At 40.7% G+C, this 231,410-nt stretch overlaps 7 protein-coding genes across 8 annotated transcripts in view; 4 read left to right on the forward strand and 3 right to left on the reverse strand.

Moving 5' to 3' along the window:
• Window positions 1–12,303: 12,303 nt before the first annotated feature.
• bbs4 (Bardet-Biedl syndrome 4) lies at window positions 12,304–26,283 on the reverse strand (the record flags this gene model as incomplete). Its single annotated transcript, XM_083900838.1, has 16 exons — window positions 26,232–26,283; window positions 24,526–24,568; window positions 22,145–22,224; window positions 21,885–21,948; window positions 21,553–21,664; window positions 21,294–21,366; window positions 20,901–20,954; window positions 20,681–20,808; window positions 18,144–18,198; window positions 17,974–18,042; window positions 17,615–17,767; window positions 16,454–16,625; window positions 16,067–16,136; window positions 15,830–15,974; window positions 15,540–15,744; window positions 12,304–12,449 (listed from the first exon to the last, which is right to left on the reverse strand). The coding sequence occupies exons 1-16, from the start codon at window positions 26,256–26,258 to the stop codon at window positions 12,304–12,306; spliced, it is 1,596 nt and encodes a 531-aa protein (XP_083756964.1). The 5' UTR covers window positions 26,259–26,283.
• Window positions 26,284–26,799: 516 nt separating this feature from the next.
• scamp2l (secretory carrier membrane protein 2, like) lies at window positions 26,800–35,841 on the reverse strand. Its single transcript, XM_083900486.1, has 9 exons — window positions 35,723–35,841; window positions 34,030–34,110; window positions 33,628–33,714; window positions 32,546–32,672; window positions 32,323–32,451; window positions 31,530–31,689; window positions 30,767–30,868; window positions 30,113–30,230; window positions 26,800–29,332 (listed from the first exon to the last, which is right to left on the reverse strand). The coding sequence occupies exons 1-9, from the start codon at window positions 35,777–35,779 to the stop codon at window positions 29,186–29,188; spliced, it is 1,008 nt and encodes a 335-aa protein (XP_083756612.1). The 5' UTR covers window positions 35,780–35,841; the 3' UTR covers window positions 26,800–29,185.
• A 1,419-nt stretch (window positions 35,842–37,260) lies between these two features.
• Window positions 37,261–156,877, reverse strand: myo9aa (myosin IXAa). Its single transcript, XM_083900809.1, has 44 exons — window positions 156,617–156,877; window positions 129,367–130,328; window positions 92,474–92,568; window positions 92,312–92,374; window positions 90,668–90,767; window positions 88,954–89,007; window positions 85,966–86,063; window positions 84,551–84,677; window positions 83,563–83,652; window positions 78,378–78,494; window positions 76,796–76,930; window positions 73,186–73,307; window positions 70,663–70,804; window positions 69,198–69,393; window positions 67,241–67,360; window positions 64,519–64,594; window positions 61,035–61,175; window positions 60,729–60,768; window positions 60,519–60,641; window positions 58,932–59,012; window positions 58,679–58,789; window positions 55,203–55,325; window positions 54,097–54,246; window positions 52,609–52,943; window positions 50,496–52,223; window positions 49,539–49,641; window positions 49,094–49,312; window positions 47,899–47,993; window positions 47,327–47,445; window positions 46,943–47,154; window positions 46,738–46,854; window positions 46,377–46,565; window positions 46,239–46,289; window positions 45,977–46,088; window positions 44,346–44,407; window positions 43,961–44,153; window positions 42,147–42,275; window positions 41,924–42,029; window positions 41,703–41,834; window positions 40,276–40,399; window positions 39,497–39,514; window positions 39,133–39,341; window positions 38,900–39,042; window positions 37,261–38,807 (listed from the first exon to the last, which is right to left on the reverse strand). Exons 2-44 carry the CDS (start codon window positions 130,240–130,242, stop codon window positions 38,296–38,298), a joined length of 8,088 nt encoding a protein of 2,695 aa, XP_083756935.1. The 5' UTR covers window positions 130,243–130,328; window positions 156,617–156,877; the 3' UTR covers window positions 37,261–38,295.
• Window positions 156,878–158,374: 1,497 nt separating this feature from the next.
• On the forward strand, window positions 158,375–161,479 carry senp8 (SUMO peptidase family member, NEDD8 specific). Its single transcript, XM_083900403.1, has 2 exons — window positions 158,375–158,431; window positions 159,780–161,479. The coding sequence occupies exon 2, from the start codon at window positions 159,791–159,793 to the stop codon at window positions 160,454–160,456; it is 666 nt and encodes a 221-aa protein (XP_083756529.1). The 5' UTR covers window positions 158,375–158,431; window positions 159,780–159,790; the 3' UTR covers window positions 160,457–161,479.
• Window positions 161,480–182,818: 21,339 nt separating this feature from the next.
• On the forward strand, window positions 182,819–191,199 carry LOC310936891 (membrane progestin receptor gamma-B-like; the record flags this gene model as incomplete). Its single annotated transcript, XM_083901050.1, has 8 exons — window positions 182,819–182,872; window positions 183,220–183,347; window positions 186,472–186,677; window positions 187,762–187,888; window positions 188,465–188,509; window positions 190,015–190,111; window positions 190,284–190,428; window positions 190,955–191,199. The coding sequence occupies 8 exons, from the start codon at window positions 182,819–182,821 to the stop codon at window positions 191,197–191,199; spliced, it is 1,047 nt and encodes a 348-aa protein (XP_083757176.1).
• An 8,287-nt stretch (window positions 191,200–199,486) lies between these two features.
• Window positions 199,487–209,415, forward strand: ero1a (endoplasmic reticulum oxidoreductase 1 alpha). The gene is made up of 15 exons (XM_083900443.1): window positions 199,487–199,658; window positions 200,669–200,788; window positions 201,642–201,725; window positions 201,882–201,923; window positions 202,054–202,130; window positions 202,267–202,340; window positions 204,479–204,599; window positions 204,792–204,853; window positions 204,945–204,971; window positions 205,073–205,165; window positions 205,831–206,074; window positions 206,271–206,340; window positions 206,729–206,815; window positions 207,569–207,705; window positions 208,348–209,415. The coding sequence occupies exons 1-15, from the start codon at window positions 199,560–199,562 to the stop codon at window positions 208,406–208,408; spliced, it is 1,398 nt and encodes a 465-aa protein (XP_083756569.1). The 5' UTR covers window positions 199,487–199,559; the 3' UTR covers window positions 208,409–209,415.
• Window positions 209,416–210,274: 859 nt separating this feature from the next.
• Window positions 210,275–231,410, forward strand: part of pacsin3 (protein kinase C and casein kinase substrate in neurons 3) — a 28,571-nt gene continuing 7,435 nt past the window's right edge. For both annotated transcript variants that reach the window (XM_083901186.1, XM_083901187.1), the window contains exons 1-7: window positions 210,275–210,416; window positions 223,533–223,633; window positions 224,391–224,547; window positions 225,103–225,338; window positions 225,569–225,724; window positions 226,154–226,329; window positions 229,534–229,654. In XM_083901186.1, coding sequence (XP_083757312.1) covers window positions 223,580–223,633; window positions 224,391–224,547; window positions 225,103–225,338; window positions 225,569–225,724; window positions 226,154–226,329; window positions 229,534–229,654 — 900 coding nt within the window. In that variant the 5' untranslated portion in view covers window positions 210,275–210,416; window positions 223,533–223,579. The remainder of the gene's footprint in view (window positions 210,417–223,532; window positions 223,634–224,390; window positions 224,548–225,102; window positions 225,339–225,568; window positions 225,725–226,153; window positions 226,330–229,533; window positions 229,655–231,410) is intronic.

Here is a 231,410-nt window from a genome sequence, read left to right on the forward strand (position 1 = left end):
GGATGATTAGATTAGAAAGAATATGAACTGTTACAATTAAACAAAAGATAACAGCTGGCACTGTTTTATAATCCTGAACTAATCCTAGATTAAAATGTGTTTCCTGTTGTCTTTTCTTAAAGGTCCAGTACGCAACATTTAGGAGACTTTATCATACTCATAACTCATATGTTTGTATTTATATGTTTAATTACATTAACCCTTAGTGGTCATGCGGCACGGAACCTTGCCACAGGCGCACCCTTAAATTGCCATGAGAATAATACACAACTCCTTATATGGACATCCTGTGTGTGTTTATAGGTCATATCTTCAGACTTTACAGAGTTTTTTCTTATGTGTTGTTGAGTCAAATTTAAAAAACAAATAAAAGGAGTAGCAATGACTGTGCAGAAGTCACACAATAGATGCATATACATACATATTATAGGATTTAATCTTTATTCAAGTCAAGCAAACTTTGAACTGTGACGTATTTTCTAATTTCACAAATTCAATCAGATTGTAACCATTTTGAGTACTTCTTTGCTCAGGTGTGTATATATAGATGGTGATAATGAAAAAAATATATATATAATTTCATCAGAGTGCCTCTCTAGGTTGTGCTGAAAAAAAGGATAGAAGACGCTCTATTATCACACATAATATATTCTTTTAGCCTCTGTATATACAGAGTTTTAACATCGTAATGGAAAAAAAACTGCCCAAATTCTCTGTGTTTTCAGGGTTAAAAAAACCCAATACACTGTTGTCATGTTTCTACAGCACCTGTGTGTTCCAACCTGCAAGAACATGTCTTTTTTTAACTATGGAAACGAAGAAGAACATCCAGAGGTGTAAATTAACAAAAACGAGTGTGTGAGAGTGCAAGACTGGAGAGTTGTAAAATAATTGTTGTATCTTTAATAGAATGCAAAGGCCACTTTAGTTCTTGTTACAACCCCAGGGTCGTGGCTGCTTCTTCCTTGTGTGTACGTACATATGAACCAGCAGACATTTTGTGCTTGTTATTAACCCTTTGAACACAGAGCATTTCAGATTGGCAATCGCCAACTAAATAAACACAAAAAAAAGTACTCAAAATGTTTAAAATCTGATTGAATTTGTAAAGTTTGGAAACACGTCAGTCTAATTTTGCGTCTTCTGCTCAATTATTACTACTTTATATCACTACTAAAATGCAGTGTATACAATTAATCACAACTTTGACTCAAGAACACATAACAAGATGGAAAAAAAACACACACCCCCAGGATGTCCATATAAGGAGTTTTAAGGAAAATTACCAAGGGTGCACAGATCTGTGCCACGTGGACACTAAGGGTTAATAAAACCTTTAAAAAGGATTGTTTAGTGTGTTGCTGTTGGTTTCTTGAGTCTTCACACTCGCGTTGCGATCAGGTTTCCCACGAGGCATGATCGTAGTAGTTCCCCTGACACCACCTGCAGCCTCAGCGTTAGACGTTACTAATTCTTACACACTGGACCTTTAATTAGGGCAAGAGCACAAACGTGTGAGGAACCTATTGTTCCTGTTTTTCTCCGACATTACGCTCATTTTTTGAGGAGGCTAACGTGCATGAAAACTCTTGAAATTTGGTGCGGAGGTCATGTTGGTGAAAAAAGTGACAGTGGCATAGGGCACGAAACCCGTTCGTAGCCCCAGGGCTCTATAGCGCCCCCAGAAGTTGGGTCAGGGTCAGACAGAAGTCGCCGGATCGGGACGAAATTTGGTAAATGTATTGGGCTTACTCCAAAGTTTCTTGAAGAAATTTTGGGAATTTTTGACACGAGAGAAAGTGGTCAAAATTGCGTTAAATGCAAAATGTTTGATTTTTTTCTATCATGTCTAAATCGCACATAGTTGTTCCGATTTTAACCAATCTTGTTGTACTTGTTGCTCTCATGATTCCAAACAAATTTATGTATCGTACTTCCATTAGCTCTGCCCACGCAGAAGTCGGCCAGGAAAACTACTTTAAAATTCCACTTTTTGAAAGCTTTAACATAAACAGAACAACATGAAATATCTCACAGTCTCATCAGATATGACAAGTTGCGTGGGGCGAGGGCCCTATCATGACTGTGAGTCCTACGAGCGGGCATTGTTGTTGTTTCTATATTGCAAATGGAGCTGATGTGTCATGCAGTATTATCAATGATTGATCAGTCAATCATACTTTGATACTGTCCACTGTGAGCATCAGATTTCATTCATTCACTTATTAAGAAACGCTTTGACATTTCAGAGAATCCTAATTTTCTTGTCAGGAGCTGGATGAAACAGTTGATACCACAGTCACATGCATGTTTCTGTATGTTACATGTGATAAGAACGTCCACGTGCAGAGCTCCAGTGAGGATTCTCATGCAGCACAGGCTGAAGACACCTACACTGACTCTGTCTTTGTGATGAACCTGACTCCCTCACTGACAGACGTGTATGTGGGCTCCAGTCTCAACAAAAGACAACCTGTGAAAATGTTTTTGACAAATGAGATTCAACATGTTAATTAGTCAGCTTCAGAGATGATGACAGGTTGATTTATGTCACTGCTGAACAGCAGAGTTGTTTCTGTGCTAAAGTAAGATAATGAGCCACACTGATGTGAGCGTGGCGTCAGTCATCACAGAAGACTTTCACCAAGAAAGTGAGTTACGTTTCTCCCAAAAATGCCAAGCTGTAACATAAACTGAAAGTTAAAATAGAACAGAGTGAATGTTTACACAGAGTTCCTACACATTTTCCATTTCAAACTTCCATACTTTTACAGACTCAAATTTCCAGACTTCTCTGAGGATTTTTCAGTCAATATTAAAGCTCTGAATACTTATTATGTAAATAAATGGTTTTAAAATCCTTCACTCATTAATCATGAAGCCAGCCTTCAGAAAACTTGCATCGACCCCTGACACTGTCGCTGCAGACAATAGGAGGCTGGCTCGACGACACGTATGGAAAATAATAAATAAATGAGAATCGCAGTTGCACAGCGAACAGTAACAATGGTAACAACACCATTCTACAGCCAGCTTGATTAGTTTCATATCATCTAAAAGGTATTTAATTTTAGACAGTGAAATTATAGTCTGGAAACAACACGCACATATTTCCATACTTTTTTCCCATTTTCCATACTTATCCAGACCTGGAAACTACTCAAATTAAATTCCATACTTTTCCATGCTGCGTAGGAACCCTGCTTATATCACTAACAAAAATTACGCATACAGTTAAAGCTGCAGTGTGTAACATGTTATAATCTTATTATTGTGCCTGTGTAAATATTAGGGATGGGAATCAGTATCGGTCCAATACTGGTCAAAATCACCAAAATCAGCAAATCCATTATAGCATATATATGTGTAAATATATATATAAATATATATGTGTGTGTGTATATATATGTGTATATATATGTGTATATATATATATATATATATAAATATACATGTGTGTGTGTATATATATGTGTATATGTATATGTATATGTATATGTATACATATACATATACATATACATATACATATACATATACATATACATATACATATATAATTGACATTTTTGGGCTGTTTATTTCTTCTTTTTGGGGAGAACAATATTTGTTACACAGTTGGAGAACGATGTCTTTGAAATGACTCGGCACAAATGATGTGTTGTTGACAGCGTCAAAGTTCATAAATGGTCATCATTGACTGTATCGGAATAATATCGGTATCGGTATCAGACACAAAAAAAGTGGAATCAGGACACCCTCAGTATAACAGCAGCACAGGATCAGGTGCGGACAAGGAATCTATGGTGTCAAACTACTGCACGAGCAGGTTTTTGAGCAGTAGAATTAATATCGGTCTATGTTTTCAGTCACACTGCATTCTGTTTGCAGCCGCCTCATGTTACCCACACAATGTTGCTTTTGCCTCCGTCTGTCCTGACATAAAAAACCCTTCTCCTCAGAAACCAGTTGTTAGAAGTGTTTATACTGTCAAACTTCCATTTCTTGGAATTTTCCAGTTGGTTTTTCTGCAGAAGATCTTCACATTTTGAGCTATACGTCAACCTGCTGCTGTTGTGTTTCCTACTTGTCTTTGTCAGTGTTGACGTAAAATGACTCACTTCCTGTGCTCCGTGAGGGAAGTGTCACTGGGAAACACTTGGTTCTAAACGGAGGAGCTCAGAGACTCATGAGGAGTTAATAGGCCTTTTTTTGTGTGATCTTATTTGACAGCGATATGAATACGACATTTGTTTATGCATAAATGTTACTACACTGCAGTTTTAAGTGTTGTTTACATGCAGGCTTTGCGCTGCTTTTATCAGACCTATTTACAGTTTGGGTTGACGTTAGCCTTTGAAGTTGTTATAAAAGAAAAAGAAAAAAAGAGGTCAGACCTCCAAGCTGTGCTTACACAAATTAAAGTACAACACAGTATTTTTCACTGAGATAGAAATATTCTGCCACATCTGCTCCATGGCATGACTGTAAACAATATCATGGTTATAATGTCTAAAGCACTGAGGTCTTATTTCGCTTTTTTGGCACAGAATCATCCTGATGCTTTACAGCCACTGGCACCACTGAGAGGAGACGCAGAAAGGGGGGAAGAAGAAGCACTCCTTTGGGAAATTCTTCAGCTTGTGGCATTTGTTTTCCCTGATCATAGACGTGGCAGATACATACAGGCAGATGAAACAAAGCAATCAAGCCTGCACCGTAAACATGTCCTCTCTGAAGGAATAACAGCCATTTAAATGTGAAAACCAGTGAGAAAAGGCTCGAACAGAAAAGAAAATTGGGTCTTCAGTCCAAACATGTGCAATACAGTGAGTGGGTATAATCAGTATTGGATTTTCACATCTCAGAAAACCTCAATAGCCCTGCTCTGTTGTTGTTTTCTTAAGGTATTGATTATTATGACTTGTAAATTGGCTAAATGAAGCATGTGACTGTTGTCCCCTGCTGTTTGGAGTCGACATCCAGTCAGGCACTCACTCTGTGAGTGAAACAGCACTGGTTACAATAAGGACGTATTGTGTTAATAAAAAATTTAAAAATTTAAAAAAGTAAAGCCTCAAAGACACTGAAAAGTTTGGTTTCCAGACCTTGACATGGTCAGCACACAGGCAGGAAAGTTAAAGTAGAGAAAACTGGTGAAAGCTCTCCTCAGTCAATATTAATGCAGGTATAGAAGGAATCTGAAATCATTTATTTCAACTTTAGGAAACAGAACTCCACAACAAGCTGAGAATTTAGACAATGGACCCATTGAGGGTTTGGAGCACAAGGGGCCTCTTGGGCGAAAATAAGTTTTATACATAATTTTAAAGGTCTTAATGAGCTCTATCAAATGGTAAAAATCTGGTCCCTTTAATAGTTGCACTGAGTTTGGTGCACAAAAGGCTTAAGACAAGTGCATTTACGCCTTTAGTGCACTAAACAATTCAATACAAGAACTGCACTCACACCCTTTAATGCAGAAAAATGGCGCAGCAGAGGCATAGACCTGTGTTTTTTAACCTTTTTTGAGCCAAGGTAAATTTTTTTCATTGAAAAAATCACGAGGCACACCACTAAACAAAAATATTTAAAAAATGATACTCCTGTAGCCTAAATTAACAATTGAGTCATTCTTATCAGAGTGTCTTGAATATTTATATCCATATTATTTGCAGATAATTAATTATTTGTTTTCAAAAAATGTTTTTAGACCAATTAGGTGAAATTGGATGATTTCCCACGGCACACCTGACGATCTCTCACGGCATACTAGTGTGCCACTGCACACTGGTTGAAAAACACTGGCATAGACAAATGCTACAAACAAGTGCTATTAAGTATAAAATTGGAGAATTTCATAAACCGAAAAAGGGAAGAGGAGGAACTACATTATTCTGAATGTCATTATTGTAAATACAATAAAATATTAAAAAATGCAAATAAATATTTTTTCCTTTGCTTTTTTCTTGGTGCGTACCTTAAAGGGTTAATCAAGTAATTACAATCAATAAAAAGACTGTTTTAGAGCTCCTGTAATATTCTGCAAATGTCACTAACGCCCCTTGTTCTCTAAACCCTCGACATTCTGGTCTAGATTTAAATGTCCAGAATATAAGAATTAAAGACGTCTCATGACAAGACGTCTCCTCCGCTCAGACCTGTCTTTACCAAGCATGACAGGAAACTGCGAACTGCGTTTGCAGACCAGAAAATATTAAACACAACTATACCTCCACCTTTCCACTCACCCACTCTTTCTGCCATTCTCCCGCTTTATATTTGTTGATTTATGCATTTGGTTTAATTCGGTTGAGCTGTTCTTCATTTACGTGGTCAGCCTCCGCTTCAAAATGTGAACTGTCTATTAGGGGCTGTCATAAAAACCTGGCGGAGCAAGATAGTGGCCTCCCTTGCCTAAAGTACAAATAAAAAGCTTATTCAAAGGCTGTGAAAATGAATCTGCTGAATGCTGCGTGTGTGTTCGCTGGCTGCATAGTCACTCAGATTGCACGTTTGAAAATTAAAATAGCTGCCTGCTGTGGCTGCAACAAGACAAAAGAGAAGCAGGTGTTGGACACAGTCCACTGACACAACAAGCTCAATGTTTGCTAAATGTAGATGTAAAGGTGAAAAAGTTAATACGATATATTATTTGGAAAGGATCTTTGCCCTCGGAAATTGTGAGGTCAGATCAAGGTCACAGGGACTGGGGAATCAAACCCAGCACCTTCTTGTTGTGAGGTAACAGTGCTTACCAAGACAACACTGTACCGCATCCGTGATTTCAGATTTAATTTGAATTATTGATATGAAAATGTGGTAACACTTTAGATCAGGGAACACATATTCACCATTAACTAGGTGCAAACACTCTTAGAAATAAAAGTGCTAAGTCGAACCATATAAGGTTCCTGAAAAAAGGGTTTTTCAGAAGCAAATGTTTCCAGGTAGAACCTCAGCCCTCGTAGAAGGACGCTTTTGGAACCCTTATTTCTAAGAGCGTACTAACATGCATATAAGTAGCATACTGGCCATTTATTAGTAAATATAAAGCACATATTAACACATTATGTAGGAAAAATCTGAATTCATGTCGTAACATAAGGTTATGTAGAATAAGGTGTTAAGATGTGCTTAATGATTACTAATAAAGAGCTACTAGTATGATATGCTATTAAGCACCTAGTTAATGGTGAATATGTGCTCCATAATCTAAAGTGTTACCGAAAAGGTCAGTGCAGCTTTTAAGGTATTAATTGTTTGTTTTTTTATTGAACAACTAGACATATTTATTTGTTGGGTTGTGTAATCATATAAATATTGTTTTAAACGCATTTCACACAAAGAAATCAGCTATTTTAAGCGTGTGTTCTACAAGAAGTCCTTTTTGTGTATATTTAAAGGTGCCATATGTAAGAATGTGGACAAAATGGCAGCAGGTGGCGCCACATGCCAAAACATGATTTTAAAACATAAACATGATTTGCAGTCTGCAAAATATTTTTTTTAATGCAAATATTTTGCCTGTACTGTTGTTGTTGGTGAGTCCAGTTTGTTAAATGAACATTATTCCTGAGTCTCTGTGACATTTTAGGAGGATTTTATGGCCAGTTGATTTAGATTTATTACATAATGCACCTTTAATGATGTTGATTTTGTAGCCGATGAAATGTGGTCTGTTTACTGCTGCAACATAAAATTATGAGCGATGCTTGCTCGTCTAATATTGTCAGAAACTGCTGTGACGCCTTTGTGACATTGGTTGGTTTGGTAGATGTAAAAACCTCTGCAACTTTATGAAAAAGGACAAAAGAAAAGATATGACTGTGGCATGACTGTGAGGCTGAGTGAGACTCTGAAACAAAAAAAACATTTAAATATGTGATGTGGTCACAAATGTCACATGAACTGGACCAAATGCACTTTTTAAATACATAATTCCTCCATGAGAGTTTGTTTTCTTTCATCAGAATGATGTTAAATCTCACCATGAGTGCAGGAAATGAAGTCAGAGTCATTCTGTTAAAACATTCAACTTGACGTGCATCACTTCTAAACCAGGTTTATATCTGACAGAGCACATTAGTCGCCCACTGTGCTGAGGTTTCTCCAGGCTTTGGAACCACATTTCACGCCCCATGCTGAGCTGCATACAGGCTTGCATAAATATTTTGACACAAACTGGTCTAAAATGTTAATGTTAATGGTATTACTTTCCAAAACACGCTGCATCTCTAAAGAAAATTGATGGCACCATGAATAGAGCCTCGCTTTTTCGACAACACAAGCGGTGCTGCATAGAAATTTGTCAATTGATCTGCAGAGAATGAAAGATTTATTATTTCCCAAGGTGATGTGTATTAGACAAATGCAAAACAAGCTTTGTAAATTGGCAGATTTAGGTAGCCACATCTCATAAATCAAACGCAGGCAGAAACGTGAAAAATGATATCAAGATACCATTAAATATTCATTACCTCTTATAAATGAGGAGCTAAATAATTTCTACTCATCATACCAGACATGAGAAAAATGACTTCAGTGTGTGAAGGTGAAGGCAGAGAGGGCTCTCACATCCAGGATGAACAGGTGAAGAGAACCTCTTCAGGGCGATGTTACAAATATCAGAAAAATGCTTACTTTGTTGAAGTAAGAAGAGTGACCTCGTCCTGTTATTCCTCTCAAAACTCTGCAGGCTGTTGGCTCATCAGCTGACTATGATCTGTGGATGGTCATTCAATTCACTTTTATCTGTATAGCGCCAAATCACAACATACATCATCTCAAGTCACTGTACATATAGACAACATCATGGAGAGCTGAGAAACCCAACAATTCACACAATAAGCAAACACTAGGCATCAGTGGAGAGGAACATTTTTTTAAAACCTTTTAACAGAAGAAGAAGAAATCTCTGACTGAACCAGACTCAAAGATGTGCAGCCATCTGCCTCGACCGGTTGCGGTGAAAGGAAAAATGGGGGACAGAGGAGAGGAGGGGGACAGGAAGGACAAGAGTGAGATGAGAAGAAAGAGTCTAGGAGCAGATATACAACTGTGTAAAAGTTATAAATGTATACAGGACAGTTAGAGTCTGTGATGCCATGTTTATAGAACTACAGTCATTCATATACACTGAGATATATAGAGGAAAGGAAGGAAAGACACAAACTAGAGGGATAAAGAAAACAAGGTTAATGACATATAATGAAGTCATATTCATTACAGATTTATGCCACAAACCATTTCTACGCAGATATGTAGCATTTACAGTTAAAACAGTAATATACATGAACTAAAAAGGCCAGTATTTTGGAGGGTACCACCAAGAACCCTTTATTCAGGAAAGGGGTTTTAAGGGGTTCTCTTTTGGAACCCTTATTTCTAAGAGTGTGGACAGTGTTCTGCCACACGGCATTGCACAAAGGAGAATAAGTGATGTCTGGAAAATATTAAAACTAATTCTGTGACGACGGAGCTCCAGGAGAACATCAGGAAACAAAAAGGCACCACACTCTGTGCTGGTGTACACTTTAAAAATAAGGGTTCCAAAAGGGTCCTTCTACAAGGGCTGAGGTTCTACCTGGAACCATTTGCTTCTGAAAAACCCTTTCCTGAAGAAAGGGTTTTTCAAGGGTTCTTGGTAACACTAATGGTTCCAGTAAGAACCATTTAGATCCAGGGAACGCTTTAAAACCCCTTTCCTGAATAAAGGGTTTGAAAAGGGTTCTTGGTGGAACCCTCCAAAAGGGTTCTCCTATGAGGACAAGCCGAAGAACCATATATGGTTCTACTTAGCACTCATTGTATTTAAATGATGCAAGCAGTAAAATATGATCTGATGATTATTAAAGAATAGTATATAAGCAATATACAGTCAGTCAACATAGGCAGCAGTAGGTTCAGGAGGGGAATGGAAACACAAATGATGTTTGACTGCAGTATCTGAGGGGAAAAAGAGAAGGAGGGAGGATTTCTCTCAGCAAAGTGGTCACCGCTGATCTTGATATTAGAGAAGTCGTCATCATCTGAGAAACTATTTTTAAAAAAGTCAGATGAGGGTTAGAGGCAGCGTGGAGAGCTGAGCACAGATTCACAAGAGTTTCATTTGAAAAGCTAACGTTACACATGTGACAGTGAAAGCGAGAAAAATGGGTCAAGGTTAACAGCAAAAACCCATCAGAAAATCCAGACACCATTCTCAAATGTCAGTGAGCTTCATATGAGAAAAACTGGATGGAAAAGGGAAAGTAAGCTTTAGATTAGGGAACACATATTCAACATTAACTAGGTGCTTACTAACATATATAAGTAGCATACTAGCCCTTTATTATTATCCTACATAACCTTATTCTACCTCTATCACGACATGAATTAAGATTTTTCCTACATAAGGTGTTAAGACGTGTAATATTTACTAATAAAGGGCTAGTATGCAACTTATATGCATGTTAGTCAGCACCTAGTTAATGGTGAATATGTGTTCCCTAATCTAGAGTCTTCTATGGTAAATGGTCTGTATTTATATAGTGCTTTTCTAGTCTTGATAATATTATAATTATAAAGAAAAAATACAAAATCACAAAAAAATATCAGCTTGCTTGGTAAACAAGTCAGTCCCTAATTAGTGCAACGGCAGCTGAGAGAAACAATAACAATGAGGCAGAACATCATAAAAGCTATAAATAGAACCTCTACATAAGAATTCAACAGATAATAAAGTTAATTTAACCCTTTTTTTTAAAAGATAAAACTTGCCATTACGATTAGATTACTGTATATATAAATATAAATATACACTGCATCATCCACAGGTACGAAAATGGAATTGTAATCTGTAAAAAAAAAAAGAAAAAAAAAAGAGGGCACAACTTACTCTTCCCCGCACTCTTCCACAAGCAATTTGAATTGTAGAAAGATGAGAAATGGAAAAGCAATCTTCCACAGCTGCACTGAAAAAAGAACTGCAGCAGGAGCAGTAACTTACAGGCCACCATCAGCTGGCTTTTAAAGTTACGACCACGGGCGATTCAGGCATGCACACTTAAACAAGGAGCTCATGAACAAAAAGTGCAGCCTCGCAGACCACGATAAACGGCAGCACATGTACACGCCAGTCTGGATCAGACAGGCATAAAAACTGCAAAGATTTGGGGTTAAATGACGGTCCAGGTAAGTTCAGTCTGCAGTGATGTAACAGTGACACGAGAGGGTTCTTTTCAGCAAGATCAGAAGTATTTTATCACGAGAAGAGATGACATAACATTTACTTTGAGCATACTTAAAGGTGCCATATGTAAGAATGTGGCCAAAAACGGTTACTACATTCAAATTCAAAATACCGAGGCCTTTAGGTTTCGTATTCTGATGTAACTGGCAATGGTAAAAAAATACTGCATCTGTTGATCTCTTTTATTGGACCAAGATTGTAATAACACTATGGTGCCTCTGAACCTCACATCTATAATTACACTTAATTATCTTTACTGAAAGATTTCTACACTTCAGATATTCTATTTTAACGCTTTATCCGACAATCTTTCAGTGTGATTCGATTGTGTGCTAGATTTTGAACAATATTCTTAACAATAAAGGATTTTGTTGGTCGCACTCGCTCAATGACCTTAACACTGTACAGTATTTACCCCCTAAAAGAGAAAGGAAACCCAGAAAGGATTTTTGTTTTTAAGGAAGCAACAACAAATACTTCATTTAAACTCTTATCTTTAATAATAAATACATTACTCTTTGAACATTACATGTATCTACATATAAAAGCATGTATAACATTTACACTGAACTCTAAAAATAACCCCATCGTACAAACGAGCAGCATCCTGTAACATGTAACCTGTAAACATCCCTCTGTCGTCAGACTTTGGTTGTGATTGTCGCAAAAATGTTCTTTTGTTTTTCAGCAGCAGGGACACGTGGCAACTGAAGCAAAGGGAACTCTACATTTAACCTCGTTTCTAAGCTCATTCTTGTATTAACACTATTTGTGATCTGGTACATACATACATCTATAAGCTTGGTCAGATGTTTGGTTTAAAAAGTAAGCAGTAACACCAACATTAAATGTTCCTTTAAATAAATGTTGTGATGGACGTGTGCCGTGAGTGACCTTACCTTTTCCAGTTTAAATTACTGAAAAACTTGGAATGTCCAACTAAAACAGAAGCCGATAAATAAAGGAAGGCTTCATGAGCTGGAAAACCACAAGCGGCTCGGCAAACCTTTGCTCCATAATGTGATATTAATCACAAAGATAGCAAATACGATCGAAGCCACTGAGCCAATTCATTCCTCCACCTTGGTTTTCGTCTTGGAGCTTCTGGGTTTGTCATACTCCGCAGGCTGTGGGGAGCCTGGAGGATCGCTGGGCGGGCTGGGGGCTTTCTCCGCATCAGGTTCTGGTTCAAGGAGCGAGGTATCTTTTGAAACTCCTGAAAATAATGAAACAAATTCAAGAAATGCAGTTTCAATGCGATCGCAGGACCTCTACAGCTTGGTTCAGCTTTAAACATGCAGACATGCACCAGTACACTCTGAGAAAAAAGGGTTCCAAAAGCGTCCTTCTACAACGAAGAAAGGGGTTTTCAAGGGTTCTTGGTAACACCAATGGATCCAGAGAACCCTTTAAAACCCCTTTCCTGGATAAAGGGTTTTAAAAGGGTTCTTGGTGGAACCCTCCAAAAGGTTTCCAGGTAAAAAGGTTCTAAAGCCAAAGAACCTTATAGGGTTTAACTTAGCACTTTTATTTCTAAGAGTGTAGAGATGAATGATGCACGACACCACATATGAGGCAGTGACATTTTGTTGCTGTGACTGTACGGCACATTTAAAAAAAAATCCTCCACATGAGTGCTGCAGAGTAACCCCAACTGACATAGGGCGAAAGGTGGGCTACACCCTGGACAGGGCGCCAGTCCATCACAGGGTACAGAACCATGTAATTTAAATGTAAAAAAAAAAAAATAATAATAATTTAAAGTTCCAGAGTGTAAGAATTAAAGGAATACTTCACCAATTTGCATTTAGCTTTAGAATAAGTTAAGTGTTTTTGAAAAAGTGTGCTTTCCATCCTTAGTTTCCCCTGAGTGGAGAAATCTTCATTCTTTTTTCTTTGGCCACCAGTGACACTTGGTCCGAGCCTTGAAACTGCAACGCTAATTTCGCACATCTTAGACCCACCCGTAGGGGGACGGGACCTCATTCCCAGAATGTAAACGGTGTCCGCCATCTTTGCTAACAGTTATGCTAACAGGACCAAGCGGACGTTCCAACTACCAACCGGCTTTATTTTATTGACCTCCTCCCTGCGCTTTTCTAGTTATCATTACAGCATACTTCTTCTTTCGCATGTTTTATTGTCTTTCTAATCTGCGTTCGAAAACACGTCATGAATGGAAAACGTTAAATCTTCTTCTGACACAGATTACAAGTGAGTATCAGTTCAGTACTTGAATTACTGATAATTAACATTATTAGCATTACGGCAGTTTGTGGGCGCAGGATCAAATCCACCAGGCCCCGGGTGATTACATTGTTTACAGTATTATTATTGTATAACGCATTACGAGTATTAAGCATTGATCTGCATTATTAATGTTTTGTATTATATTGTATTAAGCATTAATTAGTGCTTACAACTTATTATAGTGTTATAAGTAGATTACAATGCATTATAAGCTTGGGATACATAAAAATATTCATAAATATATCCAAAATATAAATATATTGGGTGTGTGATGATATATTGATTGATTTGCTCTGCACACCCCCAAGTCTCACTCCAAGGTTTTCTAACAAGTTGGCAAAAAAAATTATTTTAGAGCAAAGATACGTATGGGAAATATAGCCAATATCAGATAGATTAGTAATTTCATTAGACATTTAACATTTACATATTGACTAAACATCTAGTTGTTATTCCATTCCATCCATCTCCAACACACGAGGCTGAGACGTAGAGATCTGCTGAATGCCAATACAAACTGAACTTACCGTCCGATTTACTTTGTTTTCATTTGTACACATAACTCTCCTAATAGCACAAAGATTTGGCAAGTGGTTTTAAATCCACTTCACACTCAGAGACACTTTGTGGGATTTATATACAAACAGCAGCCAAGTTTCAGAGTTGAGTTGTTTTCCACACACAGAGTCTGAATCATCAGAACGACTAAGAATCACTGTTCCCTGCACCGAACAGGTGAACCCTGACCTCCGCTAAAGTTTATTTACAGCACAGCAGTAATATTACTGACACACACACACACATACACCCTCCACTCTAAATAGTCACGTTAGCATTAGCTTGATCTGGCACGAGTTGTAAACTACGCATGGGAAGTTCTGCGGTTATTTGTTACAAGCTAAACAAAAGTGGTGGAAAACACGGCCCACAGGCTCTCGAGAAGAAAAGCATTGCTGTCCATTTCCCTCTGAGAGCTGTAAGCTGCTATAATTATTTCAGAGTAGCCTTAAATTTATTATCTCACCTGTGGGTCTTTTTTTTTTTTTTGGTCCACAGTGCCACATTTCCTTTTTTTGTGCCAAGAATATATATTAGCCAGAGGTTAGCTTCTTTTTTTCCCCACATATTCCATTTTACCGTAGCCTATAAATCCAATTCGGGAACACTAGTGCAGGCAAGACACTGTGAGTAGACAGGCAAAAGATATTTTAAGTTCTCATTTTAATGAAAAATTGGACTTTGAGTTAATGGAGAGAGGTGAAGGCAGTGAAATTTGTCATTATCTGCACGGCCCGTGGAATTACTGGAAGTCTTCACAGGGACTTTTAGCCTAACCTGGAACTGTCCAGTTTTACACACAGAGACACTGGTTTGCATGACTTCAGAGGACATTGCATCGACTTACATTCATTTCCAGGAAACGTACACTTAACTTAACCATAGTTACTAATTGCCTAATCCTGACCCTAAGCTTAACCTAACTTTAAAACTTCACCTTAAATTGTAGTGATTTATGCTATGGGGACGTGATTTTTGTCCCCATAAGGACGACAAGTTCCCATAGTGTAACTGTGTAAACAAATTTCGGTCTCCACAACAGAAGGAATACCACAGCCACAATTCAAATCTTGGCCTTAAACTTAACCACAGTAACACTTTATAATAACCACACACTATTAGCATTAGTTAAGCATTAATAAATATTGAATTCATCATTTATAACACGTGAATACTCATTAGTATGTAGTTTATGAACACAGTTATAAATATTTTACTCATGTGCTGAAGTGTTAGCATGTACTGAGCGACTCAAAGAGCTTGTTTGTTGGAGGTGGATGCCGATTGGCTGCTTGAGTACAGTAGCTATTTGGACATTTGAGTAAAACATTTATAATGTGTTTATAACTAGATACTATTGAGTATAATAAACAATAAAGTGTTAGCCTTAACAAACTGCTGAGAAATAAAATTCTGGCTCATTTTTTAGGCTCCATGAGCACTACTGGCCCTGACAAGGTCAGTGTTTGTGCCAGAAAACCAAAGTGAAGGTTTGTACCTGTTGGTAGCTGGATGTTCTTGTTGTAGCTCGCAGCAGAAGACATGGCCTGACCTAAGGCTTGGTTGGTACCGAGGGGCGCGCCCGGTGTTTTGGTGGCTGCTGCTGAGTTTGGTTTAGATTTGGAGTCCTTGCCCGGTTTGGTCCACACCAGACTCTCAGACACATGCAGGGCAGCTCCCATCTTCTGAGCCATGTCAATCAGCTGTTAGTGACAAAACAGCGATGTTTTACAACAAGTGATGCATTTTTAAAAATTTAAAAAATGACACCAACAGGAGTCACAGTACCTCTGCATCAAACTCAAAGTTACTACTACTGTCTCGAAGCAAATTGACTTTGCTTTCCATCTCCTGATACTGATTCAGAGCTGCTTTCTTGTCACCGTGGTTATAAAGAAATATTGCAAAGTTCAGGTTAACCAGAGGGTTGGATCTGTAAGAAAATCATTGGGGGGGAGGGTGGGGGGTGTCAATAATTTGATACAATTTTCAGTCGAAATTTGTATAATGATAAGATGGACTCACTGATCCAGAGTCACTGCTTGTTCATATGATCTGGTGGCATTCTCGACATCCTCCAAGTTAGTCAGAGCAACTGTTAACAATAAATATGAGACAGGTGTAAACGCTGTTATTGTGAAAATCCAAAAACAAATTTCATTTTGCACCCAAAGCCTTCAGGGTCAAATACACATCAAATACAACACAGCTACCACTGTTTTCAGACTTTAGATTTGTCTCATTTAATTGCTGACTCTGATCCTTTGCTGCAAGATAATTTTCCCTGTGTGGGATCAATAAAGTCTAATCTAATGTAATGTAATTTTAGATTGCCATTGCCACTGGAGGTTTTACTTTTTATTTTAAAGAGGTAAATGATTGAATACATTCTTTTCTTCTCTGATTCACTACCTGCCAGCAGCATGAAGAGTTCCCCCATTCGTGGGTTCAGGTTGATGGCTGCGCTGAGGAAGTGGAACGCTGAGGCGTACTGCTGCATGGTCAGGTGCACCAGTCCCAGGTTGTACAACACTTTCCAGTCAAAAGGAGACAAGTAGTGGGCACGTTTCAGGCAGCTGATGGCCTGCATGCAAAATGAAGATGGAGAGAGAAGTAAAAAGTATCTTAATACCATCTACTCCATGGAGCAAATAAAGTCAAAATATGTACTCTATGTATATTAAAACTAGAGCAGTGCCCGTGCAAAAATTGGTGCGGATGATTATCCTCTCAGTTAGCCCACAGTGCTGTGTGAGTGAGAGGGGGCGTGGCTACAGTAGAGCAGCGAATGTGATGTGTGCTTCTACTTTCTTTTACCAATATATTTAACGATATCTTTTGCATTACTTATCCAAACAACGTCAAACTTAGCACTGCACTTACTCGTGCCTGTAGCAAGACACCTGTCAAGTTTGAAATCAATCGGACCATCAGTCCAGACAGACGTTCCTGGAATTTATAGATAGATGTTCTGGTGTTTCTCCAGTTGATCAGCCTAATCTGGATGTAGTGGATGTAGTCACTTGGGATTATCTCATCAGCTAATTGATGATGATAAACAGAAGCTTCTACCATATTAGTGCAGTGCAAGTATACATGTTTCTCATGGCATTGGAGTACACTCTTAGAAATAAGGGTTCCAAAAGTGCTCTTCTACAAGGGCTGAGGTTCTACCTGGAACCATTTGTTCCAGGTTTCCAGAAGAAAGGGTTTTTCAAGGGTTCTTGGTAACACTAATGGTTCCAGTGAGAACCATTTTGATCCAGAGAACCCTTTAAAACCCATTTCCTGAATAAAGGATTTTTAAAGGGTTCTTGGTAACACTAAGGGTTCCAGAAAATGATCTCCTATGAGGACAAGACGAAGAACCTTATATGGTTCTACTTTGCACTTTTATTTCTTAGAGTGTATGATCTGTGTGTGCTATAACGACTGTTGTATTAAAGGCCCAGTCTGTAATTGGTGGAAAATTCTTCTGAACAGCCAGTGCCGGTTGTTTATTTCCAAATAATGTCATGAATGATAATGTTTTCTATTTTTTGCACCACCACCAAATCATTAAACATTACTCACAGCAACATATTTCTTTTTCCCAAAGAAGCACATGCCAATGTTGTTCCACAGAGGGGGGCTCTCGGGCACTACACAAGCCGCCACTCGGTACTTGTTCATGGCCACATCAAAGTCGCCGTGGGTCTGCATCATGCTGCCTGCAGCCAGGATGGCCTGGAAATGAAAACAGTGATTAAAGCGATTAGCAGAAGATGTAATCTGTGCACGAGGGTATGATGAAAGACAAACTGCACCTCCTACAATGAATGACCTTATGTTTTGACTGAGCTGCTCTTTAAAGTGTTCTGTGCACTGTGCTCGGGTCGCTTAATAAGAAACTAGGTTTCATACCAAAGCATTATGTTTGTGTGAGTGCTTACCTTATAATTGTTGGGGTCAAAAGTGAGGGCATTTCCAAGGTGCTCAAAAGCTTTCTGATATTTCCCAAGCTAACAAGAGATTTAACACAAAAATAATGCACTTGTTTAGTTTCTGAAATCCAGATGTCAATCTTATGATGAAGTGTTCACGAACAAAAAAATCCACCTACCTGTAAAAAAAGCAGACCAAGAGTAGTGAGGAGTTCAGTGTTCTCTGGGAAGTATCTGAAGTGAAAATGACAAAAGTCATAGGCCGCCATTAGATTAGTTGTACAAGCAAACACTTTACACTTTATATTAGGGAACACATATTCACCATTAACTAGGTGCTTACTAACATATATACGTAGCATACTAGCCCTTTATTAGTCACCATTAAGCATGTTTTCACACCTTATTCTACATAACCTTCCTCTACCTCTATTACGACATGAATTAAGATTCTAAAACTAAAGATCTAAACTGTTACCTGCAATTCTATGATGACCATCCAGCATAATTATCTCTCAATCACTTTTTGGAACACATGTATGCAGCTTAAAATGACTGAAAAATATTTCAGGTGTGTACACTTGAATATATCATGACCTCTTAAACCTGGAGCAGAAACCTGCTCCATGTTAAAACCTGTAAAACCTGTGTTTGACTATTTCATGTAGACAAATGTGAATAATTGTACGAGAGCTGAAACAATTAATTGATTATTGATTGATTACTAAATTAATCGTCAACTATTTTGACAATCGATAAATTAATTTGAACTTTAAGTCACATCATTCTAATCCAAATGCCAAAGATCGCAGCATTTGACAGAAATAAAACGGTACTGTAATTACATTTAATTCGTACACTTATTCTTGAGCAAACACAGTTGATATTCAGGGAATCTGAAGATTATTTAATCACTATTAATTATAACCTGTGGGGTATAGTATGATTTAAGAAAAAGTGGTAGAGAAGAGGTATGTCGGCATCAAAATAAGACTCACAGGGGTGCATCTCATTAAAGACATTGCCAGTATTTGGCACTTGATTAATTCATTTATCCCCCAACAGCATGTAGACATAATGAGCTCTATTACAGACATGGATGTCGTTTCCTTATTTATGTCATGGCTCAATGTTTAAATATTCAACATGTTAATAGAAGTGGAAACGAAGGCAATTTATGCTGAACTGAAAAAGGAGCCCAAGTTACAATGCGGCAAACTTGGAGCTTTGTGTGACACTGAAGGAGGACGGGCCACTTATACTCAAAATAATATAAATATTCATATCACTCATAAAAGAACTCATCTGAAAAAAACAACATGTTTTTTTTGCTGTAGTGCATCTCGACAGAGCATCATTGTGACGAAAACATTCATGATGAGAGTGAAAAACTGTGTCATAACCATTATAAATGAAATATTCTATTATTTGGATTATATTTTAATATAATATATATCTTATAATATGTCTATTATAAGTAGACATATTATACCGTATTTCTCCAAGTGAACCTAGTTCCCTGGTGTACTAATAAACATGTCTGTGACATGCTTTGGTCAAAACACCTTAAGGATGAAGCACCACAGCAGTTCAATCACTCTGCCAAAACAGACCTGTTCAGAACGCTCCGTTTTGAGTGTCTGTCTCTTTAAATGCAAATGAGACACAGGAAACTACGTCAGCGTCACTGAGGCTCCGGCAGCTAACAGTAGTTAGCATTTGGAAAAGCTGCCACTCTACCCGGCACATTGCAGTCATATATAAAACTAGTGCAGTGCCAGTAGGAAGTATGTATTCCTATAGTGGGAGCTAAAGAAGATTTTTCAGTAACGTAAAGGCTAACATAAAACACTCACTGTGCAACCTCATAAGGCACATTTGCGTTGTGCCTTATGATTTTTTGAAGAAAGTCAGCTCACTGTCAAAGTGCATCAAAAATTCATTAAAATTATTCCTTAAGAAGTTTGCTAATATTTTCAACGGATCCTTGTTATGGGCGATGCCGACTATTATGATGGTAAATTTCAAGTCACTCAATCAAATAATTTTTTTACATTTAAATTCCTCCAAAATATTTGGCCAGGCCATGCTCAACCCATATCCAAAGTAAGCGAGATATGCCTGTCACAGACAGACACACAGACGCAACTTGCTTTATAGATAGATGTATCCACTGGACACGTAAATCCTCTGAGGCTGGAAGTTTGTGTAGAACTCTGTGCTGCACTGTGGAGCCAAGAATAGAACACTTCGCAGACTTCCGCTCTTCCGGATACTATAGCCCTCGCCTGCACTCTCACGTTTTTTAGGGACAAAGACAAATTCCAGGAATGTCTCATTGTGACGTCAGTGCGGAAGTCAACATTGCATGTTTTATCTCCTGTACTTAGACTGAGGAGGACCACAAAAACATAAGTGAGTCATCTTTTTTCACACTTTGCCTACTCACAGGGCCTCCAGAGTCCCAAATATAAGTTTTTAAATGATTAAAAAGTTGATTTTGCATAACATGTATCCTCTGAAAAATTTGCAGAACTTTTGTGAACAGGAAACCTAACATTTATGATGAAAACATATATATATTTAAGGAGAATCATTAAAATACATACAGCAGAAATCCAATGCAGTATCCACACTAATTGGTTACTGACTCAAGAAGTATTTCATATTTTGCTCACTCAGATTTACAAGGTTTGTATCATCAAACTTTACTTACTCCACTGCTCTCTTATACACCTCTATGGCTTTGTCAGTTTCTCCAGCCAGCATATGGACTTTCCCAAGCACCATGAACGTCTTCTCGTGTTTATTTATCTGGAGAGCTATACCGAGATGCTCCTCCGCCTGACACAAACAGAAGATCAAAAAAACGATCAAACCACAGAGGAAGGAATACATTTTGTACTGTACCGGGTTGGTAAGATCCACGCACTCACTTTTTTGAAGTCTTTGATGAAGAAACAGCACACGCCCAGATTATGACTGATCTCCTGGGGTGAGAGAAAATGCCAAATTTTACACGGGATGGTTAATTGAACTAGATGGACTAAATTTCATTTCCAGCTCTGTCGAATACAAATTATTTAGCATTACTGACAGCAGTATTAAAAGAGACTGGCTAAATTTCCTCAAAATACTCTGTCAGTGATTAATGGTCCAGTTCAACACTGGTTTACATATTACTGGATCAGTATGGAAAAGCAACCATAGTTTCTTTTCTTTTTTTTCTGCTGCATAAACGAGGGAAAAGGGGTTAAGTTTTTTCTTGTTAAATATTGGGAAGGTTTTGGAGAGAAACAACAACAAAGGAAGTGTGTCTTTTCTTTTACCCAGTCTGTTTCATTGAGTCTTGCAGCTTCATGATAGAATTCAATGGCTGCTTTGTGCTTTCCCAGGAGAAATCTACGGATAGAACAAACAAGAAAAAAAGAAAAATCGATTTGCTAAATAGCCATTGTTTAAATTGTAAAGCAGTTGGGTCTCATGAATTTTTCCTAATAGAGAAAAAAAATGCATAAATCTGTCCTGTTATGACGCTAATGGAGAAGGGTTGATGCTCTCCAGCACAGACGGTAGTAATGGACTCACAAGGATCGAGCCACTTGCTTGAGATTGTCAGCACTGCTGGGGTTAAGGATGGCGCAGCTCTGGAACAGCTCCAGGGACTGTTGGATCTTGCCCTCGAGACGCAATATTAGTGCTGCAGGTAGAAATAGAAACACAAAAGAAAGAATCACCGACACAAGGAAGTAAATGACACAAAACCAAAGGATTAGTATGAGATTTTGCAGGAATTAAATAACTTTATGGAAGGGATTATACTACCACATGAGCTTCATAGCACTTGATGCAGCTGTTAATTAGCATCACATGTGTTAAATGTGCGTGGGAGAAGGGTTGACGTGAAAATGATGACTCACCTTGAACATATATGGCATATTCGCACATCCCATTAGTCTCCTGGAGCTGTTCTTTGACGATCGCCTATAATATGGACACAGATCAGCGAGCAATTTCTTTAATAAGGTAAAGACATATGCGTGAAGAATATTGCATAACTCATCATCATGTTCCAGAAATGAGAACTTCTAACACAAAGTGATATCTAACAGGTAAAGGTGTTAATGTGGAGCTGTGCACATTAGTGTAGAACATTGGGTCAAATTGGGCTTTTTTTTACCTTACAGGTGTCGTAGTCTTTGCGTATGTAGTGCTGGTGAATGAGCCAGTTTCTCCTCTCCACAATTGGAAGCTCTGGAGCTGAGTAAAAGAAACATTATGGGATGCACATGTGAGCAAAAAATGTCACTTTTACTGCTTCGATTATTTCTTATTTTGGTGATAACAGAATTATTCATCCTCAAGTGCCCTCCTTCTTCTTCGTAAAAGTATCTGATTTGATAAGTTACCACTGAAACCTAATTAAATTTAAGCCAATTCAATGGACACGGTGTAAATCTTAGCTTGCGAGCACGTTTTGGCATTGAAGCAGACAGCTTGGATTATTAACTATTTTTTAGTATAATTTAATATCTTCTTTTTTTTTGCCAATTAAACAGCTGAATAAATAATCTTGAAAGATTCCTCCCGAGCAAGTATTTGATCTGACAGTTAACATAGATGTTAACACTTCAACCAAAAGCCCAGGCTTAACTATAATTAATTCACCAGCCTCACTGTAAATGTCACCTTGCGAGCAAGTTTTTCATGACAGACACTGCTTCCCCCCCCCCGTTTCTCTTTTAATGTCTCGGCAGGTTGAGATATTTTTCCCGTTGCCAGGGAAACAATGTCTCCCGTAAGCCAGGTAGGTGCTAGTGACAGAACAAAAAGTGAAAAAGGGGATTCTGCAAGAATGGGAAGCACAATGCAAAGCCAGCTTCAGAAAGGGATATGTGTAACCTAAAGAACCAAAGCAAAAAGCTCTTTTTCCCAGTGGAGTACGACATTTCATTTCATTTCATTTCACAAGGAAGGAAGCAAACATAATTACAATTCAAGTGAGTTTGATTCTGGCAATCCTGTTATCCTGCAACGACTACACTCACTCCAACTCTAAAAATAGGAATCAGTGCAAGGTAAAGTGGAGTACGAGGCTTTGAGTCTGCCACTGACACAGGGGGATATCATTAATGAACTGCCTGTGTAAGAAAATACAGAGTGAATTACACTAAAGCTTTGCCCCGTTTTCATCCGTCAGCGATTCGAGCAGCGCTCTGTTGATCCGCTGCACAAAAAAAGTGGATCCTCTTCCAACTACTTCACAGAAACCCTCTCCATCGCCGAGTGCGAGATTGCATGGCCTTCACATGTTTGCCTCGTCAAGATTCGGTGCGACCCTATTTCAAGCGACCTAATCCTCTTTCTCCCTGCTGAGAAAGCAATAATATTCTTGTCTCCGGGTTTCAGCTGTGGCCCCGTGGTGCTCCAGTGTCCACATACACAAAGCAGGGCATACAGTATTTGGAGATACATGCGAGACGTGTATTTATGCGACTACTGTACGAGAGAGGAGTAGAAGAAGAGCAAGGAAGAAGGGCACAGCGTGAGGTCCCCCCCCAAATATAGTCCTTTTAAAAACTTCATCCCAAACATGGAGGAATTTTCTCATTGTTATACTCGATCTGGCAAATGCTAAGACAGATTTGCCTTCCATGTGCTTCAACCATCTGCTAAAAGGGGATAAGAGCAACGAAGAGACGTGCTGAGATCAAAAGACACATGGAGAGAATGTAATGAAAAATGCGGTGAAAAATAATTTTGGAAATTTACCACTAAGAAACTTCAAACACCATTGGGGTTGTCAAGTTTCCTACTCAAATTTCCCATTCAGGCAGCGATTCCACTAAAACACAGTGTTCTAGAAAAAAGGTGAAATTATGTTTTAATTGATTTTAGGACTTACTTGAAAGAGAGAATGATCAGATTTGCTGCACACTCTAGTCGTTAACCGCCGAGAATGTAATAAGGGCATTGTACAAGGCAAAACTAAATATGCTGTGTAAAACCTAATTCATTTTGTGTACGCATTTCACAACAGCAATTTGATTTCATGGCGGTAATAACAATAAACGAATGAATGTATGTGAATTAAGTGGCTTATGAAGGCAATCAAAAAGGCTTTATGGTCTTTTATCTGATTATTATATTTCACTTATTGCTAATATTATATCATTTTGTGGACCAAAAGGTTTTCTTTCTTCTGATTTTAAGTTCATATCATTGCATATTTCAACACACACACTATTATCTATAGTGTCTACTTGATTGCTCCTATATAACTTGAAGTATTAGCAGTGATTACAAAACACTATAAAAACCATAATGAGCCACAGCATAATCCAGCTAATGGGACATTTTCCACACAGAGAAATATCTAGTGGTTCAGTTAATTCATTTCAAGGACATTCGAGAGAAGGGTGAGGGTGACCTCTGCAGGACAATTAGTTTCAAACTACCTTTGATGATATGCTTTAGCAGCAAACTTGCAAGACATTCATGTAAATAACATGTAATTGTGATGCTTGAAAATATTTTGAGGATGATTTTTTACTACTGTACCTTTAGGTGCTCGTCGTTTCTTGGCTTCGGTAGAAAGAGGGAGCTGAAATATATCACAACACACCACAAACAAATAAATAAAGTAAGCAACAGCATACACGATGCACAAACCATGCCTTGCAGAGCAAGTTACACAGTGTACAATACATCTATCACTGTTTCCCACAACGACGACGACGACGACGAGTACCAAAAGCGCAACCCAACAAACTACATCAGCTCTACTCGTAAAAAAGTTTGTTTCTATTTGATGAGAGAATGTGTAGGTTTTATAGGTTCTCCTGTGAGTCTGTGAGGGTTTAAAGCTTAAGGAAAGAAATGCATCACTGACTTGAGGTCAGAGGTTATCTGTCTATATGATAACAAGATCATTTCCCCACTGTGGGATTAATATGGTTAATCTAATATTAAATAAAAGCTTACTTATGAGTTTGTGTTGCAAGTATTTTTGCAGTAGATTTTTTTTTATATATATATATATGTACATATATACATACATATATATACGTATATATTAGAGGTGGGGGGGAATCGATTCACATAGGAATCACGATTCTAATAATCCACGATTCTGAATCCATTCATAAACTTCAACTTTTTTTAAAAAAAAGTTTCTATTATGAAAAACCACACAAAACACTGTTTGTGTTATTTGCGTACAGTTTATTTTTGCAACTTCTGGTAGAAAATGTCAGCTAGCCTAAGCTTTTATTTATGCAAGTTGTTTTTTGTACAGTAAGTTTTTAATTGTTTTGAATGAATAAATGTTAACTTTTGTCTTAAGTTTGCCTTTGTGTGATCACATTATCTTATACAAACTGTATTGTTTTGATGACATAATTTGCCTTAACACACTATGCATTGTATGTATATATATATATACATATATGTATATATGTATATATATAAAGTTACAAGGTGGCCTTTGCTCATGTGTATTTTTGCTGTATGTTGTGAGAAGACAGGATTAAATCAGGTTCCCAGTCTAAGTGTCTCGAATTAGATGAAATATAGTTCAGTAAGACCCCAGTGCAAATCATCTTGGAAGGGATTCAACTCTATGATTAATCTGATCACCTCTATTTACAAAATTGAAGAAATCAATGGAAATTTGTAATATGGCCAGGACACATTAGATAGTATATTCTAATAATACAATATAGCATTGTGAGCCCGGGAAAATCTGATTACAGCAAAAGAACATCATGCATTTACTAGTTTACATTATAAATGCAGGCATGTACAATATCTCAGTAGTTAAATTCCAACAATGTCATTCTTAACTCACCTATGCATTGACTCAATATAGTGTTTAAATACCTTCTATATTTCAACACATCCTAAACGGTATAAACGGTGTTAAAGCCATAACAGGGTTGTTTACTGTTATCAACTACACCATAAAGTGTAACAGGCTAACACTGTCACTCCACTTTACTGTAAATATATCTGTTACAGCTCAAGTTGTGTTCGCACTGAGTTAGCAGCAGCAGCAGCAGCAGCTTAATTAACTTAGCTGGCTTTAAGTGCGTTAGCCAGGCAGCTAGCTAAACCTTAGATAACAGCCGCCGTAAAACGGCTCTACTTAAACCTCAGCAACACACGTTTAATCAGTTAAATGACAAACTACCACTTTTCTAAACGTCACGTTTAACTGTGTGTTCACTCATGGAGTGAAGGAAAACCAGCTTTGGCTTCGCACTCACCGCCGTGGATGTGTCCTGGTCCGCCATCTTGGGGATGATCAACACTAGAAGCTGTTGCTATGGATACATCTGTGGAACGCGGAAGTCGAGCTTCGCTAGGTAGAGATGTCTTTATTATGTTTATCGACAAATGTTTGTGACTATATAACGTCAACATTAACCGTCTTTGTCCAGCCCACATCATCACCTAAGTTAAACTTAATCCTCAAAAACCCTCTTTGAGGCTAAGAAGTCTTAACATGTCTGACAACGGTTGGTTTTGAACCATAACTTCTCACTTAACGTCCTCACAATCTATTTAAGATGTGTACACACATTGTAATTTAAAACACATTATCTCACCTTCACATTTTCATTACAAGAAACATATTTCTTTGTAATAAAATTGGGAATGTCCCTGTAAATTTCAAGTCACAGAATCATTTTAAGTATATTCAACTATGTATAATCATAATCCTACTTCTATTTATTGTTTTTAATTAAGACAATATATGCATTTGCTTCATAAGTACGAAAACATCTTTACATACTGTAGCATTCACATGCTAAACATGAACCAAACAAAAGAGAGAGGGAAAAAAACATTTTATTTAAGATGACTGAGGCGCCATTTTTACCAAATACCACTCTTGAAAATAAGTTTTAAATAAGACACCAATATGTACAACACCTTATTACACAATATAACCATAAGGAAAACATTACAATAAAACAAAAAGATAAAAACACAAATAACCAACAGCCTTGTGTTCACATACCCACACAAAAATTGGTGGATTACATTAGTGTCAAGACCCTGAGGTTAAAGCTAAACTAAGTGATTCGCTGTAAGAATAACAAACACAGCCCATTTATGACCTTTGAGATAGCAGTCAAGTCAAGATAATCATTTTTGTATTCTTTTAGCTCGTTTATGCATTTTAGGGAAATAATCCTACGTTAAAAATCTGTTAGTAACTTCGCATAAATAAACCTGTAACATGCCTTTCAATGAAACTGCAGCAAAACTCCACACCTTCAAAAAGGCAAAGTTGTTTCTACCATCAAGTCAAATGTAACAAACCAGTTAAACTACTTCATCATGTATGCTCAGAAGAGCACTTTGTCAAACTTCATTAAGTTGCTCAAAAGAGTAGAAAAAAAGCCTTCATCCCGTCACCTTCATTATTAATCATAAGCTTATCAACTTTATACACATGGAAATATAAAAATCTGTGAGAAAGTTGTGTGATCAGTAACGTAAAAGCATCCTGTAAAGAGTAAGGACAAAGTTATTGGTTTAATTCCGTAGAATACAGTGTTAACAACATGGCTACCCTTTAAGTACCTACATGCTGTTGTGCTGCCAATACGTACACATATATTATGAGGAACCATCACTCAATGATGGGAAAACATTCTCATGTCTAATACACTTTTTAAACTATCAAAATCCTGTATTTGGTGTTCAAGTTTGAAGGGTTTTATTTAGGGCGCTTTCACACCTATAGCTCGATTGCTTTGGTCTGCACCAGTCAGAAAAATGTTACAATGCGGCAAACAGACTTGGGTACGGTTTGCTTTCACATATGTATAGTTCTAAACGAACCAAAATAGACTGCAAAGACGATCGGCACCGGAACCAGACTAACCCCGATTTCCACCGCCACGTTAAGTAAGCGACATGGTCACCGGAGCTGATCGCTGCCACTCTAATAATGTGAGCATTTCCACCCGGGCACGACGCGGCTTCTTGTGTGAATACGACCTGCTCGCAAGGGTTAGCGCCGTAACGTGCCTGGTGGGGATTGCAGCTGGCAGAGAATGGCGCACTGGGGTTCCGAGGCACGTGGAAATCCGAGGGTTATCCCGTATCTCATACACATAATGCATTAAACTAGACCGTTTCGTCCCATTTGGTCTGGTGTCTTTCACACCAGTGGAACCGTACCAAAATAGGGCGATTAAAGCCTGGTTTACCGGTTGATTTGGTGCACACCAAAGGACCGAGATTACATTCACACCTACACAAACGAACCGAACCAGGTGTGAAAGCACCCTTATTTCACCTGGGGAAAGTAAGAGAACAAATCCCCAGTACCTTCAAAAATGACAGGATTTTAATAATTGTACTCTAAACTCTCACTTAAAACTCCAGCCTTGTTCTACGCTGCAAAACAAATACTCTTATTTATACATAATTAGTCCACCATGTTAAATAGATTATGTAGTGATGAGGTGCTGACAAATAAATGATATCGCATTCACTATGCCTCCTCTTCACCGTCTTCATTTTCATTTCACCTTCACTTTGAAGTTTTTAGACGGCATCGACGCACAACATGCCGTCCAAAACGTAGGGTAGTTGAGATTTAAGTAACATTACACGAGACTTTAATCTTCTCCGTCTCTAAAATGGTAGTGCATAACTTTTAAATATAAATGAATGTCGGTTACAGTCAAGCCAATGAGTTCATGCTGATAGTCTTGTTTCTCAGTTCAGCAGTGATCAGAATCACACAGCGACATTTCCTTACTGTGCACAGTAAGGGATATATTTTACTTCAAGACTGGCAAAGGCAGGGAGGAAATACAGCAGCAGGTCGATGTATGGCTGAAAATATGAAAAAGTGCCCACAAAAAAAGGTCAGAAGTGTATCTAGTGCTAAAAAGATAAACAATTAAAAAAACCTGGGCAGCAGAAGGGAGCGGACTGGTGCGTGATCACCTATGTCATGTAAAGGCAGCAGCAGTATTTTGTAATTATTTAGAAATCTTCAGGAGGGGGCAACAGAAATGATGCACTGGAGGTTTCTAACTAGAAAAAGGGGGAGACCCTTATTAGTATTTTCATCAAATTATCATAGCCTAAGCTAAAACTCCCCAGCAGATGTTGGGTCATGGCTTGTTTGATACATTCTTTTAGTGACATACAGAAAGATGAGACTCTCCTGAGGAAAACCAGTCCAGTTTTCCTAGCTCCTGCCAAAGGCTCCCTGTGCAGCAGAGGAGGCAGCACCGGCTGCAGCAGACTGGAAGGATCGGTTGGTCAGGACTTCCTGGGAGAACTCCTGCTGGGCCTTGCTAAAGCTGGCACCTGTCCTTCTGTACTTAGAGTGGACCTGGGGAAATGGCGAAAAGGGGACAGAGATTAGGGCAGTGACAGGTTTTTGAATCTCTTGTATATGTTCAGTGAAGGATTGGTACGCCTCACAAACAACAAGAGCATGTGATAGGTATTGATTCAATCATTTTTTCCCCCAAGGATTTGAGAAAACACTGCAAGACAGGCTATTTACTGAAGTTTTCAAAGTACTTAATACAGATTAAATACAGGTTTGTGATTGCTTCTTAGGCAGAGTCAGTGTTTGCATGGCAAGAGCATACAAACAAGAATGAAGGACAAGGTCATGGCTGACATGGTTATCGTTAAGACGAAAAGAAGTCTTAATAAATAAAGTGCTACTATCATTAACAACAGGATACAAGTTTCCCTATTTCATTTGCCCTTCGTCTGCATTTCCTGTATTGTGCCGGGGTTTGGCTGATTCTTTCCAAATGAATCATTTGAATGTAAGCTCAGCGTCTTGACCTGCTTTGAGTATTTCTGAACCTTCAGATCCATTCAGCAAATTCTAAGTCTTTGTATTCCCTTTGATGCCCTTCCATCATAGCTGCTGTTAAGGGCTTTTGTTATCACCATTTTCACTTCCTCTCTTTGATCTGGGAGCAGCCTCACTAAACTGGAGTGGGAATTAACAATATGAAGCAGTCATACGGTACATTGAGATTATAATTTACTTTCACATATTAAAATTAAGAATTTGAAACCTCCTTACTGACACAAGATTATTCAAATCACATTATCTGCGAACTAAAATCGGCACTTCATATTAGCATACCATTTTCAGTAGGATGATAGCCAAGACGGCGTTTACGGTGAAAAAACCAGCGACCACCATCATAACCACAGCCACGGCCAAATTTGTGCCGATCATGCTGATTGCTGAGATCCATCCACTGCAAATGACAGAGAAAGACAGAACAAATTCTGTACAGTGAGCATGTACAGCACTGTATGCAACACATACGTTTTGTCTGGAAAAGAAATGTAATTAAAAGTATCCAACTAAAAGGAAATTACATCAACATCCTGCCTTTCACCAATGACCAATGGAAAAGAATGAAGTTTGAAAAAGTGACTGACGTAAAGGAAGCCCGATATATGTATTCTCTAATCTGAAAGGAAACCCAGAGAGAAAAGTTCCACACACTTACAAAGCAGCAACCCAAGATAAGTTAGGGCAGCAGGAATCTGTCAAAGAGATGCAAGAGAGGAGATGCAGAGCGAGAATACACAAACAAACAAACACAGTAAGTGAGAATGAAGATGAACTGCTGACCCATGCATACCCACATGTACAGCGTAAACACCTCAAAGCAATGTGTAGAGACTCCTTCTTACTAATGGCAGAAATCTGTTATCAATAAGCAGCTAAATCATGCACTAACACCACCCTACTGATACTTAAAGTAAAAAAAATGTTCTCACTCACCTGTTTCCCCACCTGGGGATCCCCACGGTTTGGATAATGTACACTGCCGTTTGGAAAAAGAAGACAAAGAAGAAGAAAAAGAAGCTAAAGGAGCTGTCAGACCTGGGGAGCAAAAATAGAGAGACACACCACGTTATTATTGATTTGGTTTTGGAGTCATATGACTCAACATTACTCTAAATTGAACAGACACATTAGCATTTAGAAATTAAATGCAAGTCTGTAGAAACCGAGATGTTATTTTGCAGATTGCTCTTTTAAACTTGCTCTGTGCCTTGTCCATGTGCATAGTAGATATTTTCTTTCCATATAACCTACTAATAGCGCTCTCGCCTTTGTAGCAAGAAGACCCAGGTACGATCTCCGGTTGGAGCAAGGACCTTTCTGCATGGAGTTTGCATGTTCTCCCCGTGTGTGTGTGTGGAGGTTTTCACCAGGTTCTCCGGCTTCCTCCCACAGTCCAAAAACATGCAATATGGGGTTTGTCCAGGGTGTACCCCGCCTATCGCCCTATGTCAGCTGAGATAGCCTAACCTACTAATATTTACTCTTATGCCGGTATCAGACTACAGTTTCTTTGATCCCAACATATGTGGTCAGTGAACTGAAGAAATTGAATTGCCCTTCAGGGATTAATAACATTTTCTGTATCTGTAAAACAACTGAATCAAGCAAATTAACCATTTTACTGCTGCTACAATATAATGTCCCGTCAGTACTGTAAATCAAAGCATTTAATTAAGAGGCTGCTTAAACAGCGTACCTGAAGGCTTTGTAGACTGGCCTGTACCAGCAGACAAAAGACACAGGAGTGAAGAGGATGAACCAGACAATGGACAGACCAAAGTCCACACCATTTTGATTGTTCACAGTGAAGTAAGCCAGACAGGCCAGCACGTTGAGGAAGAGAGTGGCACTGTGGACTGTGGAGACACACAGGAAACCAAAGTGTGACTGTAACCTTTAACCTCATAGTTCAACCCAGTGAATCAACAGAGTTTTTTTCAATCCATCAACTTCAGTGTAGTGTTATAGGCATTTAAGGTTGTGAGTTATGCTTTCATTAAATGTTCAACCAATAATGTGTGACAGAAATTAATGACACGATAGGGTTCTGCACTGGCAGTCGTTAACTGGACTATTGGATTTTAAAAGAATTACAACCAAACTGAAAAGATCCAGCATATATAACGAGATACTCAATCATCAAATTTAAAACGTGTCATCATAAATAATAAATATATATATATAGAGAGAGAGAGAAAAGACAAAGATAAAAAGGAACAAAGGTCATGATTCAGGAAATAGTGATATTAAATACTGTACACATACAGATAAAAGGGAACATTATGCTGTGAATTCAAGATGTATAGCTGCTGATTTCTAACTCAAACACATTCACAAAGAAGTGTTGCTACATGTATGTGAAGATACCTCACTTAAACTTATTAAAAAAGTACTTTTTATCATGCACGCTGGTGACTATCATATTAAAAAACAATCCAACTTGTTATCTGAGTCAGTGTTGGGGAAAAGCTGCATATTGGGGTACGTACACATCCAGAGGTAGTACATTCTCTTGCAGATCCTGCGGTAATCCTCCGGGATTTCCTCTTCAAAGTCCTGGTAGAAGCAGGGCTTCAGAGGGGAGAATCTGGGTAGAGGCGGCCAGTTGTTCTCTTTTGCTGAAAGACATTTCACAGTGTCATTATTTTTGAGTAATGATTTAGTTCTTCTAGTTCATGCATGTCACAACTTCAAACAACTGCAGTCACTTACTTCCAGTGTTTCCTCTGCTTGTCGTCCTGTTCTGTAGCTCCTGCTCTTTACGGTCCAGCTCTGCTGCTTTGCGCTCCAGCTCCTCCTGCTGTTTGATGAGGTCAGCTTGGGCAGCAGTTGCAGTTGCCTGGTGGGTGATTGGAGAGACGCACTCTAAACACTCTTAATACTGTCACTTTTACCCCTAGTAGAACTAATGATAATCCTGGTTTTTGAATCGTGAAACTACTACTGACTCTCCACTCTAATGCCAAGGTCAGAGCACACATTAGGCGATCACAGAGCCATAGATTGGAGCTTCGAGATAAAACAGTCATATGCAACCTTTCCAATTGTTGCAAAATGACATGATAGGGGCTGGACCATGCGGCAAGGCTAGATGACACCCAGAAAGATGAAAAACATGGCTTCCAAAGCGGTGTACAGTATATGATACTTTCTGTGTTGGGCTATGAGAAGAGAACAGGCTGGACCCAAAAGAGAACTTCAAGGTAACTTCATCACCCCTCTTTCGCTTCACCATTTTGTATGTTTATACTCATTACTTGTACCCTGTGCTCTCATTATTCACTGATGTGACAGAACACATCATATATGGCAGACACACTAAAATCGAACATGCCAGACTTTCTGCTTGGAGCTTGTGAGTTATCCCAGATCTAGCCGACAGGTCACGACACCCTACATCTGTAGGTAATGCTTAAAAAGCATAGAATGACCTAAGCAACAACTGTGAAAGTAAACATTTGAACTGATTGCAGTGCAGATACTTTTTTCAACGTGTGGAAATAATGTACAGATGTAAACCTGTTAATATACAGCATTTGTTCAGCAGGTGATACAGTTTAAGAAATGAACTCATCAAAATAGTATCTGTGAAAACTGTATGTTGGCCAATTTGAGACTAAGGCCTTGTACTAATAAACATTGACTAGGTAAAGCTTTATATATATTTTTTGGGCAGAATTTCTAGGTTACAATACTCCTTGGAAAAAAATCCAACTCACAACCTGGCCTTAGTCTTATCCATTTTATTTCTATTCTTAAATGTTCAAAAACTGAATTTGTAAAATGTGTATCACCTTTGCACTGTGCTCCACAGAGGTCTGTAGTATCGCTGGTTGAGAAGAGACTGCAGAGATAGGGATAGTTGTGCCAGAGTGGTGTCCCTGCAAAAACAATTAAAGCAGTAATTTTTTTTTTTAAATCAAAACTAGGACAAATGAGGGTGACTGTTATAATTATTTGTTCAAAACATCCACACAGAAAGGAAAAAAAGACCCACAACGTGACCTAAAACCACAATGAAAGGACAAAGATGGACCACCAATCACAGAGTGACACAAAATTACTGCACATGCATTATTTGTAATCACAGAATATTGCTCTGAGCTTTAGCAGTCCCTCTCCTGTGCAGGAGTGGTTGTGTTTCATAATCTGTCCACGATCATATCATTGGTTAGATTAAAAGCAGAGGATCTCACCAAGTCAGGGGCAGAGAAGGGGTTGAACTCTCCCACACTTTCATTGGCTCCACCACTGGTGGCTTGTGTGACTGAGGCATCCTGGAAAATAAAGGTAAAGATGAGATATGTTATGTTACACCAAAGTTATTTTTCCGCCTAAAATCAAGGCCGTGTGTAAAGAGGAATGTCCGCGAGTGTTCCACCCAGTCCAGGAAGAGCACCTGAACACACACGTCACTCTCCACATTAACTATTTACAGACTCTAGGTTCTTGTTTCAGTCGAAACTGTCTTCACTTTTGAGGGAGCAAACTTGTGTTTTCGTTTATTACGTGAACGTGTCACAGTGACGCATGTGACACCATTAACATACCACCTTGAGCTATTTTGACATTAAAACACGAGATGAGGACAAAGAACCCGTGAGTTTACAAAGACGGTCATTAAATCTCTGATCGGCCGTGAAAGATTTGATATGAAGTGAAGCATTTGATATCTCATGTTGTAGTACTTCAGCCCAGTCTTGTGATTGGATGGAAAAAAGTCTACCTTCAAATACAAACAAATTGGTGTAAGACATTACTATTAATGCAAGTCCAAAAACACATCAAATCCATGCTATAGATTTAAAATAACGAATGAACCTTTAATGTTGTATAAATGTTTTTAAAATGCAACCACCTACAGTCACAGATAATGCACATCAGTTCACTCTGTTGTCTTATGTCAGCCAATGTGCTTTTGAATTTCAGTGCATTGGTATTATTGATAAACTTTCATGTTAACTGTTGATCTGCAAGATAGAGCCCGACCAGTATTAAATAAGGGCTGAGACAATTGTATCACTGTTGTGTATTTCAAGTATTATAATTCGATACTATTGATAATTGTGATTTTATTCCTTAAAGTTGAGACAATAAGTCACAAGTCATGTTTTCCAAAATCAATGCACACATCTAAGTCAGTCAGACATGTAAATGACAGGGACAGTGTTACACAACTGGTACAACAGTATGTTGTTTTTTTAGTTAGTTTCTGCACCTGCTAATAATGATATAAATACAAACAGGCCAAGCGGAAAACTGTGTTTTAAAAACAAGAAATACAAAATACTTGGTGTTCACTGTTCTAGTGTTGAAAACAACATAAATGGAGCGTCACAAAACAGACGTTTTAATGTTTGAGGTTAACTAGCAACTGCTAAATTTTAGCTGTAAGCTAACAAAAATATGGAGACGATAGCTTTAAAAATCGTCCAAAAACAAAACACCCCAGTACATATCGATTTCTATTCCACCCACACTATTATACACCGTATATAGTGTGAACTGGGTCTTGATTACAACATGATATTAATCAATGTCGTTCTGAGGAGGAGTCACAGTCCGTGTGTACTGGAGCAGCTGACACCTGTTCGTGGGTATGTCGCTGCTTCACCTGAGCGAGAGACTCCACCGCACACGTACAGCGACAAATCCACTCAGACAGGTTTTTTCTTTCTACATATGGCTAAAATTGGACGTCAACGTGTCATTTATTCTTTAACAGATACGGTTCTTAAGTCAGGAAATACCGGGGCCGGACCAAACCCAGCAACCGACCAAACAGGTTTTGGTCGCAGCATATTTCAGTGTTCACTTGACTCGAAGGAACAAAACCTTCTCTTCTCTAAAACTCGGGCTCGTAGCGGATACAACACACAACCGTCTTACCTGGAAGGGGTTCACGTCCACCGGGTCCGCGAAGGGGTTACTGTCATATGCCGACATAGTGGTGAAAAGTTGCTACCAAGCGGACAAAAACAACGACAGCTCCCGTCTCCGTGGTGGCGGCTCCTGGCTGCTGCTGCTCCACCTCAGCTCAGTCAGTGCCGGCGGTGGTGCTGCTGCGACACTCAGCCTCTGCGCATGCGCCGCTCGATCGGACGGTGGCCCGCGTGATCAATGGCCGCCTTGAGTCATTTCTTCTTCTCACTTCTCCTACCTGACGTCTTTCTTTTGTTAGAACTTGTGTCAAATAGTCTCCGATGTACAATTCGTGTGATTGCCTGCATTCACTACACTGTAGCAAACGTAGAGAATGAGCTCCTTCTCACTCTTTGTGTCCTAAAACACTGTAATAAGTCAAAATGAACCACACTAAAACATACAATACCCATAATGCATCACCCAGTGTGTACGGTGGCAGAAATGTAATTTATATGGAAGATAATTCGGGTCAAATTTGAGGAAGAAAAGTCAGAATACTTACTTTAATCTTGGAATTCAAACTGTAAGAATTCTGAGATTAAAAAGTCAAAATTCTTAAAAGAAAGTCAGATTTCTGCCTCTTTAAAAAAAACCAAAAAACTTGTATTGAAGTAAAATACAACCACACTAAAACATAGATGTGTAACATTGTGTATTTAGTACATATACATCATGTGTGGGTATATGTATATTTTAGATTTATTTCTATCTTATTTGCTTCTATGTGCAGTTTTTAATAATATTTTGTAATTTTCTCTGTATATTGAGATATTGGAACCCCGTACTGTCGCCACTGTGGGATAATAAGCTATTTTATCTTATCTTATGGCAGAATAGGAATTCATACGGAGGAGGATTAGGGCTACAGATTAATGATGTAATAATAAGAGAAAAGCTGTAACCTGTAAACCTAAATAAATACAATTATTTAAAGAAAAAGTATTTTTCTTGCACAATGATGGCATGTAGATGTCTTAATGCTGCCTAAGTTTGATTGTGTTTTTCCTTATTGGCCAAACAGTCCTGTTAGTAGATATTATCATTGTGAATTTTAATTAATGTGAATTTTATGCAATCGCAAGTGAAAAACGTCTGCTGACTAAAAGGCCTATTTAAGTATGTTATGTTATTGGTCTTCCCCGGAGTTGTGTAACATTTCAACGCAGGTTTAGAAAATAAAGAAAAACTAGAAAAGCACTCGGAGAGTGCAGACCTCCACCAAGGCAGCTCAGTGCCTACAAAATACACCCTGCCGGCCCGCCTGGATCAGACAGCAAGTGTTGTAACCAGTGATGGCATCTACGGATCACGCCCAAAATTTAATCACTTGTTACTGGCACCATTGCGGACATTTCCTGAAAATTTCATCCAAAACCGTTTATGATTTTTGGAGTTACAGGTAACAAACATGCTCATGAATAACGACACTGGAGACACTGTGACTTAATGCTCTTGCTTGGTTGCTATTGAGCAAACATTTCAGACAGGAGGAGGGTAAGGGTTCAGAAGCAGAAGGTAAATAATAGGTTTTAAAGAAAAGAACAATATTTGTCCACTATACTGTACATATGAACTGTACTGTACATAACAAGTGTTGTATGGCTGTGAAGCAGTAAATGCATGGATTTGAATACACATCCAACATTCTGGGATCCCCTCAGCTGGAATAACACCAGCGGACTTGGTCCCTTTCATGGCAGTATTTCCCTTGTGAGGGGGGGGGGGGGTAATAAGCAGCACAAACTAAAAAACACATGAAGTGGTTTTATCAGCACATACAGTCACCCATAAGAGCCCGCCACGAACACACACACACACACACACACACACACTCACATGGAAACCATCCACTGTCCACATCCATACATTATCTGCCCAAGGTAGTCAAAAGAAAGAGATAAATATTTCAAAAAACCCAGCATAGGCTGGTGTTTTGGCTTTGTACAGTATTTATACCTGTATATTATATGAATTTCTGCGTCATTAAAAATTATAAATAAGGGGAAAAATAAATTTGTCATGACAGAAAAACCACTGCTTTAACTCATTGTTGTAAACTGTAAACTCATTAAGCAGCTAACATTGGAGACCTATAATATCACTGGAGCATCCGTGACGCCTGATTTTCTTCTTCTTTAGTACACTGCTTCAGCTTTCCAGCTACGTTAACATTCCCTGATGCCGAGTGGTCTCTTCTGCATTGTCCGACGTTCCCTTTTCTCTGTCCTCCTGTTCACTGTGTCTCCTCTTGGCGCTGAGTAAAGATCTGCCAAGGCACTTTTGAGAGTATGGGTGACAGCATAGGCTACAGAAGGGGGAGCTGCTCGACGGACTCCGGTCCCTCTGCCAACGGTCTCCCTGGGTGGAAGCACTTAAGACAGCACTTGAGAACACTTCTTTGCAGACTTCAACAAAGAAAGGCCAAGCAAAAGCGCTTTGAGAAGTGATTGGTTGCTTCTACGTCACCTCCCATTGAGAACATATATATATGCTTGCCAGAGAGTTGGATAGGGATTCCTCTGGTGTCCCAGAGTCCTTCATACCATGAATTCATTATTGCCGTACAAGACCACCTGCTGTGGTAGGTCTGGCGGGTCCCTGCTATGGCCGCCGCTGTCTCTCGAGTGCCTTTTTGTTGAATGTTTGGCCCCCTTCACTTTTTGTTTGCTCTTCTCTGGATTGAAGGTGCCTCGACTGGTAAACTGGGGCCTATTGTCATACATGCCTTCAAGATCCCCCGTAGGGCTCATGTCTATGCTATCAGAAGAGGCTTGAGACGTGTTCAGAGCCGGGGACTGGGACTGGGACTGGGACTGGGCTGGACCTGAGCCTTGAGGTGGAGACTTGGAGTGGAAACGAAAGCGCCGCGTGGCAGCAGAGGAAGAGGAGGAGGACGGGTGGAAGTGTGATGAGGACGAAAAGGAAGAAACACTAGAGTAACTAGAGTCAACAGAGTCCAGAGAGTCAGGCTGCCGGTGGAGAATACGGCGTCTGGGGCTCCTTCCATCAGACCTTCGAGGCCATGGAGATGTCAACACTGGACCTCTTTCTGCAGTAAAAAACAATCACAAATCAAGTTGTTTTTTTAAAAATCTCCTCTTTCAAATCACACTTGCAAACTGAAAGTTGTGATTCTCATACCAGAGAAGTCAGAAATGGTTTCCTCAGAGTCAGCGTTGAGGTTTTCAGAGCTATCAGCTGTACCAATGGAGGCCTCCGACTCCAGGGTCTCATCATCTGACGCTCGCGGCTCCAGACTCAGCATCTCAAAAGTCAACTCCTCTCTGCAGAGGAAAACATTCTCCACGTTAAAACGAGCACAGCCAACACTAGTAATATATGCAGCCGAATATTGACACAAAGACAGATTTTACTTTTCTTTTTGCAGGCTCTCAATTTGCTCTGTTAGCACTCTCTCTTCCTGCTGCATGGATGCCTGCTGATACTCTGAGATTTCAACCGAAGAGTCTGCTCCCTCTTCACCACCGCTTTCCTCGAGCACAGTGTTGGCCAAAGGCGGCAGGCGGGGACTGAGCGGAGGTGAAGGTGTGCTGTAGCTTAGTCTCTGTAAGTGGCCTTTTCCCTAAAAAAAACCAAAAAGACAATTCAGATATTTTATCTTCTCACATTTGTTGTCGTCTGCTCACACAAATGCAGGGACGGAAGCATATGAAACAATACGGCCGTCCTTATTAAGCGTGAACAAACTAAAACGTCACACTCTCACACAATGTTTACCTTTTTAGCTGCATTTGGCTGCTTAAGAGGAAAAGTGACAAACAAATAAACCCAAGATCAGTGACTGCAGATTCAAACCAATCAGTTCAAGCAACTTATTTACAATCTCATTTCAGCCTCTTATTGTTGACAGTTCTCAGCTAAGGGCTAACAATTCTGTAAACCAGGTCTCAAACTCGTGGTCCAGGGGCCACATGTGACCCCAAATCCCACCACTTATTATCAAGCTATAATTAATTATTTATGTATGTTTTTGTTTTATTAATGGATTCATATTGCATCATAAATACCTTCATATTGTGAACTATTTATCGTTTCGTATCAAAGAAACACTTTTCTTGTAATATCTATGTAATATCACCCTAAATAGTTTCATTTTGATGTCTTTTTCTCAAAAAGTTGGACATTTTTTCACTTTCATGGCCCCGTACTGATCAAACTACTCAGTGGCCCCCAGGTCAATTGAATTTGAGACCCCTGCTAAACATGTCCAATTCCTGCTCTAGATTTCTTTTGTGAGTGAGGCTAATGGTGGATGGACACAAACCATAGGGCGTACTATTGATTTAAAAACTTCCCCGTTTTGGGATCAATAAAGTACACCCATCCATCCATTGATTTATCTATACACAAAAGTGATTTGCACAGGTCTAAAAAGAGACATCATAGATGGTACAGAACTGAAGGCTCAGTCAGGTGGACTTATCAACAGGACACAAACTCCTGTATTAACTGATAACAGTGGGATTTCTCATACAAGTCGTATTATTTTCTCTTACCATTGACCGTCGAATGAGAGTCAACCTGCACTTGGCCTTGTTTTCAGCAAACTCCAGGGTGTTGATGTCCTTCAGCCGTAATCTGTACTTACTCATCTGCTCGCAGATGATATGTTCTACACATCTGTGGAACAACAAGACAAAAGTCAGTGCTGTTCTTACAACCTGGTTCACACTGGATGTGTAGCATGTCCCCACACCAATGTGTTTAGTTTCTGTTTCAACTCTGACAGAAAACTTGTGTCCGGTGTGAACCAGGCCTTATACAATTTAAAGGAGTCATATTATACCCTATTTCTCCAAGTGAACCTAGTTCCCTCGTGTCCTAATGAACATGTCTGTGACATGCTTTGGTCAAAATACCTTAAGGATGAAGCACCACAGCAGTTCAATCACTCTGCCAAAACAGCCCTGTTCAGAACGCTTGCTTTTGAGTGCCTGTCTCTTTAAATGCAAATGAGACACAGGAAACTACATCAGCGTCACTGAGGCTCCGGCAGCTAACAGCAGTTGGCATTTGGAAAAACCATCATTTGCCAACTCTAGCCATCACATATAAATGTATCCACTAGACATGTAAATCCTCTGAGGCTGGACGTTTGTGCAGAACTCTGTGCTGCACTGTGGAGCCAAGGATAGAACACTTTGCGGACTTGCACTCTTCCAGATACTATTGCCCTCGTCTGCACTCTCGTGTTTTTTTAGGGACAAAGCAGAGCTCCGTGAGACAACAATTCCAGAAATGTCTCATTGTGACGTTGCAATAAGTGCAAAAGTCAACATCGCATGTTTTATCTCCTCCTGAGGAGGACCACAAAAACAAGAGTGAGTCATCTCTTTTCACACTTTGACTACTCATAGGGCCTCCAGAGTCCCAAATATAAGTATTAAAATGATTAAAAAGTTGATTTAGCCTAATATGTCCCCTACTCAGGGACCAGTGGATACCTAAAAGCTCACCTGGCACAGCTCGTGCACCATGGACTGAAGCTAAAACTCTCTGCAGCAGCTGGAAAAGTTCCCATGTTCCCAAATTTCACCACGCTGACCTTTGCTACACGTTTCCCCCTAATCGCTCCCTCTTAGTACAATCCGTCTTATCTAACTACAAAATGACCAGTGGCTCAGTTATTTCTTTAAAACAAAACAAAACAACTTCAGCATCAACCGTCATTTTCTACACCAGACATATTTTTTTTAGTTAGCTTTAGCTCCGTTGTAAAAATTCCTGCTGAATTGGACATTGATGACCTTAAAGAAGCTGATGTTTATCGGTCCCACATGGAACACATTAGTTTAATTTTAGTTCCACTTCCACTGTTTTTATTCTGGTCATGTGTCCTGCTGTGAGGGGGGGGGGCGTCAACCCCCAGCAATGTCTGAGGTAATTTTTTAGATTTCTGATAAGACACTGAATGTATGCTTACGCAGTCGTCTTGCTGATGTCTTGAACACTCTGCAGTGGATCGATGGTATCAGGACAACGGAGGATGCACGGAGCAAAAACTATGGCCAAGGCATTAGCAGACATACGGTTGGTCTCTTCTTCCAAGGCCACCCTGAAACTCACAAACTCAACATTAGATTCGACCATCAGGCAGGAAATCATATTCTGTTTATTCATTTATTATAAGATGAATTTTGTTACCTGACGAGATGAAATATGAGGCGTTCCAGAGTGCATATGTGAGTTCTGTTTAGCTGATCGATCACTGAATACACTCCTCGAATCATTTCCTTTTTATCCTGCAAACCTGAGGGAGACATTCAGACAAGATGAATCGACATTTGTGGATAGAATTTCCCGGAATAAACTGAAACTTCGGACAGAAGTACATAACAGCATTGTACGCCTGATGATGACGACTCACCCATGGCACGTATAAACTCCTCGTACAGCTCAAAGGTCAAGAGAGGATTGGGCAGGTCTCTCAGCCACTGTTTGAAAACACTGGCAATGACGTGGATGTTGTAATCGTCCAGATTCATGCTTTCCACGTCTGTTTGGGGAAAACAGGCAAAACAGATCACATTTAGTTCGACGCCATAAACAGTTCTTAGTATTAAAAGGTCCAGTATGTAAATCTACAAATGGAGAAGTCCTCTAATCACGCATACCTATTCCAAACTACAGTGGCCTTTGTATAGTCATTTCAAAGACATTATACTCCACCTGTATAACAAATACTGTTCTCCACATAAGAAAAAATAAATGGCCCAAACATGACTCAGCTAAAATGCTTTTGCTGGTTTTTAATTTACATTTTTACACTCTGCGCATACTGAAATATGCAATATAAAGGATTTTTGTATTGTATCGGATTTAAAAAATTTTATCGGCCCGATATCCGTTGCAGTGATTTTGACCAGTATTTAACCATTACTGATACTGATTCTCATCCCTCTTCAGACTGATATGCTTGATAAAGCGAGACCCTTCCCTGAAGCACATACAAAAGGCTAATTCTAAGGCTGTGAAAACAAGCTTTCAAGTCTTATTTTAAACAGAGTATATGCAATAATCCGGAAGTTAATTCCAATACCTTTTTAAGACTTTTTCCAAGACCATCTCAAAATATTTTAAGACCTTATTGCTACTTCAAGCTGTAATCAGCAACACGTATTGAACTTACAAAACAGTTTTAGTTTGCAATTCAATTTATCGAGCACAACCATACAAAGGAACTCATAAGCTGGAAAGAATAAATTAAACCAAAGGAAAAGTTTATCTATCTATAAAGCAAGTTGTGTCAGTGTGTCTGTCTGTGTGTCTGTGACAGGCATATCTCGCTGACCATAAGTCAGATCGCCCTAAGACTTTGGATATGGGTTAAGCATGGCCCAATGGTGTGTATCCTTGATTTTCATGTATTTTGGAGGAATTTTAATTTTCACTGATTTATCACGCTACACCAGGCAGGCAGCGGCTCATTAGCAGCAGCTGCGCTGTCTTGAGCGGGGAGGTGGGAGTGAAGAGGCTGTCCTCACTGTGGGTGAGACATTTTCACATGGTTCAACGCAGAACACGGTGTTATACTGAAACGACGAAGTCGGTGTCCATTCACCAATAGGCAAGCACATATTTATTTAGCATTAGCATGCTACTATTTTGCAGCTAACTTGGCAATCCTGTTTTCAGATGTAAGCTAGCGAGGTTTGGATTAGCATTAGTGTAGGGCGACCACAATACAAACACTGTGCAACCTCATTAGGCACAACACAAATTTGTTAATTGTTCGATTAGCATTAAAATAAACAACAAGTAACACTTTGACCCAAGTATTCACAACTTTGGAGTTTATTTTGTGCGATTTCGGATAATATTTCACACCAGGAGGAGCACTTTCGCTGTCCCAAGATGCGTAACGTCACATGTACGCGTGGGCCTGAGCCGATCTTGCATGGCGAGCATGCCTGAGCATCGTTGTTTTTAACAAACGCGGAGAGGAAAATAAATACACTCATGCATACTTTTTGCATTCAAACTCTATGGACAAAATTTAATACCTCATGAAATCGTGATTAAGACTTTTTTTTTAATAAAAAGGGCCTTAATTTTCCCAAAATTGATCAAATTATGGGAAGTATATTCCATTTCTGTCAATACGCTCACCTAAATGTTACACAGTGGACCTTTAAAGGCTAACCATTCATCTGTTTGCTGTAGTTTATAGAAAAAAGTTACCTGTGTCAAGTCCCTGTTTGAGTTCCTTAATTTTATTGGTGGAGCCAGATTTCCGGTATATTCCTTCAGTGTAGAGGCCGTGCATCTCAATGTAGTTGATGAGCTTCTCCACCACCAGGGGCACCGTTTTGTCATCGTTAGTCAGACGAGAAACCTCTACTCCAAACTGTCTAGAGGAGAGCTCTGGGTCAAACTGACACAAGACACAAACATGGCGCCCATCAATTTAAAATTTGGTAAAGAAAACAAAACGTCTCAGTATGTATGTGTGGTCTTATCACCATCACATGTCAGTAAATGTACTGGCATTTTGAATCCACAGCTACACAATTCATGTGATGCAACATAATTAATAAGGGGATAGACAATAACATGGCTAACTCACCTTCTTACTGCATTTGGTGGTCGTCCTCTGGCAGCACTTTCTATGGCAGGCGAACCGGCACACTGGATTAACACAGACAGAGAAATCAAACGGGTCATTTCCATGATCGACAGAAAGACAGTGTCTCCTCATTATTCAGCAAAGGTCGAGCTAAAAGACAAAAATGTTAAAACAAGCAGCATGGGCTGGAATTAAGAAAACATCCCGTGAATAAAGGAGAAATCTCCGCAGACACTGAGCTGCAGACCCCATGAGTCCAGTTGAAAACAATCTGATTAGGTCGGAAGTAGAGAGGGGGTGGGGCCACACTGCGTGTGTGTGTTTGTGTGCACAAGTTCAAGTAAAAAAGATTTCTGAGAGACAGTCACACAGCCAACATTTTACTGTTCCAAATAAATATTAGATTTTAAAATGTGTGCCGTCAACTGTGTTTTTTCTGTGTATCATGGTGATTTCTGGTCTGTGCAGATAATAAACACGTATTGAAGCATCACATCTATTGTAAGGCTACTTGTAACAATTCCACCAAAAAGGTTGTCATTTTGACCACATTTGTGACTGTTTGTGAAACGTTAACTCAAAAATAAAGGACACATTTGAATTCATCTCTTGTGAAAGTTAGGGTTAAGATACATGTTCTGTATCTTCTGTATTCCTCAGAACTGTCCCAGAAGCACAGCCCAGACATCACCATGATACACAGAACTCAGATTCTGAGGAAACACAAGTGGTTTTTCTGTGTATTATGGTTTTCCTTTACCTTGTTAACCAGTGTTGGTGTGAATCTTCCTCAGAGTTCTGAGGAAGGCGGAAGATACGCGTCTTAAAACAGAAACAACTGCAGAATGCCCATAAAAAAGTACAATGACAAACAAAGATACACACCGAAACTGGTTAACATGGTAAAGGAAAACTTACTATTGTCAACTTTGGTTGAATTAATCTCTCTGGGGTTGTTTTGGGTTATGTCCCAAGGAAGATTTTTAAATCACTTAAAAGTGGTGATATGAAACGGCATTCCGAGTCATTTTAATTAAATTTTTTAACCCTCCCAGATAGGAAAGCGCAGTGACACTGTGGAAAAGGTTGTACTCTCTAAGTCAGGGGTGTCTGCACAATTTGATCTCAAAGGGGCCGGACCAGAAAGATAACCACATAATAACCTATAAACAACAAGTTTTTCCAAATTTTTCCTAATATTATACTATAAAGTTTACCATTTACCACACTGCATTACAACTTACACATCACAATGGATCTACAAAGGCACAAACATTTAGTCACAGGTAACTGGAACTGAAAAATATGGAATTGCACAGTATGATAAGATTCTAACCAGACCATGAAATTTTAACAAATTCATTCTGCGGGCCAAAGTGGATCCTCTGGAGGGCCTGTTCTGGCCCACGGACCATATGTTTGACACCCCTGCACTAAGTGCTTACGATAGTTTTTATATAATTGGGTGTATTTTGAGTTCTCAGAGCCAAAATGAGACACTGTCAGATATCTTTACAGTAACAGCAGCAAATCTTCAAACGGAGAAGCTGGAATTATCAAATGTAGTGTGTTTTGTCACAATAATTGACTAATACTACAATAATTTGATTATAAATGGAGCTTTTCCTCACATTTGCACACACAGGCCCGGTCCATCATCCAGATGAGCGATGAGCAGTATTCACAGTATGTGGGGATGCTGTACTGCGTGGACTTAAAGATGTGGCCATTGTGCTCTTCCACCTGCAGGGGGCAGCAGAGCACAGGTTAATTCAGAGTTGATGTACACATTTTATATTTATATATTGTTCCAAAAAAGCAAATGGAAGTGTAGAGAACTGGAAGTGTCTTCTTTATTTTGTAATGATGACAATGAACTCAGAATTAACTCACAATGTCAGCGTCCTTTTTCCTCCGTTTTTTACGTTCTGGTTTGACGACCTGCTGCAGGAGAACAAAAGAAAAAATCTGAGATATTACAACTTCAACGATAACTTTATACAACTGCATATATGTGTTTACCGTAATTACCTTGCTGGGTGTACTGTCCAGAGGTTTGTACTCGGTCATGAACTCATCCAGGAAAACCTTAAAGGTGTTGACCCACACTTTGACAGGAGACTCGCTCCAGACCCTCTGCTCCTGTCGCATGGTCTTCTCCAAGATGTGCTCAAACAGAGCGTACAGGTCCTTGTAGCGGATACTCTTCCCGTCATCCATCTAGAAATCATCCAATCGAGAGAGAGAGAGACAATATGATGAGTCACAGGGAGGGCAAAGTATTTACAGTATTTGTATTTACAGTACTTTGGAAATATTGTTTCAGGACAATAAATCAAACACTGACAGTAAATTCAAATTCATCATGCAAAAAGGTGTTGACCACACTTACAGCGAGTGCAGTGGAATACGAGTTGAAGATGTTGAGACGGAATTCTTTCAAAGCCTTCTTAAAGACCACGTCCACCATGGTGTCCTTCTTACTGTCCTCAGTGTCCAAGTCGTTGATCTAAAATGTGACACCACCACAGTCGCGTTAAGTGAGAACATGGACCGTAAGGTGTGTCGGGGTGAGTGCATGTCGGGTCATACTGTACCTTCTTCATCAGGAAGTCATTCATGGTCCTGTAGTCATTGGTGCAGGTGAGGATCTGCAGCGCGTCGCTCTGCCACTGAGTCGGCTCCAGAGCCACGCTGCTGATCTTCACGCTGCGCCGTCGCTTCACTTTGGGAGACGGTTCCTTGTTCTCCTTCAAGTCTCGATCCAGCATCATATCAGGACTGCAGGGCGGCGACGTGTTATCCTGACCTGCTGGAGAGGAGGAAACCGCTATTAGTGACAGATCTAAAAGGAAGTTAAGTGAATGAACATGAATGGCGTTCAAGTACATTCAAAGATTTAAAATGCACTGGTTAATTGTCTGGTGTCTCTCAATATGTAATAATCAGTGACATAAAAGTGACTTGATTAAATGAAGCACCTTCTCCCAGCAGTGGACCAGTCTCCCCATAGTCTCCATCCAGGGAATCATTCCCACTAACCAGCTTTTCTCTGGACGTCTTCTTGGTCTTACCCCAGAAACGCATCTTACCACGAACCCTGTTTAAAAAATCAAAACAAAATTCATCAACATTAACCCATTACTGATGAAAACTGGTTTAAAAAAAAAAAAAAAAAAACACCTTTCAATGCACACAGCCTTTGACAGTTTGAAGCTTTTTACATGATTAAAACAAGATTTCGGATTGTTTCAGCTTCTTATATATGAATATTTTCCTAGTTTCTTTGCTCCATATAACAAAGAAATCATTAAAACTGAATCTTTTTGGTTTGTGGACAAAACAAGACATTCGAGAACATCGTCATTTCTAGGTTTGACAAACACTGATCCACATTTTCTTAACATTTTATGGACCAAACGATTAATCTGGAAAATAATCAACAGATTAGTCCATTCTGAAAATAATCGTTAGTTGCAGCTCCAGTTATAAGTGTCCTTGATTACATGCATTAAGGCATTAAAACAAGGCAAAACGACAATGCTAAGCTAACCTTCCATCTTGTGAGTTCTTCATGGAGTCCACTTTGACCAAATCTCCCGACGACATGGCTTTGTGCACCTTCTTCTGTTCCTGAGAGCTCACGGGCTGAAACAAATGAGCATGAATGGAGTGTATTATGATCCAAATTCAGGCCAGTAGATGGCAGCATCACATCACAGCCAATGTATTTACAGTTACAATGTACTAATACAGTGCTTCTGAAATTCTTTAAACTAGTCTTAAGTGACTAAAGGTTGACAAAATACTGTGGAAATTATTTTCTCATGAAAAAATACAATAAAAAGGCACAAGTTAGAAAATCAAGTGGAAAGTCAAGGAGGATTAGAAAAAAATTTTTTTCAACGATTCTCCAGGTTTACTGAAATAAGAGATGAGAAAAGAACCCAGTGTCGTGCAAATACTGTTATTTAACTAGACAGGGGGGGAAAAGGGGGAGAAAAGTAATGGTTAGAGCTGTCAGAGAAAGAGAAGCCAATGTTAGAGAAGCAACTACGTCACATTTAAAGGTGCCATATGTAAGAATTTGGCCAAAAACAGTTACTATACTCAAATTCAAAATACAGAGGTCTTTTAGGTTTCGTTTTTCTCCGCCATTGTAGCTCAGACGCAACTGGCAACCCATGGTTGCTCGGCAGCTGAGACTCTACTGACTGCAATGATTGGTAGACGGAAAATATTTTTTTTAATGCGAATATTTTGTCTGTACTGTTGTTGTTGGTGAGTTCAGTTTGTTATATGAACATTTTTCCTGAGTCTCTGTGACATATTAGGAGGGTTTTATGGCCAGTTGCTTTAGATTTATTACATAATGCACCTTTAAAGGCATAACACATTTCAAAATTCATCTGCATCCGACACCTATTTCTAAAAGTAGTCAAGCAAAATGGATTAACAGCTGTGTTATTCATCATTGTCTCAGGTAATATTCTGTTTTAGCAAGTGTTCCAATGTCTTTAAAATACCAGATTTAAAATATGTGAAATAAAACATAAAAAATATGGAGTAAAATGTGAACGTGTTCAAAATATCATTGTAAGAAAACAGCTCTGTTGAAGCTGCTTTTGAAGCAGAATCTCTACGTGCTCTCCGCTGAAAGGGGGGTTAGAAAAGTGGAGAAGAAGAAGAAGAAGAAACGTTTTAAGAAAGCAGAGAGGGCCACTGTAGGCGAGGATGGTGCCCGTTACCATGTCTGAGTCACTGAAACAGGACTCTCGTAAGCCTGCCTCCGCCGAGCTCTGTTTGGAGAGGGGCAGAGTGTAATGACGGGGGCTGTGGGAGCTGTCACCATCATCATAGTCATCCTCATCTGAATCGCCCCCAAGTGAAAGGATAGGGGCGCGGGTGAGGAAGTCGGAGCGGGTCCGTGCCATTCTGGCTTTCTTTTTTTGGCCTGCTCTGCCAACCTGGAGTTTAGCAGAGGTGATAGCATCGTGTTTAAAAAATTTACTTTGTGAATGTCTACTGTGTAAGAGAGTGTGTGTGTGTGTGGGGGGGGGGGCTTTCCTGCTGAAATTCACTCATACATTTCATGGTAAAAAAAAATAATAAAAAAAATCACTCCTGCACATTTGCAAACACGTGTTGTAGCCGTATTTTCTGAAAAGTAAATAAACAGAAGAGATGACTTACATCCCGCACTTTTGTTCCTTTAGAGGGTTTGGACGCTGGTGTGGGTCCTTCTCTGGGAAACGAGGAGTGTTTTTCTTCAGTGACAGCATCGCTGTTAAACCTGCTGGATAAACAAAAGAAAAATATGAGTTAAACAAAAAAAAAGAACCATTGTTACTTACCCTACCGTTGAAAAGTCACTTAGAAATGTCCTTATTTTTGAAGGAAAAGCACTTTTTTTCAATGAATATAACATTAAAAGAATCAGAAATACACTCCATACATTTTTAATGCAGTAAACAACTATTCTAGCTGCAAACATCTGGTTTTTAATGGAATAGGTGTATAGAGGCCCATTTCCAGTGTTCTAATGGTACATTGTGTTTGCAAATGGCATTAGAAGGCTATTGGATGATTAGAAAACCCTTGTGCAATGATGTTAGCACAGCTGAAAACTTATTATTTTGAGTTAAAAATCCTTATTTCTAATATTGTCAATGTTTTGTCTATATTTTCTATTCATTTTGCAACTCTTTTGATGTATAAAAGTGTGACTTTTAATGGAAAACACACAAAAAAATGCATAGGTGACCCCAAACTTTTGAACGGTAGTGTATCCAAATCCAATTGTAGAATCCATGAAGTGGCAACCAAGACCAATGTCAGTAAAATTAGACTAAAGCCATTATTTAAAGAATATTTATGTATTTATCTTCCAGATTCTTCTAATAGTAATAGTAATAGTACTGTATTGTCATTATACAGTACAGGTACCATGCAGCGACGAGAGAGAGCTCCGGGCCGCTGATGTACCTTCATGATTATACCACTAGGGTGCGCCAAATTCAGAAAACATAGAAAATATCCATTAATCTCTATTTTTAATGAGACTATTTTAACTATTAGTGCCAGGATTTTTCCAACAGATACACACATCACACTCGCAGAACATCAGAAATGTACTCGTTCATTACTCACTTATTAAATGTCACTTTGTCCTTTGGAGAAAAGAAGATGTTTCCCGATTTGTCCGTCATGTTCACCTTGGTGCCCTGATGACTCGGTGGTTTGCTGTTCGCTGTTCTCACTCTGGTTCCTCCTCCATCTCTGGACTCCAGTGTGAGCTTGGGTGCCCAGCCCTCAGCAGCAGCAGCAGCAGGCCTGCTCTCCGTTTGTTTTTTCCTGGGAGCAGAAGCTGGCGGAGGAGGCAGCAGCTGGGGGTATTGCATTTCAACAGCAGGGGGAGAGTGCAGTGACGGAGCGGCGGCGGATTCCGACTGTGTCCTGGGATGAGGCGGGAGCGCTCTGGTCCTCTCGGTTAGCACTGAACTGGGCCGCGGGGGTTTGCCAGAGGCTTCAGTTGCACCAACATCTTCCCCGCCTCGTCGACTCTGCTGTATCCGGTGCAGAGCTTCACCTCTTTGTTTCTCGAACATGTCTCTCTCGTACTGAGCGAAGACGAGGCGCTGCTGCTCGAGCACTTCCTTCTGTTGCCTGATTTGCTCCATCATCTCCCGTTCGTTCTGCTGCCGCTGACTGCGCTGCCTCTCCTCTTTCTCCTCGTTCAGCCGCACTAGTTTCTCGATGACCGTCTGGTCAGAGGCCGGGGCGGGACTTTGAGGTGCAGCAGTCACTGGGCCTGGTTTCTGTGGCGATGATGTGGTCAAGTCGCCAGTTTGGGCTGAGGAATCTCGAACCTCGACAGGGGGACGGACAATATCGCTCAGCTCTTCACTTAATGGCGTTTCTTTCTGCATACTGATGACCACAACCACCGGTCGACGCAATGACTCGGAGCGCTCTCTCAGAGGCTTTGTAACAGTGGAGTCGGTCGCAGCGACAGCTATTTCTGTGTTTTGTTGAGGCTTTTCAGCAGTGTGAGGGAAGACGGGTGCGCTGCCGTCACGAGCAGGGACATAAAAGGTCGGGAGGTAGTTTTCAATTTTGGGTGGCTGAATTGTGTTCTGGTCCTGGCAGCCTGGTAGAGACACAACATCAGCAAACTCCGCTCTATACGATTCATCTGGCTCTGGGCTTATTAACGCAACCTCGACATAAGGCTCTGAATCTATGGTAGGCAGAGGGGAGCACGAGTCCTCGCTGTCCATCACCTCTTCTGTCGCCTTGGGCGGCTCCTCGTCCATGCTGAGAAGCTCAAAGCTGCCTTTGGAGCTCTGGCTGTCAGGTGTGCCCTGGGGTGAACGCAGGGGCGGGGTCGCGGGGGGCACCAACTCCACAGACCAGCGCTGTTCCTCAGAGGGCGACGAAGCTCCACCGCTGGTCGCTCGGACCTTGAGGAGCTCCAGGCTGAACTTCGCCTGCTCCAATTCTCTCATCCGTCGGCTCTCTCTCTTGGACCGAGTGGTTTTCTGACTGGGCTCGTCGACAGCTCTGGCTCTTTCTCGCACCACCACAGCGGACGTCGAGATGGAGGCTGGCGCTTCAGGTTGTGCTGTAGAGGTTTGCTCTTTCGTTGTGCCGTGTTCTCGTCCATCTCCTTCCTCCCTGACGGCTGCCTCGTGGCTGCTGATGCTTTTCAGGTTCCTTTCTCGTTGTTCGTAGGAGCGATCCTCCCAAGTGCTGAGGTCCAAGCCCATTATTCTCTCAGATGGCCCCTCCTCTTCCTCTGGTGAAAGACTCACCTGACCATTCTGGAGCTGAAGCAGCTTCTCCTGCTGCTCCTTCTTCTCTCTCAGTTTTTTGAAGCTGTGAATTAAAAAAAACAAACAAAACAAAAAACCTCAGCTGATGTCAAACTGCCGAGGCACAGTTAGAGTGTGATAAAAACTATTGTTCCCAGCAGGTCAGCTGATTATAGAGCTGCTTTATGTCGGACTGCTTGCGTAATGTCACACTCTTACCAAGCCTGGTCTGTTACAACATTGAACAATGACTGAATACGTCACAGAGGCTGTGTGCAAAGATTTAACCTCTTCAGCAGCTTGACAAAATCATGTAGTCACAAACATACAAAGTTATTTTCAAAAAAATAAACCTTAACAAAAACACTATGGAGGTTTGCATTTGGTCATTTAAAGAACTACAGTTACAGCTCAGGATAAAACGGGCAGTGTTCTACACCATGGCTTACCTCTGCCTGTCAAGGAAGCCTCTGCTCACTGCCTGTAGTCGTACCACAGCATCATACACGCGCAAGTAGTCTTCTCTGGCTCGATGACAGCGCCAGGCCGTCTGAATAACCAGAGCCGCTGTGCAGCGCCGATGGAGCCATAATCTCCACGCCCTCTGTAGGACCAGAGCAGCGTCCCTCCATAGCCTGAACCTCTGGCGCTCTCTGAAACCTCTCCAGTGGGTCTGCAAACACAACACTGCCCCCCCTTGGACATTAGGGTCATAATCATCCTCGTCTTCTTCCTCCTCCTCCACCTCTTCCTCCTCAAGGGATCGGTAAAAACGCCACCATTTCTGTGAGGAGATGCAGAGAAGATGTTTTATTTTCATGATACTTTTTCATGCATTATTTTTTTTATTTATTATTTCAGGACAATGCCAATGCACATTAATGAACATATACAAAAGTACATGTAAATGTGCCAGATTATAGCCCAGGGGCTAATTTCCCTCTGTAGTCCATATTAGGCAGGTTGATTTTGGAATAAAAAGAACAAAATATATACATAATAAAACTAGCTATACAAAACAGCAAGAAACAGAAAAAACAAAAAAACAGGACAATTCATTAGTATGTTAAGCATACATACAGTAATACATTATTCATACTTTTAACCTCACTTTTATTATTGGAGTGACATATAAATGAATTCATAGCTTGACTTGTAATGTCTACGAGTGACAATTTGAACGGAACTGTCATACAGACGTCAAATCGTAAAATTAGTATTTGAATAACTAATTATAATTTTTTTGGTTTGTTTTTTTTACTTTACATTACAGTGCAGTTACAACATGGTAATAGCACACAGTTATATTGTCATTACGGAGTGATTACTTGGATATTACTTTGGAAAGAACATGGTATAACTGTGTTATCACAGAGCTGGAAATGTAATTAAATATTAAACATTATTCACCTAATGGGTAACACTTTAGATTAGGGAACACATATTCACCATTAAATAGGTGCTTACTAACATGCATATAAGTAGCATACTAGCCCTTTATTAGTAAATATTAAGCACATATTAACGCCTTATGTAGGAAAAATCTTAATTCATGTTGTAATAGAGGTAGAATAAGGTTATGTAGAATAAGGTGTTAATACATGCTTAATATTTACTAATAAAGGGCTAGTATGCAACTTATACAGGTTAGTAAGCACCTAGTTAATGGTGAATATGTGTTCCCTAATCTAAAGTGTAAACCCATAATATTACTATTTTTTTGCGGTTAACAGAATATTTATTTTATTTAGGTTACATTAATGTGTTAAATTATAATAATGATCATGTAGTTGCCATACAATGCAGAAGAAAGCTGACAATATTATTCATTTAGCACTCAGTCATCAAAGTCTTTCTCAGGAGCATAATATTTTAAATCAAAAATTTTAAAGATGAAATTACAAAAAGCATCAAAGATAAAAAGCACTACACGATACCTGGATGCAGATCGCTGCTTCCCTCATCCTCACAAACTGCCTCCTCTCCAGCCGGGCTCTGAATCGCTGCTGCAGCATGACGATGAGTCTGAGAACTTCCTTGTGGAGTAAGGCCTGCAGCCTCTGACGCTCAGCCTCCCTCAGGAACACCTGGGGAGGGACCATGATGGAGTTAATGAAGACCCAAGCCTGCCCGGCTGCTTACAGAGGGGCTTAGGCATGCGTACTTTCCATAAAGAATAAAAACATCCTGCTCACAGTTACTCACAAGCACACACACAAACCACAAAAATCCCTGACTGGATACGTGGTCACAAGAATGTCAGGTATGATCCTCTAATTATATAGACAGCAAGTCAAATACATGGAGCCCTCCATCATGGGGGACCGTCATTATTACATCCTTTTGTTGAGAGGATGCTTTCAGGTAATATGAGGTTATCTACAACACTATCCTATCCTCGCTCTATTTATAGTCCGTGCAATTTACCAGTTTAATAAACCAACCAATTAAATCCCCCACATTATTTACAGTCTCAGACCTGAAATGGTTATTTCCAGACTTTTAAAAGCATGAACATGCAACACACAGCGTAGTATAAAACACATCATTAGATATATACAGTATACGTATAATAAGCCAAAACATTCTCTTTCCCCAGTGTCAACAAACAATGACATCACTAAACTTTTTCATTTTACTCCCGCATCATGAATGATGACTTTCCTTTACTTATTGGACCCTGATGTTCATCTCAACTTCCCACTGAATTCTAACAACTGTAAAAATAAGTCATATCACGTGTCTTATATTTTCAGCTTGTTAAAAAAAACATATCATACGCACATTAAACTCAGATACTCCGTATAGACGTTTGGTGTTATTGAGGAAATCTTTGGGATGAATTAAAACCAAGTGAGAGTGGAACAAAGCTCTCAAGTTGTGCAATATAAATTTACAATGACTAGCTAATTATTGACATTTTTATACAGAAGAGACCAGTTGCAGACATGGATATGTTAAAAGCAGATGTTACGCCATATGTTTTTGCTGCAACTATTTATCATTATGACATGGAAAGAGGAAAGAAGTGAACGGTGAATACCATCGTCTTTCCCACTTGGTACCCATCTGGCTTTAGGTGTAGCTGGTCCAGAGACTGCTGGATTCCCTCTCTGGTGGCACTGGTGCCTTCTGGCAGCAGCACACAGAAGTGATGAACAAAATCCTACAAGGAGAGAACAAGGAAAACTCTTATTAAAGGAGTCATATTATACCCTATTTCTCCAAGTGAACCTAGTCCCCTGGTGTCCTAATGAACATGCCTGTGACATGCTTTGGTCAAAATACCTTAAGGATGAAGCACCACAGCCCTGTTCAGAACGCTCTGTTTTGAGTGTCTGTCTCTTTAAATGCAAATGAGACACAGGAAACTCCGTCAGCGTCACTGAGGCTCCTGCAGCTGTATGCTAACAGCAGTTAGCAATTGGAAAAGCCATCATTCGCCGACTTTAGCCGACACATTGCCGTCATATATAAAATGTATCCACTGGACATGTGAATCCTCTGAGGCTGGAAGTTTGTGTAGAACTCTGTGCTGCACTGTGCATTATCTCCTGTACTTAGACTGAGGAGGACCACATAAACATGAGTGAGTCATATTTTTTCACACTTTGCCTTCTCATAGGGCCTCCAGAGTCCCAAATATAAGTATTAAAATTACATATGTCTCCTTTGAGAAATATGTTCATTATCCAGCAGTATCTGCTCTGCATTTTGCGTTTTCTCATGTGCATGAGATTTAATGAAATATGCATCTACAATGGTTTTACATCAATGGATATATCACTTGTTTTTCCAAAAAACTGATTCAAGTTCCTCGACAGTTGTAACTCTGGCCTTGAATCTGAGATCTAACCCTTGACCAGTGACTTCAGCAGTCTACTGTATCATCTCTTCCGCAGAAACAAGTCGAGGACAAAAAAATAATAAGTTGTCAAGCACATGTGGTTTCAGGTAAAAAAAAAAAAATCCATGCTGTCCATATTTTGAGGGGTTCAAACATCATGGCATAAATATGCTGAACTCCCACTCTTTCAAACTGAGGCCCATTGTCTGAATCCAATACACTCTGCACCCTGGGCTGTAGGGGGTGGATAGGGAAACAGATGCTGTGTTTATACAATTACAAGCATGGGGAGTGTTTGAGAAAGAGAGTGAAGGACAAAGATGAGGCTCTGTTCTGAAGATCTGGGAAATTGCGCAGTCCTCCAGAGTGATACTGTGACTGAAATATTTCTCATTAGTGCTGACTGTAGCACTAAATGTCTGTCGGAATTTGTGGTCGGTGACGATGCCTGATGATAAAATGATTTGAGTGAGCTCATCGACCGTTTATGAACTGAGGCAATTTAATGCTTTTACCGGTGTTTGTTGTTTGATAGTTTACTTTTTTAAATGTTGGTGTGGGTGCAGATTACAGGACACATTTTCTTCTCATAAATTAAGCTATAAATCAAACCAGTTTCTTTTTTCTTTAAAGCTCACATAGTGGTCCTATCGCACATATATGTGAGTTATGGAACTTATTTTTATGGTCAAAAACCTCCGAGTTGCTGTAAATGAGCCGATAGAAATCTCTCCTCACTGAAGCTCTCGTCAGTCGCGCTGTTTCAGACTGAAATCTCACACCCAGAAGACAGACTGTGTTGTGATTGGCCAGCCAGCGTAGAGCCTTCCCAACTGTCTTGTGATTGGCCAATACCTGGAAGTGACTTAATTAGCACACCAGCTCTCAGAAGAGCAGCTCCCCCCTCTGGAACAATGGATGCACTGCTACTCATCATCATAACATTGTTTTAACAATGTTTAAAAATAGCTTTGTCACGACTCCCCGCCGCAGTCTCTTTTACGACTTTGACCCAGAGTCAGAAGACACTGTCGCTCGTGAAACACCTCCAAAACGGACATTATTCTTCTCCTGCGGTTCAATGTACGCAAGCGGATGTGCCCGGACTAGTGCCCGAAACAAGATTTGCACAAATGAACACGTGGAGAGACCACAAAGTGAACTAAATGGAGTCTGTGTTCTCTGTCCAAAGACTTCCCTTCCAATCAGCAATAAACACAATCTGATTTATTAGTCACACAACATTTATCACAGGGTTGACATCATTCTTATACGAGTGCCAGTGTGTGGTTACAATGGCTCCTCAACACCACGCCATAATTCCCTCCTGACACAACAGATGATTCATGCCAGGTCGAACACCATTAGGCACGTGTATTCCTCCACATTAGAGTCCTTAACTGGTATCTAACCACATGGGAATCTGAGTGTTGTTCAGGTTTTGGGGATCAGTGCATTACTGAGGGAACTGGGAAATATCATACCTGACAGAAACAGTGAATGAAGTGTGTCTGTAATAACTTAGAGGAAAGAAATAAAGTTAGTTTATTCAGCCATTAACCCTAACCTTTTTCTATGACTTTTGTCATGTTCATTATAATAAAAATAATTCTCAAGCTGGGCTAGGAGAAAAGTTGAGTTATTGGAGTCTAAAATGAGGGAGGGTCTAATAGAAATATGATTTGTTTGAAAATAAAAGATGAATTAAATGTAAGATCTATAGAGTCTAGTATTTTTAGAGCTATGACCCGATTGAAACCAAGAAATATCCATACATCTTCTCTTCGATGCTTTCTCTGAAAATGAATATAGTAGAATAAAGATTAACAAGGGTAACTGGGGTAACACTACAATGCATCTAGACCTAGTCTGGTCAAGAGGATGAGATGTTCAGTAGCGGGTGAGCAATATGAGCTTAAAAATTATAACACAGTTGTCCATCATGACATCATAATAAAGATATTCATGATGATAGCTGACATTATTTTTAAACATAAAGTGTTTGTTTTGATAAGGAACAATGTTTACGACATAATAATAACAACATATTTATGATGCGAAATAAATCCAAAACCACAACTTTAAGTAAAAAAAAAAAAACATGTTTAATGATTTACTTATAACATGATATTAAGTGGTGGGCCGCATGGAATCACAAGGGTGCCAGATGTGGTCCATGGGCCACCAGTTTGACACCTCTGCTCTAGACTGTGTTTAATACATGATTTATCTTTTAGGCACTTTTTAACACTTGTTCCAGTTGTTCCAGTATTAGTTGCATCAGATTTGTACCTCAAGATGTCAAGATTTCTTTTAAATGTATCAGGGCTGCTACAACATTTTCATTCCCATTACAGCAAACGCTGCATTTGTTTATTTTTAATCAAATGTTGGTCTGATTCAAATCCCGGCTTGAGCCTGGGTTCTTTCTGTGAGGACTTTACATGCTCTCCCTGTGCCTGTGTGGCTTTTCTCTGCTACCCCAGCTTCCTCCCACTGTACAAAGGACCAGACTAATGAATGTTGGCCCATTGACCGGTTCAGCAGGGAGTTTCCTGCCTCTCAACCAATATCAATTGGGATTTGCGTCAGCGCCCAGTGAAAGTTTGGTTTCTCCTTTTATTTAACATAATGACTGTTTTAAGTACGGCGTATAAATGTGTGATTGTTACCTTGAAGCCATACGTGATGTTGTAGCCCGACTGCCGAATGCGAACAGTCTCCAGCATGCCTGTGTAACGCAGCTGCCTGAGCACCAGGTTATCGTTAAACCGTAAGGGCAGCTGAGGATGACCAAGAAAGAGAGAGAGAGCAAACAGGCAGAGAGAAGAGGGGGGAAATTACAGAGAGGAAAACGTTCAAACTTGAAAGGAAATGAAAAATGCTTGAAAACCAGTGAAAGTGACTGAAGTCTGCACACTGTACCTTCTCAGCATTGGAGCGGATGCACTTGACAAAATAAGGCTGAGACTGACCCAGAGTCTCCATGAGCTTATTGAGAGAGGCCTGCAGAGTGAGACGCACGAAAAAAAAACAAGCTGTCACATTTGACACACAAAGTCTGAGAATAACAAGTGAAAACACACTGATTTTGTTGCTGCACAGTTGTTTGACAGATGCGTCGGTCAGGTCTGTGATCACAAATACCAACACCATCTCTGTGTAAATATGCAGTCATTGTGTGTGTGTGTGTGTGTAAACAGCCGCACATGTGTGTCAGTATGTGTGTGTGATAATTCAGCGGTGGGAGGAATTCAGTCTCCTCCCCCGTCCACGGGAGATTAAAGAAATCAGCGCAGCACAGGATGTGGGAAGTGAAGTCATCCACACACTGGGGCCAAGGCCGCCTGCCAGAGGGGCCTCAGCACTCATCTGTGCGCCTCCAACAGCCAGAGCACACACACTTCACTCACTTCACTTTCAAAGATATCGGCAAGAAAAAAGCCGCTTCTTTTAAAATCGTTGGCAGTTGTTCTGAGTTGATGTCTGTGAGCTTTGATATACATCGATAACAATCTCTTCACTTTGCCTGGTCATGCATAGCTTTGTATATTCGATGAGAAAATGGGGCTTGTCAATAACTGGGAAACTTCCAGTTACTAGCCATTTCAAAGAAAAGAGTCATTTACTTTTTATTATTATTATTTTTCTCCCTTGAATTCTCAGACATAATGTCATCAGTTTTAGATTTTCGCGTGGGTGTGTGAACGACACAACGCAAGTAGTGGCCAAATATATGGATCAGACAGTGTGGACGGTAGAGTTGATTGGCAAAGCAGAGAAATAGAGGGATGTTTCCACCACAGCCAGCTGTAAAGGACACACCTTGTTTTTAATCGTATTCACAGCTGGATATAGGAACACAAGGTCAGGATTATCCTGTTATTTCTATGTGTGTGTGTGTGTGTTTTTGCATTTGCTACCTCTTTATGACCTTTAAACTTGTCAGGACCAGTAGTCATCATGGAAACCAAAACCTGGTTCTAATTAGACAAAACCTATTTTCTGAGGAACTGGTTAAGGGCTAAGATTTAAATTGTGGCCAGGTAAGGTGACAGTTAAGGTTAGCTATACATTTCTGTTTCGCCTGCTGAAATGAAATGCAATGTCCTACAATAAATCTGTATGTGTGTGTGTAGTTGTGAACCAGTAGTGGACTTCGGTGTTGTCACACACCCACAAAGAGGGGACTCCATGTTGAACAGGGGACATTTTTAAGTCCCCTCTTTGTCATGCTTCTTTTTTTTTTTTTTTTTTTTAAATCAAGTCTAAAATCATGTCTAAGATGCTCTGGTGATTATTATTATTTTTTTTAATATTGCAAGTGTGTGAGTGTTAAAGCCCATACTAAAGTGCCCCTGCTGGCTGGAGCAGGGATTATAATCATTCAAACTCCTCCATAGTCTGAATGGCTTGCAGCCCCACACAGTGTTTCAGATAGTAGTAGGGCTTATGGTCAAAGTGTGTGTATGTGTGCGTGTGCGTGTGCGTGTGTGTGTGTGTGTGTGAGACCTGAAACTGAGCACTGATGCTCGGTGGTTTCTTCTTCTTGTGCAGGTGAAGCAGTGACTTGGTGATGCGGTCGTGCAGCGTCAGGTTGCTGAGGTGCTTCAGGGACTTGACATTGAGTAAATGCTACAGACACAGTCATTCGATAATTTTATATAATGTAACATTACTTGAGAAAATCTTCCTTTGAATAGTACAAAAACAGGGAAGTACCTTCGGGAGAACTGGCTTTGATTTGTAGTTTTTGTTCCTCCTGTTGGTAAAGAAAAACAAAAAAAACCTCTTTAAATCAAGAGAAGCCATATTTCTGTCGATAATCCCTGTGGACAAATCCTAACCGTTCTCAGAGAGCAGAGTCACCTTTTGGAGCAGGCAGGTTACAACAGGATAAAATCACACTAAAGTGTTTTTTCCATCTTTCAGTTCAAGAGACGGCATCAAAACACACATCTACGAATCATTAAATCAGTTTTCAAAGACTTGTTGACGCATTATGTCGCCTGTGTCTTGTTTACTTACATGATGATGTCGTGCGCTCTCTCCAGGAGTTTGCTGCTGGCTGAGTTGACAAAGATGCCGTCTTCATCTGCAGCAAAGTTACTGGGCGACAAGCGGCTGTGACGGCCCAAACGTCCGTTCGAGCCGACGCCAAGAGAGCTCCTTAAAGACAAACACGACATCTCAGGCTTATATTGGGGGCAGTTTACGGATCGTGTCATATGACTACAACATTTTAATAAAGAAAAACAAAAAGTCAACAGCAAATTAAAAGTCTAATCTACCGTTGGCCCAGAGCAATCAACAACATATGCTTATTCTTGGGTCAGTATCATGAGCAGTTGCATTGCATTTGAGTAAAATAATAAAAGTTTAAGACATCGGTGTCCTACATCTAGGGCTGCAGCTAACAATTGTTTTCATGATTCTTGATTGTTTGGTCTGTAAAATGTGAGAAAAGGTTGATTGGTGTTTACCAAACTTGGAAATGATGATGTTCACAAATGTCTTCTATTGCCCACAAACCAAAATGATTGAGTTTTACTGATTTCTTTTGCTATATGGAGCAAATAAACCAGAACATATTCACATTTAAGAAGCTGAAAAATCTGAAAGCTTGTTCGCTTAATTCCCTTTCGGTCATTTGTATGAATTTAAATGATGATGTGTGCAGATGTTGATTTAACTGTCATGTCCGAAATAAACAAATCATTCATTCATTCATTCATTCATAATAGTCAACGATGAATTTAGTAATAAATGAATAATCGATTAATAGCATAATCAATAATAACAGTCTTTTAGGTTTTACCATTGTGAGTCTGTTTCAGACATGATATCATATATTTTATAGCACCGGCTAGATCTGATGTACGTCAAAGAAAAGCCTCCGTTTCTGCGTTTGTGTAGAGGTTATTTTTTCCACTACCACTAGGAGCAGTAGTCTCTCCATGTTTTTCCCCACAGAAGTTGTATGGAGTTCATTACAGACCACATTAAGTACAGTTCACTGAATCCGCAAAGGTTTTAAACCTCAGGCTTCAAGGTGAAACTCAACCAACCTGCCCAGAATTATATATAAAAGAAAACATGAGTGGTCAGGTCACGGCTAAAACCATTAACCAGTCTGAACCATTTCAGCCCAGAGGAGATGACAAGAAAGAAAAAAAAAGGAGAAGCCAAGTACAAACTAAGACATGAAAGACTTTTCAGACTCTGGTCTCGGACTCGGTCTGTTATTGATTCAGCTCTTACCTATGATAACTTAAAAGCCCCACATACAACAAAAGCTTGGTATCTGAATCATTCATAGAGGAAACAAGATGACACGACATGAAAATGAAAGTTAATACAGTTGAGGCCACCGTTGAGAATCAGCAGCATTTTGTGCTGAAAGTGATATTCCACTGCTTTTGTACATCACTTGTTATAGCTTGATACATAAACAAATGAGTGATACAATAAAAATAATATATAGCAGGTATATGTGGACTTATTGTTCTCAGTTTCAATACATTGAGTCATTTAGCATTTAACCCGGTCTATGTCTGCTTTGTTAACTTTTAACATCAGCCTTTTTTGTACTTTGTATTTGTGCTAATCATCACATGTAAGCAGGCTAAACCAAGACTGTTGAAATGTTGTCAGTTTCATTTAAATACAGCCTCACTGAGATAAAGCTGAATTACTTTATACAAACGATACAGAAGACATTTAAATGTGGCTTAGTTTTCTTTTTCAGTCAAATCTAAAACAAGAATAAGACTCTGAGACTTGTAAATCAGTGTGAATTCAAGTGGTCTGATACTACTTCTCTATGTCCTAACATCTACAGTATGTCCACAAATGTAGGTCATTGCAGAATAACCACGTACAGTGGCTCTTCCTCCTCTCTGATCTTTGGATTTATATATATTTCTGGACTGAAGTATTTACGATTCTGGAGTTTATTCTGTGTGATTTCGGATATTTTGTCAATCCCAAAATGTATATATAAACTTTTAATTCAGCATATAATTCCCTGAAGCATATAGCGTATGGATCCTACGTTAGCATTTGAGGTTCTCACAAGTTGATCATTGATCTCGATGATCAGAGATTGTACAATCAGCTTTTTGTCATGCACGTGTTTTCTCCCATAAAGCACTGCACTGTCCGCCTGTGTGACCAGCTGACACGCACCCTGCAGGGACAGAATATATATCGCTCCCTGGGTGCTCCTCTCAAATGCATAGCTCTGCCTTTACATCACGGAGGAAGCAGCTGCTCAGGCTTTAGTGCGCTCATAGTATGTGGAGGATGCGTGCATGAGTGTCCATGTGTGTGTGTGTGTGTGTGTGATTAAGAGAAAGAGAGGGCAGAGGTTGCAAATCACATTAGAAAGGGATTTTAACAGACTCTGGTCTTGTGTGTGCAGTCGTGGTCGTAGGCTGCTAATCTCATGGTCTGCAGCTAATTAGAGGAGGTGGTGAACCAGGGGCTCAGTGGGGTGGTATGGGAGCAATGTTTGGGGTCAGAGAGTAGTCATCATTCGTTTTTTTTTTGTTTTTTTTAAGTAGTGGCATGTCTGTTTCAATGCCCTGAGGTCAGTGTTAACACATCAACGAATGACAGCATATATTTAAGAAAGGATTGAAGGGGGGTTTGTTAAGGATGAATAAGTCCAAATTGAATAATGTCCAAACAACATTTATAGTACACTATATGGGCCTCAGGGTGAAGACAACATCCCTGGTTAGACTCTGTCTGCAGACCTTTGTTGCAGGTCGTTCCACATCTGCCCCCCCTTTCATTTCCTCTCTTGACTCACTAATGAAAGCACAAAAACGGCCTGCTATTAAACTGGACGTTCAGCAGTTCTAAGGGATAAACGCTTCTCGTGACTGGGCAGTGGAAGGTTAAGAGTGGAGCGAGGCATTGTGGAACCAGCTCAGAGTTCAACAGTCTCAGACCCGATGTCATTTTGTTCAAATGATTTATTTATCATTGTTAACCCACACTGCAAGTTTTCCTGTCGTGTGTCAGTGTTGTGTTAGACTGCATTACATTATCAGGTGTGCCAACACATTCATCATCATGTGATGCATACACAGGAGCTCATGCACATCCAGCCTCTGCACATCTGTGGTATTTTATGAATGCAAGCGTTGGGGTGAACTGGCTTTGAACTGTGTGTGTGTGTGTGTGAGTGTGTGCACATTTAAAAGAACCAGGGTGTAACAAGTTTGAATTAATGTATACTTGTTTTAAAGCGAAAGTCATTTGCGAAATATGACTTTGGAGTCCAAGCTTACTCTGCAAAACAAATTAGAATGCTTCCACCTACATAAACATGATGCATACACCGACACAGGAGGAGGAGAGAGTGTCCTCGGGGAAAGGGTGTGGTAAACAGAGGAGTCCTCAGTTTGTCTCACCAGTAGATGTCACTAATTCTCACACACTGGACCTTTAAAGGTCCCATATTATGCAAAATCAACTTATAATCTCTTAGTTAAACTCTTACCGTGGAGATTTCTCATTGGCGGCGTTGCTTCCCTGAAGGTCTGACAGTGGTGAACGTGGACTCTTCCTGGTCACACCTGGTTGTGAAAAGACGGGTTGGCATCATGTGACAACACACGCACACAGACACACACACACACCAAACCGACAGACAAAAACAATAAAATCCCTCAATCCCTTGTCAAGCAGAAAAAAGAAACACCTCTGACACTACATGTTATTGCAGTGGGTGTTATGTGCCTTTTTATTGGAACCATAATCTACTGCAGATGAATTAATACTGAAAAAAGATAACAGTGAAATGATCTTGTTCGTATAGAATTATGGGCGATGATAATTCAGTTTTTTTGTTTAACTTGTACTGTAGGCTTTCTTAAAACCTCAAATTAAAAATATTAAGGATAATTTTTTTCCTATAAACGACAATTTGCTTGTGATATAGGTCAGATTAAAGCAGAATTACTTAAATGTATTAATACAATGCAATGCTGGCCAATAGTGTTGTACACCAGCATGCTCTCTACCGGCAATAAGTGGAATCTACAGATCATTAGTACTTTTTAATCGAGTGAAAATATATCTTTACCAATTACCCGCAGCTGTAAGATGGCACACAACAAAAAGACACAAACACGTTTAAATGTGTGGTGAAAATGTTTGCATACACTCTTAGAAATAAAAGTGCTAAGTAGAACGATATAAGGTTCTTCGGCTTGTCCTCATAGGAGAACCCTTTTCGGCTCCAGGTAGAACCCTTTTGGAGGGTTCCACCAAGAACCCTTTTAAAACCCTTTATTCAGGAAAGGGGTTTTAAAGGGTTCTCTGGATCAAAATTAGTGTTACCAAGAACCCTTGAAAAACTCTTTCTTCGAAAGAAAGGGTTTTTTCAGAGGCAAATGGTTCCAGGTAGAACCTCAGCCCTTGTAAAAGGACCCTTTTGGAACCCTTATTTCTAAGAGTGTAGGAAAAGTGTGTGAGGCTGAATGTATGTCCACTGCACCACCACACGTAAAAGCTGCCTGTGAGCGAGTTAGTGATGATCATTTACAGGTCTGTGCACATCCACCCTCAGTCTTTTGTACACCATCACTCGCCTGTGTGGTGTTAGTGACAGGAGAGAGGGTGATAAGTGTGGTGTTGTGGTGGACCAGCAAATAAACCCATTCCCCAAAAGAGAGGACCATAGCCATGTTCTATAACTGATGAAAAAAAGAAAGTGGTCTAAAAGTGTGCTCGTTTTCCCCCCCAGACCAAATTTAGCTGATGAAGCGATGCAACCATGCATTTCTCTGCTTACTAGCATAGCGCTGCGTTAATGACAGAACGGCTGATGCAAGTGAACGACGTGCAAGACAAAGACAAAGACCAAATGCATACAGGTGCACAGGGGACGGGGTGACAGGAAGCAAGAGGGAGGTGGAGACCAACAAGCATCTAGTCTAATGAAATAAAGTCAGAGTTGGAAAACGAATAACAAAGCAGAAAATTATGGAAGCCCGTTTCCGCCACTTCAGGGAAAAAAATAGACAGATAGCAAGTCAAAATTGTGAGACAGAAAGTCGTAATTATGAGATAATAAGTCATAATTATGAGATAATTGTTATTCTTTTTATCTCATAATTTTGACATTTTATCTCATAATTTCGACTTTTTATCTCATAATTTCGACTTTTTATCTCACAATTTTGACTTTTTATCTCATAATTATGACTTTATATCTTATAAGTATGAGATAGTATCTCATAATTTCGACTTTTTATCTCATAATTTCGACTTTTTATCTCATAATTTCAACTTTTTATCTCACAATTTCGACTTTTTTTCTCATAATTATGACTTTCCATCTCATAAATACTAGATAGTATCTAAAAGTTTCGACTTTTTATCTCAAAATTTCGACTTTTTATCTCATAATTTCGACTTTTTTTCTCATAATCATGACTTTTTATCTCATAATTTACGACTTCCTATCTCATAATTATGACTTTCTATCTCATAAATATGAGATAGTTTCTCATAGTTTCGACTTTTTATCTCAAAATTTCGACTTTTTATCTCAAAATTTCGACTTTTTATCTCAAAATTTCGACTTTTTATCTCATAATCATGACTTTTTATCTCATAATTTTCGACTTCCTATCTCATAATTATGACTTTCCATCTCATAAATACTAGATAGTATCTCATTGTTTCAACTTTTTATCTCATAATTTCGACTTCCTATCTCATAATTATGACTTTCTATCTCATAAATATGAGATAGTATCCCATAGTTTCGACTTTTTATCTCAAAATTTCGACTTTTTATCTCATAATTTCGACTTTTTATCTCATAATCATGACTTTTTATCTCATAATTTTCGACCTCCTATCTCATAATTATGACTTCCTATCTCATAAATATGAGATAGTATCTCATAGTTTCGACTTTTTATCTCATAATTTAAACTTTTTATCTCATAACTATGACTTTCTGTCTCATAATTTTCACTTGGTATATGGCTATTTTTTCCCCCCAAGTGGCAGAAACGCTTCCAAAGAAAATAAATGCTTTGTTGGAGAAAAAAAAAAAAATGCTACAATGTTATCATGATTTTTGGCTTCAGTAGAGTTGATGATGTTGGTCAGCCTTGTCCCTACAGTTTTCCCAAGTCATGGTGCAACAGGAAAAATAGGAGGAGCAGTTTTATTTGATTTCTTATTTTTTGCAGTGGCAGCCTTACTGTACTTCTCCTCTTTGCATCTCTGCAGGATCTCTAAGCTTCTCTGATGCACAGGGTGCTGCAGAAAGCTAAAACTATCCACACTTTTCAAAACTGCACAGGGAGCAGCGTCATCATGCCCTTGGAGAAGCAAAAAACAAAAGAAAACCAGAGAAGAGAGAAACAAATACACAAGGACAGAGGGAGAGAGAGAGAAAAAATGACAGATTAGACAGTGAAGAAGAGATGCATTCGTCTACTGGAGAAATACCTTCTGGAGAGAAAATGATTGACATTCAAAACTGCAGTTGGAGCGAGCGGAAAGATGTTTGTCATTGTACTTCTGTGTGTCAATGCATGCTAAAATGTTGCTGAAGACACTGACAGCTTCAGTTTTCTAAAAGCTTATGTACATGATACAAGATTTCTCATGAATAAATAAATAAATAAATACATCTATTTTTACGAAACAAAACCGACATGTGAAAATAAATGTGCAGAAAAGATGAAGAGGATGCAGCGCGCAAGTGTGACTCATACAACAGCAGAGCCCAAAGAACATCTGATGGTGAAATGATCTGTAAGGACAGCAGGGATCAAAATCTAAGGGAAAAGAAGGCATTTATAAATAAAGCTGAGAGAGAGAAAATCAGCAACAGCTAAATACAGTAAATACAGAAAAAACTAGCTCTACACACACATACACGACAACAGAGATGGAGATATAACTGTATGGCATGTGAGCATGTTGAAATTATATACGAGTATATTGTGTGTGATTATACTTTTATCTATTTACATTGACCGGTTACACTTTATAATAAGTACACACTATTAGCATTAGTAACGCATTAATAAATATTTAATTCCTCTTTTTCAAAGGGCTCCTTTGTTGGAGGTGGATGCCGATTGGCTGCTCGAGTACAGCAGCTATTTGGACATTTGAGTAAAACATTTATAATTGTGTGTTTATAAACTACATACTAATGAGTATTCATGCGTTATAAATGATGAATTCAAAATATATTAATGCTTAACTAATGCTAATAGTCTGGACTTATTATAAAGTGTTACCCTTTCAGGTAGTGATTTTACCTGTAAAGCACTTTGTGCTGAAGCTTGAAAATAAAGCTGCATACAGAAAAATAAAGGAAAACCTCATGGTCATGGTTTATTTTTCCTGTATCAGCTGCTTCAAAGGTGGCAGCCACGTGTTGGCTAACACTGGTCAACACCAAATTAATTGTTTATTTTAGCTGATTTAGGATCATTTTGATGTGCTGAATCCAAAAATCACATTGGTTTCGCTCAATCATGTCAACTTTCCGAACAAAGCTACATATTTTGTAACGTTTTTGTTTACATGTACGCGTATTTTCACGTCATATGATGCAAAATTTCTTGCAATAAACAAATTCTGAAGATTTTGCATGTGTCAACTTATGACTAATATGTTTTTTTTATATATATATTACAAGTGAATTCCATGGCTTCGATTAGAAGATCTTGCAAAAATAAGCCTGACGTATTCTGCTACATCAGCGGTGAATACAACTAAAACCTTTTTTGGATGAGAAATATTAGCGAAAATCATCTGATAATGTCACAAAAATGTAATCAATTTAGTCAGAAGATCGGATTTTTCTAAATCAAATTAGCACAAAAACCTGACCTGATTGAGAAAAATGGATTCAGCGGTGCAAAATGGTCCTAATTCAGTTGGAAAGACAAAGACAACAAAAGCATAGAAAGGGGAGATTAATAATACAGTTCTTGCTGTATTGAAAAGTAACTGTAATGCTCACACACCATTCAGTTGATTCTTTGGTGCTGTTTTTAATTCACTACCAACCACAAACATTTTTTATTGTTATGAATAATGTAAGCACACTTTAACTCTTTTAACGATGTCCCTCTGTATCCACTCTATCTGCCTCCCTACTCTAAAGTGCATGCCTGCTGTATCGTGAGAACTCACCGGTCTTCTTCTGCGTGTGTCTCTTCCCAGCGTCTCGGAAAGCGACCACAGCTCTGAAGTAAGATCGCAGTATGGCCCAGCGGAAAGTGGCCGCGGGCTCGATGCCGATCAGACTGCAGATGAAGGCGTTCTTGCTGCTCTTGAGCAAAGCGACGATGTCCGGCCTCATGTGGTCCGTGTTCTTCTCCCTGAAATCCTGTGTGAGATGTGCAGTTGTATTACAGGGGATTCTTTCTCATTTTGTCTTACTTCAAATCACAAAAGCAAACTAAAAACACCAAAACAGGGTATCTGCAGGTTTCAGCAAGTCAAATTTAAGATTTTCTAAGACATGTTTTGAATGATATTTAAGACCGAAAACACTATAAGTATGGGCAATAGCTAAGGGATCCCGCTCTACACTCTTAGAAATAAGGGTTCCAAAAGGGTCTACAAGGGCTGAGGTTCTACCTGGAACCATTTGCTTCTGAAAAACCCTTTCCCAAAGAAAGGGTTTTTGGTAACACTAATGGTTCCACATTTTGATCCCTTTAAAACCCCTTTCCTGAATAAAGGGTTTTAAAGGGGTTCTTGGTAACACTAAAGGTTCTACCTGGAACAAAAAGGGTTCATTTTTTGGACAAGCCAAATAACCTTATATGGTTCTACTTAGCACTTTTATTTCTAAGAGTGTATTACTACGCAAGCATAGCATGTTTCTGACCAAATATAGAAAAAAGATGTACAAAAATACAAAATATACAAAAAATACAGTACATTTAGTCTCAACATCTCCTTCTCGAAGTCCCATGAGAAAAATAAAACAAATATAACATTAAATAGTCCTGCACACTCTTAGAAATAAAAGTGCTAAGTCGAACCATATAAGGTTCTTCGGCTTGTCCTTCCACCAAGAACCCTTTTAAAACCCTTTATTCAGGAAAGGGGTTTTAAAGGGTTCTCTGGAACAAAAATGGTTCGTACTGGAACCATTAGTGTTACCAAGAACCCTTGAAAAACCCTTTCTTCAGGAAAGGGTTTTTCAGAAGCAAATGGTTCCAGGTAGAACCTCAGTCCTTGTAGAAGGACCTTTTTGGAACACTTATTTCTAAGAGTGCACCGAACAATTTAAGATCTTTGAGTAATGCATTTAAGAGCAGCATATAACATTTTGGTAACACTTTAGATTAGGGAACACTATTCACCATTAACTAGGTGCTCACTAACATACATAAGTAGCATACTAGCCCTTCATTAGTAATCATTAAGCATGTATTAACACCTCATTCTACATAACCTTATTCTACCTCTACTACGACATGAATTAAGATTTTTCCTACATAAAGGTGTTAATGCATGCTGGTTGGAAAAGCGAAGTGAAGAACAGCTTTTCATGTGTGAACTTAGTGTAAAAGAGGCACAAGTTCAATGAGAAACCACAGTTGATAAATCAGTGACGAGGCACAGCGGTGAAGTCCACACTGACCTTGACGCCGTACTTGACCTTTCCAGCATAATGTCGGATGATGAAGGCGGGCTCCATGACGGCGGGAAACTCGATGTAGCTGTTCCCTTCGTGCTGCCGCTTGAACTTGTCCAACAGAGTCTGGTTTGTGGCTTGAGGGAAACTGAAATGAAAGTAAAATTTCAATTTGGAGAACAAAGGGATTTTTACATCTGTTTTTTTTTGTTTTGTTTTGTTTTTAAATAAAAACACATTTAGTGAGACACTCTATGGAGGATAAATCACACTGGAAACAATCAACAGACGCAGCGGGAGTAGTTCATCCAAACAGAACATAATGAGTTAAAGACATGACTTTATATATTTGTCTCTGATTTAAAAACAACCGTCACTACAACCATGGGACCATGGGAAACGGTAATAGTTTTATTGTATGTATATTTTCTACAGTATTTTATTTTATGTTTTATTGTTTGTTCTTAGGTTTATTAGGTCACACGTCTGTATGTTTTCTTTGTTTTGTTTATTTATCTCTGATGTACAGCACTTTGTTTCAGCTGTTGTTGTTATAAATAAAGTTGGATTGGATTGGAAATGCAGCAAACTAACATTATCTGATCTATAAACTAACTGGACATTTTCTCCATGGGTTGAAACCGGTCTTTCCGACACTGATCTCGGCTCAAATTTCCCCCTCTGTCCTTCAAAAGTAATTCTGTGGAAAAATCAAGAGCTTACAGGAAGAGCAGAATGGGACACCAGAGGTTTTGGAACAGGGTGAAATCAGAGCTATGAAAACAACACAGCGAGAGATTCAGGGCTTTCCAACTTTTCCAAGTGGGAGGACTTTGATTCAGAGTCCAAATGGAGACGAGGGGAAATTAAGACGGAAACATGTTGGGTTAAATAGGCACAGCACTATCCTGAAGGGGTTTACATTTCAGACCACTCGGAGTAAATGAACACATTTACATGACATGTGACACAAATTTAATGTATTTAACTGTTTGAAATGTGACATTGAGTTCACAGCGAGTGTGTGAAAGCAAAGGCCATAAAAGAGGAGTACTTGTCGGGTGTCAGCTGAGATTTGTGACCATTTACAGCACAGGGTAAGCAGTGCAGATAAAGTTAGAACACATGATGATGATGATGGTGTAAAGTAAGACTCCATTCATCCTTTTTAAACTGAAATCTCTGTCAGTGATTGTTTACAGCAAGGACTTTTATTTTCCATCTACAGTATTATGCATTCATTGGTGATAGGGTAGGGATAGACTGTCATTCATCATCTAATGCTTTATCTTCCATATGAGGGGCTGCTGGTGCCAATCCCAGCTGACATAAGGACAAAAGGCAGGTAACACCCTGGACAGGTCGCCAGTCCATTGCAGAGCCAACATCTCTCTATAAAGGATGTTGCGTCTGTCTGTGACGGACATATCTCGCTGACCTTTAGTCAGATCACCCTAAGACTTTGGATATGGGTTAGGCATGGCCCGATAGTGTGCATCCTTAATTTTCACATTTTTTGGAGAAATTGTAATTTTCGCGGATTTATCACGCATCACTTCCGCTGATTTATCACGCTACACCAGGCAGGCAGCGGCTCATCAGTAGCAGCTGCGCTGTCTGGAGCGGGGAGGTGGGAGTGAAGAGGCTGTCCTCACGGTGGGTGAGACATTTTCACACAGTTCACGGCAGAACATGGTGTTATACTGAAACGACGAAGTCGGTGTCCATTCACTAATACAGTACGTGAGCACATCTTTATTCATCTTTATTTAGCATTAGCATGCTACGATTTTGCGGCTAATTTGGCGAACTTGTTTCCAAAGGTAAGCTGGCGAGGCTACGATTAGCATTAGTGTAGGGCTAACACAATACAAACACTGTGCAATGTCATTAGGCACAACGTAATTTTTTTAAATTTTCGATCAGCATTAGCGTAGCTAGCTGCTGTGACTGTCAGCCACATCAGTTAGCCTTTACGTTCCTTCTCATGCATTATCATAACTGAAAAATCTTCTTCAGCTCCCACTATAGGAATACATACTTCCTACGGGCACTGCACTAGTTTATTTATAGAGATGAACAATCACTCTGAATGTGAAGGCAGTGCAAGTGCATGAATGTCTCACAGGATTTGAAGCATGGACTCGGTCCTTCCTTTCCTAAGCAGCGCAGCTAGAGCACAAGACTTTGTGACAGTTTGGTCAGGAATCATATATAATCCTCACATTTACTGTTCAGGTTAAGGTCTAAATAAACACAAAGCTGCTAGGTGTTGGCGGGTGCCAGTACGCCGCCATTTCATCTTAATATGATTTTGTTTTTAAATCTTGTGGATGCCAGCAGTGAATATGAAGACAGACCGTGTTCTTTAAGAGTGAGAGCGAAAGTAAGAAGGAAAGAAACAAACATAGGTAACTTTGCAATTACAACAGTCGCCTTTGCTTTGATCTGCTAGACCAACTTAAGGGATATCCCTGCAGGAAAACAACATGAAGAACAAGAAGGAGCCACTCGGGCTGAAACACTCACTTGCACTCTTCATCCAGTAGGTGGAACAGTGCAGTGGGCTTCTTGCTGATCAGGTTGATGCAGCCTGTGTTGTCAATATAGTCGATGTTTCGCCAGCTGATGCCCTCTGCTCGGTATTCCTCCTGCAAGGCAAGGACGTGGAAACAGAGAGATGAGTGTAAATGCTCCGTACAGCAACATATCCTAAAGAACAGAGTTTTAAAGTTTATTATAAATGAAATAACACTGTTTTAGGGAGCATTCTGGGCTGTTACTTACTTGTTACATACTACTTACATACTTGTTCTTCCCCATTTATATAATTTTGCTGTGTTCCAAGGAAATTAATTTAGTCAATAATGACCTTAATCCAGGGATGGATTCATACAATTCATTCACAGGAAGGAATGAATATTTTCAAAAGGGGAGATTACCTCTTTAGTGGTCAAATTAAACTGAATAACAGAGAAAGTATTCTCAACGTTTATGTTTTTGTGTAAAAATGTCACTATAATTACAACAGTGGGAGAACATTTTTCATTCTCCTGAAAGTTAAATGGAAACAAGTCACACTATAAACTGTATAATTACCACTTCAGTTATTATTCTATGCAAATGACAATACAATCGAGTTTTTTTAAGATATTTGTCAACCTCAGCTCCTATTTCCAGACTTAAAAAACTCAGCTGACTCAACACTTATTCTATATAATATATGTACATATATACCTATAAATATACATATATATGTATACACATATACATATATATGTACATATATACATACACATATATATGTACATATATACATACACATATATATGTACATATATACATACACATATATATGTACATATATACATACACATACACACATATATATGTACATATATACATATACATATACATATACATATATATATATACACACATATATATGTACACATATACATATACACATATACATATATAAATATAAATATAAATATAAATATAATAACGCGTATCCTCATCTATACATTCAGGGCAGTAAAATGAGGGGCTCAGGAATTTCAATTACGCACAGAAATATCATAAGGTCAAATATTTAGGTATTCAGGGCATATATTCTGAGCAAAAACATGTACTAATTAAAACCAGAGCTTTATTCTTTCATTCTTACTGGACTGGAAAAATATCTTGACCAACAGTGTTGCAAAGAGGACACTGACATAAATCCGATAGAAATCCCACACATTGCTCGATGTCCTGCTGTCTTGGTTAAACTAGTTTTTGTTTTTGGGTAATTTAACGTATAGTAGTATGGTGTAATATGATATTAAAGGGAAATGTGCTTCTTGTCATGCTTTCAACATCAAAATGTCCTTTTTTAAGATTGTTTTTCACTCGAGTCTTTTAACAAAATGTGAGACAAACTCAATATGAATACTATAAACAGAACACCTGTGCAGTAATAATTCCAGAGTATTTGACTTGTGTGTCAGTTGCGTGCTGACTTAACTCACCGAGCTCTGGTTTTTGGTTTGTACGGGTGTTACATTACATTACATTATCAACCCCCTGCTTCTAAATCATCTTACTTTGACTCAAACATGTCTCTAAACTGTGAATCATCAGCTTCTTTGTTGAAGTTCTGTGTATCATTAAAGCAAAGTGTCTCACTGGACGACTGAACAGATTCATGGAAACGCACTGTGCATTATGTAACTGTAGACCAGGGCGTGAAGCTGAATATGAAGAGCGTCAGCTCTCTGTCAGAGGCTTTCAGAACATCTAAATGCTGAAAATTCGATTTTTCCACACACAACTAACACTATCCTGTCAAACCACGATGAATCAAAGGCTTATGTGCAGGTTGATTAAAATATAAAATGGAAATAAGCGTTTTCTGTAGCATAAAAACTGCTGCTTTTTTCTTAAGCAAAAAAGGCATTTAATTCAGTGGATGACAAAAAATAAAAAAAATGCACTGAAAAAAAAGCATAGTGGCAGTTTGAACCATGTTAGAAATCAATAGGAAAGTGCATTTAAGTGCATAGAGTAAGTGGCTTTTGGAAAGATCAATGTATTGTACACCAGTGTGTGTGTATGTGGCTGCATCTCTGCTCGTGTAAAAGTATAAAACGTCATGCATCTGACACTAAAACATCAGACACTACTTTTAAAGTTAGTTTCCTTAAAAAATTTTTTTGAAATGTGTGAGGTTGACAACAAAGACAAAACCTGTCGTATGCAGCGTCCTCATACAAAAAAACATTATGCAACAAAAAAAGAGACGACGCAACAAAGAGGCTTCAATTCATGCAAGCACCTTGCCAAGCATTTTGTTAAGAGGCTGGATCTAATATGACCTGGGTTAGAGCAACAGCCAGAAGCACAGGAAGTGCTGTGGTATTCTAATAAGCATCAACAAATACTGGAAGTCTAAGAAGTTTGTGGGAAACAAGAAAAGTAGGATATTCCATGATTGTGATCGTAAAACCTTCAAATCAGCCACGCACTACATAGAGAAAACTAAAGATTATAGCGGTGAAACCGGCTCTCGAATTATTTATATTATTGACCTCCGCCAGACCAGATTTTGTTTGTTTGCCTGTCTTTTAGCAACATAAACTCAAAAAGACGGATTTGGATGAAATTTTCAGGAACTGTCCGCAATGGTACCAGGAACAAGTGATTACATTTTGATCTGTAGACGCTTTCACTATTTTTATCGCTATTTTGTGGGGGGATGAGCTGCCTTGGCGGAGGTCTGCACTCTCCGAGTGCTTTTCTAGTTAAAATATGTTATGTTTCATGGTAAGAGGGGAATATAAGAAAGAGTATAAACAAATCAGTGAAAGAGTTGGCGGTAAGAGATGCACGGACTGACTGACTGCTGTAAAAACAAAGAAAAAGTTACCATGTTCACATTTATTCCTTGCAGAGGTTCTATGCAAGTTTGATTATTTGTGTGTTATTGTTCGACCACTGCTTGAATGAATCATCGCATCATTTGAAGAACAAACATCCATCAAGATGGCAACTCCTGAATCCACAACACATTGATTCAGAATTGACTACAAGACCAAGAAGAAGCCTTTGGAGCCTCTTTTTCGGTCTAAGTTTTGAGATATTTATGACATGGAAGAGAGACAGAGTTTGCTGAACGACTGAGCGACACAGGTTGAGCGTAATTCACGAAGAGCGTGGAAGCTTTCAAACGAGCTTGAGCCCTTACAACATGTCAGGGCACGCCAACCGAACACGATGTTTAACTTACAGGCAAAACTTACACGCCGAGACTTTAAATAGGCCTTTGAAGTTAATCAGCTCACTTTAGAGAACATACATCCACAGTCAGGGTGGTCACACTCTGAGTCATACGGATGTCAGCTTCTCTGCAAACCCTCTTACATAACGTGGTGAAAAAAAAATGTCTGAATTGTTTCTGTGGCAATGTAATGTGGGGTGCTCTGTGTGCTGTGATAAGGTTGAGGGATTTCCTTGTAAATGGCCGCAGCCTGAGAATGTAAGCAGGGTGGATCTACGACATTTTAAAACAACAGATGCAGCGATTCGGTAGCTCAGATGTTCAGCTGCCGGTCAAAGCCTAAAACGGAGCAGCGACGAAACTCGTGAAGCTTCTTACTTGTTCGATCTTGAAGGTGTGCTGATTGAAGTAGTGCTGGAGACGCTCGTTGGCAAAGTTGATGCAGAACTGTTCAAAGCTGTTGTTCTCATAGTCTTCGAAACCAAAGATGTCCAACACTCCAATGGACAAGACCTGAGGAAGACAACAAACTCAAGACTTTAAAAAAACTCTATCATCACATGCAAGAGGTGTTACGTTTTTTACTATGTATGACTGATGTTTTATATTCTATACTGTATGTGTTGAACATTATTTTAACTAAACTCAAGGGACTTTCTCATTAAATAAAGGTTAATATTAAAGGTCCCATATTAGACCCCATTTCTCCAAGTGAACCTAGTTCCCTGGTGTCCTAATGAACATGTCTGTGACAAATACCTGTCAAAATACCTTAAGGATGAAGCACCACAACAGTTCAATCACCCTGCCAAAACAGCCCTGTTCAGAACGCTCGGTTTATTAGTATCTCTATAAAAGGGATCATTTGCAGGCTCTAGCAGGCACATTGCCATATAACGTGTATCCACTGGACTGATAAATCCTCTGAGGCTGGAAGTTTGTGTAGGACTCTGTGCTGCACTGTGCAACCAAGAATAGAACTTCCGGTTGTCTAACGATTGCAGACTTACGGTTTTCGGATGCCGTTGCCCTCGCTAGCACTCTCACAAGACAACAATTCGAGGAATTTTGCGCGATGTTGCGTTTAAGTCGCGTGTTTTTATCTCCTGTACTTAGACAGGAGGAGGAGGACCACAAAAACATGAGTGAGTCATCTTTTTCCACACTTTGGCGACTGATCCAGAGTCCCAAATATAAGGATTAAAATGATTAAAAAGTTGATTTTGCATAATATGGGACCTTTACAATAATAATACATGATAATCATGTCATATAATAAGTGTTATTTCCCACTTAAATGACCCTAAAAACACCAAAGCTTTAGTATTATTTTGAAAGTGTCCATTGTAGAAATACTAGTCAGACTAAGGCAACAGTTCAATTCAGATTACTAGAACTGATTCATATCTGATTTTCTTCCATTGCTGTGACTGAGATTGTTTCAGGGCTGTGTTGGCACAGAAATCCAATCACATTATTCTGTCACTTCAGTATGTGGTATCAACATCTTATCGTACTGTAGCTCCTGCTTCAATACAGAGTAAAACATAAAAAATATGGTGTTTCTGTTGTTGATGAGGTATGCAAAAATGTGTTTGTGAGCGTGCATGCAGTAACATTAAGATAGAAGATGTTTCGGGTCGCAATGTAATTTGTCCTATCTGATCTGTAGTGAAGCACAATCTGAATGTCCCCGAACTAGAAAGCACAAACCTCGACCAAGGACACTGAGTTTCCCACAGTGTCATTACATTCCAATGGTGATATGTTCCCGTGTCACCACTTAAATCTAATCATTTCTTTCTTGGGCCATTATCCACATACCCAGACAATCAAAAACAATTTTTTTTACTAATTGTGCTGCTAACAGAAAGAAAAAAAAAAACAGATAGGAGTTAATATTATTACTCATATACAGGACCTGTTGATGTCATGTGTGACTCATTCAGTGTCATCCTACCTGGGTGGTGTCCTCCAGGTCTTTGAGGTTGAGCAGAGCGTGGTTGATCCGAAAGACGATCCAGTCAAAGAGAGCACTGTACAGGGACTTGGCCATGGAGTCTCTCACTGTTCCAGCCTGTAGCGCAGACATACACTTTCTATTTAGTGATAAATTACATTTGCAACATTGCAGTTAACAACATACAATAGATAGAGAGCGTGTAAAGTTGTAAAAGAAGCATTGCCCAGCAGCCGGATGAGGTTTTAATCCATTCATTACATGTGTTTTTTATTTGGAACTTTATCTCTCGTCAACATTATAAATGAGTTTTTCCCCCGAAGCACACGATAGAATAGTAATTCATTACTTTGGACTCCCAGAATACATTTCTCTTCCCCTTGAGTTCAGTGTCATCCCACATATCTGTATTTTACATTAAAGTTTGGCCTTGAATGACTCGAGTTGTAACAGTGCACTTTTGTACAGATGCAGAAAAAAAGTGAATGGAGGCACTAAAATAGAGAGAAATAGATTTCTATAAAGAACTCTCTGGCTCAGTTTGAAAAACATTATCCAGGCAGCTGTATTTTTAGTTTACAACCGACCATTTATAGTCGGGGAACAAGTTTAAATCACATGCTCACTGTCCTGTCAAAAGCCACTGTGCTCACAATTTAGAAAATAGTACATTGTACAAATGTAAAAAAGGACAAAAACACATCTGTGGTAATGGCGCTCTACACAAGGAGCGACATTACAGACACGCTGCAGGACTGCACAGTGTCGGGCTCTGACTGGAGAGGCCGCAGAAATCTGGCATTTCAGTCACAGCCTCGTGGAAATGATAACTTTAAAGGAACCTTTTGCAGAGCAACAACACCCCCCCCATTACAGCTGCACGAGGTATGTTAAATCTGTTCAAGCTGCAGTTAAATATAAACAAATATCAGTTACATTCTGTCTATTTCATGAGGTCACACAGTGTCGACTAATGGCCCTTTTCCACTATGGTCCCGGCTCGCCTCGCCTCGGCACGGCACAGCTGCGGTTACTTCCTTTTACACGTGACTAGTGACTTGTAAAGCAGTAATTATATTATATTATTATATTTGTTCAGTACTTCATGACTGGAGCACAGACTCTGACACAGTCACTGGACTGAAATACAGCAGCAGGGTTGATGAGATTTTAGTAGTGCTGTCAAACGCTTACGGCGTCAACGTTAACGCACGACGCGTTTCCATGAAGACTGACTGGAAAAAGTCACAAGTGGCATCATGTTTACGTCATTCCGGATTGTTAAAATGAGTCTCTAAAGTAACGCTAAACTTTAAATACAGAGGCACACATACGCAGTACACAGGTACGCTGGTTAATTGTAGCGCTGCTCTTTTCGTTTAATAAACAGACTGCTCCAGTTCCACTGTTGACGCTAACGGCGCTAAAATGAGCTAACGGAGCTAACTGGTAAACGGTGCCTGGACTGGCTTTTTCCGGTCAGTCGTCATGGAAACGTGTCATGCGTTAACGCACGTTAACTTATTGCACAGCACTAGATTTTAGACATTTCTCTGGTAGTTGTTGGAGATCAACCAATTTTTTTCCAAGTCTTTTTAACTGATCTACAGTTCAGCTTGATTCTTGATTCTAGTACCTGATACCAGGTACTATGCTAGCACCTAGTGCTAGTAGAAACACAAATTCACGCTATAATGACTCCACATGACTCTATGTGTATCTCAATAAAGAAGTGTTTAGTTTTCATGTCTGTGGTGACACAGAGTGACGCGTTTTTACCTGACAAATAACTTGACCGGCTACGCTAGCACAGCGAGACAACAGTGAACTGCAGTTGAATGAATTATGCTGTGTTCCAGAGCCCATCCAAACCAGTTGGACGTGGGACTTATCCCATCTCCAACTAGAAAAAGTGCACTGGAATACCTGTCGAAGTGGGACCTCCTACTCGCGAAGTCGGGGCTGATCGACCTACCCCGACTTCACCAAAATGACGTCGGAGAATAATGGCGGCGCCCATGGAGTCACACGAATACGCTATAAACTTTACTTTTTGCGTGTAGAGTTGTTTTAAACACAGCAATTTTATCACAACTTGTTTTCCATGTTATAGCGTGAAAATATGTCGTTGCTGTTATCTGTTAGCATGAAGATATGTAGGGCTACGTTAAAAGTATACTCATGACGTAATATATATCGCTTTTACATAAACGGCTCGCTTGTGTATGTAAGTAGACTGATTTGCTGACAGTCAAATGCCTCTTCAAACATAAATCTAAAGCGCCGCGATCGTCCATGTTTTTCGAACATTCGACTTCAATTGCTGGAACGCTTTGAAGTAGGAGCTAGTACAATTCAGGTAGGGTAAGTCCCACATCCCATTTGTTTGGATGGGCTCTGGAACGCACCATTATCCCCTGTTGTCTGAAACATGAGAGAGGTGAAATTAATGTTGAACGAGAGCTTTAGGTTAAGGAATTAACACTGGTTCTCTGCAACGCAACTGCAGTAATGCGATGCTGAAACAAAGGTTGAAAGAGAACAGATGGGAAATAGACCTAAAGTCATCCTTTCAGAAAGATCTTAATCGTGGGGAAAATCTGTAGGGTAGCAGGAGTACGTTTTTGGTGTCAGAATTTACAAACTGGAGAGCTCAGTCCCACTCACTGAACACAAAAACACACAAAAACTGTGTACTGTATGTTCCTAGTGACCCCAACCCTGGGCCTCCCAAACTGCTACTGCTGTGGAACAAACACACAAAACTAAAACTATGCTCAGAATTCTTGATATTTAGAGGTTTTCTTGATGAATGCCAAATTCATTGGAGAGGCTAAATGGGTTGCGTAAACTTGTCATTCACAAAACTCTTACTGAATGTTGCTGAGGTTAAACATATTATATATAACAAAATTCAAATGGAAAGCAACCATAACACGAGTTAACTGTTTTTAAAAATCTGGGCGAGACAGAGGAAAAATCTGCTATTAAGATTATTTGCCGAAAACCTTCCTTTGTTAGAAACGTTTTAATTCCTGTTTCCGCTGGAAAGAGTTGACCTCGCTGTAGCACACTTGAGGTTTGGTCTTTATTAACAAAACAAACCACAGTGAACGGAGTCAAAATTCCTTCTTCATTTTTTTCTCCCTCTCTCTAAATAATTAACAAAGGATATTTTAAGACAGTGCAGACAAATATGTCTAATATGCTGAACTCCATACATGCCGCAGTCTAATGACTCGTAAGCTTTTCATTATTTCGAGGAAGCTGGACTGAAACACTGAGAGACCAAACAGCCTCATAACTCTGAGCGAACGGAGAGTGAACAGACAATGACAGTTGTGACTGTGACAGAGCAGATATTTATACAGAGACCACCCTCTATGTGACCAAAGCTGTCACCGTTTGTTCATAAAAAATGGCACCAAAATATCTAAAAGGCCATTATGGGGTTTTGACTGGAACACGCATCATCTAACCCTAACCCGTGGAAAGAGTTTGTGGCGAAACTCGGCTGAGGCAATTTGTGAGAATGTTTTCGGTCACATTTTAGAATGGAAACAAGAACAGACATCACAACAAGCTTTTAAGGTCCCATATTATACGCTATTTCTACAAGATAACTTAGTTCCCTGGTGTCCTAATTTGGTCAAGGATGAAGCACCACAGCAGTTCAACCACCCTGCTAAAACAGCCCTGTTTTGGCAGCACAGAACACTCGGTTTAGTAGTATCTCTTTTTTTTTAAAAAGACAAAAAAAAGAAAAATAAAACTTAAGGGACAGAGGCTACTGGGAGCTAACAGCAGTTAGCATTTGGAAAAGTGTTCATTTGCAGGCTCTATCCTCTGAGGCTGGAAGTTTGTGTAGAACTCTGTGCTGCACTGTGAAAAGAACTTTCCGCGGACTTCCGGTTTTCAAACACTGTTACCTTCGCCTGCACTCTCGCGTTTTTTACGGACAAAGCGGAGCTCCGCGAGACAACGATTCCAGGAATTTAGCGCATTGTGACGTCCCAGGGAGCACGGAACTCAATATCGCATGTTTTATCTCCTGTACTTAGACTGAGGAGGACCACAAATACATGAGTGGGTCATCTTTTTTCACACTTTGGTGACATGTCGGGCCTCCAGAGTCCCAAATATAAGGATTAAAATGATTAAAAAGTTGATTTTGCATAATATGGGACCTAAGCTGCTCCCTCTTCTCATTTAGATGGCTCTCACCCACAGACCATGATGAGTGTTTGTTTTCAGAGCAAGGGTTTCAATAAAAACTGAAGAGGGGCTTGAAATGTGCTAGTGTGCACACTGTCCTTTAAACACGACCTGGTCAGACTGAAGAGGCTCGACTACAGCGCAGTTATTGAGTTGGCAAAGTGCCTTTAGCTGCACTAGATTCTATTTTACCAAGAGAAAACAAGATAATTCTTTAGTAGTCCCACTACAGTGGTGTCACAACAAGTATGCTACATCAATGTGAGGAAATAAATGTTAAATAGCAGCATGCATACACATGGATTTGCTGACAAATCAGTATAGCACAGTTTAAGTAAAATTACACTTGAGTGAGTTTGTGCTGCAGTCGCAGAGTCGACAGGCAGCACAGCTGTAAACGTCTAACTGCAGCAGGAAGAAACAATCTGCTTTCTTTCTCCTGCAGGCACTGAGGCAGTGAATCAAATGCTCAAAACTCCATGACCACTGATTTGTACCGGTGTGTTTCTTTCAGTCGGGCTTCACTGCTGTGTCCCAATTTCATATTACATAAATGTTCAAGTAGATTTATCTTTAATGCACTCTGATATTGCAACTTGGAAGAGAACATTTGATATCGGCACAGATGTTTGAACGGCACCTGATGCCAAACTACAAACAAAAGACACACCAATGGCATTGGGCCACAGTGTTAGACGCAGGTTTGAGCTTCAGGATGAATTTACTTGAGGACTCTTAAAGATAATGTGGAACAAGCAACCTTGTGATAAGGTAGACCCCAACATGTATTGTGGGATAAAGGTGAAGAACAATCAATGAATCAGGTGTTTTTAAGTCTATAGTGACTGAATTGCAGCGTGGAAGATGTGGAATATTCATCTCCACAGGTTTATTTGTTTTGTGATAAGAGTCCTGGAAGTTAATGGTTTTAAATTGAGCAGTAAACATCTGTCGTAAGCAGCAGTCTCACCTCAGAAAGTCTGTAAGGAACGATCAGCTTCTCTCCCACAGTCACCGTCTTCCGTGTTGTCAGAGCTTCAAACAGCATCTCTTCTTTGACCTGGAGATGAGTGACAGGAAATGAGTGCAGAGTCAGGACTTGTTCAAAAGACACCTGACATTTTATTTTTTAAACACTATCGTCACCTATGATACCGCCGTCATCATAAAAGCATTGTACATTGTAATAAAGAAGGATGATGTGTTAGGAGTTGACTCCGATTTATCCACTGTCTTTTTGGTGGAAACCTGTGCAGTATGTGATGTAAACACTGGGGCACTCACTAATTACACTAATAACACAGTAACTAACACAAAAGTTTAGATTTTGCCTTTATAATACCACATTAAAAAACAACAACAACACAACATTGCCTTGATGACAAGGCAATTCGTTTTGCACTTTGACTAATTATATCAACAAAACACAGAAACACACAATTGTGATCTGGAGTGGTTCACGTTGGACTGAAAACATACGTCTTTACAGGACAGTATTAAAAAAAGAAACACATTCTGTTGCCACGTGTGTCCTTTTTTTCTACCGTCTAACTGGCTTCAGGGTCAAACTTATTATTTGGCAGTTATGCTTCATGGCTCTCACTGAGCCATGACTCGCTCAATCATTGTTTCAACCTACAGAACAAAATAATTGACACTTCAATCCATTCTATGACTCTTCAGTTCAGACTTTAAGCATAACTGCTTCGAGTGTGGCCCAAACATTTGATTTTTCTTTTTCTTGAAGCCATTTTCATGCAGGAACTCCAGGTTATGTCTGGAGATTTGGTTTCGGACTTTCACCTGAGCTCCCCAATCCCCCAGAGGAAAGTCGTGCAATCTCCTGACAAATCTGTGGCGTTCAGTGCATGTCTGAACGCAGCTTTGGAGAATGTGCAGCAATAAATTTAAAAAAAAAAACATCTTTGTAGTTTTTGCGTTGTGTTGCGTTGCAGTACCTCCAGCAGCTCTGAGACGACTGGCAGCACTTCAGGGTTACAGATGTCAATGGAGTCGTCCCTGTAGGTTTTCCTCTTGTAGCAGATGTTGCCCAGGTGAAGGATGGCCGACAGCAGGGAGAAGATTCTACGAGGCGGGCAGGGTAAAGATTATGAAACAAACATGGAAAATAACTGAGAGCCATCTGTGAATAAAGTTACTCTTAAAGGGGACATATTATACCCTATTTTTCCAAGTTAACCTAGTTCCCTGTGACATGCTTTGCTTAAAATACTGTTCAGAACACTCGATTTAGTAGTATCTTTTTAGGTTCACCCTAAAAAAAAGTAAAACGAAACTTGAGGGACAGGAAATGACATCAGCCACAGAGGCTACTGAGAGCTAACAGCAGTTAGCATTTGGAAAAGTGATCATTTGCAGGCTCTTGCAGGCACATTGCCATCATATATAACATGTATCCACTGGACAGATAAATCCTCTGAGGCTGGAAGTTTGTGTAGAACTCTGTGCTGCACTGTGGAGCCAAGAATAGAACTTTTCGTGGACTTCCGGTTTTCGGATACTGTTGCCCTCGCCAGCACTCTCGCATGTTTTACGGACAAAGCGGAGCTCCGCTAGACAACAATTCCAGGAATTTTTAACACATTGTGACGTAGCAATGAGCACGGAAGTCAACATCGTGTGTTTTATCTCCTGAACTTAGACTGAGGAGGACCACAAAAACATGAGTGAGTCATCTTTTTCACACTTTGCCTACTGATAGGGCCTCCAGAGTCCCAGATATAAGGATTTAAATGATTAACCCTGTAAAGCCCAAACCATTAAATAGTTGACAGAAAATTCAAATTCCTTGAAACTGGAGCCTCTATTGGTCCTTCTGAACAAACAATTTTTTATTTATTTTTTCAAATATCAATTTACATACAGGAGTTTTAATTTGTATCATATTTTATACATATTTTTTTCTTGAACAAAAAATACACAAACAAATCCAACTATTCCAACAAAAACAATGCAGCAATGGAACTGGCAGGGTGGAAGTCTGGACGACATAACATTTAATTTATTTTTACTCATTTTGTGGTTCACAACCTTTTTATTTTGAGTGATGGTAGGCTTGAAAACAGTTGTTCAGACAAAGATGCACTCTGCATTTCTCAGTACACATGAGCAAAGTGAGCTATGCAGTGATTGCATCTCTGTCAGGTTTCCCATAATTTTATACATCTGGTTTTTCAGGGAAAAAATTGTCACACTGCTCATGTGGAGGGCTCAAAAACTCATGTATAACATATGATAGGTTTGGCTTTATAGGGTTAAAAAGTTGATTTTGCATAATACAGATTTGGTACTTGGTACACTCTCACTGGGGCTGCCTCATCACAAACACAATGCAGCTGTATGTGTCACTCACTGTTTGCGTGTGGTGGGAAGAAAGCCCACCATCTCCATGGCCAACTGAAGCCTCTCAAAGTCATGCTTCAGGTCTTCTCCTTCAACAGTGAAGCAGTCCTGTTATAAAGAAAGCAGGAAGCAGGTGATGTCAGTCTCACAGACGCTGCCGTTACAACACAGCGACCTTAAAGCCAACAGAGCTAAGTGATGTTTAGACGGACTTAGTGAAGACGTACACAATGTCCGAGCAAAGTGTCGAGCAAAGATACTTAAAAAGAAAACTTCTACAGTTGAAACAAAAACTGGATGACTCACGATGTAACAGAGAGGCAAAACAACAGCACTCTAACCTCTAGTGAACAACAGCGTGAGCTCATAGAGCGGAAAACCGAGCCGAGTTTTCCCCTTTAAACCAATTCCCTCGCATTAAGCAAGCAAGGGGGGAAAAAAGAGCTGAGACAAGCATCAAAGCAGAGGGAAGGGTTTGTCTGGGTTTAGAAAATGGATGGAAATTCGAACAAACAGAGAGGAAACAGTTTGTTCATAATAAACAGAGACAGTGATGTGAGCAGAAATGTGCCAAAACAGGAGATGTACATCACAAACCCAAAAGGTGTGTTTGGTAAAGCCATAAGAAAGAAGTCCCCTGAAGCCTTATTATGACTTGGAACACGAAACATCAAGACATCAAGAGTTATCCCGAGGCAAAAACCTGATGTTGGACACATGAAACCCACGTTTCAAAAAGCCACACATCACACGACTCCACCAAGGAGGCATTTGTTTGTTTGTTTGTTAGATCGTTTTCGTTCGTTAGAATGTTCTTCTGTCTGTTTTAACTTTGGGAAATCATAATCAGGTCCTCGGTAGATGTGTGCTCTCTCTACATCACAACAGAACAAAACTGAATAATAAAAAGAAACAAGAACATAATAAACATGAGAATGTTTCGAAAAGGAAAATGATGGTTGCAGCTGGGTGACATGGATCTCATTTTGTAGTCTAACGCCACAATTTATCCAGTTAACAATAATAACTGCAATAACAACAATAATAACAAGCGGGGTAATAATATGTTATCAAATGTAATCATATGTTCAACTGCCAAGGCCCAAGTACAGCTGAAAGACACAGCTGAGTAAGATATACAGGTTTTTTTTTTTTTTTTTTTTTTTATACAAAGTAGCTTGCCCTGATTTAGATGTTGCCCTGCTCCAACACACCTGATTCAGATCTCTGATGACCAGGGTTGGGAACAACAACATAACAATATTATATTAGTATAACATAATTCATTAATTAGCTACCAAACGTGCATGAGGAAGGGTAAACCTGCAGATGAACCTGAATCTGTGTATACACTCACAGTCGTTGACTACGGACATTCAGTGTAATGTGAGTTCTGCCGTTTTCTTATGGGCTCGTGACACTATGGCTGCTGTAATTATCACATACCAAGTCCTCAGAAAGACAAATATGAGACGTGCACACTTACAACAACACGCCTTTTTCTCGACTCCCCCGCTCACAGTGAACTCGTGCTGACTCTGGAGTCACTTACAGCAGAGGGGGGAGCATATTGTTGGCTGCAATTCAAATTTCTTTCCAATTAAAACCATATTGAAGTGCATTAAAATTCTGAGGGTTAGAAATTTAAAATCATTATAGTGCATTATAGTAATATATTCAATATACATTAACTATTAATCAGTTAGCCAATAAAGTTTTTTTTTAGTTACTATGCATTTTTAACTGATATACTGGTATCAGCATTCTTTAGATGTTCACATTAAGCAAATGTGATATTAAAGACGCCATATGTAAGAATGTGGCCAACAACAGTTACTACACTCAAATTCAAAATACCAAGGTTTTTTAGTATTTCTTTAGAATATTTTGTCTGTACTGTTGTTGGTGAGTTCAGTATTTTTATATGAACATTATTCCTGAGTCTGTGACATATTAGGAGGATTTTGCTTTAGATTTATTACATAATGCACCTTTAACAAAATTCTTAATATGGCCGAAAAGATGTACATTAACCCTTTAACACCTTAGCCTCAAAATGTCAGACTGGACTTCTTTTGCTTATTTTAACTATAAAAGGGCCAGAAATTGACTTTTTTTGCCCATTTTTCCAGAATATATTTCAATATCTGGCAGCTAGTTCCAAATGAATTGCAACTTTAAGTGTATTAACAATTAAAAAAAAAAAAAAAAGTTTTAGAAAAGAAAAAAAAATGGAAATGCAAACAATACATTCAATAACAAAACAATACATTTAAAGTAACATTTGTTTGAGTTTTTGTCGTTTTTCCAACTCTTGCTGATTCTCTGGTTTCCTTCAACAACGGGGTTAAATTACCGTAATAACCACACGTTGGCTTTGACATGCAACTTCTCAACTTTCAGAAACCACTGGAATTTTTCAGTTAGCACAAACCGTTGTATAATTACGGTTATGCGCGGTAAGTGCGCTTGTGCAAGTACTTATTTGTTGCCCTCATTTATATTATATTACTAATTGGAATTTAGGTTTAATGTTAAACTCTAAATAAACATATGCTTCTATTAGATTTATTAGATAATTATAACAAAAACAGTTAGTATGGCTGTATAGCAGGGTCAGAAACTCCCTAATATTGGCTTCATTGTGGCTCAGACCTCATCCTCAGGCAGCACGGAGGCTTTCACCTTTTAAGACGGGAAAGCACTGATCAAAAAGAGTCACATGAAGGCTGCAGTGGTCAGGTTGTGACGAGACCCAACAACAAACGGCACAAACAGTTGGAAACAACAATTCAAGAACCACAAACCCAACAGGAAAATGTCCAAAGAGCAACAAAATAAGTGAAGGAGGGGCTGCTGTGCAAAGAAAGTGTGGTTTGAGCTCCAGGGTTTGGGCGATTAAAAATCTATATGATGTATACACACACCCACGCCCACACACACACACACAGAGACTGTGCACACCCTAAGACCATGAAGCTGAAGCACAGATACTGACCGGTTCACTCTCATAGTAACTGTCCCAGTGAGGCTGGTGGGTTGTCTTTGTCATCTGGAAATGTTAAGGCAGAGTTTACAGAGGGGAGGGAGGGAGGCGAGGTAAAGGTTAGACAGCAGCATTCCAAAGCCATCACATTATTGTGTACATTTGGACTGAAGTACAGCAAGATTTATGTTAAAACGCAAGCAAAGGCTGCATCTAAGATGTACAATGACAGGCGTCACGTACCCACAGTCAGAGGCGTCAAACATTCACAGAAGCATTGATCACAGAGCGTGTTCGCACATTATAAGGTTAAAAAATTAAAACAGTCAGAATTAAAGCTACACATCTGCAACACACATGTATGTTATGGATTCACAGTTAGGTGTTAGGTTTCATTAACTGGGTGTTAATATTGTTGATGTCATAGTTCTGCCTGGGTTTGTTCTTTGTGGACAGAAACGTTATTTTGATGCTGTGTCCTTCGTCAGAAAATAGGCTCTGTTAGCAAAACTATCAGACCTGTCCGAGGGAGTGTTTGGGTGCACACTCTTAGGAATAAGGGTTCCAAAAGGGTCCTTCTACAAGGGCTGAGGTTCTACTTGGAACTATTTGCTTCTGAAAAGGGTTCTTGGTAACACTAATGGTTCCAGTAAGAACCATGTTGATCCAGAGAACCCTTTAAAACCCCTAAAAGGGTTCTCCTATGAGGACAAGCTGAAGAACCTTTTATGGTTCTACTTAGCATTTATTTCTAAGAGTGTATACAGTAGGAGTAAAAGAAACATTAATTCTATCACACTACTGAATTCACTTCCGGTTTGCAAAGGAAGAAATGTCATCGGGCAACAGAAGATCTGAACACTACTTTACTGCTAAATAAAGACAATATTGTTGGAGGTTAGAAAGTAGTCATTTAAATGTTACAAAACTAGTAGGAAATCAATCTTTACCTTCACATCTTCTTAGTGTTAAACAACGTGTATTATTTAAATGTTCATTTAAGAGAAATGGGCAACTCCAAACGTGCAAAACCACCACATCATTTAAGACTGAGGACTAAGAGTGACAGACTGGAGAGGGAAAAACAGCCTTGAGTGCAATCGTGTTTACGCGACATGCACGGTCAAGGATGAGAAATGAATTCAAAAGAGCTCCGGATGATGCAAGAGTGGAATCAGAAAGAAGCAAGAGAACGAGACGAGAGCATAAAGAGTGTAAGAATGTGCAAATAGATTTACGGTTTCGTGTGTATTTGTATGTGCACGTCAGTGGCATTGAGGAATTGTAGGAATTCCCTGCTCCCTTCTACGCAAGCGTTAAGACTTCGTCGGAGGGCAGCAGGTCACTCGCTGTCAAAGCACAGAATCCACACTCTATATGCATATTTGTTCATTACAGCTTTGTGTGTTTGTCAGCAGTGGTGTGGGTGGATGGGTTTTTAATCAAAAGTGCATACAGTATATGTAGTGACACCCACACAACACAAACAGGCAAACAAGAGAGAAAAAGTGAGAGAATGTGTTGAAAACTGCGGAGAGTGGAACGGGATTCCATGGTTTGGTCATTTTCTTCTTTCCAGTTTGTGGACACTGACACGCAGAGGTAAATGAGTTCGTCTTCCTCACGTCGAAGGACGAGCACATGACACCAACACGGATCATACAAACAGAAACTCACAATCGTTTGGTTGATTAGTTCATCTTATACATTTGTTTGAGGGTCCCACCTGACTGAGGTAATGGTATTCTTCAGGCTTCTTGAGGTGAAATGCTGCCCTCTCTTCTTCACTTGCTCCTGCCAGCAGGTAGTAAAACACATGGTAGTTTCTAAGAGAAAAAAAAAACACAAAAGAAAAATTCTACTTAAATTCACAGTTAGTGGAAGCTTTGTTTTTCCCCTCACCAAAACATTGGCCACTAGGTTAACGCACGTCAACGCATGAGGCGTTTCCATGACTGACCGGAAAAATACGCGCGTGACATCATGTTTACGTGCCGCAACACTGAAGTCCAGGCACCGTTTACCAGTTAGCTCCGTTAGCTGCATAAGCTCCTTTAGCGTAGTTAGCGCGCCTACAGTCGAACTGAAGCGGTCTGTTTATTAAACGAAAAGAGCAGCGCTACAAATAACCAGCGTACCTGTGTACTGCGTATGTGTGCCTCTGTTTATAAAGTTTAGCGTTTAGCAAGACTCATTTTAACAATCCGGAGTCACGCAAACATGCCGTCACACCAGCACTCGTCATAACATTTTATGATAACCCTTTAGATTAGGGAACACATATTCACCATTAACTAGCTGCTAACTAGCATACTAGCCTTTTATTAGTAAATATGAAGCAAGTATTAACACCTAATGTAGGAAAAATGTTCATTCATGTCGTTATAGAGGTAGAATAAGGTTATGTAGAATAAGGTGTTAATATGTGCTTAATGATGACTGGCTAGTAAGCTACTCATATATGCTAGTAAGCACCTAGTTAATGGTGATTATGTGTTACCCATTTTATATTTAATCAAAAGTTACTTGTTTTACAGTCTATATTTACCTGTATTTATTTTCATAGTCTGCTACATTAACACATGTATTTCCCTTCAGGCAATCTGTGAAGGCTGAACTTATTTAAATTCACATGTACTGGTTAATTGTCAGATTTGAAATTCCCTCGAGCCACAATGCTACAGCGGTGACAGCAAAACAAACGAGAAAAAAGGACTAATGACAGCTCAGTTTATTTGTGTGTACAAGTGTGTGTGTGTGCTTGCCCTTTTTCTGTATGACAGCGTACAGGTTAGAGGTCAAATTGTACAGCAGCTGTGTGACCAAGAGCTAACACACACAAACACGGCCACTTTTATGAGAACGGAGTCAGCGATTCATCTCAATAAGAGCGGGTTAACCCAGGGGGCCCCTCTCCTCTGTGAGCCCTCCCCCCCATGGTGAGGTTAACCTTCACCACTCCATCCAGCCAGTCCAACACATTAGTGTCAGCCCCACTTAGAGGTCAATTCACTTTACGACTCGCACTTTGGCGACGTCAAACACCGAAAACAACAGGCTCTTAGACGCATCATTTTTCTCAGTGACGGAAAAATGGTTTAAATAAAGTACAAAATGTCATGTTGTATCGATCGAGAGCAGCCAGAAACGTAGTGTTCTGACATTTTGTCAAGTGCTTAACATCATCAGTGTTGGTTTAAGCCTTGTTCGTTAAAGAATGTTAAAATAAGCACAAGCTGTGCAAAGCTCATATTAGGCTTAGGGCAATTTTTTCAATTTGTCATTTATTTAAAGCAGTCTGTCAAATGGCACCTGCTGCTCCACACAACCATGCCCCTAAGTTTTCTTATTTGCATTTCTGTGTGCTCACCGTTCATTGTGCTCCTGATAGACCAGCCTCGACTTTTCCAGAAGATATTTCTCCACATAAGCTCTGGAAGAAACGACAAAATAAAAGCACTTACTTACAAAATGTGATTTTTTTTTCTTCTTTATTTTCAGCAATTAAAACCATCCTTCTTCTTCTTCTTACCCTCTCACAATACCACTTTCCTGGTAGTTGACCTGAATGAACTTGCCAAAGCGACTGGAGTTGTTATTGTGGGCCGTCTTTGCGTTTCCAAATGCCTGGCGAAGAAGAAGAAGAAAAAGAGAGGAAGATGAGGTACAATGAACACAAATATACACTACCATTTAAAAGTTTGGTGTCACCTATACAATTTTTGTATTTTCCTTTAAAAGTCACACTTTTATTCATCAAAAGAGTTGCAAAATGAATAGAAAAGATAGTCAAGATATAGACAATATTAGAAATAATGATTTTAAGAACCAGAAAAACTGTTTTCAGCTGTGCTAGCATCATTGCAGAAGGGTTTTCTAATCATCCAATAGCCTTCTAACGTGACTAGCAAACACAATGTACCATTAGAACACTGGAAATGGGCCTCTATACACCTATGTACATAGTCCATTAAAAACCAGACGTTTGCAGCGAGAATAGTTGTTTACCACATTAACAATGTATAGAGTGTACTTCTGATTCATTTAATGTTATATTCATTGAAAAAAAGTCCCTTTCCTTCAAAAATAAGTACATTTCTAAGTGACCCCAAAATTATAAAGTGGTGAAAATAAATGAGAAAAAGACTGCACGACAAAACGTCAGTGTCAGGTGTTTGAGGTCAAGTTCAGAGTCTTTGTTAACATTTGGATAGTTTGTTTGTGGATCAAGCACACGAGAGAAGGGCTGCGATGCTGGACGGCTCAGAGCAATCTTTTCCTCTTACATAGTGTCCGAGACAGATTAATAACATGGTTTTAGGATCTATTTAAGTCAGAGTCAGACAAATTGCCAGAGTGATGATGAAGGAGCCAGGATCAGCAGGCCTGATGGAAAAAAAGCTCCTCAGTGAGTAATGGGATCCATGTGGCTGTGTGGAACATGTGTAGTGGTTGTACTTTAATAAGACGGTCCAGTATTTCCCCTTCACAGCTCTGTTTATGTTGTACGGCTGCCTGGAGGGGAAGTCGTTTTTCGCTCCTATATAAACCCTGCAGTTATTTGTAGCTGCGCCACAAGTAAACAAATTCCTCACTGAATGACTTTGAGCGCCTCAAGCCTTGCATCTGTGGAATGGGAAAACTCCTCTCCTTGACCCCACCCGTGACCAACGCCACTTTCTAACATGCAAGCATGCGCCGATACGGCTAACATCAAGCTCATAGGCAACACGCTTCGCCTTTGGCCTCGTCTTGACGCAGGAGTCAGGTGGTAGCCATGTTTAGTCAAGCTTCTGGTTCAGTTCAGTTTAGTCAAGCTTCTGGTAAGTAGAATATTCTGTTTCATTGTTAATTCCAGCTTTCAATTTCTCAGCATGTGCTGACTCAGTCCTTAGAGGTCATTTCCCAAGGGGTCAATCCTGCAATCAGCTGTTCTTCTGCAGGTCTCATCTGCCCCAACAGTTTGGCAACAAACCTGCCTCGTAAGCCAATATCTTTATTACTGTCTTTGTACAAATTAGTGCAGTGCCCGTAGGAAGTATGTGTAGGTTAGCATAATATAATAAACACTGTGCAACCTCGTTAGGCCCAACGCAAATGTTTTAATTCTCGATTAGCATTAGCGTAGCTAGCTGTTTTGTGACTTATTATGTTAGCCCTAGACTAATGCTAATCGCAGCCTCGCTAGCTTACCTTTGGAAACAGGTTCGCCATGTTAGCCGCAAAGTATAAGCATGCTAATGCAAAAATAAACATGTGCTCGCGTATAGGTGAATGGACAGACAGACACACAGACGCAACTTGCTTTATAGGCGGATGTTTTCTGTGTCAGCCATAGTTTTCTTTTCATAATCGATTAATCTGTCAATTATTTTCAATCAATCAACCGAGTAATCGTTTGGTTTGGTCCATAAAATGTCAGAAAACTCTGATCCGTGTTAGTCAAAATCTGGAAATGATGATGTTCTCGAATGTCTTTGAATGTCCACAAATCAAAATGATTCAGTTTTAATTCTTTCTTTGTTATGTGGAGCAAAGAAATTAAGAAAACATTCACATTTAATGAGCTAAAACGATCAGAAATCTTGTTTTAATGACGAAAAAAGATTTAAACCGATAAATCGATTGTTAAAATAATATATAATCGTTTCAGCTCAAGTCTCATCTGATCCATCATTCTTTCTCTTCTATAAATCTCACCAGGTCAACAACCACCATCCTCACCAGTAGAGACTTTGGGGATTTTCCAAATCACTGCTAAGAAACAGACGATCACCCCTTTGAGATCTTACCCATACTGTTCAAGCACCAAAAACTATGAGCACAGTATTCTGATATTAAGATTGCAATTATTATAACATAGGCTTACAGTGAAATAAGGATAAATACTTAACAGGAAACCAAGAGCCACCAGAGCAGTGCGCTGTAAATATCTGGGCAACGATCATCATACCATTAAGATGCTTGTGGGAATCAGGACTGAGGAGAGCCTGGGACAGTTTGGCCTCGACTATTGGCAGACCCTGGCTCGAACAACTGGATCACAGCAATGAACTCGCCCTTCATTTATGACTCACTCAGCTGAACAAATCATTAAAATGGGCAGTTGCTGTGGAAAAATATATTCAGCTCTTCTGTCTGGACAAAGAAAAGAGCCACACAAGGTCAAACTGAGGAACAGTGGTGGTATCATTTCACATCCAGAAATGCTGCTTAAAAAAATGTGATGCCTGATGCATTTCATATACCCAGAGCAGCTGGTTCTCCATCCATCTGTGAACCTGTTAACCCTCCCTGGTTCAGGAACTACAGGTCAGACGAGGACAGAGGAACATCACTCAGCGTCCTGAAGTTGAAAGAGCTTCCCAAAAGGACAGCCAGTAAAAAGGCAAGCACTCAAGCACTAATGACAACAATCAACTCACAGACAAGGCGAAGCACTCGGGTCAGAGAGATCAGACCTTTCTGTGTTTGTCTGTGGATTGGTCTTGGCACTGATGGGCCAGCAGGAAGCAGGATGTGGAACAACTAAAATGCTGAAAGCTGATGTATGCTTAAGCAATGTTTATTTGGTCACCTGGTATGTGAACTAAATATGCATATTTAAAGGGGACATATTATGCAAAACCAACTTTTTAATCATTATAATACTTATATTTGGGACTCTGGAGGCCCTATGAGTAGGCAAAGTAAAAAACGCAATGTTGACTTCCGTACTGTATCTAACGTCAGAGTTGGAATTGTACACTCTTAGAAATAAGGGTTCCAAAGGGGTTCTTCTACAAGATCTGAGGTTCTACCTGGAACCATTTGCTTCTGAAAAACCCTTTCCCAAAGGGTTCTTGGTAACACTAATGGTTCCAGTAAGAACCATTCTGATCCAGAGAACCCTTTAAAACCCCTTTCCTGAATAAAGGGTTTTAAAAGGGTTCTTGGTGGAACCCTCCAAAAGGGTTCCAGGTGGAACTTTTATAAAAAGGTTCTACCTGGAGCCAAAAAGGGTTCTCCTATGAGGACAAGCCGAAGAACCTTATATGGTTCTACTTAGCACTTTTATTTCTAAGAGAGAAGCGGAAGTCCACAAAGTGTTCTACTCTTGGCTGCACAGTGCAGCACAGAGTTCTACATAAACTTCCAGCCTCAGAGGATTTATGTGTCCAGTGATACATTTTATATATGACGGTAGTGTGCCGGCTAGAGTGGGCAAATGATGGCTTTTCCAAATGCTAACTGCTGTTAGTTGTGAGAGCCTCAGTGACGCTAATGTAGTTTCCTGTGTCTCATTTGCATTTAAAGAGACAGGCACTCAAAAGTGAGGATTCTGAACAGGGCTGCTTTGGCAGGTGATTGAACTGCTGTGGTGCTTCATCCTTAAGGTATTTTGTAGTATAATATGAGTCCTTTAAATAATTTTTACAGTCCACAGTTTGTATTCTTTCTAAACATGGCAAGCTCTAGCTCAATGGAAATACAAAGCACACCTCATTTCAAGAGACATTTCTGTAATAGATCTCTGGAGGGTTGGAATTACATCGCAACATAAACTCCAATCAATGGAATCAATCATATAAAGGCATGGAAAATCAATTTAAATTGTGTCACTTGAGAACGTGACAGCTGTCATTAGGTAAGAAAAATAGTCAACTGGTGTCAGGACTCATTTCCTGCATTTTACATAAAAATTGCCAGGACAGTCATGCTGGTCTTACCTCATCACAAACTGCTCAATCTTCAGTTGCATGCAATCAAACCAAAACATCAAACAAGGAGCAGATCGGTAACAGATGGACATGTTTTTTTCACCCGCAGTAACCACAAGGCAGAGCAGTAACAAGCAAAGTTGTGATTTCAGTAAGAATGACTTTACAGCAAACGCTAATTTGTTCTCGTTCCTTCTCCCGTGGCAGTTGTCACCAGTTACTCTGGCAGATCTGAGGCCCAAAGAAAACCTCAAAAAGAGAGGGCAGGTTGTGATGGAGTGGGAAGACACTAATTCACTAAATCACATAATTTCATAGCACACTAACATGTCAAACATCAAACACGCAAGTCTGGAAAAGTACTTAAGGACGATCACAAAGAGTCAAAGAGACACCAGAGTTGTTTGCACAGACGTGATTCACACCACTTCAGTTACTTCAGTAGGTCAACATTGTTATTCCTGGCTACAAACCACAGACAGAGCCAAAGGCAGACTGACGACAGAGTTGAGTCGGTGCCAATGTGTTCTGGGTGTACTGTGTCCCAACTACGGGGCTCCATCAAAGACGCTGGACACAGATGAAGGTTGAGAGGAAGCTACGAGGCTCATGTTTTCATCTGTGAACTTATCAAAGTGTCATCGTTGAGAGCAACAGTTTCATCGCGCAGCAAAGCGATACCTTCATCAACAGCAGTGACCAATCCTGAAGAATCAATATTTTCCTTAATACCAATTTCTCTCTAATGCATTAGTTTTATTATTAGTCATAGATAGCGTCTATATACATTACCAGTCAAAAGTTTGGACACAAAGGGTGGCTACTTTGCGGAGTTATTTTACTTTTTGTTTTGTTTACTACATAATTCCATATGTGTTCATTCATAGTTTTGATGCCTTCATTGAGAATCTACAACGTAAATAGTCATGAAAATAAAGAAAAAAACATTCAAATGAGTAGGTGTTACCAACCATTTGACTGGTAGTGTATATACAAGGTAGAAGAAGGAAAACCACATAATTAAAAACCAGTAGCACAAAATCTACTACTGTTAAAGGTTTTGACAAATTAGATCTTAAAAGGTGATTATATCTAAGAAATGTGTTGTAATAAGACATAAAAGGACCATGTTGAAACATCTTAGTTGAAAATATTGGCTTCACCGATAACAATAGTGTAACCAGTATGTTTAGAAAATAAATGTCCATTTCCTTCTACCACAAACTGTTTATTCTGCTTTGGTGTTTTGGTCCGTTTTCGCCACCAACCCACACACCCACGTTATTTTTGAACACTTCAACACGTGGGACGCAAGCAGAGAGCAGCTAAGTGCTTCAGGCCAGAAATACTGAATTGTACTGAACCATAACATTCTCAGTACCCCTTTCAAAAATGTCTTGAGCAGAGAAGAAAAAGTGGAAATATTATACCCTATTTCTTCAAGTTAACCTAGTTCCCTGGTGTCTGTGACATGCTTTGGTCAAAATACCATAAGGATGAAGCACCACAGCAGTTCAATCACCCTGCCAAAACAGCCCTGTTCAGAACGCTCTGTTTAGTAGTATCTCTTTAAGTCCACCTTAAAAAAGAGTAAACGAAAACGAAACTTAAGGGACAGGAAATTACATCAGCCACAGAGGCTACTGGGAGCTAACAGCAGTTAGCATTTGGAAAAGTGATCATTTGCAGGCTCTAACAAGCACATTGCCGTCATATATAACATGTATCCACTGGACAGATAAATCCTCTGAGGCTGGAAGTTTGTGTGGAACTCTGTGCTGCACTGTGGGGCCAAGAATAGAAGTTTTCGCAGATTTCGGTGCCTTCCGGTTTTCAGATACCGTTGCCCTCACCAGTACTCTTGTGTGATTTACAGACGTCCCAAGGAGCGCGGAAGTCAACATTGCGTGTTTTATCTCCTGTACTTAGACTGAGGAGGACCACAAAAACATGAGTAAGTCATCTTTTTTAACACTTTGTCGACTGATGGGACCTCCAGAGTCCCAAATATAAGGATTTAAATGATTAAAAAGTTGATATTGCATAATATGGGACCTTTAAGTGAAGGTAAAGTAGGATAAGTAAGGTATAGAAAGTACCTTTAATTTCACAAAATGCTTTTTATTAGCAGGACAGGACGTACAGCTAAATAAATCACAATGACTTCTGCCTGGCAGTTCGTCATGTGTTTTCTTCTAAGAAAGAAAGACTATTTGTGTCAGATGCTTCTGTTAGTGGTGGTGAGTTTATTAGATCTTTGTTTGTCACTGTGTGCTTCGACTCATGTAGCGCAGAGCAGGCACACATTTAAGCATGTGACAGTGACTTCATTAAACCAGAGAGTAGAGGAGACCAGAGGAGAGTTTCAGATGAATGTGGGGGTCACGCTACAGTCTCACGCTACAGTCTCACAGAGAGCGGAGACAAAAGACTGTTTGATTTAACTCTCGAGGGGATAATCATTTAGAAAGTCATCAGGGTTACAAATGAATTTCCATGCTGGGTTGTGTTTAGAGATCATGTGACAGCACAGTCCCAAACTGCACAGAGAAATGCTTTGTCTCAACTTCAAAGTTCCTTGAGTGAAATGGCAGTGAGATAAAAAACAGCATTCTTCAGACCCACTGAGCAGAAATTGATTTAAGAAAGTGTCACCAAATTTTTAACATTCCCACTCTGACAGTGGCCATAGGAAGAAAATTACTACGACAAATTGCTCCATGTGATACCGCAGCTTCAAAGAGGCACTGCTAATTTAAACCTCTTTGGATTCATATCCTTTTCTGAGCCTTTCGACCAGACCGACTCACCCACCAGAGAATGCAGGCAGGATGTCAACAATAAAGCCAGAGAAAGGGCAAGTGACCAAGCCCAACGTGCATCATGGTTATGTCACTGGGCATGTGGGCAGATGTCGCTCTCCGGAGGCTACTTCATAAACATGGTCTTTGTCTTCTCACACCTAGAGTCATGGCTGACAGGGTGGACTGTGGTCAGTGTGGTGGTTTAATCACGGGGGGGGGGGGGGGTCGACAGTCATGGTTCCCAGCAAAGTGAAAGCATGGTGGGATGTGGGTTCAGGCAGAGGTTGCTTTTTTCCCCTCACATTGCTCTAAAATATGTTTGAGGTAGGATGTGTACAGGTATGTTAAAACAGTGTACAGAAGAAACATAATTGAGCTTGTCTTACATGTACTATATACCAGCACTATACTGCTTTCTTTCTGTATATCGAAGTTTCACTGTAGATGCCACTGTGTCAGAGTAAATGCACATGGAACACAGCATAAATGAAGGATTTTTTTCTCTCGCCTAAAATAATACTGCATTTTAAAGTAAATATCAACTTTAATATATGCAATAGGAGCGCAATAAAAAGCAAGGAAGTCATGCAACAACATGTGGACACGAGCTGTGCAAAGTCTGATGCTGCTGAAGTGAAGCAGAGTAAAATGACAGAGGTTTTAGTAAAGAGACGTCTAGGCGTTCTCTCGCTTGGCACAGTTTGGCTCCATCTGTGCCATTTGAGATTTCTTAGGTGCCAAATTATTAAAACCCATTTAATTTCATTTAAATGTCACTATTGGTCTAAAAAGAACTTGTTTTGAAAAAAAAAAAAATCTATTTATACTATTCTGTTATCTTCAGCATTTTGAAAGGAATGACGTGATTGAAAGTTGGTTTTCTATTTGCAACCATTCAAAAATGTAAACTTGTACCTTACTTGTGCGTAAAAGGCTTGTACATAATATTTTCTTGCAGCCCCCATTTGGGAGTTCTTGCAGCTTGTTCTGGGCAGACCTTTTTTCTTGAGTGGTGTCTGACAACTTATGTGATTGGCCAGAAATGTGAAGTGGGCGCGGTTAAAGCGGAAATGTTGTCATTCCCAGTGAGCACTTCCCAGGAGTTCTGCACTTGAGTTTCTCGTGAAGTTTGAAATGTCTCGGCCAGTAATAACTTTGCTCTTGTTCTTGCCACCTCAAGAAAAACAACACATTTCTATGTTCTTGAGTATGTACAGGCCTTTCTGCTCAAACATGCCTTAATAAACCTTTTTCATGGTGGTCTTTTTCAACATGAAATAGTAAGGACAAAGTTGTTGATACCAATGACATTAGTTAGAGTTCCCTGATTAGAGGAGGCAACACTTTTGAAATGTTTTAGTTGTTTAACAATGCACACAGATCTTGTATTTTGTTTGGGAAATATATTTATATTACATTTTTGTCAGCAATTTTAATGGTGGCCAAAGACAGGAATGCACATTTTCTCATTACCACAGACACAAACTTACGGAGCCCCCGAAGTGACATGAGAATTTTTTTTTAAATGACGGAAAATAATGACGAGAAAAAAAGCTGATGAAAAAAAAACTTGAAATCTCGAGTTTCCAAAAAATGATGAGAACATTTTTTTTTTTTGACAACTGAAACTTGAGATTTTAAAAAAGTGACGGAAAAAAAAAACTGATGAAAAAAACTTGAAATCTCAAGTTTCAAAGTCGCGAAAGAAAATCGTAATCTTTTTTTGAAAACTGAAAACATGAGATTTAAAAAACTACAACAATTTTTTTTTAATTATTTTTTGTTTTTTTTCATTATTTTTTGGGAAACTCCATATTTTCAAGGTTTTTTTTCGTCTCTTTTTTTTTGTCACTTCGGGGGCTCCATACAGACTCTGTTTGTCTGGCAAACATTTGATGCAAAGAATACTGCTTTTTCTATGTTTTTCCAGATCAATTACAGTAACACCGTTTACAGCTTCATGGCTGCTAAACGTCTGGCTGTTATTACCATTTGTTGCTATTCTTATAATCATGACACTTTGTATTCACAGATACAAGCTGAAAAATGATAGCAAATTAATCAAGGAGTTAATCTACAGAAAAAATATAAAAATATTGTTATATGATACATTTTTATGAAAAAGTAAATGAATTTCAAACGTTCCAAAATTCCACAGCTACAATATGAAGAGCACAAGAGTTGTTTGTCTTCGGCGATCGTAAAACTGATTATCTTGAGGTTTGCAGCTTATTGTTTAGATAAACAAAGCAATGAAGCAACACCAGCTTGAGCTAAATAAGTAGTTTATTCAGTCCTTCCTGATATTTTTAGACGTTTCGAGACAGTGAGGCACTGTCTGTGGACTGTGGTGTGACGCAAATGCTGATCTCAATTAAAAATAAATAAATTCGAATCAGCACCAAAACACTGTGGATTAACAAAAGTGCCCGTTTGCAGTTAAGATTCAAATCATGTGAATTTTTTTCAAAGCACATCCAGTAACAGGAGCCACTGCCCTACATGGAAACATGTGAGATTTACCCAGCATTTGATTGTAAGCCTGAATTAGGCCTAAAAGCTTTTTTGAAACTCTGCACTAAACCCTGCAGCCTCTCGTGATTCTCAGTATGTTCATCATCGCTCTGCCATGAAACACCCCTGAGAGCAGATATGATGGTCTACTGATATTAACAACAAAGACATTAAACTTGACAAGTTGTACAAGTCTAGCAAGAAGGCAAATCTGGCAAATCCAAGAAACATCTTGGCTTTTTGTTTGGCGTCTTTCACAGCTGCTGTGCCCGAGAGCATTTCAGCTTTAACTCGAGTTGACACAGCAGTCACATCCATTTAGTCTTCATAATTCTGTGTACGCATAATAACATTAGATCATGAAGTTATTTACACCAGGTTCTGCGTATTCTCAAACGAGGACTTGGAGGAGAAAACGTGTTAAAACTTTTGGAGTTAAACAGCAGCATCACGGCGCGGCATCATGTCATGGCAGCACACGAGTTGAGGAATTTACAATGGCTGTAAACTCCTCAACTCTTGTGATGAGATGGATAAGCACACCTAGACGCAGGCATTTTCCTGCCACCAAGCCCACACAGCCACTCAAACCGTGAGTCCACGACGCCACACTCCATGTTGTTTCTTTCAGGCTCAGCTCGACCGGACCTCAAGAATCACCTCTTCTACTGGATTTTAAATTGATGTTTTCTCTTCCCTTTTTTTTTTGTTTTTCCTCTTCAACAAAACATCATAATGAATCATCGTACACGGGCCATCTGCTGCACTGATCTCTTCAGATTGAAATCAGCCTTTCGGGAAAACGATACCACAGAAACTGCTGAAAGAATCTCAAGCCTTTTAGTCGATTATAAATAGGATTTTGTTTAATCACCATACTGTAACATTAAAACAGAGTCAGGCCACAAAGAAATCATTATAAAAGGCACAGAACATAGAGTTGACAAGCAGCGATGGAGTAAGTGTGTGAGAGAAGCTGACTCAGAAGATCAAGCAGAACAATGGAAAAAAAAATAATTAGGAAAAAATACCCTTTTAATCAGTCCAATGGATTGATTAAGGTATTTGGTTTAGCCACAGTCTTCCTGCGTGAGTAAGAATGAGGTGAACATTAGTCACAGGGATGGTTGATGAGAGCCAGGCATAATCACAGATCTAAAGGACTTCTAAAGGCCACAATCCTGAAAATTAGAGTCGCTGTGTACCTGCACATTCAAAACATGTGTACATTTTTCTGACACAGGTTATCTTAGAACTGTCAGGCTGTGAAAGTGAAGATTTCCAGGAACACAAGTCTCATTTCACTCACTCACTCACCCATGAAACGCAGGTTACATGCTAGACAGGTTGCCAGTCAGTCCATCACAGGGCAAACATTCAGAGACAAACAGCAATTCACTCTCACACACTCACACTTACAGTCAATTAAGAAGGTCCAATTAACCTAATCCACAAGTTTTGAGACAGTGGGACAGGAAAACATGCAAACTCCACACTAAAAGGCTCATCAATGGACTTGCATGATTTTGTGACCTCTGTGAAACGCGGTGATCCTTCATCATAACAAAAAACCTTATGAAATATAACATAGTTCTTGATTTGTCAAAAAAAAAACTACTTAAAGCAAACATATTATGCTAAATCAACTTTTTAATGGGTAATAGTATCTGGATGAGCGGAAGTCGGCAAAGTGTTCTATTCTAGGCTCCACAGTGCAGCACAGAGTTCTACACAAACTTCCAGCCTCAGAGGATTTACTTGTCCAGTGGATACATTTTATATATGACGGCAATGTGCCGGCCAGAGTTGGCAAATTATAGCTTTTCCAAATGCTAACTACTGTTAGCTGCTGGAGCCTCAGTGACGCTGACGTAGTTTCCTGTGTCTCATTTGCATTTAAAGAGACAGGCACTCAAAAGCGAGCGTTCTGAACAGGTCTGTTTTGGCAGAGTGATTGAACTGTTGTGGTGCTTCATCCTTAAGGTATTTTGACCAAAGCATGTCACAGACATGTTCATTAGGACACCAGGGGACTAGGTCCAATTGGAGAAATAGGATATAATATGTCCACTTTAACATAAATAAAAAATGGAAAAGCTGCTACATCACATTTAGCACAGAACGTTGCCCAGTTATTTTTTTATATGCAATAAAAATGAAGACTTCTGGCTCCCTCTGGACATCTTATTATAAATATTATAAAGATGATAAAACAACTAAATGAAAGGAAACCTTTTATTAGTCGCAGAGATTCTCAAAAATATGATTTCAAAAGTCAATTGTATAAAGGTTAAGCCCCGTAAGTTACACTAGAGATTCAGACTGATATGATTCATATTTGTGACTGATTCATACGGTTATTGCTTTGCACCTTTCATTTTGTCATTGCCGTCTGACTCAGGGCGTCAGTACAATTACAGTGTCAAAATGAAACAGAAAATTACAACAGCAAAACAATGTGCATTAACTACCTTTACCATCACAAATGCATAAGGAAAGGTTCTTGATGTAGGTAAAAACATAGGAAAAGTGATCACCATTACAGAAACGAGAGATCAATATTCACATATCTATGTCGCTGCTTTCTCTAGTCTCTATTTTCATCCAAGCACATGTATATATATATATATATATATATATATATATATATATATATAGGGCGTGTGCAAATCCACTTGTACCGAGTTGAAAAGCGTTTGTACATAGTTTCCTAATTAATCACTAGGGTGTTCTGGGCGTGACGTGCAATAAACATATCAGAGCGCTGTCTTCCATTCTCTTAAAAATCCAGTGAGGCTGAACCTTGACAGACTAGCTATTATAAGAGTGGATTTGCCAGGTAGTCAAGAAGCTTCTGTGTCGAGGAACTATGTCTGAGTCTGTTGGCAGGACTAAGACAATAATTAACCAATATTATTCATCGTTACGTGTGTGTGTGTGCGTGCACGTGTGTGTGTGTGTGCGTGCACGTGTGTGTGTGTATAGTGCATGTGTCGAGTACTTGACTTCATAACTCATGTGCTGCAGCTCTATAAACACAGAACCAAAATTAGAGATGTTGACATGGGCTCAGCTGTACATGTGACCACAAGCGAGGAAGTGGCATTTCAACACAAACACACTCACACACAGTCACTCCCAGGCTCAGGGCCTCAGAATCCTCACCAAGATTTTTGCCTCGTTTTTAACATTCGACAGCTGGAATGCGTAGATGACATCATCAGTATCCATATGCATCGGCTTTCTTTAGCTTATCTGCAGGTCACAGTGGCAAAAAGTGTCTCGCTTGAGTTAACCAAGGTGTCACATGGCCAAAAGGAATATAGTGGCCTTGACCTGCCATGTCCATCATCCTCAAAAGATAGTGTCATCATCATGAAAAGACAAAACAAATAAGTGTGACCTAGTAACACTGTATGTGTCATTGTAAAATATTAATATTACACCAATGTGTTATACTGTGGTGTTCTACTGAAACGACGAGGTGTCCATTCACCAATATGCCAGCGCATATTTACTTTGCATTAGCATGCTACTACCTTGCGGCTAACTTGGCAAACCTGTTTCCAAAGGTAAGCTAGCGAGGCTACGATTAGCATTAGCGTAGGGCTAACATAATTCAAACACTGCAACCTCATTAGGCACAACGCAAACAACAGCTAGCTACGCTAATGCTAATTGAACATAATTCAAACACTGTGCAAACTTCCAGCCTCAGAGGATTTACATGTCCAGTGGATACATTTTATATATGACGGCAATGTGCCAGCTAGTTGGAAAATGGTAGCTTTTTCAAACGCTAACTGCCGTAAGCTGCCTGATATCATACCATTCTTCTTCAGTGTAAGTCGATGACTGAACACAAAGTCCTTTGCACTGTGTTGTGACTATTTGTAGCAGGAGCCCCTTCCTTTTTTACAGAGTAACACACAGCTGCCTTACAGGATTTATTTCAAACATTGTCAAGATGCCTTTGACGCAATGTCATTACTCACACTGGCACACACAGTATCTGCTCTGTTCTTCAGTCGTTCACCTCATTATTCCTGCTTCTTCACGTCATGTGACAATTTGAAAGAAAACAAAACTTTCAACTCATGACCCCAGCGTTACGTAAGTGGGCGCTCGGTTTCTAAAGTGTGAGAAAGCCGTTTGTAATGTGGTCAAAAGACATGAGAACCAAAGACGTCGACTTCCTCAAAACTGAAGTGGCACAGAGAGTTTGCAGAAACAAGCAGCAAAACGCTTCCAACCAACTTCACCGGGATATTCTGGGATGAACAATAGTGCAGTGTTTTTCCTCGTTGCAAAGAGAGGCGCAGAGAGGGATGCAAAACCAGAAGACTGAGGAGTGAGTGGGACCTACCATGGAGGGAAAAAAAGAGAAAGGTGTTTCAAAGAAATGTAGATCACAAGAATGTTTCTCTGGTGCCAGCGGTTCAGGGCATTTCCCACTGCATGGAATCTTGTGTTAAATGGAGGTAAAATATATGGTCTTAAAAGAGCCTTAAAGAGCATGTTGGCCGCTGTTCTTTAATGTCACGTACTTTGTTATAAATGGAAAGAGGAAGCTGCATTTGTTCAGAATAGAAGTCAGATAAATCCACAGCATTTAACTTAGTAAAGCAGAAGAACACAAACAAACCCTCAATACTTTGTGAATATTTTAATTAACACATAAAGCGACTGTACATGTGCAGTGTGACACCACAAATCCCATAATAAAATTACCAGAAGCTACACCACTGGAGAATGGACGGGCATTTCAGGCAAGTATGCTCATCAATAGTCACTCAGTATGTTCACATGCCTGTTAAAAGTCAGCTTTTAGTCCAAATAAGACAATAAATCATTTTTCCACTAAGTTAGTCTGACTAAAATCAAGCTAGTCTTAATCGGACTAAGTGGTGCGATTCATAGTCCGATTATTCCTGCATGTATGGGCTTAGTCGGACTAGCGTTGGCAATGGCGTTGTGCGCCTGCACCAAAATGTCCTCCCCAGAAATAGAAGGAGATGACGTATAAACTGCAGTACTGTCTTTAGACAACTCAGCAACCACAAGAGCCAAATGCTCCATCTAATCTGTATGACAATTAACATGTACAGAAGGTACGAAACATACAGAGCCACAGAAAGATCCATCTCCCCGTCCACCTCGCATTCACTGTTTGTTTTTCTGTGACGTAAAGCTCAAGATGAAACTGATTGAATAAGCTCGAGCTTATGGAGAGAAACGATTTTCTCTTCTGCATGTATACTCGGGCTCTGCATAGTTGTCAGATTGCTCGTTTTATTCGGACGACAGCCTTCGCTCGATGAAACCGCGATGATTAGTCATAGTTCCACAGATGCTGCAGCTCAAACACCACTGTTTTAATGTGCTTTGACCTGTCTGAACTGTCACTGAAATCCCCATCCTGGCTCTACAACACAACACAACAGATTTAAAAGTGAATACAAATGTAAACTATAATGACTGCTTCGACTGGAAACTACACACCGCAGCACTCAGACTTAGACTGACCTTCAGAAAATGCTGATCTGACTGTGAGCCACAGAGGCAGTGATGACCAAGTCAGTTTCCATTCACTGGACAGTGACGAGAAGAATAATGTCTATACTGTATGCTTGTTATTAGGATTATCAGGCTCAATCTGATACAGTGTGATGGCTCTGTTTTTAGTAAGTATCTGCACAAACATCTCCACTGTCAGTCTGGATGAGCTTGTCTCTGTGCTGCACTCTGACTTCACCAAAACAGTAGGAGAAGAAGAGCTGATTCCTTCCACTCAGCCCACAGATGCAGCTCAGCGCCATGAGTCATTCAACCAACATATTGAGGAACAAGACCTGATTGTTGAGTCAAATATCAGAGTGAACACTGCTCCCACGACAATGAGCTACATGCAGGGAAATAAGATGCGTTTTTGGACTATAAAATTAGGCCTGGACCGAGTCTATAACTAGTTGATTTTGTTGATAGAAATCATCAACAACTATGATAATTCATATCATCAGTGGTATATTTAAAGTCCCATATTATACCCTATTTCTCCAAGTGAACCTAGTTCCCTGGTGTCATCATGAACATGTCTGTGACATGCTTTGGGAGGATGAAGCACCACAGCAGTTCAGTCACCCTGTCAAAACAGCCCTGTTCAGAACATTCTGTTTAGTAGTATCTCTTTAGGTCCAAAAAGTTAAACGAAACTTAAGGGACAGGAAATGACATTAGCCACAGAGGCTACTGGGAGCCAACAGCATTTAGCATTTGGAAAAGTGATCATTTGCAGGCTCTAGCAGGCACATTGCCGTCATATATAACATGTATCCACTGGACAGATAAATCCTCTGAGGCTGGTAGTTTGTGTAGAACTCTGTGCTGCACTGTGGAGCCAAGAATAGAACTTTTCGTGGATTTCGTGGACTTCTGATTTTCGAATGCCGTTGCCCTCGCCAGCACTTTTGCGTGTTTTACAGACAAAGAGGAGCTCCGTGGGACAAAAATTTGAGGAATTTAGCGCATTGTGACGTCCCAATGAGCACAGAAGTCAACATCCCGTGTTTCCTGTACTTAGACTGAGGAGGACCACACAAACATGAGTGTGTCATCTTTTTTCACACTTTGGCGACTGGTAGGTCCTCCAGAGTCCTAAATTTAAGTATTAAAATGATTAAAAAGTTGATTTTGCATAATATGGGACTCAGTTTAACCTTAGTTGGCAAACTGTGTGAGCTGGCTGACTGTGCTACTAAACAGGGACATTTTAATCCACAGCATCACTCATATTGATCCACACACAAACCAGTACACACACACACACAAACACACACACACAGGGAGAGTCAAAGACTTGAATGTCTGCCAGCACAATGCAGCACAGCAGACATGGGTGTGGCCTCAACAGAAGGCCTTCTCATCAAAACTTGTGAATGTGACGCTAACGTGAAGACAATTTGTCTTTTTTTTTCAGCTTTAACAACAAACTCATTGACTGTTTGAACTGACTGTTGAGGATTATTCCACAACATCAGTAAAACAACGGAGAGGGAGCAGGGAGACGGATTTTTCTTCTTTATTTAGAATAACAGCACCATGATCTGGGATTAGAGAGGTTTTACTGACCAACATTAACATTTACACTCTCTCGCAGTCTGGTGATGTAACAGCCTGCACAGCAAAATCCCTTTACATGCCATGTGTCCACATCCATGTCCACTTCACTCAAAATGTTTATTTTAATGGCTGGGTGGGGATAATGTCAGGTTCAAGTACTGTTGACTTCAGAAAGAGGTTGAGAGAGTCAGTCACACAGACTATAGTTTTCTACATGTTTAAATTCTTGATGGGGTACTAACCTAGGAAACAGGATTTGGATCCTAATGTACACGGTGGTGGTGGTGTGGTGGACACTATTTAAGCAGTGTTTTTAAAGTGCGATACACTGGCTCTGGTCCTGCACTCCCGTCCAAAACCACTCTGGGCAGTGGCTACAGGGTTTTTTTTTCAAGCCACCACACATCTAACCTAAAACACTGGGGAGACTTGAAGTAAATACACACTGTGTTTATAGTTTGTGAACCAAGTTACAATTAAATGCATTGAAATGCAATTAACGCCACTAACTACTCCAAAAGAATTGCAGAGCTGAATCAACACCTATCTGGAAGCAGCTAGAATTTCACTACTAGTTTCACTACTAGTACGAAATACTTTCAGTACACTTTCAGTGAACTGCCAACACATACGCAAATGCACCATGTGTTAACCCATGGCAAAGATCGTACTGGCACAGCAAGACGATTTGGTGGCATTTCAGTCAGCGCCTTGCTTTGATGATGACAGAGAGTCGAGTGACCCGAGTCAATTTGCCTTGGTGAATAGGACGTGTTTGACAAGCGCTAAGTAAATGTGCTCAGCCATTAGGAAAACAGACCTATCTTTTAGAGCAAACACTAATCCCACTAACTCCAAAAGCCTGTGTCAATATGCAATTTCTCTGTGCCAGAGAACCTGCAGCAGCTTCATATGTATCATCTCCTCTGTTTCCTCGAGAGCAGGAAACTGTTATCATGGTAGTATAATGGTGCTGCTGTATTCAAAGAAATTCTCAGAATATTTACTTTACTGAGGAAGCAAGTAACTCTGCCAGTTTCATTTTCACGTGGTGAACCATATGACAAGACCGAAAGGAGGTGGACAAATATTACGGATTCGGAGGATTACGGAGGGTGCTTTCACACCTACAGCATTTGGTGCGCACCAAATGTGTTTGGTCCCTTGGTTCGGTTTGTTTGCGTAGGTGTGAATGTAATCTCGGTACTTTGGTGCGCACCAAATCAGACCACCCCATCAGGCAGGTCTCGGACTGCTTTATCCGCCCTACTTTGGTACGGTTCCTCTGGTGTGAAAGCAACCAAACCAAATGGGACGAAACGGTCTAGTTTAATGCATTATGGGAATGAGATGAGATACGGGATTACCCTAAGGGCGCTTTCACACCAACAGCAATTGGTGCGCACCAAACGATCCATTCGAACCAAAAACTCTAGTTTGTTTCGTTTTCGTTGGTGTGAAAGCATCAATCGCACTCGGGTCCGCACCAAATCAAGCAGATCGAGACCGCCAAAAAGAGGTGGTCTCGGTCCGCTTGACTCCGCACCAAATGTCAGACTCTGGTGCGGTCCCTCTGGTGAGAACGTGAACTCGGGTCCAAACCATATTCTGCAGTAAATGCCATGGACATAGCCTACCTTGTAGGTCTTTGGAGCAATCTTCGTCTCATAGTTAGCACGACCACATTCATGAAAATAGCGCGTCTCCTCTGCCTGAAAAGACGCGATATACATCTTCGCCGACTCCAGTGCATCAGCAGATTGTTCTCCAGACGCAGCCGCGACTCATTCTCAAATTGGATATTTTGTCAAAAATGGCCAATACAGAGAATGTAATAAACGAAGATCAGAGCAAGTAGCAATGTGCGAACGCGTTGCTCCATAGTGAGTCAAAATTGGCGCTTTTCTACTGGAAGATATAAACACATTGATGAAACGTCAATCGGGCCAATTTTGGTTCGTTTCCTGGTGTGAAAGCGGACCACACTGGAGTCATATGTTACATAATAACAATTGTATTGCCTGGTGCGGATCAAATAATCGAACTAGTGGTGTGAAAGCGCCCTAAGTCACGTTCCACATCGCAATAGACATTGTCCCGATATACACAGTAGAAAAGGCTGGCTTCCGACATTTGCTTCATGTGCTGGACCCCCGCTACAAGCTACCAGGCCGAAAAACATTTTTGGAGAAGTTGAAAATCGGGATTTTCTTTTTGGGCAAAATCGAACAGCCCTAAATGGTTCACATTATTATGCTATGTTTAGATTCAATGTCAGGACTTTTCTACTAGAAAGAAAGAAACTGTGTCATCATGTCAAGTATGTGACTAATCATTACCGAAGTTTATCAGCCTTTTTTTTTTTTTTAAAGAAAACAAAAGATAAATGCACAACTGAACGCAATTATACATTGAGAAGGGTCTGAAATAGGGATGGGACTCATCAAGATAACCTGTGGCAGCTGTAGGTAACAGAGCAGAGGCCCCTTCAGATAAAAACCACTGAAGCTTTGTACTTTACACTCACATATCTGTGTTGTGTTTGCCGTGTTGCCCCTCGTGAGCGTGGAGGTGTTCAATGAGGGATCACAGGTTGGATTTATGGGGAGGTGATGGATCTCTGGCCAAAAGGAGAAACTCTCTGCTCATCCCCAGCACTCTTAGACACTTAGACTATGGGACAAAACACTCAGAATAATGACATATTTCATCATTTCCTTTGCGCGAGATTGCCACAGTTGCTGTAATTCCATACAGCCACAGACGAAATGAATAATGTTTCCTCTCAACACTCCTCTCGCAAAAATACCCAGGGACGCTCACCGAGAAGCAAGAGGAGCAGAAAACAGACCAGACATCAGCAGAAAGGGAGGAAATACAGGCGGTGCACTGCAAAAGCAACTTCCCAGGCCTGGCTACCATGCAGTCAAATGGAATGTGATAGTGAAGTGGAGTGAGGGGCGGGAGCGCACAACGTCCTGGAAGACGTGCAGTCGTCCCAATTCACCAGGTTCTTCAGACACAAAAAGGAAAAACAATTTGACAAAAAAAACGTGTTTCCAAAACTGAGCCAGCAGCTGTTCTGATAAGCTGTTTGTTTTTCAAAAATTCTTCAAGTCGAAAAAGCCAAGTTCTGGAACCATCCACTGTAATTTGCTGCTTTTCTTCATATGAAAGTAGAGTCTCTCATTCATTCGTGCTCAAGCTGCAATAATAAACACATTGAAGTGTGTGCCCTTTCTGTTTAGCTACAGTCTCATAAGCTTTCACTATGTTATCCTCAATTTGTCAAATAATCATTTGCTTAAAGTCCATTGTGATGTGTGGTGTTGTGGTGCTTAAAGATATTTAATTAAATTAATGAATAATCAAAATCAGCTTGATTGATTGTTTGAATCTCCATATTTTCTTGGGTTTTGTCAAATAAGTTGGGTAAAATCAGCTAATTCAGAACTAGAACTATGTCATACATCCGCTCAAATCTGAAAAATATTCAACATGACTGCCCAGGTATTACAGTAAATAACAAGGTGTGATAATGTACATGATTCAGTCGCCATAAAACATAAAATCCTGGATTCACACCTTAATCTGTACCCCAGACCAAGGCCCAATCCCTCCACCAAGGTTGGTTGAGTTTAGTGTAATCTAAATATAATAATTATTCTGCTAACATACAGTATTTTCTGACACTTGAAACTGAATTTAAACTCGAGTTAAAGTCATGTATAAACCAGTAGTCAATATCCAACCATTAAAGGCAGAAGAAGATATGGTCAAAGAGCTGAAAATCAAATAAATGATGTTCGCACTTCCTCGCATGAACTTTGTAAAAAACACCAACATGAATTACACTGAAGAACAGGGAGGATCGTTCAACCACAGAAATATAAACCACCATCTTCAAATATTTATCAGCTAAACAGTCTCTTCACACAGAGACAGAGCAGAGCTGCTATTAAAAGCTACTACAGACCTGTCAGTACCAGGCTGGGACTCTGCTTTTTTTAAATATTTTCTCAAGTTACTTAAAGCAGTTACTGCACAGAGGATAAAATAAACACTAGTACACGTTAGGAAAGTAGAACAAGTTGACTGCTGACATGAAGTAGGAAATTAGAAACAAAAGCGAACAGGTTTAAATGCATCTTTATTATCATGTTAACAAGTATCGGAGTATATTAATTATGCGTTATCAAGCTAAAAAAAAAAAAACACAAGAAGACTTTGCAGGTTTAGACTTATTGCATTCCAGATCCGTTATCTTCCATCTTCCAAAAGACTTCATTTCTTGAGAGCAAATGTCTGTTTGATCACAGTTTAATGTTTAACATCAGTACATCTGAGCTGGGTACACGACACCGTGTAAGTATTGTTTGAGATAACAATGTTTCTGCACTTAGTCATAGACATAGGGCCAATTCCAATTCCTATCTTAACCCTCAGTCTTAACCCTTATCTTAACTGGCCGTCAAAACCAAGTGTTGAGGGGGTTTTTTGTCACTTAGAAATGGGACACCCCTTAAATGCAGATACGTCTTCAGACTGTAGGGGGCAGAATAATGCGAAAACACGCCATCTTTCTTATGTGAAAACACGCAATGCATTCTGGGTAACCCTTGCTCCCAAGGGTGGTCTCGGAAAATCTAAATATTGAGGGCGATACAGCCCTTAAACTTGCCCCTCAACTTAATTTTTCTGAGAATCGGGACAGCACTTGCACTAGAGGGAGCATTTTTGAGATTGAGGGTTAAGATTGAGGGTTAAGCAAGGAATTGGAATTCACCCAAAATCTGATAATTTGAACTGCTCACACCTGTGAGGCTGAAGAAGGATTTGACACATTTTTCTTCTTTTCCAGAGCTGTGATTTTATGTCAATCTTTGAAATGCACTTAAAATATTCAAACTATGTTTGTTCCAAGCTGCTACAGAAAATATTAAATGTGCTGATGTTGCACTATATTCTGCAACTGGTCGCTAACTGTGTCTGTGCAGAGTTTTCACTCAAAACAGCTGTTGCTGCCACAGAGGACTGTGTTATTACAGCAAGAGACTGAACAGAGACAGTTGACGTTGAAGTTGGACGACTAAACAGCGAGTTAAAAAAAATTTTCTGTAAAATTTAGCTGCAGATTCAAGTGTGTTTCCAAACGGCCGGGTTTTAGTTTGCCCACAAAAAATCTGACTGTACAGAGAAAATCCGTTAAAGTTTGTTATACAGGAGGGAAGTGGAAAAGTTGGTATTGATTATGCAAAGAGTTGCAATGGAAACAGATTCAACAAAAATCAACTGACTCATGAAACGTCACTCCATCTTCCACTTTCAGCTTCCGAAAGTGTGGACTGATGAGGAAACCACACAAGATGCCACCATGTATGATTAGTTCACAAATCAAATGACACCTTCTTATCCTTCCTCTGTGGCGAGTTCCGATCCAGACACTACCGACTGTTTATCTTAATGACGTAGCTCTCAAATGTGCAGAACAGCAGTGGATGCAAATCCATAAAAGCGCATTTTTGTTGACCAAATTTCCAATAATGTTCATGTTAACCGAGCAATCGCCATTGGACAGATCATTGTAAAAACTGATGTCATAGTATACTCTTTATACAGTATTAAATGTACGCAAGTGTAAGCCTAGCTAGCAAGTGTAAGCCTAGCTAGCAGGTGTAAGCCTAGCAAGTGTAAGTTTTCTTAAGCATTATTGGACGCTTTCCGACACTTACATTTCATTTGCTACATACCCAATGTGTAGTTTATAACTCTTCTGATGTATATGTGTCAGTTTGTGTGTCTAGAAGAGCTATAAACTACTCATTTATGTCCATGTGCTGTGTAGCAGTGTAAGTGTACTTCTTTAAACATGGCTATTCAATCAAATCTCAGGGGTTACTCAAGAAACGGTCCATATAATAGAACATCCAGGTCATGTTAATAATGTAATGTTAGGGTTAGGCCTTAACTGGTTAAGGTTAAGGTTCAGGCTAACTAAAGTAAAGGATAACTCTTCGTTCAGGCTCTCCAAGTGAATGAAAGACAATGCAGTTAGCAGTAGTGAGTAAAGCTTTGTCCGCAAAGCTAGTCGTGTTGGCGCAAAGCCAGAACAGGTGGTCTTATCAGCAACACACCCATAATGTAGGCCACACGTCAGGCATTAGCTGACCAATGCTAAGCTAAAACTACACTACACAGTGTGGGCAGGTGAGGGGAGTGACTGATGCTGCGTTCCAGAGCCCATCCAAACAAATGGGATGTGGGACTTATCCTACCTGAATTGTACTAGCTCCTACTTCAAAGCGTTCCAGCAATTGAAGTCGAATGTTAGAAAACATGGACTATCGCGGCGCTTTCTCTTCATGTTTGAAGAGGCATTTTGACTGTCAGCAATTCAGTCTACTCACATACACAAGCAAGCCGTATACGTAAAAGCGATACATATAACATCATGAGTATACTTTTACCGTAGCCCTACATATCTTCATGCTAACAGATAACAACAAGGACTTCGCGAGTAGGAGGAATGCCTGTCGAAGTGGGACCTCCTACTCGCGAAGTCGGAGCTGATCGACCTACCCTGACTTCGCCAAAATGACGTCGGAGAATAATGGCAGCGCCCATGGAGTTACATGAATAGGCTATAAACTTTACTTTTCTGTGTGTAAAGTTGTTTTAGACACACACAATTTTATCATAACTTGTTTTTCATGTTATGGCGTGAAATTATGTCGTTGTTGTTATCCATTAGCATGAAGATATGTAGGGCTACAGTAAAAGTATACTCATGACGTTACATATCAATATGTATTTCTTTTACATATACGGCCAGTGTTGGGGGTAACGCGTTACAAAAGTAACGCAATTACAGTAATGTATTACTATTTGCTGTAACGCAGTAATATAACGCATTACTAATACATTTTCGGTAATATTTTACTCGTTACAATCTAAGTAACGCGCGTTACAACGCATTTTAACCCGTTTAGCTGTTGTTTTTTAAATAATTCACCAACACCGCGAGACATCCCGACAACAGAAAAAAGCCGGGACTCGGGAGCAAGCGCGATTTCCTGTTGTTGTTTTTTTCTCTCCTGTTGAGGCTGATGATGACAACAGACACGGCGCAGCCGGACTCTACGTTTGCGCGATGGACATTCGCCCATTATTTTCAGTTCCTCAAAGAGAAGGAGAAGAACATCATTGTAAAATGCAACCTGTGTGCGACACCGAGGGAACTCTCGACGTCAAAAAATAGCACCAGTAACTTAAAGAAACACCTGGACCGGTGCCACGCTAACACTAAGCTGGAAGAGAGGGATGAACCTGCGGAGAAGAGAAAGAAAAAAGAGGACGAACATACGGGACAGACAAAGCAACAAAAGTTAAGTTTCTCTCGGTCTGCCATGGTTGAAGCCAGAGAAGTGAGGAGACTGGTGGCAGAATTTATTGTGGAAGACATGCACTCCCTATCAACGGTAGAATCGCCAGCGTTCAGAAAGCTTGTCAGCAAAATCCCCGTGAGCAGCAACGACAAGGTAAGCTAACGTTGTCATAGAGAGTGGGCCATGCGGCCATGTATCTACCTTGTTATCATTTTAAATAACAACCTAAATAGCGAGTCCGTGCTGTTGAGGAGAAGTGAATCTCTCATGTTTTTTATTTTTTTTAATTTATTTTTATTTTACGGATATGCGAATATAGTCTGACCAATTTAAAAACAGCATGAGTTTAACATCTAGCTATCTTCTTAATTTTTCAGCATGTACTGCCTGACAGAAAAACATTCGCCAAAGATTTGGACAAGGCATATGCTGTCATGGAGAAGGAGCTGAAGAAAATACTCGAAGCCCAGCAGTATGTGTCAACAACAGCAGACATATGGAGTGCCAACAACAAAAGTTTTATGGGGGTCACCGTGCACTGGATTGATGCAGATACCTTGGCACGAAAGAAGGCTAGTAGCCGTTGTAGTCTATGTTTAGATTACATGTTAATGTTTGTTGGACTCATAAAACAGAAGTTGTGTCCATTCAGTGCATGGCATCTTTGTTCTGTAAGCTTGAATTAAAAGAGAATAAAACAATATAAACTAAAAGAAAAAGAGATTGTGTGTTTGTCATATTATAAGGCTATAGGCTATGTTATAGTGGGCTCTAACTCTATTTTGTTTCATATGAATAGGCCAGGACTTTAAATATTTGCAGCATCTCCATCATAACTTACAGACTTTGATCATTTGTCTGCTTATATGATTCTAACTGTCATTGTTACTCATTGTATTGTGCCATGAGCCTTTACTGTGCCTATTATATTAAGTTATTAGTAGCTTTAGGGGCCTACACAGTCATTATGTTACATCATCCTCCACTGAATGTAAATAATCAGCTATAACAATCTGCAGTTTAGCATTTTTAAATGCTTAGTCATATATTTCTGTGGCTATTTTGTTGAAAGTAACTCAAAAGTAATACACAAGTAGTGTAACGCATTACAATTCAGAGATAGTAATATTGTAATGTAACTAATTACTTTCAAATGACAGTAACTAGTAATATATAATGTATTATATTTTGGATGTAACTTGCCCAACACTGTATACGGCTTGCTTGTGTATGTAAGTAGAATGAATTGCTGACCGTCAAAATGCCTCTTCAAACATAAATCTAAAGCGCCGCGATCGTCCATGTTTTCTAACATTTGACTTCAATTGCTGGAACGCTTTGAAGTAGGAGCTAGTACAATTCAGGTAGGGTAAGTCCCACATCCCATTTGTTTGGATGGGGTCTGGAACGCAGCATTAGCATAGTCACTATGCTGAAGCTAAGCCATGTGGCCAGTGCAGAAAAGAGGTCAATCCACTTAGTTAGATCTGACAGACATAAACACCAGGACGGTGCCAATCTGTACCATAATATCCCAACTCCTCAGGTGCCGTCTTACAACTTCATGTGCAACACACATAGTCACATTATCTGTCTTTCATTACCTAAAAGGAAAAATACTGTGGTGCACACACTGGCCTCACTCGCTCAGCTATTATTAGTGAATGACATGGCCTCGCTGATCCCAGCAGCATCACATTCTCCATGTTCCGTTTACCTGTTCACAATCACTAAAAATGCCATGTTAACATAAATGTGATTTATGACCTTCCTCATAGAGCAGCTGCAAATCAAGTTTTGAAACTGTCCCCTTGTTGTCAAGCACAATTCATTCGAGCCAAAAGCTCGAGAAAGTCTAACATTATCTGTGTTATGGAAACTAGAGGAAATTAACTGATCTTTCATAAAGCGTGCTGCTTTTTCAGGCTCCTTGAACAATTTAAACCTGGCGTCCAAGTGATGTTTGCAGGACTGCTACTGTTCAAATTGTTATGATGATGGGAACTGTATCTGACCACTTACTAAACAAACCACAACGCATCCTTGGAGCCATTGATCTAGACAGATAATGACTTCTTCATATTACTACGGGAAAACTTCCCAGAGCACAGCAATTTATTCTTAGCTTGTGGCAGTGGCACTTATCTCCATACTCAAAGGGGGCAGTGGAAATAGACAGGTCATCAATGTACTAAAACAGGCAGAGAGGCATATTGATAATAGCACCTGATAAGGCCTTTCATTACAAATGATAAGTTTTAGCTCTCCTGTAAAGTTCTGCAAATGTCACTTACGTCCCTTGTGCTCCAAACCCTTATCAGATGAACAAAAATCATGTTATCTGAGTTAAGTCAGTAACGTCCGTTCCTGCATTAGCCAGAAAAGACGACCGTGTTTAAATCTTTTCTCAACTTGGCAGTGCACCAACACATCCAAGTGAAAGCGTACACTGCACTCACAGCACATACATCCAGCTGGGATGATCTTTCTCTCTACAAACAGCTTGCTCTGGGGTAACATCCCTCAAGCGTTCTGCTCCTTTCCAGATGTGTCCACTGCACTTGCTTTTCACATTAGGTTTTTGTTACACCACATCTGGACATGTGCAATACACAAGGTGACCACAAACGAGAGGTCACCTGTGAGGATTTATGCAAACCAAGTGAGGAGTGGAGAGCCTGTGCTTTCACCATTTATGTAACGGACTTTATTGATAATGAAAATCATGAGGATGGAAAATCTGCAGGAGGATCAACGGACTGTGTCTTCTAATGGAGAACAGAAGATGGTGTCAGATTGTCATGGTGTTTGCATTATTATATATGTTGTAAAGAGAAAGTGGTTGTCAATAAAATCATCAAATCCTGATGTATTCTTCAGGGTATTCACGTATGCTTTTTATTTGAGAATGAGAAATAAAAGACACTTTCAAAGCGTCAAACAAAGACAGTTTTTAGACAGTTTGTTGTTGCTATTCCTGCAGGAGGAGAGCAATAGGGGACATGGATGAGTATCCACTGTAAGCTTTTAAAACATCTGCTCATCCACAAAATATGATGAGATTCTGTGAGGAGGAATGAGACAGCTGCAGATGGACAAAGCCCAGACAGAGGGGAGGACACAGAGAGGAAATATAGGACACTTTTTTGTTGCCTCTCCAGGAATTTCTGAAAACCTGTGGCGCTTTTCCTTACTATAGGTTATTTATATAAAGTTTAAATAGCGGCTATTCATAATAAATTGGCCAAAGTTTCAAATGATGAGTCAAACATACAGTGTGTAGAAGTGTTCCACAGTCATTAAAAATATGCCTGAAAATACACCTTTTCGTGGCATTGATTGTAATTTTAATTTCTCAACTAATAAGGGCATTTAAAATGTAAATATATATACACATACATATATACATACACATACATATATACACATACATATATGTACATATATATACATATACACATACACATACATATATGTACATACACATGCATACATATACACATATACATATACACATATACATACATATACACACATATATACACATATATATTACAATATACATAATTAGGTTCTGATTAAAATCCTGGACCTATTATGTTGCCTTACACTTCCTGTCATAATCTTTGTTGCAGCTGATGCTTGTTTTATGGGATTCAGGCTTGAACAACGTACAGATGGATTTAAACAAAGTATTTGAGCAAACAAATACTAGAACTTTTTGGTGAATAAAATGAAAGGTTTTTGTTGCGCAGACGTGTTATTTGTCACTCGGCCTATCATACGTCATAAAGAATAAAGCCCCCGTTGTGCAAACCTTTTTGTAAGTGATACACTGGTGCAGGTGTTATCAGGGCAGTGGGGCAGCTGGTCAAAAATGAGTGCACGTGTGTGTGCTAACCATGCAAACTTCAGCAAACCCCAGTATAAACAAAGAACCTGTGAGGAGACATCTACTGCTGACAACTGACTACTCGATTCAGAAAATGCAACGAGACACAAAAGAAAAGGTTGCAGATCCTGCAGAAATGAATGGACGTCCCTGAGTGAGTAAGAAAGTTGAAGCATTTGTGACCTTTGACCCATTTTGATTGACACATTATGTGTTTACATATTTTATTTTGTCAGCACTTTAATTTGTAAAGGTCTGCCTTTAGTTAAAAGCAGTTAATGTGAGATGTGTGTCCTCTTTTACTTCTACGAAGTAACAACACATACTTTTTTTCTTGGTACTTTTACTTGAGTAGAACATTTCAATGAATTTTCCACCTCTGTCTAAAAGTTAGGAATAAAGCATTTGCAATTAAAAAGCTTAAAAAGCAATGTGGTGGATTTCCATTGTCAGAATAGCTGTTAATGGGGAAAATGTTAATGCTCGCTATTATATTAGAAACCAACGATACTGTATATGTCCCCATTAGACAATGCAAACTTTTTTAAGGCTATCATATTTATTTTTTACATTAGCTGCGTCGTGGCCCATTACGTTTTACAGTCGTCAACAGGTTGACAGAATCTGGTTTAAACGTTATAAACACCATTTCATCACACGTTCACGTGACTCAATTAACACCACTAGTGCACTGTGTATTCCTATAGTGGGAGATTAAGGAGATTTTTAAGTTATGGTAATGCATGAAAAGGAACATAAAGGCTAACATAATAGAAACACTATGCAACCTCATTAGGCACAACGCAAAAGTTTTCATTTTGTGACTGTCAGTCAAGCCAGTGTGCCTAACAAACATGCTGCACAGTGTTTGTATTATGCTAGCCCTAGGCTAATCGCATCCTCGCTAGCTTTCCTTTGGAAACAGGTTCGCCAAGTTAGCTGCAAAGTAGTAGCATGCTAATGCTAAATAAATATGTGCTCACGTATTGGCGAATGGACACCGACTTCGTCATTTCAGTATAACACCACGTTCTGCGGTGAACCGTGTGAAAATGTCTCACCCCACCATGAGGACAGCCCCTTCACTCCCACCTCCACGCTCCAGACAGCGCAGCTGCTGCTGATGAGCCGCTGCCTGCCTGGTGTAGCGTGATAAATCGGCAAAAGTGCAGCATGATAAATCAGAGAAAATTATAAATTCCTCCAAAAAATTCGAAAATCAAGGATGCACACCATCGGGCCATGCTCAACCAATATCCAAAGTCTTTGGGCAATCTGACTAACGGTCAGCAAGATATGCCTGTCACAGACAGACAGATAGATATCTGCCCTGCTTTGTGCCTGCCACCATACAACTGATCAGCTCCAAAAGTGAAAAAAAAAACACTGTTCCACACATACTGACACAACAGAGCAAAAACGATACCCCGTGTTTTAACTGCGGTTGACTAAAGAGTCAACTGGAGGAAGAAGTAAGGTTTGAAAGAGTTGTTATTATCTCCACCATTTTGACCAACACTAAAGAATGAAGCCGAGAGACTCATGTGGCTCTAAACTACTATTTTTCCCCTCATACAGATAGGTTAACAAAGCAGGAACAGTACTCTTTCCGAGCCAGTAGTACCAGTCTTCTTGTATACACTTTCAGAGCAAAATAGGAGCTTGGCACAGGGGAGGTGAGATAAATAAACAGTGAAAAGTAGCAGATGGAACAGTTGGCATTCCTCTTCTTTCTGTGGAGCAAAATGCCACGAGTAACAACACTGGTGTTACAAAGTCTGCAGTTGTGTCATGTTTTTATCACTTTTTTGACATGAACCGAAAGTGTCAACCACGCTTTCAAGGATACACTAGAAACTTCATTTTTCAAGGGCATTGACAATGGTTCCTTCTTCTCAAATGTGTGACAGGGTTGCTATCATCGCAATTTTCTTCTCATTTGTGACCACAACATACTAAACACAGTCTTACCACACAAAAAAATATACAGTTCCCAACTGTGTGGAATTCTCAACAAAACACACAAAAGCCAAAGTCCAGTAATTGTGTAAGTGGACTGAAGAAAGGACAGAGTGACTCAGCGCCTCGTGAGAGCTTTTACGAGTCTGACTAATGACAATAACGGAGAATCATGGGGAAGAAAGGAAACGGTCATCAGAATGAGGGTCAGAGGTCAGGAGAATAACGTTTCTCTGTGTTGTACTTTGAAAAAAAGTTGCAACCAGTGGTGATAGGAATTTGAACTCCCATTCTAAAGCTTTGAGACTTGTAATCTGATTAGCATCAAGTTGACATTTTTGCAACAAGAAACTCACAGGTGTCACTATTAGAAGACAATGGCTGTCAATCAAACTGGTATTCACTCATATTTGCCATACTTTGTCATCCATCGTCTCCATTGACATCACACCTGAATGTAGATTGAGAACATCATCTCCTCAGGAAAACATTTACTGACATTATAATTCAAGAAGACTCATTTCCCCATCGACTTTGTCCATTCCAATGGATTATATAAATGGAATATAATGTTACTCACTGATAAACTTCACCCAGCAAACCAGAAGTACTACATCCAATTTAAATGTAAAGTGGTAAAAGCAAAGTAGTAGCATGCTAATGCTAAAAATAAATATGTGCTCGCATATTGGTGAATGTTTACGTATAACACCATGTTCTCCGGTGAACCGTGTGAAAATGTCTCACCCACAGTGAGGACAGCCTCTTCACTCCCACCTCCCTGCTCCAGACAGCGCAGCTGCTGCTGATGAGCCGTTGCCTCCCTGGTGTAGTGTGATAAATCAGTGAAAGTGCAGCATGATAAATCAGCCAAAATCTAAATTCTTCAAAATTTGAAAATCAAGGATGCACACCATCAGGCCATGCTCAACCCATATCCAAAGTCTTAGGGAGATCTGACTAACAGTCAGCAAGATATGCCTGTCAAAGACAGACACACAGATGCAACTTGCTTTATACATAGATAATGATCAATAAAATATCTTTAAAAAAGGTTTACACTACATATGTGTTTATGTTTAAATTTCACATGAATCAATTCATGTTTATTTTCTTGGTTGCATTTGTATTCATTTATGATTAAACTGTTAAATAATACATTTACAGTACACATACAAAGGTTCTTAATCAGACTTTTTCTTGGTTAAATAGGTGTTAAATAAAAATCTAATTTGAATAAGCCTAAATAACAAATCATTACTGGTGTCATTCAGTAAAAATCCACATTGAATCAAGCGCTCCTTTAGACGCACACCTTCAATGTTACTCAACCTTTGAGGCCAAGCCCTCTGTATAAGCATTTACACTGGCCTGTATTACACCCTCTACCCGAGAGTCACCTCAGTAAAAACAAACAACATGGTAACTCAACACCCAACTGAGGGACAGAACTCATGAATCTTCCCCTCCGTCCCTCTCATCTCCCCTTTTTTCTACCCCAGCCCGAGGAAAGCAACGCTTTCAAGACGAGGTGAATCCCGTTAGACTCCTCCCAGCCGGGGGAGATCACGTAATACACACTAATCCCACTCATTACTGGGGGCTCGAGGGAGAAGGTATTAGATGTACAAGTGTGTGTGCATTTCTGTGCGAGTGCCTGAGTGTATCGAGGTAGCAGCAAAGGAGGAGATGTCGAGAGGTGAAACTGCTGACCCAGGTTGACTCGCGCTGTGCGACTGTTTTTGTTAGCCTGGAACGAGGAGGAGCTCCACAGAAGCTCAAGTGCTCACCAGACCAACAAGATCTGCAGGTCCTTTACGTTCACAAATGATCGTTTGTGTAAATACTAAATAATAACCAACTAAATCAAGGTAAATTCAGATTTTATTAGTATTATTTAATGGTTTTGGAATTATAAGATATGTTCACATTGGTTGAAATTGAAATCCAGGGCAATCTTTGTAGCTCCCAAACAGTCCCTGCCTGGAGGTACACTCTTAGAAATAAAAGTGCTAAGTAGAACCATATAAGGTTCTTTGGCTTGTTCTCATAGGAGAACCCTTTTTGGCTCCAGGTAGAACCTTTTTATAAATGTTCCACCTGGAACCCTTTTGGGGGGTTCCACCAAGAACCCTTTTAAAACCCTTTATTCAGGAAACGGGTTTTAAAGGGTTCTCTGGATCAAAATGGTTCTTACTGGAACCATTAGTGTTACCAAGAACCCTTAAAAAACCCTTTCTTCGGGAAAGGGTTTTTCAGAAGCTAATGATTCCAGAAGGACCCTTTTGGAACCCTTATTTCTAAGAGTGTAGAACATTTGGGGTGGAGCTTGCAGCACTGAATAGGTTTCATTATTAGTTATACACGCCAAAACAATTTCAACAATACTTTGGAAAATCCTTTAATTTAGCATTTTGGCAATAGTTGCCCCATCTTTATTAGTAGTGCTCTTTTTTTCCTGATGATCAACAGCCACATGGCTTGAATCACCCCTATGTTCATTTTTGTTGAAGCTTATTGTATTTGGCAATCTCCCCTGTCTTTAGACTGCAGTGGAAGCTCAGGTGAACAACAGTCTGCAGGAACCTTTTAGTTCCTTCAAAAGTTCCATGGAAGTCCCAGAAAACTTTTCTCTTAGTGTGGGTACTCAACCTTCCTAAAAGCCCATGATGTACATATTAAATCCAACATCAATAACCCACTAAGTGTATTGATGACATCAAGTCTCTGTCCTTGCTTGTCTCTCTGGTAATAAAAACAGCATATTTATGTGTACACGTGCACATTAGAGTGGGTGCAGCACCTTCGGCTCGACCTGTAAATGTGACTGGTGTACACACACACACCATTAGCAGTGCTCCTTCACTGTGACCCCCTCTCCCTGGTCTCGGAAAGCAGATCCTGATGATGCACGGTCAGTGTGAACGTTGTGAGGTAACCTCACACTCTCTTGTCCTGACCCAGTTGAGAGCAGAAGACAGCTGAGCTCCTATTAAGCTGTCACTTTGCTCACATGTAAAAAAAACAAAACCAAACGACCATGCTTCCTGTGAGCACTCTTTGTTTTCATCACGGTCAAACAGAACACTTAAACCGAGGCTTAGTGCCTCCATCCGTTCATTTTCTGCCACTAAACCAGGTTGGTCGCAGCAGGTCAAGCAAAGTAGTGCAGATGTCCAGCTCATCCTGGGAGATGCCAAGGTGTTCCCAGACAAAATGACATATACGTCATCTGTCCTTGGGCTAACCTCAGGCTGCCTACCAAGAGTCAAACAGGTTCATTTGTATTTGATCAACAAAGGTTTTCAGGAAGAAAACCACGAGGAACATGCATTCATCAAGCAAATTTGCTGACTCACAACTGTTCTGGTACAAATTGGTTGGTTTTCCTTCCAAATTCCTTGGTTTTCTTTGTTTTATCCAACAACTCCAGCTAATCCAGAACACGAGAGTTGTGCTCCCTCCACTGGCCTCCTATTAGTTTTAGGACTGATTTTGAAATGTTATTATTGGTTTTTAAAGCTCTTAATGGTTTGACACCTTCTTGCCTCTCTGAACTCCATCTTCACACCCCCATCCTGAGCTCTGAGGTCAAATAACAGGTTTTAGATGTGACCAAATCCTAAGAAATATTCCTTAATTCAACAAATGCTTGTTGTTTTATGTCAATAAAGAAGTGTAGAACCACAATTAAATGGCTTTGCTCATCTTTTACAAAGGATCAAAGCTTACTCGGACAAACATTACATTTGACGACGTTACCATCAAAACTTATTTACACCACATAAATCAAGGAAATATGTACAATAAACAAGGTACAAGGCAGTGCATTGTTTTTGAAGTATTATGTATTAGTAAAGCTAGGAAGGGGTGGAAATGTGTTGCGTAGTGCAAAGACTAATTAGCAGTCATGTTAGAAAACAATAGACATTGTTCTCCACACTAACCTCTCATTTGTGTGGAACACAGCAATTGGTCTGCAACTGCAATGCTGCTTTACTTCATTGGCGTCTGTCATCATCCATTAAGCTAGTAATCGCATGAATGACTTTAGATTTCCCACATACCAGCACGAATGCATACAGAGTGCAAAGAGTAAATTCCACTGTGAAAATACGTAAGAATTTGAGGTCTAATACAAATTTTTGGTCATATTTTGCAGAAGAAGTTAAACAGCATAAACAATACAGGTATTTGTAATATCTGAGGTATGTTTGCATTCATATTTACTCTACAGGGTCAGTTAAAGTACAATAGTGTGGACGGTAAGCAAGAAAAAAATAAGTAGTATCAAATGTGTGAGCAGCACAGCATTACATCACGGCTAATGTTTCCATCTCCTTCAAGCTGAGTTTTATTAATTGGAGAACTCGGGGCGACGGGCCTCGTCAGGAGGTTAACACATCACTGCAGCTGTTGGCTGATATCCAGGAACCAACATCTCTGGAAAGCGATATCCTTCATACAGAGCACAAAAAAATAACTACCTCACTGTGAGCTTCAGGCCTCGGGGTGATTTCACCTCTTGACTGGAAGTCGGCAGAGAAATCCTGTTTGTCAGCTCTGCTTTGCTATATTATTGTTAATCTGAGGCGAATGGCTCCACACTGTCCTAATCTTTGAGATCAGTCACTTATGTCACTACCAATACGCAACATACTAAACCCAGTAAAGTGGCTTGGTGTGCAATATCCAAGTAATAAAATACGTTGGAGCTTACAGGCATTATGTGATAGCCGATCTCCCACTACGGTGACCCTATGCCCTACACCGATTTCCAAAAACTTGAAAGACCATGCCTATAAAACCAGGAAGTAAAATAGCGGTGCAGTTCACTCACATGCCCAACAAAGCCTGCATGACAGGTACACAGACGACTGACGAGTGAAAGCCAAGTTCTCATGTGTGAGAGAAAAATGCACTGAACGCTACACTCTTAGAAATAAGGTTTCCAAAAGGGTCCTTCTACAAGGGCTGAGGTTCTACCTGGAACCATTTGCTTCTGAAAAACCTTTTTCCGTAGAAAGGGTCTTTCAAGGGTTCTTGGAAACGCTAATGGTTCCAGTAAGAACCATTTTGATCCAGAGAACCCTTTAAAACCCATTTCCTGAATAAAGGGTTTTAAAAGGGTTCTTGGTGGAATGCTCCAAAAGGGTTCCAGGAGCCAAAAAGGGTTCTCCTACAAGGCGAAAAACCTTAGTTGGTTCTATTTAGCACATTTATTTGTAAGAGTGTATGCCCACATCCACTCCTTCTCCTTAGCATTCCCTGACCATATTAAAGAGTTGGCAGGTTTTAGAGATATATATATTATGTGTCATATTGCTTTTTAGTTTTACATTGTTTCATGTCGTGTCCACTTTATGTACAGTATTAATGCGATGTGCAGCACTTTGGTCAACTTTGTTGTTTTTAAATGTGCTATAGAAGTACATTTGGATTGAATTCAAGCACAGCTGAAGCTGAGACCATGCACTTGGAGTGAGTAGACAGAAATGATTTTTGAGGATGCGATAGCTTGATAGCTCTAACAAACAAAGGTTCAACAAAGCATCAACAAATCTCTTTTCAGTTGAGCTTTCATTGAAACAAACTGAGGCTCAGCACTTAAAAAATAGTGACCCATGCCAGAGGTCAAGATTAAATCCAATTCTCTTCAACATTAAGATGAATACAAAATATCCTAGAAAAGATGAATACCACTCCCCTTTCCTGCTCGTGTGCTTTCCTGCATGAAGCTTGGAAGATGAAGTGTTTCTATGAGGAAATGTTTGCTGCCATTCTTCCCGTCCTCTCCTCCATCTCTATGTGCGGTAGCTCCCCAGCTTCAGTTTTGGCATCAATCACAGGCAGGCAGATACGCAATCTCACTGTGCAAACAATTAAAGGCTGCTCCTCTGCACTCAGAACTACTCATTCGTGTTGCTGTGTTGAGGATTAACCCGATGTGCGTACACATTAACCCTGAAGACACATCCGTGAATGGCATTCCTGAGATCTGTGTTTGCTAAACTGAGGGTAATAAAATGCAGTGGAGAGCTACTTGTTGCAAAGATTGTTGTCTTAATGGTTACCTTTGAACCTGGCCTTGATGCTGTCATTTTCAACTTGACTTTGACAATGGAAGACTCAGATTTTGTCCTGTGGAAACCTTAATATAAATGACATGGCTGCATGTAAATAAAAAGGAAAAAATATGAAGCGACGGAAATGGTTTAAGTGAGCACGACAGTTTGTAAACAGCTGTCAGATGACGTTGCTGTGAGAGCAACACTCTTGACAATGAGCAAACCTGTATTTGCCTTCCTGACTGGCAGCACTGTGCATACAGTTGAAGAGCGTTATGTAACAATTCAGTTAACTCGAGGAGAAATGAAGAAACCGCTCTTGACTGGTTTGAATTCAAGTGACAGGTCCCTGAAGAAGAAAAAAAATATGAGCGGAATGTCTTGAGTGATATGAAAACAACCAGTTTCCTTCACAACCTTCAGTTAGGCCTCCACAATGTCTGCCTTGAGACTATCTTTCCACTGTGCAGCAAAAAAACAAAATACATCACAAAAACAGGAATCCACAACTGGCCGCTCGCAGATAGAGAGCTCCTCTGTTGTACGACATAATCCCGACACAGCTGGACTCTTAATGGGGGCAACTCAGGACCAACCATACAGACAGTTCTGGCTAAGCAGTGATGTATAACTAATCATAAAAGCCACTCAGAAGCATTGATCTGCAAAATGTCGAAACCATGCACTCAGAGAAAAACACAATGAACAACCGTGAATATGTACAGATGCCATCTATGGAAGCTTCAAATCAGGTCAAACTTGTTTTAGTTCAAGCATGAGGACTTGAGCCAAATGCACATAAACCAAGTGGAAAATATGCAACTATGCAGGCAATTGAAACAGGACCTGATGTGATGGGTGTTCCAGACTTCATCACGTCAAGATCATGTCAAAAATCTGTGTGATGTGTGTTTGTCAGTCAAGTCAACAGAAGTCAAGTCTGACACATGCACAATTATCAAAGTTAGAATATGTTTTCCTTACCTCGAGCACTGGTCCTGCTCCCAAGATAATCTGCTCCACTCCGCTAGCAAAACCCTTCTGGCTGAGAGCAGTCAGGTGATGAATTAGAAAGTTTGTGCTCTGCGTCTTTCCAGAGCCGCTCTCCCCAGATATAACAATGCACTGATTCCTCCGCCGCTGCAGCATGGTGTGGTAAGCCACGTCCGCCACGGCGTAAATGTGTGGCTCCAAATCTCCCAGCGTATGATTGTCGTACATCTTCACATACTTGGGGTTATAGATGGGCAGGAACTGAAAGGGGTTGATGACGATGAGGATGCTTCCGACATAAGTGTATATCTTTTCCTGGCGAAAACGCGAGCGCAGGTTGTCCAGCAGCGAGCGCTCGTTGAGCTCCGGCAGACAACACAGATCAGCTTGGACGCCCTGAGACTCGGGCTGTGGCAGCAGTCCACGCTCCATCATGCGCCTGCGCTCCTCCGTGACCTGCAGCCACATCTGAAGGCTGCCGCCATAATGTATGGAACCGTCCAGGTTTTTCTGCCTGAGGAGGAAGCGGTAATCTTCCCCGCCAGAGAGCGAGCGGTGCTCCAGGGCTACGCGGGGCCAGAGCATCATCCTCTGCACAGGAGAGTCGCTGGGGTTCAGGATCCATTCTTCCCCACCAAACTCCTTGACCTCAGCTAGGACATAACACTTGGTACGGTCGAGCTGGAGGCGTTGAATGACGTGTTCGATGGCCTCCGCGGCTGTGGTGGTCTTGCGCGCGCTGATCGGGCAGTAGATGGTGCCCTCGGCCAGGGCACCTGGGTAGATGCGCAACGTGAACTCGGAGTTTTCGAAGCGCTTCCGTCGGCCCAGGGTGCCCACACCGCCCACGCCATCACGAGCACTCATGACGACGCAGAGGTTCCCATTAGCAACAGCCTGGCTCTGGCTCGTCCTTTCTGGGCTGGAGGGTCCTCAAATTCAAGACATCACCACTGCAAAAGAGAACAATGACAAAAAGTTAGGATCTAGACTCGGAATAATTTCAAATATAAAACAATTTCTCAAAAATACAAGTACCACAAACTTTTTAATCAACAGTGATTGGTCCAATTTTTTATTTTTTTTAAAATGAAGTCCAGTCTGCAAAAGGGCTATGTCTTTTGGGCACGCTAACCGCTGTTAACGGCTTCAACGTTAGCGCATGACGCATTTAAAATCACATTGTTAAATTTAGCCTCGCTAAAGTAACGCTAAACTTTAAAAACAGAGGCACACATACGCAGTTACACAGGTACGCTGGTTATTTGTAGCGCTGCTCTTTTTCGTTTAATTAACAGACCGCTCCAGTTCGACTGTTGGCACGCTAACGTGAAAGTGAAAAGGAGCTAAGGCAGCTAACAGAGCTAACTGGTAAGCGGTGCCTGGACTCCGCTGCCACGGCACGTAAACATGACGTCAACTAACTTTTTCCAGTTAGTTGTCATGGAAACGTGTCATGCGTTAACGTCGTATATGTGCCCAATACTACAAATGAACAGTTTAAAAGTAAACGAAATACTAATTTGATTTCAGATTATGTTAAGGAAACCAGCAAATCTGATCTTGCCAGATCATAGACCCTCATATGGTATTATGTCATCAGCTCAAGGGCCTAATTATTTTTGCATGCATACTGATAAAGGATAAAGACATCAGGATCAACAGGATTACCATTGACACACACGACCCCCAAGCACACACACACACACACGCAAACGCAGCAGCTGCAGTCCTCCTCACTGAATACACAGTAAAGCCATTCACTAGTTCTCTTTCTTTAAGATACAGCATGGTCTCATCACAGGGTGAGTAGAGGTCACACATACAGATGCAGGGAGACGAACACAAGTGAGATGTGTTGTGTGTTTATTCAAACTGAGCAGCTGACACAAAGAGCTGGACTCTTCTGTTGCACTATAATCTCTGTAAACCACTGTATCAAGCAACTTCATATTGATTTCACGATGGTGAATTTTTTCCACACACAATTGAGAATACTACACATAAGGTGAGTTAATAATGTAGAATTATCCTACAGGATATTTTCACCTTTTAAATCAGTGATAACTAATATATTCGACACAGACAGTGCTAAGAAAGGACCAGTGTTTCTTCTTCTTCTTCTGTTTATACATATTTATTGTTTGCAGAAATGTTTGACATTTTACTTAAATAGCGTCAATGAAAATGACAATTAATTGTCTGTTAAACAAACGATTACATGTTGCAGCTCAAATCCTCACACTAGTCACATACAAAAGGGGAATAAAAGGAATTGTGCGATGTTAACTGGTGGAAAAAACCATGGAAGCAAGGACATTTTTGTAATGTAAGGACATTTTGGCTGGTCCTCACATTGTGTCACACATTAAAATGACTGTTTGTGATTTTAGGGTGTAGGGTTTATGTCGGTGTTAGGTTACAGGGGGGGACCAAAACCTGGCCCTGGTCCCCCCCCCCCCTGAATGAGGTTCTTCCTCATTTCTGAGGAGCTGGTTAAGTTTAAGGGTAAGGTTTGAATTATGGTTATGGTTAAAGTTATGGCATAACACTTTCTTTCAGCTGTCCAAATGAATGAAAGCCAATAAGAAAAGAATAGATATGTTAAAGAGAGAGAGTGTTGGAGCCTGGTGCCTGGAGCAGATGGCCAGCTTGCTGCTTAAAGGACAGGGAGGGGGTATTTATGGCCGAGGCAGTGCTGGGCATCACAGGGTCAGTCAACAGAAATAGCAGAGTAGATCTTAACAATCATAGTGCGTTTACCATGACAGCAACTCTCTCCATTTGCATGTCAGACGGACACATTTTCCACAGCCTTTAATGGATCTAGGCAACAATTGACAAACTTGTAGTGAGTGTATTTTCATAGTGAGAGAGAGATGTATCACATTCTCTTACATTCCTAGAAATAAGGGTTCCAAAGGGGTCCTTCTACAAGGGCTGAGGTTCTACCTGGAAACATTTGCTTCTGAAAAACCCTTTCCCAAAGAAAGGGTTTTTCATTTTTCTGAATAGAGGGTTTTAAAAAGGGTTCCAGGTGGAACCTTTATAAAAAGGTTCTACTTGGAGCCAAAAAGGGTTCTCCTATGAGGACAACCCGAAGAACCTTATATGGTTCTATTTAGCACTTTTATTTCTAAGAGTGTAGGAACTTGGGGTATTTTTTATTTAACTTATTTCTTTATCTATAAAAGCAGGATTTTGGACACAAAAGTGCGTGGACGGATAATGAGAAAAAGGTAGTTACTTATTTTAACATTCACCACTGATTCCCGTCTATGTGTTTCACACCAGAATAATATGAAAAACATGCACATTAATGCCCTTTATCGACAACATCAATCACATTGTGTACCAATGAACTTTTCAAAGTAGCAAACAGCAATGCTGCTGCTTTAAAATGTAACTTAAATGAACAAAAAAACTAAAGCCAAGAAGAAGAAAAACCAGAGGTGGCTTCTTCTCATCTCGCCAGACAGATCTGGTTTCATCACCTGAAAGCTCAGCAATTAAGAGTAACAGTCAGGTCATCTAACCTGGAATCTGCTCGAGGAGACTTTTCCCAAGATATTATGAGACGTCAAGAAATTTGGATATGTAAGTGATATGCTTTGAGATCTTTAAGACTTACTTAATCGGAGTGGAATAGAATACAAAAACCAATACATTAAGGAACACACAGAAAACATCCGCATCTAAATGTCAGTGGATTTAATACAACAAGGGCTTTTCACAGGTAAAATGATTTTTCAGATGTCCATTTTTTTTATTTGACTCTTTTTAACAGAACAGCAAATATATATGTATTGATTTTGTGGCTTAGGAAAGATGTCATTACAACTACTCTGTCATCGGAACACTGACAGGGACACGCTTGTTCCTCGGACAGGATACCAAGGAGAGGTCCAATCATGTGAGTCAGACTTTGTCAATGGCTGCTATTGTTGCACAGAAGTGAAGAATCAAGTTTGGTAAGCTTTCTACGGTGTGAAGTCATCTTCCTGAGAGGCTGGGAGTGTGTTTGTGTTTGTTTGTGTTAGTGTTATCAGGGCTAAGCTCGTGTAGCCAGCGCCAATACTGTTGCAATGGCCCTTGATTGTACCTAACCAGCCTCTGGGAATTTAAAATAAGGCATGCAAAGTTGGCGCCATACTGTGAACTCTCACGTGTAGCCTGGACAATTTTGTGAGTTCATTTGTTCACCTGGCGACCCCATGCTATCAGATTTAGCGGCTTTGTTTATTAGCGACATGTCACAAAGACTACACAATTCTAGCTTCTCACTGTCGTACATTTGCTTTAAGCGTTACAAAGAAAAACTTGCAATCGAGTGTCGCTGACAGCTGTAGCTCACACCTTGGCCTCACTGGGTTTAGGGTAAAGGCTAAAAAGGCTGATAAATATAAACACTCCTCATGCAGAAGTCAGTAACTGTAATAACTTCCCCAAAACTATTTCTGTACAGTTGATCATTTACTGTAAGAAACAAGAACATGATTTTATTCTTAGGAAATTAAACTGGTTTACAAGGTACCAACACAAGGTCTTGCAAAAGCAGATGCAAACAATGACTGAATTTTGATCATAAACTTCAACCTGTCAGCAATGACTTCACCGTGTCATTCCAAAGAAACAACATTTTGATTAAAGAATATCTTGCAGTTAAAAGGTGCATTATGTAATAAATCTAAAGCAACTGGCCATAAAATCCTCCTAATATGTCACAGAGACTCAGGAATAATGTTCATATAACAAACTGAACTCACCAACAACAACAGTACAGACAAAATATTTGCGTTAAAAAAAATCCTTTGCAGACTGCAAATCATGTTTATGTTTTGAAATCATGTTTTGGCATGTGGCGCCACCTACCGCCGTTTACTAATCATTGCAGTCAGTAGAGTCTCAGCTGCCGAGCAACCACGGGTTGCCAGTTACGTCAGAAAACGAAACCTAAAAGACCTCAGTATTTTGAGTTTGAATGTAGTAACCTTTTTTGGCCACATTCTTACATATGGCACCTTTAAGCAATGTTTTCTGGCAGTGGATCAACAACTAGCAAGTGAACCTAGTTCCCTGGTGTCCTAATGAACATGTCTGTGACATGCTTTGGTCAAAATACCTTAAGGATGAAGCACCACAGCAGTTCAATCACTCTGCCAAAACAGCCCTGTTCAGAACGCTTGCTTTTGAGTGCCTGTCTCTTTAAATGCAAATGAGACACAGGAAACTACGTCAGCGTCACTGAGGCTCTGGCAGCTAACAGCAGTTAGCATTTGGAAAAGCCATCATTTGCCGACTCTAGCCGGCACATTGCCGTCATAAATAAAATGTATCCACTGGACACGTAAATCCTCTGAGGCTGGAAGTTTGTGTAGAACTCTGTGCTGCACTGTGCAATCATATCAATAATATTGCCCTCGCCTGCATTCTCACGTTTTTTTTAAGGGACAAAGCAGAACTCCGCAACAACAATTCCAACTCCGACGTCAGACAGGGTGCAGAAGTCAACAACGCATGTTTTATCTCCTGTACTTAGACTGAGGCGGACCACAAAAATATAAAGAGTCATCTTTTTTTCAAACTTTGCCGACTCATAGGGCCTCCAGAGACCCGAATATTTAAGTATATAAATATATATAGAGAGAGGCTGTGCATATGATCAAATGTGCTGGGTTCACTGGTGTTATGTGTACAAGATGGTACTAATGATGGCAGCAAATATACCACAGATGAGGCTCAGAGAGCCAGACTGTGTTCACACACTGAAACCCACTTGCCAAGCTTTTAATTTGGCTACAAATGTGACAGTACTTTTAAAAACAGGCCGGATCCCCTTCACAGTTACAGGCAGAGGAAACTGCACTGCAGACGTGAAACAGACACAACGGAGCCTATCATAAAACCAAATGTTATGAATAAGGGGATGGGCATAAGCTACTAAAAAGGAAACTTTGAACTTGCCGATGCATGTGCACTGATAAGTGTTTCAGGGAAAATAGAACAATGGCTGAAGCACTTGCAGTGAAAAACGTTCAGTTTATCAGAGGAAACAGCAAAAATAAAATACTACTAATAAATTCTATATCAAGGAATTGTGTGATTAAGACCAAGGAGCAGAACAGGATAAATAAACCGAACCCATAGATTCAATGGAGCACAGTGACAATATTAACCCTTCTGTGACCATCCTGTTATCGCAGAGAGTGTTTGTGATATCTAGAAAACACAAAAACTATGGACTGGCAATCTGTCCAGGGTGTGACCGGATAGCTATGGATACTGGAAAGCAGAGAAATAGAGCTTTGCGCCCATATACTTGTCATTACGGTAGCCCTCAGTACTTCCGTGGAATGACCGTCCAGTCACAGACGAGATCGACCAGCGTGTCCTGACGTCAGCTTCTCAGCACCGTTCTACCTAAACTGTTGAATAACTGCCAGATATTGAAAGTGAACGTTATCTTGGAAAAAGGAACATAAAGGGGCAGAAGACATTTTTGACAATACTGCAGCCATAAAATCTGCATAAACATTAATACAGGCAGCCTCATTAAGAGGGTTAAAGTAGTGGTTTAGACAATTTCCTCATAGCTGTGGCATTGTTTTATTTATGTTCAGATTGCAGAAGTATCAGCATGTAGTATGAGAGGACAGACAGGTTCAGCTGATTGATGTAGCGGTAAAAGACGTGCCATACGAGCACGAAGACATGGAATGGATTTCCTGAACGGAGTCGTGCAGCATTACTCCGCGTCTCATTGAGACACGCCTCAGTTCAGGAAATCCACTCCACGTTTTGCAGCCAGCTATCAGAACAGTCAGGGAATCACTTGTGGAGACATTTCAGCAGACATTAAAGCACAGACGTATCGGACATTTCTACAATTGTATTGGACATTTCCGATTCGTCAGTTACATCTGTATCGGAACCTGATACCGATACTGGATCGGCCCCATCCCTAACATCAAGAAAACAATCACAGCCAGCCTAAAGACAACTCTGTAGCTCACTGAGAGAGGCCTTGACTTTGTCAGGTAAAGAGTTATAATGCATCAGCTCAAAAACTCAAAAAGTGTTCATCCAAGCACATGAGAAGATGCAAACCACACAGAAAGGCCCTCGGTCAAACCAACAATGCTTGCCACTGTACCACCGTGTCGCCCCTCACCCATACCCCAACTGACAGGTGTGATGGACACTTTCATTATTTTTCATAATTGATCACTGAAAGAATCATTAATGAAAATAATTGCACACACACACACATAACATCTGCCTGTTGTTAGCTTGCATATGGAGTGGACATCACAATAGTAACAATTGCAGACATCGACTATAACATCCCTACAGCGGCATAAGTATATTCACCCCATATACGCTTACCAGTGGGAGTATTTTTAGGATCAGGCTCGTGTCTCGTGATATTTTCTGCAGACACATTTTGCTCTAAAATGTCTGTAGATTTGGGAACAGGCTGCTGAAAAATACTCAAAAAAGTGTCACTCGCTTCCTTTTCATTTCCCCTTGCTTCTATGTTTGGAACTGATGCATTAGCGTGCAGGGACAAGTAAAGTGCAACGGTCAGGCGTTTCCAGTCCAGACCACTTTTCCCCAGCCGTCAAAAAGCCTCAAAGCAGATGGGTTGCCAGACCAGTAGCGCAATAACCTACAAAAATATTACACACATGGTGAATTTTATTCAACTTACAGAGTTTTTAAACGACTGTCATCTCCAATTTTAATTTGGAAAAACAACTCTACATGAGTGCAATTTCTGTAAAAAAAAAAAAAGCATTTTTAAGTGGAAATGCTGCCCCTTTTGTAGTGGATATACACCCTATACCTGCATATCACGTAGACTACGCCACTGAGCATGACCTGCACAGTTCCATGTAACCATTACATTCTCTTGAGAGAAGTGTACAAAGTGTTTCAAAGTGCTCTCAAAAGGAGTGCCCAGTAGTGAATGGTTGACAGAGGTTACCTTTTTTCCTCAGCCATGTGGTAAATTGACTGTAACATGAGGATACGGCTGCAGCTGCCTCTTTGTAACTTCTCCCTGTATTTAACTCACTGGTAAATTACCAGGGCTTGACGCTGATTTGGGTAAACGGAAAACAAGGAGCACTGGATGCCAACATCTGACTCGTCGTCTTAAAAATGTCGGGTTTTGAGGTCACGTTAAAATTACAGTTAATCCATGCTAATGCTTCCTCAATGCTCCAATGTGTAGACTGTCCTTAACACTCCAACACATTGATTTTCTTTAGGGTGGGGGCAACGGCACCAGTAGTTTTGCCATCTCAGGAAATATTTTCTCAGAGAGGTTTGGTGGCTGCAGTGGCTCCAAGAACCTCGACATCCTCTGGTGACATTTAAAGTGGAGTTGCAAGGGACCTCCTTTGTTTTTATTATATTATTTTCATTTATCTGATATTTCCATATGAAAGTAGAGCTGCCAGTTATGAGGATTCACACCAAAGTACGTGTTGGGAAGAGTATTATTTACGCATGGCGCGTTTCCATGACGACTGACCGGAAAAAGATGCGCATGAAGTCATGTTCACGTGACTCCTGATTGTTATAATGAGTCTCTAAAGCACACGTGTCAAACTCAAGGCCCGGGGGCCAGATGTGGCCCGCCACGCCATTTTATGTGGCCCGTGAGTGATTTATTGGTCTTAAAAAATCTGTGTTAAAATAGGTCTATGCTGCTTTAAGGCGTGCGTTGACCATGAACTACATTTCCCACAATGCATGCCGATTGCGTTACCCGCAAAGTGACAGCACCGCCACTAGATCGCAGTGTATCATTGTATATGCATCATGGGACGAGTGAAATTGAATAAGTAATAAATACAGAAAGTTATTTAGCAATATGTAACAGAGTAGTTTATTTAACATTATATTTGGTTCCATTTAGTTCCATTTATTCTGTATGACAGTTACATCTGGTCCTTTGAGGGTAACCATTATGCTGATGTGGCCCTCAGTGAAAATGAGTTTGACACCCCTGCTCTAAAGTCACGCTAAACAGAGGCACACATACGCAGTAGACAGGTACGCTGGTTCGACTATCCAGTTCGACTATATGTGCGCTAACCTCGCTAAAGGACCTAACGAAACTAACTGGCAAACGGTACCTGGACTCCGCTGCCGCGGCACGTAAATATGACATCACTCGTGTCTTTTTCCGGTCAGTCGTCATGGAAACGTGTCATGCGGTAAATTGATGCCGGTAACGCATCTAGCAATAGTATTATTTGCAGTCTGTTTAAAAGATTATTCTTTCTTTACTACCTCAACCTTTGTGTTGCAGGTGTCTACAGTGAAGAGCTCAAGCTTAGACTTGAAACTTCAAACTTGACTGACCTGGTTTTATATTGAGAAATGCTAGATTAACTGTATCATACCGACATGTCAACAGTTTGATCAGATTCAATTCCATGATTGAACAGGGTGCATTACATCCTCAATTTTCTACATCAAAGCACATGGATATTTATTTCCATCAATACAAGGACTCAGATTTCATTTTTCAAAAAATGAAAAACAAAACTAATGCCTGTGCAGTGAAGAACGTGCAGCTTTGAGTAACTGGAAAATCAACAAGCAATCTTACATATGAGATAATCCATTATGTGCTGTCAATGCATCGATGCAGAATCATCCATGTCTGTGTCACAATGCTTCTTAGGCACAATTACTTTTAAAAGACGCCATATGTAAGAATGTGGTCAAAAACGGTTACTACACTCAAATTCAAAATACCGAGGTCTTTTAGGTTTTGTTTTCTCCGTTGTTGTAGCTCAGACATAATTGGCAACCCATGGTTGCTCTGCAGCTGAGACTCTACTGACTGCAGTGATTGGTTGACTGCGGTAGGTGGCGCCACATGCCAAAACATGATTTCAAAACATAAACATGATTTTTGTTCTGCATTTATTTTAATGCAAATATTTTGGCTGTACTGTTGTTGTTGTTGGTGAGTTCAGTTTGTTATATGGACATTTTACCTGAGTCTCTGTGACATATTAGGAGGATTTTATGGCCAGTTGCTTTAGATTTATTACATAATGCACCTTTAAGAGTCCTATCAGAGAGCATAACAGGATTAATGCACAAATTAATAACAAAAAAAGCCACAAATAGTGCTCTATATTGCCATATATCCTGCATCTACCTGTTTATCCAAAATATACTGGGTTCTTTGATCCATCCCGAAACAAAATTTCATGGAACCTGTAGAAGTAGTCTTTTAAAAACCCTGTTCCAAGACATAACTAATAGATAAAAACATAACGTCCTTGGCAAAAGTGATCACTAAATCCTTAAAGGCTTGGTTCAGCTATATTAGCCACTGTGATGACTTTGAAGAAGAATAAGTCTGGGTGAACACGAGGGATTGAAGATAAACCGTTTCCCTCCTGAATTAAGTTGTCAATTAAAGGCCCAGTAGGAGGACTCCTTTTTACTCATGCCCTGACATTAATGTGGTTTACACAGTGAAGCGTACTCCTCTTTTCTGTCTCTAAAGCGCGTAGTGAAGACGCTCACACGGCTCTCAAGTCTCGCCGACTGTCTCTGTGACTACTAATGACTAGGAAGTGGTGGCTGGGGTGTGGAACCTGAGCTGTGACCATTAGAGAGGCAGCAATAGTGAGAAAAGAGACAGAGAGAGAGAGAGGCAACAGACAGGGAAGAGACAGACAGCGCGACCAAACTGAGAAAATGAAAGAGATACACAAACGGAAACGAATAGAGAGAGAGAGGCACTGAGAGGAGATGATGCTGGTTTCCTGAAATCTGAGCTGTGGGAAAGTGAGAGTGAGAGCAGAAGAAAGGAAGGTGTCGGAAATTAGAGTAAACGGACAGAGATAGCGTGGCTCCGGCGTGGAGAGACGTCACTGTACTTGTACTCGTTTGTTGATAAAGTTTGACAGTGTGTCTATCAGCTCATTCCACGGACAAAGAGATTTGCTGAACAAATTACAGCGGTCCATTTTATTTTTCAGTTCATATTCTAAATTAAAGGTCCCATATTATGGAAAAATCTACTTTTTAATCATTTAACTTATATTTGGGACTTGGGAGGTCCTATCAGTCGGCAAAGTGTGACAAAAGATGACTCACTCATGTTTTTGTGGTCTTCCTCAGTCTAAGTACAGGAGATAAAACACTCAATGTTGACTTCCGCACTCATTGCTACGTCACAATGCGCTAAATTCCTGGAATTGTCGTCTCACGGAGCTACGCTTTGTCCATAGAAAGCGCAAAAGTGCTGGCGTGGGCAACGGTATCCGGAAGAAAACCGGAAGTCCGTGTGCAGCACAGAGTTCTACACAAACTTCCGGCCTCAGAGGATTTATCTGTCCAGTGGATACCTGTTATATATGACAGCAATGTGCAGGCTAGAGCCTGCAAATGCTTCCAAATGCTAACTGCCGTTAGCTCCCAGTAGCCTCTGTGGCTGATAATATGAGACCTTTAAAAAGGAGGAGGGGCTATATTTCTATGAGAGTTACTACTTGGAAGGAAGAGGCACACATGCAACCTTTGACACTATTCTAATGATCACCAGGTGGCAGTAGCATGGCACAATATGTTGCAATTTGCCAGAAAAGTAGAATAGGAAGAATAAAAGCTTGTAGCTATGGATACAAACTTTTAAAGTTAAGCAATTATTCAAGTGAAATATGCAGAGTCTGTCGTCAAAGGAAAACATTTCAGCACAGTAAGTCTTCTTCGAGACAGACCATAAAGTGTATATATGGTGAATGGAAATTGGAATAGTGGCCTGGACATTTGCTGTCTACACAGGAAGCACTAAAATATTTGCCCCGGAGGCTAATTCGTCACTATTCCTGAGTTTTAAATTGTTGAATGTTGTTTTCCTACTGTTTCAAGCAGCATGTGGTTGTTGTACACGAAGATCTGCTGACACAGAGTCTTCTAATTAAATCAGTGGTTGCCTCCAAATGTAGGAAAATACACTCAGATTTCTGAAACTGTACAGTTTTGGTTTCAAAAAGTGGCCTAGTCTCATACATTTGAGAACAAAACATGGATATAAAGACTGTAGACTGAAAAAATGTAGGGAATAACATGTAAAGCAAACAGCAACTTACCACAGTGAAATGAGTCACTCCATTATTAAACTATCAGCACAAAGACTAATGCGGTTTAAGAACCGTTACCAAGACATCAGAGGTGGTGAGGCCAGAGCCAAAGTGGAACAAGACCACACTGTAATCACTGTCCACACAGTAATTAAAAATGACTAAAGGCCCCTCAGGCCTGACTGTGCACACAGCAGAGGATAACTGTGGCTGATCGCTCTGAATGAGGCGCTGGGCCTTTGCTAACTCGCTCCACATTCCAGCGTCAGAACGCCCAACAGGTGACACAACTGACACAGAAAAATGACACTGAAGGAAATGCCGTGTGTGTGTGTGTGTGTGTGTGTGTGTGTGTGTGTGTGTGTGTGTTAGCTAAATTAAGAGCCTAGCCTTTCGCTGTGCAAGACCCACTATTGTTGTTGTTACTGGAGAGAGTGGAGGGAGACGACAGAGGAAGGAAATTAAGAAGGAGTACAGCAAAAGTCCCAAGGACAACACTGTAAAAAATGGGGAAAAAAAGAGCAATGCATGCTACTGTGTGCCACATACACTCTCTACAGTTTCTACACCAGTGGCTCGTGTTTTAACTTTAAAAGACCTCCAGAGAATAATATAAAACTGTGGCAAAAAAAAAAAAGAAAGAAAAGGTGTTAACGCAACCAGGTTTCAGTCAAAGCATCAGTGTCACGTCGTGTTAAGACAAAACCCACAACTCCCAAGTACAAGGTTAAGTCACAGGCTCATAAATGACGGGTGGATTTATTTTAACAGACCCTCGTAAAAGAGAGAATGAGGCTGGGAGATATGGGAACACACACACACACAGTTTTACATTTCTGGTAGCACATAGACCTTTAATATCTGTGGTGATTGTGTGTGGTTTATCCATTTGAGTTAATGGTGACAATATCAGACTATTGAGCGGAGACTCCCTTTACAAGCCAATGGGTGGACTGGATTTCAAAAAGGCTGCAATTGGCCTGTATAAAAGAACAGTAAATAACACTTTGGGGCGTGAATAGCACGACTCCTGTGTTGTTGCCATTGAGAATTCCACTTCCTGTGTCCACTCCCAGGGACAACGGCAGCAGCTTTGGGTGAGACAGGAAGTGCAACACGGGCGAGTTCAACACAACAATACCGTAACACACTCGCATCGAGTCATGTAAATGTGAGTCCAGAAGCCCAAACATGATGATGCTGAGATGTGTGAAAGCCGCTTATTTAACACAACGTAGGGCCGAGAAGAAATCAGAGGGTTCTCCGCAATGCAACACAACCAGTCATGTGACATTTTACACAGTCACAGACGGTCACTCAGCGGAGACTGCGGTGCAGACTCCACAATGTACAGAACACTTTGTTTTTATGGCTTAAAACTCGCAACTCTAGTTCCAGAGACGGTGGAGAGAGCTGCCCTAGAGCCAAGAATACAGTAAAACCAAACATTATCTGGCTGCTGAAATGATCGAACCTGTTAACCATCTCCATCTTTGTGTCCCAACTGCTGACGCCACAGTTTTAAACAAATGATATTGTGTAACTTCTTTGTCCCCATGGCGTGTTAATCTAATTAAACATGATGACATTTAACATGGCCAAACTGCTGCAGTTACATGCTCTATGTGGATTATCTTGGTATCAAAATGAAGGGAACACTTGTGAGATTCCACCAGAGGTGTAAGTTTCACTGTAGATGCCACTGTGTCAGGGTAAATGTACATGGAACACAGCATAAATGAAGGATTTTTTTTCTTCTCTCGCCTAAAAAAATATTGCATTTTGAAGTAAATATCACATTTAAAATGTGCAGTAGGAGCTTAAAAACACATGGAGGTCATGAAACAACATGTGGACATGAGCTGTGCAAAGTCTGATGCTGCTGAAGTGAAGTAGAGTAAAATTACAGAGGTTTTAGTAAAGAGATGTATAGGCTTTCTCTCTTTTGGCACGTCGTTTGGCTCCATCTGTGCCATTAGAGATTTATTAGGTACCAAATTATTAAAAGCAATTTAATTTTATTTACATGTCACTATTGGTCTAAAAAGAACTTGTTTTGAAAAAAAAAAGTAAGTTAGACATGGTTTTATGACGTTTTTGTCGCTGTGTATGACGCTGCCCCCGGTACTGGGGGAAACCAGGAAGAAGAGGATAACAATTAAATGAAGTGTTTTCCAATTAAATCCGAGTTGCATTCAAGAACAGTGCACATTTTCCACTGTATTTCACACAATTACTTTGTGCATTTAATGAGACATCAGTTTTCCTGCTGTGTTCCACTTTACTCCACAGTCCATAATTACCTGAATTGTAATCTCAATCAGCTACTGTAAGGAGATTAGATGTTTTATTGTGTGTTGTGTGCTGTACAGAGGATCAGTGTAAAAGTCTGAGTATGAAACAAGGCCCTCACTCTTGAACTGAACTCACATTTACTTTTTTTTTATTGTTTGAGAGAGTGGAATTTTTTTTATCCTCCTTCAGACTCTATTCTCGCACTGGAAATATCAATGTGACGCAGCACAGTCTACTTTTGGCGAGAGGAAAAGGAAAAAATACACCATCCCACAAATGGAAGGCACATTATCAACAGCCGCAGTTAAAAGGCAAAAAAGTGTTAAGGCTGAATGTTTTCTAGGAAATCACATTTTCTTTTCTAAAATATAACTTAATGTTGAAAGTAGACATATTATATCCTATTTATACAAGTGTGGTGTTTTAATGAACAGGTCTGTGACCAGTGTTGGGGTAGCTACTGAAAAAAGGTAATCCATTACACATTACTAGTTACTTCTAAACAAATAAAGCCTTACTTTACTTTGTTACTCATTGCTTTAAGTAATTTGTTACACTACTACACTCTTAGAAATAAAAGTGCTAAGTAGAAACATATACGGTTCTTTGGCTTGTCCTCATAGGAGAACCCTTTTATAAAGCACCAGGAATCCCTTTTCCACCTGGAACCCTTTTGAACCCTTTATTCTGGGTTTTAAAGGGTTCTCTAGATCCAAATGGTTCTTACTGGAACCATCAGTGTTACCAAGAACCCTTGAAAAACCCTTTCTTCTGGAAAGGGTTTTTCAGAAACAAATGGTTCCATGTAGAACCTCAGCCCTTGTAGAAGGACCATTTTGGAACCCTTATTTCTAAGAGTGTAGTTACATTATTTTTGGATTACTCCATGACATCATCTGAGATGTACCATACCTTAGTTGCCAATTAACACAATTAAAAATAAACAATAAATCAGCATGAATATTTCTATTCTCTGAATTTTAAATGTGTAAAGATTTCCCTGCCTACTCTCTTAGAAATAAGGGTTCCAAAATTGTCCTTCTACAAGGGCTGAGGTTCTACCTGGAACCATTTGCTTCTGAAAAACCCTTTCCCGAAGAAAGGGTTTTTCAAGGGTTCTTGGTAACACTAATGGTTCCAGTGAGAACCATTTTGATAAAGAGAACTCTTTAAAACCCCTTTCCTGAATAAAGGGTTTTTAAAGAGTTCTTGGTGGAACCCTCCACAAGGGTTCCAGGGAGAACCTTTATAAAAAGGTTCCCCCTGGAGCCCTCAGAAAGAGAGACTGTTGGGTCAAACAGAACAATTCATCCACTCCTGGCCTGGGGAAAGACCACACTAAGGAGCATCCATGGGCAGTATGGGCATGTTTCCTCCAGAAACATTCAACCAGTGAAAAATGACACAGCAGACATAAACTGTAAGACAAATGGGCAAAGTATGCAGAGACATATACACAGTGGAGTGGTTAACGGGGAATGTGAGCGTATCTGCAAACACATACACAGAAGAAGAGCTAACGTCAGTAGCGGGATTATGAAAATGTTGAAGTTTTCTTTCCCTGTCGCTCCCCTAGACATGGACGATCAGTTGGCTACAATTGGTTTGACAAATCGTTGTTAAATGTGTGAACCCCAGTCTTTTGCTTTTAATTAGTGCTGGGCACATTAACGGCGCCACCGTCGGTTAACGTTAACGCACATTAGCGCATGACGCGTTTCCATGACGACTGACCGGAAAAAGTCACGTGTGACGTCATATTTACGTGACTCCGGATTGCTAAAAAGAGTCTCTAAAGTAACACTAAACTTTAAAAACAGAGGCACACATACGCAGTTACACAGTTACGCTGGTTATTTGTAGCACTGCTCTTTTCGTTTAATAAACAGACCGCTCTAGTTCGACTGTAGGCGCGCTAACGGCGCTAAACGAGCTAATGCAGCTAACGGAGCTAACTGGTAAACGGTGCCTGGACTCCGTTGTCGCGGCACATAAACATGACGTCACGCGCGTCTTTTTCCGGTCAGTTGTCATGCCTTAACGCGCGTTAACCTAGTGCCCAGCACTACTTTTAATGTTGTCGTTGATCAAGTGCTGCAGGCTTCTACTGTGTTATTCTTAGATGAGCAATCTCACTGAAACTGGACTTTAAAATATTGGATTAAACCGCTCAGAATATATGTTTGATTATAATAAACTATTTTTTTTAAACAAGAGTAGACACCGTTAACCAAAGTGTTCGATACAATTTGACCTGAAATCCAAAAGCGGGGCTGAAGGCTACAAAATTCAGAGTTCAACGATAAACACAAGTTCTCTATTAACCCGAACCCAACCCACACAGATTCATTATCTTCATGGACAATTGACTGCAGCACATTTTTTAAATTTGACTGTCAAAGATTTCTTTTGTGATACAGCAGAGGGAAGATTTCCTCCTTGAGGGCACCCAACACCTACACTGAGGGCTCTCTTCAAAGAAATCATTATGAATTATGGAACACGAGTGGTAAACAAAGCAAAAGATTGTTATATATATCGGGGGGGTTTTTTTGTTGACAAAGCAAAAGAATTAAATAATTATTTTAAACTACCGCACTACATAATGTCAGACTGACATCCTGCACTGCAAACCCCAGAAGATGTTGCAAAAAATACAACTGCTTGTCACTTTTAATTGTGGTTTATGTCATTTTAATTATGACTAAAAGACATTTTTAGAAATGAGAGAATAAAAGTGATCCAACTCATGCTACAAGAAGCAGCCTTCGCCAGCTGATAGTAATGACAGGTCATAAAATCCAACTCGGCTTCTGAAAGTTAAAGCATAATTTTAAGAACATCTGTATTAGGAAAAACCATAACCTGTAATTACAGGGGCAGTGTTACAGAGGCTCTTTCGCTGTCTCTTCTGAGGATGGGGGACAACTGCTGTGCAGACCACAGGCTTTTTGAAATCTGAGCCTGGTGGTGCAGGCAGAGCCACAGTCCACAGAGAGAGAGACAGACGGCGAGAGCTGCCGAGTCATGACGGCGCGATTTTGGTTGCAGGCTTGAAGGAGATGAGGGTAGCGTTTTGGCGAGAATCCATGTTTCCTCAACAATTTGTGCCGACTTATGCTTTAGTATGTGAAATCCTTCATTTCCCAGAATGCCTTCTTCTGACAACCCTTCTCACCATGCGTGGTCTTGTTTTAGTTGGCTGGAGTTCTAACGTTTGTGCACAGAGTGACAAAAGTGGCAAAAGAAAGCCAGCGCCAAGATAGACGATAGTTTGTAGTCATGAAAGGACAAGCAAAAATGACTAAAAACATGGATTAAGGCAGGGGTGTCAAACTCATTTTCACTGAGGGCCACATCAGCATAATGGTTACCCTCAAAGGGCCAGATGTAACTGTCATACAGAATAAATGGAACTAAATGGAACCAAATATAATGTAAAATAAAGGTAACTATTCCGTAACATATTGATAAATAACTTCCTGTATTTATTACTTATTCAAGTTACAAATATGATGCATTATAGATGTAACCTGGTCCACGATGGTGTTTCTTGACAAACTAACAGTTTTAAAAGTCTGTATCTGGTCGGGTCAGACCTGCTCACACACCTTCAGCGTGCACTGCTTCAAAAACGAACCCTCAGAAAAAGACTTTGAAGCACGGGTGATTTCTTCAGCCACAATAAAGCTAGCTTTCACTGCCACATCGTTTTTTGGTTGTGGCTTTTGAGAACACATTCTGCTGCGATCACAGTCTCAATCTCAATTTCACTCGTCACGTGATGCACATACAATGATACACTGCGATATAGTGGCAGGATGCCGTCCCTTTCCGTGTAACGCAATCGCCATGCATTGTGGGAAATGTAGTTTATGGTCAACGCACGCCTTAAAGCAGCATAGACCTATTTTAACACAGATTTTTAAGACTTTTAATTAATCACTCGCGGGCCACATAAAAGGACGTGGCGGGCCGCATCTGGCCCCCGGGAGTTTGACACATGTGGATTAAGGGTAGCAATGGCAGCTATTTCCATCAACCTATGCGTCTTTTATTACCCGTACTGTGACAGCCGATCACTTAACTTGTCCCTTGTGTCCTTGTGTCACAAGCACGTTGAACTGTCTGTCGGATTCTCCGCTAAATCCTCCGCAGGCAGGTAGACCTCAACATAACACCTGTAACATGTGTGTTCCTCTCATTTGGGCGCCCAAGGCGTTGTGAAACAAGTACAACAAACACCTGAATCCGAAACATCCAGGACATTTTAAAAATGTAAACACTGAGCGCACTCCAGAAGCAAGATCAGCTATCCACGAAGACTTTGCGTCAAGAACAAAACCTATGACCAAGTTCACTCTCTCAGGTCAAGACTTCACTCTCTCAGCTGAGATGGTCAGAGCAGTCCAAACCTCTGCCTGATCCTTAACCTCTTCTCCAAGGTTGCCCCAGGGATCGGGGGCAGGGGGCAGCGTCAGACGCAGCGACAAAAGCATCATAAAACCATATCTAACTTTAACAAACACAGACATGCTGCATTCCCACAGAAAGGTCAGAAACTCAGCTAAAAGCTCATATAAATCATTCCTATGTTCACAAAACACAGTTAAAACACCGATGGATCAAACAGCAGGAGCGGAAAAAAACGCCAAAGCGCACTCATTGAAAAGCGGCACCGGAGCGTCAGCGTGATAATGTAAACAAAAAAAACATGTGTCGACTGGACAGCGGAGAATCTACAGATTCCAACGGTAGAGCAAAACAACAACTGACTTTCAAGAAATACAAGCAGAAATGTTGTCTTACCTTTGCTGTTTATCAAAACAAGTTATTTCCACCGGAACAAAACCACTTCTAATGAAGAACTACACTTTCCAGCATGCTTTGGGAACAAATCCCGGTCTGATTGATCATTACACAGCGACATTAGATCGTTGGTATTTGGAGACTGGAGTCTGATTCTACCGGTTTAGAGGTTCAAAACGAGCTGTCAATCACCCTAATTGACCAAGGTAAGCCAGAGCTATGGCGCTGCGTAACTGAAGACGCTACAGAGCCACAGAGTTATTACACACCGCACAGGAAGCATCGATTTACAGCGAGTTATCATACTTTTTTCCTTTTTTTTTTCAAAACAAGTTCTTTTTAGATCTGTAGTGACATATAAATAAAATTAAATGTTTTTTTAATATTTGGTACCTAAGAAATCACAAATAGCACAGATGGTGCTAAGCTGTGTCAAAAGTGAGAACACCCAGACATCTCTTTACTAAAACCTCTGTAATTTCACTCTGCTTCATTTCAGCAGCATCAGACTTTGCACAGCGCATGTCCACATGTTGTTACATGACCTCCATGTGTTTTTAAAATCCTACTCCATATTTTAAAGGTGATATTTGCTTTAAAATGCAATATTTTTTTAGGCGAGAGAAAAAAATCCTTCAGTTATGCTGTGTTTCATGTACATTTACTCTGACACAGTGGCATTTACAGTGAAACTTACACCTCTGGTGGAATCTCACGAGTGTTATCTTCTTCATTTTAATACCAAGATAATCTACATAAAGCTTGTAACTGCAGAGCTTTACTCTATTTAGTTTGGGAATGTCATTTTCGAGCAGGGACTCCAAAAAGAGGGTCAGGGAAGAAGTGGTTAAAGGTGCCATATGTAAGAATGTGGCCAAAAACAGTTACTACATTCAAATTCAAAATACCAAGGTCTTTTAGATTTCTTTTTCTGACGTAACTGGCAACCCGTGGTTGCTAGGCAGTGGAGACTACCGACTGCAATGATTGGTAGACGGCAGTAGGCGCCACATGCCAAAACATGATTTCAAAACATAAACATGATTTGCAGTCTGCAAAATATTTTTTTTTAATGCAAACATTTTGTCTGTACTGTTGTTGTTGGTGAGTTCAGTTTGTTATATGAACATTATTCCTGAGTCTCTGTGACATACTAGGAGGATTTTATGGCCAGTTGCTTTAGATTTATTACACAATGCACCTTTAAATAATTGGCTTGGACTCCCCTCACCTCCAAAACAAGGACTGGGACAAAGACAGAAGCAAAATTCCACTCCAGTTGTCCAACTGATCGTCAGGTGTCTCCCATAACCTTCAAATGATAACTTGGATGGATGGAGCGTTGAGCATACAGTCAAGACCTTGGTCTTACTGAACCATCAGCCGTCTGACCATAATCATACAACCAGAGTCTTCACATCACACTTATCTGGAAATGGCACAGAAGTCTGTGAGAATCCAAGTGTCCAACTGTTTGAAGACAGCAGGTCAATGGCCAAGCAAGGGCTTGAGCGATGGCATTTTTCCATACATTCAAGAGGAGCCATCTTGAAGCATTCAAGCTCTTGTTTTTACATGTGTGAGGGAGCAGCTCCACACTGTCCAGAGCTCATATAAGAAAACTAGTCCAGACCAATGTGTCACTGGAGTGAATCTTTCATGGATAAGGATGACTGTACGTAGGTGGTGTCGAAGCCAGAATCTTTCTCTAAAAGCAGCGTTTTTACCGACAAGTAGTAGAAAATAGATGGGATAAGCATTCAGACTACGAGCAGCCAGTCTCAGACTGTACCTTATCACTGACTGCTTCTAGTCACTTACTCACTACTATCTGGCTCTTCCTCCCTTCTTGCTTCACTCTGACAGTGAGCAGACTACTGAAAACTGCCAGGGCCTTTCACAGATAAGAGTCTGCCCTGCAAATGTACACACACAAGTCTAAACTTTGACTTCTCTGTCCCAGGAATAAAAGACAGGTCTTAATATTACAACTGGCAGTAAAATAGCCAAATAACAAACCTTACTTCTGACTGATAGTTCAAGTGGTTTCATGGCAAAACTGCTCTACAGATGGACGGGATTGTGTACCATTACACAACAGCATAGCACATGCCAGGGGGATTAGCCATCGGCCCTGTCCTGTCTGTACCATAAAGCAGCAAGGGGGCCAGTGGCTATTGTTACTGCTGTGTGACACCGAAAAATTCAGCAAATCTCAACTTTTGTTTCCAGTGATGTGCTGTCCCAAAACCTTTTGGCAATGTGGCCACAGACATCTAAAAGACATCTGTCATTGAACCCCATAGATAGATTTTACAAGATTGATTTGCAACTTCAGTACAGATTTGAATACTGGGACTTTTATAAATGTGTTCTCTGACATAAGTGCGTCATGCCAAACAAACACCATTGACCCTTGGATTTCTTTAACCCTAGAACACTATCGCTCAAATTCGAAACACCATCAGTAACGCTGGGTGATTTTTACCCGAGATTATAAATACACCCAATAAAAAGTACTGGTCATCAAAATATGACAATACATGACAAATTTAAGTAGTGTTCTTTTATTTTAAACTGTGTCATGTCAAAATGAAAGAAAAGCATCATGAGGGGACCATATAAAAATGCTGGAAAATTACTGGAAAATTAGGAATTTGGGCCAGCAATGGTGTACTAGGGTTAATCTACATACAAATTAAAGAATTTTATTTAAAGCATTAAAATGCTTAAATTAAATCATTTTAATTTGTATGTACGCAAGCAACCATTAACGGCATTGTTTTAATTATCCAAGTGTTTTTGAAGCATTGGGATCCATTACTATTTATAAAGACTTTTATATAGATAAATGACTTTTTACCAATTCTACCAATTGCCAATCGGCAAAAAAGTCTGATTAAAATCTTAATATCTCTGCTTCTCTGTCCAAAACAAGACCTTGGGAGGACAGAATTGCATATAGCCAGATACAAACTGAGCCTCCACACAGATCAGCATTGTCTTTGACTCGGTTTGCCATTCTTAATTAAGCTCATTTCACATAAACAAAATTGACAATGCACTTTCCTCTTCCCATCTCACTCCAGCGACTGTTAGCAATGGTCAGTTAATGAGGGGAAATGCAAAACGCAGAGTGGCTGAGCCTTTGAGGCCAAAGCCTCGCTCATATAATGGCCTACTAAAGAAAGGGGTGCTTTGTTCAGCGCAACACAAGCAGGTTCCTCTTTATTGACTTCATGTGCATGCCAATCATTTGTGCCATACAATCCCATCACGCGGCCACAACACTTCTCAGGATGTTCGCGATCGAGTGACCTTGAGGCACGTGACTCGTGTTCCTCGACCCTGCGACTCAGAACTGCAGGAAACACCTTAGGGTTAATGATAAAGTCATTCCCATTTTTTCAGATCATGGTAAAGACATAGGAACAGTGCTCACAGGAGCTGCTGTACATGCACAGAAGAACTAGTGACAGCACAGAGGGTTGGTCCTTCAATCATGGAGACAACAAAACAGTATGTTTGAGGAGATGCTGCACTCTTCCAACACTGTGTTTAAAGGAACAATGAAATTGTTGTAACATTCGTCCGTAGGCTGCAATTATGAGGAAGCGGTAATAAGCATTAGTGGTTACACGTGCAGTTACATCCCTGAACTTAAAACAGGGAAAAACATGCTAAACAGCTTTTCTAATATATAAAGAACACAATTATTGTCCTGATTATTTAGAGCAGGACCAAGTAAATGTTCCAGTGTCAAAATAATTTGCCTTCATCATGACACTCCTGCTTGAGTCAAACTCAGGACAAAAAAAAATACTGTTTTCATAATCAATTTTTTTCTTTTAGTTTAATCGCAAATCAAGAAAGGTTTAAATTAGTGCTGGCCACTAGGTTAACGCACGACACGTTTCCATGACGACTGACCGGAAAAAGACGTGCATGACATCATGTTTACGTGCCACGACACCGGAGTCCAGGCACCGTTTACCAGTTAGCTCCGTTAGCTGCATTAGCTCCTTTTAACGCTGGTTAGCGCGCCTACAGTCGAACTGGAGCGGTCTGTTTATTAAACGAAAAAAGAGCAATGCTACAAATTACCAGCGTACCTGTGTACTGCGTATGTGTGCTTCTGTTTTTAAAGTTAAGTGTTATTTTAAAGACTCATTTTAACAATCCGGAGTCACGTAAACATGACGTCACGCGGCATGTCTTTTTCCGGTCAGTCGTCATGGAAACGCATGGTGCATTAAAGTTGACGCCCTTAAAGCACGGATCTAAGTAAAGTTTGCATTAAGGTCAACATCTTGACTGCATGGTGACTGATTTACAGCCAATAGTCCAAGTTTGAGCATCAACGATATCTAAATATACATGAAGTCAGTTGGACAAAAAGGATGAGGCCAAACTCCAGATTTAAGTGTTTGACAGGATTGATTCAAACAATTCAACACTGTCGGAAACTTTGCAGGAAGTGCTGCTGCTTTGATTTGTGATTCCACGGCCTAAACTAAGACAGACTGTCTAATTCCAATCTAGTAAACCTTTCTATAACCACATCATCTCCACACGGATGTTTAAACTCACTCCTGAAACGACTCAAATCTGAGCTAAAACCAGTTTTAGTCTCTCAGGTGGTGTCGGTGACATCTCCCAAAACAGACAGACTGATGTGATACGAACTGCAGGCAGACTTTTTTTTCCCAGCATACACAGGGTCTGTGGGGTGTCAGATGTCGACGGGGACGACCAGTTGCTGGAGTCTCAGCCTTGGCTGCCTCTCATGCTACAGCAGCTGTGTCTTCTCAGACCTCACATTCCTGCTGGACGGGCCCACTTTACTCACATCACCTGTGCTGCTGCTGATCTGTGGGCAGCAGGAGCTCACAGAGGAGCCTCACAGCTGCTATGAAAGGACAAAACCCATCCTAAACAATTAGAAAATGTGCGTTTTATCAAGTATGTCATATCTCTATCAATCAAAAACAAGAGAATCATGGGAAGTGTTGTCCGGGGAGACAGGTCCCAGGGAGTTTACTCTGGAAGTTATAACTGTCATTAACAGGAGTCCACATATGTGGATGTACATTTGATGTGGTTTAACATAAGCTGTGTTTCCATCATGGTACACTTGGGTTTGGCAAGATGCGACAACAACGAACGACGTCATCGAACATGACACAACACAACAACAGCTCGATGTTTTTCTGCTCGGTTTGTGGCCGTTTGTCTCAACAAGACGTCAAGCTTTGTATGAGAATAGACTGCAGACGCTGAAGAAACACCGGTTGCAAGGAAGTGACGCTTTTCTGTCGCTCATTCAGCTGACTGTCGAGGGCCTAGACCTTAATATCTTAATATTTTATTTATAAACTGTTTGGTTTTATGTATTGATTCTCTGTGTCACCAGTAGGGGGAGTTGCTGATTTTTTTGCCAAATATTAATTGAAAGATTTTTCTGTAAGTTTGCAAATCTGGTGTCTGCTTCCATGCAACAAAAAGTTCTCACATTTAGTTTAACAAGTGTATTCATATTAGTGACAGAGTAGAATAAGTAGAATACCTTTAGTATAGTAGGTGTGTGAAAGATCAATTATCATTATTATTGGCAGTAACAGCGGGCCCCAAAATCAATTTTGCTTAGGGCCCAATGGAGGCTTGGGCCGGCCCTGGAAACACACCACTAGACACGAAGGTAATTGGACATCATCGTAGGAGAGTATGGGTGCTTTCACACCTACAGCATTTGGTGCGCACCAAATCAACTGGTCCGAGAGGTTGGTGGTCTCGGACCGCTTTATCTGCTCTACTTTGGTATGGTTCGTCTGGTGTGAACGCAACCAAAACGAAATGGGACGAAACGGTATATTTAATGCATTATGGGTATGAGATGAGATATGGGACTACCCCAAATTTCCACCGGGCACGTCAGCGGCACTGTCCTCTGCCCAGGGTCCTTCCCCACCGGGCATGTTATGGCAGCGCAGTGCGATCAGCTAGCACTTACGTTCCGCAGCGGTGACGCGCACGGTGGAAATGGGGGGTTAGTCTGGTTCCAGTACCGATTGGTCTCCGCGGTCTATTTTGGTTTGTTTAGAACTATGCATATGTGAAAGCAAACATTTCTCTGATGCAGGCCTAAGCAATCGAACTATAGGTGTGAAAGCGCCCTATAAATGGAAAGTCCAATTCAGTCAAAAGTCTGTAAAACCTCCGTGGTTATTTCACAAAAGCGGACATGGGTAAAGCAGTTGATCGAAATTAAACGTACAAATACAGATTTTTATGGTCCTAAAGGGTATTTGAAATGTTTTGGCGTATAGCGCTAATGTTGTTTTATTTTTTTGAATGCACTAATGTTGCATACTGTGTCTTTAAACCAGCACAATACCATTATAGGATGCTGCACTTACAGAAATATGTTCTAAATCTAATGGAAGTAAGATGATCCTCAGCATTGTGGTTCCCTCTTTGCCTTTACTTTCTCAACTCTTCCAATAAAAATACTGGAGAGAGAAATAAACGACAAATACAACAAGGCACGATGTGGACTCAAGCCAATAAAGGAATTACAACCACATAAAAGAAAATAAAAAAAACAGCATTCACTTCAGGCGCACTGACGCGACAGGATGTCTAATGTTGTCGAATGTGTGTGGAGTCGCCTCTCTGTCCGCTGACTGAGACGAGCCCAGCACAAGCCTGTGATTCAGCAGCTTCTTCACCCCATTAGACCTTCCCGTCGAGGGCTGCTTTCACTGCATTAAAAGAGGCACAGCAGTGCTTCGACCTCCACTGAATAATACATGCAAACATAAACCCTCACTCTGCCGCAGCCAAACATTCAAACTATCAAGTCCAAAAACAAATCCATTCCCATCTATTCCCATTGAATATTCAAATCATTTCCTGATGAAACAAACACATTCATCAATCTGAACCTAATGGACCTTCCTCGTCCATGTAATGTGTTGTTCCTTGCCATTGGGGGGTGCATAAATGAAATGTCTCTGGATTTTGTACATTTTTCTTGCTAAAATAAGTTGAACATGTCATTTATTTACCTATATTTATTTTGTCGTTATCAATCAATCTTTATTTGTATAGCCCACAGTTTACAAAACATAGTTTGTCTCACAGGACTTCACATGGTTGGTAACATCCTCTGCCCTTAGACCTTCGACCAGGGTAAGGAAAAACTACCAGGGAAAAAACCTTATAACAGGGAAAAAAGGTAGCAACCTTAGGGAGAACCACAGGTGAGGGATCCACTCCCTGGACAGACAGACGTGCAGTAGATGTTACCCAAAACGTACAATACACAATTACAAAGTATAATTATGGTTATGGTATTCTAGGTTTTGTTGTCCTTTTTCTTGCTGTATAAATGTATAGAAATATAACACTGAAAAAGAATCAAGGATTTTTGAATGACAAGCTATGGAAGCTATGGCTGAATTCTGTTCTGTCATTACTAGTCTTAGTCTTATCGGAAAAAAATAATAGTGATGTGAACAATATAAACAAATGAGTTGAGGGGATGTGGTTCTACGGTGACAAATCCAAAAGGATGAAAACGGAATCAAGAGGATTTTGATGCAGTGGAGTGACAGGAAACTTTTTTACACACACACACACACAAAGTCTCTGACTCTGTCATTTATAAGGCGCTCATACACACCTTAAAAGCATGACAACCGCAAACACACTGTTGCAAATGAGCCGAGATTAAAAGGAACAGGTTTGTTGCGGAGAGCAGAAGTGATTCATGGAGTCAGTGACTGCTGCTGCTGCTGCTGCTGCTGCAGCAACTGATCTCAGATCTGGACAGCATGCACACGCACACGACCAGGTTTTGGTCCCCCATGAGGACTACTGACTGACTGACTGGTCATGAAAAAGTTCATATGAGAAACAGATTCTTAACAGGTAACAAGAGCAGCAGCACACACACACACACACACACAGGCAGACACACCGCAGTGACTGAATAGAACATCACGCAGTCTTACCTCCACACGAGTGACACTGAACTGTGAAACTGTGAGTGGGACTGAAGTTCCTCGTCTCGTCCTCGGGATGGTTTGCACAGCTCAGTCTCTATTTAATTCCCTGCATTCCCACTCAGTCAGTTTCCTCCGCTCTTCTTCTTCTTCTTCTTCGTCTCCCAACACAAACAAAAAAACAGCCACACAAACTCAGCTCTTGCGTGTTTTTAGTACAATTCCGCGCGACTCTCTGTGTGTTTCATTTCCACGCAGATGCAGCTCCTCGCTCGCTGACGGTCGCTCACTGAAAAACTCTTCTCTCTCTCTCTCTCTCTCTCTGCTTCTCTAAATCACTGCTGCCTGCCCTGCCACTCTCGGGCGCGTGGCCGTGCGCGCTCACGCTGCTCCTGAGTGGGCGGGGATAAACGCAGAGGGAGGACGGAGCGTAAATGTCATCATGACCGGAAGGAAGTAGGAAGAAAAGTTTTATTTTAATTATTATTATTAGTATTATTATTTAGCATTAAAAATACAAATTCTCAATGAGGACAACAACAGCAGCAATACACATGAAAAAAAACATCCACGGTGAAGAGTGCAAATATAACAGTAGGGGAATCATGAAACAACAAAAAATAAATACATGTATTTATTTAAATACAATATCCCAGGCATACACGTTTGACATAAAAAAGAAAAGAAAGAAATATATACAATTTAGAAGAGAAGGAGACGAGAAATATCTAGACTTAATTGTTTTGCATACTTATTTGTCTTTTTAAGGGATGAAAAGAATAACTTAAACTCATTAATGAAACAAGAAAAGGAAGGTTTAGAGTTCCTCCATTTTGCACAATGGATATGATATTTACCCAAGATTAATAGTGTCAGAAACAGCCATGGTGTGATGATCTAAATAGAAGAGAGTATCATATAATCCTTCCTAATTAATAGGAAGTAAAGTAATACGAGCCACATTACGTAGTGCACACCAAGTTTTTATTGAAATGCACATTAAATTACACATTTCTGCCTTGAAATCTATAAAAGAACCGAATTTTAAAAATAAATCAAGGTGTACCTTGATGTTGCTGGGTTTATTTGTTCAATGATTAGGTCTGAAGTGGACCCCTATGAAACTATATCAATTTTAATCAGCTTTGCACCCTGACATAATGTTTTTCCAAAGTGGCCCAGTCAAGTGAAAAAAAAAAATCAAACAATTTGAGAAAAAGACATTTCACATAATTTCAAAATAAAAGTGTTTGTTTTGATATGGAACAAAGACAAGTTCACAATGTTCTATCATTAAAAAGGAACATTATCCCATCCTTTGAATTATCTATAATTCTCTTCTATATTAATAAACATTTGTATTTTATATGATTATAAACATAATGTTGGATAAATATCATTCACTTTTATAAAAATAGAAAGAAAATGCGTGTGTGAGCATCACTGAAGTCTGCTGTTACGAGCGTTTAAATCACTATTTTTGTTTATTTATTCGACCAGCCCCCCAAAACGCAAGAAAATAACCACCCAATAATACCATGATTTGAAAATGATCGTCATTCCTAGTCTCATATAAAGTAGATTTAAATAAAACACTATTTCTTCTCAAAGCCACGGTGTTGTGAAGCAGACTGTTCCCCTGTCACTAAATGCACCGCGCAGGTTCCCGGATGAAACCAGCCAATCGCAGCCGAGTATTTCGTCTCCATACTGTCGTGAAATGTTTATGTTTTTTTTGAAACGGCGTGCTTTACGACAGTCCTCGCAATGAGGGACAAGACGACAGATTTCGTGATACTTTTCATTTGAATGCGTCCAGTAAAGGTACGAACAGTGAAATGACTGCGTGTGTTTTCTTTTCCAACCGCAAACGTTGCCAGTCACCGCTCGGAATGAATGGTTTTGGCTTCCGTGTCGTAATGTGTGGCGGTGAAAGTAGTCGTTATTTGCTACATGCTAATGTAGTAAACGCATTACAGTAAAGTAATGTGACTCAGCGCTGTGGCTTTACCCTCTGTAATTTGTACTTTAAGGTTAAACACTCGCGGTGTAAGCACTGTGTAAGCTAAACGTCATTATAATCATCTGTACGTATGTACGTTTGTATTGTTTTAATTTAACTCAGTGATGCATATTATGGATCTGAAGGGTTTGTGAAAGAAACATCTCAAATAATTATTCGCAGTGTTGTAAATCTATAAATTAGTATCAGTAGATAATGTTGCTTTGTTTTTTTTTTATACATAAAATAAAAATGATAACATTTTATCAATAAACACAATTTTTACTGCTCATTTGATCATTTTGGCTCCATTTGTTTTATACTTCTGGATGCTACTCTCTATACCACATGTGTCAAACTCAAGGCCCGGGGGCCAGATGTGGCCCGCCACATCATTTTATGTTGCCCGCGAGGTCAATGCTCCTTTAAGGCATGTGTTTACCATAAATTACCCACAATGCATGTTGGTGATTGTGTTACCCATGAAGTGACGGCTTCCCGCCACTAGTTTGCAGCGTATCATTGTATATGCATCATGCGACGAATAAAATTGAGATTAAAACATCCACAAATGATCCGAAAATGTCCATGAAGAGAAAGATTGATGCAGATGGAAGGAAGTTTCAAGAAAGATGAGAATACATTGTACGTTTGTGCTTCAAGCAGAAAAACGGCTATGTCTTTTGTGTTATGAGGCGGTGTCGGTCGTCAAAGAGTACAGTCTACATCGGCATTTTGACACCAAACAAGGAGCCGCGTACGCCACAGTTAGCCTTCAAGAAAAACAACAAATTGTCAAAGAATTAAAAGGCAAAATTAGATCGCAGCAGAATGTGTTCACAAATGCCATAACCAAAAACTATGCTGCAGTGAAAGCTAGCTTTATTGTGGCTAAAGAAATCCCCTGTGCTTCAAAGTCTTTTTCTGAGGGTGCGTTTACATTTAGTTACATTTATTCTGTCTTACAGTTACATCTGGCCCTTTGAGGGCAACCATTATGCTGATGTGGCCCTCAGTGAAAATGAGTTTGACACCCCTGGTCTATACTGTAAAGGCCCAATCTTCAACAGTGTATTGGCAAATAAACTCAACCTGTCAGATGAATAAGTGCAGTAAACAGTATCCAGTATCTCAAATGTGCAGTTTTGAATCTCCTTCTGTATTTTTCAGACTGTTGGAGGATGGACCCTGTCGTGGTGAGCTATAAGGACAGCCTGCTGCGGCGCTCTGATGTTTCCTTACTGGAGGGACCGTACTGGCTTAATGACCAAGTCATAGGATTTGCCTTTGAGTTCTTCGCTGCCGAGCGCTTCAGAGTCCTGGGAGAGAGCGTCATCTTCATCAGCCCAGAGGTCACCCAGTTTATCAAGTGTGCTTCTTGCCCTGATGAGTTAGCCATATTTCTGGAGCCACTGGATCTTGCTTCCCGTCGTTGGGTCTTCCTCGCTGTTAACGACAACTCCAATCAGACGGCTGGCGGAACCCATTGGAGCCTTTTGGTCTACCATCATCATTCGAACCACTTTGCTCACTATGACTCGCAAAATGGCAGCAATTCACTGCACGCACGGCGCATTGCTAGCAAGTTAGAATCCTTCCTTGGAGCAGGGAGAAAACCTCTGTTTGTGGAGGAACCCAGTCCGTCACAGCAGAACAGCTATGATTGTGGCATGTACGTCATCTGTATTGCTGAGGCCTTGTGTGAGAAGGCTAGAATGGAGGGCTCGCCACGTCTTCCTGTGCATATAATTACCCCATCCTACATCACACTGAAGAGGGCTGAATGGTGCAGACTGATCCAGAGTCTAGCTCAGAGTGACCTCTGCTGCGCTCTGTCTTTTCCTTAGCATGTTGATTTCCCCTCTATATGCAGAACAAGCTGGAACATCTCAATGCACTCCTTGAATACAGCATTTAACTATATATCTAGTGTATTGCAGTCTATTGGCGCTTTTCCACAACACAGTCCCTGCATGGATCGATTTGGCACAACAAGACTCGGTATGTTTGTTTTTTTGCTTTTCCATTAGTGATAGATTTTTTAGTACCTGCTCTGGCGAGGTTCCAGGCGAGCTGAGTCGATACCATGCATGACTTATAAAATCTGGGAAACTTTAATCTACATTACATTTAGCACGTAAATGTCTAAGTCTGGTATATTTAGCGACAGCCTTGCTGAAAGCCGCTGATCGTGAGCGTTTAGCTGCATCACAACCCCTGCTGCTCAGTGACTGTGTCAGGAAGTGCTGAACAAGTGTTTTTGATTCTGAAACTGATTCAGTACACTGTAAACAGCTGCTTTACAAGTTATTAGCCACTAGTTGGTGTGTGTCACCTGTAAAACAAAGAAACTGCAGTTTAAAAACAACTAAAATGTGTCGAGGCGAGCCGGGAACATGTAGTAGAAAACCGCCATATCATACACCATACCACAATAAAGGTTTTAAAAAAGTAAAGCAACGCTAAAAGTCTTTAAAGATCCATTATACAATTGGTGTCACATAAATAAATCCCTTATATGCAAAACAACATACAGTATAAACACCAGCATGTCAATAAAAGGATTTTTTCTCTTGCATATTAATCAAGGATGGGGAGAATACATCATCATGTGGAAGAGGATGCACACATTTTCTTCTCTTCATGTTGTTAGCTTGGAGCAAATGTAGAAATGTTTACACTGATTATTGCTCAGGGTCAGTTTAAATGAACTTGAAATCACAGGAAGAATGTGCATCTTAACCGTGGCTCTGACTTTGTCACAGCTTTTCTGTTCACATTCTTCATGTTAACGGTTTAAAGAAAAGTGCTGCATGAGAGTTAAGATTTGCTGCGAGTGGCGGTGGAATGTACGTGGCATTCTCACAACAATGCGCTGTAATGTTTTTGACCAATAATAAAAATGTATTTTTATGGTCACAGCAGCCTTCTACTGTTTGAATTTGACTCATATTAAGGGAAATATGTTGGATGTTTTTACTATGATTCCTTTTTGTATTTAAATACATGGTTACCTCCCAGATGAAATAGTTTTTAAATGCACTTGTAACTGATTGTTTATGTTGGGTTATGTGTACATGCTATTTTTATGAATGAAGATAACAGAAGTTCAAAACAACAATCGGGACAAAAACATAAGCATCTAATATTTTAGTTTCAGGGGATTTAAAAAAAATATATATGTTGGTAAAATGTCAAACTACTTACTGTTTAAATATTCTTAATATATATTAAGATATTATAAATCAATATTTCATGCTGATTACATGAAACCCAATAGAGGCAGTGTGTTCACATCAGCATTTGATATATTCAGGCGTTTGAAACTGACTTTCCTTCAACAAGTTTTCAAAAATAATTTCATGCTCACTTATGTTAGACAGCATCTTATATTTTTAATCCCCAAATCTGCATGATTTTGGAATGTGGGAGGAAACGGGAGAATCTGGAGAAAAGCCACGCACTGGCCTGTAACATACTGTATTATGTATTATTATTATGATTCGAGATGGAGCAGGATTCAGGGTCTATATGGACAGGGGCGGTAAAATAATCCAGTAAAAATAATCTTGCCCACATCATAAATCAAGTCAATTTTATTGATATAACTCAGCATCACAAACAATTTGCCTCAAAGGGCTGTACAGCAAGTGACACCCTATAGCAGGGGTGTCAAACTAATTTTCACTGAGGGCCACATCAGCATAATGGTTACCCTCAAAGGGCCAGATGTAACTGTCATACAGAATAAATGGAACTAAATGTAACCAAATATAATGTTCAAGTTACAAATATGATGCATTATAGATGTAGCCTGGTCCGCAATGGTGATGACGTCACTTTGCAGGTAACGCAATCGGCATTGCAGTGTGGGAAATGTAGTATATGGTCAACACACGCCTTCAGGCAGCATAGACCTATTTTAACATAGATTTTTAAGACCAATCAACCACTCGCGGGCCACATAAAATGATGTGGCGGGCCACATCTGGCCCCTGGGCCTTGAGTTTGACATATGTGCCCTATAGATATACTTAGACCGTCACATCACGTGAGGGGAAAAACTCTAGTAACTCTCTTTACTGAAGAAACTATTGTCGTTCCTCATTTATCTAGAAATGTCATGAAAAGTCCAAATGAGTGCGTATTTAAAAATCTGAAGGGTTATTTTCAAAAGTGAAATCGCCAAATGACAGCATAGAGTTCAAAGTGAGGAATACTCGTGATTAATTACTCGGAATTAAATAAAGGCCCCGCCTCCTGATCTGGCCACATGCCCAGCACTGCTTTTAATTCACACTTGCTTGGATAGTTTCCACGCTCTGCTCTGCTGGCCTCCTCCCTCTGGCACTCTGTGCTCATGTACAGTTCATCTCATGGGTTTCATTCACCCAGAGTAACCAGTCAGGGCAGTTATTGTCCTCGCAAAAATAACGCAAAGCTGGTGCATTCAGCACCCTGGCAGCAACGCTTTAATGACACAAAGTGCCAGGGGAAGGGAAGGGCCTTTAAATTGTCACTTTACAAAGACAATGTTGTTGGACCTTAAAGCGAACTTGACTTCCTCCCTCGTACTCTATAATAATGTTTTTGTTTGTTGGGGTTAAAACAGCTGTCAGACCAGATCTTCTGGATGGATAATTTTCAGTGTCGCCAGAGATTACACTCACCTTTGTATCACTGCTTTTGCTTATTATGTGACCAAGGCTTGGAGGAATTGACAGGAAGTTACCATTTTAGACAAACTAAAAAGTCGAGAGAACACTTTAGATGAGGGAACACATATTCACCATTAACTAGGTGCTTACTATCATGCATATAAGTCACATACTAGCCCTTTATTAGTAAATATGAAGCATGTATTAACACCTTATGTAGGAAAAATCTTAATTCGCCCATGTAAAATAAGATGTTAATACATGCTTAATAATTACTAATCAAGGCCTAGTATGCTACCTATATACGTTAGTAAGCACCTTGTTAATGGTGAATATGTGTTACCAAAGTCGAATGTATCTCAGAGTACTCATTGGTTAAATGAAAAAAGAAAGAATATTTTTCAGGGGCATAAACCTCCGTCCTACAAAAGCCTCTTTCCTGCTCTTTGCCACGTTTCTCTGGTGCCTAAAACAAAGCCTCACAGTTTCAGTGGCTTTATTCTGCAGTAGATCAACAGCGGGGTTATTGATAATCTCCGTCTTAATCAGAAAACCGGTCATTCTGCAACCTGCAGGTCGCAGCTCAGTCTCTTCACAGCTCTGCTGCATATGCAGCGATGCGGTGAAATGGAGGCTCGTGGAAGCCGTCGTCGGCCTTTTGATGCTTTAACTGGTGTCAAGTTATGAAACCGTGACCGAAAATAGCGTTGGAACGATAAATTAGACGACAGTGATTGTACTTTGTAAAAAAAAACGAGATTCCACGAACATTGGTGAGAGGAAAACGTATCGTAAATAATTAAGTTGCACAACAATTGTGTGATTTATGTCGTATGAATGAGTTGCTAATATAATTCTGATGCTTCCAAATGTGATTAAATGTAGGCACTGGGGAGGAAAACACCTCATGTATCAAGGGGAGAAACTCTGAGGCATTTATTAGGCTCACAGAAATACATATTTATCCGATAAAACCTCATACACCTTAATTTTTTGACGTAAACACGTGCCTCTATTACTCACCGTTGTTCTTCATCACTGTTGTATGCATCTAATTTCAGAAGGAGCAGCAGCCAAGGTTTCTTCCCAGGATCTCCAGATGGTTCATATCGACTCGTCAGCCTCCGAGTTGTTGCATATATACACAAACACACAAGTACACACAGACACGGTCCATGCAATTCCATAACGTGACCTCAAGTGTCAAGATTGTTTTTGTACATCGCATCATGTCATGTCACAACACATCTGCAACCAACTAGAACAACTTTTAGCTTCATTTACAGCAGCGTACGTCCTATCAAGAGGCCCGAACAAACTCACTCACATCCTGGACTGCACTTCTGTTCCCATGTGCATGGCACGTCTAACACGTCTGTCCTGCTCAGGAGGTGCATGTAGGTCAGATCTGAATCACAACATTAGAAGCTCCGCTGCGTCTGCAGCAAGATTCCCTCAGAGATAAGAGTGCCGACAGACTGCAGTGGTGAAATGCAGAAGTGCCACTAGATCAGGAGGAAAAGGTGAATTATGATGTGGGTCAATCTTTGTGTAGGTAGTTTGTTTTTCTGTAAAATACAACAAAGATGAGTTAGAAACTTCAGGCTCCAGCTTGTGACATGATTCTACTAATACTGAAAAATGGGTTAGATCAGCCACAGAGGCTACTGGGCACTAACAGCAGTTAGCATTTGCAAAAGGGATCATTTGCAGGCTCCAGAAGGCACATTGTCGTCATATATAACATGTAGCCACTGGACACGTAAATCCTCTGAGGCTAGAAGTTTGTGTAGAACTCTGTGCTGCATGGTGCAGCCAAGTATAGAACTTTTCACGAAAAATGAAGTGAAACAGCAAGACAAGACCATTAAAATATATGAGATTTAAAGGTGCCATATGTAAGAATGTGGCCAAAAATGGTTACTACATTCAAATTAAAAAAACCGAGGTCTTTTAGGTTTTGTTTTCTGACGCAACTCGCAACCGGTGGTTGCTCGGCAGCGAGACTCTACTGACTGCAATGATTGGTAGACGGCGGTAGGTGGCGCCACATGCCAAAACATGATTTCAAAACATAAACATGATTTGCAGTCTGCAAAAAAAAATTTACGCAAATATTTTGGCTGTACTGTTGTTGTTGGTGAGTTCAGTTTGTTATATGAACATTATTCCTGAGTCTCTGTGATATATTAGGAGGATTTTATGGCCAGTTGCTTTAGATTTATTACATAATGCACCTTTAAGGACTGTGTAACTTTTATGAGTCTCTATTGGTAAACAGGAAGCTAATGCAAAAATGTCTCCTGAAAGTAAAAGTAATCATGAGATGAATACACTGAATTTTTACAGTTTATACATGATATAAAGTGATATACATGGTTCAAACAGGATTAAAACATGAGCCGGTGGTTTCTTACTTTGTGTCACTTGAACTCTTGCAACTCAAGTCATGAGAACCCGCAGGTCTTTCAGCATCAAGCTCGCTGTTTTAAATTAGAAATTGTTGGAAGGAAAAGAAAAAAGGCTGAATGAGAACAGATGCCAACCCAGAGAGAGAGGATGAGGCAGAGGGAGAAGAAAATGAAAAGGTACAGTCAATCGGACGATTTAGACCAGGGGACTCAAACTGTCGGCCCACGGGCCATATGTGGCCCCCCAATCGATTGCATGTGGCCCCCCTACTTAATATAATGTTATAATGAAAACATGGCCCACAACCTCACCGTCTTTTAAACACAAACACATACTCAACAGGAAGTCAGCCTGTTTGAATTTTGGCGTCCATTTTGGCTATTTGCGAATCTATGTACGTCCCTACAAATCAATATAGGAGCAATGTTAGCATTGCTGTCGGAAAAGGTTTTGCGGATTCAAAACGGCTTGAATATGGCAACCCTAAGCGAATTTCGACCATTTGCCACGGTACTACGATAGGAATTGCCCTATAGCAGGGGTGTCAAACTCATTTTCACTGAGGGCCGCATCAGCATAATGGTTACCCTCAAAGGGCCAGATGTAACTGTCATACAGAATAAATGTAACTTAATGTAACCAAATATAATGTAAAATAAAGGTAACTACTCTGTAACATATCTCTAAATAACTTTCTGTATTTATTACTTATTCAATTTCACTATGCATGACGCATATACAGTGATACACTATGATCTAGTAGCAGGATGCTGTCACTTTGTGGGTAACACAATCCCATGCATTGTGGGAAATGTTTATGTTCAACGCACGCCTTAAAGCAGCATAGACCCACAGTTTTTTAAGACCAACTAATCACTCGCGGGCCACATAAAATGACATGGCGGGCCACATCTGGCCCCCGGGCCTTGAGTTTGGCACATGTGCCCTATAACTTCGGCATAGATTGAGTTCCACCGAATATCCCAAGAAATTTGGCAGGAAGACCATGGCCTCAACTCAAAGGGAGGTCGGCCTTTTTGTATTTTGCCGATTTGCACCCTTCGTAAATGAGCTAGACACATCGAAAAAGTTGTCTAAAATTGTTTTTTCCCCCCACTTTTTGTTCTCTAGGCTGGCCCCTTATTGACCATACTAGCCATTCATTGGACCCCAGGTCATTTGACTTCGACACCCCTGATTTAGACGTTCACAGCTGCTCCTGGGCCTGGAGTTAAACGATGATGGCATCATGTGACGTGTGCACTAAAGTGGCTGCCTCACACCACATTCCAATCAAATACAGAAAGTAGAATAATTCTGCAGATAATCTGCCCCGAAACGGTGTGATAAACTGTTTTTGCCCGCACACACACGTGCCTCACAGTGACATGTGGAACAGCTCTCTAGAGGATGGGTGTGAGTTTGTTGCTCTCAATCAATGGTAGGCATCCGATTCTTTTTTTTTTTTTTTTTTAACCTGTCCTGTCCAGTACCTTGGGCATGCACTATGGTTGACTGCATGTCTGTTGGTGTTGAACAGATTTTGCTGTTTGCAGGGCGAGTGATTACAGCGCTGTAATGCCCGTCCTGCTATTTATGTTTTTATTTATTAGGTTGTGTGGGAGGACCGGGCCAGACAGGGGGGGTGGGGGTGAGGGTGGGTAGACAGACAAGGGAGGTGTGAGAGAGATGGGGAGAAAGAGGGAGAGATAAGAGAGGGGGAGGGAGGGAGGGAGGGAGGGAGGGAGGGAGAGAGGGAGGGAAAGAGAGACACTAGATAGAAATTAGTAGCATAACACACTAAGGCAGTAATGACAACATTACAACATTAATAACACTGATATGCATTTGTTTTACAGTACCATTAGAATTTGTTAACAACCACATATAGATAAGGTGATCTTGTCTATAACGGTTGTATCAGTTTATATTGGTTCTATCATGAACCAGAGTTTGTCTGTGTGTGTATCTGTATGTCTGTGTATTCGCGCATCCATATATATGTATGTGCGGAGGTTGTCACTTGGTGTGGTGGGAAATCGGTGGTGAAACCGTGTCGCCGCCCCCCAGCCCCCCGGAAGGAGACCGGCGGTAACCCAGGCACACGGGGCGTCCACCAGCCCCCCGGGCCCGGAGATACCCGCCACCGCCCGACCCAGGGCCAGCCGCGAGTCCACCCCGCACAGGACCAGGGCAGGGCGCCGCAGATCCGGCGCCCCCCACGCGCAGAGCACGCCCCGAGGGGGCAGGAGACGACGGCACCACGAGCACAGACCAGCCCACCACACGCCGAGGCAGGTCCTGAGGCCCCAGGTCCCCACACCCGGGACCCACCCAGGCCCCCAGGGCAGCCCAGCCCATCACCAGGGACAGTAGAGCCTCCCCCAGAACGCCCCCCCAGGAGGCAGGCCGGAGCCCGCCACAGCTATCCCCGACGCCTACCCCGGAGCCAACCACACGACTTCCCCCCCAGAGGGGAGCCGGCAGAGGCTCATGTAGGGATCCCAGCCGGGGGCCCCCAAGGACCAGGAGGCAGCAGGGTCCCGGATCCGCCCCGGGCAAGCCCCCTCACGCAGGTATGGGTCAGAGGCCGTAAGACCTGTCACAGCGGACCCCACGCCCACCCGGCACAGGGACCCACCGTCCACCCAGGGCAGGGCGCCCAAAGTCAGCCCCCGCCGAGCGACCAGCCCGCCGCCCACCATCACCCTTCCCAGGAGTCATGGAGAGCCACGGCCAGGTCCCCCGGGGCTCCCCCCGACAGACCGACAGCCGACCCAACTACCCGCCGCAGCCGCCAGCGCCCCGGAGCTCCACAACCGCCCCCCAGCCCAAACCACCGACCCCAGCCCAGCCGGGAGGCGGGCGGGACACAGGTACCCGGGAGGCCCCCCCCACCCATCCCCCACCCCCCCCCCCACCAGGATGTGGTGTGGTGTGTATGTATGTGTGCTGTGGGATGTGTGTATGGCGGATGTTGGTATCTAGTATGCATTAAAAATGTGGGGGGGAGGATGAGGTGACAACACCCCGCTGCTTGCTGACAGCGGGGTAGTCGATATGCCCCACCCTACCCCCAGGCCCTAGTGTCTAATATGCCATAAAATATTGGGGGAGAGCGGAGACCCCTGGAGGGGAAGATGGGGGATAGGCCCACTACTTGGTGGGCCCGCCCCCCAACCCCCCCAATGGTCTTCCTGTATCTCCCCCAATACCCTAGTTGTGTGTGTGAGAGTGATATACCAGATCTGGTGGGGGAGCACGGAGGGCAGGCAAGGTTGGCCACCCGGGCCGGCTGCTAGCTTCCTGACTAGCAGACCGTGTATCCCCGCCCACCCAGCCCCCCAGCCCAGCAGAGGCCAGTACGCTCAGACCGGGGCAACGCCGCAGCTCTCCACAGGCACCACCGGTGCGGCAGGGCCAGGTCTGCCCCCGCTCCCCCGGGGGGGGGAAGCCAGCAGTGAGCGCCGCACCCCGGACGCCGGCAGGACCCGTAGCCAGGTCAGCACGGCATCCGCCATGACAGTCCAGGCCCCCGCCCCACCCACCGCTCGGAGACAGCCCAGGCCGGGCCAGGCCCCCCCCCCCCCAGTCCCCGGGACCCCCCATGCCAGGAAGCCCACCCGCCTCTACCACCTTACCCGCCCAGGGGAAAAGAGACGCGTCGGTCCACCCCAGGGCAACGCCGGGGCGCCGCAGCGAGCGCCCCCCCCACCTCACTGGGGAGCGATTCCAGCGGGGCCCCCCCGCCACCTGCAGGGGCCAAGCCCACCCATAGGGGCCCAGCAAGCCCCAGCTCGGCATCCGATTCTTACATTTGTATAAATACAGCGATGCTATCCAACATGTTTGTGAATGTCGGGGTGTGTCCTGTGGTCACAGCCGACCTCCGCTAATGAAAACATGGTTGAACATGTGGCTGCTTTGCTCTCTGGTCCTCTGAGGTCCTGGCAGGAGACAAATGAAACGTTAAATCAGAGCGCGCCAACGTTGAAATGGTTTTTACCAACCGTGGTTTTATTGTCAAACTCCGTTAAAGCCTGGAATGATGTAATGATTATTTGTTGGCTGGTTGTTTCATGGAAGGAATAAAGAACAACATACTTTTGATTTGATTTAAATCTCAAACAGAGCGACAGTTCAGGAACTGAAGCTCAACTTAATAATATAGAACACATTTCATTTATGAGGACCATTCACAGCTGAAATCACACAAAAACACATGATCATTAAAGTGGAATAGATGAGGCTTACTGTGTTTTCAAATGATGCTTAAAAACGAGCAGTTTCCAAATTCTGCACATTGATATTGATATTTATTTTATTAAATTCGCCCCTTTGTCTGACATTATTTCACAGAAATGCACTTTATGTACATTTTTAAGAGATATATTAAACCAAATGTTGTATATAGGAAGATAATACACAGTTTTACACAATTTTGAAGCTTTTACATGTGATCTAAAGGTGTATTATGTAATAAATCTAAAGCAACTGGCCATAAAATCCTCCTAATATGTCACAGAGACTCAGGAATAATGTTCATATAACAAACTGAACTCACCAACAACAACAGTACAGACAAATATTTGCATTAAAAAATATATTTTGCAGACTGCAAATCATGTTTATGTTTTGAAATCATGTTTTGGCATGTGGCGCCACCTATGCCGCTGTCAATCATTGCAGTCAGTAGAGTCTCAGCTGCCGAGCAACCACGGGTTGCCAGTTACGTCAGAAAACGAAACCTAAAAGACCTCGATATTTTGAATTTGAAGGTAGTAACTGTTTTTTGGCCACATTCTTACATATGGCACCTTTTTTTGAGCATTGTATCTGGAGAATGTTTTGTAGTGAATTGAAACTCAGCACATAATAAATAAACTGTAACACAATTGTACTGTGCTCTTGGCAGATGTGGACACCTGTAATGCTCCGCTGAGGTCATACGCTCTTGGAAAAATCTCCACTCTGTATAATGTTTACACTGCATCTAATAAAGACTATCGCCGTGAAGCGACGCTGAAGCATTCTCCTTGCACACCACAGAGTTCAGAGGTCAACCTGCAGAGCATTCCAGGACAGACAATATGGCTCCCTGGAGGTATGGACGAGGCTGCAGCTCGTCTGGCCATCTGCTTCAACCCCCACATTATTCCCTCAGCTCAAACTCCACATTCACACACGTCGAGTAACTGTAATCGGCGTCTGCACATTGTGTTTCTCAAGATCGCAGATGTACAGCTTTTTTTTTAAATGATTACATATTATGTTACTCATAAGATGAATGTACTGTATGGGAATATAAATCTGCTCAATAAATAAATGTTTGTATCCTGTGTCCAGGTGTCTCCCTCTCTCTTGCCCCGCCCCCCCTTTCACAGCAGGAAGTATCACATCTGGCTGTTGTCATGGTATCCAGGTGGTGCAGCCTTTGAAGACACAAACAAGGCTCTTGCTTTTAGACTTAAACGATGAACGAATGATATACGAGATCCTGGACATCAGGTGTTGTTGGAGAATCCTCCTGAATCACGGGTTTACACATTTTTAATAAAGCCCAAAATACAACGCTGGTTTTACATTGACATGTGGATGAATGCGAGTTATGTTGAAGTGAGGTGCTCTATGCAGTATGTTCACTAGATGTCACTATAGTTTCTTGTAATCTTTTGCCCTGACTGAAGGAATACAGTGACGATATCTATGCAGACTTCTGTGATGTGTTTATATTATTGTCAGAACTATGATATGCTGTGTCTCTGCTGGGAAATGAATAAAAGATTAAATAATACATTTTTCTCTTGTTTAATTAAACTATATGAGTATTTTATACTGTATATAATGGCACTTCATGCACTTTCACATCTGTCTCTCTTTTAGCCTGAGTATATTTTATTTTTGACCAGGTTTGTCTGATTGAGAGCAGCTTAAAAGCAAGACATTTTCTGAGGCTGCACGATTCACAATTTTGTTTTTTAAAGGAGTCATATTACACCCTACCTATTTCTTCAAGTTAACTTAGTTCCCTGGTGTCCTAATGAACATGTCTGTGACATGCTTTGGTCAAAATACCATAAGGATGAAGCACCACATCAGTTCAGTCACCCTGCCAAAACAGCCCTAATCAGAACGCTCCGTTTATTAGCATCTCTTTAGGTCCACCTTAAAAAAAAGTAAAACAAAACTTAAGGGACAGGAAATGACATGAGCCACAGAGGCTACTGGGAGCTAACAGCAGTTAGCATTTTTTCAACGGATTCTTGTTCAGGGCGTCGTTGACTAAGACTGAGTACAATTTCAAGACATTCCAACATACTTGGAATGTCCAAGTGCATGGATCGCTTTCCTGATTTTCAAAAATTCATTAAAAATATTCTTCAAGAGATATGCAAATATATTCAACGGATTCTTCTTCTGGGCATGCTTGACTATGACTGTGTACAATTTCAAGACATTCCAAGATACTTTTGGGGTCTTTTTGGACGAAAAAGTTAAGTCACTGCCTAAGTGCATGGATCGCTTTCCTGATTTTTCAAAAATTCATTAAAAATATTCCTTAAGAGATATGCAAATATTTTCAACTGATTCTTGTTCAGGGCGTTGTTGACTATGACTGAGTACAATTTCAAGACATTCCAACATACTTGGAATGTCCAAGTGCATGGATCGCTTTCCTGATTTTCAAAAGTTCATTAAAAATATTCTTCAAGAGATATGCAAATATTTTCAACAGAATCTTGTTCAGGGCACGCTTGACTATGACTGTGTACAATTTCAAGACATTCCAAGATACTTTTGGGGTCTTTTTTGAATAAAAAGTTAAGTCACTGCCTTAGTGCTGTCACGATTCCACCTGCACCTTCTCCTCAATTTTATTATTAGTGTTGTTTTTGTGGCTGCTGCTCTTTCCCCTCTCCTCTGACTCTGCAGGGGGCGTGGCTGACCCAGTTCCCAGACACCGGTGATCACTTGCACCTGCGCGGCTCCTCCTCACCTGCACCAGATGAATAATCAGCGGGGCTTAAAGGCGGAGCCGTTCCTCCTCACCGGTGTCAGATCGTTCTCTAACTTTCATGGGTAAAGACATGCTGCTTGCTCTCTCGCTATACTTACCTCTGAAGTTACTTACACGCACGTCTCCGCTCCAGGTCGTCACGTCTCCTGTCTGGTCTCAACTCCTTGGCTGTTCCGGTCTCCCTACACTCCTGGGATCTCCTTCGCCACGTTTGTGAGTTGCTTTCCACACTGGATCACCATCAACCGGCCGAGCTCCCCCGCAGTAGCTGCAAAGACAATTTTCCAACCTATCTCTCCATCTATCCACTATCACTTCTCCCTTTTGAGAAGTCGATTTATGTTCACGTTTTTGTAAATAAATATTTTTGTTTTGAAATAGTCACTACCGTCTCCGTCTGCTTTCGGGTCCACGCCACAATCATTACATAACGATCTGACCAACATGGACCCGGCGGACTTTGACGCTTTAAAGCAGGCTATTTCCGCCCAGGGCGCACTCATCGGGCGCCATAGTCAGATGCTTTCCGAGATCACTCTTTCACTCCGCGAACTCACGGCTAATGCTGCTAGGTCGGCTAACCCTCCCGTAGCCTCCGCCACTTCCGTTTCCGCTAGCGCGGAGCGAGTAGTTGCGGCTAGTAGCGCTAACGTAGCCACTTCCGCTAGTTCGCCGCGGGAACCTTTTGTCCCCATCCCCGAATGATTCTCCGGGGAGATTGGTAAATGCACAAGCTTCCTTTTTCAATGCTCTCTAGTCTTTAGCCTACAACCACGCACCTACCCCGATGACAACGCCAAGATTGCATTCGTGGTAAACCTGTTGTCGGGGCGAGCCGCTCAGTGGGCAACGGCCACGCTATCCCATGCAGCCCCCGCTTCCGTTAGCTACTCGTCGTTCACCACCCAATTGTGCAAAGTTTTCGGTCACTCTCCTCAGGAGTCCGACATTTCCACCAAATTAATCAACACCGAACAGGGTAATTCGTCGGTGGCTGATCTTTCCATTCAGTTCCGCATTCACGCTGCGGAGAGTACGTGGAACGACTCGGCGCTGCGCGCTATGTTCATTAGGAACCTGAGAAGAGAAATACGCGATGAACTAGCGACACGGAACGACGCCCACGATTTAGATTCACTCATTGCCTTATGTATCATGCTTGATAACCGCATCCAGGAGAGAGATCAAGAGAGAACGGCGAGTAGCCGGCGCGTCACTAGCCACTCACGTCCTCACAATCCCATTCCTCTGCCTCCTTTTCCTACCTTTCCTGGTTCACCTGAACCGATGCAGCTGGGGCGTACTCGACTCACCTCCGCGGAGCGGACGGTGAGGGTGAGAAGCGGGGCCTGTCTCTACTGCGGCGAACTGGGCCATCAACGGGCAAACTGTCCAGTACGCCCAAAAGACTAAGCCCGCCAACACACGCAGGAGTGTTGGCGGGCGGTGCCGTTTCCTGTGCCGCAAAGAAGCGTGTGATCCTCCCAGGTCAACTCCGGTGGGACCAGAAGTCGGTCACGCTCCGCTGTCTGGTCGATTCTGGCGCAGACGACTGTTTCCTGGACTTGGACACTGCCCTCCAGGCCGGGATCCCCACGATCCCGCTCGAGACACCGAAGGAGATGCACGACCTCGACGGCAAGATCCTGGCCACAGTCACCCATCGCACCAGACCCATCGCCCTGGTCCTGTCCGGCAACCACCACGAGCTGCTTCAATTGTTCCTGATCCCGTCGTCTTCCTCCCCGGTCGTGCTGGGCCTGCCCTGGTTGGCGCTCCACAATCCCCGGTTCGACTGGTCGTCTGGGCAACTCTCCAGCTGGAGCGTTCCCTGCCACTCCCGCTGCCTCCGCTCAGCACTGCCCGCTCCTTCGACCACTCCGGTTCCGGTTCCCAAGCCACCAGATCTTTCCACGATTCCGGCGGCGTACCACGACCTCGGGGAGGTGTTCTCGAAGGACTTGGCCCTCTCTCTTCCTCCCCATCGACCATACGACTGCGGCATTGACCTGCTTCCGGGGTCCACGTTACCTTCCCGACGGCTGTAAAATCTCTCCCAGACCGAACGCTCATGTATGGAAGAATACGTCAACCAGTCTCTGGCCGCTGGTCTCATTCGTCCCTCTTCATCCCCTGTCGGCGCCGGTTTCTTCTTTGTCCAGAAGAAGGATGGTACCCTGCGCCCTTGTATCGACTATCGTGGTCTCAATGAGATCACGGTCCACAACAAGTACGCTCTGCCGCTTATGGACGCTGCCTTCAGCCCTCTGTGCAAGGCTAAAGTTTTTTCCAAACTCGACCTTCGCAACGCTTACCATCTGGTTCGCATAAGGGAGGGAGACGAATGGAAGACCGCCTTCAACACGCCAATAGGACACTTTGAATACCTGGTCATGCCCTTTGGATTAACGAACGCTCCAGCAGTCTTTCAGCACCTAGTCAACGACATTCTGCGTGACATGCTGGACAAATTCCTGTTCGTGTATTTGGATGACATCCTCATCTTCTCGGAGTCCGAGCAGGAACACGTCCAGCATGTCCGCATGGTGCTGCAAAGACTGCTGGAGAACAAACTGTATGCCAAGGCAGAGAAGTGCGTCTTCCACGCATCATCAGTTCCCTTCCTTGGATTTATTATCGACCAGGGTAAGCTGTCTCCAGACCCGGCCAAGATCAGCGCGGTGAGGGACTGGCCGACCCCCTCCAACCGGAAGCAGCTGCAGCGATTCCTGGGTTTCGCGAACTTCTACCGGCGATTCATCCGGGACTACAGCAAGGTGGCTGGACCCCTCACTCGACTCACCTCTCCGCTGCAACCATTCTGCTGGTCCGATGACGCCGAGAATTCCTTCCAGAGACTCAAGGTACTGTTCACGTCTGCCCCAATCCTCTCCCACCCTGACTCTTCCCTACAGTTTATCGTCGAGGTCGACACCTCCGACACTGGAGTTGGAGCCGTTCTCTCGCAACGCTCGACTGCCGACCAAAAACTGCACCCATGCGCTTTCTTCAGCCGACGCCTTTCCTCTGCCGAGGCGAACTATGACGTGGGGAACAGGGAGCTGTTGGCAGTCGTGCTTGCACTTCAAGAATGGCGCCATTGGTTGGAAGGTGCGTCTTTTCCGTTTATCGTTTGGACTGACCATAAAAATTTATCATATTTACGAGACGCTAAACGTCTCAACTCCAGACAGGCACGTTGGGCCCTGTTCCTGGGGCGATTTGTGTTTACTCTCACCTTCCGACCTGGGTCAAGGAACGTTACACCGGACGCATTATCTCGACTATTCTCACCTGATCCACCTTCTCTGTCTCCCGAGCCGATCATTCCCCCAGCCTGCATCGTGGGAGCTGCTTCCTGGCCAGTGGAGGAGAGGGTTCGTCTGGCCCAACGAGAGGAACCAGACCCAGGAAACGGTCCTCCCAATCGGCTCTTCGTCCCCGGCGCGGCGCGATCTGAGGTGTTACAGTGGGCACATGGCTCTAAGCTTACCTGTCATCCCGGCCACAATCGCACTCTCCGGTTCCTTCGCCAGCGGTTTTGGTGGTCCTCCATGCCTCAGGACACTGCTGAGTTCATCCGAGCCTGTCCCGTCTGTGCCCGAGGGAAAACCTCGAACCGCCCTCCAGCTGGTCTCCTGCAGCCGCTCTCCATTCCACGTCGTCCCTGGTCCCACATTGCGGTGGACTTCGTTACCAGTCTACCACCGTCTCGCCTAAACACCACGGTCCTGACGGTGGTGGACCGGTTTTCGAAGTCCGTCCACTATATACCGCTCACCAAGCTCCCAACTGCCATCGAGTCGGGGGACCTCCTAGTCGAACACGTCTTCCGGCTCCACGGGTTCCCGCAGGACATCGTCTCAGACAGAGGGCCTCAGTTCGCTTCCCAGGTCTGGAAGGCGTTCTGCCCGGCGTTGGGGGCGTCCACCAGCCTCACGTCCGGCTATCACCCTCAGTCTAACGGCCAAACAGAACGGGCCAACCAAAGTATGGAGAGTGCCCTCCGTTGTCCCTTCAACGATCTTCCATCCAGAGCCAGAGGCAGGCCAATCGCCACCGCATCCCGGCTCCCGACTATCGACCGGGACAAAAGGTATGGCTGTCATCTAAAGACCTTCCCCTACAGGTCGAGTCCCGGAAGTTGGCGCCTCGCTTCATTGGGCCGTACGTCATCGAGCGGATGGTCAACAAGTCCGCCGCCCGCCTGAAGCTTCCTAGAGCTCTACGAATCCACCCGACCTTCCACGTCTCGCTCCTGAAACCAGTGGAGGAGTCGGACCTGGTCCCACCCTCCAACCCTCCTCCTCCACCCAGGTTTATCGACGGGGGGAGGCCTACACAGCCAGGCGTATCCTAGACAGCCGACGCAGGGGCCGGGGTCACCAGTACCTCGTCGACTGGGAGGGGTACGGCCCGGAGGAGAGATCCTGGGTTCCACGCCATTTCATCCTGGACAAAGACTTGCTGAGGGACTTCCATCGGTCCCATCCGGATAAGCCTGGCCTAGCGCCAGGAGGCGCTCTTTGAGGGGGAGGTACTGTCACGATTCCACCTGCACCTTCTCCTCAATTTTATTATTAGTGTTGTTTTTGTGGTTGCTGCTCTTTCCCCTCTCCTCTGACTCTGCAGGGGGCGTGGCTGACCCAGTTCCCAGACACCAGTGATCACTTGCACCTGCGCGGCTCCTCCTCACCTGCACCAGATGAATAATCAGCGGGGCTTAAAGGCGGAGCCGTTCCTCCTCACCGGTGTCAGATCGTTCTCTAACTTTCATGGGTAAAGACATGCTGCTTGCTCTCTCGCTATACTTACCTCTGAAGTTACTTACACGCACGTCTCCGCTCCAGGTCGTCACGTCTCCTGTCTGGTCTCAACTCCTTGGCTGTTCCGGTCTCCCTACACTCCTGTGATCTCCTTCGCCACGTTTGTGAGTTGCTTTCCACACTGGATCACCATCAACCTGCCGAGCTCCCCCGCAGTAGCTGCAAAGACAATTTTCCAACCTATCTCTCCATCTATCCACTATCACTTCTCCCTTTTGAGAAGTCGATTTATGTTCACGTTTTTGTAAATAAATATTTTTGTTTTGAAATAGTCACTACCGTCTCCGTCTGCTTTCGGGTCCACGCCACAATCATTGCAAACACTCTTAATTCATGTCATAATAGAGGTAGAATAAAGTTAGATATAATAAGGTGTTAATATGTGACTTATATATATATGCTAGTAAGCACCTAGTTAATGGTGAATAGGTCTAATATCTAAAGTGTTACCAAAGTCAGATAAAAAGCATATAGCAGCTGCAGTAAACCAAGTTATTCCATATTTAAATCTGCAACATTGGCTGAATATAAGCAGCTATACACTCTTAGAAATAAGGGTTGAGGTTCTACCTGGGACCATTTGCTTCAAGGGTTCTTGGTAACACTAATGGTTCCAGTAAGAACCATTTTGAGCCAGAGAACTCTTTAAACCCCCTTTCCTGAATAAATGGTTTTAAAAGAGTTCTTGGTGGAACCTTTATAAAAAAAGGTTCTACCTGGAGCCAAAAAGGGTTCTCCTATGAGGACAAGCTGAAGAACCTTATATGGTTCTACTTAGCACTTTTATTTCTAAGAGTGTAGGTGCTTACTAACATGCATATAAGTCGCATACTAGCCCTTTATTAGTAAATATTAAGCACATATTAAAACCTTATGGAGGAAAAATCTCAATGATGTAGAATAAGGTGTTTATACATGCTTAATGATTACTAATAAAGGGCTAGAATGCAACGTATATATGTTAGTAAGCACCTAGTTAATGGTTAATATGTGTTCCCTAATCTTAAGTGTTACCAAAGTCAGATAAAACGCATATAGCAGCTGTAGTAAACCAAGTTATTTCCATATTAAAATCAGTAACACTGGCTGAATGATAAGCAGCTACTTATTATCGGTTGTGCTGATGTTACACAAACACCCAAGACTTACCAGAGAATTTGTTTGGGAGAGATGAAGGAGAGGTTGGAGGTGTTGGAGTCTGGCCTGAAGCGAACTCATTAACAGTTAATAAGATGCAAATGGTTCCTGGAGACGGTGAAGTCCCTGCAGTGACGCACCACGGCGTTCCCAAAACATGTGCCTTTGTGGTCAAAGGTCACTGACCGATACTTAAATGAATCTAAATTAAAATTAATTAATTAATTAATTAATTAATTAATTAATAATGATTAAAGGAAAGAGAAAATAAAATCTAAGGACAACGTTTGACGATCTAAAGCATTTTCATGGATTTTCACAATCCACTGCAGCCTGAGCCGCTTCTGTTTGAAATGACTGACACCTTGTGGAGAGGCAGGGTGGTACAAAATGCTCTGGCATAAGCAATGCTGTAATAGTACAAAATACTTTGTTACTGTACTTAAGTACAGTCACTTATCTGTATTTCACTTAGTTATTTGTATGTCTATCAACTTTTACTTTGACTCCACAACTGTCTTTGTTACTCATTACTACCAAATAAAACCAGAAGAAGAAGAAGAATTGGTAATGGTCTGTATTTATGTAGAGCTTTTCTAGTCTTGATGAGCTGCTTTACACTAATAGTTTTTACCCATTCACACATCTTTCATTCCCATTCACGCTCTGCAACATGGGGTTAAGTAGTACAAGGACACATCATAGACTAACAGAGACAGGAATTGAACCTACAACCTTCCAGTTGAAAGACACTTCTAAAACTTATGTATGTTTTTTTATCAGAAATGTTAGTCTTTTATTGTCAATTTTGGACATCATACCGAACTATTAATCTTTGTCAATTTTGGACATCATACCGAACTATTAATCTTTGTCAATTTTGGACATCATACCGAACTATTAATTTTTGTCAAATTTTGGACAACATACCAAATTCTGACTTTTTTGTCAATTTTGGACAACATACCGAACTATGACTTTTTTGTCAATTTTGGACGACATACCGAAGTATGATTTTGTACTTTTATTAAATTTTTTTACTGTACTTATACTTGCTTAAGTACTTAAGTACAGTAAATGTTATATATAATTTAACTTTTACTGAAGTACTATTATTATAGTGACTTTCCCTTCTACCAAGGTCATTTCCTGATAAAATGCTTGCACTTTTACTCAAGTTTCCCTTTTAATGGTTAAACGTGTATCTGCACAGAGAAGATGTAGATGAAAAGTGATGATTAAAGACGATGAGAAGAGGTGATAGATGTGAGGGAGCGGGACCAGGCAGGTTTTTCCAGTCAGAGAAAAGGAGCTTTCCTTTTAAAGGCACATCGCTAATTTCTTCACCTCGAATGAAAAAGGAAAGGTGATCTTAATGGGATTGAAATTGATTCTTTATTATCATTATTGTTATTATTGCTGTTACATCATGCTCCAACCTGTTTCTCAGAGACCTTTGAGCCATTCGAGCACTTTTATGTCGATCCGTGTTGTTTACAATGTTGCTGGTTCACATGGTGTTTGTTTACATTGTCGCACAGAGCATGTGCTCAGCTGAAGTGTGCAGGTCAGGTCCCAGCGCTCACTCCCTGCTCCACCCAAACACACCCAGCAGTTAAACAACAGGAACGATACTTTTTCAGCCTGTTCGTCTCCGCTCAGCAGAAACTCTCTCTCTCTACCCTCAGCACTTCACTTATTTTGATGCTGTTGCCACTCAGAGCCCTGATGACTGGCGTATTAACAGTTTTGAGTGACTTCAAGCTGATTCCCACTCAGAGCTGAATCTCCTGCCAGTGTATTTATTTATTTACCTATTATTTAAGTTGTTTTTGACTGTGTCCAACTGTGCCTCTGCTCCTCGGCGAGACAACTGAATGAGATCCCCGAGGTGCTCTGCTCTGCTCTACTCTGCAGCACTCGGCTCATCACACCTTTACAACACAATACGGTGAAAGGGACGACTGAAAGTGGCTCTAATGAGCGGGTGGTGGATGCTTTGAAGAATGCAATGACTTCATTCGCACAACAATGCTGCATAGTTTTAGCGTGCTTTAGTAAAGCGATAAAAAATATCTCTTCTGAAAGGAAAAAAAAAGTGTTACCAAGCGCCTTGGCAAATTTGAAGGATTAAAAAGGTTTCAAATCGTGTACAAACATGAAGCATATATACTTTTTATATTATGTCACATCGTCATGTTGGCAGGAAAAGCTTTAAAGAGTAAGAGTGATCACTTTAAATCCTCAGAGATGGAGAAAAATATCACAGGACCTAACTGAATATATCTGTAATGCAACATTACGACACGTTCTGAGAAACTTTCCCTCATTCTTCTCCAGAGAGCGCAATAAAAGCATGTAAAATATACAAGATATTTAAGTTAATTAGCGTTGGAATCTGTAATGATGCAGACATTGGCATCCAGATTTTATTCATTGAAACTTATTTTAGAACAATCAAACATAGAACAAAGGTTTTTTTTAAATGGCATAGTGTGTCTCAAACAAATTCTTTACATTTAGAGTTGATCGTAACATTACGTTTCCCTTAGGTTTCCCCTTAACTGTCGACTCGGGTGCTGCAAATCTGGACGCCAACTTTGGCGTTGTGTTTCAGTAGGCTACCTGATATACAGCGTTGTGATGTAACAAAGAACAAATACTTTGTTAATGTACACTCTTAGAAATAAGGGTTCTTCTACAAGGGCTGAGGTTCTACCTGGAACCATTTGCTTCTGCAAAACCCTTTCCCCGAAGAAAGGGTTTTGCAAGGGTTCTTGTTAACACTAATGGTTCCAGTAAGAACCATTTTGATCCAGAGAACCCTTTAAAACCCCTTTCCTGAATAAAGGGTTTTAAAAGGGTTCTTGGTGGAACTCTCCAAAAGGGTTATAGGTTCTACCTGGAGCCAAAAAGGGTTCTCCTATGAGGACAAGCCCAAGAACCTTATATGGTTCTACTTAGCACTTTTATTTCGAAGAGTGTACCATGGCTCAATCCTTGAAATTAACTTTTCATACTTAAGTACAGTAAATAATTTAAGACTTTTACTTAAATAATATTATAAAAAGTGACTTCAACATATACCAAAGTCATTTTCTAGAACGATATCGACGGAAGGTCAACAGAAGCTTTGCAGCGAGGATTAGACATTAAAACCCAGAATGATTTGAGTTGCCATGACACATTTGTAAAGTAAACAATTAACTTTAAATCGAGCTGAAACTTTAGCAGGCGTGACGGATCGGACGGCGAGTGTTGAATGATTAGCACAGATTAACCTCACATCAAAAATAGCGTTATAAAATAATACAAATATAGTGTGGTTTGTTTAGTGTAAGATTAAGCGATCCACAAATAACACCTACACTTTCTACTTCCTAATTCTGCAGAGGCAGCGAGGCATGTTTGCTCTCATTGTTCCAGGGTTTAAAGAAGATAAGAAGCCGGTGCATGTGCATGGGTTTAGATGTTTCTGCTGGGTGTGACGGCCACTGTCGATCCGAGGTCAGGTGGTGACAGTTTAATAATAATAATAAGACAGGCGAGGAAGAGGCCTGAGAGCCAGACCCATTCACACCCTTGGTTCAGGTTTATCTGAAAACCAGAGAGCACCAGAGAGTTCCTCCCTCTGCTGCAGTAACAGTCGGTCAAAGTTTCTGACTGAAACCATCAGTGTCAGTCACTTAATCTCAGCACTTGTTTAGAGGAGAGGTTGTTTTATTTCAATGAAACCTACTCCACGGGTTTGTCCGCCCTGTCTTTGTGATTTTGAGAACAATGCACTACAAAAACAAGACTTTTATTTTTGGAAAAAAAATCAATAAGGGCTTGTTTTATTCTCACGATCAAGATGAATGGCCATGACTTGAGTTTGAATCTAGAAAAGAAAGTCTTTTCAGTGTTGTAAGAGCACACACACACACACACACACACACCTATGGGCAGACACAACCCCCCCCCGGCCAACCTCGGCAGAGACAGCAGCAGGTATACTGGATATTCTCGCTGGGTTTGTAGAGGGAGGAGATGAGAGGGGAGGAACCCTGAGGACGACATGGCAACACAAACCATATAAAACCGAGAGTCACACCCTCCTGACAGCCTCAGATCAGCTCACCTCTCAGACAGAAGCAGCAGCAGCAGCACGTTGATAACATGCTCAGCCTCCTTAAATTACCACGAGTCTTCACCATCAATCAAGTTCCCAAAGTAAGTTCATTTTCACTGAATCTTTAGCACATTTCAGCTTTGACGCTCTCAAATCACAAGTACACGCTCATATTTGACAGCATATAATTAACTTTGGCTCAGTTTAACGTGTTTGTTTGAGGATGCACTTCACATATCTGTAGATATCGATGAGTTCATGGGCCTACAGGCCTAAAAAATAGTAATTTTATGTACACTTTTATCACTTTTGTTTTGTGACTTCTGAAAAAATCGTCAACGCTGACCAAACTGCGATTTGTCCTTCTCGAATCACAATGAAGGATTGAAAGGATGAAACAAAGGGCGCTCAAAAGTTACCAAATAACCAAGACGTGTCCTCTTTTTAGGTTTTCCACGAGGACAGCATCATCTCTGGGTACCGACACCCCCGCAGCTCAGCCACAGACTGCATCCGCAGCCTGTTCCAGCCGACCAATGAGACGCTCAACGTCTGGACCCACTTTTTACCCACCTGGTATGGCAGAAACGTTTTTGCTTCTTCTGATTTGTGGACATGTCTTTGCTGTTATGTCTTATGTTAATTGAACTTTTAAGAGCAGGTGACCAATTAAGTGTGAGAGGAGAATCATTTCCCAAATGCAGTATAATGAACGCAAGCATTCACTTTATATAACAGGTCATTTGCAGAGTTTGCAAAAGCTTGTGACTAATATACATTATATTTTTTAATTTTCACACATTATTTTATTCATGTTCGTTAGTCTATGTCATCAAGTCATTTTGCAAACACACATCTTCATAACCGGTTTTTCTTATCAGATCGGTCACATCATCATTCTTTCTACATATCGCGATCAAGATAAGAGTCGGGCTGATAATTCTCTTTTAAAACATAGCTGAAAGTTTTTTTTTAGAGAACAAGCTGAAGATCAAAAATGCTGCAGAATGCATGTTTGCACCCACTGCTGCTATGCAAACACTTGTTTTATAAAGATAAACATCCTTAGGCCTCATTAAACTGCTGGAGGCATAAAAAGCACCAGTTTAACTGCAAACACTGAAAAGGAAAAACACATCGAGTCGTTGAGTCGTAGAGCAACATTTTAATCTCCTTGTTTTTAAGCACTTTTATTTTGTCTAAAAACAACACTTGTTTCCTTCATCTCCCTTCACCCAAACTAACTGTCTAACTAACCTCGGCCAAGCAGAACTAGTCAAATCTTTTCTTTTGGGCCCGGAGAATAATTAGATTTCTCACCTTATGAAGACAGTTGCCACAAAAAAAGTGATTGAAATAGCAAGTTGTATTTCAGCAAGTTGACAAAATATTGCATTTTTGTATGATTATCATTCACCTAACGTAATGTTTTAACGTTACGTGATCTTTTCTTCTTGGGAGCTCCTTTGTGGTCAATGGTCCAACACAAATATCCATAAAAACAGGCGAGCGAGAAACCAGCGCCTAAAATCCTGCATGACTTGTTGACTTAAAGGTGCCATATGTAAGAATGTGGCCGAAAACGGTTACTACATTCAAATTCAAAATACCGAGGTCTTTTATGTTTCATTTTCTGACGTAACTGGCAACCCGTGGTTGCTCGGCAGCTGAGACTCTACTGACTGCAATGATTGGTAGGCGGCGGTAGGTGGCGCCACATGCCAAAACATGATATCAAAACATAAACATGATTTGCAGTTTGCAAAATATTTTTTTAATGCAAATATTTTGGCTGTACTGTTGTTGATGGTGAGTTCAGTTTGTTATATGAACATTATTCCTGAGTCTCTGTGACATATTAGGAGGATTTCACAGCCAGTTGCTTTAGATTTATTACATAATGCACCTTTAACACTGAAGTCACATCAACAAACACATGTTGTATCAGTTGACCGAACAATTACATTTGAATTAGGATTAAATGAAGTAACATGTAACACAATAACTAATAATTAAGTCAAAAAGAGCTTCTGTGTTGTTACTAGGTGGTGTTTAGGTTAAGATAAACAGACGGTAAAGATGAAAAAACACCATTTAATGCTAATTTTTCTGTAACTGAGGCTCCATAAAACCCAGTACTTCTTACCTACAATGTATATTATTTGGCACTTGTGACATGTGACTTTGTTGTGATACAATTAGTATGTGTGTGTCTGTGTGTGTGTGTCCATGTCAAGTTACCCATGAGCCTTACTGCACTTCCTCCCTGCAGAGCAGTCAGTTGCTTTGACTCCATGGTCCACAGAGAAAGTATTTGTGTGTGAGTGTGTGTGTGTGTGTTTGTCTTTCTATATATATGTATATATATATACATATATATACCTCTTTAGGACATTTTCTAACATAAACACAGATTTGTGTCGTCCTCATTGGCACCAAAAGCTGATGTATAGTGGTTAAGTTTAGGCTAAGCTAGCTAAGATTTGGCTAACACTGTTTTTAGGCTGTTTAAACGAATGCGAGTCAATGCAGCGTTCTCAGAGGAATAGCGCGGCAAAGACATCTGTCTGTGTGTGTGTGTGTGAGTGCGTGTGTGCGTGCGTGCGTGTGTGTGGCACCATGGGTGTTTGTGTCATGGGGCACCGCATAGATTTACAGGCCGTCTGCTAATGAGCAGACCTGTGCTTCCATGCGAGTTGCCACTATTAGCGAACTGCTCGGTGACGGGGGACCTCGCAGATAACGTTGATTTGTTAATGAGGTGCACTGAAACGAGGGAACTGTGACACAGAAACCATGTAGACCTGTTGGCTGCTGTGAGGCGTATGTATGATACCTAATCTCAGAAAATCTCGCTGCACTGACAGATTACGTGATGACACTTTCCCTCCTCTCCTTCTCGACGAGGAACGCGCGGAGTGAGCAGTGAATGAATCATAGATATTTTCTCAGCGGCTAAGACCTTAAGCTCGAACAACAGACACGAACTGAGCTTCTGCACTGAGTGACAGAGACGCTGCTGTGAGGAAGACATGTCCTCTCCTGTTTCTGGAGGTGAACAGTGTCTGCATGAGTCAGGACTATGACGATTAGGAGGAAACTTTATGTACATCTTGGCGTTTTTAGCCAAGACAAAGAGCAGGTGAACCTACAGAGCCTTCTGAAAGGACGACGCTAGGTCCTTATTCCAATATAGAAAGAGGGTCCCATGTTCTCCTGTCACATACAAAGTGGGGAACATTTTTTTTTTATGTCCGATGTTCCCCCAATCGGGGAACATAGGTCCGACCCCATTCCGAACATTTGCTGCCGTCTCGCTGTGTAGCTGTTAGCTCACTTTGTTTTTGGGATGTTTTTTTACCATTAGCATGCCTGGAAGCAGAGGTAAACAGTTTCCATACACAACCATCAACTGGAAGTTTGTTTGATCGTCAAACAAAGCAAAATGACAAGTTGAGTGTTTGACGTTAATTTACACTCGTCAAGTGTCAGCAGCGTTAAAATCTGGAGGGGAAAACGTCTGTTTACTCTGTACCTAGAGCAGTGTTTGATGGACAAATATCCAAATCTTATAATCAGAGACATGTGCGACTATTCCAGCAGGTATTAAAACACGACCATAATAATCCCCTTGTGTAACAGCATTGAAGAACATCGGTCAGTCCAGCTCGGTCAATAACCATCACGTGTCTTCTGACAGGTACTTCCTATGGAAGCTGGTGACGGTGTTCGTGATGCAGACGGCATGGCAGGACGCCTTCACCTGGCCGCTGGTCATCTTCCTGTTCTCGTGCTGCGTTTATCCACTGGCGTCGAGCTGTGCTCACACCTTCAGCAGCATGTCGGTGCGGGCGCGCCACATCTGCTTCTTCTTCGACTACGGCGCCCTCAGTTTCTACAGCATGGGTGAGAACATGTGACCCACAGACAGTGGTTGACTGGAACCCAGGTGTTAACTGGTCGTTCTACATGGAGAACGACAGCTGAACTATTTAAAATCAGTATATTATGTTTTTTTTGTTTTTTTTAAAAGCACTGAACTACACTCTTAGAAATAAAAGTGCCAGTAGAACCATTTTTGCTTGTCCTCATAGAAGAACCCTTAGGAGAACAATTTTTCGCTCCAGGTAGAACATTTTAAGAAAGGTTCCACCTGGAACTCTTTTGTAGGGTTCCACCAAGAACCCTTTTAAATCCATTTATTCAGGAAAGGGGTTTGAAAGGGTTCTCTGGATCAAAATGATTCTTACTGGAACCATTAGTGTTACCAAGAACCTTGAAAACCCCTTTCTTCGGGAAAGGGTTTTTTCAGAAGCAAATGGTTCCAGGTAGAACCTTTTTATAAAGGTTCCACCAGGAACCCTTTTGGAGGGTTCCACTAAGAACCCTTTTAAAACCCTTTATTCAGTAAATGGGTTTTAAAGGGTTTTCTGGATCAAAATGGTTCTTACCGGAACCAATAGTGTTACCGGGAACCCTTCAGAAGCAAATGGTTCCAGGTAGAACCTCAGCCCTTGTAGAAGGACCCTTTTAGGACCCTTATTTCTAAGATTGTAGAGAAAGCAAAGCCATTCAGTTTGCCTCAGTGTCAGTATAGTCCCCTATCTCACAGAATTTAACTAATATGTTAAAGGAATCCTGAATTTAGATCCATAGTGTAATCATTTCTTCCTTTAGCCAAAGATGAATTTACTTTCCTACCTTCTCTATTTAGTAGTGATACACAAAACTGTAAAATGTGAAGACATTCTAATGTAAGATGGATTATAGGGAAATCTGACAATACTATAGTGATGTCATGATGACGTAATTCCTACACAAGATCATTCTTATTTTTTTTAATTGATAAAAATACCTAGAAAATAGATTTTTGAATGATGCATGATGTCATTTTCTGACTTTCCATGATCATTTCAAAAGGTGATTCATCTGCATATAATATTCCCATCCACCAAACTCTTTCCCTGACATGAAACATGTTCTGCTGCAGGGTCGGCGTTCATCTATTCAGCGTATGTTTTCCCGGACAAGTGGGTGAACGGCTTCTTCCACCGGTGCTACGTCCCCATCGCTCTGTTCAACACGGTCGTCTGCACCTCCCTTTCCTGCTACTCCAGGTAAACAACAGAGTGAAACGATCTGTTGCTGTTACTGTTTTTAGTCCAGTGTTTTTCTCACACATTCATTATCACTTCCTGGTGAAAGTTCATGAAAAGTCATTGTATTAAATGGAAAATAATGGAAAATAACTTTTCCATTATTATTTACAAATGACAAACCCGAGTGATTATGAGTTTGATTCAAATGGAGCACACTCTTAGAAATAAGGGTTCCAAAAGGGTTCTTCTACAAGGGCTGAGGTTCTACCTGGAACCATTTGCTTCTGAAAAACCCTTTCCAGAAGAAAGTGTTTTTCAAGGGTTCTTGGTAACACTAATGGTTCCAGTAAGAACCATTTTGATCCAGAGAACCCTTTAGGTGAAGAACCTTATATGGTTCTACTTTGCACTTTTATTTCTAAGAGTGCAGAAACAAAGTGTTTGTCATTTTGTTGTGGGCTGAGAAGCAACATTGTGCCACGTCTGCAGCAGTTTTCACGTTGTTAGCACTGTTTTTACTTCTTCATGCATTAACACTGTTGCTTGTTCTCCTTTGACTCCTCTCTCCTCTTCTCTTCTCTCCCTCCTGCTAAGGCTTGGTTTGCCATTTCTGCACTATAGTCATGACATCGTAACGAGGTAAAGAAAGGCCGTGCATGTGCCTTAAAATCTACTCTGTGCATGTCTCTGAACGTGTTGTGTTGTTGTTGTTGTTGTGTATTTATATCTTTGTGAGTTCCAGAAAAACGTACACACCTATCTTTGTGAGGTCATTTTGACCTTGTGGGGACTTGTTCAGGGTTAAGGGTTAGGATTGGGCACTAATTGTGATGGTTAAGCTTAGTGTAAGGGGCTAGAGAATGCATCTACATCTATGATGTGTCCTCACTAAGATATAAAAACAAGTTGTGTGTGTGCTCTTGTATCTGTTAGATATTTAGAACCATCCTGGCAGAACCTTTAAGATTTGAATGTTAGGCATAGGTGATTCTGTCTTTAAAATGCCAACACATCCTCAGACAGACTTCCTCCTACAGACCGAATTACTGAATGGGATTTCAAAAACTTGTCTTGAGCAACTCACTATTAAAACAATGGGTGTGTTACCTAACTGTGACTATAGTGACCAACCCTAAACAGTGATCGACTCCGAGTGTAGTTTCAGCAGGACAGGTTCAATTCAATGAGCTGACATAAACAATGGGAAACAAGAGCAACCAGAGAGCACTGACCTCCACCAAGGCTTACATACCTTTTTTTGTCACCTGTGTTTTTGATATACCGGCAAATCTTGATCCACTGGATGTAGAAGACTTCCTGGGTCTGTATAAAACTTTACATGCTTATAGCTATTACCACCTTACATAAGCATGACCAACATGTATCCTACTCTGTTAAGATGTTGTTAAATGGGACTTCCCGTGTTCAATTGAAATCACTGCCAAGTCCGTAATCTGGATTTGAGTGTCCAATCCTGCATCCTACACTTAACAAATCCTTTTTTTTTCTTTTTTACAGTTTTTCCTATTATAAGAGATGGGGTTTATTTGAAAATTTTATAATTTTTTTGTCATGTCATTAGTGGGTAGATTCCAACCAAAATTGAACAGAGACATACTTGTATGATCATCTACCCATCCCAAAAATAATCAGATTGATCTAAAACTATAGAAGGACAAACTTGCAGATTAACTCAAGCGATTGAAAACATAACCTCCTAGGCCGAGGTAACAAAGTGAATTCTGGTTAGAAAGATATATAAATGATCACATTATGCTCCACTAATACAGGTTTTTTTGTCTAATAATTATGAAGTCAATAGTGGATTTTGATTCCATTTTCTTGGGATGTAGGTTATGACCTTAAAAAGACATTTTTACATTTCACTGCCTCCAGAAACAGCATTTTTAAAGCAGTTGTTAACCTTGGAGGAGGTTAGTGCTGAGTGCACGAGAAAAGGCAAATACTGTTTATGTCACCTGCAGCAGCATGTACTTGATGCAAAAATATTTCGACTGTAATCATTTGACTCACGATTAAATGTTTACCATCCTCCATAGTGTGACCGTAGGGTATTTTCCATAACATGATTTAATATGACTGTCTGTTTTTGTGAGTACTGAAAACAATGTCCTTTATTCCAGATTCCCCGAGTGTCAGAGTCCAAGGTTCAGCAAATGCCTCCGTGTTTTTGCCTTTGCCTACCCCTTCCTGTTTGACAACATTCCGCTGTTCTACAGGGTACGGTCATTTATGTGCACTTTACACCAGTCACATCCAAAAAAGTGGGTGGAGTGGCAGGTCGGACACACACCAGCATTTATGGATTATGATGATAGAGTGAGTAATTACATGAGTGAATGAATTAATACTAATAATAATAATAATTTGTTTGTGTGTGCTTCATTGACAGGTGTTTCTGTGTGTAGGAGATGGCTGCACAGACACTGATACCAACGTCCTCCACTATCACCACATCGCCTTGGCTTTCCTCACTGGCTTCCTGTTTGCCACGCACTTGCCCGAGCGCCTGGCACCCGGCAGCTTCGACTTCATCGGTACAGTAGAGGAGTTGTTGTTGTTGTTGTTGTTGTTGTTGTTGCTGTCATAGTTTGACATGCATTGCTTTGTTTGCTCAGGGAATGTTGTCACGATTGCTCCCCCATGGGGGTGTGTGTGTGTGTGTGTGTGTGTGTGTGTGTGTGTGTGTGTGTGTGTGTGTGTGTGTGAGAGCAGCAGTGGTCACAGTGGTGGTTCAAATCAAACAAACTTTTATTTGATTGCATTTAAATTACCACATACGTTATCCCAAGGCACTTTAAGGACCGTACAATGTTAAAAATGTATTGTTTGCACTGGGTTTTTCAGTTCATTTCAGTTTTTTAACTGGGTTTATACTGTGAATGTTTAAATATGGAAATCGAGTGTTTCTGAAATCCACCTGTCAGCCACCGCACGAATGTCTAACCACCTCTCAGTGTTTGCATTCTTTTGAAAGCACGTTGTGTGCGGTGAATCATTGGCTCACTGCTCGCAGACTCCCCCTGTCTGAGCTCAAACGCGACTCACTGGCTCTCTCTGCAGGTCACAGCCATCAGCTCTTCCACGTGTGCGGCATCCTCGGCACTCACTTCCAGATGAAGGCGGTGGAGCAGGACATGGCGACGCGGCACTCCTGGCTCCTCCAACACTCCATCCCCATTACATTCTTCAGCACAGTGGGCGTCGCGCTGCTTTGCCTGGTGGTGAACTTGATCATTATCATGCTCTACAGTCTCCCGCTCCTCTCTGCACCGGTTTGCCCAGAAAAGAAATCTGTTAACAGTTGAAAGAAAGCCTCTGTCCCCAGCTGCTGAATCTCCTCAGGCTCAGGCTACAACAAAAGTGCATTATGGGGGATTTAAAGACATTGTAAAGGCCACTTCATGACTAAGAGGAACTGATGTAATGTTTAAATCAACGATAAGCTGCAGTCTGCACTAAATACATTGTGACCGGTGAAGTAAACAGAAAATAAGGGCATATTTTGCACAGTCATGCAGTTTAACGAACATATCTGTTAGCATAATAGACGATGAAAGAAAATGTTTCTGAGGAAAGTTGTTGCTATGATAATTCACAATGCTTGTGCTTTAACACGGCTTATAATGACGAAAAGCACTGAGACTGTCGCTCGTTAACCCTTTAAGGTATACACCAAGGAAAAAGCAAAGTAAAAATTATTTATTTGCATTTTTATTATTTTATTTTATTTACTTAAAACAAAATAACGAAAATTAATATATACATATATATATATATTTTTTAATTAGACCCTACAATATTTCAGATACAGGCCTCTACCAAACGGTTGAGACGTCTATTCATAATAAATCTTGTTTGCATAATTCATAAAGTACAACATTCAGAACAAGTCACATTAAGTCACATTGAGCTCCCTGCACAGTAGCAACTTAAATGTTGCAAAATCATATTATGTTATATTTGATATTCTTGCGTTGTTTGCAAAACTGAAAGTATTTAGGTACAAAATGTTATTTATTCTGATTTTCTTTTTCTAATAAACAGAAAACCAAACTTGTCTTTGTGGTTTTGATTTTGAAGTTTAAATTGATACATTTAGTTGGATGGTTGAATCCTGAGCAGGTGGCGTTATTGTGACTGGACACAGATGAGTTTAACTTTAACTTGGTTGAATGGTTTGGCTGATCTCAATATTACGGACGTGACTGCAGGGCCTGCACTTCTGTATATTACATGTATTTATAGAGGGGGAGTCAGCGATTATATGCTTTTGGTCATTCTATTTATCTTTATTACCATAACTATTGTACTTTTATGACTTGTTGTCAAATATCCTCAACCTGGTCGAGCATTATTCATAATCGGACACTGACACAGAAGAGGAACATGACGGAAACAACACTTAGATATATAATATGGGGGGCCCACGGTTGGTGTAGTGGTTAGCACTCTTGCCTTTGCAGCAAGAAGACCTGGGTTCCTGGGTTCCAGCCCCATTTGGGACAACTTCGGAAACAAGGGCCTTTCTGCAAGGAGTTTGCATGTTCTCCCCGTGTGTGCGTGGGTTCTCCGGCTTCCACCCACAGTCCAAAAACATGCGATATGGGGATTCGGTGAATTGGTCACTCTAAATTGACCGTAGGTGTGAGAGTGTGAGTCTATATGTGGCCCTGCGATGGACTGGCGAACTGTCCAGGGTGTACCCCGCCTATCGCCCAATGTCAGCTGAGACATTATCAGCGGTAGATAATGGATGGATGGATGGGGCACATGATGGTACAGGGGTTTGCTGTGTCTCACAGGGTCACCAGTACAGATCCCCTTCTTTTGCCCTATTTTGCCAGGATTGGCATTTGTGAAGATACAGTGGTAGACAATTGATAAATTATAAAGCATAACAGTGAGTGTGAACATGCAACTGACAGACAGAAAATTAGAATCATATTTATACAGATCCAGTAATCCAATATAATCACTAACTGAAATTAAAAAAAATAGTCTGAAGCCAAAGTCAAGAAGCAAAAAAGCAAGGTAAATCTTACTCTTAATTATGAGTCCTTGATTATTAAATGTTTTTAAAGCTTTTTTAAAACAAAATTTAAAAAAAACGTGTACAAAATTTCATTTCATCAGTAGTTATTTCCATAATTTGACTCCCGTGTTAAATTTTACTTATTTTAAGTTATATATATATATATTACACTGGTTCTCACTTGACATTCCACTTAATTGTATTATATTATACCCTTCAGCTCCACCGTGTGGTTATCCTACGGTATTACATTATCTCACACTAAATGACGACGTTTATCGAGTTTTGTTTCTGCCTCATGGAAATAAAGAATGCATAAACAGGTCATAGTTATCACATACTAAGTCGTTTTTTGTTTTTGTTTTTTTTAGATAATATCCCATAATTATGGGATGTTAAGTGTCTCATTATTATGACTAAGTGTCTCATTATTATGACTTAGTATTTCATTATTATGACTTTGTGTCTCATCATTATGACTTAGGATCTCATAATTAAATATATATATTTATTTGTGTGGCGGAAACGGGCTTCGGTATGTTTTTTTTAGTACTATTAAAAATGAACGTGTAATGACTACATCGCTATAATAACACACCGGTCGCTTCGTGTTGTCATCAGTTTCAATTTGCTTTATTTATTATAATCTATTACATATAAACACGTGTTTCTGGATAAAATAAGATTACCTACTGCTCACTCAACGCATATGCCCAAGTAAGTCTTTCCGGCTCTTGGGCATGCGCAGTAGTGTTACTCCCATAATGCCTCTCGGCTATATGAACGACCCGGCGCCCGCGTTATCGACATACAACACACCTGCTCATCTTCACGCAGGTGTTTTTCTGCATTAACAAACCGCAAAAAAGAGCGAAAAATAAACGGAAACATAAAACATCAACAGAAGGATGGAACTTTGAAAAAAAAGAAAACTACCGCGGCTTGAAGTCAGACCCCGAAAGGTGGTCGCGTGCATCAGCTCCTGTTTAAAGGGGTCAAGGAGCTTCAAGATGGCGTGTTCCAGAGTGGTGGCCCGTTCAGAGTAGTAAGTAACATTTGTCAAGTTATATTGTGACTCTGTTTGCTGAATTATATGCTCAAATTTAGCCCCGTCTCAGTGTCAGTCATGATGTGCTTCATTGTGAGCTCAATTGTGCCTTAATCTTAGCTCAATTTCAGCTTTGGTTCAAGCTATGTGTAATTGCAGGTGAAGTGTTTGGCTTAATGTTAGCTTACTTTGGCCTTCGTTCAACGTTTGCCAAACCATGCCTCATTGTCCGCTACATTTTGGCACCAAATAATTAGTTTAATTATTTGCTCAAAATTAGCCTTACCTCAATATTCAAGCTGTGCCTCATTGTTAGCTCAATTCTGCCTTAATGTTAGCTATTTGCTCAATTTCAACAAATAATGTTAGCCATTTTGAGCAAATGGCTAACATTATTTGCTTTAGCTAATGGCTAATATTTTTGTAACGTTTTGGGTTAGTCTTTGCTTTATTTGCTCAAAATTAGTCTTGGCTTAATATAAGCAATGCTGTGCCTCAATTTAGGCATATTGTTTGCTTATATGCTCAATTACAGCTTTGGCTCAATTTAATTTGAATTGTCTCAGTGTTGGCTTGATTAGCTCAATATTACCGTAGTCTAATCTAAAAATCTAAGTTAGAAACGTTTAAGCTTTAAAAGCAAATATAATTTTTTAATTAACATTTTTTCTATTCCTTCACAGTCAAGAATACAGTACTGTAGGATCAACATGGATGTTCTGTGCTGGAGATTTTCTCCCGGCAGGAGGACACACAGGCAGATTTTAGGCTGAGCAGAGAAGCCCTGGATGTGCTTCTACCTTCTCAACCAAGAACGGAGACATGGATGGGGGCGGCCACAATCGAGACCCATGTGTTTGTCTTCTGGCTGGCAAGTGGTGCATCGTATACGGTGGTCTCCAGGGTATTAGACATGCCTCGCTCAACTGTCCATCACATTGTCCACAGGGTTACGTACCTACCAAAAACCCCAGAAGAACTGGACTCTGTTTCCCATGGGTTTGCAGGGCTTGCGAGACGTCCAGCTTTCACAGCTGGCGCTGTCAACGGCTGCCAGGTCAGAATCAAGCCTCCAAGCGGCCCTGATGGTCACTGCTACAAGAACAGGAAACTGTTTGCATCAGTCATCCTGCAGGCAGTTTGTGACCATCAGGGTCGCTTCATTGACACCTGCGTGGGCTGGCCATGGTCAGTCCACGATGCAAGAGTGCTCCGCCACAGCCCGTGCACTTCATCCTTGCAGAGGCTTGCCTTTGGGATGGTGAAAACGTGGTTCAGGGCCATCTTTCTCCAAGCGCTGGAGGTGCACCACACCTTTGTACCACACGCAAGTCATCACTCTATTTCAGAATGCCAAAAACTAAAGTAAATTATGTTTTAACTTTCCTTTTTCATCAATTTTAAAGGTTATAATGGCAAGTGCCAACCTCCACAACATCTGTCTATGAGCCGGTGGAGGATGTGGTTGAGGATGAGGGGGAGCGTGACATGGAGGCAGTCGGTGGAGCAACCTGGTGACCAGCTGTCTGTGGACATGCCCTGGAGGAGGCTCCTGCTGATCATGATTACTTATAATCTGTAAGTTAATAGCAGTTTTTTATCATTATTCAGATTCCAATTTTGTCATTTCAAATACTGTAGTTATTTTTTTCATAATCACAATGTGATATACTCTGCCTCACTCCATTCTAATACCATAGTGACATGGCAGCTGCCCTGCAAACCAATGCAGTGGACCCCGATGATTTCACCAATGGCCGAAACACCAGTGTCTTCATTGTGGCAGCTCGGGTCAAGAAGCACAACCAGGGACGTTCATCTCAGCAAAAAATCCAGCCCGTGTATCTTGTGACAGATAAATATTTCCAGCACAGGACACCCACATTGATCCTACAGACAATTAATATCCATTTCCTTATTTATTTGTAAACCTGTTACGGGAAAGTGCCCCAAGAACAAACAGGAACTGAAGACCATTGCAGTAGAGACCTGGCAGTGCATCACCGGGGATGAAACCCAGCGTCTGGTGATGTATATGCCTTCCTAACTTCAGGCTGTAATTGACTGCAAAGGATTTGCAACCAAGTATTAAACAATCAAAGTTTGATTTATGATCGTTTAGTTTGTCCCATTACTTTTGGTCTCCTAAAAGGTGGGCGGCGCATATATAAAGTATTGTAATTCCTACCTGATTTGGATATGAACCCTGACATTAAAGCTGAAAGTCTGCAGTTAAACCACATCTTGTTTATTTCAAATCCATTGTAATGTGGTACAGAGCCAAAAAGAATAGAGTTGTGTCAATGTTCCAATATTTATGGACCTGACTGTGTATGTATGAATAATAATTACAATAAGTTACTCAAATCTTTTAATTAAATTAATCAAATTAAATTAATCCATTGAACAGTGTATTATTAAACAACACTTTTTTTTCTTTAATATTTTAACTTTCCGGGACACATCTCTCCAGAATGGACAGGAGCCTGTCCATCCTCCTCTCGTGCCTCTCCCCCGCCTCTCTCCAAAGTTTTAGGTCCTCCCTGAGGAGATCAAGAAGTTCAAGGCCGTCCCTCTTCCTCCTGTTTGCCCTCTGAGGTCTTTGTTTTTGGAGGCCGCCGCCGTCCTTCTGCCGTCCTTCTGTCGTCCACCCGCTGCTGAACTTGGCCCTGGTCTGTCCTCAGGGATGGAGGCGATGAGGACAGGCGGAACAATGGAGTGCTTCCGTCCAAGCACCTCATCCATGAGGACATACCAGGGCCAAGTTGCAGCCGTGGGGTTCCCACTCACTCCTTCCCATGACCACTTGCAATCCTGAAACAGGATTCAAACATTCAAGTCAACAACAGCAGCAATGAAAGAAATGTGTATATATAAATTTATTACATTATATAATTTAAAACACACTGCATATTGTATACGTACTATATATTTTTTTTCCAGGTTGTCCCACTTTTCTTTGGCCTCCAGGAGAGTAACCTTGCCCTGCAGGTCCATTATTTCTAAAACGCTTCTATTCAGAGACAAAAGACAGGAGAGGATGTATGATTAGTTTAAGCACAGGGGTTTTAAATTACACACACGGTGCTGCCACCATTCAGAGTTAACATGATCATTATAGGCAAAACATTACGCTTATATTTTAGGAATTATAAATGCAATATTTAATATTTATGTTTTACTGCCAGGCAACACTGGCCGGGATTTTGGCGCTGGTGAAGAGGTTCTCCTCTGAGGCGAATAAATTTGGCCGTCTGCTCCTTGGTCCCTACATTAAACATTATTAACGTATGTTTCTTTAATTACATCAATGGCGGTACGACTTAAAACAGAAGAAACACTTTTTCTTGTTTTTAATCATACTTACATTTCAATGCGAATTCACTGCTCTCAGTCAGTAGCGCCGTTCCGGAGACGCCCAAGAGTGTATGGCTGCAGACCGGAGCCCCCTCGCGTCCGGTATTGTTAATAATTGTGTTTTAACCAAAGGGTAAAAGTAATCATGCTAATACTTATTAGTATATACGTATACTAATACATAAAAATACCAGACGAAAAAATGGAATAGCAAAATATACAGAACATAAAATGAATAGTGCAAAAAAAAAAATGTATTGTTCAACATCTGTATCAGATGGGAAGTCATTCTTACACAGAATACAGAATACAGTTTGTGCGTAAAATATCATTAAAAAAATCACATACTATTTGAGTTGGATTAAATTGTTTTATTTATTTTGTGTTTTCTGTGTTTTTATACTGCCAGCCATTTTGAACGGCAGCCAATGAGTTAATTCCGGCAGAACTGGCTGCAGAATCCAATCCACGGAGTAGATCCCCCGCAACTCCCCACGCCTTCCTCTTCCAACATACCCTGTGGGTATGGCAAAAACAAAACCAAAGCATACTTGTGATCTACCATCTTATGACAATGTCTTTTTTTTTTGCAAAAAAGTGACTACACAAACAGCCACTCTGTTTCAAAGCATAGTCTAAAATACCTGGCATGCAGCTCTTGTACAAAGAGTAGCATCCACAGCAATGAATGACCGAGTACATTGATCGGAATTCCTGCTTGTAAGTGTCAGAGAACCTACTCCAATCACTGACACCTGTTTAACAAAATGTTGGGGTTATCAAACTGCCCATTACTATCAAGCCACAGAAAGTGAGCTCTTTTCCTGAAGTAGTGATCAGTGACAATGTCTCTGAAGGAGGAGCACACTAGGGCCAAGGTCAGCAGTGCCTGATCACCATCCTGGAGGACCACCTCAAGCAATATGTCTTCCAGACAACATGTTGGAAGCTACAAAGTACATTATGGACAAATGGCCAACTGTGATAGTATTTTTATAAAAAGATTGTTGTTCAGTTATTTTGTCTCATGCTTTTGTGATTCTTTACTGACCTTCAAGATGTCCATTTCCTCAGTGAGGTCAACAGTTTCCTGAATGAACACATTTAAGTATTAATTTGAGAGCTCATTATGCAGACATTTGGCATCCTGTCTTCTTATGACAGTCTTAGAGCAGAAAGGGTAGTGGAAATGGCTACTATTACCACTACCACTCCTGCAGGCCTGGTGGCATTATGTCATGCAGAAATCTAAGAAGGGACAAGAACATGACAGGCTTACCTTGTGAGACAAAGCAAACCAGAGTAGTTTGTATCGTAACATTGGTAAGGTTACTTAGTAGCAGTGGAAACAATCAAATGATAATGGCATGGCAGAAAGCTGATACAACTAACCTTTATGATGAAGAGCATTTTTAATATGCGACTCGAAGTGCTTGTGAACTTTTGCCCTACACCGAGGCTTGTACAAGTCAGTGGGACATAGCGGGCAGTGGAAGTGCGAACAGCACACTGTGCACCTCGTGACCTGCGGTGGGCTGTTCCTCCTAACTAACTTTAGCTGATAGCTGCGTGAAGTTGGCCCCCCACCCCCAAAACAACCATTTCAAAATACTTGTAATCGTTTGTGCTTCGTTTTGAAATGGTTTTATTGGGGGTGGGGGGCCAACTTCACGCAGCTTGCAGCCGCCCGTCTCGAGACGCCACATGACGCGCTTTGCTGTGCTCGACTCGTACACAGCTGTGACGTCACTCTGGGAAATAAGATCTGGGCTTTTTAAGGCCTTTAGGGAGGTTTTATTAATATGAAACTCCGCGAATTAAAAATATATAATATAAACATCTATAAAAGCCTAAGTCCATGTCTCGAGGTGTCCTGTGGACACTTTTACAGGCATCTCTTTTACTATTGTGATCAATGGGAAAATTGCTTTTTGGGCTCAATGAGTATTTTTTTTTTGTTGCAGTACCCAGAGTGGCCACCATGACAAAACTGTCTTCAAGGCAGAGTGGGTACATCCATGCGTGTGATACGTGACGAATCGATCGTCACGTAGGATCACGTCGTACAGTGGAAATGAGGAAATGAGGAAACGAGGAAACGGGGCGAAGCTCCGCCTCTTCCTGCTCTCCGGTCTGCTCTTACTGTGAATGTGTGTGTGTGTGAGAGAGTGAGCAGCTGTTACTGTGTTACACTGTTGGTGAGACTGTTGTTTACAGGAGCGATCGTTATGAAGCCGGTGCTCTTCTTCTTCTCCTCCTCCCTCCTCCTCCTCCTGCTCCTCCTGCTCCTGGTGTCCAGATCTGCAGACGGCAGATGTTTCTGTCAGGTGAGGAGCGACATGTTTTTATTATTATTATTATTATTATTATTATTATTACCTATGTTTTCTGTCAACAACGACGTGTCTGTACTTTTTATTGTGGTGTTTCTGTTTTTAAACACTCCTGAACTATGGGGAACTGTTATGATCTCTTCGAATAAACACATCAGTAAATCTACAGTATGATTTGACATTGTAAATATGATAATAGCTGTCAGCACCATTGGTATGAACTCTATGTGTAAACAGAACAGAGCAGAATATGCAAGAATCGACTATAAAATAAGCATTTTGGTCTCATGATTCCAATGAGTCCTAGTTAATGATTGACATCAGACCTCTTTTTTGTTTAATCATCGGCTGAATCATCAGTTGTGTGAATAACTGGAGCCTGATAAGAAAAATATTGATGCATTGACCTTATTATTTCTGTATAAATAAATAAAAAGCAGCACAAAAACTCAGTACACAGAGATATTGCTATGCTATGATAATTTGGCGTAGGTTAGAATCAGTGATCACTTGAAATAGAAGAGATTGAGTTTATAAAAAGCAAAGTTTATACTTTATATATGAATGTGTAATATATGTCATCAAACTCCAAGACAAAGTGATCGTTTATCAGTCAGTAAATTATGAATATACTATAAAATGAAGGTTTGGAGTTGGTGGGTCACATGACATGGAGGCTATTTGAAAAATATGTGTTATTTTTTTAAATCTCAATATTCATAGAAAATGTAAGATGTTATAAAACCTCAAACAGGTGTGTCCTGAGAATGAAGGCAACATGGTCGCACTATTAACGTGACAGACGGAAGGAATTAATCTTATCTCATTAAATGCATACATTTGGCTTTCATTTACATACATTAACATGCTAATAAATGCAAACACCTTCACATTAACATCCATTCGTTTTCCGTGCACCCGTGTGTCAGTGTATGTAGATACAGACACCACTTGTTTTTATAAAATGCACAGATAAATTAACGGTATTTGTTTTTAAAACCCAGGTCACGGGCAACCTGGACGACTGTGCGTGTGATGTGGAGACCATCGATGGCTTCAACAACGAACGGCTTTTTCCCAAACTACAAAAACTTTTGGAGTCTGATTATTTCAGGTTCTACAAGGTGAGCTGATGTACAACACACACACACTGGTTTCCATGACTTCAGAGGACATTGCATTGACTTACATTAGTTTCCTGGAGACTTACTCTAACCTTAAAGGGGGCATATTATGCAAAATCAACTTTTTAATCATTTTAATACTTATATTTGGGACTCTGGAGGCCCTATGAGTAGGCAAAGTGTGAAAAAAGATGACTCACTCATGTTTTTGTGGTCCTCCTCAGTCTAAGTACAGGAGATAAAACACGCAATGCTGACTTCTGCACGCATTGTGACCTGAAACCTCCAGCCTCAGAGGATTTACATGTCCACTGGACACATTTTATATATGACGGCAATGTGCCGGCTAGAGTCTGCAAATGATGGCTTTTCCTAATTCTAACTTTCTGTTAGCTGCTGGAGCCTCAGTGACGCTGACATTGTTTCTTGTGTCTGCATTTAAAGAGACAGATACTCAAAACAGAGCGTTCTGAACAGGGCTGTTTTGGCAGGGTGATTGAACTGCTGTGGTGCTTCATCCTTAAGGTATTTTGACCAAAGCATGTCACAGACATGTTCATTAGGACACCAGGGAACTAGGTTAACTTGTAAAAATGGGGTATAATATGAGTTCTTTACTATAATTACTACTAACCTTAACCTAACCTAAACATGTCTTCATCTTAAAATATAGTAAGTTACATTATGGGGACTTCATTTTTATCCCCATAAGGAAGACCTCATAATGTAACTGTGTAAACAGGTTTAGGTCCCCACAATATAAGGATTACCAGCTACACACACACAGAAACACACAGTTATACTCACAGAGTAACAGATCTGTTGCTGATGATTGTGTCTGGATTCTCCGCAGGTGAACCTGAATAAGCCATGTCCTTTCTGGACAGTCACTAGTCACTGTGGTCTGAGGGACTGTGCTGTGAAACCCTGCTCCCCCGTGAGTTCCTCATTTTACCTTTTACAATATGTGTATGTGTCCCTGAGCTGGCAGAAAGATATTAAGAATCTATTTGCACACATTTACTCATGTATGTGCAGGTTGTTCTGGTGCAAAGTCAACAAAACAACAGCGTAATTAAAACTGTCTTTACAGAACGAGGTGCCAGAGGGGATTAGATCAGCACCCCATAATAAGGTGAGTCATTTACATACAGTATCAGCTGTCCCTGGCATTTTGGTGTTTCCCACCCTGCTATGATGCCTCATCATTATGGTCTTTGTGTGTGGGGGTGTGTGTGGGTGTGTGTGTGTGTGTGTGTGTTCAGTATTCAGAAGAAGCAAACACACAGCAGGATGACTGCGAGAGGACGCAGCAACTTGGAGCTGTGGACGTGTCTTTAAGGTGAGCCTTTTCATAGAAGATGATAAAAGTTCACTCATTTTCAACATAAGAGGCAGAACAAAGAAGTCACTTTTATATGTGTATATGACTACACTGGAGAAAGTGAAGTTAACGCACTTCTTGCTTCTTTTTCCAGCGAAGAGACGCGAGAGGCTCTGCGTGACTGGAGCAAACATGACGATGATGCAGAGCGCTTCTGTGTGGCTGACGGTACAGTGCAGTGCATATTAATTAAAGGTCACATAGAGTGGTCCTGTTGCACATAAATGTTAGTTATGGAGGTCTACTTACATATATTAACTTGTTTTTATGGTCAAAAACCTCCTAGTTGCTGTAAACGAGCCGATTGAAATCCTCTTTTCTGACGCTGTTCGTCAGCCGCGGTGTTTCAGAGTGAACTCTGACCCCCAGAAGACAGTCTTGTGATTGGCCAGTACTATTCAGCACATCCGCTCTCAGAAGCACAGCTCCCCCCTCTGGAACGGTGGATGCACTGCTCCTCATTATCAGAACATTGTTTTAACAGTGTTTAAAAATAGTTTCTTCAGGACTCCCTGCCGCAGTCCCTTTTATGACTTTGACCCGGAGTCAGACCCAGAGTCAGAAGACACTGTCGCTCGTGAAACACCTCCACAACGGACGTTATTCTTCTTCTGCGGTTCAATGTACGCAACCGGATGTGCCCGGATAATGACGCAGATACACACTAAAAAACAGCGTTAATTGGAACTTCTGGTCGAGTTCCGCTTTAAAAATTCAAGCTTTACTGTTTAACTTTTTAGTAAAAACAAATCGATTGTCAAAATAGTTTGTACAAAACTGATTAAGCCTGTCACCTAAAACAAGACAGCTACATACAGTTGGACTATGGCTGAAAACACAGACTGAAAAGTTGAACATTTGGACTGGACTCTACTGGTCGTTCAGTGGTACTGCACAATAATATGTCAATCATGATCATAACTTTGGCTTCTCTTGAACGTGATTGTCGTGATGTTGAAAATACATGCTCCACCAAGAGAACACAAAGCAAATCAAGTGCTTCCCTAAACAGCTGTCAACATGTTCAGTCACAGCTGCTGCTGTTCACTACATCATGCAGCTCCAAGTTTCCAGGAAGAAATGTGGGAATGTGACAGTACATTGAAAATAGGGGTGGGTCAAAATATATATATTTGGTGATATATCGTCGTATAATATATAAATATTAGTGCTGTCAAACGTTAAGGCGTCAACTGCGTTTAACGGCGCCAACGGCGTTTAATGGCGTCAACGTTTATGCACGATGCGTTTCCATGACGACTGACCAGGAAAAGATGCATGACGTCATGTTTACGTGACTCCGGATTGTTGAAATGAGTCTCTAAAGTAACGCTAAACTTTTAAAAACAGAGGCACGCATACGCAGTACACAGGTATGCTGGTTATTTGTAGCGCTGCTCTTTTCGTTTAATAAACAGACCGCTCCAGTTTGACTGTAGGCGTGCTAACGGCGCTAAAAGGAGCTAATGCAGCTAACCGAGCTAACTGGTAAACGGTGCCTGTACTCCAGTGTCGCGGCACGTAAACATGACGTCATTCTCTATTTTTCCGGTCAGTCGTCATGGAAATGTGTCATTCGTTAACGCCATTAACGTGCGTTAACCTTTTGGGTTAGGGTTAGATTTTTGCCTGCTCGAACAATGCAAGTTTCCCCGTATTATTTTATGGCATTGAAAATAATTAATACCAGCATTTTTATTAGTAGTTTATGGTTTCAAGTTTATTGGACTAAGTATACTTCATGCATAAGTAGTATGGAGTACTTCTACTGTGTACTGTAAGTGCTGGTACTCAAAATATTAAAAATGAAGCCAGTAGCACTGCCCCGGACATACTATTAAAAAAAACAACAACAACCCACAACTGCTGACTTCCTGTTGCCACTTTTGCACTTGTGTTGAGTCTTCCGTACTTTGTTCTCTATGTGACGAATAAATAGAGAAACACTGCACTTTTAACTTTTCACAAACGTTACATTTTCTTCAGTGATGTATCGCCATATGTTTGTCTTGCAGTATATTGATTATCACAAAATTGTTGTATTGTAATGCACTTAAAACCAGACGTAGATGTTTTAGACACATATTGTAAAGGATAGTGAATATTTTAGTATTTACTTGTATCTACAGGAAAATGTACTGTGATGAAATCTGTCTTGTATTTAGATTTCTCAGCACAGGTTTTGTGGTTCATGTATGCTCTCCTCCAGGAAGGATGGGTTTTTTTTAACCTTGTTTCAAGTCAAACTTGGCTGATAAAAGGTGACTTCCTGCTCACTGACTGACTGAAGCATTTCTGTTTCTCAGATGAGGAGTCTCCAGACTCACAGTACGTCGACCTGCTGCTGAACCCCGAGCGCTTCACGGGCTACAGAGGACCTGAGGCCTGGCACATCTGGAATAATATCTATGAAGAGAACTGCTTCAAGTAAATGCAGACAAATATAATACAAACACACATATTAGTACTTGGATAGGTGGTTTATTGTTTATTTGTTCAACCTGAAGACATTTAGAGTTATACTTTTATGCAGATGATACAACTTTATACAAGGAGTTGTGCTGTACTTGGGTGAGAAAGACAGAATCTGAAACCCTCTTCCTTCATGTTTCCTCACAGACCATACACTGTCAAGCGACCACTCACTTCTGACCCCTTCCATAGTATCTCAGGAGGTGAAGGTAAGAGATGTTTACTTGACTTTGCATCACAATGACCTGGACACTCATTTATTGTTGTTTTTTGTCTGGTACCATTTGTTTTATGTTACAGTGAGGACCTTCTACAGTTGGCTGCAAGGTGAGCGGATATTTCACCTGAAGATGATTGATAGAGAGAGACTCTGCTGTTGATGTGTTTTTGTAGTCATCTCTGCTCTGTTTCTCTTTTTTTTCTCTCAGGTCAGTGTGTGGAGAAGAGAGCCTTCTACCGCCTCATCTCTGGCCTCCACGCCAGCATCAACATACACCTGAGCGCCAGGTACCTCCTGGAAGGTGAGACACGAACACCTGCACACAAACAGTAAAGAATATTCTATTCTATTCTCTGTCTTAAAAAATAATTAAAGGGGACATATTATGCAAAATCAACTTTTTAATCATTTAAATACTTATATTTGGGACTCTGGAGGCCCTGTCAGTTGGCAAAGTGTGAAAAAAGATGACTCACTCATGTTTTTGTGGTCCTCCTCAGTCAAAGTACAGGAGATAAAACACGCGATGTTGACTTCCGCGCTCATTGGGACGTCACAGTGCGCTAAATTCCTGGAAATGTTGTCTCGCAGAGCTCCGCTTTGTCCGTAAAACACGCAAGAGTGCAGGCGAAAACTGGAAGTCCGCTAAAAGTTCTATTCTTGGCTCCACAGTGCAGCACAGAGTTCTACACAAACTTCCAGCCTCAGAGGATTTATCTGTCCATTGGATACATGTTATATATGACAGCAATGTGCCTGCTAGAGCCTACAAATGATCACTTTTCCAAATGCTAACTGCAGTTAGCTCCCAGTAGCCTCTGTGTCTGATGTCATTTCCTGTCCCTTGAGTTTAGGATACGAGGGAACTAGGTTAACTTGGAAAAATAGGGTATAATATGACTCCTTTAAATGAATCTGTGGCTCAGTTATTTCCAGTTGTAAAAATCCTACCACTTTTGCCCACAGACAGCTGGTTTCAGAAGTGGGGTCACAATGTTACCGAGTTCAGGCAGCGCTTCGATGAGGAGCTGACAGCAGGCGAGGGCCCCAAGAGGCTCCGCAACCTCTACTTCCTGTACTTGATCGAGCTGCGGGCGCTGGCCAAAGCGCTGCCATTCTTCCAGCAGTCGTCCTTCCAGCTGTACACTGGGAGAACCAAACAGGACCAGGAGCACAAAGACCTGCTGCTGCAGGTCCTGCAGCTGACAAGGTCAGTCTGAGGCCGGGTACATTAACAGTAATAGTTTTTGGTATTACATTACAGTCAGTTACAGGTATGTAATATGATTTTTTAACACTAAAGCTGAAGTGCTACAATATACATTTTGATTACTAATTTCTCATTGTTGGTGTTTCTGGTGTTGTTGCCATAGTACTGTAGTTGTGACCTTCCTCTCCCCTTTCAGATCTTTCCCTCTACACTTTGATGAAACTTCCCTGTTTGCGGGTGATGAAAATGAAGCAGCCAAACTCAAGGTCAGCGGTCATTTTATGTTTCCTGCTAAGAAAAAGATTTCAGGTACAGCTGTCTCAGTGCTTTGTGATCATGTTGTGTCAGGTAAAGATACTTTTTTAAAATCAAAATCTTCTTTTAAATATTTTTTCTTCCTTCTTTTTTTGTTCAAATTTCAAATTTTGCTTTCACTTTTTCACAAAAAAACAAATAACTGATTCACTCCACAATTATATCTGTAGTAAATCTGTAATATTCAGTCGTTACCCAATCATCTGGGTATAGACGAAAACACTCAAAGTTGGACTCGTCCTGGATAACGTGGTGAAAATGTGGTGGTCAAAGTTCAATGCATGGTTTGTTTTAAACCGGTGAAGAAGTTTAAGATGTTGATTCTATGTTAAACATCAGGAGGACATCAGGCTGTCATTCCTCAACATCTCTAGGATCATGGACTGCGTCGGCTGCTTCAAATGTCGACTGTGGGGAAAACTGCAGGTGAGTGTGCGGACGTCCTTGAGCATACCAAGTCACACATATATCTCAGGGGACATTACAGTCCAAACTGCAAACAAACATCCCCTTATTCTTGCTTTTAAGCAACAACTCACCATAATGATATAAAGTAAGAAAAATGTAAACTACTCCTGAATCTGCTGTAGAGTGTTTTAAATCTATGTTTTGGACTTTGCTTGTCTTCAGTTGCCTGCTGCTACAGCCCATGAGATTTAAAATATGATGATTTAACAACCACCTGGCTGATAACCACAAAAGTTTAAAGGTGCATTATGTAATAAATCTAAAGCAACTGGCCATAAAATCCTCCTAATATTTCACAGAGACTCAGGAATAATGTTCATATAACAAACTGAACTCACCAACAACAACAGTACAGCCAAAATATTCGCATTAAAAAAATATTTTGCGGACCGCAAATCATGCTTTTGTTTTGAAATCATGTTTTGACATGTGGCGCCACCTACCGCCGTCTACCAATCATTGCAGTCAGTAGAGTCTCAGCTGCCGAGCAACCACAGGTTGCCAGTTACGTCTGAGCTACAATGGCAGAGAAAACGAAACCTAAAAGACCTCGGTATTTTGAATATGAATGTAGTAACCATTTTTGTCTACATGCTTACATATGGCGCCTTTAATAAAAATAAAAGCAAATGTGCATTTAGTGTGTCCTGTTATAAAATGTACCTTCACATTTTCAATTTCTCTCTCCTTTTTTCTTTCTCTTGGCGTCAGACTCAAGGATTAGGCACAGCACTGAAGATTTTGTTTTCAGAGCGCCAGATTGAAGCTCTGCCCACTTCAGGCAAACAGCGACCTAGTTTCCAGCTCAGCCGGCAGGAGATCGTCTCCCTGCTCAATGCCTTTGGAAGGTGAGGGTCCGTTGTCATTATGTGATGATTTGTAAAAAAAAATGTTATACTATGATCTAGACCTAAACCTGATCCTGCAGGGACTTAGTTAACCTCTCCTTCACAGTTGCCCCCAGGACCGGGGGCAGTGTCACACGCAGCGAAAAAAAGCATCATAAAACCATATCTAACTTCAACAAACACCGACATGCTGCATACCCACAGAAATAATTCTTAAGTTCACGAAACACAGTTAAAACACTGATGGATCAAACCAGCAGGAGCGGAAAAAAACATTCTCTTTAGACCAATAGTGACATGTAAATAATATTACATGAGTTTTAATAATTTGGTACCTAAGAAATCTCAAATGGCACAGATGGTGCCAAGCTGTGCCAAAAGAGAGAACGCAGAGACATCTCTTTACTAAAACCTCTGTAATTTCGGTTTCCTCCCACACTTTAAAAACATGCAATATGGGGATTAGGCAAATTGGACACTCTAAATTGACCGTAAGTGTGAATGTGAGAGTGAATGGTTGTTTGTCGCTGTGTGGCCATGTGATGGACTGGTAACCTGTCCTGTGATCTTCATATGGAGGATAAAGTGGTAGATGATGAGCGAGTGAATGAATGTACACCTCCTTTTTTCATTCTCTCGCAGAATTTCCACGAGCATCCGAGAGCTGAAGAACTTCAGGACGCTGCTCGTAGAGGATCGGTGACAGTGTTGAGAGGAGGAGAAAGAAGAGGAGTCACTCACAGACTCATCTGATGGGACCAGTTTGTTATTGCCCCAAAGCACCAACTGCCTTCATCCTGCTGAAACGTCCTTTATGACTGAATTTATGAAAGAAATGTATCAAATAAGATGGACGATAAAGGTAAAAAAACAACAACTTTAGACTTACCTTATTGGGAACAAAAGTATTTTTTAAATAAAACCTTTTGACAGAAAAAGTCTATTAGATGTTTAAATAAGACTAAAAACAGGCATGTGTCAGGCTTTGGACAAACACCAAGAAGAAATCTCATCTGGAGTTTGGCTGAGTTGCTCTTATATTATCCTCCCAGCTTTGTTTGAAACTGCAAAAATCACAATCACTAAGGAATAAAACCAGATATTAGATATGTGTTTTCTCTCTGTGAAAACCTATCAGAGACATTTCTGCATGTTTACCCCAGACTGCTTACACCACAGCTCCATGTTGTTTTGTAATTATGTTGCTTTCCTGAGGATGGCGCTGTTTCTAGGGAAAACTGATTTTCATATTTCTCCTCATGAACATGAAGATAAGTGCAAAAATCTGTTTTAGAATGTGTTATTGCGCTTTTTCATGTAAAAAATCATTGAATGTTAAGTGTGTTGACAGTAAGAATAATATATTTTGGAGTTTCTGTTTAGAGAGAGCTATATTCTATATTATATATCATATATAATATTGCGAGTGTGAATATTCAGGTTAAATGTTGATTTCATTTGTTGTGATTGTATAAAATGTTATGAAAGCATCCATAAAGAACAGAAATGATGTGAACTGACACTTTTATACATAGTAGAATATAAATAGATAGTTATAGACTTTGTCAAAGAGCATAAATTGTTTTGTACCATCAAATTTGCAAATTGTGTGTGTATATATATACATATATATATATGTATATATATATATATAAATACACACACACACACATATACATATATATATAATTCTTGGTCCATTTTCTTAAAACATAACAAAGCGTGAACTCAACTTGATTGATTCAGATCATTTTATATAAATAAAGTTTGTGCCTTTTTGAATTAATACATACAAAATAATAATAAACATAATTAATAATTTCTGCTATCAATTCTCATTTAAAAGTGTGTGAATTATGCACAAAATGTGTATCTAATCTGCAATTTATGCATCTTTTTGTAGCTTTGTTATTGTCAGTAAGGCTGCTAGGAAGAGCATTAGGGCCACATGTAAGAATGTCAGAATTCTGACTTTTTTCTCAGAATTCTGAAAAAATTAATCTCAGTATTCATGCTTTTTTGATGTATGTATTATGTTTATTTATATTTTCATGTGGCCATGATACCCTTCCGTAGTTAAACATATACTTGAGTGAAATAATTAAATAAGCACAAGACTTTTACCACTGTGATGCATTTTTTTCCTCAATTAAAAATGACATGTTTTTTTCCTGCGGTGCCCTGAACGCAGCATCAAGTCACGCAGAGACGTCACTAAAGGGTTAACCCGTGTAATAGGATGAATGGATATAGTGTCGAGCAGCATCTGATTACAGCAGCACAGACAGGGACAGACGGCGGTAACTCGCAGGGGGGGAGGACACCTTTTTTATCCGCCAGCTGAGGACAACTTCTCAGTCTCCTCTGAGCAAAACGCAACACTTTAATTCAACACCCATGTTTGTTTTTCCCCCCCGTTTGACACGGTGAAAAGTTTTCTTGGTCACCGAGAGGAGGAGCAGCAGAAGCGGACTGATCCTGAACCTCCTGGTGAAAACAGGGACCGACGGTGACTGCGGAGTAAACCGGCGACATGTCGCAGTTTGTGGAGGCTTAACGAGGACTATTATTATTATAATTATCACCGCTGCCTTTTCCCTTCCCTTTTGACTGTCCAAATACGACAACCGGTGAGTGAGGAGGAGGAGGAGAGAGGCCGCAGCTCCTGCACGGTGTTCGGGTTTGTTCCTCCAGGTCGGAACAAAAAACAGGTAAGAACGAAGCTCACCTGTCTGTTTACTAGCACATGTTTGCACCTGCGTGTGCCCGGAACACTTCCACTGCGGAACCACCCTGCTAGCTAAAAAACAGTGCCGATTCAACAAGTAGTGATAAAAGGCTAGAATTACATGATAAATACTATAAACCATATACGATATTATCGCGATAAAAAACGCACTCATTAACGGATAACCGGAAGCTCATAACGGCAACAACAACAGCTATGTAAAAACAACACAGAACATGAAGTAATCAGTTCTAAGTTCAAAATACACTCTATATGGAATTGTAAAAAGGCCAAAACAAACATATAAAACAATGACCAATTATGTGAAATAACAGAGTTGATAAATAATGGGTTATGACCTCAAATTTTGTACAATCTTTTAGTTCAAAACACTTCATTTCTCAGGCTGTACTGTGTACATTAGCTAGATGCTGCTTTACATTGGGCATAACTATCCAATCACTAACCACTGATCTCAGTTTAGGTTAGTAGTAGTGGTGAGGTGCTAACCTAACCATAACCCTTCCAATTTAGGGATAATTGTGTCTGGAGACACACCAATATGCATATGCGTGCCGCTGTGCCTATTATCCAGTTACAGTTTTGAAAGGACAATTGAGATCTCACTTACAGTCTTAACATTCTTCAAATTACAGTGTCACATATGTGAAGATTATTGTCGATCCAAAACATCATGGATTGTCAAACCTGTTCCAGTGTGTACTATATGGTGGTGCATTTTGTGCTTTTGAATGCATAGAATGACATTTTTGTGTAGTGGTTTTATATCTTCATGCATTCTGCATGAAACAGATCAGTGATATATCCCTGTAAGTAAACATTTAAATAATCAGTCGTAAATCAATAAAATGCATCGTATCTAATCTAATCTTTCGTGTAATCTAGATAAGCGGTGTTTGATCCAGACTTGGTCCCGTGTGGTTTACATCGGGGCTGTCAACAAGATTTGACAAATCTTCAACCTTTTGACAACAATAGAAAACATATCCCTTACTTTTCAAATAAACTTGTCTTGTTTTTATGTGTTCTTGATTTGTAGTTGTCTGTACTTAAGTGATGTAGTTTAAAAATAGCCTTCATTACAATAGCTCACAATAATATTGCATATAGTTATAAAATGGATGAAAAATATCAGTGGCTTCATTCATTCATTCATTCATTCATTCATATAACGTACCTATTTACTACAATGTACCAAAATCCTGTATGAATGACTCTATAGGAGAGAGGATAATTCTCTTTTACATTTTTACCACATTTTAAGGCTTCACCTGGCTGTTTTTGACCAGTACAGGCCAAAAACAAACAAAGCTCAGTTATGAAGCATCGTTGCCACAGTCCTTTCTCAGTCTGTGTCCTTGTCAACTACTTTTAATCAAAGTTCAAAGTTTTGTTTAAGTTCAAAGTTTGATTCTGGGTTAGACTAAAACCAAACGACCACACATGCTGTTACTGTGCAATGTTACTGTACTTTAGGGGGTGAGCATTTTTTGTTTGCTTGGCCTGCAGCAGTGATGTAGATCTGGTGCCATGAATTTAAACCACAGGATGAGCAGATCTGTACAGTAGAACAGATGAGTCTGATTTAAGAATGCAAATGACTTTTTGTTTTTGACTTCCTTTAAAAAAAGAATGAACAACACATGTGCAGTAAGATCCAAAACTGCCATGATTGGTGTCAGAGAACAGTTTCCTCCTCACTTAGGTACAAGCTCCTTGTTTTGTTGTGGTTCACAGAATTGGCTTGTTCTTTGTCACGTTGACTCTTCATTCATGTTGTCCTTGCTTACATCGGTGTTATGGTGACACTTAAAAGCACTGGCACAGCCATTTTCAAGCGTTTTACAGCATTTTGACTGATGTTCCCAGACCCACAGAACAGTGTGTTCTAGGACTGTGTAAACACTGAAACTAGCAAGAGTCGACTCTCTTCTTTCAATAGACGTCATTGGCGTCTTCGATGCTGAAGAGTTTTTGAATTCTGTGTTTGTTTGACAATACAAATGAACCAATCGCAAATATGGTGTGATGTAAGTTTAAGGTTTTAAATCAATCAATGGCACATAGCAAAAAAATGCAAATACAGGCTTATTCAAGATGTTTTGTCATGGTCATTTTTGTTTTTGAATAATTACAGTCACATCATTTTACAATATTTAAATTAGGGATGCACGATATTTGACGCACAATATCGGTATCGGCAGATATTAGCTTTGAATATCGGCAAACACTCTGCTAATATGATTAATGACTAGAATAATAGTCTGAAAAATCTGCTATCATGTTGACTTCTGTGCCAGCGCCCCCTACAGCTATTTATTTTGCACAATATAGATTTTTTATTCCCACACCTGCTGCAACATGTATGAAAAATAGTATGCTAATTTAACCACTGAAGAGAGTAAATTACCTCTGCAGTTGAGCAAAAGGAAAAACATATCGGTATCGGATATTGGCCCAAACACTCCTCATATATCGTCAAAAAGTTCAATATCGTGCATCCCTAATTTAAATACGAACACTTGGGCTTGGGTTTTTTCCTCTGACTTTTCGTTAATTATTGTCAACACCAGCTCCACATGTAGAAATAAAATGAGACCCATGTAGTACATTTTCTTTGTCATCAGCACTTTTGAATGGACACCATCCCCACAAAAAATAATTTCTGACCACTTCCATCAGAAGATACGAAGCCCAAACAGCTAGCGTTCTGTTGGTTAATAGAAATCCTTGTGGGGGAGTTTAACGAGTCTCCTTACAAAGCTGCAGTATTGTGGTAGGATCCACTGTGGAGGCGGGGCAGGAGGGCAGAAACCTCCTCCCTCCCATTTTGGCTTGTAGGCTTCAGATCCTGAAAGGCAAGTGGAATTTCATGGAAACATGAAATATGTCAGTGCAGAATGTTAACTCCTTCTTAGCCCGTCAGCCACAGCCACCCTCTGGTTGGTCGGCTTCGCTGCTTGTGCTTTTCTGAATATTAACACCTGAAGAATGAAAAAAGTCTTTAAATAAGGGTTCCATGTACATTTTGTCCATGTCTGTTTTTGAAAAATTATTTTTGATTGTGTGGAAAAGTTGCTGTCGTAGCAACACAGTGTCCTGAAAAGCACCAAGAAGATTTGACAACTTGTATAACACTAAAAAGACCTGCAGTCAGAAACATTTGAATATAACATGTGTTTATTAAGTTCTGAGTTTTCTGGGGAGCATTTTTGAAAATCTAACAAAGGCTTCATGCAGATTAATCGAAACTCAACAACAGTGGAAGCAGCTTCTGGGTTAATTTTAAGTGTAACAGGTTGTGCCAAGCCAGTTGGGGCATGCATGCATGCATGCTGCATGAATGCTGTAGTTTTCTGTGCAGAGCTGGGGCAGCTGGGAGCTGGATGCGGCGTCCGTGGCCCAACATAGCCTCACTGATGTGGTTCTGGTTGAGCTGGGGAAACAGCTGTGTGTGTGGGAACAAGGCTGAGTTGTCCTTTTTTTTTCTGACTCTGGTCGGATCTGTGTGTCTCCACAGTTTGCTTGTTTTTGTTGTTGTTCTAAGACTCATCACAAGGGTTTTGTGTCATTTAGACACATTTAGTCACCCTTTGCAGTAGCTGTCAGATGTTAGAGGAGTGAGGTCACCACAAGAGCAGGTCACGTGACATGTTAACTTCTTTTCTTTAGGTTAACATGATGTGTACACAAGCCTGAAAACATCATGACCCCGGTGTTATTTAAAAGGCAAGGATGATCTTGATGGAGGCATATATTGTAAATTCAAACATATATGTAGTGTTTGCTGAGGAGAAAATAGCATTGAATATAAATTTGTCTTATATTATGTAATAATGGAAAACTATTTATAAGATCGGATATCTTCCGTAAGCATGACAATATTGTCAAGAGGGAAAAAAATAGATTTGAGACAGAGACTGGTTCTTCATTACACTCGATTAATCACTGATTTACTTCAGTGTTGCAAGTTCGAGTTAATGTTCAGGTTAATAGGTTATGAAACCTAAATGGACCGTACTAACAGATATGTAAGTGATTTATTTGGGTTGTTTGTCAATTTGTGATGAGTGTGGCACAGAAAAATATGTTTGAGAAGCTATACAAAATATGTGATAACTGTTTGAACGGGGTCTATAATATGATTTGAAGTAACCTCGCCGATTATAAAATCGCTATAATGTTGTACTTTTTTAAAACCTGACAACTCATTGCAAAAGCAGGTAAATTTAGAGGTGCGAGTTGACTGCTCTGACCTCACTGATCTGTCCGTGGCGTTTTCATTAGCCTTCCACAGCATGCTCCATGTGTGGCATTTCACCTCCTCTCCCAGAATGTGCCACCCTCATGGCAGCATGGAGGCATATAACTGGCAACAGGCCCGGGGGGCCGGGTGGCAACACTGTCGGGCTGCTGAGGGATCTAACCACTTGCTGCTGCTGGCTGAACCTCTGTCTAACAAATCTCTCTGTGTTTTTCCTTTTGCTGCTGCATCTGCTCCTGAGGAATCTTCCTCTCACCGCTTGTCCCTTCTCAGGCCCGCAGAGATAAAAGCCATCTTCTGCTTGGACATCTGTCCATCTCTGTTTTTGTCTTGTTAAGGTAAGTGTGGCTGTCTCACTGCTCTACCACAGTGCCTGCATTGTTTTATGTCCTGTGTGATTTTCTGTTGTATATGAACTGTGTCTAATCCTGCATCTTCATCACCACACAGTTTATCCAGCTGCATTTACATGGTTCCTGTATGTTACACCCAATGTACATAGCAAACAGACAGTTTGAATTAAACCAACAAAATATAATGTGTTAATCACTGAGCTTTGTTATTATTATTATGTCTAGCTCTCTCTAACTCTTGTTTGAATTAATCTGAGCAGTTTCAGGCTGCAATGATTATTTTGATACTCCATTCATCCATTTGAGTGTTTTTGCAATAATTAAAACAAGCTATCTCATACTTAAATCTGAATATTTTTTGAATTCTTTGCTCCATATAACAAAGACATCATTAAAACTGTCTTGTTTTGTCCACAAAACAAGACAGTTTTAATGATTTGAGAACATCACCATGTCCAGTTAACACTGATCGTCATTTTTCAACATTTTCTGACTTTTTACGATTAGTAAAAGTACTCGATTAACAGAGAAAATAATGCAGTTGTTAGACATCAGGTGATGTTTTTGAAGACATAGAGGCAGCAATTGCGGCCACTAAAAGTAGTTGTTTCTTATCTGTATTTACAGTAAACGTTGAAAAATGTCTATTATATTTTTCTATCGATAAATTGGATGTCTCTGGCTGTCTTGTTTTTTGTTTGTTGTCGCAGACCCAGAAATATTCAGTTGACTATTATGTGTATGCTGGTCATCAGCATCAAATCCTCACATTTAAGGCGCTTGTAACAACAAATGTTTTTGCTCAAATATGTAATTCCACTGCAGCGCAAATACAAAACATAGACAGATTGTTACTCGATAGCGTGTTGCTGAGTTTACTGTTGTGTCGTCGCGTTGCTGTGTTCATCAGCACCGAGAACAGGTTTCATTTTCGTCGAAAGCGTGTTGCCTTGACACTGTTGGGTGTGTGTGTGTGTGTTGATTGGGTACTTTTTCCTCTTTTGTATTGTTGCTGTCATATGTGTGCGTGTTTGCTAACCTGGTTCTTGTGACAACATGTGTGGGAGCACATCCAGGGAAATCACATCCTGTTGGCAGTTCAGTGAAGCTTTATCCACAGCTGAAGCGCTCACTGTGGTGGGATGTGGTTTGTGACATGGTTGGAAACAATCAAACTTTATCTCATTTCTACAGTGCCACTTTGTGTTTTATATTTCCTCTATGGTTATTTTGCACACGTAGTTATGGTGAGGTTCATGTAATTTCACAGCTGCCTCTCAGGCTCTGATACCCAGCCAGCTGTTGGCAGAATATCTGCAGCTGGAGCAAATATCTAATATCTCAAAGTGCTTCTGTTCATAGATGCTGGAAGGCTGCAGGCCCCGGTGCATACCCTTACAAACTGAAACGCTCTCTTGGAACGCAGATGAAGCATATACTCTTGTAGTTTGCCATATGCTTGATACGTTGGAGGTCATAGACCCTGGGGTCTGGCTGCAGGGAAACTGTATGTGTGCATTAATCAGATTAATGACTGAAAGTTTTCCAGTGAAGCTTATGAGGTCTGTTGCCTCTCTATTCGCCGCTACCTCCTCATCCCTCCCTCAGCTGACCTGTCTCCTCCTCCTCCTCCTCATCCCCGCCCTCACTGCCCTGACCCACTTCTCTATAAACCAACACCCAGAATCTCCCTCTGTCTCACCATCATCCACCTCTTTACAATTCCTGCATAACATGCTGATAAATCTCCGTTGTCTATTGAGTGACAGAATTTCATGGCTGTTCTCCTCTTTGCATTTTTTTACCAATATGTATTGGTTGTGTCAACACGGAAGGTTAGACTGAAGGTTGAGTCAACACTAAAGGTTTGACTTGTCTTTGTGTCGTTGTCATTGTAGCTTCTGGGCTGATTAATGCAAATTGTCCTCCATTTTCTTGCCAGATGAATTATGCCATCATGTTTGGACTAAATTGCCTGTGCTCTTATTGCTCACACATGCCCAAAACATCAGAGACCAACCCCCACACTCACTCTGCAGTAGAGATGGTTGTGTTTATAGGACTTTACTGACTCCTCTCCAAATATATTGTTATTGGTTGTGGTCCAAATTACTTATTCCCAGAGGTTTTTAGGCTAGTCCTGGTGCTGTTGGCTATATTGTTAAGGGGCTGTTGCAGTGACAGGTTTTGAGAAACCAAACCACATAAGAAACCACAGTTTGTAGTTTTGTTTTGTTTTTTCCTGGCCGATTTTCTTTCCCCATGACTCAGTGTTTATGTGCTGTGGACTTTCAAGAACTAAGAAATCTAGTGGCTATTTGTACAGAGACAATAACCAGAGGCACTATCAAACAATTTACAAGTGTCAAAACTAACCCTGAATGTGTGTGTCACATTTATGAGGATGTGACTTTGAACACAGCCATTTGGATCCTTTCAGTCATCATCATGATTTTTAATGTGAAGGTTTTTTTCATGATCAGTGAGATTTTCCAACTATAACCAGTGTGTCTGAAATTCTGCCTGAGGTATATAAATATGTGAATTGTGAAAGTGTGTTCAGCTGGCGTCCATGTGAGTGGCTGCATCTGTTTCTACCTTTGAGCTCCAGGAACCACTTCTGTGTGCCCTTTTAAACTTCTGTCGATGTTTTGTGCGAATGACATCAGAAGCTTCTTGTGTGTTTCTTCAGCTCAGAAGCTCTGCTTCATATTACATTCCCACACAGAACAATCCCCAGCTTGCCCCAAAGTGCACTTTTTGATCTCATGCACTTCTCATTGCTCCTTATCTGTCATATCATTTGTAGTTTTCCCATTTCTTCTCTCCTTCTGTCACTTTTTTCTACCCACGCTAACAACTCCTACTGTTCTTCTGACAGACCTCTGGCCTTTTGACTATCTCCATTCAGTGCTTCTGTCCCCTTTTTCAAAGATAACTTTCAATATCTGGCAGTTATTCGACCGTTTAGGAGTTAGGGTATCAAGAAGCTGACATTACAAACACTTGTCTGTGATTGAACGATTCTTCCGCAAAAGTCCAAAGTCTGCTTTCTGGTATCCATCCACCTTCTACCACATTATCCCCGACGAGGGTCATGGGGGGGTGCTGTGCCAATCTCAGCTGACATGGGGCAAAAGGTGGGGTCACACCCTGGACAGATTCCCAGTCCATAGTTTTTTTTAATTTTCCAGGTAATGGTCGTGGAGTAATGAGAAGTATGCATTCCAAATCCTGTGACTGACAAATGAAACCAGTGATTCAACTGACATTAGCACTTGTAAGACAAAGAGTGGAATGTGGTGGGTGGTTTTGGAAAGTTTTTTTTTTATTGTCAGTTGAGCATTTTCTTCGGAATGGAAAAGCCCTACAACAGTGTAGTTATAGTCTAAAAACATTTAAAGAGAAAGAAAGATGCGAACTCTGGTCTGCCTAAAAACTGAGGTCAAATGCAGGAGATGGACAACAACGCAGGACATTTTGGGTAAACGCAACCAAAACATACACACGTTATCCGGGAGAAATGTCTGAGTCCGTTTTTGCATCGTATAAAACAATAGGATTTGATGCAGCTCCATGTTTTTGCTCTTATGTGGAGGAAACCGAAGTTGTTCTGCGTTAACCAACAGATCAGCCAGTTTTCTTGTTCAGTGTCTCGACCTTACATTACCTTCAGTATTTCTTGATGCAGCGCTGCCTCAGACGAGAAGGGGAATACGTTATTCAAAAGGTTTGGTGCCTTTCACTAAAGTGTGAAAGTGTGAAAGCAAACTGGAGTGTAGCGGACTGTTAGGTGTGAAAATGACCTTGGAGGACTAAATTCCTTTCATGAAGTTCATTACCAATGATCGGGCCAGTATAAAAGTGCCATTTTCATTGGTTTTACCTGCATATATGGAAGTGTTGGTGTATATTCACAACTCACTCGCACATTTAAATTTATAAAAGCACGAACCTTTTGAAATAAAACATCCATAGAGGTATAACGGTGGCCAATAACTGGTCAACAAACTCATATCTTTAAGAATATTTTATTATACTTGAGGCATATGTCTCTTGGCTCCCTCTCTTTGTTTAACATGCAGCTCATTCAGACACATTCCTGGAGGTATGAGCTCAACATAAAGGACATAATGTGGAGGCATTAACAATGGCCTTTAATAATACTTACCTTTTCACTTTACTTACTTGATTTATACACTATGTTTGGGCTGAACAGTTGAAGCAAACGTTATAGGAATTCACCCACATGTTCACATCACACAAGCTGCAATTCTTTAATATTTCTTTCATAGTTTTTGACAATCAGGACCCAGTGTGAGTGTCCATGAGAGTGGCTCTCTTCTATGAGAGAATGACCTTTTATATCTGAGGTTTCAATAACTCTGTTGTATCTCTGTTGATGCTGCACCTCCAGCTGGTTGACTGTAGTGTCAATACAAGTCGTTGAGCAGCCAAACCAACATGCTTTCCATGAGCCACACCCACAAAACACACACACGCACATGTACATACTCAGCTGATATCGGAGCAGTAATTAGCACGGTGAAGCCACTTTTCTCATACTTGCTCATGTTCCAGCATGCCGGTGGCAGATGCTTGTAGTGTAGCATACTTACCACTTCTATGTCACACTCTCACACACACACACACACGCACTGGTCATCCCTCTGTTGCCTGTGCTGTGCTTGTGTCTGTACAATGTGGGGAGGGGAACTTAGAACCCATCTGTCTGAAGGGGATTAGTCGACAGAGTCGCGACGTTGTGCCGTTGCGTAGTCGAGCGTCAGCGTTTGTCTAAACTTGAACATCATTCCTCAGACACCTGCAGAACACACCCACACACGCATAATAAACCTGATCTGTGTTAGCTTGCAGCACAAGTAAAGGCACTGTTTCCCTCCTTCTCCTCCTCCTGTTGTAGCTGGTCTGTAATTGCAGCAGTTTATTTAGTCTTACTTCCACTCCCACATTGATCCCTGTAGAGTTCACCGGCGATTGTTGTGCACTGCTTTTAATCCCAACACCAGTCTGTTCCCAGTGCATAGATCAGCCGCTGGTTATTTACAGTGAGAAGGAACATTGTGAAACTCCAGGCGCCTTACTCCTGTCAAGTCAAGCCCTGCTTTGTTTTTGTTTTTTAACCTTCCTTATAATGGACTTGGAATGGAATAATGGAAGTAAGATGAGAATTAGATGACATTGAAAGAAGATAGAATCCTAATTAAAAATCAGTTTGACTAGGTACATGTGGTGTGAGAAGAAGAGCTACTATATTTAGGTGTTTGTTTAGAACAGGCCTTAAAAGTTAACAATCAAATCATAGTAGGTCCCTGTTATTTGAGGGTTTGCTGCAAACAATCCCACTACATGTTGTTCTGTGGTGGCTCCTTTTTCCTCCTCCTTATTGTTTTGTCAGTTGACTTGTTCCATGTACTCCATCATAGAAACTATTTTTAAATGTCAAAATTTCAGCTCAGTTAGGACATTATTGCATTTATTTATTTATTTTCCACATTTTCCATCCATCCATTATCTACCGCTTTGTCCTCCATATACTTGCATAGAAACTTCATTATGTTTAACTCAATTAGGACATTATTCAGGCAATTCGGTTTTGTAATATTCATACTGTTTTCATTCAAATTTCTTCACTTCAGACATTGATTTTCTCATCTGTACTGGTTTCACATACTGAAGTGTAGAATATTAATTCTAACCACAAACCAACGGTTTTTTTCACAGTTGACATTTCATGCCATTTTCAGCCTATTCCAGAATTTCACATTGATGTGTATTGCTTGGATGGTTCAGAGTAATTATATCACATGTAAGAGTGGAGACAGGATTGTTCTAAACTTGTTCTCCAGTTCACAAATTTCACTCGTCATTTATGATTTTCTGCCAGACTGTAGACCAGTTTTGATGCAAAGTACAGTGTCTTACCGAGTTTGAACTGTGACTCTGAATGAGAGGAGAACCGTGCACAACCAGTCTTAATAGGAGGTGACATCATATTTAGTTTCGCTGTATCTTGTATCTCCAACTTCATTTTGTCTTGTTCATACTTGTCTTGTAGTTCATGTTTGTGATTCCTGTGATTGCCCTAATGGATGCATTCCACATTTTTTGATATATTTCCTACTTTCAATCCCTAGTTTTGCACTGATTTTAAAACATTCAATTAGAAACTTGAATTCATAATTTTCGACTTCTCATTCATACCAAATCAATGCAGCATGTCTGATTGGCTTCAGAAATCCCATTGCAATGTCTTTGGAAATTTTATGTGCAATCCTACACATGTATAGGAGGACGATGGATTTCGTCAACTATCTGACTTTAACCAATAGGAGCGCAGCTGGCAGCTATCTGTAAAAGATGAAGCTGTATCAAAATGTAAACATGGTGAAGCGAAACAGGAATGATGGCGTGTTTGCTGATGTTCTGTTTATCCTCCTTCAGGCATGTTTAGTTAGTTAGTGTGTTTTGACTGTTATTAAGCGCCGTTTCGCCGATGGTCGGTGAACGCACCACCGGTGTGGGGCGCAGGCGCACTGAGAGTTTTGGGCAGAGTCTGTTAAGCTAGAATGGAGGCTACGTACTTCACTAGCTCTGTCTGTGATTGTGTGAGTGTTTCTGGTGTACTCTGTGGCCGACAGCAGCGCTTTATCTCTGTGTGAGCTTCAGAATAAAGCGCAGTTGTCTGTTCGAAGATCTGTCTCTTTGCGAGTTGCCTGCTCTGCTACAATATATTCAAGGTTGAATAAGTTTATTGTCATTTACACAGCAAGTGAGACAACAACTAAACTAGAGCTGCAACTAACGATTAGTTTTCTTGATTAATCGATTAATTGTTTGGTCCGTAAAATGTCATAAATTGTTGAAAAATGTCGATCAGTGTTTGTCAAATCTGGATATGCTTATGTTCTGAAATGTCTTGTTTTTGCATTCATACCAAAATCATTCAGCTTTAATGATTTCTTTTTTATGTGGAGCAAAGAAACCAGAAAATATTTGCATTTACGGAGCTGAAACAGTCTATAAATCTTGTTTTAATAATGAAAAAAGTTTCAAATCTCGATTATCAAAATAGTGGACAATTCATTTAGTGATCAAGTCTAAGCATAGGAAATAAATGTTCAAAAGGGTAGAGTGTAGGCAAAATGTAAGGTGCAATTAGTTGTGCAATACTGTCACAGTGCAAATTATGCATTGTCTCATAGGAACAGATGTGGCATTAAGATGATATGTGTAGAAATGTTCATATTTGCAAGAGTGCAAGTCAAGTTAATGAAGGGCATTAAGACAATGGCCAGTTAGTCATTCAGTAGACTACATGGACATCTGAGTAAATGGGATTGTTTTTAGACTTTTCCACGTGCAAAATAGAAATGCACACATTTGAAGAGGGGGTGTGGAGACAAAAAGACAAACAGAATAATTATAGTTAAAGCCACCACAGATGTGAAGCTCCTTGGAGCCCTTGGTAGGGATCGTTCATTCCTAATCTGCACCCTAGCGTTCCCTCTCTTGCTTATAAACAGTCCATTTCTCTGTCATGACAGCACCTGCTTCAAACACTGTCTTTGTTTACGTTCTTGTTCCTGGATGTCGCTTGTGGCCACTTTTTTCATATGGCAGATGCTGTTTGATCGGGGAGCATCATATAGTTTAACCCTTGTATTCCAGAAGTAACTACATGTAAACACAATTTAATTTAAGATTCTCTCAGTAGTTTGCTCACAAGAAAGTTCCACAGTGCACCATGGAGCGCAGGGGTGTCTTCTTCAGGTTATGTTTGTGTGAGTTATTATCGGAGGCGATAATGTCCAATTGTTTTGTGCCCCCTCTCTCTGAATGAGATCCTAGTGTGTGTTTTTGGGACTTGGCGATGCGGATTTCTGCGTCGGTAATGAAGCGGATTTGTCCGAGGCACAGAGTCCAGTTGTGTGGAGAAGGAAAACTGGGCAGCGACGTGGAGAAACCTGGGCTGTGGGCAGAGGAGGTGGCGTAGATTTGGGAGCTTTCGGCCTGTTTTGGCTGAAATGGAGCTTAGACTATAAACAATCTCTGGAAATATGATTGAGTCAGTGAAATTTTGAAGCAGATTTATTTTTTTTTTTTTTCAACCACATTTTCATGTAGATCTATATCTATGTAACTGACAGATGAATACCACCAAGGAATTAGGGCTACAGTGATTAATGAATACATTGAGCATTAATCAATTACTGAATTAAGTAGCATTGATCACTCATTATTATGTGAGTGTGTTCTGTTTTATTTAGTAAATCTTTGTCTTGTGGACAAAAATGCTTTTGAAATCATCATTACTTAAGTTTCAAAGGTTCTGTGGATCAACTGATGAATCGAACTGATGGATTAACTTGGATTAAAACACAATTCTATGATTTTTTGACATAAACCTTAATGCCGTAAATGTTTTCTGTCTCTCCAGTCTTCTCTGTAGCCGCCACCATTCCGTGCTGTAAAGCCGACCCCAACATGTCGTCCAATGGAGACCTCAGTGAGCTGGGGAGCTCAGACAGCTTCTGGGAGGTACAGCAGGAACACACATGCAAACACTGACTTTGAAACAAAACATTGTTAATAGCCAGATTCCATTTTCACAGTTTGAAATTTATATTAACTCAGAAAGAAAAATCACGAGCCAGTGACTTGTCATAGAGAGACTGGAGCTGCTCTCATTCCCTCTCTGCACCAGAAAATCTGTCTTTGCTCAGTGTAAGTTTGTCCAGTGACAACACTGAGAAGTAAATGATAGTCAGTAACATCAACTAGTGAGAGCACATCCAGTAAATGTTACACTGCATTGCTTTAATTTATACACTGGACGTTGCAATCCTGCAACACAAACCCAGTAGCTTGAAGATCTGTGTCCTGTCCAAGGATGTGCTCAATGTATTAAACCACATCAGATACATTACAGCAGTAAAACCCCCCAATAAACAGACTGCGACAGAGACCAGCTCACAGAAGCACGCTGTAGTCAAATGAGGATTCCGTGATGATTTTCAGTGTTTAGATAGAGAGACAGACACATAATGAGACTCTGCTGACGGCCCTCACAACACTGTCTGGAAAATCTATGTACCTTTAACTCCTCTCACTTCCGTCTGTCCTGTCGCTCTTGACCTCTTTTTCTTTCAGTCACTAATCCACCAAATGTTGGCAGCATACAATTTAAAACAACAGAGTGTCTGACGTAACGTTAGCGGAGGAGGTTAATGCCTCGCTCCACTTCAGTTCGCTCTATTGTCTCACTCACTCATTTTGTCTGTGTGCATTAACGCAGCCGGGGAATTACAAACGAACGGTGAAGCGGATCGATGACGGCCATCGCCTGTGCAACGATGTCGTCACCTGCTTCCAGGAGAGGGCGAAGATAGAAAAGAGCTACGCTCTGCAGCTGAGTGACTGGGCCAAGAGGTGGAGGGGCATGGTGGAGAAAGGTCAGGCAAACGATATGAGCCCAAGAATCCTGTTTAACACACATTGATCTGTGGACAAAGCATGTTTTATTTGCCCCAAACTCCTTTGGCATCATACTTGATGCTTAGAACTGTGATTCACAGAATTAAACACTAACATTCACTGGCAATATACAGTGAAATTTAGCGTTTACAAATGAAATGAGAAAAATTATATTTCATTTGTAAACGTCAACTTTCACTGTATATTGTATATATTTCCAGATTGTCTACTTTATTATTGTATTATTTTATTGAATATTTTATTTAATTTCATTTTATTGCCTATTTTACTGTTCTATATCTGTATCTTTAGCTCTTGTTTCAGTATTTGATGTATTTCTATTGTAGTCGTCCATCAAGTCAGCCTCAGTGTTTGCCAACATTGTCATTATCGGATGTTTGTTTTCAGGACATTATTTGTCTTCTCTCAAACTATGACACGTGTAGTAATGAGTATTACTTAAGTTACGACCATTTCATTCATTTTAACATGTCACCATTCAATAGAAAGTAAATCAAACATGTTTCTCTTAGGTCCTCAGTATGGTACACTGGAGAAGGCGTGGCACGCTTTCATGATGGCGGCCGATCGGCTCAGCGAGCTGCATTTGGAGCTGCGGCAGCGGCTGGCCGGCGAGGACAGCGACAAGGTGCGCAGCTGGCAGAAGGATGCCTTCCACAAGCAGATGATGGGAGGATTCAGGGAGACCAAAGACGCAGACGACGGCTTCCGGAAAGCACAGAAACCCTGGGTCCGCAAACTGAAAGAGGTGAGAATGATTTACTTGAAAGTTTAAAACTAGTATGAAGCTTCCCTTTCTCTGTGGGATAGGATCGCAAACTGAAAGCTTGTCTGATTGTTTATCAGACAAAAACAGACTTGAGGAGTATCCAATCTGGGATTTTAAATGGTGTGATTAATTAGCATGACAAATCTACAGTTTAAGATACCATAAGGTTGTCTGTGTGTGTGTGTGTGTGTGTGTGTGTGTGTCTCTAGGTGGATTTAAGTAAGAAGAGCTACCATCAGATCAAGAAGGAGGAGTGGACAGCGACAACCAGGGAAACACACGCCAAGGCCGACCCGGCAAAGTCTCAGGAGGAAGTTCGCAAATTCACCGTCCGGGTGGAGCGCTGCAACCAGGAGGCCCAGAAAGTACAAAGCTTCACACACACGCACACACACATACACACACACAGTCCCGTGAGGAGCTCCTCTGGTAGCAGTCTGGGTGTGTCAATGATTACAGAAAAACATATGTGTGTTTGCTTCAACTGTGAAACATGACTAGGCTCGCCTCCCCTCTGTTCTTTGCTCTGCATTAACAGCAGAGAAGAAACCTCAGGTCCTGCAGAGAGAAAATATTTGACCTTTAAAGGGCACCACTGGTCCACTGCCCACTAACACAGCAGTGGACAGTCCTTCAGTTTAAAGTGTGGAAATACTTGCACCCTAAGGGCACGTTCATCTATCTTCATCGTTTTGAAATGTGCCAGACATTTAGCATCCATGGTCATTCTGTCCTCTGTGTGTGTGTGTGTGTGTGTGTGTGTGTGTGTGTGTGTGTGTGTGTGTGTGTGTCAGGCTAAGGAGCGCTATCAAAAGGCTCTGGAGGAGCTGAACCGCTGTAACCCTCGCTACATGGAGGACATGGAGCAGGTGTTTGACCTCACCCAGGAGGCCGAGCGCAAGAGGCTGTGTTTCTTCAAAGGAGCCCTGCTGGACATTCACACACACCTCGACTTGTCTGCCAAAGAAGGGTAAGGGAGTCACAAACACACACGGATGCAGCCTAACCCCTGGGCCACACTGGATGTGAAAGCGTTGTGAAGTGCTGCATATGTGAGCCAGTCTATAGCAGAAGCACCGTTTGCCTGATTCGATTTTGTGCTGGCATCCTGGCACCAATGTCAGGGTGTCCGCAGGGTCTTAAAAAGTATTAAAAGTTGATAAATCAATTTTGGGAAAATGAAGGCCCTTAAAATGTATTAAAAAGTCTTAATCACGATTTCATGGGGTATTAAATGTTGTCCACAGAGTTTGACTGCAAATAGTATGCATGTGTGATATTATTTTCCTCCCCGCGTTTGTTTAAAAACAACACAGGCATGCTCGCCCTGCAAGATCGGTTCAAGGCCGTGCGTGTGCATGTGACGTTACACATCTTGCGACAGTGAATGCGCTCCTGCCATGAAATAATATCTGAAATTGCACAAAATAAACTACAAAATCGTCAGATATGGGAAAATGTAAGTTTAGTACAAACTAAAACTGTTTTGTAAGCTAAATATGTGTTGCTGACAGCTTGAAGTGGCAATAAGGTCTTAAAATATTTTGAAGAAGGTCTTTAAAAAGCCATAAAAAGCTATTGAAATTAACTTCAAGATTCCTGCAAATACCCCGAATGTAAATTGATTATATAGCCAATAAAAACTAAACGAATGTCATGAAAGAGAGGGATGATTGTGATGTTGACAATAGGCGCAAGGTCCACATCCATCATTTCTCATAATAGGACCATTTTCATCATATACAATACATTTTTAACTTGTATTTTAATTGTATTTGTGTTTTCTTGTCCTGATTTTGCCCAAAGTGCTTAAAATCGACCAGAAGCAGATGCTGAGATGTTGAGTGTGGTTCCCTGTGTGGAGAAGACAGTTGATTAACTTGTGCATCAGACAGAATTGAGCTTTGATTTGCGAGGCTTCCTCATCCAGTGTAGCTCAGGGTTAGGAGAAAAATGGGTGTTCATAAGATGACTGATGAAACGCAACTCAGAACAAATGTAAAAGGGTCTTTGTGAACACGTGTTTTATGTACACAGGAGTTAATACAAAACTCACACTGTTGTCCATTAACTGCTGATCTCTTCTTCTGTTTGAACAATCTACTGTTTCCAAGGTAACCGTGATTAGGAAAAGTCCGATTAGGTCATTGTTCAAATATTTATCAAGTCAAAAATCTACTTATTTAAGTAACATGGTGGAGATTAACTTCCTCTCAGATTGCTTGCAAAGTAATGTAAATGTTGCTGCAGTTTCTTTATTTGTATTTTATCTTGTTTTTTCTTTAAAATCAAAGACATGTAGATTTCTTTGACCTGCACGTGTACATAATGAGAGACCACCTGCCCTCCTACTCTGACCTCGGTCTGAAAACCACACCCTCAGACCTTAGTTTATAGTCTGTCATTAACTGAAGTGAGTTATCGTGCACAAGGGGCAGTAGTTTGGTCTCTGTAGTTCTACCTCACCTCTGTCTGGTGACAGCCAGTGGCCAGACATTATGTTGATTGACTAAATGTTATAATGTGGGTAAAATAGTTGGTGTTTCTGGTGCAGCATGATTACTCTTGGATATGGGTTTATACTTGGGCAAATTTAAGCTCTAGAAGTTCTGGAAGTTGACAAAAAAACATGTGTGAGGAGTGTTTGAAAGTTCCAGATATGTCTTTTAGATCTGTGCACTGCACATGTGGAGGATTGTCCCTCATACCTATCTGTCAAGTGTCAACATACCCGCACTGAGCTGATAACACCGACTAGAAAATACGAGATTTTATCTGGAATTCCACCTTTTAAATGGAAGCATGAAGATTTGAATAAAAAGCTTGCCTTCTACTTGTGTTTCAAGCTGCACTCATCAGTATTTTTGTGTGTACAAAGAATCAAATGACTGATAAAAAAAACTGTTTTCTCTCTGCTCAGCAGCAAAGAGCAGGCAAAGTCCATCCAACTCATGAACATAGTGCAGCATTTTGGCTGAAATTAAAAGTGAGAGCGTATTGGACTGACCTGATTTATCAAGTGGACTAGGGATGTCCTGATAATACTTTTCTGATACCGATATCACAAACTCGAGTATCTACCGGTAATATTCCGTGTAAAGCATGACATGTGTAGGATTTTTGTTTGTATCTGATTTTACATTTTTATCTGTCCGATAACTGATATAGTGATTTTGACCAATATCGGACTGATACCCATACTGACCGATTCCCATCCCTAAAGTGGACACATGAATATAAAGTCTCATGTCCAAATGAATCATTTCTTTCATTGCATTATTCCCCATATGAACCCATTAACAGGATATATCTTCTGGTTTTGACATGTTTTTCAAGATTAATCACTACAGGTAACAAAGATGGAACATTACACATTGAGTTTTTTTTTTTAACAGAAATGAACATGCTTGTTTCCATCTAATAATGAATATAAGAATGTCTGATATTCTCCTGATTTTATCTCTAGCTTTGGTCACAACAGCTGCAGAATGAGAACAGCTGAATGAAAACAAAAAAGCAAGCCTCAAGGTTCAAATTGATCAGACTAGGGACGCACGATGTTGGACTTTTTGACGATATGCCGATATGCCGATATATTTGGTTGCTACGTCACAATGAGACATTCCTGGAAATGTTGTCTCGCGGAGCTCCGCTTTGTCCTTAAAAACGTGAGAGTGCAGGCGAGGGCAATAGTATCCGGAAGAGCAGAAGTCAGCAAAGTGTTCTATTCTTGGCTGCACAGTGCAGCACAGAGTTCTACACAAACTTCCAGCCTCAGAGGATTTACGTGTCCAGTGGATACATGTTATATATGACGGCCATGTGCCTGCTAGAGTCGGCAAATGATGGCTTTTCCAAATGCTAACTGCTGTTAGCTGCCAGAGCCTCAGTGATGCTGACGTAGTTTCCTGTGTCTCATTTGCATTTAAAGAGACAGGCACTCAAAAGCGAGCGTTCTGAACAGGGCTGTTTTGGCAGAGTGATTGAACTGCTGTGGTGCTTCATCCTTAAGGTATTTTGACCAAAGCATGTCACAGACACGTTCATTAGGACACCAGGGAACTAGGTTAACTTGGAGAAATAGAGTATAATATGTCTACTTTAAGAGGAGAAAGAGGACGAGCAGGAGTAGCGTGTAGACGTGACGACTGACTGTTTTAACTGTGTCCCACAGGTTCAAAGACCTTTACAGAGACCTGGGTCAGACCATCAGAGCAGCCAACGATGCCGATGATCTCCGATGGTGGAGGAACACGCACGGACCGGGCATGAGCATGAACTGGCCACAATTTGAGGTGTGGACAGACAGACAGACAGACAGACACACTCACGTGTCCATATTTGTGTGTTTCAGAGTCTAAACACAAACTGAATATTTAACATGATTCCAGTGAAAGCCGTGTGTGTGTTTGTGTGTGTGTGGTTGAGAGTGCTGTGTGGGGTCAGGAATGTTGGGATACACACACACACACACACACACACACACACACACACACACACACACACACACACACACACACACACACACACACACACACTACAGATTTCATGCTGTAGAAGGGCCACTAAGGACAAATAAATATTTACTGATAAGAATAAACAAAAAACAGAAGTTTCTTAATTCAGGTTCGTAGTTCAAATTGCGTGTGTGTGTCTGCTTGTATTATGTGAAAATCATAACAAATCATGAATGTTTTTGTTGTAATTTGTTTAAAAACCAAGTGTTTCTTCACATTTCGCGTCATATTTACTGTACTCATTGAAGCATTATCTTCTCCTCTGAAAAAATCTTTACTTCTCCTTTTCTGAAAAGAAAACCAGCAAAAAGGGAATTTACCAAAAATGTTAAACTGCAGGAAAAACTCAAATCCCTTAAATTCAATTAGTACAATAATGGTCAGGGGTATAGTTGCATGGAAATAATATTCAGATTCAAAACATATATTTTATTTGTTATTTCTTATATTATCTATTAATATAAGTATACAATATTGATGTTTGTGTTAATAATCACTGATATCATTCCGACATTTTACACTAAATCTGGAAATAGGACTTAAATCATACAACAATGACTATGAAGCTGCACTGTACGTCTCCTTTGCTGACCATCACTTCCTCTTTGGTTTTATTTCTGTGGAGCTTTTGTGAATCCACTCTGAGGATGATGATGATGATGATGATGATGATGATATCACTGATTGTGATCAGTCTCACTTGGGTATGTCCACACCCTGTTTCTGAGCCACAGCGAGAGAATCCCCGTGGACTCTTATGTTGTCTCATTGTCTGTGTGAAAGGATCTGCAGACCAAGTGACAATACAGATACAATCATCTGGATTCCTGCATCCCACCCTCCACTTTTATTTAAAAAAATGTAGGCAGTTTAACACCGGCTGTGTGTATGTGAGTGGATTCTCAAGAGTTGACACTCAAAATGCAGTAACGGGAAAACAGAGAATTGAGTGTGTTGATGTATAGAAATCATACCTCAGATTGAAGATCAGTGCATCTGAGTAAATTCAGTGTTTCTCATTTACACTAAATCAGCTGCAGGAAATCATCCCCAAACACAAAGAGGTGAGATTTGTGAGAATAATCCCCACATTCTCTTGTTTTTGAGGAAAAACAGAAGGAAAATATCAATTTTAATCCACATATTTAGCCTTTTCTGTATCTATTAAATCAACATATTTGTGGATCAGTTTCGGTAAAGGATTTATTCCCTCTTTTTTTTTTCCAAAACTGAATTTTAAATGAAAGCAAAGAAGATGTTGGCAGAAAGAAGTGAATCTCCTCTGTCCTCTGAGGAATCTGCTGGCATTCCCTCAGCGCTGCTGCTGACACACACACATAACAGAGGGCCATTGTCTCAACCTGTACACAGGTTTGTCTGCCTGTACTAGTGAGGACTTTCAGCTTTATTCATTCACAATTCACAATTCTGTCGACCGCACGGTAAACCAGACAAAATCTGAGGCTTTTATTCAGTTTGTGAAGTCTAGTGTCTTCCTTTTTTCAGAAAAACTGTTATTTTTTTTACCTTTTTT

Source organism: Microchirus variegatus (assembly GCF_963457635.1).
Source record: "Microchirus variegatus genome assembly, chromosome: 14".
NCBI classification, from domain to species: Eukaryota; Metazoa; Chordata; class Actinopteri; order Pleuronectiformes; family Soleidae; genus Microchirus; species Microchirus variegatus.

Bases quoted from the DNA above. Each gene is read 5' to 3' on its own strand.
- scamp2l (XM_083900486.1), bottom strand. From the start codon at position 35,779: ATGTCGGCATATGACAGTAACCCCTTCGCGGACCCGGTGGACGTGAAC. The intron at 32,452-32,545 runs GTAAGTGACTGC...AATGTCTTTCAG, and splicing joins AAGCAGAGGAAACACTGGAA to CAAAAGAGAACAACTGGCCG. The intron at 31,690-32,322 runs GTACGTACCCCA...GTGTCTCCACAG, and splicing joins AATGTACTACCTCTGGATGT to TCCACAGTGCCACTCTCTTC.
- myo9aa (XM_083900809.1), bottom strand. From the start codon at position 130,242: ATGAGTGCTCGTGATGGCGTGGGCGGTGTGGGCACCCTGGGCCGACGG. The intron at 60,642-60,728 runs GTACTTCCCTGT...CTGTGTCTGTAG, and splicing joins CAAAGCCAGTTCTCCCGAAG to CATTTACTCAATGTCAAGTC. The intron at 47,446-47,898 runs GTTAGCTTAGCA...TTTTTTAAACAG, and splicing joins AAGAACTCACAAGATGGAAG to GGTTCGTGGTAAGATGCGTT.
- senp8 (XM_083900403.1), top strand. From the start codon at position 159,791: ATGGACCCTGTCGTGGTGAGCTATAAGGACAGCCTGCTGCGGCGCTCT.
- ero1a (XM_083900443.1), top strand. From the start codon at position 199,560: ATGAAGCCGGTGCTCTTCTTCTTCTCCTCCTCCCTCCTCCTCCTCCTG. The intron at 202,131-202,266 runs GTGAGCCTTTTC...TTCTTTTTCCAG, and splicing joins GCTGTGGACGTGTCTTTAAG to CGAAGAGACGCGAGAGGCTC. The intron at 204,854-204,944 runs GTAAGAGATGTT...TTTATGTTACAG, and splicing joins TAGTATCTCAGGAGGTGAAG to TGAGGACCTTCTACAGTTGG.